At 42.0% G+C, this 217,698-nt stretch overlaps 1 protein-coding gene and 1 non-coding gene across 2 annotated transcripts; both read left to right on the forward strand.

Moving 5' to 3' along the window:
• The first annotated feature begins 23,259 nt into the window (after window positions 1-23,259).
• On the forward strand, window positions 23,260-153,044 carry tmtc2b (transmembrane O-mannosyltransferase targeting cadherins 2b). The gene is made up of 12 exons (XM_078168095.1): window positions 23,260-23,703; window positions 82,049-82,625; window positions 112,246-113,092; window positions 116,147-116,261; window positions 116,756-116,841; window positions 119,265-119,449; window positions 121,328-121,406; window positions 125,059-125,180; window positions 133,726-133,807; window positions 135,538-135,652; window positions 142,725-142,788; window positions 150,705-153,044. Exons 1-12 carry the CDS (start codon window positions 23,621-23,623, stop codon window positions 150,882-150,884), a joined length of 2,535 nt encoding a protein of 844 aa, XP_078024221.1. The 5' UTR covers window positions 23,260-23,620; the 3' UTR covers window positions 150,885-153,044.
• Window positions 153,045-163,437: 10,393 nt separating this feature from the next.
• Window positions 163,438-163,509, forward strand: trnap-cgg (transfer RNA proline (anticodon CGG)). The gene has a single exon. It is a non-coding gene; the product is annotated as a tRNA-Pro (tRNA).
• The last annotated feature ends 54,189 nt before the right edge of the window (window positions 163,510-217,698 follow it).

The raw sequence follows: 217,698 nt of genomic DNA on the forward strand, positions 1-217,698 counted from the left end.
TGTGATACTCACGCAAAGCACGCAGATATACAATGGCAACACTGTGCTTGTGCGTCTGGCAGTAGTAAACAAACTCCATCACTGCCTCCAGACGCAGCAGTAAAGAAGAAGTCAGAAAACTGGAAGAGATGCACTTGACAACTTTTGCTGGAACCAAAGAGAGACTCTTTATGGGAAGTGGAAAGTGGAGAACTTGTTGCACAAATAGAGTGGAAAATGAGTCTTATTGGCTGCCAGAGGTCTTCTTCAACATCTTAAACACATTAGTTACCTGCTCCAAAGGCATAAAAAGTTTCCGTATCATATTAGTACATGGCAGGACTTTCACATTCATTCATGGTTTCAAAGCAACGGGTCATTGTCCAAAACAAATGGGCTAGTTAATTTTAGGCACGCAGAGCAACACACATATTGACACAGCCTAAGGGAAGGCCTTGTGTCCTGATTTCTGAAGCTGCCAAAGATTTCTAAAATAGCACGCGTTTTCGTCTCGCCGTACAAAATTTCATTCCCTCTCTCCGTTCCAGTAAAAAAAAGGAGAAACCAGCTAGAACGGCTTCTTTGTGCTCTGCTCTCGTGGCATTATTGCATGCTGAGAGTGAAAATGACCAGTGTTTAGAGCATGAGGCTCAGCCACACACACTCACAGGCTGTGAGTGGCGAGTTCAGGACAACAACCACAGCTGACAGAGAGCTGGAAGTAGAAGTGATGAGAGGACTGGGGAGGAAAATAAAGGCCAGGGAGAAGCACAGGGTGAAGGCCACCTACATTAAGCCCTCTCCCAATGGAACGTTAGACTATATAGCCATAAGTATGTGGACACTTTAACTTGTATGTGTGTTTCCTGCATCTCCAACATCCAGAACTCTGGCCTCTGTAGTGTTTATTGCATATGGGCAACAATACATCAAGTCCACCCAGTATTTGGCTTTAGCGTTGCACAATGAAACACTATTATGTATATTGTAATACACACATCATATCTGCTGGAGCTGCACCACTGGATTTCTTTAATCTTATTTTTCCTTACATTAATTTCAATTAAAAGGGTCATCGCCTACAGTATTGTCCTTAGACTTAACTAAAGGTAAGAAGCCTAGCCCAAACCATTTAAAAAAACAACACGGGGTGTCCTCATACTTTCGGCCATACACTGCAGGTATCCCTCAAGGAGAGAAATGTACATTATGTCTGTTATGACTTTGAGTAGAGGTGGAACAAAGTGTTCTGTTGTGTTTTCATTAAGTTTATCTATTATTCTTCCTCCCTTTATGAAAACAATTTGTTAAACTGAACTTTGCCTAACCTGCTCTAAATGATTGCGAAAGGACGGAAAATTGCTTCGATGATTTGTTGCGTAATTATCAATGAAAAATTCAAGGCTGATCCACCCACTGATCATCATCATCATCATCATCATCATCATCATCATTAACCTGATAATGCTTCCACGCATGCAAAGTCTGGAATACACAGTCTGCCATTAGTATTCACAGCAACAATCCCACTGATAAATTGGCGACACTCAGACTTTTACAGCAAATGAAACCAGGCCAATTTCGCAATGGAAAATACATTTACCATCTATCTATCCATGGACAGCATATACTTAATGAGAACCAATAAACGTGTTTGATGTGATAATAGTTCAATTTAATAAGGTGTGTCTGCTTTGTTGACATTGGTTTAATGGTTTAAGTCACATTAATCACTGTTGTGACCTTTGTTACTAATCTAAATAATCACAGTCTCTGGCAGCTGTCTAATATTCAGAAACACTAGAGAGAATGTAATTGTTCTCCAGATTTCGAAGTTCTGAAAACAAATTTATGTTAAAGGGATAGTAGAGCAATTTTGCACTTCGATAAAGTTGGGAGAGAGAAAAAACACGACAGTGGTCAAAATAGAGCAGCAGAGGCTGAGCTATCCTGGCTTTTAGTCTCTGGTATAGACCAAGCTTCAAAAACTCTGGAATGCCATAATGCAGCTCAATGGTGTCTTTCATTAGATCCTGGTGACATCATCATAATCACTCCTGGCTCATCAAATACAGCAGCTTGGTCAGTGGCCCTTTGCTTCAAATTATGATGCTCTAGGTACCCCTGTAGTGTCAGTTGTGGATGCTCAGGGACAATGTGTCCATTTCTGCTCATTACAGGCATAGTGCCTTTTCAAAATAAACTTCCATGTTCACAGGAAAAGTATGACTCAAGTAACTTAACAACTGTCATGTGACACGTATGTCATGCAATTTTATCTACATTACGTAGCCAAAACTAAATGTTTCACATGGGACTTGAACACTGAAAGTTCTGTGTTTGTTTGACCCATCTACCCAACACATTCTCACTCCTCATCACAATTGACATTTTGGTCATAGACTTTCCACATTCACATATGACGTGCAAGGTACCCTGAGTGTGTTGGTTGTGGACACCATGTCAAGTTCTCTTCTTTCAAGATACACTTCAGTTTTGACAGGAAATTTAACGTTTACTTAGAGTCTCTTTCAAAATGAACGCTTACGCCGTTACAATACCGCAAATTGACTGTGAATTTAGGCACAGACAATAGCTAGTGCTAGCTAGCTAGCAAGTTCTGTTGCCTTGTTTTAGACAAAGAAGGAAGATGATATGAGTCTCTCTGAATGGGGTGCGCTCTGAAATACTCATTTGGAGTGTCGGAGCGCACTCTGGTACAAACAGGACAGTTCACAAATTTGGAGCATTGTTGGATCCAGAGCACCGCACTCTCCGAGTGGTAGAGCGTAGTCTAGGTGTTTTATCTGGGGAAACAGAGCAGTGTGATTTAACAGGATTGCTGAAGGACAAAATGCTGGAGGACAGCATTTGAACTGTGTCCTCCGATTTGTTTTGCTATCGAACCTAATGTTAGCTAATGCTCTAAAAAGGAGAAATCCAATATTCCTCTTAGTAACTCCCCAATTTGATGAGGTGGACATGATAACCCTTAATATACATGACCTCATTCATCCCTACAACAGTTAATGCTTTTTCCCTAACCTGATATGAAGTGTGCACTGCATTTTTGATGATCGCCCCCGTCCAGTCCTTTCGTCTTATCACATTTAACCATAGTTGTCTTTGTTTTTGTTAATGAGCAGTGGTGGCTGGTATGCCATAAAATTTCAGTTTTGAGTCATGACTCCTTCTGTTTTGGAACCCGATGACACAACAAGAGACATTTTAAGACTCCTATGTAGCCTACAGCCCTGTGGTGTTGAGTTGTGTTTTGCATCCAGCTGATAAAAAGACATCGGCCCTAAAAGGGTCTATATTATGTCATTGTCATGGATGGTTTTACATTGGAGTTCGTTGAAAGCCTGGTACGTCCTATACAGATGCTTAAGGGTGCCTTGTGTGGTGGAATCAGACGCCGATGGCCACTGACCAAGCTGCTGTATTTGACGTCCTGGGAAAGAGAACGGACTGGTAAATTGTTCCTCATCAGTTTCCATCATGAAATATGCTAAATGGACTTCTTGCTGTTTGCATGGCTTCCAGCATTAAGGAGAGGTTGAGGGACAGGTGCATTGGAAAAGGTACTAAATGATACATGACAGATGCTGCAAACTGTCCAAAGCTTGCAACTAAAACATTTGATTGATCAGCAGATTTTAACCTGTCAAGGATCTGTTGACAAGGTTAGGAAGAGTTTCCTCATCTGTGCGTGTGTGTCTGTAAGGTGATGGATATAAGATCAGACACTTTTTAGTGGATTATAATAAGGACAAAATCCCCTGGACAGAAGAGGGTAGGCTGGGTCCCTCTGAATGGCAGGGAAATTCCCTGTGGGAAATTCCCCAGTGTAACCTCAGTGGGCAACTCACTTAGGTGAGTCAAAACATCACGTTATATGACATTGGGCTGCACATATTGTTTGCATGGGATGTAACCTTTATGAAAGAGTTGTGGGTTGATGTTTGTGCGTAAAAGTTGCACACTTTATTAAAAACATTAGAACGTCTAATTAAATAAAAGGAAGTGAAAACAACAACCTGTTGATCTCAGTACATAAAAGGTTAAAATCCTTCATTGAATCACTTCCAGATGTCCGAGACAAAAATAAACTCAAACAAACACATAGACCTGCACAACACAATCTCCTTCAAAATTGAAATGTTGCAGAAAAATGTCCAAACATTATCAAGCCACTGTTTATCACCAGTCAAAATATTTTCCTCGACATCCTCCACATCTGTCCCCACCCATGTCTGCTGCGCCTGGCTGGGCTGTTGAAAGGATGTGCAGATTAAAGGGCCCATTAGAGCCTCAGTGACACTGTATCCTATATCACAGGGGAGTGTGGTGGAATTGCAGAGCAAAGGGTCTGTGTAATCCTAGCTGACGATATAAACAGTTTGAAATATCACGGCGCCCGAAGCGCAGCGAGGACAAAAGACATCATTATGCGTGTGGAGGAATTTCACTCATGGTCATTATTTGTGATATGAGGCTGCAGAGCTGCAGTATCAGAGCACTCTCTGTAATTTCAGATGGGAGCTGGAGCTATTTCTCTCTGCATATTATCTCCAGGGCTTTGACGATGAAGGATTCTGTATATGGACTGTGCACTTCTAAATACGCTCTCTCTTTTACAATGTTCCTGCCTGTCACTGATTCAATTCTGATTAACAATAATGGGCTACTGCACTTATCGCATCAGTATTCTGGAAGTACACCACAGTACAGTCTAATATCTGCTCTAGGGGCACATATAGAGCTGATTTTCATTTTTAAACATTGGGCTCCAGATGGACTGCTTGCCAGCTTTGGGCAGTGGGAATAATGGCAATCAGTGGCAAACAACATCTGCTGCACCCCATTCTTTTTCACTGAAAACCAGAAATTATGATGGTGGAAAATAGCCTGCTGTAACATTCAGTTAGAGCTCTGTGATACGCCAAAATAGCAGTGGAGTTGAAAACACATTCTTAGTTTTCTGAAAGAAGAAAAAACATTTATTTTTTAGCTGACCTATCACATGAAATCGTCTCCCAGTCTGAGTCCGTGTACGTTGGGCCTGGCAGATGCTCATGTGTCTATGCAACATTTAAATCCAATTTCATTACATTTGACGGAAAATATGTCGAGGCTGCTTGTGGTATTGTGGTATTTCGAGCGCTCGAGCTCTTTGTTTAGTATCTGTCATCTCTTCGTCTCGCATTGCGTGAGCTGGCAAACGCCACTGCACACAGAGCCCATATGCTGTTGTCCTCAGCTTGTTTTACAAAATGTGCCATGGAACTCAGACTTGTCAGATAAGATTTTAGACATTGAAGACATCTCAAATGAATGCACAGGCCCTGGTTATGTACATTTTGATACATTGAGACTTTCAGGCTCGATCACATTTCCAGTCTTTCAAGTTGCAGGGGTCATATTTTCTTTATTCTGCTGTTGTTCATATGTATGTGTGCTGCAGAGGAGCAGCCAGTGCAAGGACATTCTGCATCCCAGACAAGCCTCTCCAATAAATAATTAAATAACTAAATAAATAACTAATAATGTGTATATGAATAGAATAAAAATAAAAATAAATAAAAAAAGAACCTTGATCAGTGGGAACAGCTTCAGAGAAAGCAGCTCCCTAATTAATAATATTAATTATTATTATTATCATTATTATTATTAGTAGTAGTAGTAGTAGTATGATTAGGGATGCACCAAAATGAAAATTTGTGGCCAAAGCTGAATAAAATTAAACGCTTGGCCGAATACCGAATACCATTTAGTTTTTCATTAGTTTTTGCAGATGAACCCCCTCCAGATTAGTGTTGTCACGGTACCAAAATTGGATCCCACTGCACGATACCAATGAAAATATCATGGTTCTGAGTAGTATCACGATACCACAGCGAAAATGAGGCCGATGTGCCTTTTGTCATTTATAAAAAGATAAATCACTTTTCTATAATACATCAATGATATTTCAATGGAATAAATTACTTATTGACTTATTCATACTTCAAAAACAGCATCAATGAGTGATTAACATAGGGGGGATTGAAATAAAATATATAAATAAAATAAAAATCAACCAGCCACCCTCCTCCCCTGACAAGTAAAGAACAGTCCCTTCATAAGTAAAGAACAGTCCCTAAAGTGCGGTGAGGTTTGTGGACCGTTACCTGCCACAAAGAGAGAAATGTGAACGGCTCGTTTCTCCTCTGACATGTCACATACCTGTGTGCTGCCACGGCTTGGCTGTCCAGGTACTTTTGGGCAGTCATGACGCCAAGAAGAGGACATTATTGGAGCCGGACTTCTCCGTCGCCGGTAAGCCTATGGCCACCGTATTTGACAGGAATACATTGCTGTCTGTGTCTGTGACCCCCGTTCAACCCACAACTGTCGGGATTCGCCTTTCGTTTCTGCTGCTGGTTGAAATCTCGTCACAACGTCACAACCCCCGTGAAATTACTCATTCCACTATTAAGATTTAATCCATTCAGTCTAATAACTTTTGGAAAGTCTAAAAGAGCTGCAAGATTAAATTATCTTATCCCGATTCAAGTTAGTGGAGCACTAAACCGGAAGTCAGAGGCTCGGGCATGCTCGGCCATGGCCTGTGGCCCAAAGTCTCCGGTGCACCTGCTCTGTGGGCCCAATAATGTGGAAGCAGCGCTGATCATCCACATAATTTTATACTGCAGAAAGACAGCTCAATTCTCTTCATGCACCACTGAGCAACTTTCATAGGAATGAATGGGGCCTGCAGCCAGTGCTGCATCCAGGTCTCTTAATACATCAATGCGAAAGTCTGTCTATGAGTGAGTGAGTAAATGAAGTTACACCACTAGTCAGAGTGAGTCATGACTTAATTCTGGTGTTTCCCCATTGGCCATTGCTCTTTTGAAATGAAAAGGTGCTGTATTCCCTACCAGTGTAGCATGATAGCATGGTGGAATTGGCAAGCTAGCTACCTAGCCAGTCACTACATGCAACCTGATCTCACAGAAATACGTGAAATGACCACGACCTATTAACACCGCATTCCGTGGTGGCAGCACGTAATGGGTTGAAATTACGTGCTGCCACCACGAAAACAATGCCAATGTAAAGTCAATTAGGATCCTCTCCCGTGGTGGACACACGGATTCAATCACATCACGTCAACCTCGTTTTCCTCAATGATATCTTTAACATTCCTGTATACACACAAAAACGCGGAAGTGTCCTTGATAACTCAACAATATGACAGGTTAATGTCAAGGCCATAAAATAAAATAAATGTATTTTGCCAGCTTTTGATAACATAGGGCTTTAAGAGCATTGTGCTGTGGGCGGATGGGGCGCGTTCCATTACTGTTTTGTAGCTGCTGTCTGCCGTCTGTGGGCTTCATTCCATTTCAGATTGCCATCCATCTGCCGTAACTGAATCCAAACGCCAGTAATAAATAAATAAATAAGAAGATAAAAATAAGGCTGAGCACGGAAGAACCAGAGAGGAAACACCATCACATGGAGCCGTCTGCCCCTGGCAACCCAGCCACCCTCCACTCCACCAGGGGAGAGTGGACCCCAAGCCAGCGCCACAGAACGGCTGCCCCGCTGGTTATACGTCCGACCGTGGCAGCTGTCACACAAACCGCTGCTGAAAATTATACATTATATATTTTGATACAGGTAGGCTATATACATATTGCAAAACTCTGTAAAAGTACACCAAAGCATATTTTCGATTCCAAATATTTATTTGAAAACAGAACCATTCATACGGTCAATATAAAGCATTTTGTTAGTAATAAAAAACAAATGTAATCTCAATGTGAGCCAGCCGGCGGGACTGCAGCTGAACCACTTCCAATGTTCATTCATTCATTCATTCATTCATTTAATCGCGTGTTCAATGTGTGTGTGTGTGTGTGTGTGTCAGAGAGGAGTATCAATAAAAAAAAGTAATTATTTCGGTGTTTATTTCTTTTATTCTTCCGTTTTTTTTAATTAAAATCCGTAATATAGCCAACAATATTATAGACCAAATGTTAATCTAATTATTATTGTAGAATGTATTTAGCAAATCACCACTCTCAACTGGAGACAGCAGCAAAAAAAAAAAAAAAAAAAAGGCATTATAAAAAGCCAACAAATCGTGTTAATTAATTGACGTGAGACATTGAAGAGGTTGTCTCCTATAGTCTGTAATTTTTTTTTTTTTTTATCATAACTTCTCGGAAATTACTCAAAAGTAGAACATGCTAAAAGTAAATACAATAATAGGCTAAATAGTATCTAAGCAATAATAAAGTGTCTAAACAATAATAAATATTATCTAAGTTATCTATTAGGCTACCATTCCACTCTGTAAATAGATTTTAACATTTCAATATGATTTTAATATTATTTTTGCTTATTTCATTATTGTTATTATTGGTTTTACTTTTTAGTAGTATTGTATTGTCTGAGGATGACTCATTTTACTAACTATCTACAGTAAAAAAAGAAAAAAACAAGCAAAGAAACAAACAAAACTCATTTTATACACGGGGCCTTCAAAGTGCTCTCTGAAACTACACCTGGCATGGCTTGTGTCCAAAAAATGAAAAAATCTAAACTTTGTCGTAGAGCTAAAGCTCAACCTGGAGAGTGACATATGTCAGTATGAAGATTCTACACGGCTCCTGCTTTCAGCCACCTTTGAACCTTGACCTCAGTGCATGTTTGAGGGCTTATAACTCAGCAACGAAAGGGGGTACAGACATGGGACCAACTGTTATAGTGAGCTCTTGACCTCAGCTATCATGTGAGTGTGGATGCTGTCAGATATGGATAAAATATGGATAAAATTAATTTTCACCCATTTAGAAATTAGATATTTAAAATCTGATTTCACCAATGTGTTTACCATCCCCTTAAAGTCCACAGTGTACTCTCAATTCAATATTTACATCTTCCAAATCTGGGAAAAACGCTTAGATTTTTAAAAAACTACAATTCCCTGGGACCGCGCCATGCAGTTTGATACATATCAGCAACATAGTTGTAGTTCTTCTGATTTGCAAAGTAGGGCTCTAAATAGGATTGTAAAAAGATATATCTACTTAATATATCTAATATCAAGTAAAGCCAAACTAGTTATTACACTCCACCTAGATGAACTATGGTAAGAAAAAGTAAAGATGTCGGCTAATTTTCGATATTTTAGCTAATACACTAGAAACTGCGTTTTTGGGACAGTAGGTTCGTTTGCGGCATGTAAAATAGGGTTGTAAAAAGCTAGATCTACTGAATAAATCTAATATCTAGTAAAGCCGAAGTAGTTATTACACTGCACCTAGATGGACTATGTTAAGAAAAAAAGCAAGGATATTGGCTAATCATAGTTATTTTAGATAGTACTCTAAAAACGGCGTTTTTGGGACGGTAGGTTTTTTGTGCCTTGTTGTAAAACAGGGTCGTAAAAAGATACATCTACTGAGTATATCAAATGTCTAGTAAAGCTGAACTAGTAATGACACTGCACCTAGATGAAATATGTTAAGAAAAAGTAGGTATGATGGTTCATTTCAGATATTTTAGCAAGTTCTCTAGAAACGGCGTTTTTGTGATTGAATATTTGAATAGGCTATAACAAATATCTAGAACAGCTGAACTATCACGTTATTATCATCATTATTATTATTATTATTGGTGGGAAATTATAACAGGGGAATGTATTTGCCGTTTTAATATCAAGGACACTTCCGCGTTTTTGTGTGTATACAGGAATGTTAAAGATATCATTGAGGAAAACGAGGTTGACGTGACGTGATTGAATCAGGGAATCCGTGTGTCCACCACGGGAGAGGACCCTAATTGACTTTATATTGGCATTGTTTTCGTGGTGGCAGCACGTAATTTCAACCCATTACGTGCTGCCGCCACGGAATGCGGTGTTAAGAGGTCGTGGTCATTTCACGTATTTCTGTGAGATCAGGTTGCTACATGAGTTAAATGTAACAAGTTAATGCTTCCTTCACACACTCTTGTCACAGCATAGGAAAGCACATTGCTATCAACAGATGAGTGACAACTTTGTTTGGCTCATTTTCTGTGACGTTAGCATAAAAGCATAGCGGAATTAGCAAGCTAGCTAGCTAACAAGCACGCTGTGGTCAAAATGGCAGTTAAGGACGGAGGAAAGAGAGGATAACCTTATTCAACCTGAGATCAGGTTGCCTCATCGGTTTGTTTAAGGAAAGGCCGTATCTGTATAACACAAGCCTTATATTTATAAAATGTTAGTGACTATTATGTGTTACACCGTCAGAATGGGTGCTGCCACCATTATGACAAGGTGAGAATAAGACACTGATTGAAACAGAGGTGAATATTACATGTTGTGATGCCGGAAAAGGTACCACCACAATGACAAAATTCCCCTTTTGGTAATTGGTGCTTATAGGATATTTTAATAGCTATCAATATCGGCGTTCCAATAATGGCTGCGCAGCCTTTGGAAGGCCAACCAGAGCTGATGCAGGAAGAGTTGTGCTGAATTGAGCAAAAAGGAACTTGATCAGTGGGTACAGCTCCAGTGAAAGCAGCTCCCTTCTGCTGTGTGACTGTGTCTAAGTTCACAATTCTCCATTTTAACATGTATTTATGTGAAATTTTGGGCTTGACTGCAACAGCAGGGTTGGCGCTGTAAGCAAAAGTCATGGTGAAAGTCTGTAACTAAGTATATGCCGACCTTTCCTGTTTCAAATTAAATGTCACAGTGTGCACCTCCGACCTGCCATAAATGCCACTCTCTCAGTTAACCCAGTAAATTTCCACCAACCCCGCCTCTCCTCCACACCTGCCTGCCAGCCTATCACCTATCCACACATCTCCCACTCCTGCCGGTCTACCACACCCACCTCATCAAGCCAACTGCTCACCTATGCACCTGTGCCTGGGGGTACAGGAAGATCTGCCACTGGTAGCAGCCCAGAACTGTCGCTGAGATCTGTCATCGTGCTACACAATAACTAAGAGCAGCACTAGTAGAGCACACTGTCATGTGTCACTTCCACTCAGTTGAATCTGGCACTGCTTTTTCCTTTGATCTTTGAACAACAAATTGAAATGGTATTACAGTATGTTATGTTTGATCAGGGCCCCGAGTGGTGTGCATTACACCAGGAAAGGACAAAATCATTGCAGTATGTCACTAAATCCCAGAATTGAATCTGTGACACATGAAACTCATTAAGTATTTAGCAGGAAAACAGCTGATTTCGGAACATGTTCTGCCTGATGTGCTTCATCCTGCTTGTTTGTCACTGATGACACTTGTCTCTGTTCTTTCATACTTGTAATGACATTATTACCAGTGTAAAAGACATCGGTTTCCTCTGATGTATAATAGCACATAATCCCCCAGACCACATTATATGGACAAATTACAGCCTAAGTGCAGTTCTGTTTGCCCCAAACAGAGTTTTCTGTGTGTCTCCTCCACATATACCCAGCCTGAAATCCTGGTGTGTGGCTCCACTTCAACACTGAGGCACCATGTGAATATCTGGCTCTGAACACTATTGGAGCTGAGAGGAAAAGAAAGCAGAAGGAGAACAAAGGAAAACGTTGGAGCCACTTGCTTGTGTGTTGTCTTCACCGCTGAAACTATTCCACTACGTAGAAAAGCATGAGAGCGGCCCAACAACAATTTGTCAACTTGCGTGTTGTCTCCCAAGAGAGAGCAGAAAAGTAAGTCGGAGCAGGAGAGCGGGCACAAAGGAGAGAAAGAGAAGAGGGCAGAAATAGAAATAGTGTTAGAAGTGTGTTGGCAAAGGCGGGGTGGGGGTTCAAGACATTTGTATGCAAGGCTTAACTTTGGCACATTAGCATTCAGTGACTAGTCACTCTCCACTATGTGCTCACCCCACCATAAATCAAACAGCATGTTTACGGCGTAGGAGTGCACCGTCGACGGAGTTATTGCTGATGCAAGACACACCATGAGACCACTCTGAGAGCTTCACATTTGATTTTGATTTTATATGCAAAGCCTGCAGTCTAAATTGGTTCCCTATGCTAATGACATTCAGGAGAACATCTTGATAAAAATTGATTTGACCGATAATTGTCAAAAGACAGACAATAAAATCTCTTTCGCCAGGAACATCTTTCAGTAATTCATTCAATTCAATCAACTTTCTGTGAGTCCTCTCTGATAGCATCTATGGCTGCTCCTAGCTATCAACTCATTCATGGAAAAAATTAGGGAAGGCTCCCAGTCGGTCCCACTGTTCCTCCAAGCCACTGTATGAAGTCTGACAAAACATTGGAGAGTCATTCCATATAGTTAAATGTTTAGCTTAGAATTAGCTGGCTGGTGTTGTGCTTGAAGTCCAAACCAAGATTTGCATTTTTGTCAGTGTTCATGGGGGAAAAAATCAATACAGCATAGCATCGCAATATTTTGCATGGCGATATTGCATCGATACATGGACGCCAAGTACATCATTAAGTATTGGAAACACACATTTTAATACAACTAATAGTACTAGAATAATACCATCAATTGCTCTTTTGGTCCACTAGATGGTGCTGGTGCAGACCTGCAAAATGCAACACAAGAATGGGGGATTGTTGTTGCAACAGACAATGCTTCTAACATGGGTGTTGCCATTCAGTTAGCTGGATACCTGCATGTGAGGTGTTTGGCTCACGCTCTTAATCTGGTCTCACAGAGGGCGTTAAATCTGCCTTCAGTTCAGTTTGTCAAGTGTATGCAGTATTTCTGACAGGTTTTATGATGGTGTTGATTAGTCTGTCTGCTTTGCATCACTTTTTCCTGCAATAAAAATGATTAAAGTCAGATGAACAGACTGACAACTTTATATTATGAGGTAAAATTGATGGTGACAAAGTTTTCCTTTGGGGTATCGCAATACACAGCATATCGCAATATCATGATAATATTGTATCACAAGTCCTTGGTGATTTCCACCCCTAGTGTTCATTTATTTGATCAGGTTAGTTCTGGTTTCACATTGCAATTGTGCAAGCTCACTAAAGAACTATACATGACACACCTGTGTGTAGACGGGCTCTCTGGTCCCCTAGTATCCCTTTACTCTCATCCTCTTGGAAAATGATTGAAAGGTGTCAGAGATTTTGTGAAATTTTTCCAACTCACTTATTAAAAAGTCGTCTCCTCCTCTTCCATATGCTACCATGGCTCATTTTGTTATACTGTGTTATGCGTGGACAAACTAAAACCTTCACTGTAAATTTACAACCACTTGACAACTTTACTGCTAATTCCTCCTCTGCTCTGAATGCCTACATCTGTCTGCTTTGAGCACTGCCACCGTCACTCTCCCTGTTGTTAAACCACATATATACACACTACGCACTGAGGCTTGACACTACCCTTTACACTTAACTATAGCTTGCCAAAACTTCCTGTAATTGGTCGGAAAGTCTAAACGGTCCCAAAAATGTTCTCACACCAGAAACCTACCAAACCGTGGTTCAGTTTGATCCAGGCTGAGACCACTTCTTTTCGTCAGACCAAGGTTCAGCTTTTTGATCCAGACTGTGGTTCATGAAGAGGTTTAACACCTGAAATATTGGCTTGGATCGAATGGGAAAATCCAAAAGTGCAGACCAAATGAGGTAGGTGTGAAAGAGCCCTACGTATACAGTAATTGAATACTACCATTAATTGCTTTGTTGGTCATGAGGGTGGCAGAAACTAGCTGTTGTCACAACACTGACATATTATCACCTTTTAAGTCAAACTCATTTCTCAGAAATATGTAAGATGACCATGATCTCTTAACACCACATCACATGATGGTGGAACATAATGTGTTTAAATTACACATTCGCAGTTTTGTCAGGTTTGGGCACCAAAACTACTTGCTTATGTCTAGTGGGGGAAAAAAATCTTGGTGAGGTTTAAAAAAGATCGTGGCTTTGGTTAAATAAGTACAATTGTTACGTACAGGACGCAACATCACATGACTTAAGTACATAAAGTACGGAAGTCTTAAAGTTAAAATAAGTCATCCCTGACTTTTGAAGGTCAGTGATTGTTGGTCCCTTTCACTACCGCTCCCGCCCACCCCACTTGGACTATTTGTCCAATAACTTGCGTTGTTGTCTGGCTGTGTTTGCCCCTGATGCCACTGTTACACACAGACGGTGCCAGGCCATGATTCATGGTGTCTGACTCAGAAGTCCATGCCTGTGCACCGGTATTCTAGCCTCAGTATCTAACACTCAGATCACTGACAAACAGCAGTACCTGACGAGTTTGAAATGAGAACGGGCTGGAAGGTCCTAAGTTGTTTGACTCCTCCACCACCCCAACCTCCTACCTACATGGAGTTTGTCGCTGTTTCTACTGCCTATAGGGTCGTAATATTAACCACCGCCCATTGCATGACATTGTTGAAACAGGGAATTTGTTGGGTTCACCTCAAAGGATCCCAGTGACTTTCCATTGGCATTCCATTGGGTCGTAGTCATTTTATGTACTTCAGTGAGACCAGACTGTTTGAAGTTGATGTGCCAAGCTTAGTCGGTAGTTGCCTTTCTAGCCAACAACTTTATCCTTCATTTGGAGTCATGTCTCTCGTGTAAAATTCACTTATATCTTAGATCTATCAAGAAATGTCTGCCTCTTTAGCTGCTAAATGCTCCACTATGTTCATCAGCCACTCACTAACTGTGTCTGTCTGCTGCTTGGTGCTGAGCAGGTATTGCGCAGTGGGGTTTTAGAGGTTTTTCCATTGAAAACAGCTGCCTGCTGTGGTCTAAAACGACACTGAGTGGTGAAAGTGAACCAAAACAGTGAAGTTCAGGACCAGAAAATGAAAACAATGAGCTGAAAGACATTTAAAAACTCTTTAGAGCTGCAAACCAATCACCGGAAAAAAAATGTTTGTGTTTGTGCATACACAGATACGTTACCTTGGTACATTATTTTGTAGTGAATACACTTAAGCTCTATGTTTCTCAACAATGCTGTGGTGAAGGTGTAGTTAGCTTGGGGGACAAACATTGCTTGGTAATGGTTTGGAAAAGATCCTGTTTTGGCTAAAACAGCCATGTTTGGAGGGACAAAAGCTGCTGGAAGAGCAGGGACAGGTTGGTGAAAAACACCCAGGTTTAGTGGCTCAAACTGTTTTGGGAAGCACCACTGGGAAACATTGCCAGTGTCGGTAAAAACACACAGGTTTGGTGCTACCAGTGCCACATGGAGACAAAGGATTGCAGAAAAACAATTGTTGCTGGTTTCGAACAGTAGTCTGCAGGCGTCTGCAACTTGGCAAGCGTCTCACCTAGGTTACACACTGCCCACCATCCCCTCCACCTCCCGATGACAAAGTCAGCTTATATATTATCACCTGTAACATTGATAGGATACGTATTAACATGCATCTGTAACATATTCGTGGTTTGCAAAAATGTGAAATGACAACACTTTTTTTCTGACAGCTCAGGTGAGAGCAGAGGGAACTGCAGAGTCAGGTGATAATGCTCTGTGGTTCATCGCCATTATGACATCAAATTCTCATCACATATTCTTGTAAAAAAATATTAATCATAGCTGCTTTAAATGCCCTACACACTTGTGGTATACCCACACAGGTGTTTTCTCATAATTTGATTGATCACACGTCTTCCCAGAACTGTGTGTGGAGACTTTTTCCTGCTATGATATGTCAAAATGTCTGCTGTGAAAAAAGCCTCTTGTAAAAATTAAAAAGCTGTACGTTTTTTTCTTGGAGGTATATTTAGCAACTGGCATTTTATGAACAAGCTCCATTATTTCCATCCACTGGTTGTCTAAGTCATCTGCAGAGAACGCCGCTCCTTCAAACATCTGCCGAACTGCAGCCGAGCCAAGAGACTCATGACGGGGCCCGGTGACCATGTAATTCTGTCTAACTCTGTCTCAAGACATGACATCAAAAAATACACAATTCCTTAACATCAACAAGACCTTTATTCATAGTAAGTCCTCCTCTGGTGTGCACTTACACAGAGGAGTGGAGGCTGAGAGCAGGAGGAGCAGGCAGAGGAGACCTGAGCTGACGTTTTAAAGGATCCCTCGGCTCGCCTCTCCGCTCCTATCCTCTGCAGAACACATTAACCCCGATCAGCTGCGGTTCTCATCAGAGGCGGGCTGAGGACCAAATGTTACACATCAAAAACGACTGGGATTGATGTATAAACACACGCTCTTATAAACAGACATGCTGGTTTGTATGTGTGTGTGGGTGCAAAACATCCAGACCCACACAACCTGTCTTTCTGGCACACATGCTGTACACTATCCTACTTTTTAAACACACATACACACCCACACAACTACTGCTCTGGGAATCACAGCCTGCTCAGGTTGCTGGGACAGATTCGGGGAGCTGTGTGTTCGTTAAAATGGCTGTAAACATCCTCTTATTGAACATATTTATAGGATTTAGAGGAGATGAGCTACCTAAGCTTAAGACGTCCATTGAGCCTCATTAAAGTGATCATTCATATTCTAGGTTATTGCTACAGATCAAACAGTTTTTATAGATAATCATCAACCTCTTGCGTTCTGTGTGCAACTTAAAATAGTCTTTTATTACAATATGTTTTAGCAATCTCTCCGTTTTATGTCACTTATTTATAGACCACGGCACAGCTTTATTGACTCTTTGTTGCGGGATAGAGCAGGAAGGCTACTTCCAAGATGTCTGGCTGCATCCAATATCTGCAGGGGCAAACACAAAACTTGCTGCAGCAATGGGTCATTGTGCTCCATGGAAATGCGGTCACATAAACATCCTTTGTCCAAGAAGTGTCCTTTTTGTTTATTTAAAGGTTACAGAAGGATCCAGTACAAATCCATGTCGCTCTAATGTGCAGTGGAACCTGCCAGTTGCGAGCATGGGTTATACAGGTGGAGGTTAGGAATAACAGAGGTTTCAGCGATTGTCTCTGGAGTGGAGACGTTGATTCATCCGTGGAAAGACCTTGCTCTGGGTAATTTCATTATGCAGATGAGTATGAGTGCTCCTGTAGTCTGCGACCGTGCTGAAAAGGACACAGGCGGCATGCGGCTGGCAGGACACGTATAGGCTGGCACAGTTAGACATGCACTTGTGGGAAGCATGCCACCACCACCACCACACGGCCACAGCGATCTCCTGATCAGTTGCAGTTATCCCCTTTCTTTGGGTTAACAGTAAAAAATGGCATGCTGAAAAAAAAGCCGCAGCATTCCTCTGACAATGCCTATGTCTGTATAGCATAAACAGATGGGAGTTCTTGGCTATGCTGAGCTCCAGCTTTACTATACTTTACTTTGAGATCCATTGTTTTTATTTATAGCAGGCTGCTGCTGTGTTGGCATTTTCATCCTGTGGAGAATTGGGGCTTAATCAAAAAGAGAATTGGAAGTTACTGAATCCTGTGTTGCTAATGATAACAGAAATTAAAGTGGACATTTAATATAACAGGTTTCATACAAAGTGTTGAAATGCAGCGTGGAAAATGTTCATTTTGTGGATGATCGGTTGGTTTTCTGTTCTTGCAGGCGGTTTTTATTGTTCTCCTTCCTTTCTGTTTTGGTGCCATAAATAATCACCCTCCTGCCTCTTGCTGGCTATTAAAACTGAACCGTTTCTGCCGCTGTGAAATGCGTGCACTGATCCTTTGGAGCTTCTAATCGCACGTGAATGTTTTAACATTGCAAATGCTGAATTCTCTGCTACTTATCAGTTGAGGTGGCGGCTGATGTGTGGGTAAAAGAAGGTAAAAAATCAAAGTCGTTCATCCGTGGCTTACTCTCTCCAGCTTGCTTTCATTTCGGCAAATAACAAGAATCCGCCTCAGAACTTAGGACTTAAAAGAGAAAAGACAGGGTTCCCTTCCTCGCCAAAGATCAAGACTTTCCCATCTCTGCTTAGAGTTGTGAGAGACACAGCAGCGTGGCTGCTGCTGCAGGGGGCATTGGGGTTCAAAGCAAGACGCAGACTGAGCTGATAGACTCCTAAGATGGTGGTGGTTACTTGAAGGGAGAAAAAAAAAACAGTGCAGCCAAAGAACCTTGGGTTATGTACCACTGATTTAAGCAGGTTCATGCCAAAGATAATAGCAAGCTGCAGCTGGGTGCTTTGATAATACAGTTGATTCTCTTCTCGGAATTTAATTGCTTTTTAAATTGGAAATGTTGTTCTCTACGCACCATCGCACACGGAGATGTGGTGGAGGACCTATGTATGAGTGTACGCAAGCAGTTATCTCCATATATTGTATATTCAGAAGGACCAGGTTCAATGTAATCTTCCTAATGTCACACAACCAAACAGTTTGAATCTCCCAAGACCTTTCTCTTAGCAGTACAAAGTCCATCAAACTTCCTGCTCCTCCAGCTCCAGCCCCGTCACAGTTAATGGACCTGCCACATGGATAGACTTGCTAACTCCCTAATGAAAAAGAGACAAATTATATTAATGGAAATGCCACTGCGTCCTGTTTGACAGACACATGCTTCTTCCGCCTCCACTTGATCTGTCCGTCAGCGTTACGTTCTCTCCGACTGCGCCATCAACTCTGAAGTGAAAAGCAATTTGCTGATGATGGTTTACTGCTGACTAAGCTGTGTCGAGATGAGTATTCGCAGCCTCAAACTAATGATCTCGTGTTTTTCCTGATTGCCGGAGAGTTTGGGAGTACAGGTTGAAAAGCAGAAGTGTGAAGGGATCCAGATCACACATCACATCTTGCTTGATATTCTGCTGAATGTCAGTCCCTCCAAAACACCCACAAAGTCGATTAAGCCTCTTGGCTTCGTGCGAAGCCATACTTAAGAGAGCCTGCGTTAAGCATCACTTTCTATTTTACCACACTTGCGTTTCTTCTTCGTTTCTTTTTTTTTCCATGCAGAAGTGATTTGGCCCTCAGACGTGGGTCTGAACCTGTAATTATCTAACAGCCAAAGCAGTGTCCCTGTAATTCTTTCAAACCATCCAGGATCCAAAGACATTCAGGGAGGTCTTCCTCTGTCACACACATCAGGCTGAAGCACCCCGCAGCACCCCCTCTTTTCTCTCCTTCACCCACACACACTTACACGTGTTTTCACTTTAGTGGACACTTTACATGTGTGAAGCTGAGAACTTATCTTCATAATGTACAGCCACAGTGATGCCCTCACACAGGGGTTCCAATATAAATACTTTAAATACATTAAATTTGATATCATATAAATAGCATTTTAATCTTAACAATATTTCACTGCATTGCTGTAGAAATGGTAAATAATGTAAACATGATTCCCTTCCCCACATGATCCAGGGGTCAGTGGTGTAAGAAGTATTCATGTTTTATATTTAAGCAAGACACGCAAGCCCCTTTTACACAGCCTGGAATATCGCACCATTATGGTGCCTTGATGTTCTGTATTTAAGGTATGATTGTGAAACAGTGGACAGATTGGTCTGGTCTTTAAGAACACTGAAACAGTGTCTGTATAAAAAGGAGAGCTTGCTGGATGTGACCATGGGCAAGATGGGTGTAACATTTTGATGACGTGTTATGCGTGCACCCTATGTGGGAGATTTGAAAGTAGCTGTTAGCAGTTAGCGGCTAACTCAAAAAAGAAGAACAGTACATTTCTGCTCATTGGGAAAACAATGGGATTCAGGAGCTCCTTACCCTCTGAGCAGAGGACGAGATCAGTCACCATATTACAGGGAAGGTAAATAATTGTTATTGCCATGTTGATGCCATTGTTGTTGTTTAGAAACTGCTGCCGATGCATATGTTTTATGTCACACTATGAGGCCCGCGCTGCTGTGTTACATGTCATGTTCGCCATGCCTCTTGTGATTCTATAAAGCCACTAAGCAGTTTATAGTCACACACTGGGGCGGAATGATGCCACCCTCATTAAGTTCTCTGTAAAAATCCAAAGGAGGCCTTTCGTGGGATCTCTGTGTAAAAATGGCTTCAGACTATATTATTGTTTATGTCTTTTTGTTGTTTTGCATCTCTTTGTAATGTTTACCCATCTCCCTGTTTTTTGTGTCTTTTTGTGGTCGTCTGGCATCTCTCTGTAGTCGTTATGTGTCTCTTTGTGGTCATTTTTTTTGGCTCTTTGCAGCCATTTGCATCTTTCTGTTGAAGTTATTTGTCTCTTTTGCTTCTTTCACACTATGAGAGACACAGCATCAGACTACATCTCATTTTCAATAAAAGCCAGTGACATAAAGCCACAAACTGACGCTTGACTTGACGCTGCTGACGGACGTGACACGCTACAAACAAAAGTTGAGCTGGCCACAATTTTTTAAGCACTCCAATGACACAGTGAAGCATCAGCCAATCATATGGTTTGTTTTTAGCCATGGTACTGTTATTTAGCTTAGTTAGCTGACGCCATGCTATGCTAGCTTTCTGTATATTGTGCTGCATATGGGGCAGTGAAATGTAATGTTAAAACGGAGTCACAAGCATATACTTTATGTCCAAACACGAACTTTTAATGACGTTTATTAGTTCTCTGTGGCAGGTAGCAGACACACACAAGCCTGTGGTGACATAACCGTGGTAATGAGTACATGAACAACACTTTATTGGCGACTCAGCGAGAATGCAGCTGGGCACTCTGTTGCTGCGTCCTATTTGTGGTTGTTTCGCATCTCTTTGTAGTCATTTTGTTTCTCTGTCTGGTCTTTATGTGTCTCTTTGTAGTCATTTTATGTTTCTTTGGGGTCATTTTGTGACTCTTCCTGGTTGGTATGTGTCTCCTCAAGTGACATTTTGCAGGTGAAGGCCCCCTGAAACTTTTTGTCTCTTGGCCTGTGCACAGTAGGCCTGTTACATCCATGTAATAATATCTGGTAAATGAATGTGTTGGGTAAAAAGTACATTTCCCTCAGAAATGTAGTGGAGTAGAAGCACAAAGTGGCATCAACTGAACATTTCTATCTCTAGTAAAGTACCTCAAAATTGTGCTTGAGTGCAGCACTGGAGTAAATTACTTGCCACTGCTGCCAGTTGTGGAAAATAAAGCACAAGCAATTAAATTATCCTTTTGTAGAGAACAGTGAGGCATTCAAACACATGTTCACATGCTCTGAGCCTGATGTGAAAACACAGTCGGAACATCCATGTTTGGATATTTAATCAGTCCTTGGCGAGTTGTAGACCAGAAGCAAAAACCTTGTGCCGGTTGCTGTGATCACTCTAATTAATTCCTGAAATGTGTTACATGGTAGTGTCCTGCTGCTGTCCTGTGAAAGGCTACATTGAAGTCTGCGTCGACAGATGGGGTCTGTCTATTGAAACAACCCTGAATCAATATGCTGTGGGCAAGGCTTCATGCTTTGTCTGCGGAGCACTTTCACAATTATTCTTTTTTCCTCCTCTCCTTGCTGCTCGTCTCTTACTTGCTGTGTAAAATATCCTCTGTGAAGGTGAGTCCAAGAACATTTTAACAGCCATGAAGGGTGGAAGGCTTTGAATCTAATATGCTGCATATTGTTTTTGGAAATTAAAGCATGTTGTTCAGTCTGAAATTGATGACACAAGATCCAATCTAGGAAAGTATAATAATAACCAGACACTGAAGTTACCTCTCGTTGTATTATTTCACTCTTACTGTTTTAAATGGGTCACTTTGGAACAATAAGCTCATAATTGGATAATTGATGCAATTTTAATTAAGGATAATGCACTTAGTTGTTCAACACAGACTGAAATAATGACTGAGTAGTTCTCCCCACAGACATCATGCACGGTGAGCCCTCTACTGGTCACCGTGGGGCCAGCTATACTGTGTGCAGTCATTTTTTTTCAAAGCCTGATAAAACCTAAAGCAATAGGAAGCAATTACTGGAAATGACACTGACAAGACTTTTAGTAGCCAGTGTGATGAACATGTCACAGATTCTTCACATCAGCTGAAGGAAAACTTTTTTTCCGTTTATGATTTAATGAGACAACCAGTCTTTTTGATCAAAGCGGTCTCCGCTCAGACAGGATCTAGTCAGCTGACTGACAGTAGTTCACTTACAAAACTATGATCTCTAGTAAAAGCACACCATCCCTTTCCCTTTTTTTCACTGAACAGAAGTCAAAGCACACATAATGTTCCTTTTATAGCCACTGTTTTCTGCAGCTGTGATCATTTATGTTTAGATTATCGAAGCCAGATCAGCATCAGAATAAAAATTCTGGGATTCACTAAAATCATTCACAACACACTAAATGATTTTACATCAATGCTGCTTCACTTTATACAGCTTCAGGGTTTAATTATTATGCATCCTAATTAAGCATGAACAGATACTTAATAGTCTCTACCATCAGGTACTCCACGCTGCTGTTGGTAGAGGAGGAGAGTGGCACCTCTGCTGGAATAATAATACATTCATTAAGGTGGGAACCCCTGAGGAATGAAATAACAATCAAATGGAATTTAATATTCATGATTATGTTCGGAGAATTCATAGGACCCACCTGAATAACTCCTAAATGTCCCTGAACGTCACTCTGAGGACCACCTCCATATTATGGACTACTGTTAGTGGTAGTAAATGACCCTTACCAACGGGTCTCAGCATCATGTAGTGTGATTTATCCCCAGCTCCGGAGGAGAGGCAGTGCGCATGCGCGGGAGATCTCCTAACCACATGCGTTTGGATCACGACTGCGTCAATTGCACAGAGACAGCACGAGCAGGAGCGGAAGTGGAGTAAATTTAAATCAGTGTTAAAGCATAGGAACGATTAAAAATTGAAAATTAAGTATTAGAAACGTGACTTTGTGTGGAAACTGTAATAAAGATACATTTCTATGATTAATCTTTATTTTATATATATTTTTTAATCGCTGTTTTGGGTGAGATTAGCATGTAACAACATATTAAATTAGTTTAAAAAAATTAGATAAAGCAGAAATGGATTATTCGGTGTTTTAAAATGGGCGGCAACATTGTGTATTTCTGTACAAAAGGCAGAATTATGTTCAGTGGTAAGTAATGTGAAATATAGTCTACATCATTGCATAAAATATGCTAGTGACGCATTACTTTTTCTTTTTTCTGTCCTAATAAGATTGTAAGATATTTTTAATGAAACTGCAAGAAAGCGTCCTAATATCACAATTCCTCTTATTCAATTTGACACAAGTTTTGCTGATAAAATGCAACTTTAATCAGCGAGCTTCATTTTGAAAAGCCAACCGGAAGTTGTGTATATCAAAATGGCGGCCTTGACAGCGCTCTCCCTCCCGACGTTTACCCAGCAGCGGCCGCTGAGCATCAGAGAGCTGATCCTCCTCCGTGTCGGGAAGGCGTGCTGTCACAGATTCACCAAACGCTGCTCGTGTTTTATTTTCTGCCCCAACTCCCCGCAGGATAAAAAGCTCCGCAGCTCGGACCCAACATGGGTTAGAGAGAAAGCCACCTATGGATTATCCACTTTGTGCACTTCGCCGAGGATGATGGGGGGAGAGACGGACTTGTTTTCGCAGAGACATCCTGACAAAGACGGGGACTGAGAGGGAACAGATCGGGATTCGCTGCTTTTCTCTGTCTCGCTTTACATCTTTGTCTCTTTTATTATTTTTTTCTTATTTTTTTAATAATTTCTCTACGTGTGTGAGGGGCAGAGAAATGTTTGCAGAATTGCTGTGCGGCGCCGTGGCTCTGGTCCTGTATGTCAACACTCTGGGCGCCGATTTCTGCTACGATGACAGGTACTTGAGTGAATGAATGACATCCAGCCCCATTTTACTAACGTCACTGTCCCCACTGTGTGTCCTCACCTGGACCTTATCAGCTCCACGCAACAGCACATGAATGATGATAGGCTTCATTCATGATGTTGCCGTAACTCTGAGTGAGCAGCGTTTTATTGCAGCAGCAACTCGTGGACTTTTCAATTAACACAACCAGCCTGCCTTCAGGAAAGTGTCAATTTATCAATAGAGTTTGTTACTGGAGAGTGATCGAACTGCAGCTGTGTTTATCCTTGTTTATCTGTAGTGTCTTACAGTGTGTCAGCAAGTTGGAAATCACTGCTTCATTCCTGCAGACACTTGTGTGTGTGTTGAGACATCATGATCATACAGTATCTTCACATTTCCAGTGACATTCCTGCAGCATTCTCTCAGTAATATCTTCCTGCAGTTCTTAATAGGATGAGCAGTGAAAGCAGCAGTAAATAGGCACTGTGCCTCAGAGCAAAGTGTTGCAGTCTCCAGACTCTGGACTTGCTCTAAGTCTTGAGTTGAGCCGAGGAAATAATTGATCTCTAGAGGAGGAATATGTCTCCTCACCTCACAGCAGAAGTCCCTTCGCCCAACTGCTGCGAGTGTGCAGCCTGCTGAAACTTTGAGCAAAGTATTTTATTATTAATTTACTTAAAAATAGGCAGTAAGTTGTCATCCTCCTCCTCCTCCACTCGAGACCATCAGTTAGTGCATGGCTTCAGCCGCTGCTGCTGTAACTGCGGGGGTAATGCATTACTCATAGCTGGCCGTTTGATATTTGATGGCTGGATGGTTGTCAGTGCCTCGGGCTCATTTATGCACCATCCATGCCTTGATGTAGGTCAGAGCCATCGTTTCCCTGCCACCGCTGTGTTGCTGCTTGCTTTAAGGATTACTCATAATGAGCTCATATTTATAGATACAAGGAATACACCTGTTTTCACCACACTATTGTGCAGTTCGTAATCCTCTGTGTGCTTTGCCCCGGCAGTTTGTTAAACAGGTGCAGCTTTTAAAACACACCCAGAGGACACAGCTTACTGAACAAACACTACATTAACACCCTCCATAGCAACTGGTGGTGTATTTCCTCTACAACTTAGCCGTGTGTGGAGAACACTTCTTGCTTCAACACATCCCCAAAGGCCTTTTTCGCTGAAGTTCTTTGTGTGTGGTAGAGTCGCTCTGCACTTTGTGTTATGGTCAGGTGATTCCAGCAAACTCACGTGCAAGAAAGATGGTGTTCTGTGTCCATAAACCTGTCAGGGAGTGGCAATGCTGTGCAGAGGTGAGAGGCTACCTACCACTGCTGCTGCTGCTGCAGAGTCAGCTGCTGCTGCGTGGAGCCTCCAGCCTCCAAGTTTTAATGTAAGACAGAAAGCCCAACCCTGATATTCTGTGAGGAGATGTTAACATAATGTTATTTATTACCATGCGAGTTTTGATCCAAGTTATTTCAGGCTTCTTGTGAAACAGATTGACAGAGTTCTCCAATCGTGGCTGGGGATTTTTTTATTGTAAGATTTTCTCTGACGTATTGTGTGTCTGACATGATTTTTATTGCAGGCTATCTGTCATCCAGCGTTATCTGTTTTTAACACCATGCGTTTGGTTCTGGCTCGCAATTAGCAGCCGTCTCCTGTCCCCCTGGGCTGAGCCGGGGGGAAGGAGGGAGATAGAGGAAGGGTGGGTGCGACAGAGATATGTAATTTTGCTCAGGAAAAACAGCCCTGGACACAGAGAGTGATCTAACTAATGCTAATGCTTTGCTGGAGCAGAAAAGAAGCTGATGTGACTCGGTGATGGTAAAGAAGCTGTCATGATGGAAAATGCTGAATGTGTGAATGACGATAAATCAAACTGCGAGCTTGCCATTACCCAACACCCTGCAGCTCTTGGGTAGGATTTATTTTAACTGTAAGTCTGACAGTAATTTATGAATCATTCAAATAATGTTTTTTTCTTAAACTCAAAGGCCATCAGCATTTCAGAATGTGAGGTCTTGTGCTCAAAATAGGGATGTCACTTTCTGTTAATTTTGCTTTCAATAGCCCGACACTCATTAACTGGTAACTAACCATTTAATTTTAAGAAGAAAATGCAAAATTATGTGAAATTCGAGAGGCCTTTCTTTTTGGTCCGGCACTTCATTGACTAAGTAAGCTTTAGCGCTACATTTCAAAGTGCTATCCATGTAGAGGTGGGGAAATGTTAATGTTCTGTGATGAAAATGTCTTGCCTTTTATTTTATTTTCTGTTGGCTTTGCTGACAGCTCATTAGATGTGTTAACCCTCTGCCTTCCATCTAGTCTCTACTAGTTCGCTAACGTCAGCCTTGGCTGCTCTGCACTGTGCACCAGCCAGGCTAGCTAGGTGGGAGCTAGTTAGTGGCGCTGCCGATTTGGCGATTACCGCTAGCAATGTTGTCCCAGTGGTGGGGCGTAGGACAGCATTGCTGTGGAAACATTGTGCCCACCCTCCAACCTCCCACCAGGTGGCCCCGCTGATTAAGCAGCTTCATGTAGTGGTGGAAGAATGAGTCCTAAAACCCGGAAATAAGTTAGCATTTTTGCACTCCCGGTTCCCTCGTCTCTAAGTCAATGGGTCAGTGGACTGTTGTTAACACATTTTTTTTCCTACAAAATAAAATACATCAGTAAGCACTCCCTCTTGAATTTTGAAGCTTTTAGGTGTTTTAAAAAAGGTGGTTGCTAATAAGTGGTTAAATGATTGGTTAAATGACTGGCGACATTATGCGACCGTCCATGGTGTAGTTTGGTTTTAGCCTAACGTTAGCTTTTTTCAGAGTTGACAGAGCATATTTTCTTTAATAACCCAAAACCCAATGGAAAAATCCCTTTAGCACTGTTTACTATGTTAGCACCACTAGCAGTGCTAATGCTGCTAATAGCAGTGACAGAGCTAACAGTAGTGAACAATGTTAAAGGGGATGTGCAGCTCAGAATTGGGCCGCTTAGACTGCAGCAACGTTGGGGGAGACCGGAGGATGGCCACCTTGTTTCCATAGCAATGCTTTTGGGTCAGGACGGTGTTATAAGCAGTAATCATCAAATGAGTAGTGCTGCTAGCTAACATTAGCGCCCACCAGACCCTGGTGGTGTGCAGTGCGTTAAACTGAGGCAAACTTGACCAATAGACAGACACGCATAACATTTTTCAATTGATAAACGGTTAGGCCAAACAATTGACATCCCTAGCTCTAAAGAAAGATCCGTATTTGATGTTTTATTTGTTGTGTATCTAAAAGAAAAAGAAAACTCTGTGGCTTCCATTGAATGTTTATGAGAAATAGTTGCAGAGGAATTAAATATGGATATTTTGTCACAGTGGAACATTGATTTCTCTCTGTGAGAAGACAGATTGTGCTACTTCTTTGCTTCTGGCTGTGAAACTAATGCATTGACTTAACTCAGCAAGTGATTAAAAGTTAGGATCCAAAATTGTGGCGTGTGTATGGGTGCATGTAAAATGTCTAGGAGCTACAAAGCTGGCATGAAAAACACCTGAGGGTTTTTAATCAATTGGCTGGTAGTCTCGTACGGCGGTGGAATACGTAATGATGTGTTGCTTTCTCTCTATATATTCTTATCATGGTGAAGGCAGTGTCCGAGAAAAACAAAAAACTCTCAGTCACAGCCTACTTCTTATCACTGAGCTGACTGGTTACACAATAATTTGAGCAAACTTTATGCATTCCCTACATAGTAACCAAGACCATCAGGAGGTCACAGTAAAAGGGAAGAAACGGTTTACATGTGTGTTTTACGAAATGTTATCCTCCAGGCTGTAAAAACATAATCCCATGCATGCAGTCTTTGACCATGCAGTCAGTCATGGCCCCTCCCTCGATAAAAACGACAGTCTAGAAGAGTGGCCTGCTCCACAGTGCCAAATCACCCTGGGGAGCATTTCCTCTCCCTCCCCTGGACGCACTCATCATTAACACATACACAGCTTTGACACCTGCACTGGAAAATGGGAATCATACGTCATGTAGTTCATATCTCTGCTGCTGCTGTAATCTACAGTTAGGGCTGAGTGAAGGAATGGTAGAGCCCAGATAAATGTCAGAGGAGAATTACTGGTGCAATTTTGTGTGACTTGCTGTAAGCCTGCACGCTAGGAGCCTGCGGTATAAGAGCAAAGTCTGGTGAATGCATTCACATGGTATTAGCTTGATTGCAGGTGGCAAAATGTTTGCCACGGGTTCTGTGCCAAAGGGCTGTACTCAACCAAAGAAAATCTTAGTCAGCTACTGTTTAAAAAATACCTGGTAGCTTTGTTTCTACTAAAACTTTTCTTTTCCTAAAGCCATCATAGTTTTTGAGTTCTGCATATTTACATGGTACAAATGCCAACAGTGTGACAAGGAGTGAAGTGTCTATCCCACACGTTTGTTTTTTTTTTTCTTCTGGTTGCCAAAAGATGAAAAAGGTTTAACTTTTGGTAAATAACTGCTCTTGTCACTTTCATCCAATGTAGAAGAGGGGTGGGATAGACACCACAAAGACCAACTGTGACATGCCCAAGGAAAAATTAGTACTTATAGCACAGATAGGCGGGTCCGTCCTCTCTCCATACGTGCATCAGCCTTTCCTTCATCTAAAGCAAAAATTCTCAACCTATTTCATTTCAAGGACCCCTAAATTAATATACATTAGGTCATGGATCTCCATTTTATAAGATTTCATAAAACATCTGAAAAGACTTTGGTGGTCAGATACGACCAGAATTCTATGGTTGTCAGGAGGAGATAACAGTAAAGGGATGTGAAACCTATTATTAGAATAGCCCCTCTTATGACTCTTATCCACATTGATCTCACTTCTATAGTGAATTAAACACTGAAAATAAACTATTGCCCATTTTTCTGGGGACACCCCGGAACTTCCTTGAGGACCCCTGGAGCTCCCGGACCTCTGGTTGAGGAGGTGCACTGGGCTTTGAAGCCAATCTTCATAGTGGCCATACAGCGTAATCACATCCATTGGATGATTACCATTGACTTAAAATGTGAAAGTGATGTTGGTAAATCAACTGATACATTTTTTTAGCGTCAAAACCCCCATGAAATGACATAGCAAAGCAAAGCGTTAAAGCGGAAGCAGCTGGCTTGGTTGGCGGAAGTCTCTAGTGTGCTTGGTCTACGGGCCACAAAGTATTGAAGTGATGGTTTTTGGCTTCATGCACCACTGAGCAGCTTCCATAGGAATGAACGGGGCCCCGCCTCCAATGCTGTATCCTTTTTTCTTTATACATCCATGGCTGAGAATCACTGATTTAGTGAAGGGTCAGAGCAAGTACTCTACCTTGTGCCAGCATTTTTGAGTTCACAGGTAGCAACCAGATGCATCTCAGCTGAAAAAAATGCTGCATCTCCAAAGCACTCGATTGCTCCCAACTGGGCGTTGTTTTGGAAGAGCGCCTGGCATTTAAGCTAAAAAGCTTTGGTGGACACAGCTTTATGAAAGTAACAACAGTGATTGTCGGACCAATGAGAATTCGGTCGCACAAAAGCATTTTGACCAACCAATCGATCAGCCGACCAGAGGGTGTCAGCCTCACTATGCCACAGGTTAAACAAGGTGAACACACTAGCAGTGAAGTCAAAAAAGCAGCCACTCTCTCCATTTAACAGCTGAAAACATTGAGCTGTTTTCAAGGTATATTCAGCCTCCCCACACACTGGTTTTATGGATTATCGTTCCCTGTCAGGAGCTTGACGGATGTGATGAACTGCACCCAGCTCATTTTTCTGCCCTGGTGTGATGTTTGACTGTGTGAGGATGTGTGAAGGTTGTGGGTCACACTGAAGGACGCTGCCTCCCTGGGCATGGCCGATGATTTATAATGTTCAGACAGTTGGTAAAGGCGAGACGCTGCTCTGCTCCATGCCCTGAAAGCTTTATTAGAGAAGTCGGGATGGGGGGGGGGGGGGGGGCAGAACCGAACGTTTCACGCTGATGCAGTTTGATGTGAGCTCTGGAGTCGATGAAGGCAAAGAAGCCACACAGTGCTTTGGGCAATGACTCATGTTGTTTAATGATCATACCAACCGGGTTACGGAAAAAAACAGTAGTGAATCTTTATTCATTTATTTTTGGTGGGTTTTTGTGCGTAATTTTATTTATTTATTTATTTATCATGTATTGTAGGCAGTTTCCTCAGAGATGCACAGGCAAACACAGCTCAATTTCGAGTCTTATATGCCTGTGTTAACATTCTGAAGGCTCTGTGTGGTCCTTGTGAGGTGGAAGCCAGCCTGTGTTGACCTACCTGGCCTGACGTAGGCTGTGCCGCCGTCTGTGCCCTTGGCTGCCTCCTCCTTGGCTCTGTATGTCAGCGCACTGATCTGGAACCCTACTCTCATGGCCTATACTGCAGGATGGGCTGGTTGCGGTTATGTTGAGGGCTCAAGGGCGGCAACCCAGCAGTTTGAGTATCTCCGCTTTTTTTCCCAGTCAGGCTCTCTCTGTCTGCTCCCTGTAATTACCGTCCTGCCTGCAGAGAGGGACTCACGACATGGTTTGGTAGACGTAGCTGCTCAGTTCTCCCTCTCTCTCTCTCTCTTTTTCTGTCTGCCTTCCCTTAAACAACCCCCCAAAGCCTTTCAGTCCTCCAGCTCCCATCATCCAACGACTGCCTCCAGATGGTCCCGTTTGGTAAGCAGTTTAGGGTTTTTCTCCCTTCTGCAGTTTGAAGGGGAAGGTTTGAAGTGGATTCAAATGGAGGATGTTGTGTTTGCCTGTAGTTGCCAGGATGGAGACATCAAAGTGCCCAATGGCACAGACAGCACGTAACAGAGTCAGTGAAGATGGCCTCATGAAAAAAGCACATGTGGTCATATTATTGTATTTTGTGCCGAAAATCAATATTTTTAGAGTAACTGTGGATCAGATGGTTATAAGTAATATAAAAGGAGTTGCTTATAGTTACGAATCCACTGGGCATTGGCTTTATAGCATCTTTCAGCTAATTGTTTTGGTTTTAAGGTTCCAAATTTATCATTTTGCTTCACTCTGACTGCTCTCATAGTGTTTTGCGGACACAACAAGCATCTGTTTTCAGCATAAAAGCTCTAAAAGCGCCTTTTATTCTACTTTCTCAGCACCAAACAGCAGACAAATAAATTTAGCAACTAGCTAGGGAACATAAGGTCACATTTAGCAGCTAAAGGATCACATTTTCCCTTCGAGAGTTGATGTAGGACAAAACAGAGCTGAAAGGAGAATGAATATCACCGTTACCTCATCCATACTTGTCATATTTTGCTGCTTGGGCAGAAGCCCCAATGTTACTGAACAAAGCCAGGGCAGCCTTTTGCATTGTATCTTGATACAGAAGGGTCGGTGATAAGTAGGGATCTGCGGTTTGGCATAGATCGTGGCTGATGTTAGTCAATTGAGGTGACTCACGTTAGCGGTTGGTGGATAGGTTTATGCAACAAAACTACTTAGTTATGATTAGGAAAAGACTGTGGATATTGCTAAGAAGCACTCGACTTCTTGTGGCACAAACGGGGTCTGTGGTTAGGTTTAGGCTACAGAACTACTTGGTTATGTTTAGGAAAAGATCACAGATGTCGCTAAGAAACACTCGACTCGAAAAGGCAGTTGTGTGTTGCTATAAAAAAAACACATGGCTATAATGGCACAAACACCATAACATGTTTGTTGGTCTTGAACTCCAGTCTCTTGGGTCAGAGTCCGATCTTTGTTGGACCCATCCACTCCCGCCCACCTTGAGTGAACTTTCATGCTTTTAAACTACGTCCACTGAATGTCTAATAATGACATGGATAGGTTTACATTGGAGTCGACAATGTATTGGGGTAAACAGATGGTAAACATTACAATAATGGCGCCAGAGCTACTGCCCAAGTGGTGTATTTTTACGCGCTGGCAGTGAGACCAGGCTGGAATATTAGATTTACACTCTCAAGGCTATAGCAATTTTAAAGGTGACACTGTAAGTAGAGTGTCTCTGGTCAATAAAATCAGTTTTTGCAGATAAATGACAAATAAAAATTCAAACAAAAGATAAAAATCACTGATGACAATTGTGGTACTGGCTATTTTCATTGTGCAATGGATGTGTTGTCTGGAGGAGAGGAAACTATGATGTTCCTGCGTTTCCTCCCTCAAATCACCAGGGAGTACAATCTGTTGGCAGGAGAGGAAGGAGATATGTGGGAGGCATCCTGCCCAATCTTGTTGGCCCCACACTTTCTCTGATAGATTTTCTCAGATGAGGGGAAGACAGTGTTTGTGATTTCTGACCAACGTTTACAGATTATACACAGTTACCGTGCTCCAACTCTAGACTGTTCACATTCCAGACACAGTAGCTGTCAACAAACTTGTAAAAGTAAAAAGTTATTTTCGTTCTTTTCATTCCAATTCTTTTTCTCATTTTTCTCTCACAATGCCAGAGCGTCACTGAAACAGTAACTAATCTCCTGCCATCTAGTCATTGCACACAAATGGATGAATCTCGCATTAGGATGTGCCGATACTGTGGCCCTCTTTACTTGAGCTACACCAGCCCGGAAACATCAGCTCAGTGTCTGACCACAGATAGATTGGATCTCCATTTTCCTAAGCTCTCATTTTCCAACAGATAGCCGATGAGGGTAGAAATTGTATTTTCACCCTCGCCACAATTGCAAGATAAGCTGTCCTGGCAGAAATTCATTTGTTTCTAAAAATACCATTAATGAGGGGTTCTGATATGTTTGTGAGTTGCTTCCCCCGCCCGCAAAACCCTACAGAATCACTTGAAGCCTCGGAGCCTTGGACGGACTGAGTTCATATTTAGGTCAATAGGAAACAGCTGACTAGATATGATGCTCCCTTTTCTCCCTCACTGTCATCAGGCCCAGAATAAGACTTCATTATACTGTATCTTGGTTATTGAATTTCAGCTCCTAAAGTTCGTTTTAAAAACGCTGGACTTTGTAGTGCATTCCCTGTGGTGAGGGCAGAAAGGAAAAATCTGAAATACCTGCATATTTGGAAAATGTGCAACAGCGATTAAATTCGAGAAAGTGTTTTATTGGTGCACTTCCTAACATGTAAAACGTGGGGAAATGCACACATCGCAGCAGAACACTGCAATCCTGTTGCCTAACTGTGGACTTCCTTTTACCTACCTTTCCATTCTGGGTCACCAGGTTTCTCAGTGACTGTCAAAACAGTTAGATAAGCTGCTCGGACTGCTGTGTGGCCCTGAATGGGACGGCAGCTTCCACTGTGTGATCTGTGGTAGGCTTGAGTGAACTTTCTCCTTCCAGCAGCTCCCTCACTGCTCTTACAATGAAAAGTTTGAAAAGCCTTTTTTCCACAAGAAACTAAAGAAATATTTTGCATCACTTTCTGGAATTTGGTGAGACCAATACGTCAGCCTATAAATAATTACAGTACAGAAATGCCAAAGATAAATAGACATAAAAAACCACAGGAAAAGGCACTACCTGGATCTTGTGGTTCCTCAATCAAGCATACTACTTCACTAAAACACAAAAATTAAAGTCTATTATCCCAGCTACAAGATTAAAAACAAGGCCAATGCATGTCAGCCTAAACAGTGATTGTTATTGCGCTAATAAGTTTAGCCATGCTAGCCACATGGCTCTGTGGATGTCAGTTAGTCAGTCCACCACTTGGGTCTAAACTGCATAGAGTCAAAGATAAAGATGGACAACATAACAGCTCCCCCAAAGTGGAGCCAAAACATTTAGATCACCCCCCACAGGCTGCAGTAAAGGTCATAACCCCCGCCCCCTCCAAAGGAAAAGTTCTCAAATATTCATTAAAGGAATTCATATCACGCAGTATGTTCAGGTGGTCATTTTTCTGATAAGTTTGGTTTTAATTAGTTATTTGATGCTATAAAAAAAAGGTACGATGTCATGATTGACAGCTGTTTGTGCTAGTCAGGGTGCCTGTGATCAGTGGCGCTGCTCCTGATTGGTTGGACGGGAACTACTGGGCAGATTCTGGCTCCAAATGACATCGCCAGCGCAAGATGGCAGCGGCCGTATCTGGGATATTCTGGCTTCATTTTTGTAATGTGGAAGAAGATGGAGATGTGTTGTCCATTTTTATATGCAGTCATTGGTCCAGACTAAAATATCCCACCAGCTATCTGATGGGCTGCCATTAAACTTTCTAAGTACATTCATGGTCCCCAGAGGATGAATCCTAATTACTTTGGTTATCCCCTGACTTTTTCTCTGTCTCTAAAAGCTACAGCCAGTTTCTCTAGTGAGAAAAGGTCAGTTCCAGTCAAAAATTCCAGTTTCCTCAAAACTTTGGTTTATGGCCAAACTCCTGCAAAACTATTGACACTTATTATAATATTACACTTGTTTAATTTCAGCATGTTATTGTCATTGTGAGATTTGCATGTAGCTGAAAGCACCCTTTACTTAAAGGAGCAATAAGCGAAATTCATCATTTCTAGATTGAAGGAATTAAAATTCAGATAAACACAAGAAGTTTGTGCTCTAATAAAAAACAAAAAAAAAAGGGATCAGCACTCAGTGAATAATCCTCCTAAGCCCTACGATAAGCTATTATGGCAAGGCTTAACTATACAGACCCGTGAGCAGTGATAACTAACATGTCTTTGGGGTCATCGGGTGGGAACCTCCTTTCACCGGTGTTTCGTCTAGTTAGTCCCACGACACCTCCAGGAGGCTAGACAGTGATCTCTGGCATCCCAGAGACACTCCCCTAATGCCAGGTCTCACTGCTCCCCACACTAACCGAACAACCTCCTTTACCTTACCTATACTACCACAGAGGAGGTAGACCCAGGGAAGGAAGCCTTGTTAGGCTATCACACTCCCCCGCCGGGTTAGGCTGTACAGTCTACCTCCCCAGGACGAGCCCTCACAACAATGACACCTCCAGGAGGCTGGACAGTGATCTCAGCCCAAACAGCACTGCCAACTTCAACCAAGCCCAGGCTCCGTTTATGCGAGCTCCAGGCAGAAGCAATGCTGATACTACCTTTACTAGCACATTCACCATACTCTATTTCACACGCTACATAGCATAACTACAATGTAAGCTAAAGTTAAAGGAGATAAATGAACTCACAGGATCAGCAAACACACTCACTTTGCAGCATGGTCTCAAACAAAATGGATTCAAATAGGCCACTCCCACACTTAAATAACCTTCCTCTTCCTGGATTTCCTTCTTACTTACACATGGCTTTCTCAGCCCAAACAGCACTGCCATCTTCAACCAAACCCAGGCTCCATACATGCGAGCTCCAGGCAGAAGCAATGCTGATACTAGCTTTCCTGTCACATTCACCATACTCTATTTCACACACTACATAGCATAACTACAATATAAGCTAAAGTTAAAGGAGCTAACTGGACTTACAGGATCAGCAAGCACACTCACCTTGCCGCATGGCCTCAAACAAAATGGATTCCAATAGGCCACTCCCACACTTAAATACTTCCTCTTCCTGGATTTCTCCTGACAGGAAGTGGATCTCTCCACCTGATCTCAAGGAATTATGTGCCCTGCTTAGTAGTTCCCCCTGCTGGCCCCCAGCTGACATTATTTCTTCTGTAATAGATAAACTGGCTGCATTTAATTGCTTCATCTGACATTTCCCTCACTGTCTTCCTCAAATTATGTCCCCGCACTCCGAGTTCCCCCAGGAGTGAGACAGTTGATCTTGCTATGAATCCCCTACACCCCACTTCCACTGGACAAATCCTAGTCTTCCATCCTCGCTGCTCAGCTTCTGCTCCTAAGTCTGCATATCTAAGCTTTTTTCTTTCATAGGCTTCTTCCACTGAGTCTTCCCAAGGAACTGTCAGCTCAATGAAATAAACTATCTGTTGACTCACTGACCACAACACTAAGTCAGGCCTCTGCCTGGTACAGACTATTTCCTGAGGAACAACAGGCTTTCCCCCTAAATCTACTTGCATTTCCCAATCACAAGCACCTTCTAGGCGGCCACACCCTTGCCTCCTCACTAACTTATCCCTTCTGTATTTCTCTCCCTCACGGACAAACTGAATTACTAAGCCCCTATCCTTAACACCTTCTGAATTCACCTGTCTTCGTTTCCCTTCGATGCCTGCAGCTAAACATTTCAACACCTGATTATGTCGCCATGTATATCGGCCTTGTGACAAGCCAACTTTACAGCCTGACAAAATATGCTTTAAAGTTGCGGTACGTGAACACAATGGGCATGATGGGTCCTCATTTACCCACAGTTTTAGGTTCTGGGGGGTTGGTAACACATCGTATGTAGCCCCTACCAGGAATCTAATACGATTCTCCTCCATACTCCACAGGTCCCTCCAACTAAGCTTCCTCTTCTCTACACTTTCCCAATTCAACCACTGTCCCTGTTTAGCCTGGGCCACTACCTTTGCACCCCTTACTATCTCTTCCTGTCTGCGTATCTGTTCTACAACCAACTTTCTTTTATCTTTGAGGCCTGCTGTATTCCATACCGGTTTACCTGAGCCAAGCCCCAGGCCTCCCCGGCCAAACTGAACATTACCTACAATCTCTGCATGTCTAAGAGCTGCCTCTGCCTCCTGAACTGCCGATCTTGGGTTCCACTTCCTCCCCTTGGTTGGATTTGGAACCACACTCCTAACTACCACGTCCTTACTCCCAGATAACAAGAGCTCTGTCCTGACCTTGGTACATTTAAATTCCTCTGTTAAACTAGATACTGGCAGCTGAAGTATCCCTTTTCCATACAATGCAACACTACTTAGGCACCTAGGAGCGCCCAACCACTTCCTAATGTAGGAGCTAACCGACCTTTCCATTCTCTCCACAACAGATATTGGAATTTCATAAACTGACAATGGCCACATTAACCTAGGATATAGCCCAAATTGCAAACACCACAACTTCAACTTTCCTGGAAGTTCTGATTTATCTATTCTATCCAATCCTTCAGCCACATCTTTTCTAAATTTCACCACCTGTTCCTTATCATTCAACTCTACATTGTACCACCTACCTAAGCTCTTTACTGACTTTTCCCTAATTGTTGGGATGTCCTCATCATCTATGACAAACTTCCTATCACTTAACTTCCCTCTACATATCGAGATGCTTCTAGATTTACTAGGCTTGATTTTCATGCTGGCCCACTTGAGGTTCTTATTTACCTTCTCTAGTAGCCTCTTTGTACATGGCATTGTTGTGGTCACCAGTGTCATGTCGTCCATGTAAGCCCTAACTGGTGGAAGATGCAACCCATTCTGCCGTCTCTCCCCACCTACCACCCACTTAGAAGCCCTGATGATTACTTCCATTGCCATAGTAAATGCTAATGGAGAAATTGTACACCCTGCCATGATGCCTATTTCTAGCCTCTGCCAACCTGTTGTGAAACCTGCTGTACTTAGACACAACCTAATATCCTGAAAATATGCTTTCACTAAGTTAACAACTACCTGTGGCACTCTGAAGTAGTCAAACGCACTCCAAATGAGGCTGTGCGGTACTGAACCAAACGCATTTGCAAGATCTAAAAATATTACATGTAGGTCCCTTTTGTTAATCTTCGCTGCCTGAATCTGGTGCCAGATCATGCTAGTATGCTCTAAACACCCTGAAAAACCTGGTATTCCTGCCTTCTGCACCATGGTATCTATTAAGCTATTCCTTTCTAAGTAGCTAGCTAGTCTCTGCGCTACTACACTAAAGAAAATCTTCCCCTCCACATTCAAGAGAGAAATCATCCGGAACTGGCTAAGGTCCACAGACTCCTTCTCCTTAGGAATGAGGACACCCCCTGCCCTACGCCATGCTCTTGGTATAATTTGTTTTTCCCAAACTATTCTTAGCTGTTTCCACAAAAATTTAAGGGTATCAGGCGCACTTTTATAAACCCGGTAGGGGACTCCATTAGGCCCTGGGGCCGAAGAAGCCTTTGCACGCCTGACCACCTCCTGAACTTCCTTCCACCTAGGTGGAAAAAAAAAATCACTAAGTGAAGAACTAGAGGTGTAATTTCTTCTGGAGTATAGCATGACCTTACACACTCTCTCTCTGTGTTGATCTCCAGCCCATTGTTTACAAGCCGGTCCGGCTGCACGTTCATGTATGTTCATGTGAATCGCTGCCTCCTTCCTCCTCTCGAAGCCTTTGGCCCTCCCTCCCTATAAAAGGCTACAGCCAGTGAGTGATGGCATACATGTAATGTAATAACTAGAAGAGCTGGTAGAAGCGCTCCATAGCTGTAAGTTACTCCAGTAGCCGGTGGCAGCTGACTAGTGCTAACTCACAAGCCCGTGAGCCCGTGCCTGGCGGGCTCACGTAGAAGAGTAGGAACGTTAGCGTTAGCAGGTAGCACTAGTCGGCTGCCACCTGCTAGGGCTGACCGGTGCTTCCTCCTCAGGCTCCACTACACTCAGCTGCCCGACAGACCCGCTGCTTCTACCCACTTTAACCTGAATAACAAACAGGAGTTAGCTGGGAGTGGCTAGCGGAGCGTTAGCTGCAGCATGACCAGAGGGAAGCACAGCCAGTTAGCCTCCGCTAGCTTCCCAGCTAGCCCCGGCTCTCCGTTTGGATCCAACCGGAGCACCGCACCCTGGTTTGTTATTCAGGTTAAAGTGGGAAGAAGCAGCGGGTATATCGGGCAGCTGAGTGAAGTGAAGCCTGCGGAAGAAAAACCGGGACCGTCTGGATGTAATAGTCCGTGGAGGTGCTGCGGTGCTCAGCTACACACGCAGATAGGTAATGAGGCAAGTGGGGGGTGGGCGGTGTTGGAGAGCAGAGGTAGAGGGAGGTGTGGCTCATGAAACACTTTGTTTTGGTCTACAGGCAGTTCACAACAGCAAACCTAGCCGTGAAACGATTTCGCTTTTTGCCCCTTTAAGTATAGCCTTTTAGAGCCACTATGGCCATGGACTCTACTTTTTCAACTGTTAAGTGCCCACATCTGATTAGTGTGTGAACAGTAGCAGGTTGTGGTGCACCTCTGAGCAGCAGTCCAAGTTTTTCACTCACAGTAATCCTGACTGACACTTTACACAGCCAACGTGCTCCTTTGACGCCACAGAAAACCTGAACCTCCAGGTCCAGATGATGTCTAGACTCTTGAGAAACTTGATACACACCTGAGTCTTAACTACCTGTGATGGCTTGACGAGTTGATTACACAGCGTGGAGCTGAAGGTAACTCCCTTTGATTGCCAGAACAAACTGCTATCTGATGATGATGATGATGAAACTAAATAGGTGTGGCAGGTTGTAGAGAGCTGAATCACTCGCCTGATTGCTTGCTTCAGTTGATTGTCATGAGTGATACTCGGTCACTGTTCTCACTGTGTGATTGAAAGCTGCTCATGAGCAGTCACCATGGCCATCATCTCTTGAAAGCCCTCGCTGTGCTCCAGCCCAGCCAAGGCAAGCTGCTTCAAAGCTGCATTAATCAGGCTTTAATGCTTTATAATCACCAGACTGGTATGCTGTGGAATGAGAAATGTAGCCATATGTAGATGTTAGCTGCCTATTGGTGGACCGAGGCATTAGAGATTGTCTCTGCTGCACTGCACAAGACGTTAACCTTAGTCCTATTTGGGTATTCTCAGTGCTCCTTGCCTGGCTATTTAATTAAAAGCCAACAGATTATCTCTCCTAATACATCATGTGGTTATAGTAGCACACACACATACAGTATACTGCACACAGACAGACCTACACACACACGATAATAATCACCTTAAATGGGAATAATGTTTAATACCGGACTGAATCATCCAATAAGTAAATCCCTCACATGGTCAGTATTGCATGGCAGCCGTTCAGCACAGCTACTCAATAATGCGTGAAAGGCATTAAAGCAGCCAAGGAATACACTAAGTCAAAAATGATGGATCAAATGTGCTGTTTGACCAACAGCATGAGATTAGTGGGATTTATAATCAAATAACAGGGCGCATCTGGTGTGTCAGGTCCGCGCATTCCTGACAACAGTGTTTTGACGGGTGAATGCGGGCTATAGGTTATGCTCCCATCATTAGACGCGGGTTTCAAATGATTTGACTCTGCCGAGCTAAGTTGTTAATGGGTCTAGACAAGGGTTTGGATTTCGAGGGCTAATGCTGGCTGATGGCTCTTAAGCCGTGGCCACTCTCAGGCTCTTGGCCCTCTTCATATTAATGGGATTAACAGCGCTGTGGATGAGAGGGGGCACAACGTGTAAGCAGAGAACCCCAAGCCATTAGAAACAAAAACTCCCCTGTCCCCCATATCCAACAGGGATGCTATAGTTTGCCCTTTTCAGTAAGGAAGAGGAGAAGGCTACTCCTCTTCACCGGGCCTCTCCATCTCGGTGGCCTTATTCTCTGACAAGAAGCACTGGCTCGTTTCGATAAGGTTATGACACAAGTTGGCTGGTCCGGGGGCAGTGCCTTTGTCCATTGTAAGAAGAAGGGGCTGTGTGGTCCCTCTGTTCTCCCTGGACCCAATGAAGGAGGCCATTTGTCCCTAAATAGAGGGGAATTAAGCGCTGGTTGTGTTGCTCTGTTGTTTATGAAGGACAAAGAAGCAAGACCTCAGTGTTCACTGTTTGGACAGAGCAGAAAACCGCTGCAGCTTCGTGGACCAAACCTGTCAGGACCAATTGGGTGAACTCATTACGGTCGTGCGTGCTCCGGGTTTGCGTTTTCAAGTGGCGAGACAGAGGAAAGAGGGCAGAGGATTCTGAACTAACAGAAGCTTCTTTGTGTTATGAATATGCCAGCTCAACTTGTTAGTTTTGGGTGGCATGGATGTTTCTTTGGAAAGATGATGAGCCAGTCAGTGCACTCTGGGAAATGCGGCCTGACAAGTTGTAGAGCTGGAAACCAGCCATCAGCTTTTGGTTGCCAAAGCTGACAGAATGTTCGCCATATTTTTGTCATTTATAATTGGTGTTGTTTTTTAATTATACGCCATATTTTAGTAATGAAAAAGTAAAATCAAGAATGGTTAAACATATTTTACATTGCAAATTGACATGTTGGTGCTCTCACTGTGGAGGGTTTGGTGTTATTGGCAATGGATTTAACAGTTATAACTTTTCAGAATAACCTGACTTGCTGCTTTCATATTCTGAAGTGCGGTGGTGTACTCCCTTACCACTGTGTTACAGTACTTCCCTGTTTATCAGCCATGTGTTGCCTCTCAGAGTTTGTCTCAGTTTCTCTTTCATTTTCATTTAGCTGTTGACAGCAGGCTTGTGGGTTGAATCAGTGCAGCAGCAGCAGCACTCATTTTCCTCTATGGAAGATTCCCCACTGAGGACTTTTGAGACTGTCGTCCCAAGAAGGACGTCAGAAAGAGTTGATTCAGCAAGTGCCTCGAAATGACATATATTTTCACAACCGCGACCATTCCGTAACCATGTGTTTATGACTGTAACCCTGACGACGAAGCTCCCCTAACCTTAACGACGAAGCAATTTTTACACAAACCATGATATTCCCCTAAACCTAACCAAGTCGTTTTTGTGCTGAAACCTAACCAACCTTTCACCATATCATAAAATGTCACATCGTAAAATGTATTTATTTTTCAGGATTGATTTGTAACTGTTTTGGAAGGTGTTGACAATATGTTGTCATGCCAATAGGGGTGGCGGATCAGAAAACACAAAGGGCAGTTACAGACAACATATTTACTCGTTTTGTTTGAAAGACTTGTTGGGTCTATTTTAACACAGTGGCACTGACAGAGATTACTGTGTGCTAAATCTTGTTGTCTGGATCAACCTGGCAAATGCTACTGTTTATCCCTTTGGAAACAAACACCGTCTTATAGCACTGTACAGCTGGCCATCAGTGGAACAAGATAGTGTGCTAAATTTCCTATCAATTTGACATCATCATCTGTTAGTGATTTTGCCCTTCGTCTCCAGTTCAGGTTCATTCCTTAAAGGACACGAGTGTTGGAGTGTCTCTCAGTTGTGTGATTATTGTGGTTAAAGTGGTTTTCAAGTATGATTACAGTATCTGGTGTTTCCTAAGTGTGGTAAGTGAGTCAAATGCAGCACAGAAGGGCCTGTGGTCTGGCCTGTTCAGCCACTGTGGGTAACCTGCTGCTCCCCTCAGGCTTGTAACACCGGGACACACGGAAACAAGTGCCCCTGGTGGCCTTTGTTCTTGAGGCTGCGTGTTTTCTCAAGTCACTGAATTGAGGTACCTGTAAAGAGGTTGTACACCTCAGAGAAGAGTAAGGAAACAGGAGGGGACTGGTGAAGTGTGTGTAGTGGTACTGTTTTCTTTCTTGTGGACTTGTGTACGAGCTGACAGAGCAAACTGAATTCTTGTGGACCCCAACAGCCCCGGCTGTAGGAGTCACCTCCTCCCTCTCTCTTCCCTCACTTCCTACCTCTGACCAGACCACAGCAACGGAGGAAGCACATCTTTTCACAAGCTGCCTCTAATTGATACTGTTGAGCCCTGGGAACCCAGTGCGTGGTTTTAGTACTCTGCAAAATGCGTGCAAAGCACAACAGCCTGCAGTATGCCACCCTCTGGGACACCACAGGTTATTTACAACCAGACGACCAGTCTGGCCCAGGTCCTCGTATAGTTTCATTTAAGTAAGTTTAGAAAAAAAAAATACCCACCGCACTTGGATGTGACCCTTGCCAAGCCTTTCATCAAATAGCTACACTGAGAGAGGGCAGGAGTTGAATCCAATCCAGAGCTGTAATCTCAGCCTTAGGGGGCTTTTCGCTAAATGGCTATGTGGGTTATGAAAGAATGAAGCCAGTTATATATATGTAGGTTAAGTTCCTACTGTTGGTGCTGGCTTTATGCTTCTGTTTCTCCTTGTGTTTCTCCTCATGAGCTACACCTGTAGAGCTGCGAAAATAAATGATTTTTATTTCTAATTAGTCATGTTAAATAAAGGGCCATATCTTTTTTGTGATTGGATATGTACGGCATTAACAAATCCAATCAAATGTGGTGTAAATTGACTAGTTCTAATGTAGCTTGTCATGGCTCGGTGCGGCAGACGAGTCTGACATCTCTCCAGATGGAGAACAGCTTGTGTTGTATTGTATTTCACAGACAGAGCCAACTCTCCCGTGCACTCTCTTTCTCTCTCAGTCACTCTCCCTCTCTCTCCGTCATTGCGAATAAAATCACGCTGGTGACAGATTGATAGAACCATGATGGTTTACAGGGTTGATTTCAGTGGTTTATTTTGGCTGAGCGCTGACCCTCAGTATCTGTGGCCACGGTGCGTCTCTTCATCTTTGACCTTCCGCATGTGTGACTTTCCCCTCCCGGCTGCTTTGCCAAGTGAGGTCTTCCTCTTCGTCGGGGAGATACACACAATTGGCCCGAGTTTATTTTTGAGCTGGGGAGGAAGTTTGGGTTGGGAGAAAGTGTGCTCAACTGTTTTTCCTTTACCAGCCCCTGAGGTTTGAGGATCTGGAGAGAAGCGCTGTCAGCTCCTCTGACAGAATAATGAGACAGGCGCTTTCTAGAAAAATAAATTTATAATCTGAGAGAGATTGAGGGTATGCAAAAGAGAATGGAGAAAAGAGCAGTGCTGGCGAGGAGGAATGACTGATGGGGCATTATGGCATTAGATAGAAGGTCTGATCCTTGATTGTTTAAGTGTGACTGTGAAGGCCTCGAGGCTGATCTGTTTCTGTCTGTGGTGAGCACATGTTGTCCTGACTGTGAACTCCGGCTGCCTTGGGGTCTTACAAAATTTACCTGATGAGATGTTAAGAGGGCCCCAAACCACACCGGATCCCCCGAGCGGCTCTTCTAAACGTGTCCAGCCTGTGTAGTAGACACATTTCTCGCTGCCACATGTTAGAAACATCAGCGGCTGTTTTAATTAGGAAGCAGTTAAAGGGGAATTCATCCACGGGCCCTGCTGGCTCACCAGCTTTGTTTTCATTTGTGTGAGTGACTGCCGGAGTCCCCCCGATGAAGACCCGAACTTTCAGACACACGAGGCTCATGATTGTTCAAATAAACTGTCACTCAAGCCATCTTTTTCTGCCAAAACAGTATTCACCTTAGCAAATGTTTTAGCCTCATGCTCGGGGGTTAATCTTTTATTTTCTAGAAACAAGCGCCATTATCTGGGAAAAAGACAAATTACGCGATGAAGAGAATGACACTTACACCATGAAACTTCCTGTGAGGAGTCGATTTCTGTGTGGGAAGAGGTGAAATTATCTCACCCTGCTGGCAGATTTCCAAGACTTTGGTAAAGAAAAATACATTATCAGCACTAAACACTAGATTAAATGACTTGCTTTCCCTGCCTCCGCTTCTCATTTAGCACTGCTACGACACATTTGCGAATGCAGCGCGCCCATCACTCCACTTGATTGATGGAGCTGATGACTCTCCCTCATGACAGCTGGAGTAAAGCAGGCAGGCTTCGGGGTACCTGCCACGTGGGCTCGTTCGCTCCCTCGAGACCCGGCCCTGTGGTTGGGAGACAACAGACCTTGCTCAGCGCTGTGGGTATGTCACCTCCTGAACCGCATGTCCAGCGGCTCATGCTCTTGTTCTCCTCCGGAGCTAGCATCTACCCCCAGCAGCTCATTCACAGGTTATTGATTTTTGAGGGAAGGAACAATCCACCATAGTTTCCCAGTGAGCACACAGATGGCTTGCTCTTATTAGGTGAATAAGGATTTCATTAATATCTTCCTGCAGCCGTTGCAGAACTCATTCATTCATTCATCCAATGAAGTGTAAATCCATAACGGAAAATGAATGACTTATGTGTCTCTTGCCTGCAGTGTCACAGCAGCACACATTTGTATGTAAAATGTACTCTCTGTGGGTTCAGCTTCAAAGCGCACTTGCATGAGGAATTAAAACCTCACAAAAAGTGTAGTGTTTTGCATGTGATGTATTGCATGTGGCCAACAAGTACAGTTCAGATTTATGTAGGAGATTATGGTGTATCTCACACTCTACTGTTGGAGACGGTTGGTTGTAAATCATGCGGATGAATGATGGATACAGGTTGTCACAATGAACAGATGAGTTGGCAGGAAGCACGCTGGCATGTTTGTGTGCTCAATGAGCTTTTAATTTGCGGTAACAGCTCGACATCAGCAAACGAGAGGGTCTTTGGAAACCTGGAAATTTGAATTCTGTGGATGTATAAAGGATCTGTTTCCTGTTTTCAAGACAAAATTTCGTGTCTCATAGATTGTTATTTTTTGCAAACATTTTCAGAAATATTTATGGGACTCAACTTTTCATGCAAAGAACAGAGAAGTAGAAACATACATACAAATTGATCAAAAGTATGTAGAAGCATCTGAGAGAAAGTTCTTTGAGTTAGTCAGTGAGATTGTCCCTGTTGTACAAGTTAGGGAGCAAAAAAGGAAAAAATCATATTACAGTTAATTTCGACAGATATTGTGATTCCACTGAGTTTCAGTTTTAGTTAGTGGTAATATTTGTGTTTCATTTTCACAGAAAATATTATAAAAAAATGATGATGTGATTTTTGCTGGGAAGCATTTTCCCATATGTCTGGAATACAATCCGAAGGCAGGGGCATCTCTGAAGAAGTGCTTCATTTATAATGGTATGTTGTGACACATTTTACCTTCATATTGCAGCTCCTGCAATTTAGATATTTCATGTGGCCATATTGCAAGTTTGTTAAAGGGATATCTTGTTTTTTTGAAGTGTGGTTGTATAGGTTTCGTATCCATAGATGGTATATTACATACAGTAGATGTCAATCGGTATGTCCCCTGTTTGGAGAAGCAGGCAGGAGTCCAGTGTGGAAGCTGAGTAATGTACTGTTGTATATGGGGGTCAGCAACAAAACATATTTTAGCTACCTATAAAAAGTCCCTCCTAAATAAATTAACATCGGTTTAGGTGTATGCTATATTGAGAGTATTTTAAGTGCTTTACATTTCCATTAGGGGCTGTACACATGCCGCGTCTTTAACTGTCTGGAAAACACCAGGTCAGGCGCTGAGCGCTACTCTGTGCCAACTTTCAAGGACGCGGAGCAGGTTGCGTCTACGGTGAAGCGACTATAACCAGCACCGTATTATAGCCTGCACTGAAATTATTAACTTTTCATCTCAAGGTGCAGCCTTAGCACTCTGAATAATAAGCATTCTAAAATGCGTTCGCGCCACGACAGCGCCACTGTGGCGTTTGAGTGTGCCTGCTGTATGTCTACATCGAAAACAATGAATATGATGGCGCAAAAACACGCCATGCATATAGCCTCTTAGACAGCCCATTCCGACAGGGGAGTCATTAACAGCTTCAGTTCCCCGTTTATGCTCTCATCAAAGCTACCAGACCCCATTCACAAAAACAGTAATTTTAGCTCACTAAACGTGGGAGCTGCTGGTCTACCACTGCATCGATCAGTTAGTCAGTTTATGTTATTGTGTGACTTTGGGGAATCCAAACTAACCCTTTGAAACGCCAAGGTCACATAGCTTCTGTGTCTGGCTTTGAAGAGAACGATGGAACGACTTAATTTTCCAGTTGGAAATCACTGCCTGACAATAAGGTACAGCAGTAAAAATACTCTTGATATAGCATAAACTTAAACTGATGTTGATTATCTTAGGTGGGACTTTTTTAGGTGGCTAAAGTGAGTGTTGTTTGCGGACCTCTCCACAGCAGTGGATTGCTTAGCGTCCGTGTCAGACTCCAGCCTGCTTCTCCAAACTGGGAACGTGCTGACTGACATCCACTAAATGTAATATACTGTCTATGGCTAAGTAGCCCAAACAACCCCACTTCAAAAAAATTGGAAATATCCCTTTAATACTCTGATTAATTGTGCAGCCCTGTTGCTGGTATTATTAGACCACTCAACTTGTTACAGCTGCATCCATGGCTACTTTATTAATCTTTACTGTATTCATTTATTTAACACACACAATTACCCCTCGTTCTCAGTTTGGCTACAGTAACACGTTTGTTTTTCCCAGTGTAATTGACTGTTGTTTTCATGACTAGTTTGTGTTTTACACTAAATTGCAATCTTGGCTTTCTCCCTTTGCAATTACTGTTTCCCATCTTAGAGCTGTGATTCAGCAATGCTTGGTCTGCACAACTCGCTCCACACAAGGCGAGGCCCCCTGCTGTGGTTTTCCAAAAATCAATATTTGAAGTGGAAATATTTTATGTTAAAATTTAAAATGATGTGCTGTGGAGCACTTCCTCGATACATTACTCTGGCTCATGTCCTGACAGTCATACTGCAATATTGTGCCAAGGCCTAATAGTTTTACAATACACCGTCTGAGTGAGTGTATTGTTGGAAAGGACACATTCATAGCTTTGCCATAATCACATAATCATCATTATGAATGACCTCATGGCATTTAAATATTCAAGACCTTGTCTCCCAGACACCAGCTCACATCATGTCCAGTATCGGATTGATGCACATAATAGCTGTATGAAATATTGCTTATTTATTTTTGGAGGCCAACAGTGTTCATTTCTTTCACAGTATTGCATTTCCCGTTTACAATCTAAGCTATTCATCTGCATTCAAATATATTTAATCGTTGTCTCCTTGGCCTGAGAATGAATGGCTGTGAGTGGAACACTGTGGGGAGTAGAAACCCGAGCAGAGCTGAAGAAGAGCCACAGGTCTGCGTTGCCAGGTTTTTATACATGCATCACAGTTCCAATGTTGTCCACAATAATCAAAAACAGATTCTTACGTTCAGTCCTGCAGGTTCCCTCATCTGAACCCCACAGATAATACTGTAATAATAATAATATTGGCAGAGGTAGCTCAAACAGTGTAACAGATGGATGATACTGTATGCTTTTCTCATCTAAACAGCTGCATCCTCAAAAACGATTTGAGATATATTAATTAATAAAACAGGATTCCCCCCAAAAGCTTTAATTATTTGCAGATTTGTCTGACTTAGGAGGCTTTCTGTGTAACTGTCAGTGGACTCCCAAGGGTGAGTCAGCTGCTGCAGCAGTAGACGCCCACGATCTAAACCAGATTAAGAGTTTAAACCTTTTAGTCCCCGCTCGAGAGGCTGTTAAAGTTCTCTGTATTTAGATCCATGCCTTTCTTTCTGCATGCGACGATGTGCAAAAATTAAAATAATGGTTGCTTAGGATACCTGACTAAACTGAGGCCCTGTCTACATATGTAGCCTATATATGTTTGATACTTTTCTCCTTCATTAAAAAAAAGAATCTGTCCACCAGATCTTTATTTTACAAAACATCTCTGTACACACAAGAATGTAAAAACGACTCCAAACACTCGCAGGTGTTAGCTGTCTCCCACATTCTCCCCTCGCCACAAAGGTAGTAAATTGTACAGGCCACATTTTTCAAAACACTTGAGATCTCGTCACCGTTGATTCCCCTCAATATAAGGACGAAAGAGTTTACTCTAAGGTACGAGTGCTGCTCTGGACACGAGAACGTTTACCTTCCACCATCCCAACAATCCCATTCTCAAAATTGTCCCACCATCTGCTGGTTCGACTGGTCCTGATGATCCAAAACTGAGACAATGAGGTGGACCAAATAACATCAGGCGCAGTAGATGCCTCTGTTCGTCCATTACGTGGTGGAGTAATACTTGGGGTCCGTCCCAATACCCCCCCTTAGCCCTACCCCTTGGGAGCATAGGGGGCATAACAAGGGGTAGTGGGTATGAAACTAGCCCTTCGGAGCGAGGGATTTCAGATGCTGACTTGCCAGCGAGGGGTAGACGTCACCGTGCCTACCAGTGAGCAGGGAAAAAAGTTCATACATATACGCATAATTTCGCAAATAAACATGGAACTTATGTAAAAACGTTTTCGAATAATTGTGTATTTGGTATAACAATTTTTTTATTGCTATTCACGATGTCTAGATTGGAGTTGACAGAAAGCTAGCCACCTAGCTAACATTACTGTCATCAGGTTGTTTGTTAGCTAGCTAGCTAGCTCGCACTATCTGGCGTCTGTCATCTGTCCTGTTCTGCAAAATTGTCGGATTTTTCACATTACGATAACACGCCAGCTGCCTCGTAATGTTAGCTGGTTAGCTAATTAGCTAGCTAGCAGAAGTCCTCTAATGAATACTGCAGATGTGATCGGTAGGATGAACTCAACTGGAGACTTCATTGTAGATGCCGGTTGGAAATGTAGATGTCTCACGGCTTCCTGTTTAAAATAGTTACGTATACTTGAATGTAACCGACGCGGTGACGTAGTGAGTGTTGTCCCATTTCCTAGGGAAAGATTTCAACCTCTACCCCTTGTTGCTTCATTTCGAGGGCTAAGGGGTAGTGGACAAGGGGGGGTATTGGAATTAGGCCTAAGTGAGTGTAAAGTGGTCATAAGACCAAGCAGTTCTAACAGAATGCGAACAAACCGTTGTTTTTACTGTTTCTGGCACATGCTCATTACACACAGCAACAATGGGCATGTGCGAATTAAGGAGATGTTGTCATTGTTTCCCATATGCTCTGTTTTACACATGCATCGAAAGTATAAAATAATGGATGTAGCTACCATGACATCACTCATTACTTTGTGGACTCCCATTTTGAAGCCTCAAGTTTGGAATATTGGCCGTTACCATCTTTGATTTTTAGAGCCAGAAGTGACCAAATTTGGAGGAGAGGGTGGAGCTGTGGAGGAGGGAGGGGTGGATCTGGCTTGTATTGTAGCAACACCTTGCAGACAGCCTGTCACACAAGTGGTCCCACCGTTAAATATATATAACTTCAAGACAAAATTCAGGGGGATCCAGGGGATTTACTCTGTTTTGGAGCCAGCCTCAAGTGGCCATTCAAGAAACTGCAGTTTTTGGCACTTCCATGTTGGCTTCATTTTTCAGCCTTGGAGGTTGCCGCTTGTCTCCACCAATTCAAAGTAACAGGACTCTTGAAAAACCTACATCTTAGAAAGGGTGTTAAAAAATAATCTGTTTTAGTGATGTAAAACTTTGTGTGCTTGTAGATGGGAGGCTAATACAAAGAGGAAAATATTTGTATATGTGTAGACAGGGACTGAAGGTTATGAGAAGATGAAAGAACATTGAATGCGGGATGCATTTGATCTTGATCAGAGAATTCATCCAAAAAAAATTGATGATTGAGATCAAAGTGCATCGAAACTGGTCAAACATCTTGATGTTATTTAAAAAATTGATCAAAGAATTGACATTTTGTCATGACCCCAGCTGGAGATAAGACCCAGTTCTCCTCTATAGTGTATGCACAATGTTTTTACCTCAGCACGGTAACGCTTTCTGGCAGCTCTAAACCTTGAAGCGGAGGTCACTTGCATATTCATAAACCTTTGTGCCATTGACCTGATGTATACCTGGATGTTCAGCTCTAAATATTTTCATGTCTGCAGATAATGCAGAGTGGTTGTTGCCTTGTTGAGGACAAACAGCAACACTAACCAAATAAGGGGCAGCTGCTCGCTACATAAATACATCACGGTACTTTGTGTGTCATAATGAATCCAGAGTTGTTAGTCTCAAAGCACTAAGTAAACACTATTCATCAAAATGCTGGATGCAGTATGACGAGACCCCGATGTAAGATGTAGAGCGGGAGAGCTTTAACCTTGTCGATCCAATATAAAGCTGCTCTGATGCAAGTTTAGCTGTGTGTGGTGCAACCTTTGGCTGATCTATGAGTCTATCTTCCTGCCAGCTTTGTGCAGTAGCCAACATTAGTTTTGCTGGAATGCTCGCCTTTGCTTATCACAGAAAGGCTTTATAAACATTTGATATGTTGAGCTGCTTTCCTCATTTTTATTGTTTTTTTATGGAATACAAATACTCCTTTCTATTACCCTCATTAGCAGATACTTAGATGGTCAACTACAGTTTATTAGCAGGAAAATGAAAGCAGAAAAACCTGGTGCCTGAAAATAATGCAGGTTAGTGAGGCAGTCCAACAATACACAAACATGTACTGAAACTTATATAAATCATTCATAACTGGACCCAGTACTATGGACGAACATCCCGGCATATCTCCAGCAGCAGTCAACTGAATGCCAAAAGTAAACACTGTTTCCTCATTCAGTATATGTCTGCTGGGATTGACAGCACGTAGTCGCTCGCATTATTTTCAGTAGCTTCGGTTTGGGTTATTAGCTCAAGTTGCTGATGTGTTTATGGCTGTTGGGGCTGTGTTTATTTGAGCAGGATTTAAGGCTGTTTATTTGGGACCAGCGTCCGCAGTATACAGTATAGGCCCAGTCAGATAATTGTGAGATTTATGAGTTGGATAAAAACACCAGCTCAGTGTTCAGCAGTGTTTGCCTCAAGAGTTTTGGTAAAGCTAAATCATCTGCTACTTTACGGAAAGCCATGAAATGATTACGCCTGGCTCAGAATGAACAAAAAGTACCTGTTCATTTTTCCCTGAATGCTCTCTGATTGTGAGGAACTGGAAGTTTGGCTGACATTGACTAGTGCAGAGGAATTATCCTGTTGCTGTTTTTCACTGAGCTGTTTCTGAAACTGAACCAAATTATGTGCAGTATCATATATTATTCAGACGTAAAAGTGTCTACCATTTTCTTCATTCTAAGCATCCAAGTTAATGTCTTCCATACTTTTTTCATCCATTGAAGTCATAAACATGATCTTTATAATTGTTTACATCCCTGATCCTGTCTTTTGTGGTATAATAGAAGTTTAAAGAATAAGGCTGTCATTACACTCCTTCTCAAAACTCAGCCCTAAGCCCATTTTTGAATATTGAAAATGTAAATAAATATATACAAAACAAATGTATCCTTTAGTTATTTTCTTAAACAGCTGGGCACTGTATTTTTTTGTAAAGGTGACATAAATACAGTAGTCTGACTCACCAGATGTAAACTGTGGCTATAAACCTGCCATTGGGTGCTGATGTTGGCTACCATTCTCCCTTCCTTTTGCTATCTGCATGTTACCATTTCCAGATCCTTTTCCCTAAGGGAAACAACAACCTCCAAGCTAGAAACTTACACACTGAAAACAGCAAGTTTTGACTGAGATTTGGATCATGCAATGAGGCATGCCTGCTGTGTTGTTTCAGTGAATTGTTGTAAAGATTTGTGATGAATAAAACAACTTGTGAACGACTCTGTGAGACTCCATCTCGCAGGACTCTCATGCCAGGTGTTGATCCATTTTCTGACACAGCCAGTCGAAGTTGATTTGCCACATCTTTTACCCTGGCAGCGGCATGAGCCAGTGACAGTGACTTCACAAACCTACTGATCCGTTCCACTTCACATGAGCTTCTGTGATATCGTCCTAATAATGTTCTGCTAGAGCCACAAACAGTCAGCAAATCGTCTGTGGTTTTAATGTGTCCACTGAGCTCCTCCAGAGCTTGAGTATAGTCAGGCTTCACCTCTTGGGCACCTGTCTTTTGTAGGGCATTTCAATGACAATGCTCGGCCTTCCCATGTGCAAATGTTCCACCAAAACATGTTCACCCCCGTCACTATTTTGCAAGAGCATTGTCACTGCATCCTGGGCACAGTGGATGACTGTGATTGTTTTAAAGAAACACAAACAAGCCCAAGCACTTTTTTCCTCTATGGTAGAGTTATAATCCGTGATTCCAGTCCTTTCTCTGGTGCTGACACAGCACTGTGGAGGTGGTCTGGCTACAGGAGGAAATAGTGCACTTGTTGCATAGTCGAGAATTAATACATATTTGTGGTGCTCTCATGAGTGTAAACAACAGCAGGACGGTGCACATGGGACTGAAAATCAACTAAACTGCAGTGCCCATTCTCATGGTAAAGATGGAGTATGTCAAGTGTTTGGACAACAATGGCGTTCTATGGCACAGAGCTATATCCGGTCTTGACTACACAGACAGTAGTTGTTAGCTGGATCAGTTTATTTTTGGTTTTGGTCTGTTTTGGGGATTTGTCGACAAATGAGAACAATAAAGAATGTTGCCAGCCTCATTCTTAAAAACCACTATTTCTCCGTGAGATGATATGAACTGTACAAGTCCTTTGTCAGCCAGCGCTGGCGGGGCTTCCCGGGTTTCCATGAGTCAAACATAGAGCAGCATTGGCTGACATAGTGTTTTGCCCCAAACCCAAGGGCCAATGGTGGCCTCTAATAGAGCTAACCAGCAAGAGACTGGTAATTGATTTGTTAAAGCCCCCCTGCTGGCTCGGTGAAATGAGATGACAAGTACAGTCCTGAGGCGTAGCTGAGTGGAGGGAGGGATGAGGGGAAAAAAGGGGTCCATGACCCACAGGAAGATCAATACTACATGATGAGGCTGTGGAAATGGTGCTGCAGCTCTTTGTTCTCATTCAGGCCTCGGCTATAAACCAACCATTTTGCCACTCTACACTTGTGATGTTATTAGAAAAAAAAACATAACTCAGTGACACAGGCCATTTGTTTTTACTGGCCATATGTTTGACCATGTGGTTTTCCATACTACAGGCAGATAATAACTCTTTTTAACTGCCCATCATTGTAAGTGATATCAAGGACATAAAATGCAATGTGGATCTCAAACAAAGTCTCTTGGTATACCATGACTTGAAGTCCCACTACAAAGGAATGGAGACATCACTCACTGGCACTGTGGTGTGTGTAGTTCAAATCCCACATTAGACGTTGTTGCAAAGATTAATAACCACAATTCTGCTCTATTGGAAAAAGATGAGCTCACATCTTTGGGATGTGAGCTTGATTGCGGCTTACAATGCCCGATGTGTGGGGAAAAACTGTGTCCATTAATTCAGCCAAATACTGGCACTTGCTCGGGGCAAGGCCTGAATAATTTGTTGGGATAACATGAATAATACAATTGAAGGACACTATTGCAGAGATGTTGTGAGCCTGTTTTTTCTTGCTGGATTGTGGCTCCGACTTGAAAACCAGCCGTAGCGCTTCATCCATCTGTTTGCATGTACAGTATAGAATCCACGCAGTGCAGGATTTGGCAGCATCCCGTTCCAGCTCAGCTTTTCCCTAGCCAAAAGAGGGGATAGGTCAATTGCAAGTACACTTTTCAAGTCATAAAAATCCATATACAAGTATTTTTCTTTGGGGTTTAGAGAGAATTCCTCGCCCTAAGGAAAGGCGGCTGAGGGGTTGGAGAGAATAATACCTCACTTTGCACCTCATAAAAACCTGTGAGTACACCTCGAGTGCTGCTGCTGAAGGCTTCTCACTGAAGGTCCTTTGCTTGCAACCCTCAAAGCCGTCCCTAAGGATTATAGAAGTGATGAGGAGGGCAGTACAGAGGATGATGTCTGCCTTCACACCACTGACGTGTGTGTTTAGTCCTCTCCCCCACGTCCTTCACCATAAACCACCAAGTGTCATTCAAGAATGACAAGACATCATGAATTCATTCTTGCCTTCATCTTTTGATTTGAGCAGCCTTTTTCTGCTGGCAACTCTCAACGGCCACAGCTTCCTCGACACTCTTAAGTGCTAAAGTGTGTATTTCTGTGCCACAAAAGGCAAGAGTCTGGCCTGAACCCTTGGCTACTGAGTCGAACTAAATGTGTGCACTGTGTGGCGTTTTAACCCAGTTTGCGTGACTTGAATTTTTAATATCTGCCAAGCTCCAGGAATGCACTCTGTTGCACTGGCATAACAGGCATGGCAGAGAGCAGAGGTCTCCATTGCATCCACTGCAAGTGACTTCATTATTCTGCAGTGGTTCACCAGCACACACCATTACTTTTGGGCAACGATAAGATACTGAGCCAGAACTGAACGTCAATAGATAAACTGACAGATGAGCGTTTTGTTCCAACCTCACTCCCAGGAAATATGTACCTGCTGTATTGGCTGGAGCTGTGTGGTCGGAGTCATTCATTACAGTGGCAGAAATAGTTGACAGAGGACAATAGCTGTATTGATTATCTGAGCTCTGGTAAACAAAACCAAGAAATGAGTCCTCCTCTATTTGGCTCTTTGCACTGACACATAAGAGACAAGAATTAGCTCAGATTTATGAGCCCCTATGGTCGTGGTTTAGTCCCATTGTTGTGAAGTATCTTGCCTTCATTGCTGAAATGACTAGTCAATTAATTGATTGACAGAAAATATTGACAGCAATTTTGCTAATTTATTGAATGTGGAGTCATTTATCAAGCAGCAACACTGAGAGTCTGCAGCCGTGCTGGCAGCTGTGCTTTGAGAGCTAACATCAGCATGCTAACATGCTCACAGTGACAATGCTAGCAAAAATATCTATCTACCTATCCGCAAAGTTCCTCTTTATCTTAGTCTAGCCTGTTAGCATGCTAACATGCTCACAGTGACAATGCTAACAATAGTATAATGCTCTATCTATCTATCTATCTATCTATCTATCTTGTTTGCCTGCTAATATTTGCTAATAAGCATGTAACACAAAGTGCTGCCTAGGTTGTCAGAAGAATCCCTGAAGTCTTATAATTTATCCGCTAGGGCCTTTGAATATATAGCATGTGACATCAATATATCCGGTACTTGTTAAGATATTTTACTTTATATTACAAATGTTGACAGTTTTTGGCACTTAAGATAGAGTCAGGGGATCACCAAAGTATGTAGGATTCATCCTCTGGGGGCCGTGCATGTAAAACTGTCATTGCAGTTAGCAATCCATTTAGTTGTTATATTGCGATCTGGACTTATGTAGCAGATAAGTAACCAACATTGCCATCCATTGAGCTAATCTACGGTACCAGCGTGGAAAAAAAGAGGCCAATAAAAAATTATATTAATAAGACAAATGTATTACTGAACCGTAAGTCAAGTTTAAAAAGGGAGATGCAATGTGTAGCCAGAAATTGACCCAACAGTAATTCTGGATTGTATATGGCTCAGTAAGCAGGAGGCTGAAAAGAGTTCGTCCTCCCACTCTTAATTCACTGACTTCTTCTAGGTCAAATAGGCCGGTAAATCTCTCCTGTGAGAAGGCCCGTCCTCCTCTGAACTCTCTTATCAGGGATCTGACATGCTAGCAGGTTCATATAATTAAACCCCACTGCTTTGTTCACATCTGCATGCAGCTGTGTCTCACCGTCTCTGTCTCTTTTTCTCTTCAACATGTTTCGACCCTTGTTTCATCATTAAGCATGCAGTTTGCTCATAATTACGCACATCAGTGCATTAAGGGCTCGCTGGTGCTGATTTGTTGTGGCGGTACGCTGGAGATGACAGTGTGTCTCTCGCTCATGCACAGATATGTAATCACAAACACACGCCCATGCAGCTTTCTGAGGCTGATTGGACTGATGGCGTAGGATTTGCAGAACACCCGAGCTTTATGTAGTTAAGGGACTGTGCCATAAATAGCCCGTAGAGACGTCACAGCAGGTGTTGTTCTGGAAGAATTCACGTCACATTGATCTAATAAGGCTTTATGACTACTGCATGAAGGAGAAAGCTGTGTTTACCAGCAGCATTATTTCCCTTTTTTATGTCTGAGTTTCATGTCTGATCTTTCAGTGTTTCAGTGTTGTGTTTGTGGTTTGCTGATCACACTTCCTGATGTCGGCTTATATCACCACGTTTTGCAATGTTCTGTATTTATCTCTAAGGCTGGGTAATACCATACAAATCAGTTGCTTTGATGCTTTTTAGCCATGCTAACCTCATGGCTCTGTGGATATTGATTTTGTTTGGTTTACCACTTTGGTCCAGACTGAAATATCTCAACAACTACTCAATGGCTTGCTGTGAAAGTTTGTTCAGACATTCATGATCCCCAGAGAATGAGCCATAATTTTATTTGTCGATCTCTTAACTTTACCTCTGGCACCATGATCTGATCTAAATTTTATGACTAAACACCAGCAAAACCAGTGACACTCCCATCAGCCTCAGCTGTACTTTGTGTTCAGACCTAATTAGCATATGTCACATGCTAACCATTAAGCCAAGATAGTGAACATACATCAGCATGTAACTATTGTCATTTAGAGCATATTAGCATGCCAACATTAGCATTTACACTGACTGTTAGCTTGTTTGAAATAGCTTCAAGGCTGATTTAATCATTTTCTTTATCGTTTAATCTGCTTTTGGATTAAAGAGTTGTTTAATTGATTAACTGCCTACACAGAAAATAGTAAAAAAAAAAAAAAGCCTCTCACAATTGCACAGAGCTCAAGGTGACATTTTAAATGTAGGCAATATAAATATATTAACACTGAAAAAGCTGCAAATCCTCACATCTGAGAATCTGAAAAAAAAGAAAATATTTCACAATTTTGCCTCTTAAATGACAATCAATCATTAATCACAATAGCTGATGATAATTTTCATTTGACTAATAATTTCTATAGCACTAAAGAGCATATCTCATCCGAAATATTGCTATTCTGGACTATAATAACATGCCACATCAGGTGAATGGGAATGGCAGTTTATTCATTCCCACAGTAGTCTTGAATATTTCATCATTACTAATCTGCCTCTGTGAGTCATAGAATCACACACGGAAGCCAATGTAATTTCTTTCCACCTCACCGTTTTGGTCATTACCACAGAACTGGTAGCGAGATGAACGTACACCTTCTGTCAACATGTTATTTTTGAGATTATGGCTTCCTTGCGCCGTCATGAGGAAATTGGGTTGACACAGTGAATTTCTTTCCATTTAAGCAGCCTTAATACTTAATGCTGTTTTGTCTGCCCCTGGGGCCCGCTGAGTGCGCTTTGCACTTTTCTGGGCTGGCACAGATTCTCATTACCCCTGGAAAAACTTCCCGTGTTCATGTAAAACAGTGTAACCTGATCCCGAGACTCAGAGTAGTTTGCGGGAGACTTAACATCCTCCACAATCTGGCTGCAGAGATGCTGGCTCCCCAAGAAGAATCACATAAATAGAGAACGACCCACCAGATGATGTAAAGAATTAGCACGTGCACATTTAACACCTATAAATATCTGAGGCGAGGTTAACGTTATCTGGTTGCTCTGGTGAGAGGAATTAGGGGTAATCACAGGAGACAAAGGGACTTGCAGAGTGGTGCTATCTCAGCTATTTTTTATATGAGTATGACCTCTTTCTTAAGCTGTGGCCTTTTCAAGTGGAGTTAAATAATGTGGGGTAAAGCATGATTTATGGAGGTCAAAAACCTGAGATCTTAACAACCATTATATTAAGAAGTAATGTCTTTAGCTTATAGATTTAAAACAGTGAAAACGTCTTTGAATACAAACATTTTTGTAAAGATTTTTAGGTTTTAGGAAAGCGTTCTTCTGCAGCAGATATTTACTGAGATGTCTGATAGATATGTGCCCATGCAGGGAAGTAGGTTTGGGTATCAGTACTTGATCCCTTTAAGGTATCGACAAAAATAACCCAGTACAGACACATACTAACAAAAATCTCCAGTCAAAGATACCTGCATTGATCCTTTTTGTATCCAGATCTAGAACGAAAATGACAGTTTGATTAGTTATGTTTGCAGCCAATCAAGGTGATCATTCTTGGATTTAATGGGAAATGATATTAGCCCACTACCCCAGCAACAAGAACACACATAGTCTAATGGTGTGGAGAAGTTGGGCGCGGTGTATTTGACACAGTGGGCAGTTCAATGTGCTGAGACACCACCAGAATGGTCGAAAGTATGGCTATACGTCACGCCTGTGGCATCTGGTGGCATTTTACACAACTGAATGCTTAAAGTCAGATGATGGAGCCCGGTCTCACTCTGAAGTTGATGAAATCTGGTGCTTGGGCAGTGACTTGCGGCGTCAGAAACCAACAAAAAAAAAGTCCTTTAACATCGACATGATACACAGCTGGTTGCCGTTATAGTTTTAGGGCACCAGGCTGTGTCAGGGGGAAATGTGGTGGGACAAGGATGAAAATTAGGGCGGCAAACGTCTGAGGGGGATGGGTGGGAGTGGTGGTAGATGGGTCCAACAAACACCAACTTTCACCCAAGAGAGCAGTGTTCGTGTCCCGGAAGATCTTTTTTCCTAAACCTAACCATGTGCTTTGTTGACTAAACCCAACCATGTGTGTTTGTTGTTGAAGGAAAAAAAACGTCAATCCGCGGTGTTGTACTAGCGCACTGCATTTATTTTGAAAGGGACTCTATGTTAACATTAAATTTCCTGTGAAAACGGAAGTGTATCTTGAAAGAAGACAATGCATATAACAGGCAGAATGTCAACAACCAACGCACCCAGGGTAGCTTGCACGTCATGTGGACGTGGAAAGTCCGTGACCAAGCACGTCAATATGTGACGAGGTCACAGTGAGAATGTGTTGCATAATGGGTATCAAATGAAGTAGAAAGAAAAGTTATGGAATGATCTCTATTGGTAATGCGATCACTTTAAGGGTACTGGTATTGTAACCTTTTAAACAATACCCAGACCTACAGGGAAGTCACACATTCTGAAAGTGCTGGAAACCAGTCAGCACTGACAACATATCCTCCATCAGAAGAATGGGAGTGCAAAATGTTTACAAGACATCATCTACTTTGTGCTGAAGGAAGTTATTTCTTACTCCCTGGCGAGATAATCTATTTTCACCAGCAACTTGTCACGCTGGAGCCACCCAAAGAGAAAATCAAATCCAAACCCGCTGGATAATGGGCCTTGAGTCCTTCAGGACTGGTGATAGTGATTGCCTCCGCGTTCATTGGAAAGCAGTTCAGATTCAGTAATGTGTGTTTGTTTGGGGCGTAGTGGGGCTGTGTGTGCTAGCTGGTGTGAGTAAACGCTTGTGTGTGCTTTTTTTATGAGCCCGTCTGAGTGATTTCCCAGTGAGAGTGCATTTTACAGCCGGATTCCTCCAGGATGAGTCTGACTGTTTGATAGAACAGCCCCATGGCGGCCTCCCAGTCTCCAGCCTAATGAGCATCAGGTCTAACAGGTGGTCCATCAGAGCACTGAGAACAAGAGGAATTAGGCTGTTTGTATGTAAGTTGCTTTTATCTTACACCAGTAGTGCTACTTTTGTCTCCATCCAGAGAGGAAATTGAATCATAAACACTGTATTTCTTGGATCAGGGATTGGCAGCCTGAGATGCTGTGTGGTTTTTGGTGTGAATGATCAAACAATTTCAGAAAACCTGGAAGGTGGTCACCGTTTATTGACTGATTCAAGGTTGCTGACGTTTCATACACTGCCTAAATTGTACTGTGTGAACAAGCTGCTTTGTTTCATAATCTCTCTATAAAACAGAGGCGCAATTTACACAGCTGGAATGAAAAGAGCTGTAAAAGTGTTAATTGTTTCCAGTTGCACTTCCAGTTTATGTAATGTACACAACATGGGCTTAATACCATATTTTGTGAAAATCATTTGTATGATATTAAGCAGTATTTGCTTTAATGAGTTATTCAGAAACACGGTGGTCTATCAGTTAAGCATGTACAATATTGGCAGCCAGCCAGTGTAGGTATTTTTTTATGTTTTCATGTACATTTTTCCCCTTAAATGCCAAATTATTTACACACAGAGAGCTGTATTTATAGTATTATCACTTGCAAGTAATACACGCTACAACCAGACTGTAGCTCGCCTTGCTGCTACAGTGTTCATTAAAGATACCATGATAAAACTACAGTATATTCTATATTTGATTTTATATTTTATCAGTGTGGCAATATTGGTCTCAGTGTTGCCACTCATCCCTTAAAATACAGGATTGTCTCATGTTTGACAAGTAAATGGTGCGTCCTGTTTTGAATCAATGTGGGACAGCGTTTGTCCCATATTGTACTTCCGAGTTGTCTTGAATGCAGCATCATCCCACACACATTTTGTGAGGACCTGTCCTACTCTGCTCCTGATGTCGTTTGGTGTACCACTTTGGTCCAGACTGAAATATCTCGACAACTCTTTATTTGCTATGACACGTTTTACAACCATTCATGTTCCCCAGAGGATGAATCCTCTACAGCTACACTACAAGGTTCATATTTGTAGTTGTGAATAAAATGTCACACACAGCTTGTACTGTCAACACGTTAGAACTTCAGTTTGTCTAATGCACAAAATACAAATGAGATTCCCATCAGCCGCAGCTGATCTTTGTGTTTGAGGCTATTTAGCAAATATTAGCATGCTAACACGCCAACCTAAGAAGGTGGACATTGTAACATTAGCATGTCAGTATTGTTTGTGAGCATGTTAGCATGCTGATGTTATAGTGATGTGTATTGCCAAGTATTTAGTGATACAGTATGTATCACGATACAGGTGTTTAGATTCAGTATTTTTTGATATATTGCGATACTTTAAGCAAGGTGATTTATTGCAATTTTTAAAAAGCTAAGTTTAGGAAAACTGTAAATGCTAGCAGTGCGCCCTTTATAACTCTGCTTGTTTTATAATCCTGTGATCTTTGCATTTATGCTAGCAATATGTGGTTATATTGGAGTGGAAGAGTCAAATGGTTGAAGATAGATTACTATGCTGAAGGGTCTAGCGGTCAGGAGTTTGAGCACAACACAAAATGACCAACTGTCACGATTTTTCACATGTAAACTATTAATTTGAAATCAATTGTGGTTTTGAGAATTTTCACGGTATTACACAGTGTAATATTGCAATACTCAAGGGTATTTATACTTTCTTACACCCAGCTTGAGCTCAGTTGAAATCGTCCATGCATGGATGGATGGATGGACAGACCACCAGTGATCCATCACTGATCGAACCGTCATACTCAGAAAGAGGGGGAATAAACAAAAAAGGAACACATTTATTTTCACAGTCCATTACATGTCCATGACTAAAAGGTGTGAAGGCAGAGTGTTATTTTCTACCATGTAACACAGGGGCAACACTTTATTTTTTTGGCTGACTTCACTCAGGTCCAATTCTCAGTTACACATCTTGAAAGGAGACGAGAAACAAGAAAAAAGGTTTTGCTTTACTCTGAGCTGTAGTCACTGCTTTGGTAAATATCTAAGTCATGATGAATAACTTTAGATTTTATGAGTCTTTACAGTTTACTGACTCATCTGCGTTATGTGGGACTGCTTTTTTTCTCTTATCTCAAATTACACGCCATTAACCTAAGGATTAATTGGGTGTAGTTGGGTTAATTACTTAAATCTTACTTTTATCTTATCATAATAAGATCTACATTTATGATGATAACTCAGCCAGAATTAAAAAGATATGTACAGTAGAAAGAAAGTTTTCTTCTTATTCTAATTTGTTCTGCTTTAAACTTTTCTGTTTTCTCTTTTTACTTTGAAAGTATATTTTTAGCTGTGTTATAATCCCTTGACTGGACCACCAGTATACAGTATGTCTGAAACAAAGCAGCAGTGTTCAGCATGACCAGCGAACGTCTTTTGTTTTGAGCTCATTAAAGGATAGTGTGTTAGAATGCACGGGTTCAGGGTCGGGGGTGGGGTACGTGCCCCCCTCGCCCCTGCACTGCTGCTGCAGCTGACTTTTAATGGAATCTGATTTAAAAGCTTGTGAATAATTCCCGTGGGGTTGTGGTTTGTAGGTCATTGTGCCATTATGGTTTGTTCCTGGCCTGTCTGAGGGAAGATGTATGCATGTGTGTGTTTGTGTGTGTTTGCATGTGTGTATGTGTGTGGGTGTGTGTACGTGGGGGAGGGGGCGCAGAGGCACGGATGCTTCGCCTGCCTGCCTGTCTGGTCGAGGCTTCGTAGCTTCTCCCTGCATACTGCTGTAGGTGGACTCAGACTAAACCCATCCACCCCCTCAGACTTGACCCACAAATCCCTTCCTCTGGGCAACAAAGGGATTATGGGAGAAAAAGACTAATCTACTTCTGTGAATTTACAAATGCAAAGTGTTTGCCACACAAGCCCTGGCATCAGCCTCATCTTAGAAAGCAAAAAACTGTGAAAGATTGTTTTTAAACCCTTATCTACTTAATCATCCGGGGCTGCACTTTTTGTGTTTTATGCTCTCTGTGCAGAGCAAAGAAAGAAAACGCTTCACTTCCAATCTGAGCGCCTTTGTTTTCTTTATTTGGGATACTTGAGAAGGAACACTGGGCTTGTAAGGGGCCACCTGCAATAACAAATTACTCCCCAGTGTGTAGGAAACATCCAAAAGCAGCACTCTGGATGATTTTTTGTCCTGATTTATTAATATTCTGCATATGCCTGAGGGCTCTGCCTGAAATATAGCTGGAGGTGTTGCAAGATGAAAAATATACCTTTGTGAAGGGCTTCCCAGCCAGTTATATTCAGTAGCACATACCAGGAATGACAGTTTGTTACTTGGACAAATGCTTGGAGAGCAACTTTCACCTCAGAATGGTATTTCTGGCCAGCTCAACTCAAACATCTTTGATCTCTTCTTTCGGTTTATATCTGGATGTCGTGTCTTTATCTCGCGCTGAGGTGGGAGCGGAGTGACGGTGAGAGGAGAAGACTGAATAAGGATGAACTTATCACCTTGTCTTTCGGGTGGAGGGTTTCCACGTAGCTGGCTCTGTTTCACTTGTTTGAATGTTCCTGTCTTGATGGTGTGATACGCCGTATCCCAGGCTAATTCAAACAGTCCAGGGAGAAATAAGCCAAAGGATTTTCTGCAGTGAAGGTTAGAGTGGCTGGAAACAGATAGAGTAGAGGCCTCTTGGCAGTGATCACATTATTGTTCCTCCTCAGACATCCCTAGATGTTTGGAAATTAGCCTACATGTTTGCACACGCTGCAAAATGATTGTTTCCTCTCCAAATTTGGCCTGATGATGAAAGATTGTGTGATATTTCTGTCGGTGATATTTATCTTAGAGGGAAGAGCTTTGATTTTCGCACCACAGGAAGAACATGTGGGTAGTCTTTGTGTTTCACAGTGCCGGATTGTGTTTGACTCATTTCCAGACTAAATCCCAGATGCTGGACCTGGGTGGTCACACCCATAGCAACGTTGCACAACGCCTGTTTGCTGCCTCTCGTTTGTTCACCCAATGTTGTTTCTGTGTTTTGCTGGTTTTAGAAGAATCCGCCCCACACATCAGGGGAGTTTAACTGCTTGACCACACAGTTTAACAGACAAAGCCACTAAACTGTCATAGTGCTGTTTCCTTTCCAGATGTTCTAATGATGGTCTCATCAGCTCTCACCACCTCTGTTTTCACAGCGTGTTCACAATGTGAGCCAGATGGGTTGTTCTCCTATGAGGGTGGAGCCGGTCCAACAGAATTTTGCTGTATTATCATACTGATTCTAATATAAGACAATTTTTATCGTAAGGCATTATTGCCTTTCCAACATATATCTTTGTAAATAGACTTTTTGACCATAAGACTATCAGACTAATACTTTTGGGAATCTTTCCTACTGAACACTGAAGTGAAACATTAGTTACCATTAAAACAGCACCTAAATTGTTACGTGTAGGTTAGCACCTTTAAGGCTGAGTAGGTCCAAATGACAGACTTAAACAAACTAGCTAGCCTGGCAACAGGAGGGCTACAAACAAAGAAACATCTGCTTTCCCAAGTACATAACGTCTAGTTCTTAATTACGATATGGCCCCGCCTTTTAAACGTAATTAACAGAAAAATACATTGTCTTTTATTTGAGCTAATGTGTTTAGTTTTTACATTATTTTGCTGCTTGACTATTTCAGTGTGTGTATAATCCAATATGATAAACATACAACCAATCAAATAATCATAATACAGATCCCTTGGTTGTTTTTTAAGAATTGTGACCAAGATTCACAACAAAAGAATCATTTAACAGTGTAAAGATCAATTTGTCAGGTCTTTCTAATGGACAAACTATGTAAAGGACACCCTGTTCCTGAATTAGCTAATGAATTATGAATTGGTTTGGCATTTTTGTAGACACAGACACTGATACTTATACATCTGCAAAAAGCTAGTATCAGCTTATAGACTGACTTTGCTGATTTGTGAATTTAGCTGTAGTAAAAACTTTATGGAAAATCCAATTAGGAAGCTTTAATTGAAATAAACCAAAAATCAGAGATCATCGTTTTGTGCAGGATCTTTATGCGATCATTGACTTAAAACGAAGGTGGGCCAGGGGCATAGACTGTAAAAATAATGAACTTAGGTACCATGACTTCACTCTTTGGTTTGTGGAGTCCCATTTTGAAGCCACGAGTTTGGCATTTTGGCTGAGGCCATTTTGGTTTTTTGGAGCCTGAAGTGTGAAATTTGAATGAGACTGGCGCTGTGGAGGAGCGAAGGGTAGATCTGACTGAGAAGCTGAGGACCCTATAGGCAAACAGCCTGTCAATCAAGAGGCCCTCCTTTAATTATATGTAAATTGAAGCCTTAATAACATGTAAACAGGTGAGGTATATAAAAATCCACATCCCGCACTATTGTCATGAATGTTGAAAGTAACTTTACACACCAAAACTGCTTTTTGTACCAGGCTGTAAACATGTGGACTCACTTGTGGAGTCAGCCTCAAGTGGCCATTAGAGGAACTGCAGTTTTTGGCACTTCCATGTTGGCTTAATTCTTCAGAGCTGCAATTTGATCAGGGGTGTAAAGTAGGGAGAGGCAATGGCACTTCCCCACTTCCTGTCCTCTTCTACCAGCCCCCTTGCTCAGGTACACACCTGCAATGTTTTGTGGCTGTATCTTGCACGGTCACAGACAGACAGACATATAAACAAGTAGCATAATATTCAGAAGGACGTCTGTGGTAATTCCCACTACAAAAGGTGTCTCCAGGACCATGTTTTGCCTCAATGACACACAAACACACACACACACACACACACAGACATGCGAGATGAAAACACTAACAGCCATTGCGATTTCGTAGCAGCTGGTAAAGACACTTGTTTGTATGTATTTTTCAGAAAACATCAGTTTGCTATTCTCTTCTGTCTTTTTCCCACTTGTCAGGTAAACTTGTTTGTTATGAATATTACATTGAAACAAAGACAGCGTGCAAATCTCTGGGCTGTTAATAGCTCATGTCCCTGAAAGGTTCACACATGGTGGCCTTTCTCTGCCTGCAGGCTTCTTGGACAATTTTGAGTTACTCTACTCTCTCAGCTCTCAATGGCCCTCTGGTGACTTGTTGATCTTGTTACTCACAGTGTGAACGCACGGTTAGACAGACTTTTTCATTTTATCACTTAAATGCTACCATGAGAGCAAAAAAGAGTTGCTTTTACAGCTGCATAACATTAAGCATCATATTTCACAACAGTGAGACACACCGCTCTGTCCGGGAGCAAAAGGCATTCTGCGTGTTGCAGTTTATTTAACCTTATCTGAGCTGATTTCAAACACGGCCTACTGCGTGGAAACGAGAGCACTGTTAAGCTTCTCCAGCACATCCAGGCCACTCCCAGGCATCCATCACAGAGCGTAACAAGCTGCTGAGTGCTGTTTGAAGCGTGCGTGTTTATATGCCGTACATGCTCAGCGCTGACAGATACGTAGTGACAGTTGTGAGATATGGCCTGCTGGACATCCAGGATAGGGATTGTAATGTAGTGTCTGATGAGCGGCATCACCAGCCCGCTGCTCTCTGAACCCCCTTCTCATGTGCTGTTAGCGGCGGATAATGCAGCTCTAAAGCCTCTTGTGTAAGAGACCTGGTCACCATAGGCAAGACGGGAGGGGGACAGGGAATGACGTAAGTGTCCTCCTCTTCTTCCTTCCATTCTCCCCTGATCTCTGATCCTGAGTACTCGGGAGGTCATCGAAGCAGAGCCACTGACCCTAATTCCTTAAGGAAAGGTTTCCTGAGAAGAAACGCTGCCTGGCCCCTGCCCCCCTTTTGGCTGACCTGGAAACAGTGCAGAGAGCAGCTGACGCAGATGGAGGCTGCGTGTTTGTGGAGGCTTCAGACGAGGCGCTGAAGGGCCTGAACTGCCTCCCTGGCTTTTTTGTTTTTTGATCTGATGAAGGACATGGCTCCATCTGTTTCCTGCTCCCAAGGGCTGCGGCATTCGCAGTCAGATCGGATGAAGACAAATGAATAAACGGAAGGATGAGTCACGGCTTTATTCTCATGTTATGACAAGTCCTTCTGCTTGAGTGCGTGAGGCTGGAAATATTGACATTTTTGTTAAATGACTGTGAGTGTGGTTGTGTGTCGGGCGTCATTATAAACAGATAAGCACAAACAGCAGAGAGTTCCGCTGGCAATATTTCGGTCTAGAACTGTTTACCAATTCAACATTGCCGCGTTTACTCGGCAGGGATCCATTGTTTGCTCCGTCAATAAACAAGCCAACTCAAAATGTAGGACATAAATATGTGTTGTGTTCTCCTCAGGAGCCATTTGCTTCTGAGAAGTGTCTCCTCGTCATCCACCTCCACACTCAAACCCATCCGCCTCCTTTCTCTCGCTCTGTCCCCTTGTCTGTCTTCCTCCAGCACCTGTCAGCTCCATTGTCCATCCGGCAGAAGAGTAAACCCATCTAGGCATGCTCCTGCGACCTTTTTCAATGGCTCTCTCCCAACAGGGCGGGTGCCTTTGTTCCCTGGAGCCTTTTTTACCAGGTTTTGGGGCAATCAGCAAGGGGGCATCCGTCTTCCCATTGAGGGAGGCGTGGTGTTCAGTGCTTGCCGGTTGCGATAATGGACCACACATGGTCGTGCTCCAGCGGCTCTCCAACACCCGGGGCCTCGGTGCGTGGGCACACAGGCCCCCGGCTTTGCCTCCTCTCCCTCCAACCCAGGCCCTCTTCTTCTTAGCCTTTTGTCAGGGCCCTTTCACTTAGCCTGAGCTCTGCCTGGCCCTTTGTCCTCCTATCTTGGGGCCCAGCGTCTCAGCGTTCACTCCCTCAGCTTTGTTCACTCCACCTACAATATGCCACCAACAAGTATTCCAGAAATGCGATGAATGCGAGTCTTTCTGTCAGCGTGAATGTGCCTAAGTAAAGAAGGAGAAAAAGGGGTTTTTGATTTCATGTTGCTCAGGAGGTTTTGCTGACAATTTGGGCCGTTTATTGAGCTGAGCTGATGATGTGGAGAAATTCATTGGGATACAAGAACCCCAGCATTCCTTCCCTTACTGTTGGAGGAAATTAAACGAGATTCTTGCTTGAAGGAGTTAATTAATTAACATTTTTCCTGAGTGAGGGTTTGTTGTTTACGTGGTGCAGTTTCTAAAATTTGCTCTAAATGAAATGCAAGTGTTATTAGTAAATTAAAACCTCATGCATGCTTTAATGGCACACAACTCAGCCGTACAGAGCAGACCTCAGTCCCAGGGGTCCCTGGCGGTTGAGTAACCTCCATCCAGACCACATGAATCCCAGAAAAGGCCTTTTTTTAATCAGACCTGTAGACATATTTATCATACTTGACCAAATTAAAGAGGCAAAAAAACAGGCGTCAGAAGTCTGGATACTACGCTTAAAACGTAATATATGTCCCTCTGTCTCCACGTCCGCTAACATGTCTGACTTTACATCAATAAATCTTTATATCCGAGGCATATTAACTTCCCTTTTTATCTGTAGAGTGGAGCTTTTTGATGTTTGACACACATGTCAGGGAGCTTTCTTTCTTCTTTCTTTCATTAAACCAGAGGCCTCGCTAATTTAGAAAACTTCTGTCAAGGCCCGTAGTGATGGTACCACCCTGACACTTTATTAACATGAGGCATGCACAATGGTAATGATGTAAATTTAATGAAATCCCCATCCTTCTTCTACTAGGATTTCATTGTAACCATTTGAAACTGTAAAAGGGATGTCATTTTATGTACCTCGTGAAATCATTCAGCAGTTTGCTCTGGTTTACCGAACGGATGGCATTGATTTGTCTGTGCTTGCCTGCGCAGACCTGCGAGAGTGAAGCGTAACATACAGTCGTTAATGCCGGTCCACTCAAGTAATAAGTCCTCCACACCACATGGTGCTTTGTTGTTTTGCCGCTAACCAGGGATACAGCGTGGGGAGACATCAAAGGGGAACAGCTACCTCTTAGGTAGCCTCACCAGAGGCCTTGAAGAAAAAAAACCCCTGTTTTTCCCCCCTTGTTTCACTCATTCAGGTCACCATGCTGCCTGTGGTATTTAACACAGTTTTTACAAAGTAAGTTTTTGAGGTATTGGTGGGTTTGAAAAGTTTCCATGTACAGATCTGGATTCGATTTTTTTCATAATATCTATCTGACCCATGTAAAATTTTCAACCCGCTTTACAGAGCATCATTTTATTGCCACAAACTCTCTGTAACATCAGATCTTGGTCACGCCAAACTTTTATAACCTCTCATCAAAAAAATACGAGCTTCAAAACCTCTGAGGCCAGCGTGCTGCCCATACGTCCAACTTTATCGAAGGGTTTTTTATTTATAAGTCAGATTTAATTTGAAATGTGAAATGTGGTTTATGTTCCCCGGGTTCTCTGGCTTACGCCCACAGTCCATGCAGGTCAGGTTAATCAGTGACTTTAAATTGCCGTGTTTAAATTGAGTGTGAGTGTGAGTGTGAGCGTGAATGGTTGTCTGTCTCCATGTGTCAGCCCTGTGATAGTCTGGCAGCCTGTCCAGGGTGTACCCCGCCTTACCCGATGTCAGCTGGGATAGGCTCCAGCACACCCACGACCCCTAACAGGATAAGGATACTGAATAAATGAGTGACTGAATGTCACTGGGTATTTCATGAACACCTGGGACTGTTTCTCACTTTCACCACGAACCTCTCAGGGAAAAATTAAGCAACCCTCCCTGTGGAGTCACACGACCCCGATCCTTTACACCAGCCAGTTAGGAACAAGAAAACAAGCAGCTATCTGACTAACAACCAGGCCTGCCCTCAGGAGTCAGGACGGAGAAACTATAGATTGCTGCTGTGTGATACCTGCTATCAGAAGAGGAAACTCAGCCAAACACATCGATCACTGCTCACTTTGTCCAGTTGATACTGTTCACTTCATCACACAGTAATTCAAAGCTACGATACATCCTCATCAGTGTGTTTGCAGTATATCTGAGTTTGTTATTAATATTTTATTTCCAGTGTTGTATATATCGTACAGTGTGGAATTTTCTCAGCCCAACTTTTGGGTGTGTTGAACAAAATGGTTTTAGAAAATCCAATAGTGCTGACGGTTGCAGTGTAAGTTGTGTCTTAGTTTGGAATTCAATTTAGCCCGACAATGGGAAGTGAAGAAAATTGCCTCTGAATGTTATTGACTCAGAGACGGAGATTAGCTGGGGAAAGTCTTTTGTGGAGCACTGACAGGAGTGACAATACAATAGAGAGGAGACATGGAGACACAGGAGGAAACATTACTGTTAATAGAGGAGGTTTTCCATTTTTGTCCATTTCGGGGCACAAAGACCTATTATGGGATGCGTGTACGCTGAATTTGTAACAGCAGAATGTCTCATATATTTTTACACAAGTGTTGAAACATTTCATTTCATTTGAGTTACTTGATTTTGCACCATATTGGGAAGATACGGTATATCTATATGTGACAGTTTGCGTGCTGTAAAAGAGGAGCTGCGTGTCGTGGCGAACACATAAAAAGCTCTTCAGTAATGATTCTAACATATGGGATAATCTTCTGTGTTTACTCGTGTTTATGTATTTGAGAGATTCTGCACTTTCTAAATGGGAAAACCAAGTAAGAAAATCCTAAGTCTGTAAAAAAAGTGCAGGCGCTGGTTACGGAGGCGGTGCGGTTTGTGTGATTTTGGTGGCCATAAAATTTTAAATAAGTAAATGAGCTCCTACGCAAAAATGCAAATTGACACCATGTGGAAGACAAAGCATTTTAAAAACACGTAAGAGGCTATTTGGGTTCCTCTTGGACATGTTTATAGGTTTACAAGATAGTGTCTCACGCAATGGCAGGCGGCGCTGGAGATATTTAGGTTCTTTTTGCATTAATAGGAGGCTTTAGGCCATGGAAACGGACCTGATGTAGAGTCCTCGTTCTTTCTCTCCTTTTATATGAATCTGTTTTTCTCTGATCATAGTTCAGTTGTGCATGTAAACACTGTTTACCAAGTGGTAGCCTACAGTAGAGCTGATCTTTCATCCATTTTTGCAACATATAAGCGTCAACCCCTTAAAGCCTAGATTTCCGTTTCCAATTTAAGTTGAAATAAATACCAGATTAGCATCACGCCATAGCCTGATTTCCCCTCTGTGCACCAGCTCACATTGGCCCTGACTATCTGAGATCAAGCAAAAGTTAATGAGGCGGCAATATCAGTTATCAGTTTTGCATCAGTCCAGTCTGTCACAGAAAGACCTCGCTGATCCCTGATGGAGCACCAACCCCCTCGTCTCTCCACGTTAGCACTGACAGCCTCCACACATCCACACATTCACGTGGCTGTCGATGGGGGCTCTCCATCTCTGTGTGAGCGGTCTACATGTGCCTTCAATTAGGGCTTGGAACTGGAGCTCGAATGGGGGAGTTAAAAAAAAAAAAAGGCTCGGTTGAGAGCAGTGTGAGAACACTGGCCTGTTGTGATAGTATCTAATGAGATCGCTCAGAGCTGCATCCTTGAACGCTGCCATTCATTAATGTAATGATTCTTTGTGTATGTGCGTGCGCCCCAATTCGCCAAATAACCTTTCATGCTGTGTTTAGGTTGCTGCCTTGTGGTGAGCAGAGAAGTCTGCATTAGGGGTTTATACAAAGCTAATGACAGTGTGATCTGAGCAAAGAGCAAAGTAATCAATTGCTCTCTTTCTCCTGCGCTCCATCTGTCTTTCTCCTGTGCTGTTAGTGCCTTTAGCTGATTGGTTCTCTTATATTTGTTTGCGTTTGATTGATTGCACAGGGCTTCTAGAAAATAGCCACTAATCACAACGCCTGCAGGAGGATGAGCTCCTGGAGTCCTCCCGCACTCTTCAGATTTAAACACAAGAGCTTTATAGCTGTGAGGAGACCTGGGACAAGACGCAGCTGTTTCAAATGCTGCAGATATAAGATGGTTGGGGCACTAAAGATGTCTTCTCCTTTCTGCTCTGCTGGCATTCTCAAAGGCTCTTCCTGCACTTAAGCCCCCATGCAATAAACATCAGTGAGCAGAGGCCTCCGCGGTGATGTGCCATGATTCAGGCTCATCCTTCAGGGCTGCTCTGCCTCGTAAAGCCCCTCCATGCAAAAAAGAGTTTGGGAAGAAGGATGGCAAAATGTTGGACAGGCCATCCGTTCGCTCATTTGTTGAGCTCTGGCTTGCACAGGATTTTTCCATTCCACTCTGCTGGTCCCCTTCATCTGGCGCGGGTCTCACTGAACCCCTCCATGGGTCAACATCCATGGAGAGCCCAAATCAGAATGCTTAAACGGCCCAGTGGCAGGCCAGGCCGGATGGGTCTTGCACGCAACACGGCAACAAGCCGAGGAAGAGCAGCCTCCCCTGCACTGATCTCCTTCTGCATGTGGAAGAGAGGCACTCTAAACAGGAGAGGAGTCACAAATCAAATGCATTTATTACCACGCGGCCGAAAAGGTCAGAGCATGACAAAAGCCCTCCTGTTGTGAGGAGGAGTGCCTCGGAGTGGCCCCCTCCGAACACAGCCTGGGTGACTACCGCAGCATTAGACATGGGTCAGGCTGAGGGGAAACATGGAGGTACAACGAGTCTGAGAACAAAGACCTTGTTCTTGATTCTTGTTGGGCTGTGACGTTTATTTAATAAAAACCTGTTTGGTTAAATTTTCCACTTTGGTTTTAAAGTAGATAAAAAGCCTGACGAGACACTGAGAAATTTGATTATTCAGTTTGGTGACCATTATGTGACCATTGGAGGAATTCAAACAAATTAAAGACAGTCAAGTAAATTAATTAAAATATTGAAGTTTATAAGAAGAAAAAAAATGTTCTTTTGGATTCTCAAGGACAACTTTTCTATTTTAAGTACTTCCACAATTACTCCAGTTTTCTGAAGTAGATGGTGCTAAGTTGAGTATTTTTCTAGTGATTGATTTTTTGGCAGATCCCATTTTTGGCAGATCCCAAATTTTAAAGCATTTTATTCCTTTTTCCTAGGAATGATCAATTGGGGATTTGTTAGCTTGTTGTGCTTTCCGTAACCATATGTCTTCAGTTATCTGAATGTTTTTGTTGGCTACACTAGTGTGGCTCTGGAGATGGCAATGTCAGGTTGTGGGTCGGATGGTCCCCCAAATCTGGTCCATGCTGAAGTATCTCAACAGCCACCTGAACTCATACAGGTGTCTGTACTTTGGTATTTAAAAGTGCCGGGGTGCCAACTGAATTTCATGCAACTCTTATGACAACGATTTGGCGTAAAGTTCCTCTGACTGCCCACCACACGTTCCCAACCAGGCAGCCTGTTGAAGATAGAAGTAGTGACGCACACAAAGCAACAGTTTCTGTTTGGACAGAAGAAAAGAGAAGAGTTAGTGCCTGAGAAAGAGAGGGGGGGTGTGTGTGTGAGAGAGAGGCCTGCAGGGGCGACCCAGCAGCTCTCTGCTGTCTCGCCACAGCCCTGCACCTGCTGACAGATTTATTGGATACAATAATCAGAGTGTATATCACCCTGCTGCGCTCTGCACATTCAGCTCCTGTAATTGGATCTTACACCTGGAATCCGCCATAAACATCAGACAACTTCACACTCTGACAGTGAGCTCAGAGTGCTCCTGGTTTGGACAGTGGTACTTTTCTCAGCTTTAACATAAAGAAGGCAACAACATTCATAGCCATTGTTTTAATTAAGTTTTGGATATTTTAGACTATAAGATATAAGGCAAAAGTTGGTGTAATGTTTTGAGTTGCTCAGAAAGTAATAGCGACAGACTTCCAGACAGCTTTATCACACAGGGTCGTGGCCCTAAGGCCTCTGCTGGGCATCAGAGGCTTGAGCAGGTCTCATGCGTGCCCCTGGCAACTTTACACCATGAGATTCAATGCCTGGCTGCCAGGATTCCTGCTCCGCCAGCCCCGGTTGGCTGGATAGAAGTGTGGCTCGCTGGTTGGTTGGTTTGCTCGCTCGCTGGCTGGTTAGCTCCGAGGATCAGCATTCAGGTCATGCCCTACTGTGCCCATCCCGTACTGCACAAAGGGCTGATCAGGGATGCTAGACAGCAGGCACGGGCATTCACCGAGCTTAAACACGCCGCAGCGCTGGACGAGCCTGCCCCGCTCCAGACTCAGTGTCTCAGTGTCCTTGTGTTTGCTTGTCTGCTGTGCCATGAAATGGAGCGAGTGTGTATGATTGTGCCAGTGGAGCAATGCAAATACCCTCCCTGAAGGGAAGGACTTATTCCACTTAGTTAGGGAATGCTGCTGGATGAATTGGACACAGTGTTGCATGTTGCACTCTGAAAAACACTTTGATCCTTTTTAGTGAGCTTTTACTGAGATCCCTTTTTGTGCGGCATACATGCAGGCAGGTCTGCAGTGTGATAAAGAATGTAACAAAAACACACACTCTCAGCAGGGCTTGAGGCGACAAGTCCTGTATTTGTGCATCCATTTTACACTCACGAAGTGCTTCTATCTTGATCGAATGGATACGTTCCAACTTGGAGAAACCTGCACCACATTACACCACATCATACTGTGTAGAGATACAAGTTTGGAGGAAGCGGGTCGAGGTAAAAAAGGCTGCTGTACACTGAAAAAATCAGCTTATATAATGCACACACTGATGATAAAGACAGTTGAAAGGAAGAATTGTTCCATTAGGACCACTGAGTAGATTCAGCCCAGATCCGCCCATAATTAATGACCTTTGTCCTTTATGTCCATCGCCACCATGTCATCCGTCTTTACTCTCCTGCCCCTCATCAATTACAATGATGGAGAGGAGGCATCAGGTGTCCACAGCCTGGAATAATAGTGCAACACCCCCAGCTTCATTTGCCGTCACTAGCTGTAGAAAAAAGACATGATTTTTTTCTTTTTTTGGTACTATAAAGTAATGTATTATTAGTTTGACGAGAAAAAAAGATTAAGATAAATGTTAGAGGTTACTCTAAAGGTTATTTTCAGCTCAGTAAATTAAAATGAAATTGCGTGAGCTGTGTGCCTGGATGGAAAAAAATTGCCATACAAAAAAAATTCATCTTGTGTGTGCTCTTCAACGCTCCCTGAGGCTGTTTTCTTTTATTAAGAGCTTTTATTATGGGCTTACTAATCACATATGTCAAAAGGAAGAAAGCAGCCATTCATTCTTCACAATAGGGATTTTACGGAGGCCTCAGTGGTGGTGTGTTGGCTACAGTGAGCTGCCCCACAACTGCTTTCTCTGTTTGTCCTCTGTAGCCTTCCTAATCTTTCATTCACTGCGCTTCCCGCTCGTTCAAGCTAAAATATCAAAACAGTCGGCGACACTCCGATACTGGAGTTATTAATTACCTTTTAGCCCAGAGATACAGTAATGGAGGAGTGAGCCAAAACAAATTTGGACTTTTTCCTCCATGTTGAACGCGACCCAGGTGCTTTTTTCCCTCCCTGGCTGAGCTGTTCTTAAAATGTTAATGCTTGATTGCACTTTATCTTGTTTGGCGTCCATTACCAGTGTTTGGCGGGATTCATCCATATCCCAGCGCTTCAGGAAGCTATTTGTTTTATGCCCCAAAATAGTGATTTCCCCCTCTCTCATTTTGAAAATTATTTTCCCCCATCTTTGTGCATTTCATCTCCATCACCCCGTGCATTAATAATTGATGTATTCAAATGAGCTTATTGAGAGTTGGATTGCTTTTCCGATGCCACTGAATTCATTAATCACAGCAGCCTAAAGGCACAAAATAGGACATTATTTATGTTTAATTCATGAAAAGATTTGAGAGCGTAAGTATTTTGTTAAATAGGCTATTAAAATTATGTTAATGGTCCCATATTATGCTCATTTTCAGGTTAATGCTTGTATTTTGGGTTTCAACTAGAACATGTTTTCATGCTTTAATGTTCAAAAAACACTTTATTTTTCTCAAACTGTTTGCCTCTATGTACCTGTACTCACCCTTTGTCTGAAACACTCTGTTTTAGCACCTGCCTTTTAGCCTCCCTCCTGAAAAAGGTCAGACTGCTCTGATTGGTCAGTGTTTCCAGGTCGTACACATCTGCAATCTTGCACTGTCACTGCAGCCGGGGTAGTGACTGCAACGACAGTGTTGCTGCACTTCCTATCTTTATTGATTGAATCACTGTGATGTTACGCTAACAGCAATAATCACTTCCAGGTAGACAACTGACAAATGATTTTAACGTAGAGATACGTGAATTCGTCAAACTTCTTAATTTCTGTTGTCATTTTCAGCTGTAGCTGTAACGTTTAAAGATAAATAGTAAAACACAGTATTCCAATCTGTGTGATGTTCCTGCTTTGCCTAGTTTATGAACCGTGTTGCTTTGCTAAATTTGATAGACCAAATCTGCTGCCACAGTAGCTAAACAATGTACTGCTGTGAATGGGGGGCGCAGCAAAATGTATTTTCGCCACCTAAAAAAAGTCAATATCAGTTTAAATGTATCCATAGTTGGAATATTTTCTCCACATTACCTTGCAATTCAAACCAATTGAGGCAGTGGTAGACCAACAACTTTGTATCCTGCTTAGTGAGATTACTGTTTTTGTCAATGGAGTCTGATGCTTTGAGATATTGGCTTCAGTTCAGAAAGGGCTGTTTCACGGCAAGGTAATGTGGTAATAACATTCTATATGTTGTGTACACGTAAACCTTCCTTTAGGAGGCTAAAAACTAACTAATTTAAGCAGCATTTGCTCAGCGCCATTCCATTTTATGTTCGTGACACTGGGATTTTCTACCCTGAAAGTTTTGTAAACAAACATTGTGATTTCGTCTATAGAGAAGCAGCCCAACACGTCATACTCGAGAAGCCATGCCTACTGGAGGGGAAATCTATCCGCGCCACAATATACGACTGAGGGCTGAAATGCTAACAAAATGCCTTTAGCTAGCTGAAAACATTAGATATCAGCATGTCAAAGGTTTATTTTAACACCCTGTGTCTACAAGAGAGGAAAAACGTACATGAACAAACTCAATATTGTTGGTCTTTCTCAGTTTCCTTTTCTCTTTGTCTTGCTTATGTTAAAGAAATGATCCCACTGAATGACCAATAGTGAAATACTTCGATATTAACAAATGTTTGGATCATCATTTAACATCATCATCTAACATTTATCCCAACAGAGATCAAAACCAAGCCTGACATAGCTCAGTAAGCTTCAACCATGACAGTTTGTCCGACCAAATTAACAAAAAGCTTGCTGCATGTAGGCATACCGAGTGAAAGGATATCACAGTTTTAAGATATCTTCCTGCTGATGCCTTACGTCTTATTGCTTAAAAGCTGAGTTTTTCGGTTCGGCTGCTCGTATTCTTTGCCATGTTGGTAGTGTATCCCACCACAAAGCAGCTTTTAGGTATTTTTGTATTGTTTGCTAGCAGACGTTAATGACAAGGAGACACCTTCATGCAATTCAAAGTCAGGGGAGATCCTTTGGTGGGGGCGGGACTTAAATGCGCCTTGTCTCTATAGAGGGTTAGACTGGAATTGCATTCCTGGGCAACAGCTTGGGTCCCTGTTTACTTCCTGTCAGCAGATGTCATTAATGTACACTGCAAACATTCCAACAGGAAATAAAAAGTTGCCCATTTAGAAAGTTTAATTTTGAAACAGTCTGTAAAGTTGTGACATCACAAATTCATGGAAATCCTGACGGCTTGTTTAAATGCACAGTTTTCTGATAACGAGCTGTGTGCAATTCTCTGTGGACTGTGGGTTTCGATACTTTCACAGTATTTATAAAGCACCTTTACCGGCTTTGTATTAAATAAGACATGGATATTTTACTTTTTACAATATGGGACCTTTAAGACGTTATTTTTTTAATTATTCCCATAGTTATACAGCATTTTAGTATAGAAATGGACTGAATATGTATTCTTGGCTGTAGAAAAATACTTTTTTTTCTATATTAGGTACCATAAGTGCAGTGGAGGTATGCCATTAATGACCTGCTAGCATGCCCATGGGAAGAAACATTAGACAAAAGAACTTGCCGGAAACACTAAGCGGGCTACCCCGATGTCTCTGTGGGCAGTCTAAAAATACCACTGTGCCTCTTTCAGATATTGAAGCCGGGTGATGACATATAGTTGGCAGACCTTCGATCACTTTCCCCAAACTCCCACCAGAGTTGATGTTCTTTTCACATGCTGTCGCAAATGGAAATCTTTATTTGCCTTGTATTTGAAAGGGTCGACTTTCTCTTCAGTGTTTCATTATCCAAACAAGTCAGTCTGCACTTCTGTCACCCGCTGTACTTGTTGCATGTCCTTCAGTTTGCCCCGATATTTTCAGCCACAAGTGTCTCTCACTTCCAAATGAATCATATACTTTCCCCCCTGTGTGATTTGCGGACAGATGCCCCAGCATATGCATTCTTTGGTGAGAATAGTTTGCCTATTTTTATGTGCTTTTCCTTCAGACTTGGGAGGATTTTAAAAAGGTTTTATTGTGGTCATCGAGCTCCATTTCACTCACGGCTTCATCTCAAAATTCATTGAGTAGTTGTAAAGGGAAAATCCCGATGACATGTCCTTGGTTTTCAATCTCCTTTCTAATATCCGAGCCTCATCTCCTGTGTGTGTGCCTGCCGCTTAGACTCCAATCAATCTTCAGATCGCCTCTTTTCAAGGGATCCTGTAGTGATTGCAGTTTTCTCCACCCTGCTGGTGCGTTCACATTATAAGTGAAACTGTTCCAGGGGTAAAGAGGTTAGCTCTTGTATGATTATTTCTCAGCTAAGGAGATAGCAGGAGCATTTTTCATGGAAATGCTTTTGAACTCAGCAAAAAGGGTTCTGGGTACGCCCACGTAGGAAATTGTTTTACTCTGGGTTTATAATTACATGGTCTACAGCTCTGTGTAAGCAATTGTCCTTCATTAGATGTTCATTTATGCAAATGTTAAATTACATAGCAGAGTAACAAAAGCAAGGCTCTCTTTGGGGGCAAGGCAGTTTTTGTCTTTAAAAAAAGGAAACATTTGAGCCCAAACAAAGAATCATTTACACATTTGACAGCTTTTTTGACAGCCTGGAAACAGTCACTGCACTGTAGAAGAAATGGGCTGCTTTCATTGTTCTGCGTGTGCTTTCTGAAGTGTTGGAGTGAAAGTGATTTTTTTTTTTGTGAAGCTGTGAGAAGAGTTAGTCAGGCCTTTGAAATGAACAACAGACATCATGTTGCCTTTGTTTCCTCTCTTCAGCGCGATCACACGTCGTTGTTTTGGTGATGTCATCAAACACTTTTCGAAAAATGTTCGCATGAGGAAGTGCTTTTAGGATTTGTCGGGGCTGTGGGTTCACTGCAGTTATTCCAATTAGTGCAGTGTGCACAGTATGTAGGCACAGAAAGCTTACTTAGCATTATCTCCCCTGCATTTTCCATACTGTATTTAGATAAGTAAACAAGCACTTACTTAAATAATCAAAGACTTTCTAAACATGGATAGAACTTTGTGACACCACCCACTGTTTCCATCCACCTCTTTTATGCACATTTTTAATCTGTGCATAAAATAAAAACCTGAATGTGAATGGCAAAAGTTAAAAAAAAGTCTCCAAGTATCACAAAAACGTTTTTGCGCCTGGGAGAGGTAGAAAGTTGGTGTATCGGTAAAAGGTGAACTGTCATTGCATAGGCCACTGCAAGCTTTCTTTGGCGTCTCTAGATGGCTTTTATTACGCTTATGCCCACAGCATTGAACTCTTCCAAGAGTGAATAGCTGTAATATTATGTGTTCAATATGCCCCCGCCACCGTTGATCTCGACAAACCAACTCTCAATATTTACACAACAGTGGTGCACAAATTTGCATTTTCCTTTGCCGATTTCCTGAAAAATTTGGTTAAAATTTGCACTACATTTGGATGGAAAACCAGCTTTGATGACAGATTGAAATCCACTCAAGTTGTGGGGGATTTGAGGCTGGCAGCAAGCATTAGATGATCCAGACAGAGTAATGGGAGGTAGAAGAGTTTTTCAGGGGCTCCTCTTGTTAGTGGCCACACGATCCTCTTGTTCCTTTGGGAGTCGGCGCGCGGTCGGTAGGAGGAATGTGCTCCCGGCTGGAAAAGGTTTGCAGAGCACAGAGAGGTCCTCCTGGCCTCCAGCTCTACTAAGGAATGGGCAAAAGCAGCCACAGAAACTCAATCTACCTCTCCAGCTGGCCTCTTATAGCTGGTCGAGAAGTAAGATCTGATGACGATGAAGAACAATGGAGTAATGATTGGGCACAGATTGGTAAGATCGCCCACGACTAGTTGGACTATGATGCAAATGTGTTAATTCAGCTGTAGGTGTTTCCCATTCATGTGCTCGGAGTAGTTGTTGCAGAGCGGGTTAGGAGGTTACACCCCTCCTTCTTTCTCTGTGTTCCTTGATTCTCTGCTTGTCAACCACAGCGCGTTCGGTACCCGCCTGCTTCTATAGGCAGGAGACCATCTGAGAGTCAAACCTCAGTGCACGGCAACTCAGGAAGCCAAGGCTGTAAACGCGGTGGGCTTCTGAGTGAGTGGCACTGGCTTTTGTCTGTGTGCTTCGCTGCCAGAAAAATCTGGTGTGGTTTTGAGGCAATATATAATGTATCTGGCCTCGCTGGCTCCACCGCACTGTGCAGTGGAAAAAGAGCGCACTTGTCTCCAAAACGGCTTTGAGATGTAATTGAACCATAATGCCTCTTATGTGAGCATCTTGTGGCGGAATGAAGATCTCGCTTGACAAATGGGCCAGAGAAAATAAACTGGCATATCTGAGTCATGAAGTGGAGAGTTGGGCTACGGACTCTTAAGCCGGCCAGTGGAGAACTGGAGCCTGCGTCGGTCTGACTGGAGAAGCTGGAGAAACCCAATCATCTGTTCACTGACATCTGAGGCATTTCTATTATATCCCAGCTGATTATTTCTATGCCCCTTTCAACATCCTGAGGCCAGGTAGTATTTATTTCCCTTAGATCCATCATAAGATGGGCTATTTCTGCTCGCTTTTCTCAGAGAGGGAGGATTCATTTTGTGATTTGATGAATGCTGCAATCCCCGCTGCGCTACACCAATCTCCCCATGAGCTTTCTGATATTGAGGGACTCAGTTGCCAGGGTGAAGTGTTATGCTTAAGAGCCTCAGAACGGCTTAAGAGGCAGTTCATTACTCTTGAGTCAACTGCTTTTTTGTTCCATTTTTCTCACCTTTGTTTATTTTACTCACAGATCAAATGAATCATTTTCTCGTCATGCTGTCTGTCGCTCCCTCCCACCTCTCCTCCACCCATTTCTTTGAACCGACTGTGTTAATTGTGACTGCCGTGACGACACATTGCCACCCGGTGCTCTTGTCTTGTTATCACGTGTCATGTCCCATCTATCACGCCTTTAATTACAACACCTCTGTTCTGCGATTGCCAACCGTCACGTCTCTGCGGAGGCTCATTCTGTTGCCTTCAAATCATCTGCGCCGACTTCTCCCGGGTTGAATGCAGCAGAGGCCTGTCACTCTGTCAGACACCTCAGAATGTTACAGAAAAGATGGGAAAAACATTGAACATTTAAGGACTCCTGTAGAGAGAAACGTGTCTTCCCTTTTTCCCCCCTCCCTTGACCCCTGCTGGCCGTCCTCCTCAGCCACTGACACGCACAGCTTGTGGCTGATGTAGCAGCATTAGGTTAGGTCACGCAGGTTCATCCCTGACGGAGGGGAGGCTGAACCAGCCCCTTACTCAGCCTGCAAAGACAGGTTGAAAGCACACATTTGTTGTTGAGAAATGTTTTCAGCCGTGGACATATCTCTCTGTTTTGCTGCGTCGTCCCCAGACAAACCCTGAGCTGCCATGTCGATTGTCACCACAGGACGCCTTCTCTCCGAGCTGCATTTTGCCAACATGGCGTTCCCCTACTGCGTGCCCGTATTTGTTTGTGGTTAAAGGGCGTGGTGCTCTTGCTTAATCCCCCGAGTCCACAGCTGTAAGAGCTGTGGCTGCGGTGGCAAAGCTGCCCAGAGCTCAGAGCTCGCCCTCTGATTTTCTGTTTGTGAATGCCACATGACCGCACTCTCTCGGGGTAAAGCTGTAAGCAAATGCAAAGTTTCATTTCATGGCAACCTATATTTTCTGCTTCGTCCGCACTGGTAAAGAATAGCTTTACATCCTCCACAGAGAATCCGCTGTGCATTGCCAGTAGAAATAGTGTATACCATAAACGCTGGTTCAGAGGTAGCACTTTGATTGAATGTGGCAGGGCGGAAAGTGGTCAGGCAGTGAAGCAGTGTGACATTAATTGAATTGACAAAAATGTCCGAGTTCAGTACTGTATCAAATATTGATTTGATCCTTCCATCTAAAGTATGTACATTGTGTTTTTTGTGTCCTTCTCTGACCTTTATTTGTTCTCTTTACAGCCGTGCAATCAAGACTAATCAGGACCTGCTTCCAGAGACCCCATGGACTAATATCTTCTACGATGACTTCTGGGGCACCTTACTCACACACAGCGGCAGCCATAAGTCTTACCGGCCCCTCTGCACCCTCTCCTTCCGCCTAAACCATGCTGTGGGTGGGCTGGAGCCCTGGGGTTACCACCTGGTTAACGTGGCCCTCCACGGAGCCGTGACAGGCCTGTTCACCTCCCTGGCTCGCCTGCTGCTCGGAGGAGGCCTGTGGAGCCTGCTGGCGGGCCTTCTCTTTGCCTCTCATCCCATCCACACCGAGGCGGTGGCGGGTGTCGTGGGCCGGGCTGATGAAGGCGCTGCCCTGTTCTTCTTGCTGTCCCTGCTGTGCTACATGCGTCACTGCAAGCTGCGGGGCCACGCCGGGCCCTGGCGGCTCCTGGCCTGGTTCCTGGGCAGCCTGGGCTGCGCTGCGTGCAGCATGCTGTGGAAGGAGCTCGGAGTGACCGTCCTGGCCGTGTCGGCGCTGTACGATGTGTGTGTTTTCCACAAGCTCAAACTGCGACAAGTCATCATGCTCCTCTACAAGGTAAACAGTTTGTTCTCGCCCCACAGTGCTGCTTTTCCACATGTATTTCCTGCACCCGCTCCCTGAATCTGCCAAACGGAATTGGAAAGCTGATATGTATAGGTGTGCGCTTTGTGTGCACTATGTGTTTTTTGTTTGCAAAATAATTTGAAAAACATTTGCGAATGTATCCACAGCTGTGTCATTCGGGTCAGATTATCATGTTTTCCATTAAATCCAAGGAAACACATGTTGGGAAAGGAAAGCAAACAGAGTCATTTTTCTGTCTGTGTAGAAGGCGCAAACACTACTGCTGTTTTATAGCTATACCCATAAATGATTATTAATGCATCTACTGATAGGTAATCTGAGAGGAATGTAATTGATCATTATGGTAAAGAAAAATCATTATAGTAATCGGTAGGAGGGAGTTTTATTGCTTAATTCTTTCTGCCTCGGGGGAAAACTCACTCTAATAGGCTAAATTCTAAACATCAAAATTAAGATCCAGTTTAACCAATAAGAAGTTAATTAAACCAAACCCGAAGTGACAATGAGTAGCTAACTGCTCATTGGCCCATTAGTGTTTATCACTCTAAAACAGATGATGTCTTTCTAAAACATAATGATGAGAAGTGAGCTGTTTGCCACGATACACATTACAGCACTGGAACAAATCACTTTATGTCTCAGGGTCTTTCTTCTTTCATATATATATGAGAGTGTGTGTGTGTTAGTATCTGTGTGTGTGTGTGTGTGTTTGCTTGTATATTCACATTGCGTACGGCAAGGTAAAGCGAAGAAAATGAAAACATTTTTCAAAAGAAATAGCTGAGATAACAAAAAGTAATGTCCATTTTATATTGTCTTGTTGCTTTTGAAGGATTCAGCTATCAAGTAGCCCGTTTTCGCCAACAGCTCCTGTCAGAAGTATTTACTGTTTGCCGTCTAGTCAATGTGACATCCACAACTCTCAACCCATCATAACAAATTCAACAAGACGTGTGCACAAACGTGACAAAAGGGCTCCGGAACAGCCAATGAAAGGGTGGCTCTCTCACACGCCCCGGCAAAGAACAACACTTAAAGATATGCCGCGGGGGAGAGGAGGGATGGGGTCAGCTAGAGAAGAGGCAGAAACTTTGAGATAGAAAGACTGCGAAAAAATGTTTTAATTGAAGAGCAAGTCTACCCCCTCCCTTTCATTGCTCAGCACAGTGTGGAAATGAAGAGTGAGGGCCTCTGCTGCTGTCCTCTCCACGCTGTCCTCTCATGATTTAAGCCTTATCTGACTCCCTGTGTCCTCTGGAGTATGGCCCATCCATTGCCGCAGGCAGACAGGCCTTCTAATGGCTTGTCAGGCATGGCTAGACTAGAGAGGAAACAGGGCCAAGAGGGCCGAGGGAGATGATGCCTCATAGCTGACAGTTTTTCAAGTTTTTGATCGAAAATCCACAAAGCCTGCTGATCCAATTGTCTTTGGGAAAAAAAATACACGCAGACTGGCAGATAGTTACACTTCTGGCATGGAGCGAGCCCTACAGATTTCTTTCATGGCTTGCCATCGTGGTTAACTAACTTGGCCAGCGTCTCCGGGGGCAGATGTGTTCTGCTACAGCACAGCGCGGCACATCCAGTGTAGCTTCTGAATTCCAGAGTGCTAATGCTGATAAAGGTTTTTTCTCTGATGCTGTGTAGTTTTTGTGTAACAGTATTATTGATTGTCATAATTGAGGCACAAAAAGCAAGATTTAAAAGTCTTAAGATGTTTCTTGAAGGAATTTAAAATTCTAAGTCTCATGGCAAACATTTATGGGAAAGTTGATCCACAGTTTTGGTCAGTAGTGAGTCAAGGGTTCCTCTCCATATTTCTTTGTCTTCATTGTTGGTATGCATTTAATGTTCTAGTGTTACATTACCCTTAGAAGACAGGAGCTGGGAGTGTAGAGCAAGTTAAGTATAGATGTGATAAACCATTCAGACCTGTATGAACTAGTTATAAGATTTAAAGGAGACAGGGAGCCAGTGTTAAGATGCTAAAATCTTTTTAAATTCTTGGGTTGTCCAGTTAAAAGGGCAACGCAATAGTCAAGACAAGAGAAGACCAACGCATGAATCTCTGTGCATCACAAAGTGCAAGATAGCATGATCTGATATATTTTCAAGGTTGGAAAATATTTGCCACTGATGGAACCTGTGTTGCCAGATGTTTAAAGCCTTTTAAAATTCTTCAACAGCAAGTTAAGTTAAATGTAGTCATATAGCCCCAAATCAGAAATTAGCCTCAAAGATTTACACCCTTTATCCTAAGCCCCCTGTGATGTTAGAAATTCTTCAGCCATTTCTAGTCAAAGCAGTGTCACAAGAGATTTCATCACTAAAGTCATTTGTAAGATTCACAGTACTAATGATTTCATTGTTGATACTGAAACGTTAGCAAAATATATATATATATATATATATATATATAAATATATATTTACTAAGGTAAATGATGAATGACCCTTGACACCAACCCCTGCCTTCCTTTAACAAAATGATAACGTAGAAGGCTGCTAGCATACGCCCTTATTTTTTAAAATTGTACACTGCAGCTAGGGGTGGGGGAAAATGGATACAGCATAGTGTCACGATATTTTGCGTGGCGATATTGTATCAATACATGGGTACCAAGTATCGATCTTTTATTATATACATCATCATCATCAATACAACTTTTGATACAAGAATAATAAAATCAATCGCTTTTTCAGTCCACTAGATGGTGCTGATGTTTTTTTTCCTGGTGATGTCGGCAGAGGTCTTATTTAGCAGCATTTGGCAAGAAGTTCATCAAAACGGAAACGTGCCATCGGCATTTCAATCAAACGTCTGGACTTACGTTTTTTTTGTTAACATGGAAGGATAGAAGGACTTGGATATAACACATGCAATTTGCAAGCAGTGTCATATGAGAATATTCTGGGAATACTACAAACACTAAGTCACACTGGATTAAACACTGCAGACCTTTTGCAAAAATGCAGCACAAGAATGGGGGATTGTGGTTTTATGAGAGTTTTGGTCAGTCTCTCTGCTTTGCATCACTTTTTGCTGCAATAAAGATGATTGAAGTCAGATGAGCAGAGTGAAAACTTTTTTTATGAGGTAAAATTGATGTTGACAGAGTTTTCCTTTGGGGAAATAATTTGCAGTTGGGAAAAAAGGTAATAAATTGCAAAATATTGTATCGCAATACTCAGCATATCACAATATCGCAATAATATTGTATAGTGACTTAAGTATCGTGATAATATCGCTATCATGGGTCCACCCCTAACTGCAGCCATCCTAGTCCAGTCTTGTGCACAATTAAATGTGGAGGGAAAAAAGCCAATATCATGTTCAACAAGTTTAAAGTGAACCAGCAACAAACTCTGGTATAATGACCAAATCTACTAACACACTAGTTAGAGTCTGAAAAGAGAAATAGTATTCTTTTGCAGCTAAGAGGAAAACTCACAGTGGGTTACTCTGCATTGAGGAAACAAATAAGGAACTGCGTGGGTTGTCAGGCGCTTTTGGAAACACTCTGCAAAACAACAAACTGTTCATTCTGTTTGGAAAAGACTGTAAAGCAGCACATTTTTCCATATGGCTTCAAATTCCTGACATGCAGCTTTAAGCTGACAATTGTCATTATCCTAGCGTGTCATTTAGTCGCACCGCAGACAACATAAAAGGACGCACGGACAGAGAACTGTCATCATCACGTCAATCATGTTAACTTGGGAGGTTTCTTGTCCGCCTGTAATGTAACGGCGCTCTGTGATCATAGATTCATATGCATGAGTGTTGTGTGCATCGTGTCCACTACGGCAGCGTACACATTCATCTCTCTTTGTCTCTGCGGAGGGAGGCGGTCACTTTGACTGATGATAAGCAAAGGGAGTTATTCCTCAGGGCGAGTTGTGCCTTCAGCCGCCTGCATGATCATTAGTTGTGTATGGAGCTGAAAATCACAGTGACAATAAATACACCTCCCTACCTCCAGTTACGGCTCCAAACTTGGTCACCCACGCTGAAGTGTATGAATGGAGAAGCAGCGCTGTAACATTAATGTTCTCTGATAAGAGGGAATTGCATAAAAGCATGACAAAGTAACTGTCACCATGTCGCAACTTTCTCTTTGTTTGAGTACATGAAACCCATTCTTCAGTTGGACTAAAGAGCCCGGTTTGCCGCATGACTGACAGGCCACGGTGGGCCGACGCTGCTTTTTATCACCGAGCTCTCTGCTCAGCTGCAGTCATCTGACATTTAACGTTGGAAATGGTGAAATGGGCCTTCTTATCTGATTGTGGCGCGCAGTCAATTACATTAGAGTTTTATATCTGCTGCAAATCTCCCATTGTGTCATTACGGCTTCTGTGTGCGGTTTGAAGGTTGTAGGCAGGCGAGACGGGGAGCTTCACTGTAATTCCATGTAGGTTCATAACTCATTTCATCGGGACCTTAACTGTAGACACTCTGCATAGAAATCAGAGGGAAGGAGGTAATGCATGGATATTATCTTGATTTATTGGTTATATGTTGCATAGCGGAGCTTGGAAGAGGAGAAGCATGGGCTGCAATTACCCATATGTAAAAAATAAACCCAGAAAACAATCGCTTTAAGGATAAATAATTGTTTAAAAAGAGGGATCTTACATTAAAGCATGCTGTGTTCAAATTAGGTCAGAATATATTGTCAGTTTGAATACACCATAATTACTTTGTGTACTGTGCATGAGTCTCCTCTCGCAGGCTTTTGTCTGTGTGATGTCAGCTTCAGAGCTTACATGGATCCAGTTCTTCCATTCATCAAATGTAATTGTCCCTGGGCAATACAAAATCCTTAAAGGGATTAGACAAGTGCATGCCAACTTTATAATCTCCACTAGATTCTGTGAATATTATTCAGTGCATTCAGCGTAAAAGCTAATACAAGTTGACTACTTCTGCTCGTGTTCATGTCAGCGGCACAGGAACTTCTCCAGCTGAAAGAATTAAAGAGCAGAGAAAGATGGCAAGAGAGAAACAATAGTGCTGAGACGGTAATTGAATAAGCACATGTTGGGTTAACGGTGGCGCTGGAGTCAAAGCTCTTGGCATTCTCTAGCATCCAAACCTTGGGAAAAGCTTTTAAGAAGAGATCTAGTGCAACCTTTGCAAGAAAAATATGGTGGCTTGGTGCTGCATGATACAGTCAAAACAGTTCTTTCTTACAGAATATGCCTGCGTTAAAGGGATGGCTTTGGTGTTGTTTTTTTTTTTTGTTTTTTTATCTTTGAGGTTTTTTAATCATCCTGTATTCAAACTCAAAACTTAAATTTTTGGTCTAAATGTGGATGTTTTGGCCTAAAAGTACTATTTTCCCAAGCCATTCTACGAACTTTTTATCATGTCACCAGACATAGGTTTCTGCACAATGTTGTTGCAACATATAAACCTACTTCCTGCTGTGGACACCACCTTAGTTCAACTAAATGATCGAGCCAGTGGTAGACCAGCAACTCCCATGTGCTGTGAGGTAAAATTACTATTTCTGTCAATGGAGTCTGGTGGCTTTGAAGAGATCGTAGAAAAAGCTTCTGTTCCTGTCAGAAAGAGCTGTCTGAAGGCAAGTTAAGGTGATAAAATAATCTTAATATAGGAAACACTTAAACTAATGTTATTTTTTTAGGTGCTCCTTTTTTTTAAGGAGGCTTAGATAGTATATGCTGCTGCTCCCTCCACAGCCACCAGACTCCATTGATAAAATCAGTAATTTTACCTGGCAGAACACGAGTTACTAGTAACCACCACCTCTTATCATTTACTTAGTTTGTGTCATTGTGTGACTTTCAGCGCTATCAGCGCTGTAACCTACATGACCGCTTTTTGAAAACGGCTAAGTGGAAGATTCCATTTGAAACACAGAATACACAGATAGGCCTGTCCTTTAGGATGTAGTTTAACCTACTGCGACCCGTAATCTCCGATATACCTTTTAACAAGCATTACCCCCCTTCCTCTCCCTCCCTCCAGTCATTAGCCTGTATGTTTAGTGTTGAACCCACCAGCACTCACATCGTTGATAACCGTGCCAGTGTAAATCCACAGCTAACTGTGTGCTCTAATTACTTCTCTCCAAGACATGTGCTGTCTTCAAAAGTGGAAAAAAAAGCCCTGTCATTAAATTGTTTACTCAATCTGACCTTTACAGTGGTGATATTCTCCAGTTGCCTTTGTGCCTGATTAAAGCATTTATGGCCATGTGTTCTTATGCATCGAGCTACTCCCAGGCAATGAGTTTACAGCATTCAAATGTAACAGTGTTGGCAATCGCGTAAACCGCAAATTTATGTGGAAAATACGTGCTTTTTTACGAGAGCGTTTCCTGCACAACATTAGTTAATAGGCTCATTTTCAATGAGAGATACTGAAACACAATAGGGCTCCTAATTTAGTTTAGGAAGGAATGCTTTTTAATGTGATCTCACAGTGTTTATTCCATAGCATAATGCAGTAAATTGTCTTTCCTGAGGACTGAGGTGTTCTTTCTTTGTTAGTTGACCAATAAAATAAATGTTTAGACAATTGAAGACCGTGTAATTGGCCTGAACGCAGGCTCTGGTGATGGGAAAAACAGGACCTGTTTTGCCCTATAATTCAATGTAAACATCTTCTCTACAATTTGACTCCTTTTCTTTAGAAGTGCGGCTCTGTTTAGTCATGAGGATCCATTCTTCTTTTGTTTGACAGTCCTGCCCACATAATGCTACACTCCCTGTCCACATTTTCAACCAGAGAGAAAGTGTCAGTGAGTTCTTTTCACGCTGGGCAGACAATGCTGATTGTGAACATGCAGGTACAGTATGAGCCACAGTCCCTGAGGGGCTGACACTCAGCAACCCTTTGAAAACACTATCCAGAAATCTGATGCTTGGAAAGTGTAAACTGGATAAAGAGGAATTATCTTGCTGATGTCATGTCAATGCTGTACATCCATCAGGACTTCCTGAGCACACAAAGGCTCAGATATGTCTTCAGAGAAACTGGAGACATTCCTCTGCGATTGCTTTTGTTTGAGTCCAACGTCAGATGACGCGGCTGCTTGAAAATGATTTTCAAATCTGGGACAAGACCCAGCTGGCCCTTAGTGAATGTCAAGCTCACACACTTTATCTCTTCACACCTCCCGTCTTCTGTTCACACTTAGGCCATTAGCGCAAGGTCACTGCTTACGCCGTGTGTGTGTTTGTGTCTGGAGGGTGACAGAGTTGACAGAGTTTACCTGGGAGCTCAGGTGTGGTGGTGCTGGTGAGGTCGGTGAGGCCTGACCTCAGGGAGGCCAGATGAGAGATGGGGGGTCCCTCTGAACATATGTATGAATGCAGTGCATGTTTATGTGCTGAGGTGTGTGTGAGCTATAGACCCTACATAAAAAATATGACATCCATACATACCCTTGCTGTGTATTAGATGAGGTAAAAGGAAACACAGCCCTGCCAATACATTCTTACCTGGGGCTCCACAGATGCTCCTCCATGCTCTAATGGCTCCTGTCACCGTGTGATGGATTGGGCCTGGTGGGCTCAGCTAGTGCCCCCTGCCCTCACCCACCTGCCTCTCACTTGGGGATACACACCACCGCTTCTGGTCTGGATATGGAGATGGGCAGTGGGAGGCATGCATAATGGAAACACATTTCTAGAAAACAAAAGGTTATACAGGTAGATGTTGTTGGTTGTGTAACTCTAAGGAATAGTTTGACAGTATCGTGCTTAGTCACTTTCTTGCTCAGAGTTAGAAGAGAAGACTGGTACCACTCTCATGTCTGCATGGTAAATATGAAGATGCAGCCAGCACTTAGCTCAGCACAGAGTGGAAACATGGTGAAATAGCTCGACATTAGTCTTGTTGTTGCTGTAAGCTCGCCAGGCAAACAGTGGAGAATCCAGGAAATTACTGCGCTCAAGAAATAGTCCCACACATGAACCCAACGTGTCCTCATACCTGAATGACAGAATACAGTACAGGCCAAAAGTTTGGACACACCTTCTCATTCAATGCGTTTTCTTTATTTTCATGACTATTTACATTGTAGATTCTCACTGAAGGCATCAAAACTATGAATGAACACATGTGGAGTTATGTACTTAACAAAAAAAGGTGAAATAACTGAAAACATGTTTTATATTCTAGTTTCTTCAAAATAGCCACCCTTTGCTCTGATTACTGCTTTGCACACTCTTGGCATTCTCTCCATGAGCTTCAAGAGGTAGTCACCTGAAATGGTTTTCCAACAGTCTTGAAGGAGTTCCCAGAGGTGTTTAGCACTTGTTGGCCCCTTTGCCTTCACTCTGCGGTCCAGCTCACCCCAAACCATCTCGATTGGGTTCAGGTCCGGTGACTGGAGGCCAGGTCATCTGCCGCAGCACTCCATCACTCTCCTTCTTGGTCAAATAGCCCTTACACAGCCTGGAGGTGTGTTTGGGGTCATTGTCCTGTTGAAAAATAAATGATCGTCCAACTAAACGCAAACCGGATGGGATGGCATGTCGCTGCAGGATGCTGTGGTAGCCATGCTGGTTCAGTGTGCCTTCAATTTTGAATAAATCCCCAACAGTGTCACCAGCAAAACACCCCCACATCATCACACCTCCTCCTCCATGCTTCACAGTGGGAACCAGGCATGTGGAATCCATCCGTTCACCTTTTCTGCGTCTCACAAAGACACGGCGGTTGGAACCAAAGATCTCAAATTCAGACCAAAGCACAGATTTCCACTGGTCTTCTGCTTGTTGCCTCTCCTTAGCAGTGGTTTCCTAGCAGCTATTTGACCATGAAGGCCTGATTGGCGCAGTCTCCTCTTAACAGTTGTTCCAGAGATGGGTCTGCTGCTAGAACTCTGTGTGGCATTCATCTGGTCTCTGATCTGAGCTGCTGTTAACTTGCGATTTCTGAGGCTGGTGACTCGGATGAACTTATCCTCAGAAGCAGAGGTGACTCTTGGTCTTCCTTTCCTGGGTCGGTCCTCATGTGTGCCAGTTTCGTTGTAGCGCTTGATGGTTTTTGCGACTCCACTTGGGGACACATTTAAAGTTTTTGCAATTTTCCGGACTGACTGACATTCATTTCTTAAAGTAATGATGGCCACCCGTTTTTCTTTAGTTAGCTGATTGGTGCTTGCCATAATATGAATTTTAACAGTTGTCCAATAGGGCTGTCGGCTGTGTATTAACCTGACTTCTGCACAACACAACTGATGGTCCCAACCCCATTGATAAAGCAAGAAATTCCACTAATTAACCCTGATAAGGCACACCTGTGAAGTGGAAACCATTTCAGGTGACTACCTCTTGAAGCTCATGGAGAGAATGCCAAGAGTGTGCAAAGCAGTAATCAGAGCAAAGGGTGGCTATTTTGAAGAAACTAGAATATAAAACATGTTTTCAGTTATTTCACCTTTTTTTGTTAAGTACATAATTCCACATGTGTTCATTCATAGTTTTGATGCCTTCAGTGAGAATCTACAATGTAAATAGTCATGAAAATAAAGAAAATGCATTGAATGAGAAGGTGTGTCCAAACTTTTGGCCTGTACTGTACGTTGTTTGCAAATGACTCCAAAAATGAGAAATATGACAGCTAGAATGTATCAGCGACACATGCTTGTAGCCTAAAGCTGAGAACACAGGTGCTGCCGTGGCACGTCGTTTGATGCATGTCAAGTACCACCCCTAGCATACACTGGAGGCGTTGCACTGCAGCTCACTGACAGATGACCACACAAAGTTATTGCTGCCTTTACTGAAATATCTATACCTCTTGCACCTCTGCATTAGCTTAAAATCATGTTTGGAGACCCTTAAATTAAACTTGATTTCTCACCTGAAGAGTCAATTTCCTGAGATATGACTTGCCAGGCAATATCTTTTTGGCCATTGTCCTTATAACTACGGGATCGTGCGTCATTAAGCTCGGGATATTTCTTAACCTCAACGAGTCTCTCGTCATCCATTTTTTGTCACACATGAGACAGCAACAGAGTTCTCTTTATACATCCATTGTGCCAAGAGGTGTCAAGCTGGTATTTACAGAGCGAGTGAGGGAAAAATGCTTTCAATTCCGGGGAAGACAAGGCTGGAAATAGGACAGTGGTGTAAGGTGCTGCAGGGTGGCACGTCCAGGAGCGCCGACGTGTCTAGCTGCTGCCAGTGTGGGGTTGTGCATTAAAAATAATAGGGGCGTATTTTTTTACGTGCAGTTTTTGCCGCTGGTGTGTTTTTGGTGTAAGAGTTGCAGTTTTAAAGACATGGTTAACTTTGTGAAACTGTCACAGTTCAGTAACAAAAATTCTTGGTTAGGTCTAGTAAAAAAGATCATGTTTCAGGTTAAAATAAGTGCATTTGTTACGTAACTTCAGCTACAAACAAAAGTTAAGGACATTACTTAAGTTTGATTGGTAAATTAAAATAAGTCAACATGGACACGAACATCAGTCTACTGGGTGAAAGTCCTGTGCTTCTCTAACCCATCCATCCACCTCGACATCCTCCCTACATGGACTTTCTTGCTGATTATACTATGTCACTTGGTTTCCTACTTTGTACCTGTCATAATTTTTGCGGCCACTAGAAGTCGCCGCCTAACAATAAACAAAAATGTAGGACATAAGAAGTGTCCTGCACAGACGACCTGTACAGCCGTGTTTTGGGGGGAGGATGGTCTTGTACAACCATTTATCATTCTTTATTCGTCAGGTATTGGATAGATTAAACAAACGAGATATAACTTGTTATCAGTGAGCTTTGCAGGTGCTAGCTGGAGGATTTTGTTACCTTTGGACTGAGCCAGGCTAGCTGTTTCACCCTGTGTCCACTCTTTATGCTAAGCTAAGCTAACCAGCTGCTTATAATTGCTACATATTTGATATGAGTGGTATCTGCTCATTTAATTCTCAGCTAAAAAGGGAATATGTGTGCTTCCCAAAATGTTGAACTATTCCTTAATAAAAAGCTGCTGTTACTTTAGTCTCCCACTCTGCAGAATAAGACATACGGTAGCAGGGTAATAGTGAAGACATTCCAAACACAGATGACTGAACAGGTCTTTCGACCCCTGAATGTCTTCGCTGTGGGGTAAAATGAGGCGAGCGCAACCACAGTGATAGAAAGTGACTTGAGCTGGGTTTGCTTCGGCCTACCGTCCATCAGGCGTAAGTGAACCTGACAGGCAGGGTGCCAGCGACAGCCAGAACAGTGACCCTGACTGTGCCTGCTGTGAGAAGATGGGAGCGGAGAGAAAAAGGGTGAACAAACCCTGAAATAAAGCCTGGCGTCAGTACGAAAAACAAAAGTGGCGTTTTTCGTACTGGCGTCAGTACGAAAAACAAAAGTGAAATACAGCATGCGGCTTGAAATATTGCACACCACCCCTTGCTTAGCTTCTCACTGAAAATGATCACATACCCTGTTCTTTTTATAGCCGGCATGTCGATAGTGGCATGTTATGTAAGACCTCAGTCCTGGAGAGGAATGTCCCGCAGCACCAGTGTCCCGCAGCATTGGGTTGTCTTAATGGATGCCTGTATAGATCTGCTGGTTTGTCTGTTTTCCCAGCATCATTAAGCTCTTACAAGAGAGAATTGATTCACGCAGAGATATTACATCAAATAACAAACTCAGGGTAAAGAAATTCACCTCATTTTAATTAACTGAGACATGCTTCAGTGTATCTTCTCTCTCTGGACAGCCCTGAACCACATCGGACCGACTCTTCCAACATGTTCTTAGCTCAGTTGTTATTTTATATTCAAAGATTTGCAAACTATAGTTTTGTACATCAACACAAGTGAAATATAGTTTGGGCCTTTGTTTCAGTTGCTGAACATACTTACTATTTATGGCTCCTTTTTATGGTCTCAGCAAATAAACTGGCATGTAAAATCAGTCAGCCAGGGCTGCATTACTGAGACTTCCCGCTACCATACCAGTAAAAACAAAAGGGTCAAAGCATTTGTTAGGTCTCATGTGGACATGTAGTGCAGTTTCAGAATAAATCTGCATTTTATTCTTTTTTCTTTCTCTTTGAATTACATAGTTTTGTTACTCTAATTGAACTGAAAGAAGTATTTTGTTCGAAACAATACAGTTTGATTATGTACATAATTTTACACAGTGCAGAGTTGTTCACAAACTCTATTAGTTTTAGAGTTATGTTTTTATTGAGCTTTACGAAACAATGAATATGAGAACCGGAGCAGCTCAAAGCCTTGTAACAGATTTACAGTACTCTTGGGATTTTTCTCATGTTAGTTGTTTGTGTACTTCTCACTGTAAATATGGCTTTTAGAAATCCCAATCAAAACAAGCACCACCAGATACTATAAACTGCTGCCAAAATCTTTCCGGTGGACGAGAGAAATGAAATCATTCAGATGTGGAACAGGCAGACTGCCACTTTAAACAAACAAAGGAGACAAATGTAGGCCTATCTACAAGTTCTCTCATCACGTCCTGTGATAGTCACAAAGGCTCCTAAAGGCAGAGCGGTCCAGTCTATTACCTGAATAGATTCAGTCCCAGCAGTAATTCCCCTTCTGCATGCTGCTACAAAAGACCGCTGCGTTTTGCAGCAGAGGTCCTATCATCACTGCTGGCGCTCCCAGCACAGGGGGCGAGAACTGAAGAGAAGCGGGACATGTGCGAAAGACACGCAGAAAAAAAAAATGTGTTGTAGAGGAGGGGAGAGACGTTAATGGACGGGGCAGCCAGGGGACAGAGAGAGGGAAGGAAAGAGAGTCTGCTGGAGACATTTTCAGGAGGAGGCAGAGTCTGTGTGATGCTCCTCCGTCAGACGGCCTGTCGCTCCCCATGAACCATCAGACGCTGGATGCTCTATTTTAGGATGCACAGGCTGGGGACTCACAAACCAAGCTGGTGCTGTAGCTGTTTATTAATCATGGGATTTCAGTGAGTCATAGAGGTTGTTCTCTGAGCACATATGAAACCTGCATTTTTATTTATTTATTTATTTGTTCAGTAATGGTTTCCAACATTTATTCTGTATTTAAGTGTAGTATATTTCATGTTGATGTGCGTCTCCTTCCTTACAGTGCTGCTAAACCTCTGTTATTGGGTTCTACATATGGTTATGCTCAGAGGCTTATGAAGGCTTAGGAAAAATATATTTAGGTTTTTTTTTTTTAACATGAAAATGGCAATTAAAATCGAATTTGTTTATTGAAATAAATAAACAAATATACTATATATGGGCCTACAATTTTTGCCTCTATTAGTGCTGGTTTTAATGGTAATGTTTCGCACCTTTATATAAGCAGACAGGGGAAAAAAAAAGCTCTCAATTACAACTTAAATTAAAGCAGTGTAAAATCACAAACCTCAATGCCAAGTTGCAGCCACAGCACAAAACCCGTGGCTGTGGGAGGGTGGGGAAATTTTTATGGACCGACCCACAAATCAGCCAGCAAACCAAACAACAGAGCAAGCTATATGGTCACAGCAGTAAAGGCAAGATATGATCATGTTCTTAACAACATTTACTTTACACATACAACATTATTTGCTGTGACAAAAAGTAACAGCAATCTTGTCCCGAACATACAGGAAAATGTTTAGGTATTTTCAAATGTTGTCAACCTTTCTTAGATTCAAGGATTCCCGTATTTTTCCAGCAGGGGTGCCAGGTTTTCCCTAACTCCATCTTCTTGTTTGACATGATTTGCTGCTTTTCTCTGTCGTGTGTGATGTTAAACTGAAGAGCCTGGGGCTTTAGACTGTGGTTAGACAGAGCAGGTGGCTTGGGAGTGTTGCCTTGGGCTGCTTGTGACAAGCACTTTGGCTGCTTTGTGGCATTTAGGTATACACATGTAGTCATTCATTTTCCTCACACATTTTGTTTTTTCTTCTCTTCTCTTCTCCTCATTTAAATACTTATTCATAAAGAAGAAAGATGATGTACTTAATTATTTTTTCATTCTGTTGTCATACACACACATGTACAAACAGGACCATTACATGCATTATATGGAGGCAAACTGGCACCTCTCCAGCTACCAGTCCACGCTCCATATTTGGTCCTGATGGGGATTTGACCCACTGATCCCTATGGGCTGAGCTATACTTATTAGCGTGTTGTAACTGCATTATTGTTGTTTACATTTCTGTTTATTTCTGAAAATGACTGAGATACATGTTGTAGCTGCGACAGATATAACTGTAGGCAGTGTGTATTAAAGATGGGGTTTTTATTCTGAGATATCTGCTGGTCTGAAAAGTAAAAATGAGTCTGTGTAGCGTACATAATGGGCAGCATTATGTCTCCATGGGCTTGTGCTCTAGGAAGACGAGGATGTGGAGTCATAATGATTTGCTCTGTTGTCACATGAAGATTGTGATAGGATCTCAGAACTTGTTAATTCAAAATCATAATGTTATCTAGCTAAACCATGTGAGACTCATGTTATCGTCTGGTGTAGGGAGGGACAGTGTGTCCTTTTTGAAATATCCACTTTATCTCGACATGATTTTGTGATCATGAATGTTTGTTCTGTGAGAGGAACACAAAGAAGACATTGTGAATTTTTGATAATAAATCTGAGATAAGATTGGTGCATCTTTGGTCCAGAATTATTCCCAAAATCTTCCACTGAGTTCTTCTTCTTGTCTTTTTTATATCCCAGTTTATCAGTCTAACCCTTTTGGCATGTTAATGCAGCCATGAAAGACAGAGTGCTGCTCTTTAGCTATTTTCCCCTCATTTCTGCTCTTGCACTACTCTCTAATTGTTTTCAAATTCTTTCTTGTTTAGCTGCTGAGTTGCAGTTTTTGTCCTTAAAGATTCAGTCAACCGCGTGGACTAAATGGACTCTGGCCCACGCCCAATTCTAATTTCTCCTCTGTGACACACTGGAATGATTATCGCAGTGGTAAAGCGAAGCCACACGGGACAATCTTTCAGTTGTAAACATGGATGCAAATTGTGGAAAGAATCCTGCACCACAATGGGATCTGCGAAGAGACGTTCAGTAGCGTTGAGAGTCACATTGATTAAATCCTGTCATTATTTGTGACCAATGCTTGATGTTGCGACATTAACTCAGCTTAAAACTTCCCTTCAAGACTCATAATATTATTAAATTATATTATGTATACACATTTGCATAACAGTTTGTTTTACCTCTGGCATGATATCCAACTCATAACTAATAATGCATTAATATCCTGGCTGTGAAAACCCTTCACCATCCTGTCACAGAGAGATTGCACCAAAAGGAGACATGCAGGTGCTTGATTTCTCCACTAGTACATCTGGGAATTCTTCTCTCAATCCCAGGATTCATTGGTAGTCTCCGGGCGTACAGGTGTAGAATTGAGTTATCGTGCCCTTGTGGGAGTTCAATCCTGCATATGGAGGCTCTGAGACCTACAGAAAGATGTTTGCCAGCGTATTCTCACAGCATTGAAGGTTTTCTGTCGGATCTCTCAGGCTCCTTCTCTCTTTCTCTTTGTCTCTCCTGGGTGCGCTTTATATTCCTCTCTGTCTCTGGCCATTTTTGATTTACGTCTTTGCTGAAAACTACAAATTAAAGTAATTTCATGGTCCTTAAGTGACTTTTATGATTCTGGGATGATTTTATGAGTTTGATCTATGGCTGCATTCTTTTACAAATGAAGCAGTGCCCTTTTGGGATTCTGAGTTAATTCTACCAGGCGGATATTCTCTGAAAGCTCCAGGTTTTTAATTAAGTTTTGGAAAAAGAGCAGCACCACCTGCGTGTGTGTATTCACCTTGTATTTCTTATCAACAAAGGCCTCGGTCTAAACTGCAAATAATGCATTATTATTACTTGTATAACCCTTTATTGTTATGTTCTCTTCAGTTTTATTCTTGTAGCAAATTGACTAAATGTCATATTTATATTTTAACACAGTGAGCAGATAGGGAAGATGGTCCTATTATATTTAAACCACCCTGCTCTTTTAAATTAGCCATGCTGGCTGAGGTGCTCGAGGGATTACAGTGTCTGTTTGTCCTCCACTTTGGTCCAGATTGAAATGTATCTGCCATTATTGGATGGATTGCTATAGAAATTTTGTGCAGACATTTATGCTCCCCTCTGGATGATCTGTAAAAACTTAAACGTTACATTTTTAATTCAATTTTTAAAGGTCAAAACTTTTATTTGTCCAATGCTCACTGGTGTATGACCACATATCTGTAAAATTATGACATTCCCCTTCAGCCTAAGCTGTACTTTGTGTTTAGTCCAAAATAGCATAACACAACAAACTTCAACCCCTTTTCCACTTGACAAAAACCCATTAACACCCACTAATATCTGACTTTTGTCTGTTGTGGAAAAGGTTACAGTCTGCTTTTACTCCATGGTCAAATGACTCGGCTGTAGTTAAGGGTATTTATCGGCTCCAGCATCAGCTTTGATCGGCAGTAATGGAAATATGACACCGGGGTAGATGCGCTGATTTCGACTCATTTGCCGGCATGATGCAATAATAGGCCGCCACAAAATACTGTCCACCTTCGTCTCAGCAGCTCTCAAACAATGTTCAAAATTCAGTCGGCATAGATTTCGAGAGACAGACTAAATAAGTAAGTGATCATGTAAAAAAGGAGTCACATACCATTTTGATAGGCCTTCATGCTGCTTTCTCCTGTTTACTAACCTGATTTCTGGCGCCTCCATGGCATTAAACATTACACACCAGAAGAAATGAAAACAGAAAGGCATACTCATCTGCTGCAATGTGAAAGCAGTCTGTTGTCTCTTTGTATGTGTGCATATATGTGCTAATTTTGGTGAAAAATAACATGAACAGCTGCTAAACAATTTGATTGTTATTGCTAGCTTGTTAACGTGTTAAATTTGGCATTTAGTTCAATGCACTGTTTCACTTAAACATGTAATAACTGATTTATTTGTCCAATTGTGGCCAGCATTAACAAGTTATGAACACAAAATTGACACATCATCACCTTAAAAGTTGAGAAATTGTTAGCAACAGTAGCTTATTTACACATCCAACAGTTATGTAAATATCTGTCTCTTAAGCTGATAAATGCTCCATTGTGTTCACCATAGTTCCAAACTTTGTCTGTCTGCTGTTTGGAGCTGAGTAAAAAATGTACAGTGGGGTTTTGGAGCTTTTTCACTGAAAATAGCTGCCCGCTGTGGCTGAAAAATGATGCTGTGAAAGCGGTGAGAGTGAACCAAAACAGAGAAGTTGTGGCCAGAGAGCTAAACAATGAGCTGAAACTCACTGTAAATGTACATACAGCGGATCAGACGTGCAGATTAGGGTGATAATTTTCTGCAGGTGCAACATTACAAGTGACTCCTTTCATATTGTCACATTGTTTTCATGTTGTTAGTTGATGTGTGTAAGTGTGGACTTGCTCCTTAGAGACACACTCAGAAAATCTTCGGACTGCTTTTCATTTATCTAAAAAAAATCAAGGCTCCACTGGTAAAAAGAGGAACACTATCATTTGATGATGAATCTTGACCTTGGCTTCTTCATGGTTGAAGCTTGTTTCTGCTGTTCGTCATCATCCCACACCGCAAGTCATCTTTTTACGTTTCCTGAGCTCCTCTCGTGCTTGTTACCAGCCAGTATAAACAGCAACAAATGGCATGCTGTCACTGAGACATGGTGGTCAACCGTAACATGACACACCAGAGAGCTATTTTCAAAAAGTGGTTCAGGGAAAAAATGCAATCGGAGCAATTCTCGACATCTGACATCCCTCTGACAGTATATCTGCCTGGCTTTGGACCCTCGCTCTGGCTTTGTGTGCCTCATTTATGCATGTTCTGTAGGAGCTTACCGCCTCCCTAAACCCTGCAATACAGTGGCTCTGATCTCCCAAATGCATAGTAATGACCAGGAATCCACGCATGGACAGGACTAATCTAATTTAGATACAACATGCCTCGGAAACAGCACATTCTTATTTATTTATTTATTTATTTATTTATTTTGTCGAGAGCCCATGAGCAGCACGGAGCATAAAGCACTTCCCTCCAACCCACATTTCATTCCCCTCCGTAGAGCTTGAATCAGCATCTTGTCACAGCAAATTTGCAGTAGTGGTCACACAGTCTAGTTGGCCCTCGCAGTACAAATAAATACGGGAAACGAAGGACCAGAAATAAGGAACACTCCGTTTATTTTTCAAACCATTACTGTGGTTTCACTCAATAAATATCTCCTATGAAATGTTAAGGGTTTGAGTCGACTTCGGGTTTTCCATTGTCATTATGTCCTTATTGTTTGGTCTGCCTGATGCTTTCGCCTTTCCCGAATATGACTTCAGTTTGTATTGAGTAGTAATGAAGATGAATTTAGAGTTGTTTCATTTTCTGGGCTTTTCACTTACTTTAAACGAATCGCCATGCGTGACCTTGATGTGGCCGTGTGACTCGGCAAATGCACTTCGAAAAATAACAGAAAACAAAATTTTTCTTGCCGCTTCGAGCGAACGGGTCAAGTTGGTGCGTGCGGAAAACTTCAAGAGATCAAACTGTTGTAACTTTTGGAAAATACAGGGAGAAGTTTTGTTGCTTTTCCGTACGTTTTATCAACTCAAGTTTCAGCAACCACTGAGAAGTTGGCAAAGTGGAGGATTTTCCATTGATTAGCTGTTTATGTTCTTTGCCCTGGGCACTCCTTCATCTTCCTCCTGCCTACCTATAACACGCTTCTTCATCTAAACTCAAGCAGAAGTTCAGATTTCATCCCCCCCAGAGGCACCGTCTGGTTGACAGAATGAGATATGTTTTTCCTATGCCGTTATAAATCTATAGATGCCTGATTGCCACTGATGACAAAATAAATGTACTGTGATTATGGCACTGGGAGAGGGAGACCCTTTGTGACCCCTAAACAAGGATCATCTGGCTCCAGCATGAAAAGAAGACATTTCGTAGCCTGATTGGGACATCTAAAATAAGTGTGTTTAAAGTGAGTCGAGCTGGAATGTTGAGTGAAGGTTTCAAAAGAAATGGATCCCGTGTTGGTTCAATGATTATGGTTAATAAAAGCTGACCAAGGGAGCATGAGCTGGCGTGTTTTACGACGTCTTGGTCGGAAATTTTCTTGCTTGGATTTATTTGCTTTCGCCACGTGCATTTAAATTCCTGCTCTTTTTTCACGGTAGGTCTTTGGAGATGGGCAGTAATACGTAAAAGAGAAGGTGTTTCTCTTTTTCACATTTAGCACAGAAACTTCACCTGTCAGTGGCTTTCATCCAGATTTAGGCACCGCACTTTCCCACTTTCTCCTCCCTCCTTTGTAGCCTCGCACATATCCCCCTCACTGCTGGAAGCAGCGTGTTTTAAATTCTCTTATCTTTAAGGTTTCACAGTCAATAAAAGTCTGTTTTTGTCTCCAACGGATTGCTGCTCATCACTGGCCTTTTTCCAGGGCTTTGCTTCTTTCTGAGGCAGATCCTCTCCCTCTCCCATCTTTGTGCTCTGTGTATCTGCCAGCCAGACCAGCTGACTCTGTGGGTTTTCTGATGGGTTCACACGGGTTAAAAGCTTTGATCATGAGCGGCGCGAGGCAGGTCCGCTGTGGAGCTTGACTCCGTGACCTTTCACACCACTCAGCCCGCGATCTAGCTGTCCTCTTGCCTCTAAGTAAACTATGTACTGCACCTACACAGTCATTTATAGAGTTATCTATCCTAAAGTGATGACAGCACTTATCTTGTAGCTTATCTTAGCTGCATGACAAATTTAGGAACATAATTCTATTGCATGTGCCATGGAATGACCTAAGGTCTAAATTGCTAGAACCTCTTTCCATACAGTAGTTTGTGGAAAAATTAAGAGAAAAAAGAGACATTTCTTGGGTGTTCACTTGCTGAGGCAAGTGAGTACGCCTGTCACCTTTCAGCTTAACATTTTGCAAAACTCAGTGTTGCTTATTTAAATATAAAGTTTAGCATATTTATTCACTTCTTGCCAAGTTTTAGAGGTTTTAGTTTTTAGTTTTAGAGAAGATTCATACTACTCTCATATCTGAATAGTAAATATGAAGCTAGCCGGTTAGCTTAGTGTAGCACAAAGACTGGAAACAGGGAGAACAGTTAGCAAGCTAATTTCTTATTTCCTTGGATGGCGAAGGCATGACCTGCCCTACTTTCCCTGTGATTGGCTAGTTCTTGTTGCCTTTGTTGGTAAGGTTTAGGCAAGAGGAGTGGGATTGTTTAGGGTAAGCATGTCAGGGTAAGCCAGTCAGAGGCAGAGTAGGGCGGGTCGTGCCTTCGCCATCCCAATGCTGTGTTCACATTAAGAATGACACACTAGTGACATGAAGCTATAAACTGACGCCCGACACTTGTCACTGTAGTTAAGCGTGATGCGCTACACGTATAAGTTGAGCTGGTGTCGATTTTTTTCAGTGTTCCAATGATGCAAGGAAGTGTCAATGAATCATGTGTTTTTGTTTTTAGCTTTGGCACTGTGTTGATTAATGTAGTTAGCTGATGCTATGCTAGCTTTATGTGCATTTCGGTGGAATGGGGTGGCGAAATGTGATGTTAAAATTGGACTTAGGCATTGATTAAAAGCATGGATATTTTTCTTCACAAACATACTTTTTTTCTTTTCTTAACTGAATAACTTGAGGGTGGCATAGAGGTGCAGTGGTTAACATTGTTGCCTCACAGCAAGAGGGTTCCCAGTACGAAACCCCGGCGTGGGAAGCCCCTCTGTGTGGAGTCTCAGTGTGTCATCGTGGGTACTCTGGCTTCCTCCCACAGTCCAAAACATAAAGGCTAGGTTAATTGACGACTCTAAATTGGTCGTAGGTGTGAATGTGAGCATGGTTGTCTGTCTCCAAGTGTCAGCCCTGTAATAGTCTGGCGACCTGTCCAGGGTGTACCCGCCTCTCGCCCAGTGTCAGCTGGGATAGGCTCCAACCCCCGCCATGACCTCCAACAAGATAAGCGGTTACAGAAAATGAATAAATAGCTTCAGATGACATTCAGTTGAGGCCCTTTGTAGCAGATGCATACAAGGCCGTGATGATGAACACTTCAGCAATGACTTTGCAACAGTGTAGCTGGTCATGCTGTTGCGTTGTCGCTTGTAGTGTTAATTCAACAAAAGAAAAAAAACTTGCAGCTAACATGGAGTTTTGTCATCCCCGAGAGGTTGTTATGTTGCCCAGCAAAGAAATATCCACTTTTTTCTGACCAGACAGATGACATGTTATTTAGTGAGTTTTAGAGGTGTTGGTAACCTGATTTTGTTTCTTGCGGCTTTAGCTTCATATTGATTTAACTCCTATCTCTAACTCTAACTGAACACATTTAACAGTCCGTAGATTAAGTCAGAAATTTTTAGGCTGAAAATTTTCCCCAGTTTATTTGTCACTGCAGCATATATGGCTATAAAACTGTCCAAAACAAAATGCAACAGCTTGCATATTCAGTGCATGAGAGCAAATTATCAGACATCAGCTTAATCACATTTTAAAAACATGCACCAACTGTTGGCAATCCATAACACGTTGTTAGGAAGTGCAATAGTCGGGCTCTTATCTTGTCTTTCCCGCGTACAACCAGGTTTTTACAACCAAAGGTTCTTTACCATCTCAGAGGAGGGGATCACACCAGCTGCAGCTGATAAGAGGGAGAAAAGATAGGTGGTGAATTTGTGGTCCATCAGCCACAGGCTTGATTAGTTGAACCAGCGGTCAAAGAACAAGGACACAGTGTATTTCCATCCATCAAACCCGTAGAAAAATGTATGCAGACTTTTTAAGGGGATCTGGCGCTCTTACCGAATTTGAGCTCTCTGTAGGTGTGTGTGTGTGTGTTTGAAGGCTTTGAAGGTGCTTATACTCTCTGATTGGTACCCAGAGCTCATTTTCACTTCCATTACAAGTCTATCAATGTGAAGCCGGATCTTGATGAAAGGCCCTCTGCAGACAATTGATCTCAGTAATGATGAAGAGGAGGGGATAGGTCAGACATGCCACTTCTTCTTTCACAGGATTTTCTCGGAGGTGCTCGCTGGAGTGTGAGCCAGTCACGGCGCTGCAGTTTGATGGGCTAGTTAGATGTGCCGTGTGATGGATGGCTCTTAAAATGCTGTTGAAAAATGGTATGGTGTGTGCATCAGCCAATTATGCAAAACAGGGCTGTGTAGCCAGAGAATGGCGTACTTTCTCCAAACTAATTAATTAAATTTCTCTCTCAGGTCTCCCTATTTTATTTTGCCACAAACCCTCTTTCACAACACCCTGGCGGATGTTAGAAAAAAAAAAAAAAAAAACTTTTTAGATCGAGGTTTCTACTCAGTCAATTCAACCTAATCAAAGTGTGGAGGGGGAAAAAGGCAGGCACAGGCACAAACAGGGATTCCGTAATTGGCCTGTTTTGCATTTCATCTCCAAGGATATTTTATTCACATGCCTGGCTTATAAAAGCTAAATTGTTTCAATTCTAAACTGATTGCGCCTGAAACACAAAAGGGAAGAAAAAGAAAAACACTGCCCCCATGCCTCCTATGGGGTTTTGCTAAATCACTTATTTCATACTAAACTGGATTAAAAACAAAAGACACAAAGCTGGAATGCCTTGGTTTTCCTGCATAATAGAGCTACAGCACCCGGGGAGCCGTTGCCCGGCTGGTAACTGAACTTATGCTTTTGAATGGTAGACATTTTAACCGCAGGCATATTATGGATGATGCACGTCTGTTTATTCAAGAGATAATAGACTTAGGGTTTGTGTTGTCCCCCCAGTAATGTGTCCTCCAGATCATCTCTGGAGCACTTCCTGTTTGCTTGCTGCCTGTACACGTCTTTGCTTTCACGTTTATTTTCCTTAGAAAGTCAGAGCAGTTGGAAAAGTAGGCCAAGAGGAGGAGCAGTGGGGTTACAAATGTGTGCTGAGGTGCAATCAAAGGATTGTTTTATGTTCTCAATACTGCCCAAAGACTTTATTCTGCATAGAAAGAGGGAAATCTCAATGTGCAAGTGCAGCACAAGAATGTAAATGAAACAGCGCCTCGGTCCTCAGCGTCGACATATGGATGTGGTTAAGGTGGTGGTGTCTGAGTTTGTGCTGCGTCTGGGAAGAGTCAGGATGACATATCTGTTTGTCACAGGGCCAGGTATGAGTATGTATGGGAGCGGTGCCAGGTTGTCGTCAGCACTTCAGAGGTGTATACACGAAAACATGAAACACACATGCCAGCTCCTTGCCCTACGGACGGTGGTCTCATCACAGCGGGAACAAAGCTGCTTTGCAGAATCAAAGGTACTGCACAAATCAGCCATAAACAGCACAGAAATTAGCTCAGAGGAGGGTGTTGTCTAGCTGGGAAGCTGGCACTCTGCCCCATGCATATAACACCCAATTTTGGATGACCTGTTCACTCTAAAAATAGAGGAAAGTTCTCTTCCACTCTCTCCTCTAGAGTGCTTTAAGTTAACTTTGAGGTGGTGTCTCATAAGCCCACGCCTGGGCTGGAGAGGGGACTTGAGAGCCTGTAGAAGAGCCTCGTAAATCCAAGCTGGATCTCCCTGAAGCAGTGATTGAGATGTATTAACACTGCTCAGCAAGCCTCGCTGGCAAAGTCTGCACAAAGTACAGCCCCTGGGCCTCACGGACCACTTCAGTCCACTTCATCTCTTTGTAGAGTTTCTGCTCACCTGCTCAGATTGAAAAGTGGCCACAGGACTCCACTCTGGTGATTTTAGGGATTGACTCAAAGTGCACATTGAAACCTGGTGTGTCAGATTTGAAGAGGATGATCTCCTCCCCTCCATCCATCCTTAAATCCATCCTAAAAGTTCATATGAAGTTCACATGACAGATTTTTAGTTTAGTTTGTAGTAGGGAGTGGTACTTTTGGGGGATTGATCAATTTAAATGTCACTGATATCCTTGGGGAGTTGTTACAGTATATTTGATGAGCACGTTTGTGCACTCCTTACTAATCAACTGTAGCTGCTTGTTTGGAACTTTGTATTACTTGGTCAGTGTATGTTCAGTGTTATTTTAGGGTATCTTTTAGGGTGCAAAAGTTCGCTTGCTTTGGTCGGAATCAGGGACTGACTTTCTGTTCAGTTGCATAATTGCCTAGAGTTGGTTCGTGTTCTCACGGCAGCATTTACAAGCGGACCAGATCAAATGCCTGCGTCAGAAAGCTGCTCTTGATTGGTCAGAATGTCCATGCGGGAAAAATCCTGGAAGTAAACAAAACGTTACACTGCAAGATAAATGCAACACTTTTTAATGTCACAATGGAGCGACGACTATGCGGGTTGATTTTAGCGCTGGTCATCGTGTTCTATATTGCTTGCATTGTTCATTTTAGTCAAACCGTACAGTTTGAAAACAAGGCGCGGCTCCATCTAGAAAACAATGTGTTGATGCACTGGATGCACTGAATGTGCATATTAAGGCAGTACAGGAGGAGCTGCACATTAATAATCCTCCAGGACTGTAACATGCTCATGCTTTTTTAACCCAAACAATGTGTAATGTGACTGCAGTTGGTTCGGATCAAGATCGGAACATGATCTCACCACAAACGAACCGCACCAGAGTTCGGTTGTAACCAGACAGAGACCACCTCTTCAAGAAGGTCTCAGTCCGGTTGCTTTCAGAATTTTGAAAAAAACTGCCCTAACAAACCACACTTAGGGGTCAAACGAACTTGGGGTCAGTTGAACTGAATCAAACAGGGCAGGTGTGAAAGCACCCTTAGACCTCATATGTAAATTGTAGGCTACGTCGAACTGGCCCTAGAAATAATATTCATGTACAATTAATTTGAAACAGCAAATGTTTTTTTAGAGAAATGTAATGTCAAGCAAATTATGTTTGCTAGTAACATTATGAAGAAATTTTTCAAACTAAAATATCTTGCAAGTCGCAAAAATGCTGATACTGAACGAATCAATAAAATGTTCACTAAAAATATTTTTCAGTTTTTAGCAAAATGTTCACTGACAACATATTTCAAATGTTTTCCGCCCAAACAGTATCCACTCGTAGTGATTATAGCATTATTCTTAGCTTTTTTATTAACATTTAACCAAAATCACAATCTATCCCAAACCTTAACTGAAGTGCGTCAGTTGCCGAAACCCAAGACAGGACTCTTAGTTATTTTGTCTTTCATTAAAATGTAGCCTAACCAAATTCACAATCTTTTCCTAACGTTAACCAAAGTGCTTTTGTTGCCTAAACCTTAGACAGGAGCCAGGAGGCAAATCTGAAGTACTAGTGTCAAGGTCCTGCACTTTGTACGCCCACCATCCTCCAGAACCACCACTGTCCGAAGCCTGCGTGGTACATGAATGTAGCAGGGCAGCAATTACATTGCAGCAACTACATCATTAAGAAACATATGGAAATAAGTTCTTGGAGACAGGATTGGTATAACAGTAAAGAAGACAATCAAATATTGTCATCTTGTCAAATACTGAAGGAGTGTGACATTTTGTTAAAAGGCGACAGCTAGCAGCCAGTTAGCTTAGATTAGCACAAAGAGTGACCACCGGGAAACGGCTAGCTTGGCTCTGTCCAAATGCATCATACCAACATCTCTTAATCTCACAAATGAACACATTATAGCATGTTTGTTAACTCCGAACAAAAATCTAAGTACACAAAATAATACATGGTGTTTTTTACATTGGGGATATATAGCATACTTTGTTATGCTAATTATTTATGCTAAGTTAAGATAAAGCTGCTAGCTGTAGCTTTATATTTATTGTACAGAAAAATGGTATCAAGCTTGTCAACTATTCTTTGAACTTGAGTTAAAGGACACATCCCATCTAGTCTTTTTGGATGTGTTCATGTGTTTGTTTTAAAGCCACAGTGTGTAGGAATTTCTCCCATCTAATGTTGAAATCATATATTGCATTCAAACAGATGGCGCACTCTAGCGCCTCACTGTTTCAAACACGTATTGCAACAACTGTAGCCGCTGTGTACCAAAAAGCTATGATAACACTGATGAAACCATGTCATCCGATACTACATGGAGTATTCATTCAGGCTCCTACACAGACACACGCGACGCGAGCTGACAAACCCCCTCCTCACCATGCTGGCTGTGTTTACAACGTAGGACTGTTGGGGCGGATGTAAATTGAAACAAACCAGTCACGTCTTGTCCTTTGACAACTGACAAGTGGCTCAACCTCACACACCTCATCCCTCTCCTCGCATTACTGCGCCGCTAACAGCTGTTAGTGGCCAGCGGCACTACTGCCGCATAACAAAGTCCCACTCTTTGAGCATAATGCAGGATCATGTATTATGCAGCATCACGGGAGACGGAATCCTCGTCGCCAAGAAAGTGCAAAAGGGAATCAAAAAGGCAGCGTGACCGGCGAATTAAAAAAACAAGGGTCAGCATTGGGGTTGCCTTTCCCAGGTGGAGAGAGCTGCTGAAGGAGAAAGGTAATACAATCACAGGCCAGCGCTAACAGCAGCTAACAGCGGCTAACAGCGGTGCAGTGATGCGAGGAGAGGGATGAGGCTGTTAGCGACTGGCAGCTAACAGCGGCTAACAGCTAACAGCGGCACAGTGATGCGAGGAGAGGGATGAGGCTGTTAGTGACTGGCCGCTAACAGCGGCTAACAGCCAACAGCGGCGCTGGCCTGTGATTGCATTAGAATTCTCCCTCAGCAGCTCTCTCTACCTGGGAAAGGCTACCCCGATGTGGGCCTTCGTTTTTTTAATTCGCCGGTCACGCTGCCTTTTCTATTCCCTTTTGCACTTTCTTGGCGACAAGGATTCCGTCTCCCATGATGCTGCATATGCATGATCCTGCATTATGCTCAAAGAGTGGGACTTTGTTTCAAATTTGCCAGGGTAGTAGCGAAGCGCCTCTTGCTCCTCTCCTTCGGCTCCTCAGTCACGCAGTGCTGGCCTGGCTCTCAACGAAAACGACAAAGGCGGTGCTGTATGTCCCTTGCTGGCGGGTGTATTCTCAAGATGGCGAAACGTAATGGAACCCCACAGACGACTTACCCGCACAATGTACAAACAAATCCGAAATTCTCCTTTTACGAGAATAAGTCAGATTATTGGTGGAGGTAATAGTACACCACTGATGACATATTTATGAATGCAGACATCGATTTTTGCCAATAAACAACTGAAAATGTTACACAATGTCCCTTTAAGCACGCCTCAGTGGTTAGTCCCACAGTCAGCAGGAACATAGATGCTGCATTCCTGTGTGTCACTGAGGGCTAATTAAAAAGATAGATAGTCATGGTATTATTCTTTGTTCAACAGGAAATAGGAATTATTATTTCTTTTTTAACCAGAACATTTAAACGGAATTTTTTGCTCCCATGCACTTTCTGCTCTAGCCTTTCACTTGAACTGGCACAGTTTCAGTCACCCATTTAATTTTCACATGACAAAACCCCACTTTGCTCACATTTTTGGAACCTTGCATTATGTTATCAGTCGTATCTGTGCACACCAAACAGATGTTTGTAATTTTCCTGTTTTTATTTTTAATAGCATTGAGATAATGATGATAGTTTGACATATTCTCCATTGTTGTATTGTATTGTAGTCGGTTGCCTAGCTGTGGTCTTTTCTTTACATGCTAGAGCATCCACTGTCACAGTGGGGTTACAGCTATAGCACATTTATTATGGCTGACTGGATGAAATAGTTCACCCATTAGGTCCCTGCACGGCACCTTGGATTTATACTTTTAATTTAGTGTTATTAAGCTCCATTTGGTAATATTTCTCATAATTCTATGGATATATTCTCACTATATAAAATGTATTTCTTTACTGTCTCGGGGGGCTGACCTTTGACAGTGGCTCAAATTAATGAGAAATGGTGATCTGGATTGAAACGATGACCTTTTGTTGCCAAGCGACCGAGTAACTTCTTCAGCAGTGGCTTATCATCATAAAATACTGCACCATGGGTAGTTGTCAGGCCTCCCCTGAAGGTTTTGACAGAGCTGACCTTATACAAGTAGGGTTTTTTTTCAAGTTTGTGATATTTTCATAACCACTGTGAATACAGTATGCTAGTATTCAGATCCACATTGTTGCACTTCAGCCACACAAGCGCACTTGGTGCTCTACCGAGCTCTTAAGTGTATGTCTGGAGTGACTGAATTTCCTTGCCTGCAAAAACAAGGAATCATTTTGAGGAGGAGTTCTCCTGCCAAGCTTCAGTAAACATACTGAACATATAAACATGTTTGATTGCATTGTATTTTTAGGTGTTCCTGCTGTGTTTACCCCCTCCATTGCACCACAGCAAATACTGTAATTAGCTGTCATGGTGTTGTCATCTGTGCACCCAGTCTCATTTCCTGTTGCCTGGGTGTTGAGCTGTAGCTCGTTGCATTAGCAGTGATCATTAGCAGACAACAAAGCTTTTCCCCCGCAGTCAGATGTCCCCAGAGGTTATTGAAGCCTCTCTTCGCTGATACAATCTGTATATGACAACAGACAGGCGAGGAAATCAATAGTATACCCCCAAAGCAGTGGTGGTATGAAGTTTATAATCACAGATGGGACATGTTTGCTCCCTTTGGTATGTGGAGATGAAGAAAGATCACATCCACTGATATAAAAGTAATGTGAGGTTAGGCCATTGTAGCCTTGGGTTTAGCTTTAAATAATGAAAAGGAATTCATCTGAGAAAACATCTCTGACTATGATGCCCTGGAGATTTAGATTCAGACTGCTGAGACTAATAGAACAAGACGTTGCTGCGTAGTTCATGTATTGATCATCTATGTTTTGTTGGGCTCTGTAGTGCTGAATTTCCCATTTTTTATGTGTTTTTGAGGCACATATGAAGTTAAAACTGCAGGACCTGTACGTGCTCCAGCTGCTTATTTAAGAAAAAGCTCTAAGTTTTTCTTAGTTGAATTTCCAACATGAGCACAATAAGAAAGGTCACTTGGTCCGAACACTGGAACACGCTTGCGGCGAAATATGTCCAGCCATTTTTCAAAGCTCTGCCAGCAAAGTATTAAACAACCAAACACACTATAAATATTTCATAAGTGTTCCCACACAGCATTTGGGAAAGTGTTTAATATCAAGTCTGTAATATGATGAATGGAGTTCAAATGGTTGTGTTTGTTTTGATATGTCTATAGAGGCCGCCGAGGAAAAATGTATGCATGAGTGGAAAGTCCCGATGTAGGGTCACCTTCATTAATAAACAATCAATGAATTGACTCAGTGTGAATGTTCTGGCTTTAATAAAAGCTAGTGATTTTTTTGTCATTCTTGGTTGGCTTAAAAAGTGGTTTAAAGAGTCAACTGATTTGTTCATTATCCAGCTATACTGTTGAGACCATGTAGTAGCTATGTTATTCTTGAGCTGAAGTGACGTAAGATCAGGCTTTCCTTTGATCAATTTCCAATCCGTAGCCTTGGTCATAGTAAATGTAAGGGTCCTCGAGTCATAAATATTATAACCACCCAGAAAACTAGGTTTGGCTCAATGCTCTCATATGTGCAGTATATTTTCCTCAACAGTTGTTCCTTTTCCTTTCCACCAGATTGAGGGTTTGATCGCTGTTCCTGTGTTTTCTTTGTCCTCCAGAGAAAGAACATCCACCTGCTGCTGAATGTGTTTTTGCTGGCAGCCTGGGGAGCCATCCTATTGGCCTGCCGATTCTACTGGATGGGTAACAAACCGCCTAACTTCTCCAACTCTGACAACCCGGCAGCCGACTCCCCCTCGCTCCTCACCAGAATGCTGACATTTTTCTACCTGCCTGCTGTCAACTTCTGGCTTCTACTTTGCCCGGACATGCTCAGCTTTGATTGGTCAATGGACGCCCTGCCTTTGATCAGGAGCCTTGCTGATTGGAGGAACATTCACACGGTGGGCTTCTACCTTGCATTGCTCCTGCTGGCTTGGTTCAGCCTGTGGATGCACCACATCGGTAAAGGCAAGGAGAGTAATGGCAAAGCGCATCATTACACCAATGGCAGAAATGGGAACAGTAACGGACATAGTTACCAATACAACAATCACGAACATATGAACAATTCCAACACAGACGCTTGCATTAACAGTGCACAGAATGGTACCAAAAAGCACTATGAGAGCAGGACTTCACTGCCCACCACTGAAAATGTTGTGGTGTTCTCTCTGGGCCTGCTGGCTATCCCTTTCCTCCCTGCCACAAACTTGTTTTTCTATGTGGGGTTTGTGATAGCAGAGAGAGTACTCTACATCCCCAGCATGGGCTTCTGTTTGCTGGTGGCGGTGGGGGTGAGGTCTTTGTACGTCCGTCTGCGGCACAGGTCCACCAGGGCCATGTTGGTGTACTGCAGCGCTGCCATGGTTCTTCTTTTCAGTGTCAAAACTGTATTGAGGAACCGGGACTGGCAGAATGAGGAGATGCTCTACAAGTCAGGGATTTATGTCAATCCTGCTAAAGGTAAGGCTCTTTCATTCTGAATCAGCATGCACAGAGGTGCGACAGCTCCAACATGTGCACACACACACACTTTTTTTACAATTTTACTACACATTCCCACACCAAAACCTCTTTCACCCATCATATTTTGCTGTCTGAATAGCGAGCAAGCTCTTAGGCACAGTTTTGAATTTGATAATGTGTGCTGTCGCTCTACTGCCGCCCTGAATAATTCAAAGTCAAGCTGCTTCAAAATGACTTCTCTTCGTCACTCAGCCTCACCGCAGAATATACAAGTGCTCACGAGTACAAGTCAGTTAGTTGTACTACTCAAGGCTAAATTTATCCTTCAAAAATGCACTTTATTTTACTGTTGCAAGGAATACAACAGAGCTGTACCTCTTTATCACACATCATCTTATACCCAGCATGCAATCTGTTTTATGACACCAAATGCCCCATCTCACTTGGAAGGGCACCATCACACGTCTCTGATTGGCACCTTTAACAGCAGATAAAATATTCAATAGCCTTCATATTCAAGGTCATCAGACACAGATCCCCACCCGAAGCAAAGTTGTCAGAGCTGCTGAGGAGGGGAGCAGGGCAGGGTACTCGCAAGGCAATAGCGGGGACACGTTGTGTTAGCTAATTTCCCTTTCAGATTCAGAGCGGAGCTGAGGCGTGACAGCTGTTTGTTTTGGCAGGCCATCAGCCGAAACAGAGCAGCAGCAATGTCCCCGACTCACATTCATTATAGCTAATATGAGATTTGAACAGAACCCAACCTCAAACACAGGCACACTCATTGGATTGTTTGAGCTGTGAAATTTCAGGATGCACAAAGGAACTCTTATCCGACAAAGATGCTTTATAAATTCATCTGTGCGTAACTGGAAGCACAGTCGAATGAGGGATGCTCGGGTTGTTTTTATCTGCTTGTCTCAGTATATACTGAATATTCTTCTGGGATCCATAATGATGATGATTTTCCACAGCTAAATACTGTAATTACGTCACTTAAAAGCACGCTGCATATTTTAGCACTTCCAACACGTGTCAACAAAAGCATCAAGAGCCAGCACTGCGAGGTGCGAGAAGAAACAAAATAATGTAACAATGACTTCATTAGGCCTGTCTATGTTTATTTAATGACTGTTTGACACATTGAATCAGTTTAATCATAATTATTGTCATGCTTGTGCAGCAGAGGTGGGACCAAGTCATGATTTTGCTCAAGTCTTAAGTCCTTGCCCTAAAGTCTCAACTCAAGACAGTCAAGTCCTGAATCAAATTCCAGGTCCTAAACAAGTCATAATGTGCTCTTCACCAAATGTAATGCCAAAACGACAGACTAATGATTTATTAAATTCACAAAAATCATAAATGCTTTGTAAAAATTGGATTTATTTCTTAAAATAAGGGTTTTAAAAAGTTATTTAGCTTTTAAGCTAACATAAACTAAGCATTAGCTTGCTTACTGTGCTAATATTAGCTTCAGCTTACCGTTCTTTGTGCAACTTTGAGTGCCAAACAAAGTTGGAAGTTGTTGCCTCGCCATTTGTAATTTTCAACCTGCACGTTTTGCTCGTCGAAATGTATTTTTGTTGACCAGTGTGTAATTTTTGTACACAAACAAAATTATCCTTGGTATCAGTAGCCCTTTTTAAACAGGAATTGTGCAAATTTGCAGGAAAGCCCAATCAGTCTTCTTTCAGCATTGGCAGTATAAAAACAAAATCGGGGAGTGCAGCAAAATGCCGCCTGCCTACTTTTGTTTATACAGAATGCACCTTTTTTGGGGCAATGGGAGGCGTGAGCAAGTAACAAAACGTGTAGCTCAGCATGTGACGTAAACAGTGACATGGGACGGAAGCCGCAGCTAGTCAGTCCTTCGGCAATTCTCTTGTAAGTTGGCCCGTCCTTCACCATCCCCGTCATCTGACGGTTTTAATGGCCTCTTCGTTTGCGAGGGCAATGAGGGCGCGCAATTCTTTGTCTCCCCAGTTGCTCATCTTTACAGTGTCTGTCAGGTTTGTGTTTCCCTCTTGCTACTAGCTGCGCGCTAATTCCTGCTATCAGCTGTTTCCTGTTTATCCACCGCCAGTGGGTCGCACATGCGGTGTCATCAACAGCTCCTCCCACAAGTCTTCAACAGCCCCTCCCGTTGCGGAAGGTCACCTTGGTCTGTTTAAACTAAAAGGGTTCCGCCAATATGACTACCCTACAAGGCGGATTGCAGCTTTTCGGCAAAACGGCCCAACATTTGCCGAAAAGCTGGCAGTGTAAAAGGGGCTATTTTTTGCGTTAGTAGATTAGGAAAATGAAGGGCAATGAATTAAGAGTAAATGAATTGATTCACGGCACACTTTTGAATTAATCTTTGGCCTATCAAGTATTTTCAAGTCAAAAGGCTCAAGTCCAAGTAAAGTCACGAGTCATTGGTGTTAAACTCCAAGTCAAGTTGCAAGTCTTTTTTGACTTTGTTGAGTCTAAAGTCATCAAATTTGTAACTAGAGTCCGACTCAAATACATGTCATGTGACTCTAGTCCACATCTCTGTTGTGCAGACTGTAAAAAGAAAAACCTTAAGAACAGATCAGTGATGGTATTATTTTACAAAGCAATCAACACTGGCCACCATCACTCTGCCCATACATTTCATTTCACACTCCACACGCAAAATGTATAAAAGCTCTCAGCAACCTTTTTTCACCTGTCAGTCGCTTCACCCTGCCATTCAACACTAATGCCATTAGCTGAGCAAAAGCACTGTGGTGGTCTTCTTTTCAGACACACTGTTATAGAAATGACTGGTGCTTTTGGCTCACACCTCCCCTGGTGCGTCATTTTTCTTTACCCATAATGCTTTTCTCTTTAGAATTTAAAGAAAACCACTGAACCCGTGTCAGTAAGTGGCTGAGAATAACAAAAGAATATGATTACTTGCCATAGAAATGTTCTGTCCTGCTGCTTTAATTCAAGAGCTTTTTAAGATTCTGAAAAAAATAATTAAAGAAGGTGTTCACAGTTAATTCTGTTTGATTAACCTTTTCTTTTGTAACCCGCTATCAGCATGGGGCAACCTTGGAAACGTCCTGAAGAGCCAGGGCAAGATGGAGGAGGCTGAACAGGCGTACAGAAATGCCCTCTATTACCGCAGCAACATGGCTGACATGCTGTATAACCTGTGAGTTTGTGTTGTATTTTTATTTTCTTATTCTCAATGCTCAAGTACCTTTGCCTTTTGATTTTGTTAAGTGCTGTCGATGCGCTTTTGTGCTTGTGTACTTGGTTGTCTTTTAAAGTGCGTCTTCATTCATAGCTGAGTGACTGTGGAATGTATGCGACAAATGTGGGAGTTCTCCTTTTACATGCGTGTGTCCATTGATCAGAGTGTTTCTCTCAGAGGAAGTGCCGTCTTGTCTTGTATTCCCCAGAGTGCTGTCTGTCTGACAAGGTTATTAATGATGCTGTTTTAGCCTGAGGGGGAAACACAAAACATCCACAGCCTCACACTCAAATGTATGCTCAAATGTCTGTGGTTTGCTAAGATCTAAATCTTCCTCCTCACTTTTATCAGCTGCCCGTGTCCTCGTCTAATCCTAACAGAGGCTTTTTGACTTTTAAACGTTCTTTAAAGCTCTAAACTGCCTGTACTGTGTCTCCTTTTGTCTGCTCCAGCGGTTTGCTGCTACAGGAGAGCAACAAGTTCTCAGAGGCGCTCCACTACTATAAGCTGGCCATTGGGAGCCGGCCAACTCTGGCTTGTAAGTACAGCTCTTCTTTTTTATTGACAATCTCCAGCTCTTGCGGTTGTGGCTGTGCTGTGTCCAGGCAACAGTGCATACAGGCTGTGGTCATGTGAAGGGAGAGGAATAGGTGGCAAAGGGCAGTGGGTATACAACTGAACTCAACATTCAACGCAGCTGTCTGACTGGCTTTCAAAGCCGACTCATGTCAACAGATCAGGCAGCTGCATGATGTCATTTATTATGAATTCAGGCCATGACGCTCCTATTTCATTTCATCCCTCCTACGTTCACTGCTTCTTCTTCTTTCTCTCAGTTTTTGGCTCCCTATCACCCCACCATGAGAATTAGCCACAATTTAACTGCTTTTGCTAGAATTAAATTTTCCGTCGTCAGCAGGTTGATTAGAACAAATCGCTCACAATCTTACCTGATCATGCAATAAATTAGCTCCCCATTGTTCCAGGCATCAGTCAATGACAGAAAAACAGAGAATCTTAAACGTCTCTTCCTTTCTTCCCTTGGATTAATTATCGACCTAATCAAGATCGCGGTTAGACTAGAAAATTTCCATTTAGCGTGCAATTATCCAATCTGTTATAGCCAATAACAAGGTTAATTAATTACCTCAAGCAGCAGACATGTTGATGGCAGAATTACAATGTGACAGTTAAAAGCGTTTTTCAAGGTTGAACCATTACTCACTGCCTAACTGGGAGCAAACGAGAGCAAACTGTAGCATTTTTGATTTAATATGCAGAGCTGTACTGTTTTGTGATAAAGTGCTATTGATTTCTGTCACATTTTTGCATACAGGAAATCAATTTAGAAGGCGGACGAAATAGGAAAAAACTTGCTTTTGTCTATCTGTAGTTTTTCTTATCTGTTCTGCTGTCAGTGCAGATCTATGCAATGGAGAAAAAGCCTATATTTTGACCATCTGATGCAACACAATGCAGCACAGATGAAACTGTGAGGTGCAAGGATGTGGAATTAAATAATGTGAGCTTTTAAGATAACAAATTCCAAGGACAGAAGAGGAAGACGATAACGTGTCTGATGGAAAAACAACTGTTTGATTCTCATCCACCCTGCCTTAACTTGATTACACGTCAACACCCTATAGAAGAGCCTTCCAGATTGATCTGCTGGATCAAGTTAATTTATTCCAACAGACAGACTTGATAGGGAGTTGTTTAGAGAGGCAGGTCTACAGAGACTAATTACTCTCCAGCCGCATATCGATTATTAGATGCTGTCTTTGACCACTCAAAGAAAAGTTTAACAAGCATCCAGAGTGTCTCACAGGATGCATGCAAAGGTCGGATATACAGTAAAGCATTAATAAGGCCAACAGTGGTTCATCATTCCGCCTCAGAGGGGTTATACATATAGAAATTATCATTATGCATCTCTTCAGCAGCATTGATCTCTGAGGCTTCAGATGAGTGACACCACTTTTCCACCCAATTAGCAATGGTTTTTAAGTAAGCAAGTAAAACGTATTTATATAGCCATTTTCGCAAACATAGGTCACAAAGTGCTTCACAAGGGCAATATACAACAGAGAAGAAATCATAAAGACAAAGTGACTACGTGAGCCACTTAGTGAAAAGTGCACAACCAGTAAAACTATTTGGACCGGTTCGCTAACCGGTTCTGTTCAGGATTCTTGAAACCTTGGTGCTATCTAGCGAACTAGCCTATGTTTCCACCAGTTTTTAGCAAAACTGTTGTAATCAAGGAGGCGTCAACAATGGAAGGTGTTGCACAGTGCACAACTGAAGGAAACAGTAGTAGCAGGATGTTGAATCACATTGATTAGCTGCAAGCTTTGTTCTGTTAAAACAGATATTTGTCTTTATCCAAAAAACAAGCATGGTCCAACAAGTTATGTCAGAATAGAAAAGAATATTACACGCCTACTGTCATCACTGTTCGCACTTCAGGTCAAGGAAAATCGTTATTTTTAGTTCCAGCTTGGAACTTACTTTTCAGGTTCCAAAATGCTCCGAAGTGCCCAAAATTAGGTGCACAAATCAGAACAGAACCATGTTGGTGGAAAAGGGGTTTAAGAGACACTTGTAGATTTGGCGAAAAAGGCTCTTCTCTTTGAGCAAGCACTCAATGAATCCAATCATCAACATGGATTCTGTTCAGAGATCCAGTTTCCCCTTAAAGAACACCTTAACTCAAAAAATGACCACATATAGAGGACATTTGGGTCAGGGAGGAAACTGTAGTAGTTAACATTGTAAGCATGAACATATCAGCGGAGTGACACTGAGTAGAGTCAGGTAATAGTGGCCACACTGTACACCGGCATAAATATGTTGACATAAGTCAGCTGAAGGAAACAACTGATCCAATCAGGTAAGGCAGGGAACCTCAAGTGTTCAGCCAGAACTGTCACAATTCTCCATGTTTTGTTTCTCCAACAGCGGCCTACTTGAACACGGGCATCATCCTGATGAATCAGGGTCGCCTAGATGAGTCCAAGCGCACTTTCCTGACCTGCGCCGACATCTCAGATGAGAACCTGAAGGATCCCCACGCACACAAGAGCTCAGTCACCAGCTGCTTGTACAACCTGGGCAAGCTGCTCCATGAGCAGGGACACCAGGAGGTATGGATTCAAACTGTAGAAAAGTTAGGCCTGTCACGATAACTGTGTTATCAACTTATTGCACAATATATAGACATGACCTTGGATCATTTTGCTGGCCTCAGTACTGCCTATTGTGTTTAGATGCTTGTTTTTTTACATAAGAATGTCACCAACATTTCAGCCAGCATGATGACAGAGTAAATAACAGGGTTTTCCTGACCATTACTTCGGCGCTATGAATCTCCCTTTTTTTCACTCAAACAAAGTTCTCATAGGTAAAAACAATAGCCTGTAGCTGCACTTTTGAAATGGAAAAGGCACAGTCCTGATAGTCGTTAATTTGCCAAAACCCTGGCAACGAGCCAGCTAGATTATGGAGGTAACTGCAGTGTTCCCGGAGTTTCACTAAGCTTTTTTTATTAGTTGCAAGAGGCATCACATGGTTTTGTTGGCCAAATTTTGTATCGAGTCTCAAACTGAGTAATTTCAGTCAGCTCCTTTAAAGGTACTATAATTTTATTTTATATACTTTCCTACCAGGTTCTCCCTTTTAAAAATGTTTTTTTTTTTTTCATATTCCATTTCCAATGTTTGAATATTCTTAAAAATTAAAAGTTAAATGCTCTTCGAGAGGATCTACTTGCGTTATTATGCCGTTATATTATCATTATATCAGTGGCAAAAACTGGTCTCAAAATGACAGTAATATTGGTTATCGCAATTATTTCTGGGATAATATATCATCCAGCAAAAATAGGCATCATGACAGGCCTCAGACAATACAGCTCACATATTGCTTTGAAAAAAAAACCTTAAAGATACATATTTCTAAATATTTCAGCACGTGAGTTACACTGAATTCCTTAACTTACATATATATTTTGGTAAACAGAGATATGCTGAGACAGTCATAATGTTATTTATCAGTTAAGTTCATTGCAATATGAAATAAATGTGCTATGTGGAGATGACATTCCTTCAAAATCCTGTTTTTTATCTTTATAATGTACATGTTGGCCCCTCAGTATATGAAATATAAAATGTCTTGACTTCATTTGGTGTAGTTTACGTGCAAAAATATTTTTTGGCTCACATTCATGTATTTTGAAACATGCCTGCAAACACACTTTGTCTCACACTCAGAGGCTGCTGCTTTACGTGCAGTACATGCTAGAAAATGTAAAACCATAGTGAATTGAGATAAGATGCAGGCAGTTGCCCGAGGAGCTTCTGGGACACTGAGAAAATGTTCAGTTTTATATGGACATGTTCCAGAATTGCTTGTGTCATAGGGGACGCAATGTTTTGTGCAGATAATCCTCAGGCTGTTTCTAACAAATTCGCTTTCTTTCACGCCCCTAAAGACCTACAGTGCTGGCTAAAGGAACTGGTTTTCCAATGCTGCACATTTATAATGTACATAAGTACTGATGCTGCTGATTCAATCAGGACTGAAACAGCGGCGCTGCAGATTCAATAAGGGCTTTTATAAATTGTTGGCATGCTGGAGGAAGGGAACAGTCCCACTTCCTCCAACCTCTAACCGCAACATTTGCTTCAGCAATAAAGAGGTTCCAGCTCCTTCGACCATTTAAATTCTGAGGGACTCTGAGGTGAATCACTGGACCTGCACTCTATACATACCAGAGTCAATATGTGACACCGCTCTAGTCGTCTTAACAAGCGTGACACTGAGGATAGACCCTTTCTGCTCGACTCTGTATGAACCAGCCTCCCGGCGACCCCCAATTCCACGCTGTGTATTCACAGTGTCAGGGCCTCGGCTGCAGGGGAGGAATGACTAGTTACCACAGCGCCAGCTTCTCTGGTGGGGTCTCTCCGCTCTCTAATGCAAACATCCCCCACCTTCTTTTTTTTTGTTTGTTTCATTCACAGGAGGCCCTCACAGTGTTTAAAGAAGCAATACAGAAAATGCCAAGACAATTTGCACCACAGAGCCTCTACAACATGATGGGTAAGTGCTGCTTTTGTTTCAAGAGCACAAGCATAAAATCTGTTGTTTTTAAGGAAGAATATCAGACAGCGGAACTGACGGGACGGGTTATTTTGGAGCAATTGGCTGCTTTACATCATGTGTTTTTGTTTTACTTTGTTGTGCTGGGTCTGTTAAAACAAACCTTTTTTGTTTCTTCTGGACAGGCAGCATCTTAACTGAACCAAACTTTCAGTAAGCATTAGTGGATTATTAATTGTGAGTAAGGCCACTGCTTACAGCCCGGTTAGATGTTTTACACTTGTAGCTTTGAATGTTGGATAGTCTTGGGCTCGCCAGCACAAAGCAGAAACATCCGAGGTTGAAAAATAAAGCCTACGCAGAAATGCCAAGAACTGCTTTTCCTCAAATGGTCAGTTGAAGCTGACTCAAGAGGCAAGAAAATGCCCAACTTTACAGCAAAAATAACGTGTTTACAGCCTGAGTAAAAAAAAGAGTTTTTTGTCTCTACAGCTAATTTCAACTCTACAGGGGTTGAACTATATAACTCACCCATTTATACTTAAATAAGGCTCAAAGGTATGCATATTTAAGGGCCAACTGAGCTGACAGGCAGTCTGTAAGGTATCACTACTGTCTAGGAGTGAAATCCACCCCTCACTTATCCCACAGCTCCACCCTCTCGTCCAATTATGGTCACTTCTGGCTCCAACAAACCAAGATGGTGACGTCTGAACTTGAGGCCTAAAACCAGTGGGTAATGTCATGGTAGCTACATCCTTTATTTCATACTGTCTGTGACTAATACTCATTGTGGAGCAGGAGTATCCCAGACCTTTTGGGAATTTACCCCAAAAACACCGGTTAAAATCACTTGTGAAAGTTAAAGTTGGAAGATAACCAACACAATGATTGCTGTCTGTGATTGCAGATTTCTCTGTTCATTAATGATTCAATATTTTCATGAGCAAAAAAGAGGAAATCAAACATTTGTTTTACCACTAGGGCTATGAGAATTCAGAAGATGTTAACTCCGGGTTCATATTTCCAGTTGTGAATCTTAAACCTGGGGCTTACTGTAAGCTCTAGCTTATTAGATAAGAAGATGGAGGAAGACGGAAACGAGGTTATGGTCAATCTAGCCTTCTGCAGCCTTTTATTAGGTTAAGCCAGGGCTAAGATGTGCTCCAAAAAGTTTGGGGGAGCCTTTCTGTGTGGAGTTTGCATGTTCTCCCCCAAAAGTGTGGGTTTTTTCTTGGTACTTCTGGTGTCCAATGACATGCAGGTTAATTGGTGACTCTAAATTGTCCGTAGGTGTGAATGTGAGTGTGAATGGTTGTCTCTATGTCTCTGTGATAGTCTGGTGATCTGTCCAGGGTGTACCCCGCCTCTCGCCCAATGTCAGCTGGGATAGGCTCCAGCAACCCCCCCATGATGCTCACAAGGATAAGCAATTAGGGAAAATGAATGTATGAATAGAAGTAATTGTCAAAAAAATGAGTGTTGGATAGTGATACAGCAAACAACCACTTATATCAGTTCATATCAGTGAAATCCTTGTTTGAGAGCCTTGAATTAAAGCTATTAAACAGTGTTTTGAGACAGTAGTAAGCTTTACAATATCATGTTAAACAGAGTTAATTTGCTTTTCACTTCAAGAACAAGCCAGCTTGTTAGATTACAGCTGTAGAACAGCTGCTTTCAGGCTCATTATAGCTGCTTTCTCTTTGCCTTTTTTTTTTTTTTTTTTTACCTTTTTTCTCTCTCTCCGTCTCCCTCCTGCTTTCTCTTTCTCACACACATGCTGCTACTTACACACATAGACATTTCGAAACCTGGGACGTCTGTAATCCAGACTTGGTAGTGCCACGGGTTCGCTTGTGTGCTGGCAAAATGCAATTTGACAGAGCTACCGAGATTATGTCAAAATGTTGATGAAAGCTCCAGTCACCGTTAAGGAGCAGCGCTGTGTCTGTAGCGGAGGCACCGTGCCAGAGATCTGCGATTTCTGCGGCTTAGCGATTGTTTCCTCGCTGAACTGATTTGCACATTTGGCACACCTGCTCATATCTATCTCCAGTTTTCACTCAGTGCGCTGCTCTCATGCTGTTTGTCAGACGCCAAGGAGCAGAAGCTTTCATCAGAGGCAGACCTGGGTGGTAATCTGCACCCTGCTGGTCCCGCTCCAGCACTCTCTGGTGGGCCGAGGAATGTTCCACTCCGAGGGGCTGCTTTTCAGCTCCTTGGATTCGATGTCACTTCTAATTGTGCGTTGATATTTGTGCTAATCTCATACAGAGGTCTGCAGCCAGGGCAGCGAGACAACTATTTTGGCTGCTTTAAAATCTGTTAACTAATGAAACAGTCACGTCAAAACAGACCTGTACATTTTCTTAAGTCTTTCAATGCACCAATAGGGACGGTGGTAAATCTCTGAGATCCAGATAATCCTGTATATTGAATACACAGATGATTTGTTAAACTAAAGTTATCAGTATTGCACTTGTCAAATAGTATAAATCTCAGTTTGGACTGAAAAACACAACAAGCTGGCCGTGGGAATATGGCAATCTTTAAATACCATCTCCAAATTTGTGACATCCTCTAATCCACTCTTTGCTGTTTTTGATGTAAGCTGTTGACAAGAGCATTTGTGATTATGTGTCTACAATATTATGGATTTCCAACACTTAAATCTGAAACATAAGGCTGCACTGATGGATATCATCTTGAAAATATATTCTCATGTATCACTCTACATCTCGAGGGGGAAAGTCCTTAAGCTCGGAGCTCTAATTTTTTTCCCAATGAAAGGAAGTCACGTCTTAAATTTGATGCTTTTAACATGCCTGTGTGTTAGAGGTATTATTATACAGCGTTATCACTCATTCGCAGTAAAAGGAGAAAGAGTGTTTTCAGATCATTAAAAGAAAGTCCCAGAGTTGTGATTAGTCGTGTGACACCTGTTGCTTATCAGTTTCCGATCAGGGAAGTGATTAGTCCTAATCCTCTCAATTAAAGTGTCAGTCCACTCCAGTCTAAACAACATGGACACTCCAGTTCAAGTGAAAGTTTAACAACTGGGATATGTTCTGTTTCTTTCCCTAAATATGTTGTAATGTTGATTTAAACTGTGTTGTGTCCCATTACTAGACGATGTTGTCAAATTCTTGCAATAATACACGTGTTGTTGGACGGCTATGAAAGGGAGGTTATTGTTGTTTCAGGTGTTAGCAGGCAGAGGGTCAGATCAGGCGGTGGGGGAGGTATCGGATGATGTCTGACAGATCAGCGAGAGCGAGGGAGTGTGTTATAAACTCAGTAATATTCCATAGTTTTTTTAAGCCACACTGAACTCTGCCAATTTCAGTTTTTAAGAAATAAGTATTCTGATTGGGTATCAAAGATTTGCTGTTATAAAAATGAAAGTAGACTATAAATTGTCTCTGCAGTATGAATGTGGCGCTCTAAAACAAAGCTTAACATTTGCATTCTCTTAGCTCAGTGCCAGTTGTTATACAAGTATGTAAAAACATATAATGGTTTCTGGATTGAGGTCCAATCTCACTGCAGCTCTGTTATTGAAACCGTCAGCTGAACAAAGGGAAGATGTGTGATGACATAACCTCTGACAGCGTGACCCCTGACTCGACTCTCACTTTTGCTTTCACAGGAGAGGCCTACATAAGACTAAACAAGCTGTCTGATGCTGAACACTGGTACAGAGAGTCCCTGCGAGCCAAGCCAGACCACATTCCAGCACACCTCACCTATGGCAAACTCCTGGCTATGACGGTAAGACTTTGATCATTTTAGACCCGTTTCCACTAAGCAGTACGGTACGGTTCAGTTCAGTTTGGTACACTTTTTTTCAGTTTCCACTGTGAAAAGTTGTGGATGGTACCAATGGAACTGTTCTGCACCGTCCCCATTTTTGGTACCCCTTCTGTTGGGGTACCTAGCTCACAGATCTCGTACTCAAAGGTGGAGCTGTGAACACTGAAAGCCGTTGACAGTCACTCTGCTCAGGGCCGAACTGTGGCTGGTTTTGAGGCTCATGTAACCACTGTTCATACCGCGGAGAGTTTTATTAGTAGACTGTAACTATAAAATAAAATGTTATGCTGCCTCTCGCAGCAGCTGGAGTCGGAGACTGCCGGCAACTTTTAAGGTGGAATGTTGACTTGTAATGTTACTCAATGCATGAGTTCATGACGTGAATCCATCAGCACACCTCAAATTTCACTGTGACAACTTTGACCATTACTTTCACATTACTAGTTTTTATATGACATACACTTTTAGTAATGGGTGGATCTTCAAGCCTTTATATATATTAATTTCAACCAGATTACGTGAAGGCATATACTCAAATCGTCACTCAGAGAAACAAAGTTGTGGAGTGTGGTTCCTGTGGGCTACATCAACACTAAAGCCCTGAGCTTGCCTGAGAAGGACTACATGCACAAACCCACTATTTTTAAATATCCCATGGAGAGAGACTCTCACTGCAGACCGTTTTATTCTGTTCTGAAAATGTCGGTGTGCAGCCTCGTTCTGTAGATGATAAACGAGGCGCAGACTTCCATCTGTGTCACTGATAATGAGGAAATACAGTGAGTGCTGGACAGAGCAGTGAGTGACAACAACCACGCCCACATTTAAGGGTACTATTTGCGGTCTAAGCGCTAGGGTCTAGGTAACATGTCTGAAGGGTTACTTTTGGTTCCAAAGGTACCATACCAGAAGTGTTTGATGGAAACGGGCCTTTTGTCATGAATGTGTGTGTGAATAGGTGAATATGACATGTAGTGTGAAAGTGCTTTTTGTGGTCAAAGACTAGAAAGGCCCTATACCAGTGCAAGTCCATTTTACCAAATCGGTGACATCAGTCTAACTTAATGCCTCCCTGAACCCGTTCTCATACTCTGCCTGTACTCTCTCAATTCTTTTCACTTTCTTTTTTATTGCACTCTCTTTCATCTCCCCTCGTATTTCATCACTTTTCCCCAGCTCTTTACTGACGACAGTAATGTCCTCCTGAGGTCTCTACAGTTAATCAATAGTGTGCGGGTGAGAGAGGAAAGATTGGAAGAGAGTGGCGCTTGAGAACGAGGGAAGGTTGTCACGTTGTGTTTCTCAAGATGTTCCCCTCTGTCATGGGAAAAGGACTTCCTGATTAAAAACCTTGTCCTGGCTGTCCCGTTTTTGGTCCATGTAACTTGTTACTAGCTCTTAAAAAGTAGCTCAAAAAACTGCATTTGTAACTTTGAACCAACAGCAAAACAGATATTAGGCAGTTGGCGAGTTTGCAACGTTGCTCTGGGGAGTAGGGAATTGAAATCTCTGAGCGCTGTAAAGAAAGAAATCGACCTCTGACCAGCATTTTCCAGGACAGAGACAATATCCTTGCAGGGTCACACAGCTGACCTGTGTTTCACTGACCAAAGAAGCTGCTGTGTATGTGGAGAGGTTTCAGGAGAGAAGCAGTTTCCATAGTCGCAGAGTTTACGAGGAGATGCTCATGTTGTCGGGTCATACAGTCATCCGTTGCAGATCGCTGCGAGATAGGCATGTTTGGAGTAGAGCTGACCGAGAGGAGCAGTTAGAGCTGAAAGAGACTGTCAGAGGAGAAATAAACAAATTAGAGGAAGAGTTTCACATACGGTCAAAAGAAGGGTGGAGGCCTTCTCTTCAGCTGACACCACCGTCTCTCTCACAGTCTGGGCCCTAATGAAAGGATGTAGTAAGTGTGCTCAGTAGCCTGAAGCGGTGGGATCTGGATCTCCACTGAAAGGCTGCAGTCTTCCTGGCCCTGTCCCTTTTCATTTCCCCGATGGAAACAGAGTCTTTTTCAAGTTCTTTTTTATTTGTAGTCTTTCCAAAATTGTGAGTTTTTGTGTTTCACAGCTGATATGTGTGGAAGAATTTTACCCACACATAATTTACCTCAGCATACTGGTAAAAACTTTTTTTTTCTGGCATGTCTTGGCTATTTTTGTGAGTTTTTCCATCAAATCTTTACATTAAGCCCTTAGATAGAAATAGTATGATTAGGAATAAGCATGTTTGCATTCTTGCAGAGAGCTTGATCAGATGATTGATACCATTCTCATATCTGTGCAACAAATACAAAGCTTCAACCAGCAGCTGGTCAGTGCTTAACACATGGACTGGCTTGGTTCTGTCCATGACAAAATCCATCTATCAGCACCTCTAAAGCTCAACTATTAACATGCTGTATCTGATTTCTTTAATGTGTACAAAAAGCTGTGTAAAAATGACACTTTGTGTTTTTTAACAAAGGTTATTTGCTTCACTGTTTCTTGAACAGGCTTGGTAACTTCTGGCATATGAAAAGTAAAGGAATATGCTTGAAAAATACATTTTGGGAAATAGGCTTGTATGTGGTCTTGCCAAGAGTTAGATGAGAAGATTGACACCATTGTCTGTAGAGTCTGTAGGGTAAATATGAAGCTTCTCCACAATGCAATCATTCAGTACAATCAACGGAAACCATAAGCACCAAAGTATAGCTTAATGGACTCAAATTTACCGGACAACTCTGGCATAGTGAACAAAAGAAACTGCTGGGTCCTAAAATCTGAATATGCACTCGTCCCTCAACTATTTCTATTCTTTAGACTGTTAAAGGGTCCATTGATCAAAAGAATGCATAGAGGTTTACATAAAAAAACTAGAGCACTCGGAGAGCGCAGACCTCCGCCAAGCAGCTCGGATTTCCCGCCATTTTATTATTTTATCCACTTCGCTTCAACCGATCACCACCCAAATTTTATCATCTGTTCCTTGTCCCATTATCAACCTTTCCTGAAAATTTCATCAAAATCCATTCAGAACTTTTCGAGTTACTTTGCAGACAAACAGACAAATGTCGGTGAAAACATAACCTCCTTGGCGGAGGTAATTAATCCAAGTTGTGAATATTAGCGTATGAAGTCCATGGTGAACTGTGTATGTCAATTTCTATCATCAAACCATGGATGTATCAAGAGACTTACATTAGATGGACCACAGTTCAGCATTCCCTCGACTTCTTTCACAGTGCTCCTGGGTATGCTTGTTTTCGTTACCTTGCCGGCTACATGATGAAAGTGTCTAAGAGCTTTTCCGTGTACTTTTCACCCTGAGACAGCCCTCAGAGTACAGCATGCGCTAGTTTAGAAGTCAGATGAGCTCTGTATCTTTGCAGCCACCAAACTACATTTTTAAATGCCATTTTCTTTGCATCATGGCTCAGTGACAGTCATTATCTTATGTGAATTATTTTGCGTAATAGGCTTTCTGCTATCACACAGTGTATTAAGCTGATTTCTTTAAGTTATATTGTTGCCTATAAATACCAACCCCACAATGGCGATGGTTGTCACAAGTGCATAAGCCATATTTGACACTTCATACCTTTGAACAGAATAAGCTTAAGGAGAGTAAGGCCACTTCATTCTTATCAGACATTTTTTGCTTTCATTAGACTTTGAAAGGGATCTCATTAAGGACACGGTTTTTGAGAGGTTCAGATGAAAGTAAAAAGTGACACAACCAACCCTGTGCTCCCTCAAGGTACAGACATGAGAGTGGTGCCAATCTTTTCATCTAACTCTCGGCAACAAAGCAAAATGTCAGACTACTCAATTAATCTGATAATTACGTTAATGCTTCCTCGTGGGCTCAGTAATGCCATTAGGTAGCATGTCTTCAGTGAAGTATTCTTAGGGTTGTAGATCATTATATGTCTATATTAAATTGAGCCACAGCACTATACTAGATTGATTTTGCCATCGGTAGTCAGACTGATGGTCAGCTTAAAGAGTAGCTCAACTGACACCTCAAATAAAAGTCTCTTGTTAAGCTGACATGAATTCCTCTCTGTACAAAAGCCACTGGACATCAGAAACTGTCTGAGACCGAACACTGTCAGCGAGGACAGTCAATGGGAACAACACAATTCTTTAGTGGAGACTGTTAAGACTTGTTGAAGTGGACTCAGGGAAGAATTCAGTGGGCCGTGAAGAGAAACTCATTTTATTTAAGAAAGTGTTATTGATTTTGGGGAAAAGTAGAGCTCAAACCTGCAGGGATGAATCTCTGTAGATCTCTGACCATGATGGATGATAGAAGGGTTTGAGCCCCCGTGATCCTGTGAGTGCAAACAATGCCATCAGAGGAGGGAACTTAGTTGTTTAGACAAGCTTAGAGCCTCTTTATCCATTAGGGAACTGTGAGAGAAAGAAGTTTTTATATTGAAAAGTGCTGGAAAGTTGTACCGATGAATTCGAAGTTAGGCTTATGTATTTTCTTCCTGTTGTAGCTGTGGCCTCTTTGCGTGATGACAACAGCATTTAAGCATGATCAAAACCAGCGCAGAAAGTTGACCTGCCCACCCGCCCCCGCTCCTTTCATCCCCCACCTCCACTCTCCCCATGGCACCACTGTGAGTGATGAAGATGCTTCAGATACTGTCAGGGGTTTTGAGGTTCAGATCCCTGCGGGAGAGGTGGAGAGACAGCGAGATAAGGCTTGGCAGCAGGGTCAGAGAAGGGTGAGAGGAGGACGGTGGAGCTGAGCTGGTAGCTGAGCTGAGGGGCAGAGAGTTACGAGTCGCTGTGATGTGTGCATGAGGGGGAGACAAAATACAGGAGGAAGGGAGAGTTAATAAGTAAGATCAGTATTGTCCCCCCAGCTGCGCTGACCCCTCCACACCTCCGCTGACACCCCAGGGATCAGGATGTGATTCGGGCTCTCTGTACACACCGCAGGTCAGAGATGGACACGGCCGCCCTGATGCCTGCAGTATTGGATTCAGTCATCTACTCGTCATTTCCGCAGCTAATACGATGCAGGCTTCATTCATAATCACCCCGGTGACCGCAGAGCCGGAGCTACATCTGCAGTTTATCTGATGTTATCAGGAGATTTGAAGTGTGAGGCACGCACCAATAAGCTCAGCATGTATGTGACAAAAGGGAGGATATTGTATCCGCACGATGAGCTGACTAGAATGAGAAGTGGATATATTTAATGGAAAGTGTGGTTTGAAAGGTTGTTGGCATTTTGTTATTAACTTCCTATATTGTATTTGTGTTTTCCACCCCCGCCCCCATGCTAGCGGCCTCAAGGTGCTTTCAATTCAACAAAGAGGAAGCGTTGTCATGTCAGGAAATGTAGAAATGGGGTGACAGCAAGCAGCCTGGCTTAGGGTTCCGCTGAGTCTTGTCTTTGTCAGTTCAGCTGTGTGCTCTCCATTAGCACTCATGTCACATACAGTTATTATTATTTCTTTCCAGTATATAGGTTCCACTTTAGGAAGAAAAATCCTGTCCTGCAAACAAATTACTACACATGCATTTCCATTCTTATAGTCTGGCACTTGACTGGAGAAAATCTAGTTTGCCTTTATGATCCCTTACCCTTGAAAGTCGATCTCATTCGTCCACATTATAAAGAGTTGAAAGTAGGGTTGAGCCGAACACTCAGATGAAATGAGTATCCAGTACTGATAATGTATTTTTTACACGTGTGAGTAACATCCGAGTATAATGTGTCATTAGTCTGTTCTGTAAATAGTTTCCTAATAAATAATATAGCAGCTTCTGATCAACCCGTATCAGTTTCAGACTTAAAATCAAAACTTACCGTCAGATCTAACCCACTTCCGGCCAAGCCTCACCCCATTTCTATTTAAACCCGCCCACTAGGAGTACGGATAAGGAACCAAATAATTTATCTGATTAAACAGATACAGATAACAGTGTACTCATTAATCCCTTGTTGACAGGATGAATCATAAAATGGCAAATGGCTGCCTTTATACTGTGAATACCGTGAGTTATAGTGAAGCCAATTTTGTCCTTGTCTTTGAAATTGTTGCTATTAAGCCATGTTTAATGTGTATTCTGGGTGTGTTTTGAATCGACTAAACTTTACAGCGCTTCACAGAAACACCACTGCCAACTAGTGTTTTGGAGGTGTAACTGCAGAGTGACACAGACACACCACCGCACAAGTATAAATGCTTACAACAGCGTAAGCCACTTGCTTAGGCTTTGCACAGAGCTGACTCAGTATAAATCCTGCTTTAGCCTTGTTTGCACACACTAGAGTTTTGCAGAGGCCTAAAACTGAAACCTGAACCCACCCTTTACCCGAGCCTTAACCACCTGACCCAACTGAGCCTGATGGGTATTTCGACATTGAAGATCCGACCCAAGATCCAGAACCTATATTTTTTGCTTCACTTTGTCTGTTCATGGCAGACTGTTAGTTAGTCAGGCATGTGCAACACACTGACGATGCCCTTTTTCCTTTTCCCCACTGGGCAACACGCATCTTATTCCAACACACAACACATACTATATGGACAGAGAAGATTGGCACTGTCAGAGAGCTTATTAAATTACATTTGACATTATCCTCTCCTGATCCAAGCCGAAAACTTTACACAGCAAAGGTTGGGTCGCAGAACTTTGGCTCAAAAAATGTTGAATAAGGAGAAACCTGATCATTTTTCTCCTTGTCCTGAGCAGTGCTGGTCATACCTTCGATGGTGGCGGAGTTAACTCACATTGGGTTGGAAGCACCACCATGATTGACTTACCAGAGAAAAACAATAATGGTTGGGTTTCATGATTAGTCATAGAGACATACAGGTGAGCCAAATGCGTTATAATCCAGAAATTTGAAAATGAAAGAGGATGCAGTTGCCAGTTTCAGGGGGTAAAGTCATATAACAAGTAGTGTTGCCTCTCTGGGGATTAATAAGAGGTGTAATAACATTTCTTTTAAGACGTTTAATGAGAAATGAGCAACTTGTTACGGTTTTGAGGTCTTTACTCCTAACTGCCGTATATCAAACTCCGGGCATGGCATCCATTAATATACTTAGACTTGTCATAATATAAATCCTCCATCTACTCACAACTGCAACTCATTTCAATGTGTGAAAGCTTAATTCTGAGGTTTAAAAAACAGACGTAGACCTGTGTTATTATAAAACCAGCTGGCCCTCAAAAATACACATTCCTACATCTGTGAATACGAGTATGAAAATACACAGAGATGATGCTTTTCAGGCTGGAGCTGTGATCGGTACTTGGACACCAACAGCTCTATTCAACATATACTTAGCAAGGGCTCGATTTTCCGCAGCATCAAGGGAAACCCCACTCAGATATTTACATTAGAAAATTATGTATTTATTGAATCTACAGCTCACTGAAAACGTATACGCTCCACTAAGTATACAGTCATTAATGCTACACTGTACTGATTGGATTGGAGCCCGTTCCTGTATTTGACTAAACTGAAGCAATTTGCCGTATTTCACACTCAGTTCATATACATTATTTTTCCTGGCTTATGCAATCTTAATTTAATCCTTCTTCATCTTTATTTCTGATGCTTTGGCATTTTACCTCAAGCCCTTGTAGACTTGGCACAACTCCAGTTTAACATTATATGTTTTATTCATGCAAAGGCATTATCGTTTCTTGAAATGCACACTAATGGTTGCACTGTTAATGCTAAAATCAGCTTTTATAGATGAGTGCGCATTGTTAATTGTTGATCAGATGGCATCTGGTGCCCAACTGAGAGCAGGGATGTGTCAAAGTCCCAGCTGGCACGACTATTGGCCAGCTGCTCTGTTCTGTTTGTGCTGTGATTGGTTACGTGTCACAGTCTAAAGGACCTGAGGGGAGCCCTGGAGGTCCACGGGGTTTTAGCGATGCCTCTCCTCATCATGCTTTGCTCACGCTCCCAGTATGGATTCTTTCATCTGTCTAAAGGCTAGAGCAGCACTGTACACACTTATAAAACCATTAGTGTGTGTGTGCCATGCACCTTTGTGTGCTTACGTGAACCTAAAGATCCCTATAGATATATGATCATGCTCACATTCTGTCCCTTTCCGCTTCTCTCCTTTCCACCTTCTCACTCTATTCTATACACTACTCTCTGTCTTGTTTCATAGCGGTCAGGCCACACACACCGGCAACCTGCGGTTATGCTCTGGAAGTGTTATTTGCACAGATAAAAGTGTGTAATGAATGAGCCTTTGCCCCGTCTGGTCCGCTGTGCCAAGCACGACGGTGTGTACTTTGACAGGAGGACACATGAGCTTGAAAGAATAACACTCGCGGTTCATGTGTTTCATGTCTATTTATTAAGATTTATTGTTAAAGTGGGTCTGCGGTTTGGAGAGGGACATTAGGTATACACAAAGGTATTTTGGCCGTTGAGCCGGGCGCGGTATTTTTATAATGAGTAGGTTTGAGGAGCAGTTGAAACAATAATGACACTGTGTTTAATCCGTCTCTCTCAGGGGCAGAAAACAGAAGCGGAGAGGTACTTCCTGAAGGCCATCCAACTGGATCCCACAAAGGGCAACTGCTACATGCATTATGGTAAGCATCGCTTTATTTCTTATTTTACTTTTAATTTGACATATCCCGACTTTATTCTCACATCCTCAAATCTTTTATTTGTCGATTTAACACATAACACGCCGCACTTGTGTGCACAAAGGCAGGAACTTCTGCACTTTGAGGGGTTGTACAGACAACAGTGTTGTCTGACCCCTTCGCCATCCCTTCCTCTATCCAGCTGCGGTGTCAGTCCGTACGTGATTAGTGGAAGATCGTAACAAGAGGGGATGATTTCCTCAGATTGTTCTCTTTTATTTGATGGAAATGTGGAACGTGACAATTTAAGCGTCTCTCTTGTTTTATATGATCTCCATTTGACTCACACATGATTTAAAGTTGCAGTGTCACCTCTTGTATTTACTGTCATATAAGATTAAGTTTGAATAAGCTGAGAAGTTAATTAAATATTTCATTTAAAAGCCTTTAAAACTTTGTCCGACACAGAAGTTTATGACAAAGTGATGAGTCAGCTTGTTACTATTGCACCAGCTTGTTTGTGACATTTGAAGAGATCAATACGCCAGATAAATGGTGGATTTTTGCATTTTGTGGAAGTACTGTATGTCCATGTTGTTGCCTTTAAAGGTTAAGAACTCTGTCTAAATTGAGTTGGACCATATTGATCCACACAAGGAAAGAGTGTCATTACAGAGGCGAAGAACAGGATAAAGATGGACGTGCAACTGACAAGTAATTAAAGGTTGTGCGTCCACATTATGCAAACTCAGGCACAAATCATACATTTTACAGCACCTTAGTCTGATTAGGGTGGCTGCTAATAGTTTACAGTTTCATATGTTCACAATTTAGCACAGAAACAAACCCAAAATGGTGTTATGTATTGTTGGATATGTGGTTTCGATACTAACTGAATGTAAATCATCAGAAAAACCCCAAAGCCCAGGTCTCCCACTGTCCTGGAACCGGTTCAGTGTTCAGAACTAGATCTTCCACTATTCCCTGAAAAGTCATGCTGTAACATGATAACAAGAATTACAGTATCAAAGTCTGTATACACAGCTTTGTAAAATATAGGGGGGCTCCCACATTTATTGATGCAGGGGCTGTCTGTCCTTTATTACCCATACATGTGCTTTGATATATCATAAACCCTCCATATAACTGCGGAGGTGTTTGCAACCTGGAGCTGTTTTACACTCAGTCATGGTCTGAAGTCTCAGTTTACATCACCTCAGGCTTGTACTCACGGGTTCAGTTTCATCCACAGTTATTAAGGAAATATGCTTAGGTTCACATAGTGGTTTAGCATCCCGGTACAGTAGCGGGGCTAACCAATGTCAACAGGGTATTAATTCCTCTCTAACCCTGCCCCTGACCGAGGAGTCCACCCTCAGTTCACGGCCCTGACAGGCTCCCGTGTTCCCATCTCATTCTGCGGGTCCACGGAGGTCGACTCTAAATGCAGCCGCACCCGTAATGAGACACAAACCTCCTGGGAGAAACATTTCCATCTTAAAGAAACAGATATATCAAGGTCGGTTTGTCTGAACAAATGGCTCTGAGATATGGCCAAAGAGTGATGGTACGTTGTACTCATATCTAGAGTTTCAGCATATTATTACAGGGGCAGACCAGGCTGTTGCTCGACCAGGGCCAAAGGCAACACTTGCAGACTGTGTATCCCTCTGTGCCTCCATGGGGATCCCTTAGCGTTTTAACAGCGGTGTTGTTCTCTCCTGCCCTGCCAGGTCAGTTTTTGTTGGAGGAGTCGCGGCTGCTGGAGGCGGCGGAGATGGCAGAGAAAGCCGCGCGCCTCGACAGCGGGGAGTTTGATGTGGTCTTCAGTGCGGCCCACATGCTCAGGTGAGTGTTTGATTTGAACAATTCTGTTTTTGATGATTTCCATAGCCCCAGCACATGCACAAAGACACTGTATGTATTTGTAGATGAGTTGGGTGGCCCACAGTTTTCCATGGCTGAGGAGAAAGGAGGCTGTGTATGAAAGAGGGAGGTCTACTGTCTGCACGGTTTATCCAGGGGCTTACACTACTCCTCAGCCAGTGTGATTTACTTGGCTGTACTTTGTAATCCTCTTTTCTCACTGCACTGCCAGCCCAAGAGCTGCTGGTTTGTCTTAGCGTGCTGTGCAGCTATGTATCTTCATATGCTCTCTCTCACTCCCTCTATACCTCCCTCTCACTCTGTCTCACTCTTTCTCTGCTGGGCCTGGCTCATACTTGAAAGTCTGCTTCCAAATTAGTGAAAGGTTCAGCTGATGAGCCTGAGCGGCAAAGCCTCAGCAGCCCACAAGCTGTTGTGTTTCTGAACACAAGCCATGAGTGGAAATTTGTAAATAAAGTCATGTGCCAACTTGCAGTATGCTGCCCCACTGACTAAATAAACCTATAAAATTATACAGTATGGCCAAGTGTAGAGAGTTCCCTGTTTTAACACATCATGTGTAACTCGGGGCTTTTTAAATGACTGCTACCTGCTGACAGGAAGTAGTTGTCTTTAAAGGAATAGTTTGACATTTTTGAAAATATGCATATTCTTATTCTTTCAGAGAGGTAGGTGAAAAACAATCATGAAGCCAAGACCAGCAGCTGGTTAGCTTAGCTAGCCTAAAGACTGGAAGCAGAAGGAAACAACTAGCTTGGCTCTATCCAAACGTAGCAGAGTTTGCCCACCAGCACTGCCTTGCAGGTTAAAAAAACCTATATGGAAAAACGACATGCTGGGATGTGTACAGGTTACTGCGCCCAGCCAGGAAACAGCCCAATATATATGCCACATTCAGATTGTTCACAAAGTAGCCTAATTATGAGCAATCAAGTCAGAAAAATGTATGCAGTTGTAATTCCAAGTCAGAGAAATCAGGAGTTTTGACAATATTGTCCACGTGGTGAAAAGAACTACAGAGGTGCAAAGAGCGAAATTGCTGCAGAGACACCATAGCAGTAACATCTAAATAAAATCCAGTATCACACTGATACAGTGAACTCAGCTAATATCACAGGAGCTATACACTGCTTTCAACAGGTCTCAGTTGTTACTGAAGTCAAATTGGTAACAGCAAAGTACAATATTACATCAGCACTCCAAAGCTGGAATACCCTAACAGAGGATTTTCTTGTTCTTCTCATTCTGCTGATATCGCATGACGGCAGCCCATGCTTGTAAAACCGAATGTGTCATTTCTACACTTTGCAGTCCTGGTATGGATTAAACAAATGAAATGTAGCATGTTAATTATTGAGCTTTAAAAGAGCTGGTGGGTGGATTGTGGTAACTTTTGGACAGAGCCATGTAGCTGTTTACCCCTGTCTCCAGTCCTAATGCTAAGCTAAACTAATCACCTTCTAGCTGTAGCTTCATATTTAGCCCACAGTCACAATTTGGGATGTCACAAGAAGTGATACTTAGGCACCAAGTCGATGCCAAAATTCTGAAGACATGACAGTACTAATTTTTCTCCAGTACTGTTGATACTGGGCAGTTCTTCTGGACCTGACAGGGCAACATATATGCCTGCTATTCTGTGCTAAGCACTGCACATTGTGGTTGAGAGAGTTGAAAAATGTTCAACTTTGGCTAAAGGCCCTGACACACCAAGCCGTCAGTCAGCCGTCCGTCAAAGTTGGGCTGTTAGTGAGTGTCTGTGGCCCTTGTTGGTGCAATGTGTCCTGCACTGTTGGTGCTAATTGGCCTTTTTTCTGCTAATTCAGCATGTTGAATACATGTCAGAGAATGAAGTCACTCTGAATGGCAGTTTAGCTCAGAAAGGACAAACAGAAGTGAGGTATGTAAACAAAGAGCTAAAGTCAAGAGGGAGTGAGGTCGAAACAAACTTGTTATATGAAGTAAGATTATTTTTCTTTAGCCTTTGAACCCTTTAGAAGAAACATTTCCTGATGGTTTGTGTTTTTGTTCACTGGCGCACAGTAAATATGCTCTGTTCTTCCAACATTGGTTTGTGTAATATGCTAACTGGCTAACTAGCGTCAAGACAGTCTTCCGGTTTCCTTTTTTGAATGAGGACTACAGCTGCCTGCTTGTGTGGACGGGTATGTCCTCTCACACAGGCGCAGAACATACGTACTTGTTGGCCATCAGTTTGGTGTGTTCATGTGCAACTTTTTGGCGGAGACACAGCGACTTAAGGCGATGCAGCAGGGGGCTCTCGTCCCTGTTGGTTTTCTGATGTTGGTTTGGTGTGTCTGGGCCTTTACTTTCTACCCAGCTGTCCACGGTGGGGGAAGGGCGGTGCCACCACAAACACCAACTGTCACATCTTACATGTATAAGTGCTAAATAACAACAACAGTGGAGGAGAAATCTGTTAATATACTGTAGGCTATATATTGATATAAGTTTCCCCATCCACAGATCTTCTGAACCCGCATAGACTAGTGCTTTGCATTGGAGACACATCATCAGGGATTAATAATAAAATTTAAATTAAATGTAATTTAATGGAATTGAATTGGGTTTTGAGATTCGCTGGTACTGTTATCAACTATCCTGAGGTGGTACTGTCGATCTTCACATGTAACTCTTGGCAAGAGTTTCCTAAAATGTCCAAGTATTCCTTTAAGATCATTTACCCACATCTTGAATCACCAGAGTCTGGTGCTGCTTTACCCAAGACCACAGCCTTCCTACACAGCTCTATATAAGACTGTTCCCCAGCTGCTATATGCATAGCTCTTCCTCCACCAGTCTGATCACGCAGGATCTTCACCTCCAACAGTTTTCAGTATTGAGAGCCTCTTCCAGGGTCCAGACCCCTGACGGCTAAAGAGCGCTTCAAGCAGTGCTCGGGCTGAACTATTCTCTGCCTGCTTGGCATGGGGTCTTACTTCTCCAAAGCTCATGTTCTTTATGTGTTTGTCTTGGACACAGACGTGGAAAAGCCCTCAGCTGGTGGGGACACAAGTGAATCTAAACGGGGGAAGGGAAGAAATTAAAAGGAGGGGCAAATGCTGTCAGACGTGCAAATGTCTTTTACTGCCCTCCTGAGCCCTTGAGTTTTGACCTTTTAGTTTCCAAACTAATAATTTCCTTCTGCCTCCTTTGAACATTTTTCTTAAACAAAGTCTTGTTTATTGTGTGAATGTAGGACAGGAAAGGTTGGTTAATGGTGAGGCCAGTGGGGATGCACTTCCTGTTAATGTGTCAAATCTCAGTCAGGGCCAAAAGTTACATAATACAGTAACATTAAATCTGTATATTCACAGATAGTCATGGGAAAACGAATCTCTAAAAAATGTACACTAGAACAGTTTATGCACTCATAGTTCACCTTATAGATTCTGACTCAAACCATGTGTCTCATATAAAAATATAATAAACCATATCTGAACGATAACTTTGTATAATACAAGCATATCATGATGTTAGGTATGCCAGTGTATATTTGACTGTCCAAATTTCCAGAAAGTGTATAAATTAGTTTAAATTTATAACCCTATAACGGTAATATAAAGAATATATTGCTTGGCAAGTTACATTAGGTATTTTACATACAGTTGTGCCCTTAGGGAAGATGTCTGTCTTGCAACAAAGAGAATCTTACTCTTAGAAAAAAAGATAATTCTGTGCTCGAGACAGATGGGACGGCTGCAGTTTAAGCACAAATATCTGGCTGCTGCTGAAAATGCAATTTGTTCATTCAGTCATTAGTATGCAACAATGTCACGCTCACTGTCAGTGCTGTGATTTGTGCATGTCTGGGGTTAATAGACCATCTCCAGACAACAAGATGTCAGGGTAAAAGGATCAGTGGTTGGGTTGATGATTTGAAATATGGTCAAGAATTCCTTTCCTCCGGGGATTTTTTTTTTTTTTCATTCCTACTCCATTTTCCCATCCTTCTCTGTATTCCTGCGCTCTTGTAGTCTCACAGTAACTCTTCCTCGGGTTTAAACCCAGGCGGTGGTTTACATACTTGGCCTCCATTGTCTTCAGCCCTCTCAGAACCCACAGTCAGAGGAGCCTTAGGAGGTCTCGCTGCCTTCTTGGTCATGGTGTGGCAGCGCTCCAGTTCTCCTCTGATAATGTGTTTATAAATGTGATAATGATATTATATAATTAGATTTGTGCACTTTTTTTTTCCTCTGAAGGTTGTGCTTTCTAAATATTTTGCTGGCAAACAAACATATGGTTGTGGTTGGACGTGAAACCCACATTTATAATCTCAGGACAAATTCAGCAACTCGAGTCGATGTCTGGATCGCCTTTGGAATGTAAAATGCTTTTTTGGAACAGAGCTGGAAAAATTCAGTCGTACTAAAAAAATAAACAGCAGTGACATGTTCTTATGTTATTCTGAAGTATGCAAGTGGATAAAATGTAGGATAACTTCTTTAAGGTCAAAACTGTGTTTGTAGGTCATGTTCGCAGGACTCTAGTGATGGCAGTGTCAGTTGGTTTATCACTTTGGTCACAGACTGAACGATCTCAACAGCTATCTGAGGGATTAACATGAAATTTTGTACAAACATTCATGGTTCCCAGAGGATGAATCCTACTGACTTTGGTAATCCCCTGACTTTAGAAGCATTGTGAAGGTGACATATGTGGTTTTAAGTAAAATGTCTAGCAATTTCCATGAGTCTCAGCTCTATTTGTGTTTAGTGCATATTAATCTCACAAACCACTGGTTGTTTGCCAAGGGCCAATATTTCAGGCTGATCCACTGTACCCAGACTTCCTTTTCCATGCACCGACCATTCTGGCTCATCTCTATAAGCAGATATCTGCGGGAAAAAAATGTAATACAAAGCCATACAAAACTTACTGTCGGACGATAGTCAGTGGGTTCCAAAAATCTATTTTCAGCCAATGCATTCCGCCACTCCACACAGACTGTTTGCCTGCCATTCAAACGTGATTGATAAATACTACTTTGGCTACAAGCAGACTACTAACAGAAACCAAAACGCTTATGATACCAGTCTTGGACCTTCACCTAGAGATTCTGCATACATATGCAGATTTTTATTTGTTTATTATTTTTATAGAGATAAAGTGCATATTAGCCAATGTTAGCATGCTAAGCTAAGATTGTGAACATTTAATTATACCTGCTTAACATCAGCATGGTAGCTTTGTCATTGTGAGAATGCTAGCATTCGGCCTTTGCACACCGAGTCAGTCTTCTTCGGATGCATTTTTTTTTAATTCCTTCATCATCATCATCATCATCATCATCATCATCAAAAACAAACACAAAAACTTTGCACACTAATTTCGATGTGTTTCATTGTTCTATTCGTTGTTTAACTACCTGACCTGCTGAAAGTGAGCTATCTAAGTTATGAAATGATTCTGTGAGCCTCGTTCCTCTATCTTGTCACAGCTGTGTCCCGCCGCCACATTTTCGTCACTGATGTTTGGTCAAACAGTTTTCTAAAGGCTTCTGAGGGATGAGAAAAACGCAGAAAATCTAATGTGTTCCGAAAATTTTAATGACTGACAAAAGTGTCGGACTCAGTTTGCAAATACGATTGACACAATTTGAGGTTGTATTTATTTTTAGACGTGCAACGATTCGGAAGAAAAAAAGGCCTTCAGTCTTCAAGAGTTGTTAACATGGCTGTGGCCGCTTGGTGTTTTGTTCCACTTAGCCCAGTGGTTAAAGATACAAGATATCAGATTGCATTCCTTTGTAGTAATCAGTATTAAATGACAGCTTCTAGGGTCACCACTTGACTCAAAACTTATGGTGGACTTAAGAGTCACAATTTCTGCACCTGATATTTTACTTTTTAAATAAGACCCAAGAAAAATCCACATTTAAGCTGTTAAAGCTTTACCATGTTATATGCAACTGAAAAACATGCATTGTCTACTCATTAATGAAGAAAGAATAAAAAAAAAGAACATTAGAACAGATTGCCTTATGTCTTTCAGAATGAACATAAATCCTATGTATTTACCTGGGCCACTGATCTAGTAATCCTAAAATAAAAGCTTTGCCTTTTATCTGGGACCACATGGATGATGATCCCTTAATAGACCGCGACAGCCTAAATGAAACTGTGGTTCCACCGGCCTCCCTTCCTTTGATCATTACGACTTAAGGGGCTCCACAGCCCGCCGTCGTTGACTCTGTCCTTGACTTCGTCAAAGTTAAACTGTTTGCAATGAGACAATTGTTACCATCAGTGAAAAGCATGCAGCTGTGTACTATAAAGGTGATTTCTGAGATATGGGGGTATTAATAACAGGAAGGCCTTGTGACAGAGGAGCCACAGGTTTGTGTATAACAGTAGGCAGAGCAGGGGCTTATGAAAGAAAATAAAAAAGCATAATATAGGACATCCTGTCTTGACTGCAGGTTTTATGTCCTCAGGAATGGATGATTTCTGGTTCCAGGGACTCATGCCGATAAGCCATCTGCTCCAAAAATCCTTTCTGTCGCAGTGTGGCATATGCAGCAGGTTTCGGTGCATCTGCACCATCTACTCTGCTGTCCCGGTTGTTATGATAGTATGATTGAATTACTTTGGGTTTCCACGCTGTTTGCATTCTTTCATTGTCTCAGTATACATCCAGCATTTCAAACCACACTCCTCCCCCACCAGCTGTAAACAGAAATGTACAGCGAATATTCCTGATCAGCCTCAGTTTGTTGATGAGTTTTCTTCAAGTGCCCCATAAGCCAAATGTCCTGACCTCAAGGTTCAATTTAAACAGAAAGCGGTTGCTCTGCACTGCTCAGCACAGATGTTATCAAGCAAAAGATGCTATCGAACGAGAGACCTACAGGCGATTGGATCGGCTTTTCTCATCCCTCATACTCTTCCCTTCTGTTATTTTCTCAGTGACCCCTGAGTGCCAGTAAACATGCAGGGTTCAAGGCCTCATACGAAGCCAGCAGCAATAAAGATGAGTAATGATTGCCTCTCTCTCTTTTTTCCCTTCACAGACAAGCCAGCCTGAATAAGGCAGCCGAGAAGTATTATGGACAAGCAGCGAGCCTCAGACCCAATGTGAGTACAACCACAACTAGCTAATCACCCCTATTACTATTTACCCTGATGGACACTGTGCAATCATAGTGTGGGTGGCTTTCCAATATTATTACTGCCTGGTCTGCCTTGTCACAACGGCCTTCATTGTCAGTGTGTCTCAGAAAAATGAGAGCTAGGTTTTCACTGAGCTCAGAGGTTTGTTTGCATAGCATCCATCACAGCTTCAAAGGACAGGCCAGGGTACGTAGGTTGAAAAGAATAATGATAACAACACTCAGTGAGGGGAGTCTGACATCTTGAAAATGAATGGGGTCCAGTCTTTGAGAGCTTTGGCAGGAGGGGTCGAGTTGTTTAAGTGAGGGCCGCAGAGGAAGCAAAATATGTTTGCCATGTGGTCACCCTGTTTGTTCCTGCGGCTTGATTAGAAGAAATCAGTTCAGGATTAATGATCAAACTATATCTGGACAGTGTTATACAGACAATAAAGTTTGGCTTTGCATGCACACAACCCCCAGTGTAACATATACAAACAAGGACAAACAAAAAGACAAAACAAAAAAAGTTGAGTATAACAAAGGGATAAAATTTAAGATTTCCACAGAAACCATGAAATTGAGCCGCTGTCCCATTTGTTGTACTCAGTGTCGGTGTAGCATTCAACTTTTGCCAAAGAATTGTATATTTTTAACATCTAATTAAACCCAGATGTAAGAAAAATAATTCTCCACATTGCTTCAGTGCAAACTCGTACATAAATAATGTAAGAGAGTTTAAGGTGAGCTGTGGGAGTGTTTCCATGAATTCTCTTTTATAAGAGGTACACACTCCTCTTTGTGCTGTAAGGACGTTCTCACATTTAATTATTGCTCACTTTTTTTTATCTCAAAGCTTGCAGAACCTCATACATAAAGGTTGGATTTTTGTTGAAAAATTGGAACTCACCTTGAGAAAGAGCTTAAGCTTCTTTTTCTAGGAGGATTTATATGTTTTGTCCAACAATGAAAGGTATTGGATGGTTTTCTAATGGTTCAGTCATTTTCTTTACCCGCTTGTCCCTTTAAGGTTAAATGATGACAAAATTGTCAGCTTGTTAAAATTCGTTTCCATCCTCAGTCTGACACTGTGTCCTCTCTAACCTATATCCATGAAGGAGGAGTATTAAATTTTCCCTAACCAGTCACTAGAGGCCAACGTGTCTGCCTGGAACTAATGTCATTCAAAGTCCACACTGATGCGTAGCAATGCTAACATACCTGTTTAGCAGGGGTTTTAAGAGCAGAACGGAACAAAGTAAAACAAATTACGATGTTGGGCAATATTGAGAAAATATGTCAATTTAAAATTGCCACGGCAGCGCCTATCTTGGCTATAGCCTTCGCCATTGTTGTTATAATTCCTCAGACAATGCTTGAAAACAGCTCAAAAACTGTGGCAGCTCCACCCATAGCACTGATTGGCTTTTTGAGTCCTTCCGTTGTGTTCATTGGTTGTTCTTTATTTTCACTTAAAATATCATGTTACAATGCCCGACAAATCGGTCAACACGAACTTTGTAGGATGGGCAGATTCAAAGGTCTGGACCCAGGAAACCTTTAAGGGTCATGGGGGCTGAATCCTATCCAACATGCAATGAATGAGAGTCAGTGTAAATTTAGGTCACCAGTCTGGGTTAACACTATTGCTAGCTTAACACAGATGACTGTTGGAGTTACTGTGAGGATACAGGCTTGGCCATTGAGAAGACCACTGCCGTGCCGCCCCCAGATGGATATGTACTTCTGTAAAAACATGCAGAGGATGTTTGTGTTCCTTACAGTTCTACACGGCCATATCCGTTCAATTTCCACATGACTGTTTCTTGGCATGTGTAATTGTACAAACACGCATTTGATGTCCACATCCAAACACAGAGGCAATTTTTTTTGCCCCTACTTGGTCACTTTTGCTTGGATGCCTCTTGCCATTTGTATTGCTTACAGCTGAGGCACAATTATAATTTAGCATCTTCATCCATCTTCTTTACCATTATCCTTTGTTCTTTCCGATGCGACTTGACTTAAGCCATGTACCCTGTCCATCTTCATTTGTCGTGTCATGCTTTACTGCGGCATGACTCTTCACTCTCCAAAGACACTGGTGTTTTATATTAAGCACATATGTTTGCTCGCTCTGAGTGAGAGAAGACAATTCCCTCCATTCAAAGGATTTAGTCCCTTAGTCCTACAATTCCCTCTATCTAAGCGAGCTAAATCTCAAGGGATGCTTCAGTTGCTTTGGTAGATCTGTGCACCCTTTCCTCATTCCACGTAGATATTCTGTGCCTCAATCCCAATCTGAAGTCATTATGGTCTGTTCATTCCCCAACCTAACTTCACTTTTTACTCTTTCAGCCTTTACAGCATATGTTGCTTTACGGTCTAGGTTAATATACTCCACATCTGGCCGTGCCTTTGCTGCTACATGCCAGGTTTGGGAAGGGTATGCAGGCAGAGAGGTTGCAGAGCAGCAGGAAATGAGGAAAAAATGAAAGCTTTTGACAAGGGAACGTTTTGCAGAGTGTTGCAAGTGTGAGGAAGAATGCAGAAGTAGGGATATAAATCACAAAAGTCTTAGAGCTATATGAAGTAGAGGGGAAAAGGCTTTGGTGAGGAAAGGTGGGGAGTCTACAGGGGAGAGTGAAGGAAGGAGACTAAACTCAGGAATTGATAAGTCTTGCAAGAGCAGAGAAGAAAAGACCCCTTTGAGCTGCACTGAGAGGAAAACCAGGAGTCTGTTGACTTTCTACCTAGCAGTCCGAAGCACATTTTAGAATTGTTCTTACGCATCTTGGCAATCTCTCATCCATCTAAAACCTACTCTTTTCTGGACAGACATTGATTCTTGGCAAAAATCTTGTTAAAAGTTTGCTCCCCAATGGCCTTTCCTACAGTCTGTATCATCTGCGGACAGTGTCCTGAGAATCAGGTCCAGGGGACTGTCTGTGTCAGAAGCATTCTCACCTATTGGAAATACTCCATTTCATGTAGGCGAGGGGTGGCACCTGGGTAAAGCATACAAGAGGCAGGACATGATACGGATTATATCGCTGTCACGTAGCCGGTTTTTAATTTGGTCATTTACAACAGAGTCTCTTGCCGTTTCTTTTGTCTGTCTGCAATATAGGCTTTAGCCCTTACCCACAGAAGTTCCAGAATCTCATAATCTCACCAGTTAGACATTTTTGTTGTCATCTTTGTGCAGATGACCCTTCTTCCTCACCCTTGAGAGTTTGATTCTTCCAGTTTTGTGCGAGCCTCATCATTAACAGGCTCACTCGCTTGCTGTGAATTCTCCAGACAATTACCTGCTGTATTCAAACATGGGCCAAATCGCACATTACATGAACTTTGTACTAGAAAGCTGGCAGGGTAAAGTCAGTTTAATGCCCGGTCCAACTGATTCGCTCATTTGCGCTCTCACGTACAGCTCCTCCGGGTAATGTCTAGATAATTTCAGGTTTGAAGTGCATCTATGAAGGGGGCTGAAGGGAAAACTTTCCATTGTGTGTTTTGTGAGAACACAAATTCAGTCTGTTGCCTCAGGCTAAAGAGAAGATACAAGAAGCTTGAATCCTCACTGAAACATTCCAGGCCATCAGATCAGCACATGCAGTTAGATGTACAGTTGTTGTTTCTCCGCATGGCAAGCTGGGTATTAGCTGACCTTTGTTATTCTATCAATTAGTGACATTTATGTGGTGTCATGTTACCATATGAACTGGCTGACCTCGTAGAAACAGACTGAGGCCAAGGGTGTAATTTGCTCTGGGGCTGGGGGGGGGTACATCTTCCCCCCCACTTTTCAAAGTCCTTTTTTTAGTCTCCATCACTTTTACAACTTAAGTTTGATTCATCAACCAAAAAAACACCAAGCCACAAAAATCCAGATGGGAGAGGCTCTGAGTTGATCAAAATATAAACATTGTCATCTTCATCTATCATCGCCTTGAGTTATTACTGTGCGTTCACCGCAGTTAAGCTTTACAAGCAGTAACGAGTGATTTGCAGGCTCTGTTTTTTGTCCGAGATATTTGGCTTCTCAGGCAACGTACAAGCTGTCCTACCTTCATAGTGGTGATTGTTTGATTGACGCTATTCTTAGAGCTGAAAAAGCTCCCCCAACTCCTTTGCATTTTTGTGTTAAGTACAGTCATTTTAGCTGTTTTTATTTACAGATAATTTCCTAAAAATTACTCTAATATTCGCAATCAAAGATAAGGCAGAAAAAGGTAGTGTTCTTTGTGTTAAATATATGAATAAAGGATTATTTATTGAGTTCAAAGGTCCATTGCTGACTTTGGAAATGGTAGTCTGCATTTTTATAAAATGTAATAACAATATTTATCTAAAAAAATCAACCAAGGAAATTATAAGGTAGATGTTTAGAGCAATGTGTAAATGTTTTGGTATTATGAAAATTATTATGGCCAGTAACAAATACAAATTTAATCCTAATTTATTATGATTAATAATAAATGATTCATAATCTTCTGAAACCAAACCTACGCCCTTGACTGAGATCATCGCAGTTCACTTAACACTGGATCCTCACCAACTCCACAGAATAGCATTAGCGCTCTTTTGCCAATATACACCCACTTGTCACCTACATGTTGTGGATACAGTATTTGTGTGTGGCCCCTTCACTGTCACTTTCAACTATGTCCATATGTATAAACAGTTATATATTTTGGCTAGGATTATTCTGAGTAGTAAAAATCCCCCAACTTGCAAATTGATCCCCCAGCGTTATTTTGTGGTTTGACCTTCAAATGGTGGGTCAAACAGAAGGTAATTTATTGCACAAACAGCCACAGAATTACCCCGACCATTAAAATCAAGAACTCTGGCTGCTCCTGTGAACAATAATTGAAATGCAGGGAAGACGTTTTGTTTTGCTATGGGATTAACGTAATTGCGCAATATGTGTATGTAAAGGTAATACAACATTTGGAGTCAGTGAGTAACAGTTAAAGTGTTGGTCATGCCAGCCTTTACTTTACCCAAGGCATGTGTTGCATGGTTTATATGTGTGGAGGGGAAAAGTGGCGTCTCTCTAAGGGACAACAGGATTATCCCAGAGTCCCTTTGATTTATTCATCAGTTTAATTCTCCCTATGAGAAAAGCAGCACTATTGGACATATTGTTCCCATTGAAATTCACATGCATGGAGCATCACTCATTCAGGCTTGACATTGGAAAAACAGAGAGATGTTTTGAGAGTTTTGTGAGACAAGAGTGGAACAGTATAGCAAAGGAGGGCAGTTCACACAACCCACGGTGTGGACAAAGCAAGATAAATGGCCATAGGATCTGAAACTGTCTGCGTTTGGTAACCTCTCTGAAAAGGTATTCTCGCTGCATGGATAAACTAATGACTCTTCAAACTCACTACAATACATATACTGTATGGGAAGTGTTTAGGTTCAAATAGTCATTTGTGGTTGTTTGTCTTTTTGGTTCGAAAACATGATTTTTGTTGTATAGAAAAAGATAATAAATGAATCTTATGTGCTTTAAAAAGTTGTAGGACTTAAGAAATTATTACACTCTCCAGCTGTAAAAATGTGAAGCCTCTGTACCAAATATTTTTATTTATTTATTTTTTTAACATTTAAGCAACTAAAATGTGCGTAATACATCTACTGCCTCGATACCGAACCTCAATAGCAGTGGCTAATCTTGAGTTTTCCTAGCTGGTTAGCCAAATTCAAAAAAGTATAAGTCTTGGAATGAAATAGAGAATTTAGTACTGTGTGGACAGATTTGTTTGCTTTTGCTGCCAGCTCTGCAAAGTACCGAAAATCATAAATAGTTCCCTGCAGAGTAGCTACCTTGTGGTAAAACATATTAATGAATACTCATTTAGACTATTAGTATAGGCAAATTTAGACTTAATAGGCCGTTTTACCTTCATTAAAAATATGTTTTGCAGCTCCACACAGATTAAAAAAAAAAAAAAAGGCTCTTTTGATAGTAAAGGTTGATGACTCCTGGTCTAATGAATGCATTGGCAGAAAATTTGGTACAGACTTTCATGGTTCCCAGAGGATGAACCGTAATGACTCTGGTGATCCCTTGACTTGTTCTATGGTGCCACCGTAAGGTTGACATTTGTGATTCAGACTGAAATGTCTTGATAACTATTTAGTGGATTGCCACAATATTCTATTGGACGCAATCATGTTCCCCACAGGATTAATCTTAATTACTTGGGCAATCCCTTCACTTGTTTTTCAGTGCTGTTTTTAGGTAAATTTTTTTAAATTTGTCCAACTTTTATGAAAACTGGCACATCTAATGACAATACCATCAGCCTCAGCTGTACTCTGTCTTGTCCTAAATAGCAAATGTTACCATGCTAACATGCTAATCTCAAATCATAACCTGCTAAAACATCAGCAACGTTAACACTGACATTGTTACATTAACATTCAGCTCAAAGCACCACTTCACAGAGCCACGTAGCACAGCTGTGACTCTAGTCTTTGTTAATAAGCTCTGTCTTTGTTTTTCAGCAGCACTGCTGTTGTTGTGAATGATTCACATTTCCACACACTTCTCATAACATTCCACAGATTTCTCATAACATTTATAGAAAACACCATTCTCTCATGCAACTGCTCCACAGTTAGTCTTGATTAGTTAATAGCCATGAGAAATAAATTAAGGCTCTTGTGGTACAGCACATCAGTAAATGTCAGGATGACATAATCATGTGCCACTCCATGTGGCAATGATGTATGGAGTGATAATTATAAGAAAAAGTCACAAACACTGCAGTAAAACCACATGATTGGCCATTTTTTACCAAGATTGTGTTATTTAAACATTCCTCGTTTCCTAGGACTTGCAATTACAGAAATTACAATAGTCTCAAGCAGTAAAACAGTAGCTTCGCTACAGGATTAGACATCTTTTCCACACTTCGGACTAAAATGGAGATCAGATGTGGCCCCTCCCTTGGCCTGGATACTTAACAGTCTTACCGTGATTGCACCCTGGACACTTTTCCTGTACTTATGTCGTCATGACTCATCCGCCTGTCGCAGTGCCCCTTGGCACCAGAAGGAATTTACAGTATATTCATCTAGACCCACTTCAAAGTGGTGGTTGCTCCCTCTGACATCTGTGGCCACAGAGAAGACACAGGGACACGCAAAGCAGCATGGTTACCAAACTCCAAACACTGCACCGCAGTCTGTGTGATCTGACAAACAGGAACCAATAACGTGTACTGGTCTGCTGTATAGCTTCACAGGATGACCAAATGTTCGTCCTATGTGACTTTTATTTAAAAGGACAAAATAACTGTTTATTCCATAAACTAATGTAGACATCCACTGTGACATTTTCCCTGGTTTTGTAATAAAATTCCCATTTTAAAGTGTTTAAAGCTCTAACATTCAGAAATAACATCTGTTCAAAGTGTGTGTGTGTGTGTGTTGGTGTCCAGTGCCCAGACAATTAACTGGCTGTGGCTCAGTGATATAAAACATCTCTGGTCAAATTCAGTTCCCTGTTAAATTATGTATACCCCCATAGTGTGAATACTTAAGACTTCATTTGCATTATTAATCGTATCGTATCATATCCCGTCTCTGATGTTGTAAAATTTAAAACTTTCATTAAATGAATCCTCTCATTAGTAGTGAGTAAATAACTGTTATTGTAAGTAAGTCAGCCCACTCTTACTATGTCTGAGCAGCTGACTCACTGTGTTTATAGTAACTGTACCTATGTCTCAGTGACAGGGTATGACTCCTGTGTTGCTATTCTGGAACAGAAAAGGCGGTGTATCTTTGGAACAAAGCTTAAAGCTACCCTGAGGTGTACTAAGTCATTTTAGGACAAGATCGGTTTCATACTAAGATTTTCTCTTCTTTTGGTTTCAGTATCCTGCCGCCTTGATGAATCTGGGGGCAATCCTCCACCTCAACGGGAAGCTGCAAGAAGCTGAAGCCAATTACCTCCGAGCACTTCAACTGAAACCGGATGACACCATCACCCAGTCCAACTTGCGTAAGCTGTGGAACATCATGGAGAAACAGGGCCTGAGGACCATGAGCCCCTGAGCTCACCCTGCTCGCCTACCTGCCATCTGCACGCCAGACCTGGGGGGAAAAAGGACGGCCTACACGCTCCTCATTCGCTCTTCTCATCCAGGAAAGACGGAAGAGACTCAGGGAGGATGTTTGCTCAGAGAGGCCATGACTGTGCAGCACAGCCCTCCTAATAACTCCTGAGCTCTGCATACACCTCAGGCCAGCAGCAGAAGCATTGCTCACAGTTTGGCAGGCACTGCGTGGTATTTGGACTCTTTAGAACTTTGTTCAAAATAAGTGCTCTCACAGGAACCACGTTTTTGTTTTTTTGTTTTTTTTGTTTTATAACTAGAGCACTTGAACTTGAAGCGAGACCATAGGTACATTCTTCAACATTTGTGATGAATTAGGGTTTTCTAAATAAGCAATTGTAGTTCAAAGGGGTGAAATTTGTCCCTGAGCAGTGTGAGATAAAATATAAAAGAAAGAAAAGAATCTCAGAGCACTGCACTGAGGGTATTTTCAATCACCATTTAATGAAGTTCTTGGTTTTATCAGACGTTCAATCTTGTTAATGAAGGAAAAAAAGGCAATATGAAGACCTGGATACCATTCAGAATCACCAAATTAAGTTTTTAGGTTACTAAAATCTCAATCTAAAACTTTGTTTTTTCCTCATGAGATTACACACACTTCATCATAAAGACATGAAAATTCACACCATCATTGCAAACCATTTGTAGCAGATGTCCTGATATTTGGTGAAAGCTTGAAAAGGGAATTTAATATGGTAGCCATTACAGCACAACAATAGCCTCTAAAAGCTCCACGAAGGCTGGACTTTGCCAAAAACAGTATGTTTTGGCAAGAAAACTCAAAAGCAAAGGAAATGGGACTCTTTTCACATTGTACTGCCTTATTATAAAAGGTGTGGATCTTCTCTAGCAGTGTACAGTAGCATACAGGTGGCATTTTTACCACCACTGCCTCTTGTTCTGCACTGGCAAAGAAGCCAAGTCACCATGGTAACTCATTTGTCGGCAACAGTAAGAAGCTATGAATGGAAATATAAAAAAAAAACCTTCCTGTGGAAGTCACAGACAACAAAGAGGCAGGTACTAAAGTCTTGAGTACACGTCTCCCCACACGTCTGGAGTTTTCACACCGATGAGAGTTCTTCTAACCAAATACAAACGCTATGCCGATGCACACCTTTTCATCACAGATATAGCACGGCTGAGGGAAATGTTTTAATGCCTGTGTTTTTTGTTGGAATAAAACTAATTTCATTGTGTTTGTATAAATGAATCCTAATATATACCTACATTGTATATATAGTATACAGAAAATCTTGCAGCAAAAAAGTAGCCAGACTTAAAGCGGACGCTCAGATACTGAGCAAGTTTGGTTCATCACATGAAGTATTTCCCATAATGTCAAAGCTCAGTCTTAAGGTCTCATTTTGTATATATTCTGTGTAATTAACATCTATCTGTTTGTTTGTTGTTGCCAGCATACGGTAAGTGAAACAGCACCTTGCGGGAAGTAAGAATATGTACAGTATTTGTGATCATTTGTTTGTCATTGGCCACAAACCTCCTGAACTATCTGTGTCCTTAGTTTATACATTGTAAGTTATTGCTTTGTGTTACCTTAGCAACAGAACCAGCTGGCACTGTGTTTTTTACATGTAAAATGAAGGAAGTTGGCAGATGTGATGTACACGAGTACAGTGGAGGATAAAACATTGAATATATGTCACAATGGTGTCAACACTGTTCTGTTTTTGACTGTGATGGTCACTAGTGATATGTCTGGTAAGATAATGACAGTTCATTCCTGCCCCCGCACCTCACACACCCCATAGTCAAAGAGCTCGCTAAGTTCTCCTGTGTATATAAAGTGTTTATGAACAAACACTGATCATTGTTATTGCTTGAGTGAAGATGTAAAAAACTCTGTGTCTCTGCTCAGGGATCTCAAGCGGTGGGTTATTGCAGAAACTTGTTCACAGAGCGTTTACTAAATTAAAGATTTATTTTTGAAAGTTGTTGTATTTGTATAAATTATCGAGATTTGTAGCCTTTTTCTCCTTTTTGTAATATAAAGATGAACAATGTGCCAGAATAGACTTCTTTTCTTCCCAATGTTGCTTTTTTTTCCACAATAAATTTATGGTGTTCTGCTTTTGTTTTGGTTCCCACGCAGCCGTTTTTTTTATTTTTATTTTTTTTACATTGACAGTAGATGTTGGTTTAAGATTAATTTATGGATATCATATGGATTTGTAGCATTCACCACCATTCAGAAACACACATTCCTTTTCACAGTCTGTAGCAACATCTACAGACCTTAGTCAGATTTCCTTTGTATTCATGTGGGATAGCAGACTTAATGGGGTGGTCTCGCATGCTGTGGAACAGGTTTTACAGGGCATTTAAAGTTCCCCCCTGCAAATTTGCAAAAATGTGTCATAAAATCAACTCAAATGGATCTCCTCCACTTTGATCAGTGAACAACAAAGACGACATGTAAATAATCCCATATGGAAGGGGTAGCACGGTGTCTACATATGGCTGGTGTGTTTCGATTACAGCCGCCCCCACAATTCAGACCCCGCTGACAAGCAAAAGGCCCTTCCCTGAGAACGAAGCAGCCTGCCTTGTGATGTTTCTCACATGTCTACATGGAAGGTCTGCTCCCATGATCGGAGCTCACCATGGTGCCCAGCTTTCCTTATTGGACTGGAATGCACAGAGGCCGCCTGCGCTGTCTAGTCCAGTTTGAATCTTCTTCTCATAACACAGGTGCGCCTCACTTATCTTGACAAATAATGAAACAGTGAAGCTTGCTGATTTGTTGGGCTGTGGAGTCACGCTACTGAAGCAATGTGCTTTCAGTTTTTGCTCTAGGCCTCAGGAGGCTTTTGGGTTTCCTCCCATATGATATTTAAAAGCCTGCTGACTTTGAAATTGTATGACACTGGACATGATGGTTGCAGCAGTAGCAGAGAGTACTGTTTTAGTTGTTGCAAGTGATTTCACAGATACAGCCTTTACCCCATCCTAAAGGATTTCAAGGCATGCAAGCAGCAGGGGCTCCAGGGATAGTAATGTCAGTCTGTCCACCACTTTGGGACGGACTGAAATATCTCAAACTATCTGAAAATTTCCATGAAACCTTACACAGACATTTGTGGTCCCCAGAGGATTAACCATAATCACTTTAATAATTCTCATCAGCTAGGCAAAGACGTCACTTAACCTGTGAGATATTTACTAGATGGATTGGCCCAAACTTTGGTAGACGTTCATGGTGATCCCCTAACTTTTCCTCTTGCACCACGAGGCTAACATTTGTGGTTTTGGGTGAAATATTTCTCAACTACTAGAGGGATTGTCATCGAAGTTGTAATTTCATTTGTCCAATACTTTTATGACTAAATATTATACTAGCATAATTTATGGCATTCCCATCAGCTGTACTATAGAGTGGTCCAGAAATGAGTCATTAAACATGGAAGTGAGTTTGTATTTCAGCACTCCTGGTTCCCTTGTCTTAAAGTCAATGTTTTTTTTTCAGTAAATGGGTTTTAGTTAGATGCCTAAATAAGGTCTGTGGTTAAAGCAAGCTGAAGACACTTTCATGTTTGGTTTATGACATAAAATACATCAAAAAATACCCCCCTCACGAATCTTGAGGCTTTGGTGTCTTTAAAAAGGCAGTTGCTAACAAGTCATGCAACTGTAATGCAGTTTGTATAGGCTATAGCCCAATGTTTAGCTGAAAACTAACTGGTGCCGCCGCGCCACCGCGTGTCATGTGACATGCTTCAAGTGAAGCCTGTAACACACACTGGAGGCGTTACACTGCAGCTCGTCAACAGACGACCACGCAAAGTTATCACTACTTTTACTGAAAGAGCTGTACTTCCTCCACCTCTGCATTAGCTTAAAGTCATAGAGAGCCCCCAATTATACTTGATTTCTCACCTGAAAAGCCAATCTTCAGAGCTATGACTCACCAGGCAATATCGTTTTTGCCCATTGTCTTTATAATGACAGCATTGTGGGTCATTTAGCTCGGGATATTTCTCGAACCTCAAGCAAGAAGTCTCTCCTCATTTATTCCTCAGCTACAGAATTCTCTTTTTACATAATGGTGAGGAGCAGAAAAAAAGGAGCCAGTATGTACAAGCAGAGAGCGAATGGGGGAAAAATGCATTTGATTCCTGGGGCGGTCAGGCTGGAAATAGGACAGTGGCCCAAAGTGCCATGGGGCAGTGCATCCAGAGGCACCCTGGGGAACTGCCCATTGGTCCGACAGCCCATTGGTTTGACAGCCCATTGTTCCGACCATATTAAACCCATTGTTCCGAAGTCTGTTCCGACATCATCATGATGCCCTGTGGTTAAGGTCTGGTTAGGTTTAGGCACAAAAACCACTTGGTTAGGGTCAGGAAAAGATCATGGTGTGGGTTAAAATGAAAAAGAAAGTGACAAACACATAAGCCGTGAGCCTGCTCCGCCTCAAGCCTTTCCCAGCTGACCCAGAGCCGGTTGCGGCGCACCATACGCCCGCCGCGAGCCTTCAGCACCGCGGACAGTCGGACTAATGGGATGTTGAACCAATGGGCTGTCGGACCAATGACATGGACCCGGGGCACCTACGCATGTCTAGCTGCTGTCGCTGTAGGGTTGTACATTGGCGAATTTTCTGACGTGCAGCATTCACTGTTGGTGTGTTTTGGCCTTCAGCTTTTTACCTCTGGCGATGGCAATATATGCCTCAATTTGTGAAGATTATCTTGCTGAACAAAATGTTGCAGTATCATAAACTCTTGTTTGCCATAGAGCTTATTTTCTGCAGGAATCCAAAATTCAATGTGAAAATCTTACTGGCTTTATGGGGGAACCAGGGCGATGCTAACTTCGGCATCAGCCTACAAAACAAACATCATCGCTGCAGCACTCTAAAGCTGTTTAGTGCTGAATAGCAAATGTTAGCATGCTAACAAACTAAACTAAGATGGTGAACAAGGTAAACATACCTACGTCATTGTGAGGATTTTAGCATGCTGATGTTAGCATCTACCTCAAAGCACAAGCATGCATTCAGTAGACCTGCATCATAAGGGTCTGTTGTCTGAGAGGGCCATTAGTATGTTGAAAGTTCAAGCAGTTTCACAGACATGGTCTTTGCCTTGTCCTAAAGGATTTTCAAAATACAGTAAATGGACCAAATTTTTGGCCATGAAGCTTCACCACATACGGTTCAACTTCTCTCTGATCAAGTCTAGCTATAAGATGTAACTGCCACTTTAACACTCGTATAAGCTTTCCTAAAACGAACCTAACAGATACATGTTGAGTTTATTAGTTTATTTGGATCTAGTGTCAGAGTGGCCTTTAAACAAACAGAGATGTTTCCGTCCTCTCGTGTCCTCATTTGCCTGTAAACCTCTCAGCACTTGAGCGTTCACGCAAGCATCTAATTTTGTCAGTTGTTATTAGTAGAGCGCAGCTTGAATTAGAGGGGTAATGATAAATCACGTCAAGGATCCTTTCCCATTGACACCATTATTATGTGCAGCAGCAGCCTGTTAATTAAATCATCTGAAGAATTATAAATAAATGTGAAGGGATATCATCACACCCAAAGCGATATAGTGTGGATTTATTCAAGTTTATAATTTACAGCCAAAAAAGCATTGAGTTTGTAAAGTAAAATGAGATACAAAAATACTGTCTTCCCTTGGAGAAAATCCCATCTCATGCAGCTTGATTCCCTGTTCTTATAGAAAAATATTCACATTTCTTTTATGGCATTTGATAAACCCTGGATTCCCTGTGCCTAGCACCTCTTGCATCCAAGAGAGTTCAGGCTTGGAGAAAGGAATTTGTTTTATTACACTCTGATCTGATAAATCTGCCCGCTGTTATCAAGCAAATATTTTGTGGTATTTGCTGATGAACTATCACCACTTTGATCTAAGGAGCCTGAGCCGTGCGCTCACAGCACTGCAGAGTGGATAGCTGTGCGTGATGCTGAGAAGTCCTCCCTTCTGGACCCAATATCCACTGTTATTACTTGATAGAAGAAGCATTAAGATGAGACTCTGCTTCATATTATTGAAGTGTTTTGATGTCCAGAAAGGAAATTGTCTTTCTTTGGTGTTATGTTGCTGTGCAATATCTACTACTATTTTAGCCAGTAACAGAAGCTACTGTATGTCTTTTAAATACAATCTTGGTGTTCATTAGTTACTAAGGAGGGAGATTCCTGAGCCTTTTATTGTGTCAAATTTTATTGTGGGTAAATATGCTGTGATACATTTGTGGGCCACAAACTATTTTGTAATTATCGTTTGAAAAGAAACACATGTTGCCAATATTGGGTCAGCCTAGTGCACCACTATCAAAATAAGATGTAATGACGGAATTTTTATGAGTATAATAATTTTCTTGACAGATTTATTCAACAAATGTCAACGCTCTGACCTCAAAACAAAGTAGGTAATTCAGCTTATTAGGTTATGTGGCTAACAAGCTTAGTAATGTTGGTCTGTTGTTTGGTCCACAATTTTTGGTTCAGACTGAAATATGTCAACCAATACTGGATGGATTGGCATAACATTTGGTACAGATATCCATTGTGCCCTGACGATGAATCATACCCAGGTAGCCAAAATGACCTGGCTCTGAATCAGCCTGAACCCGGCAAGCCGGATAAAATTAACTGGGCCGCGTTCATTTGTTATATTTGGCTGAGATTTGGCATAAATGACATCCCAGAATCGGGCCAAATCAGCTGGCCCAATTCCAGGTGCAGACACTGCCTTCACTGGGCTGTTGTCAAAAATGAACTGGCCTAGCATCGGCCCAAACTCGGCATGCTGGAAGAAATAAGTAGGCCCACATCGGGTCGAACCAGATTTGGCAACCACCAATGGTCAAGAGTTCTGTTTTGGTGCTGGCTGCTGTTTCATCCATCAGCTGTGTCTCAGCTGGGATAGGCACATGTTTACAATGCATAATCAGGCTCAGATTTAGCAACCATAAACAGGCCAGGACCTGTTTTGGTGCTGGTTGCCATTTTATCCGCTTGCCGTTTGTCAACCGGAATAGACCTGTATCTGTAATATCTACACCTGGGCCAAATTTGTTAGAAATTAAAAAGGCCAAAGCTGCCTCACATTTGGCACCATGGAGCCAGAACACAGCCGAGTAATGACTTTGGGGATCACTTGACTTTTCCTCTAGTGCTGCAATCGGATCACAATTTTAATTTATCCAATTTGTTTTTAGTGTTAATTAACAAATGATAGCATGCTAACATGTTCTATAAAAATATTGAACAAGGTAAACATTTTACTTGCCAAACATTCGCAAAGTTTTGTCATTGTGAGCATGTTAGCATGCTTAAGTTAGCATTTAGCTCAAAGTACTGTTGTGCCTTTTTTTCACGGACCGTTTATTGAGTTATTACAGACACCGCTAACAGCTAATGGCTAACAGCTAACGGTTAGCCCAGCTAATCTACGATAACCATGTTATTAATTACACACACAGAAATAGTAATGTTTGTTCAATCATTGTGTTTACAGACTTTACATCAGATTAGTCTAAATGGTGATATAGTGACGTGAAAAATGTGATATATACAGTACAGGCCAAAAGTTTGGACACACCTTCTCATTCAATGCGTTTTCTTTATTTTCATGACTATTTACATTGTAGATTCTCACTGAAGGCATCAAAACTATGAATGAACACATGTGGAGTTATGTACTTAACAAAAAAAGGTGAAATAACTGAAAACATGTTTTATATTCTAGTTTCTTCAAAATAGCCACCCTTTGCTCTGATTACTGCTTTGCACACTCTTGGCATTCTCTCCATGAGCTTCAAGAGGTAGTCACCTGAAATGGTTTTCCAACAGTCTTGAAGGAGTTCCCAGAGATGTTTAGCACTTGTTGGCCCCTTTGCCTTCACTCTGCGGTTCAGCTCACCCCAAACCATCTCGATTGGGTTCAGGTCCGGTGACTGTGGAGGCCAGGTCATCTGCCGCAGCACTCCATCACTCTCCTTCTTGGTCAGATAGCCCTTACACAGCCTGGAGGTGTGTTTGGGGTCATTGTCCTGTTGAAAAATAAATGATCGTCCAACTAAACGCAAACCAGATGGGATGGCATGTCGCTGCAGGATGCTGTGGTAGCCATGCTGGTTCAGTGTGCCTTCAATTTTGAATAAATCCCCAACAGTGTCACCAGCAAAACACCCCCACACCATCACACCTCCTCCTCCATGCTTCACAGTGGGAACCAGGCATGTGGAATCCATCCGTTCACCTTTTCTGCGTCTCACAAAGACACGGCGGTTGGAACCAAAGATCTCAAATTTGGACTCATCAGACCAAAGCACAGATTTCCACTGGTCTAATGTCCATTCCTTGTGTTTCTTGGCCCAAACAAATCTCTTCTGCTTGTTGCCTCTCCTTAGCAGTGGTTTCCTAGCAGCTATTTGACCATGAAGGCCTGATTGGCGCAGTCTCCTCTTAACAGTTGTTCTAGAGATGGGTCTGCTGCTAGAACTCTGTGTGGCATTCATCTGGTCTCTGATCTGAGCTGCTGTTAACTTGCGATTTCTGAGGCTGGTGACTCGGATGAACTTATCCTCAGAAGCAGAGGTGACTCTTGGTCTTCCTTTCCTGGGTCGGTCCTCATGTGTGCCAGTTTCGTTGTAGCGCTTGATGGTTTCTGCGACTCCACTTGGGGACACATTTAAAGTTTTTGCAATTTTCCGGACTGACTGACCTTCATTTCTTAAAGTAATGATGGCCACTCGTTTTTCTTTAGTTAGCTGATTGGTTCTTGCCATAATATGAATTTTAACAGTTGTCCAATAGGGCTGTCGGCTGTGTATTAACCTGACTTCTGCACAACACAACTGATGGTCCCAACCCCATTGATAAAGCAAGAAATTCCACTAATTAACCCTGATAAGGCACACCTGTGAAGTGGAAACCATTTCAGGTGACTACCTCTTGAAGCTCATGGAGAGAATGCCAAGAGTGTGCAAAGCAGTAATCAGAGCAAAGGGTGGCTATTTTGAAGAAACTAGAATATAAAACATGTTTTCAGTTATTTCACCTTTTTTTGTTAAGTACATAACTCCACATGTGTTCATTCATAGTTTTGATGCCTTCAGTGAGAATCTACAATGTAAATAGTCATGAAAATAAAGAAAACGCATTGAATGAGAAGGTGTGTCCAAACTTTTGGCCTGTACTGTATATATATATATATATATATATATATATATATATAGCTAAACTCAACAAGGTAAACAACAAGGCGATTCCCATTTACACAGTGGTCAAGAGTGCTGGACCGGAAAAAAAAAACGGAAGCTGGCTGCGTTCTGTTTTGCCTCCGTGTTTCCGTAAAAAATACAGTGGATATAGCCATGCTGTAGACTCTTCAAGTGACCAACCCAAACATAATAACAGAACATTGACCAATGCCGGGATAGTGTGTTACTTTAAATGTAGTGCAATGTTTAAGTTAAATGAACAGATACATGAAAGTTAGATTGATTTTCCCTCTCCCTTTGCCACATTAATCCCACTGCAGTTATATGTGGTAACACATGAAATTAATATTCTCCTCACATGCTTCTGGAAACTCAATTTTATACGCATTTATGCATATATAATGCATATGTACTAATAGCATTTAAGAGTTCTAATAAAAGCTTAACACAGTCGAAAGCCCCTCTCATGAATCCTGGCCACATTAACTTTAGTCCTGTAAAATGACATTCATCAAAATCACACTGTCAAATACTTCGCTTTAAGGACTACTTGTACATGTAGATATGCAGTGTAATAAAACCCTACTGGAATGAGTTTTTGATATTATCATTGAAATTAGTGTGTGTGTGTGTGTGTGTGTGTGTGTGTGTGTAGACAGAGCTCTGGCACACCGCAGGAAATGAACACATTGGGTGGTTCCCTGTCATCCATGCCATAAATCTTCTCTTCAACACGAGAACACTCTATATTTGATTTGTAGCCTTCACACCAGCCTACTGACAAGAGTACATAGTGTAATATGTGTTTGGTTTCGAAAAGTTTGAAGCTGAAGTTGCTGATGCGTGTGATTCCCAGAACTCGAATTTAGAGTTTCAGTGCCAGTGCTCACCCAAATGTCAGTGCAGACATGTAGGAATCCTCCAAAACCCATTATGGACTCTGACTAATAGTTGGCAAAGAACCACTCTGTTCTATTTCCCTGTTTGGACTTTATTCCAACATATACCAGCTTCCACAGTCATGTGTGTGTGATCTTGCATGAGCGGTCATGTGTGCTTGTGCAGGTGTACAGTGTTAGCATGAAAAAAGGAGTCAGAGACACAACCCAGATCCCCATCTCCTCAAAATGGCCACCCCTGAGGATTTACAGAGCACTATTAACAGCCAAACCCTCAAGACCTTTTGAACACACCGTTTTGTGTGTTTTTTTGGCAGCTGGGATATACACATCTCAGGAAATGGCTCCATTTTTTAAATTTTTTTTATTATTATTTTTTTTACATCTGACAGAATGTACTTTGTCTTCCGTCTGCCCTCACTGATGTGGAGAGGCAGTACTGCAGTGGTCTCTGAGCCGAAAAACTGTCGTGTGTGTAGAATTACGTGCATGCACGAGTGTGTATATACCTTATGTGTGTGTGTGTGTGTGTGTGTGTGGTAGCCTGAGAGGACGCAGGTGCGGCCTGTGCGTATCGCAGCGTCAGGATTGATTAGTTCCAGAGACAGAGACAAGATGTGAAGATTCAGCAGCGTACTGTCAAAACAACAGGCTCCTCTCCAGACAGCTGGATTTCCATTCAGACCATCACATGGTCTGCATGCATGCTTCGGGGTGAAGGACTCTGTGGGACACTATTTATAGGTGAGTTGTGTGTGATCCAGTGTGGGCTCAGAGCTCTTTTGGGCAATACTTGCTGCTGCCAGAAGATCAATGTCATGCAATAGAATGATAGAGAAGAATTATTCATTTGACCTACAGAGAGGTGAGATTCCAGGTGATTTAACACACACTGACAGCCATAACAGAGGTCCTCAACTGTAGGAGCCACAATGAGGGTGAACAGATTGAATATCTAAATGTACAACTTGGTTTCATCAAAAGACTTTAACATATGTGGTTAATCTTTCACTGTTTTGACAGGGAAGTTATGAGATTTCATCATTTATCAAATATATTTCAATGTGGGGTGGGACCCGCTGAAGATAAGTGAAAAGTAGCATTCAGACATTAAGCAAAGCAAAGTTTCATCAAACAATGTTTCAAATCTGAAGTCAATAGTTTAATATTTAATCCTTAATTTAAAGTCCACTATAAAAACAGCTTCACATAGACAGAGAAATTACTCTTTTATTGACTTTGGTGCAATGGGAAGCATGTCTTCATGAGACCATTAATAGCATGCATGCTTGTCTTGGATTCCATGGTGTAATGGTCAGCACTCTGGACTCTGAATCTAGTAATATAAGTTCAAGTTTTGGTGGAACGTAGACACTGTTCTTCACACACCATTTAGAGTTGTGGTTACTAGGCAGTAAAGACGCTAAACTTCTCTCTTATTATCAGACAACCAAAGACACAGCCTTGGATCTAGCAGTTGATGGGTGTTCGATCGTAAGGCATGGCCGAACTTTTGGGTAGCAACCACAACAATGAGATCGCGGATGCACGTAAGCCATCCAAACTGCTTTCCTACACAGGATGTTTCTATGGATAGTTGGGCAGCTCATATATTCCAAGGTGGAAGTCTGAAAAGAACCGCTGCACCTACACGTTGTCGACACCGCGACATATCCCATTTTGCCTGGGAATGCCTCTGGATCCCTGATGAACACCTGGAGGATGCACAAGAGGAGAAAAGCGTGTGGGCGACTTTTAATAAGCTTGCTTCCACTGAGACCTAACCTGGATAGGATAGGGTAGGAAAATGCACGGGTGAATGGTTGAGTACACAGCATAAACTGAAGAAAACACTTGAGTGAGCACCCACCCAGGCAGTACCTTTTGTGGCTTGTTGGTCAAAGAGTATGAGTCTTGCTTTGGGTGTGAGAGGTGGTGGGTTCAAATCCCGGACGAGCCCACGGTGTTAAGGGGTAGCTGTGGTAATGTGCCATTTTTATCAAGTGTGATGTGAAACAGATATGCCCCCCGTTGTTGCAGAGGTAACTCCTTTGGGAAAGCAGATCTTTCAACCTAAAGCTCATATGACTTAATGAAATCAAAGTCGCATGATTCGATTTTACACACAAACAACTTCATTAGGATGGAACAGTTGTGTTTGACTGATTTTACAGACAAATCCAAGCTCAAGTCTTGGTGGAACCTTTTGTGTGAAATGTGTCCAGTCGTCCAAAACCATCCCAAGGCTGAATCCGGCAGTGGAGTCGTAGAAAAAGCCAATCATACAACTTGCAGATTGCGTTCAAGCCAAGGACAAAGTGGAGAGGTCTTTCGGTGAGGGAAAATTGCCAAAAAAAAAGCATTTAACGTGGCTCGTTGGTCTAGGGGTATGATTCTCGCTTCGGGTGCGAGAGGTCCCGGGTTCAACTCCCGGACGAGCCCACAGGGCCTCAGAAGTGGCTGCACAGTTTGTGTCATGTGGTGTGTTTATTACAGTGTGATGTAAAACAACTATGCTCCCTGATGTCATAGGTGTAACGCCAAATGGAAACCAGTTACTTAAACTTAGAGCTGATGTGACTTGATGAAATCAAAGTCTCAAAATGTTACTTGTTTTCTGGGTAAGGGGTTTAATTTAACAAGTCTGAAACAATGTTTCAAATGTGAAGTCAATGTTTTAATACCTAATCCTTTAAAGTCCACTAAAGAACGAACTTCACATAGAGAAATGACTCTTTTATTGACTTCAGTGCAATGGGTAGCATGTCTTCGTGAGACTGTAAATAGCATGCCTGCTTTGCTTTGGTTCCATGGTGTAATGGTCAGCACTCTGGACTCTAAATCCAGTAATCCAAGTTCAAGTATTGGTGGAACCTAGACGCTGTTGTTCACACACAAATTAGCCTAAAGGTTAATAGGCAGTAAAGCTGCTAAACTTTTCCTATATTATTGGAAAATGAAAGACAGGGCCTTAGATTTAGCAGTCGATGCGTGTTCGATTGTAAAACATGGCCAAAGTTTTGGGTAGCAACCATAATAATGAGATGATGCATGCACATAAGCCATCCAAACTGCTTTCCTATACAGGATGTTTCTATGGATAGTTGAGCAGCTCAGATATTCCAAGGAGGAAGTCTGAAAATAACCGCTGCACCTACATGTCGACAGCACCATGACATATCCCATTTTGCTTAGGAATGCGTCTGGATCCTAAAGAAGACCTGGAGAATGCCGAGGTGGTGAAGAGTGTGGGGGCGACTTTGATAAGCTTGCTTCCACTGAGACCTAACCTGGGTAGGATAGGGTAGGAAAATGGGTGGGTGAATGGATGAATACATGGCATAAACTGGGAAAATGCTCAACTGACCAACCTCCTGGACAACCCTTTTTGTGGCTCGTTGGTCTAGGAGTACGATTCTCGCTTTGGGTGCAAGAGGTCCAGGGTTCAAATCCCAGACGAGACCCAGTGGCAAAAATGTTACTTGTTTTCTGGGTGAGGGTTTTAATTTTAGAAGTTTGGAACAATGTTTCAAATCTGAAGTTAATGATTTAATATTTAATCCTTAATTTAAAGTCCACTAAAGAACCAACTTCAGGTAGCTAAAGAAAATACTCTGGTTCCATGGTGTAATGGTCAGCACTCTGGGCTCTGACTCCAGTAATCCAAGCTCAAGTCTTGGTGGAACCTAGACACTGTTGTTCACACACAAATTAGAGTTATAACTGATAGGCAGTGAAGCTGCTAAACTTATCTTATCTTAATGGGAAGTGTGAAAGGAGAGAGAGAGGGGATGACATGCAGCAAAGGGCTGCAGGTTAAAATCAAACCTGCAGCCACTGGCGGCCAGGATGTAACCAGCAGGGAGGTTTTCTCCTGCTGCCATCGGAGACAGTCACTCTGCAGCTTATCTTGATATTTTCTCTTGAGAGCAACCACAAAGTTCTTGTTGTTGCTCTCAGTCATCTCCAGTGGTGTAGTGAGGTAAGCCTATTCCTTCTGCAATTGGAGATGTAGGACAATAAGTTTCCTCTCAGCGGCCTTTAGAGAAGCTGTGAGCTTATTATTGTCCTCTTTTTGTTTGCTCTGGATTTTTCCCTCTCCTGCATGAAGCTGAGGCATTCAATTTCCAGCAGCTCCTCTGCCCTTTTTAAGGCTGCTGCTAGTGCTCTGCTCTCTGCTCTCTGATGCTCCATCTGTAAGCGATGAGAGGTCTGGGATCTCTCCAGAGTCTTTTTAGCCTCCTCTGTCTGCTTGCTGAGAGAGCGTTCATGTCTATTTGAAGTTCTGCCTAAGCTCCCTTCACCGTCTCCAATTCAGCTTGCAGGACCTTAATGATGGAGGTCTGCTGCTCATGATTTTTCTGAGCTAGCGCCCTCTCGAATTCCAGTTGGCTTTCTAACTGAAGCTTAGTGTTGGTTTTAGCCACTGCAAGGAATTCCATGTGACGACAGGCCTCCAACCTTTTTGCCTCTACCTCTTTATCAAGGGCCTCTTTCTCGCCCTTCATCTGCTCCAATTTGGCATACAGATAGCTTAAAGTGGTGGTGAGCTTCTGCAGTTCTTTAGAAGCTTGGGACGTCTTTCTCTCCAACTGCCTTTCAGCAGTGAGCTTCAACTTCATTTACTCCAGGTCTTTATGAAGGGCGTCTTTCTCTCCCTTCACCTGCTCCAGCTCAGCATGCAGGTCCTCACTGATGCTTGCCTGCTGCTCAAGATCGTTCTGGGTTTCTCTGAGCATTATGCTGATCCTTTCCAACTGCAGTGTTGTTTCACTGGTTGGAGTGGTCAGGTCGCAGATATTCTCCCACTGCTCTTGTTGAGGAGGTCGGCCAGCAAGTCCTCCCTGATGTCCAAGAGGACTCTCCCCTTGGTTGGATTTTGGGTGAGCCTGGCCTCATCATCACTTACTTCACAGCGAATTTGTTCTTGTAGTGAACTTAGATAGAAATTCTTTTGAGGTTCCATGTCTGTAGAACTGAATTCTATGACTTGCACCTCTGTGTTATTTCTTATGTCTACTTCTATTTAGATTTTTTTTTTTAATTTAATCATTTAATCTTTAATTCAAATTTAATTGTCATGAAAAAAAAACATGTTGCCTACGAAGTTTAAAGAAGATTCATATGTTACATATTACATAAATATGCAGGTGTCACATATTGAGGGTTCTATGTTATACTGATATAGTCCATTCTTTGATTGCTATACAAAACAACACATTACAGTTTTGTACAGTTTAAAATAAGTGCATTTGTACTGACATCAGTGCATGTTGACCATATGTAAATTGCATATTGTACTGTAACTGTATATTATAGTAGCACTGACTTTTAGTTTCACACAGGACACAAACTGTGGACTCCTGGATGAAAGTCTGGTTTGGTTTGACCCACCTCCCCTCCTTAAACCTACACAGGCTTTCTTGCACTTCACATCACGTCAGTTGCTTTCAGTGTCAAATACTGCCATGGATGGGTTCCCACTGGAGTTAGTTGAACGCCCAGTGCATATCATAAAGACACAAAAGGGTGCCTTGGCATCAATATCACAGAGAGTAGGAGCGTGACAAAGCGGTGGTATTCGACGTCCCAGGGATTGAGAATCTGCTGGATAGAGACAACCCAGCACTATCAACTCCACTGATCTCAACGAGTCAGATCAGTAGAGTTGGTAACTAACAAGTTTTTAACCAGCAGATTCACAGATGTCCGTCTATGTAGTTGACTAGCATAGAACAATCAAAGTGGTACATTTACTGTGGTTGGACCTTCATACTCTGCTATTAACATGTTAATTGCCTTGTCATGGCTTCTTTATTTCCTCCTTTCCTAGTTGATATTGGCATTCTTCAGTATGGATGGCGAGTGAGCTCAACACATAACAACTTAAAATGAGAAAAGCATTAATAATGAATATATGAATACCCTTCTAATTGCATTTTTCTGATATGCATATACAGTACAGGCCAAAAGTTTGGACACACCTTCTCATTCAATGCGTTTTCTTTATTTTCATGACTATTTACATTGTAGATTCTCACTGAAGGCATCAAAACTATGAATGAACACATGTGGAGTTATGTACTTAACAAAAAAAGGTGAAATAACTGAAAACATGTTTTATATTCTAGTTTCTTCAAAATAGCCACCCTTTGCTCTGATTACTGCTTTGCACACTCTTGGCATTCTCTCCATGAGCTTCAAGAGGTAGTCACCTGAAATGGTTTTCCAACAGTCTTGAAGGAGTTCCCAGAGGTGTTTAGCACTTGTTGGCCCCTTTGCCTTCACTCTGCGGTCCAGCTCACCCCAAACCATCTCGATTGGGTTCAGGTCCGGTGACTGTGGAGGCCAGGTCATCTGCCGCAGCACTCCATCACTCTCCTTCTTGGTCAAATAGCCCTTACACAGCCTGGAGGTGTGTTTGGGGTCATTGTCCTGTTGAAAAATAAATGATCGTCCAACTAAACGCAAACCGGATGGGATGGCATGTCGCTGCAGGATGCTGTGGTAGCCATGCTGGTTCAGTGTGCCTTCAATTTTGAATAAATCCCCAACAGTGTCACCAGCAAAACACCCCCACACCATCACACCTCCTCCTCCATGCTTCACAGTGGGAACCAGGCATGTGGAATCCATCCGTTCACCTTTTCTGCGTCTCACAAAGACACGGCGGTTGGAACCAAAGATCTCAAATTTGGACTCATCAGACCAAAGCACAGATTTCCACTGGTCTAATGTCCATTCCTTGTGTTTCTTGGCCCAAACAAATCTCTTCTGCTTGTTGCCTCTCCTTAGCAGTGGTTTCCTAGCAGCTATTTGACCATGAAGGCTTGATTGGCGCAGTCTCCTCTTAACAGTTGTCCTAGAGATGGGTCTGCTGCTAGAACTCTGTGTGGCATTCATCTGGTCTCTGATCTGAGCTGCTGTTAACTTGCGATTTCTGAGGCTGGTGACTCGGATGAACTTATCCTCAGAAGCAGAGGTGACTCTTGGTCTTCCTTTCCTGGGTCGGTCCTCATGTGTGCCAGTTTCGTTGTAGCGCTTGATGGTTTTTGCGACTCCACTTGGGGACACATTTAAAGTTTTTGCAATTTTCCGGACTGATTGACCTACATTTCTTAAAGTAATGATGGCCACTCGTTTTTCTTTAGTTAGCTGATTGGTTCTTGCCATAATATGAATTTTAACAGTTGTCCAATAGGGCTGTCGGCTGTGTATTAACCTGACTTCTGCACAACACAACTGATGGTCCCAACCCCATTGATAAAGCAAGAAATTCCACTAATTAACCCTGATAAGGCACACCTGTGAAGTGGAAACCATTTCAGGTGACTACCTCTTGAAGCTCATGGAGAGAATGCCAAGAGTGTGCAAAGCAGTAATCAGAGCAAAGGGTGGCTATTTTGAAGAAACCAGAATATAAAACATGTTTTCAGTTATTTCACCTTTTTTTGTTAAGTACATAACTCCACATGTGTTCATTCATAGTTTTGATGCCTTCAGTGAGAATCTACAATGTAAATAGTCATGAAAATAAAGAAAACGCATTGAATGAGAAGGTGTGTCCAAACTTTTGGCCTGTACTGTACATGGTCAAATTGGTGAGTGTTGCAGTGCATTGAGCTCTTTCAGCCGCTGTACTATTCAACAACTACACTACCTGCCATGTTTTGTGAGCAACTTAGTTCAGCTGATCTACCAAACTTTATATTGAAGCAGAAGGGCAAGGAGGGTGTAATGCAACTTGTACTTGTCTGACTGGAGGCAGCGCTGACAGGCAGCACATAGAGACAGATTCAGATATGAAGAGGGCGTGATGAGACTTGGTGACTGGGCTTAGCAGTCACTTTTACTTATAACCTGAATGAATTTGCTCTGGAAGGACAGTCGAAGTCACACATCAGTGTGCTGTCAGCTACTTCACCACTGTCTCAACCATCACATTTTATTGCCGTGACTTGGAGGCTATTTAAGGTTTTCACACTCACATCCAATCTGACTGCAGATGTGTTTCCTACTTGTAGCTGCAGCTGCTGCCGGAGGCTCCTCACTTTAGCCTCCACCTGCTTTAGCTCTGCACCTTGGATGGTGTTAACTTCTAAGTAATAACAACTGGGTGATTATTTGCATGTTATTCATCATGTGTCGTGTTTTCACTTTGTTCTGCCGTGTTGCTGCAGCAGGGAGTCTTCCCACGAGGAGAAGTCTACCGCCAAGTCAGATTGTATTGTCGTCTCCATTTGCCATGTGATGTAAGTGTTTGTGATAGAACTGAATTAACTCACACCCACGTCAGAGCAATCTTTTCAGTCATCGGTCTTGTTGTCAGGCTGCTCTCTCAACACGCAATAACTTAAATACAAAGCCTTAAATGGTGATGTGGTCCAAAGAGAGATGGTGAGGGAAATGTGTCTGCATGATGGGATGACATGGAGACTTGGCTGGAAACAGACAATTCTTTGACACTGAAATACAGCAGTGGAAAGAATGATATGAGCATATTGTATCATTCAGACTGTGACAGAGGAACGTCAGCATCACATCAGTGTACACAACTCTTATCTGCTTTTCAGTTTGTGCTAATTTCATTACATTGTGTGGCTTTATTTAGATATTTGGACACCACCAATTTTTCATCAGAACCTCCATTATGACACCAGTTGCCAAGAGATTTATGATGCAACTGCAGAGCCTCTACATCTGGGCAGGTTTCCCATCTGTCCGGTGCTGTGGCCAAGTTGATGGAGCACAGCCACCCCCGCCTAAAACACAGACAGCACTGCCCTGCCCATCTTTCATCTCTCCGTTACACAATCTGTATTAAACCTCTAGCCTACATGGATCAGAGAGCCAAACATTACAAAATAAGTTTGATATTTGAATGCCAACGATCATCAGCTTCAGTCAGGAGAGGCTAACATGAAGGACAAATTTGCTCTCCTTATCACATCTCGTTTGGAAATGATCTCCTTATAAGCTTATGTTACATTCAACCTGGTATCTTGGATGACGGTGGACTGGAGAGCACATTGACATACAAGGTGGTATACTGGAGGTCCAACAAGACCCTACTGCAGAAACAGAAAATGACAGCATCAGAAAAAAATATGTTCAGGGGAAGTCTCTGAAACTACAGAGAGGAAAAATTAGTACCACTGGAGTTTGACTTCATTAGAGCGTGTTACATTGCGGAGGCAAAGTGTGTCAGAAGAAATAATAATTAGGATTTGTACACAGCTGATTTGTCTTCAAATCCCTTTCAACGCAGTAGCTGTTGGAGCTTGTCTACCTTATTATTACAGGATACCGAACAACAAATTAAACAGAACACTGTCATCCCACAAAGTGTTTGTATTTACAATAATTACTGTTTACGATTAGATTGCAATTCACAGTTTCTCTCTTGGAGCTTCTGTAATTTCTTAAACACAGCTTGAGTTTGACATTTTCATAACAGTGTTTCTCTAGTTTCACTTCAGGTAAAAGGAGAAGGTCTGTAATATCTATACACTATCCTCTAGAGGCTAGCATGATCTGAGTACGTGGTTTTATCTGCTACAGTTTTGACTCTATTTAAGCTTTAAAGTCAGTGGTGGCCCCAGGGGTAGGGGGACGGGGGGACCACACTTTTACAATTGGAAGCTGATATTATTGTCTTCAAGAGGCCTTGGCACACTCATTTTTAAAGTGAAGGTATTGATGTCTTGTGAAACTAGACAACCTAAAGCATCCATTAGTGCCATGAAGGCATAGCTTGTCAAAAAAGGGGCTAAATAATGCTAATGAACAACTGGCATGGACTTTTCCACAGGGGTCCCTTTGAAGCAGGATTTATACTTGTGAGACAGCTCTTTGCAGACTCTACGCCGTAATCTACGCATATGGCCTACGCTGTTGTGAGCATTTATACTTGTGCGGTGGTGTGTCTTTGTGTCACTCTGCACTTACACCTCCAAAACACTTATCCGCGTGCTGTGGAGTTAAGTTGATTCAAACACACATATTAAACATGGCTGAATAGAGACAGTTACAAACACAAGTACACAAATTGGCTTTACTATGACTCACAGAATTCATAGACAAAGCACTTTTCTTTTGCTGGACACATTTTCCCCACAAATACAACATGCTAATATTTTTAGCACAAGATCATGGCATTTTACATTGTATAAATTAGCCTAGCAGCCAGAGGACTTTTCCTCTACTCATATTAAGCCTGGGACAACAGCAACATTTAACGAAGGTAATGTTACAAAATTCAGTTCCATTACAACTCACAAAGTTCACAAAACAACTGTCTTATACTAAAAACATTTTCCAAATAAATGTAACATGCTAATGTTATTAGTCCAAGCCTATGGCTACGTGCATGAACGTAAAGTCTTCACCATAGGTATGTTGTTGATTCAACGCAGAAATATAAATCCTGCTGCTAAACTATCACCTCAAGATATCTGAATGAAAACAGGTCCTATGGGTACCAACGAGTCTCCCCTAAATGTGAGAAGGCTTTTTCCTAGATGTTTTGTTCCTTACAATCAATGTACTTCTTCAAATTAAAGCTGTATATTTGTCTTTTTAAAGAAAGAGACAACCGGCCTATTTGAAGGACGATTGATCCCAACAAAACTGCACTGGTATTAGTCTATGCACATCAGATAATAAGTAATATTATTTGTAAAATAAGACACCAAAGTATATCCTTAACTCTCCATGTTGACATAGTTTTAAACTAGCCTACTTCAACAGCAAATGCAAATTCCTGAAATTAAGTTATGAGTTTTGTTTTTTGTGTGCTACCTCAAGATTTGCAGTGACCCCATCTTGTTACCACTATGAAAAATTTCTGGGGGCACCACTATTTAAAGTAGACCATATATAATGTTTTCCTCAGTTCATCAGCTCATGCTGCAGATATTACTCTCTACTGTGAGTTCATTAGCCATGGGGACTCAGGCTACTCTGCTCTCCTCTTTTGCTGTTTCCAACCATCTGTTGTAGAATCATTTCTAAACACTCCATCAATATATTCTTGACAGCTGTTGCCATTTATTTCAAGTAGCCACAGCCATACTTGTTCCCAATCATGTTAATGCACTAACCCATAAGAGCATGTGCATGAGAAACCTGGATAACAGTGTGTCTGAGTGTTTAAAAATGCTGCACTTCACTGTGTTAAGTAGATATTTATGCTGAGAGCTCTTGTCAGTTTAATTCTTTGCACCCTGGCCAGTTTCCACTGAGGATACTGCAGTGGAGCTCTTCAGATATTACGTAGCTGTGCAAGCTGTTTAGAGCCTAAAAATGTAGTTTGACCAGGAACGACACACCTTATGCTGTCCTTCACTACAGATTTGGATGCCTTGTGAGGGCACACAGATTGATTCACACAGATAGAGTGTGTGTCTCAGTTTCTCAGCTGTCATTCTTGATTAGGCTCATTATCTTGCTAAAGGGATCTCTGGCTATTTTTTGCAGGAGTGCCATCAGTCAGCTCTTTCTTGGCCAGACCGCCCCGCAGCAGAAATGTCCAGCTTGTTATTTATCCTTAGCGCTGTGGGAATGGCTGATTAAGTTCCTCAGAGACCCATTAGAGCAGGCAACCTGTCCCACTCAGCCACTGCCACCATCCATCATGCAAATCTAGAACACGAACACCATGCTCAAGTCTACCTCAGTCTGCTTTATTATACCCCCGTGTCAAAAACCACTAAAACGTCTGCTGCTAACAACTCTGGACACTTCCTTTAAAAAACTCCCATAATAACAGAAATGGGACACCAGTAGGTGAGCGCGGAAGGAGCAACAGGTCTCGTATCAGTAGGGTTTGGTTAGCCAAGTTTGACACCCCCCGTCCTCCCCCTTGGTCCTGCTCCATATCTCTTCTCCCTGCGGTAGCTGACCCAGGTAGCTGGGTCTTGGACAGACAGGAGGCTGCTGTGTGTTATTCTACCCTCCACTCTGGTGAAGGAGGTAATTTGCAAATAGGCTTCAGGACGCTCAGCACCAAGGTTCCAGCCTAGAGGCCCCCTGACAGGTCCGATACGAATTCCAATGGAAAGTCTCTCAAAGCTGTGGTTTGGACATCTACCAGTGGGTCTGACTGAGCTCCAGAAGAATCCTGGGGGCTGTTTATTCTGATAAAGACAGCACGTTTCCCCTTTTAATACTTTTCCAAATGTGATTTAAGAATACACTAATCCGTCCATTGATATCAAAAAGTTAATAAAGTATTACTTTACCCCCCCCCAAATGACCATTTTGTATAATAGCTCACACAGTGTTACACTGACTTTGTGAAGAAAACTCTATTGTCCTTGCACATCTCCACGGTGAACGAAGAATCCCAAAAGAGAGGAAATTCTTAATGAGCTGAAGTCTTGGGCAAATACTCACACAACTCGGGCAGTCAAATCTTCAGTACTTCCCAAACAGATGGGGGAAAGAAACTTATCTTTACTTTCATCAAAGCCAGTCTTCACTGACAAAAACAGTAACTTGCTGAACATGGGAGCTGCATGCTTCCACTGCCTCGATCAGTTAGTTCGTTTGTGTCATTTTGTGACTTTGTTGAAGCCGAACTAACACTTTCAAACAAAGTAACACAATAGTACAAACTGACTGAGGCAGCAGTAGAGCATCCATTTTTGACAATGCAGTCTGGCTTTGACAGGAGCATAGATTAGAAAGTTTCTGTCTCTGTTCAGTTCTCCGCCTGTTTGGGAAGTACTGAGCATACGACTGGATAAATGAGATTTGGCTTATACTGTATGTGTTGTGTGAGAGTTTGTGAACGGATGTTTTGATAATGTTCTGCTGTTGTTAAACACATTCGCCTATGACCTCAATTCATCAAGAATTTTCTCCTATTTCTGGATTTTTCTTCACCCAAGGCATGCAAGTTTTCTTCAGGAATTTAAGGTAGCACAGGGTGAGTAATTGACAAATGGTCATTGGGGGAAAGTTTTCTTTTAAGGCATCTAAGGAAATTCTACACAGCTATGCTATTTATGGCTTTTAAAGCTGAAATAAATCTCTCGTGCATTCGTTTTTACCATCAACATTTTTTCTTTTGGATTCAGCTCAAATGACAGACTCTTGATAATGCCTTTGGATGTGGCCCCTCAGAGGTATGAGCATGCACAGACCATTTAACGCTCAAATATTTTAGCTGATGAAGTAAAATAACTGCCTCACTTTTAGTTTGTTGCAATGATGAAGTGTTTGTTTGGCTGGAATACATTCAGTGCTGTTAAAAAAATTAACAGACACGGCCACATTGCGATTCATTGTTTGCCAAGATGTACGTGTCTGTGTTTTTTATCTGCTTAGGCGACTTAAATCCAGCCTCACACACGTGTGGAGTCTCTCTACTTACACGAAAAATGTGTCTTCTGTCAAACGCCCCCCCCCCCCCCCCCCCCCTTTTGCAAATCAGCTCTTTTTCAAACAATGGCGATAGCCCCATTACACGCCTGATTGTAATTGATGCCTTTGATTGTGTCAAGGTCTGCCATCCACAGCCATGCAACTAGCTCGAGGCCACAAACCTTCGTCATGCGAGGAGAAATCCCAAAAACAGCACGCACAACTTCCTCTGTTGTGTATCAAACCAGACAGAGGAGAAAGAGAACAAAGTTTCCATTGAGACCAACAGTGAAAAGTGTTGATGCTGTTCATGTATGGCAGAGTGTAAGACTGACGGGGGGGAAACCTTGTGAACACCCTCCCAGGTGTGTGACAAATGTACGCAGTGCAGTAGAATAGTAGAACAGTTGTATCAAAAGCATCTGAATTGTAATCCCACAGTAAAATGTATGGTACAGTGTCACTTATCTCCAAAGGTGGATCTTCCTATGGGCTGCATAGTGCGACACCCAGAAGGAGGGAAGGAGGGGGCACCAAATCCCCCTGAACATAAGGGAAATGATGGAGTGGGGTGGCTGTGGAGAGCGATGGAGCAAGAGAAAATGAAAAGGCAAAAGCCATATAGGACGCAGTAGAAAAACCAACACATTCTCATTCTGATCTCGTCACATATCGACGTTTGATCATGGACTTTCCATGTCCAGTTATGACGACTCAGAGCGCATTGGTTGTTGACGTTTTGGGATGCCATGTCAAGTTCTTCCTGTTACATGGAGTGTCTTCTTTCAAAACACACTTCCGTTTTCTCAGGAAATGTAGAGTTTATACACAGTCTCTTTCAAAACACCGCAGGAAAGCTTGCCTAAGGGGCTGAATGTGCTTGATCCACAACTGCTTATTTCCAAAGCTATCACATATAATGAATGGGTTATTCCTCTAAAATTAAATTCATATCAGATTTAACAGGTTTTGTGGAGAGTTTATGACTCTGCTGTTGTTGGAGTAATTTCATATTTCTCTGTCACCAGCCCAGAGGTACCAAACAGTAAACGTTTTTCATCCGTCATATCATTCGTCAAATGAGTGGATTTGGCGTGTTATTCCACGCTGGTGGGAAGAGCAAAAAGGAGCTCTGGAAGCAATCAGAAGATGTTTATAAATTTGGCAAAACGATATACACTTAATGCTGAATATAAAATGGAACTGAGGCAGCTGGTGGTTAACTGCTTACTATTGCGGCCATTAGGCTGTCAGTTTTAAACCAGTCATATTTCTTCATTATCTTGAACCACAGCGCTTTACTAGGCTTTGAGGGCTTTTAATGATGATGCTGAATGTGTGCAGCACCATGACCAGCCTCTCACGGTCTTTATTTTACAGTTGTCTTGGAGATTTAAGCATTTAGTTTTGTGTTCATTTGAGTTTGTTTTTCAGTTTTTGAGAATCCTTCGTTGGCGTGTTGTGAGAAGAGCTGTTAGTCTGATTACAGTAATCTGGAGTGCCGTTTCTGTGTCCAACACAAGTGCTGAGGCTCAGTGATGTACAGTTATTAACCATAAAATAACATGCTCTTTGAGGGGAGTCTCTTCCTCTCTATTCTTTCCTGTTCTAGCATGAACAGATGGAGTTCATTGAGTTAAAAGGAAATAGCCTACACTGTAGCATGGCAAGCGTGCCGTATTTGTATTAAGCACAACAGAACACAGTGTATGTGGGTATAAGACATCCAAGAGTGGCTGTTTTATTTGTCACTGTAGTTTTATGAACCAATTTCTGCTTTTTCAGCAAACTGGATGCAAAATGTTATGGATTATTAAACAGTCACTGAGACTCTGTGTAGATGATTTTTTTGCTGATGTTCCCCATGAGAACTCTGAAGCATAATCTGTAGTGTTTTCATACCCAAATGATTTATAATCTTTGCGGGCCTAAGCCTGGGGATCATGCCTTTGGTTGTGTGTGTGCATGCATATGTGTGTGAATCTGTGTATCTGTCAGCTAATCTCACAAACTACTGGACCATCCATTCTTTCCATCCATCCATTTTATGTCCGAAGCTGGGTTGCGGGGACAGCAGGCTGAGCAAAGTACTCCAGACTTCCCTCTCCTAAGCAACGCTTTCCAGCTCCTTCTAGGGGATCCCAAGGAGTTTCCAGGCCAGACAAGTTATATAATCCCTCCAGCGTACTCTGGGTCTGTCCTGGGGCCACCTACCAGTGGGACGTGTCCAAAAAACCTATAATGGGAGGAGTCCAGGAGGCATCCTGATCTAATCAGATGCCCAAACCACCTTCACTGACCCCTTTCGATGCGAAGGAGCAGCGGCTCTACTCCGAGCTCCCTCTGGATGTCCGAGTTCCTCACCAAGGCTGAGCCCAGCTATCCTTCAGAGGAAACTCATTTGGCTGCTTGTATCCGCAACCTTACTCTTTCAGTCATTACCCATAGCTCATGACCATAGGTAAGACTTGGGACGTAGATGGACCAGTAAATCGAAAGCTACTGGACCAATCAGCCTAATATTTTGTGTGCACATTTATGACTGTGTGCTCAAGGATTTCTCATGGTTGCAGTGACTCACAATACTTTGAAAAACTGAAAGACTGTTTTATACCATCATTAACCGGCAGAACATGCAAACTCCGCACAGAAGAGCCCTTCTATTTTCACCTTTTGGCTGCAAAATGCATTACAGGAGATAATGTACTCTGGCACTTTTGGCAAAGCAAAAAGCTTTCTGTTATTTCTTATCAGCCAACATTAGGAGGTTGGATATGGGGGTGTTTCAGTCACAGCTGACGTGACTCACCTTGTTAAGGACAGCATGTTTTGACAGTGAAGAACAATAATTCTGAAGAAAAATTTCACATTATTCTCACCACTGAAAGTTATTTATTTAATGTCATGTGTGACCCAAAAAGCCTTTGGGCAACAGGACCACCACATGTTTAATTAAGACTGTAACAAAGTAAAAAAAAACCCAAATGAAATCAGATTTACACCGATCACTCATTAAACTAATGTTAAATTCCATGCCGAATACAGATCCCATTAAGTCTCTGCTGATTAGCTGTTTGTCCCAGCAGATGTGATGTGAGTTAGAAATGTTCAGGAAATTAATTAGAGGGATTTAGATGAATTCAACCTCCCCAAGGGCATGCACAGCCAAATCATTACTGGTCACACACACATGGAAATGGATTTCCTCTCGATTAGCAAAATAAACAGATAAATTGCTTGGTTCTTGTTAGGTCGCACAAGAGGTCAGATATGACTTGTGTCAAACCCCCATTGTTGCCTTCTGTTTTGGAAACCAGTGCTGATTAAAATGTTGTCTAAATAATGAAAAAAAGGCAAGATGTGAAGATGAAAGTGATTCTTGAAATGCATTAGTCTCTCTATTTTTTCTCCATGCAGTTTGTGCAGTAATAGGTTCTGTTTTCTCTTTTGTACCACTCAACAGGATCTTAAAAAAAACAAGCGTGAATACTGCTTTACTAAGAGTCTAACAAAAGTAGATTAGTTTCAGACATTCTGACATTCTGAGGACTTTTGATTTGTTTTAGAACTAAAAAAATAATTGATTCAGCTTGTAAATAAATTATATCCAGGCCAGAATGCTCTGTTAGTCTGAAACATGTTTGCACCTCAGCAGGATCTTTTCCAGCTTGTCCACAACAACAACAGACCAGCCTTAGAAAGTAACCATGACGTTTTAACAACAGCAGTATGTATCAAGGATGGTTCTTTTCAGGCTCTCTGTTGTCATACACCACAACATCTTTAATATCTAAATTCAGTGCATTTTTGTAACACAGCTACACCGAGGTATTGAACTAGGGGAATTAACTAAGTAAACAGGGTGCCTGTGTGACAACGACCCACAAAGACATCAGAAGGAATAGCTATGGATGCAGGGAGGGGCCCCAGGGAGAATTTTGTGCTACAAGTTGTAGTGTAACCTTTTGCAGATATTGTCATACTTCATCCATCCATCCATTTTCATCCACTTATCCGGGTTGCGGGGGCAGCAGGCTGACCAAAGCACCCCAGACATCCCTCTCCCCAGCAACACTTTCCAGCTCCTCCTGGGGGACCCCAAGGCATTCCCAGGCCAGATGAGATATGTAATCCTCCAGCGTGTTCTAGGTCTGCCCCGAGGTCTCCTACCAGTGGGACGTGCCTGGAACACCTCCAACAGGAGGCATCCAGGAAGCATCCTGATCAGATGCCCGAACTACCTCAACTGACCCGTTTCACTCTGAGCTCCCCACGGATGTCCGAGCTCCTCACCCTATCTCTAAGGCTGAGCCCAGCCACCCCACGGAGGAAACTCATTTACGCAACTTCATTCTTTCAGTCAATACCCAGAGCTCATGACCATAGACGAGGGTTGGGACGTAGATGGACCAGTAAATCGAAAGCTTTGCCTTCTGGCTCAGCTCCCTCGTCACCACGATGGACCGGCCCAGTGCCTACATCACTGCAGAAGCTGCACCGACCCGCCAATCCATCTCATGCTCCATTCTACCCTCACTCGTGAACAAGACCCCGAGATACTTGAACTCCCTCTCTTGAGGCAGTAACTCTCCCCCAACATGGAGAGGGCAATCCACCGGCTGCAAACCACCCCAGAACTACATCATCTGTGTGGTGTATATTGTCATACTTTTATGTTGAAATTCTACAGTGAGCTTTCAGTTGGTCAAAAGGTGGAAGCACAAGTGTTTGCAGCACCTACGGTACCATCAACGTCAACAAAAAGTGTAAAGGTTAAAGTCTCGCTAAATCAATCAGGGCAAAAACACTGCCATTGTGATTCATTGTAGATGTGTCCTTAGTGGGTTTTTTTTCTCCACAGGAAACAGAGACGGCCCGCTGAATTTACAAGCAGTGAATTTTAGAGTGATCCTTTCTTAATTTATTCAAACTTTTTCTGTTTGAATGCACCGAAACATGCGGCACCTGGACAAAGAGTTTCATTGTGGGAGTGCTGTTTTGTAATAACCCCAGGTATGGTTTGACTCACAGAGCAGCTCTTTGTGTGATGGACACCTGGAGGAAATAGTGCAGGAGGACGGAGGTGGTGCAGAGGCAGGACTACTCTGTGGTTCAAAAGCTCCACTTCTCCTTCTTTTCTGTGTGATTTACTGTGTGATTCATGGCTCCGCTTGGACTGAATGAGCTACTGAACAGTATGTAAACATTAATTATGTGAAACTACATTGGTCACTCTAATTAATTAGGATTATATCAATAAGAAATCAAAGCCATGGCATCACAGGCATCCAACAATTGTTTTTTGACAGAAGTTCCACGCTGGTTGCCAGACCTCTGACCGGGCAACAATGTCCAGTGAACTGCGAGGAGCTAAAAATGTTCCCCTGCAATTACATGTTCACCACAATTTCCTGGAATTCCCAGGAGATCATAAATCACTGTTGGGTCGGTCAACTAAAACACTTGTGTTAATACAACATCAACAGCAAATGACCCTTCAAATGAACATCTGGGGGCCACATTGGGCCAACTTCCCCATTAGCTCTCAGAGCAGGAGACCACATGTGAAAGGTGCTGGTGATTCACAACTGACTAAACAAAAAGGTACAGGTGAGATTTGAAAAAAAAAAAAAAGCAACTTAAAGTTTTATATTCTGCCACAGTGGGAGCAGGCGACCCTGCTTTGCTCAAGGGTGTCATAATAGTTGCTGAAAGAAGGTAGAGACCTACTTTTTTGTTTTCCTGCCCTTTCCCTTGTTGGTTGAGGGAATTAATGCAGTGACCTTTTGTTCACACCCCAGTTTTGTAACCTTAGAGCTGCCACCACTACACCAGTTCACTTATTCAACTCACGTGGAATGTGTGTGTGTGAAGAATATGTGCAGAGCTCATATTTGGCATCGAGGCTGTGACCTCGTCGCTCCCCACAAGGATACACCAAGCTTCACACAGCTGGGACTGGGGAGTGATGATAATGAGTTCTCCCTCTGGGACCGCTGACTTGGATCCAACAGGTGGATCTTAGGGTGGAGGTGGGGCCAATGAAGTGCAGTGGTGGCAGCAGCAGTAGCAGCAAACGGCAGCTTAGCATTCAGGTGAGTAGTGGGGCAGCCTAATGTCGCTGTTGGGTGACATCCGAAACTGCTACTTTGTAGAATAACCCCCACAATTTTTTAAGATAATTTAACACAGCGCCATCAAGTGGTACTGTGTCTTAATGTATGGTCAGATACTTGTATTGTGTCATTATATTATTATTTTACCAAAATCGAGCTCAAATGAAGTTACAAGGTTTTCATGAGGAAAGAAAATGCTGTACTTATTCAAACAACCAGTTCTGTACTTAAAAGTCAGACAAAATTACATCTCCACTTCAGCTGCACTGTGTGGCACCGAAGATGCACTTTTATGCACTTCATTAAGTGGAGGCTCAATGAAGCTATGAGGTTTTGCCAACAGTTTGAAAACCCAAATGGAGTTAGTTGCAAACTCTTTTTAATGCTTTTTACTGGTTAAATATTTGTAGAACCCAAATAAAGACACCAAAGGTGGCCAATGGCATTGGTTTCTGAAAAACAATTACAACTTAAGAAGAAAGTGGGTTCTTCCTGAAAGCGACATTGACCTAATGTGCCAGATGGTTTGTTACACAGAACCATCTAAGAGGCTGTCATTGGAAAATGTTTGGTAAAGGACAGGCACTTTCAAAAAGTACTTGGCAGGTGATTGGAACCATCTGTCACTGTCTCTCGTGGAAGCTGAAACCAGTAGATGGAAAACAAGGAAACATCTTTTCCATCAAGAAAAGCCTTCAGTGTCGTTCTTTGCTCTTCTTTCAGTGAAGAACTAATCTCCAGTTCTGATGTAGTGGAGCATCTACGCTAACCTCTTTAGGAGGCACCACTGTTGTTTTGAACCAACAGTCGCCTCTTTGTGTCATCATGCCACCTGTATCTAGCTGCCAGTAGCTCCTGGAGGGACACTGCACATTACTTGAAGCCTGACAAGATGGATTTTCATGTGATCTTATGATTGGGTGATTTTGTGATAACGTGAGAGTCCAGCTGCCGTGTAAGATAAGCAAGCATGGCAAGAAAATAGTGAGCAGGGCAGTAACAGTCCAAGGACCTGTGTCCGCTAGTTGTTTTTTTTTCTGAGCATCAGTGTCTTTTTTCAATTGTTCCCAGTAAGAAGAGTGTATGCGGTTGCACGCAGCTGCCTAGAGAAAAGGGGCTGTATCTAGTGTCTGTTTTCAAAGTGCTTTGGCTTTTTTGTGCAGCAGCTCCTAGAGCTTCTAGGTGAAAATCTCAAGACTTTTCAGAAAGGAGCAGGTGGCGTCCCGTTCACTCCTAAAGCATCTCTCCTGAGCTGTATGATGTAATTCAGAAACCAACACAACAAAGACAGAAAAGCCTCTTTGTGGGAGCATTTCAGCTGGACACTGAATGTTGTATTTTTATCACTGTATGCATTGTTGTAAACTTGTTATTAGCTATGCAGTCAGCCCTCTGCTAACGTGGCATTACGTTAGCCATGCAACATTAACACAAAGATTTTGTCCAAGAAACAAAACCCACATGCACTGTGTCATTAAAAAAAAGCACTGGGAACACTTTTTTCATGATGTGCTCTCCAGTGCCCTGCCACCATTTTCTGCCAAAGAAAAACACTATAGACACATGCCCTAAATACACCGCCAAAATGTAGAAGATGCGTCGTATACGGTATTGTTGCAACGAGATGACTTGAAATGGATCTGTAAACTACTGTCCCTGAAGTCAAGGCAACTAACTTTTTTTTGGTGTATAAAGCCTTTTATGGCTCTAGAAGAAGCTCTCTATGAATTGACCTATGGCTAAGCCACGCCCCCCTCCACTCACTCAGACAAACTATCAACATTCAGTGACCGGCGCTATGGCAGGTGTCACAGTACACGGCATTTCGCAGGAGGCAGTTGATGATTTTTGGAGACATAACGATCAGATGTCATTGAGAAGTAACCAAAAGGGCCTAAACTACTGTATGCACTGGAGGGATATATTAATCATTTTATTGTTGAGAAGGTCGATGAAAAGCTTAAATTACAAGTCAAAATTTACAGGTCATCGTGTACGCTTGTGAACCGCATCTCGTTGCCGTCGCCATCAAAGACAGCAAGTTAAAGTGCCACTGAAGTTAAGGTTTTTGGCTCAGAATATGAGAAAAGGATAATGGCCTTTTTACCATCTTTACCAAGAGTGTCTCTCTGTTAGTTTGGTGCTACAGTATTTACACTGAATCATTCAGCATAACGTTTGCCAACCTTTGTTATCTCTGCCATTACAGATAAATTAATGAAGCTAAGCTCCAGAAGTTAATGTTAGTTTAACTAGAGCCCTTTGGACAACAGCTAACAATGATGTACGGTCACCAAAGTACAAAAACTAGAACAAAATAGGCTAATAAACTCCGAGCAAACAAGCTGACATGATGAACAACGCAGCTAGGAGCTAACATTAGGCTAACTTTAGCTAACGTTAGCTAGAGATGTTAAAGATAACTTTCTATTTCTTTCCAGCAAAGTGACAATATGTTGCCTCAAACACAATGTTGACTTACCTTAAAACAGATGTAGACATCCTTGTTAATCTTATTCATGTTGAGTTGATGTCGTTACCACACAACTTTATCCAAAGGAGACACTTTTCTCGGTTGAGATGTGGTTTAAAGTGTAAAAAATACACCCCGTCGCCCAGCCTCTCAGGATACCTTGTGTTGGAGTTGCATGTACCCCATGCACACCGTTTGACCATTTTTTAAACTTCAAATCTCCGAAAAAGCTCATAAAACCGAACAAAACTGACTTTCTGTAATGCATTTCAATGGACGTCCAGGCAGAGAATGTCCGAGTGTATGGGAATGGCTATACGCACTATGATTGGTTCATCGCGTTTGAGGGCGGGACTTAGCCATATGTCAGTTGCCTAAAGTGAACTTCACTTGAGTCAGGGTCAGTTGGGGCTGAAGACTAGGAGTGTGGATTTAAGCAGGATTTATACTTCTGCGTTGAATCGATACCGTACCTATGGCATAGACTCTGCATGGACAGAGAGCTTATGCCGTACCTTACGCCATGACCCCAGAAGGGTAACTAACTACATGTTGCAGTGACACAGACCTCCTGTTTATTTCTGTAATCTGAAACCATTTCCCTCAGTGAAAAACTTTTTACTTTTATTTCACAGGTAAGAAACAATAAATTGTGAAGACACAAAAGCCCCAACAAAATAGCATTTTAAGTCTTGTGTGTCTTGCATGTTATATTTGTTGGGAAAACCGGTTTAGTATAAAACAGTTGTTTTGTCAGCAAACATTGTGAGTTGTAATGGAGACGAATTTTGTAACGTTACCTTTGTTGGGCTAATTTATACAATGTAAAATGCCACAGACTAGTGCTAAAAACATTAGCATGTTGTATTTTTGGGGAAAATGTGTCCAGCAAAAGACAAGTGCTTTGTCTGTGAATGCTGTGAGTTATAGTGAAGTCGATTTGTGTACTTGTGTTTGACATTGTTGCTATTAAGCCATGTTTAATGTGCGTTTAATGTGTGTTTTGGGTGTGTTTCAAATCAACCAACCTTTACAGCACTTCACAGAAACCCCAACGCCGAATAGTGTTTTGGAGGCGTATCTGCAGAGTGACACAGACACACTACCACACAAGTATAAACACACAATGGCGTAGGCCACGTGTGTAGGCTCTGCATAGAGCTGATGCACAAGTATGAATCTCACTTTAGAGAGAAGCGAGCTCACCAGACCTCTGTAGCCTGTTCCTCATCTCTGCTTGAGGCTAGCTGCTCAAGGCTACATTAACCCCTACTGGCAAACCTTACCAGAATCTCAGACCAAACTGTTGGCAGTCAAGTTGTGTTGTGGGTAATGTACAGTAGGTGCTCTTTTAACAGTAGTTAATTTGGTGTACAATTTTTCCTAAGCCTTACCCAGACAATTATTCAAAAATGTTGGTACTGAATATCAAAAACATGGTCAGTAAATGTATTCCAGAGTTTTGCAGAATCATCCAAGTTTGATATTTTTGTTTGGCGATATGTTTGAAACAGTATGTTGTATGAGAGTAACAATGGACTCAGGTTGACTGCCTGCACCAGCTTGCAGGCCCTGTTTCATAAACACCAGCGCTGCATGTGAATGGTATGTGTCCATACTGTTTGCTTTTATGGAAACAAAACATTGCAATCAGTAAAACATGATCCAAACTGTCTTCTGTTCATGATCCAACTCAAATGGTTCAAATTTAGTAGAAAAGATTATAGTGTAAATCTGTAAGGTAAACACAAACATTCTGCAGTGCCTGCCGCCTCTGTGTTTGGCACATGTGAGCTCATGGTTTCTCCAGGGGGGAGAAGTTGGGTAGCAGATGAAGGAAAGAAGGACTAAGAGAAGGAGGTGTAAGAGAGGAGGAGGAGGTGAATCGTGTCAGAGTGTGTTGTTTTTTATCGCCCATCGACATGTTTCCAACAGACTTTTTCTGATTTTGTGTTTTAAGGTTTGCTCAATGACATCCATCTTCCCCGGTTCCTGCCACTGTCTCGAGCTCCCCTGCTGGGTCTTAAGATGTGCCAGAGGTTATCACAGGACACATTAACCAGTCACAGCAAAATTATCCGACAAGTGAGCAAAGCGAGCCTTGGAAAACATCCAGGATAGATCTAAGGAGCTTTTGTTTTGGTCGACTACAGAAGCATGAGTTTGTTTTCATCCTCAGCACTGAGCCAAAGTGGATCCCTGCTGGTGTGCAGCCCTTATCCAAGATGATTATAGATTTTCACCATGTAATCATCTCTTCTAATCACAAGATAGGCCTCTCTACTTTAGGCATCATACTTAAACGCAAATTACATTAACTTTCTGGTCAAATGTTGAACTCTTGAGAGCTTGTTTATACACAAGAAATGTGAGCCGGGCTTTGTTTATGTATTGCAGAGAGGCATCTTAACATTTTGCCAGAGAGAAGAGTGGTCTGAGCTCAGGGCAGGGAGGTAAATATTGCTAAGGGGTAGTTGTGGTTTTAGGACTGTTTCTGAGAAGGCAGAAGGTAAAAACAGAAACTACCGTATTTTCAGTTGTTACGGTTAAAAGGTATTTAACTGAAATGATCCTCTGCAGAGTATTTGGAAGTAAACAAGGAGGGAGACAATAATGGTGCATTTTTGCAGAAATGAACACAAGAGAAAAGAGAATTTTTGTTTCCAACTTAAAGCACTTAAAGCATTCCAGAGACAGTGGAATGAAATGAAGATGAACTTTAATGTGAAATATAAGGGTACAGATTAACAGATGATTTGTGCTGATAAGATTTAACAAAAGTCTTTGGCGCTTAGACATCAGAGGGAGATTATTTATGATTGTGGGACATCTAAGCGCCGGCAAGATAGATCCTCCATGGAGTCTAGACACTGGTGGTGGTGGTGGTGGTGACTTTGGTTGATGACTGCTGAGGCGAATAGAGGCTGCATCTGAAAAGGCCTGGTAGTGATGGGGAGGTGGAGGGTATGCAGGCAGGAAAAAGAACCATATTTAAAATGAGGAGCAGTGAGATGATAGGCGGAGAAGGTGTGTCGTTGTGCTATTGGTTGATTGTGGATTAGCTGTGTAGTTCTACCCCTTCCCAAGCCCTGACTCATCTACAGACTGCCTTTGATGCCCTACAATTATCCCACCATCACCACAGACTAGTTTTAAATGCAGAAAAAACTAAATACTTGGTATTCTCCACTGCCACCACTAGTGACTCTGACTATCCTGCCATCAAGACCTTAAATGGCACCCACATTACTCTCACTGACTCTTACAAATACTTTGAATTTGGCTTGACAGTAATTTATCATTCAAGATTCACATTCAACAGTTAACTCAAAAACTAAAAATCAAATTAGGCTTCTTGTACAGGATCAAAGGCTGCCTGTCTGTCTCCCTATAACCGAAAAATCATTGTACTGTTGTACTGTCAACCTTCATGTCTGTCCTTGATTATGGGGACATCTTGTATTGTCACGCTGCCCCTTCAACGCTTCAGCAGTTAAACCCTGTGTATCTATGGCAAGCCGTTTTAACATTTAATCACTAGACTGGATACTCATTACTGATATCTGCAACATAATTTTGCCTAGTCAAAACTCTTATTCAAGATATCTGTAATTAGATTTTGACTAGTCAAAACTCTAATTACAGATATCTGTAATTCAGTTTTGACTAGTAAGATTCAAACTATTTTTGCCATTCATGTGTATGGGGTTTGTCATAATAGATATCGCCAATGTAGTTGCGGATATCTGCAATTGTTATTGCGGATATCTGCAACTGAATTGTGGGTATCTGTAATTCCAGTTTGAGATATCTACAATTTAATTTTGACTAGTCATAATTCAAGTTCAAGATATCTTTAATTATCATCAATTGAAGATATCTACATGGTCCTTTCTAGATATCTTGAATTGAGTTTCAGATAGTCAGAATTACGTTGTAGATATCTGCATCTGAATTATGACTAGTCAAAATTACGTTGTAGATATCTGCATCTGAATTATGACTAGTCAAAATTACGTTGTAGATATCTGCAACTGAATTATGACTAGTCAAAATGACGTTGTAGATATCCGCAACTGAATTATTACTAGTCAAAACGACGTTGTAGATATCCGCAATTGAATTATGACTAGTCAAAATGACGTTGTAGATATCTCAAACTGGAATTATAGATAGTCATAATGTAATTGTAGATATCTATAATGACAAACCCCATACACATGAATGGCAAAAATAGTTTGAATCTTACTAGTCAAAACTGAATTACAGATATCTATAATTAGAGTTTTGACTCGTCAGAATGACGTTATAGATATCCATAATTCAGTTTTGACTAGTCAAAATGACGTTGTTGATATCTATAATGGTAACTCCAGATAGTCAAACTTAGCGATTAAATGTTAAAACGGCTTGCCATAGTGTATCACGATGCATTACGCTTCATTACTAATGCAACAATTTTCGCACTCATCATTGTACTCTGTATCAAAAGGTTGGTTGGACTTTGTCACAGTCTAGAAGACATATCCATCTCATGTTATTCATCTACAAAGTACTACTGCTGAAAGTTCCTAATTACCTCACATCTCTTCTCTCATTTAAATCTAGTAACTACAAAACACGATCCAGTAACTGTCTAACCTTAGATGTTCCATATACACGCACTAATGTTGGCAGAACTGGTTTCAGATATTATGCTCCCTTTAAATGGAAAGAACTGCAATCTGCCCTTAAACTTGAGACATTCATTCATCTTGGAGATTTTGAATCTCTGTTGTCTGATGTTTACTATGATTGTTATAACAGTTTTGTTTTTTTGTCTGCTGATTGTGAATGTTCCTTGTTCTCAGGTCTCTCTTGTAAAAGAGATCTTGATCTCAGTGCGACTGCCTGATAAAATAAAGATTATATAAAAATTAAAAAATTAAGGATCAAGGAGCCATTATGCGGACAGTTTTTATCTTTCATGTAATTAAATGATCACACTTCCTGACAAAAAGTGTGACTAAACAGTCAGATGAGTGAGAATACTGGTTTAATATGGAGCAAAAACAGTTGCAGTAAGCGTTGTCATCAAAAATTAAAAAAAAAAAAAAAAGTATTAAAAAGGAAACATTGGCACTGAAAAACAGCACTGAAGAATAAAATACAGGCACTATGAATATTATTTTGACTTTTTTGCATTCTGATGTGTTTATCAGTAACAGTCATGTCACCCTTTCTTCAGTGTCATTTTTTTATGATGACCATTTTGTGTTTGTTTCAACTTCCTGTCATTACTTTTGCATGGAGAGGAGGAGTTTGGGATGTTGGGCTGAATATAACTTGTAACTGCCGTGATGCTGTTCTGGAAGAGAAAATAATAATAAAATTGTCACTGAAAACACATCAGAATGCAAAAACATAGTTTTTATGCCTGTGTTTCATTTTAGTGCATTTTTTTTCAGTGCCAGTGTTTCCTTTTTTAATTCCCGAAACTTGCTGCCTCTGTCCTAGCTCCATAGTTTAACTCCCAGATCTGACTGTAATCAAGCATGACTTACACTCTCACACAGACTGCAGTCTGCAGCATGCATGCTTTTACATTAATCAAATATATTAGTTCTCAGTCAGTGTACTCCTCGCTTACCCGAGCGCACTTCTCTGCACTACACTAACTGACATCAAGAATCTGATGCTCCACCATCTGTGTTTTATTATAAGCATCCCCTCCCTGGATAGCTCCCTTTCACTGCTCATAATTTTTTCGATAAACAATCCCAAAGGTTGACATGGGGAGGAAAAAACAGGAACGCATGAAACAGGTCTGGTAGTGTAATCAGCTTTAACAGATGTCCACGGCTTTGTACCAAGAAAGAAAAGCATTTGGGAAATAAATGCAGCTTATCACTTAAAAGGCTCCCCGGTGGTCAGGATGCTCCATTTGTTATGAACATGAAAAAGTAGAACCGATTTTCATTGCTGAGAAGCGCTCATCCATCATGCCATGGTATGACAGCGGAGACAGTGGCCATATATGCAGATGTGATAGATCTTCCTGTTTCATCACTCGCCTCTGATGGGCGGTGAGTGTATTAGTGATAGGATCAGGCTCATTTAAATACAGTTTGTATTTATGCGTCTCTGCGGCAAACTTTGCTTGGTAGCAGAATAAAACTTCCAAACAACTGTGCTATTGGTTGGGATTTACTGAGTTTGTGTCCAGTCTCGGTGCAACTATTATTGGGTAATATAAAAAACGAAAAAGCTGACAGGAGGTGAAAAACGTTTTATCCACATAACTGAGCACTGGAACACCTCATAGTAGTATGATTATAATGTCTCTAAATATAAAACAGCTCTATACTGCATTGACCTTAAAAGTATGTTTAAAAAATTTGGTAATGACCTCATGTCCCCCATCAGGATGAATTTTATTTACTTTGATGATCCCCTGACTCCAGGGTCCAGGTGATATCCAGTGCCAGTGTCAGTTTAATATTTTATTTAATTTGTTAATTCAGTATCATAAATCACAATACACCTCAGAGGGCTTTACAGCATATGTCATTCCACTGTCCTTGCATCTAATGGCAGATAAGGACTCTAGTGTGGCTATGCCAAGGGGCTACTTGCAGATTTGAAAAGTGAAAACAAACAATGAAAACAGTGCCTCTTCAGTACAGCATAATGTTCATTTTGTAAATGATCCAAAAAATAGACGATGGCTACTTATTGACTGACAAGACACTACCATTGTGGTGTCCTGAGGTTCTCAGTCAGATCCATTGTTTGCTTCTACACAGCTCCACCCTTTCGTCCAAATATAGTCACTCCTGGCTCCAAGAAATCAAGATGTCAAAAGACAAAATGCCAAACTTGAGGCTATAAAACATTTTTTTCCCCAATAGTGTTCTGCTTAGTCCCGCCCTACCGTGCTACTATGCTGTGTAGGGCTGCTCCTTGATAGTCTACCAAACGTTGGTCGACCAGAAAGGTCATTAGCAAGATTTCAATTGTCGTTTAGTTGCAGAAAAAAAACAAAAAACAAAACAAAAAGAAAAATCGTGAAACTATATTAGGAGCTGCGCCTTGTCAAAATAATTGAAAAACTATATGACTGGACCATGTGGGAATTTAATTTGAAAGGACAGATACAGGAAGAGGCCACTCTCAGCAGTCAGACAGGAGTCATGTTACAAACCAATCACAGCTAACAGATATCTTTCCCTTCATCTGAAAATATTCAGTCTGATAAATATGGAAAAGTTGATCATTTTAGTGCAGGGCTACCCAGAGCTTTACATCTGTCCCACGGACGACAAGCCTACACCACTTATAAACAGCAGAAGAAGATCAACTCTGCACTGAGGATCTCGGGTAAACAGGCATATGATGCTTGTTAAGGTTGCTTAGCAACCTCAGACGCAACCTGCCACTGCGGGCTTGAAAGCTGGCACACAAAAGAGTGGTGCCCAGCCCCCTACCTTATGTTTTCCAGGTGGTTAAACACATGGCATGTATACAGCCATATTTCCAGGGCTGGTACCTGAGGTTATCACACAGGCTGGTTAATAACATGTCCGGCAGGAAATCCAAAGTGCGGGATCATTTTGAGAAGGTGAAGAACAAACCCAAGGTGATATGTAAACTCGTTGACTACAAACATGACGTATCATCTGAAACATGTAAGTAGCTACATGCCCATTAGCCACTTAGCACAATCATTACTGCTTTGCCGACAGTGTCATTAACAGGCGGTTCGCTCAGTGTGTGACGTGCACTTGTAGATAAAATATAGGCCTATATTAATGAAGGTTCATTAGTACAGTTTGTATTTCTCTGTAATGTAGCACAGTGTTAACAATGTTACTGATGCTATCCTTTCTCACACCGTGAACTCAAACCATTGTGTTGCCCCACCCAAAATATATAATTCAATAATTAAATTAACATTGTAAATGTTCTGGGAGACTCGTCAAGCAATGGCCCTAAATGATGACTATTGGTCAACTGGGAATAGTTCCAGTTGAGGGCAGCCCTAATGCTGTGATTGGCTGGTATGTCATGTCAATGCATCATGGTCTGCGGAAGTTAGGGTTAGGGCAAAGAAGTCATGGTTGGTACTAGCCAGTCACAGCAAGCAGTACTTGGTGGAACATGCATGGGGAAAAAAAAAACAACCTTCAAAACAGTAGTCTACAAACCAATAGGTGACATCATGATAGGTTGGTCCACTTCTTATATGCAGTCTATGGGCTATACCCTAGACCAGTGGTTTCCAACTGGTCCAGCCACAGGGTCCAGATTTATCTTAGTCATTAGATCAATGTCCACACAGTTTAATATATTTAGCATCATATTTGCATTTGGCCATGTCATAGAGCTAGTTTTCTATCTCTGTCAAGTAGTTGTCCATTAGTCACTCACTCTACAGCAGGAAACAGCACTTCAAAATAAAAGCATTATGCCAGAAATTTAAAAAAAAAAAAAAAGATTATCTATAAACTTGACACGCTCACAAGTCACTTCCGGTCCATTCAGATTGGACCTGTGACTCACTTTTGGACTGTGACCCATCAGTTGGGAACCACTGCTCCAAGCTGATCCACACCAGTCATGTTCTACAAATTCTGAGCAGTACATAGAGGCAGTATATTCTGCCTTGTTAAACAATTATCAGTGAGGATAATCCAGACAGCAATTCTGTCATTTGGTTGACAGGGTTGTGCATTCTGTGCTTTGAATTTATCTGGTGAATAGAGCAATATTCCATTGTATCCATTGCAAGTCCATCTGTTTTCATATAGATATTTCAAAATGAATCCATTATTGCCGTAATGTGAAGTATGGAAGGATATAAGCTTAACATCAAGTAGAATTGCTGGGAATCTGAACATGATATATTAAATATTATCATAGTAAGTATTACCAACTATTTCCCCAAATTAAAAAATTATATCTGTGGCCTTTCAACAAGGGAGGCTCAAGCACCATAAATTCAAGTTTCCTAAGTGAATCATCACCTTCACTTTTAGACTGCTTTGGAAGGTTTATTTAGTGCACAACTACAGAACCAACCAGGCGATTGGAAGAATTTAGCAAGAGGCACAATGATCAGATTCATTAAGCATTAGACATTTAAAGAGCTCATGGATGTAATAAAACATTACAGTATGTTGGCTCCTCACCTGACAATAAAAAAGCATATACGGGTACATATCTTAAAATAAACAGAGCATGACTTATTGAACATTTCTAGACATCCTTTTTAGGGATCTTTTTTCTCTCACCCACACCTGGGTGGTTACACACTGGCAAAAAAATCATAATTCTCTTGTCATTCATCACAGACTTCACCATCCAACACAAGCACAGCCAAACCTTTTAGTGTGTTTGGTTTTCCGTGAATTGGAGACCATATTCCCATGTGGGCATTGTTCATTATGAATAGATTTGTGCATTTGAAGTCTCTCCTCTCTCTCACGTTTGATACATTGCAGACGGCTATTTAACTTCCACATCAAGGAGAAAGGTCAGTGAATCATTTCCATTGCTTATTGAAAACAAAAAGCTACATTATATTAAAAATGCATACTGTGTGAAATCCTCCATGTTCTCCTAAAAACACACTGCGGTGCATCTGACCCATTGTGACACTTGTTGCATTATTTATCATTCATGAATAATGAAGTGAACATCAACAACAACCCCGAACATCCCTGTAAGATATCAGATGAAAATGTGAACAGTTCATTTTTTGGGCAGCGGGAGGATTAGTAATTTGTCTTTGTGTAGCTGCTTTCAAAACTGCAAACTGCAGGAAAACAAAGACTTGAATGATTTAAATATTTACGTATTGTAAACTATTCTTGTTCAAGTGAATCAGATTGCATCTAACTTTGGCATTTTTCTGACACCGCTCCTGAGTAACTATTCAACCATGCCGTCTGAGGAAATGTATCCAGTAATTGCTTTTGAAAGAGACCATTTATGCCTCCATGAAAGACCAGTTTTCAACCCCGTTTAAATTAATACTGTTGGCTTGTTTTCATCTGGGAGTCGCCAGACATTTTAGGATGTGAACTGCTGAGCAGCTTGGCCATGATAATTAGTTACTGCGTTTGCCTCATTTCATTGCACTGTTCATTTGGCCAAGAGAGGAACTGAGACAGTGAGAACAGTCCAAAAAAGTCCAGAGAACATCTTCTCAATAGAAGAGTTTTACATTTGCTTTCATGCAGAGAGTTAGATGAGAAGATTGATACCACTATCACACCTGTATGCTAATATTAAGCTACAACCATCAGCTGGTTAGCTTAGTTTGGTGTAGTCCCATACATAACCTCCTGTAGAACAAACAGTGGTGGAAGAAGTATGCAGACCTTTTACTTACAAGTGTTACAAGTTAAAGACCTGCATTCAAAATGTACTCAAGTAAAAGTAGCTTACCTAAGTACCAGAAGTAAGAGGATTGAGTATATAGTGTCCTGTTTGAGCAATATCACACAAGACAGAGTACATCTGTACTGAACAGTCACTTTGGCACTTGGCCTGTGACCTCAGGCCTACAACTGAATCACAGCCGTGCTGATATTCAGTACAGCAACACAACCTTGAGTGTGATATTTCTTTCATACAACAGTTATTAGTTAACAGTAATAAGTGACAACTGATCTTTTTTTTGGCTCCGTCGACACAAATGGTTGGGCAGTTGGACTGGGACTGGACTGTTGCCAAGCAACACAAACATTCCTGCACACTAGCTTGGTATTTTGTTTACATGAGGTTGATGCGTTATTGCAGGCCAGCTACTTTGTATCATGTGCATTTATCTGTATGTTTCCATTTATTGTGCAACCAAGGAAATAAGAGTGCGTTGATGGTCGCTTTAGCAGCATGGCGGGATTCTGATGAGTTAACAGTTTGATCAGACAGAACTGTTGCAACATTGGCTAATGCCATATGGACATATCTGGCAGTTTGCACTGAAGTTTCCAGGCTTCTTTCCTTCCCTTTATGATCTTCCGACAACCATTAATAATTTTACTCAAATGTTATTTGCAGAAATATGTTCACCTTTGTGGTGCAAAGTTTGTGAGGATGACAGTTAATGTAGGCTGATTAAGAGTTATTGTAGTGAATGGTTTAGAACACTTATAAAGTGGAGTGAAACAAGCAAAATTTAAAGTCCCAGTGATGTATAGCCCAGTTTAGACCAAAGATTGTCAATGACGCAAGTTGAAACAGGCCACCACTTGCAATGAGCTGCAACATTCTAAAAACCAGCAGGTTCAGACCAGTGCAACCAGACGAGATGGTGTATCATCTTTATGCAACTTCCATTCTGATTTTCACCTTTTCAGGCTTATTTTGTGGCTGAATATAATTTGTAGCTTCTTAAAATATGAGTGAGGATAGTGATCGTGAGATACTGGCTATAACTGCATTTGCAGTAGTGCCGAAACAGCACAAAACAGAAACAAAATGAGCATCAGATGGACTGTATTCTTACTAAATATGCCACAATAATATAAATAACCAGCACCAATTAATGAGTCAATGAGAATTTGCGTGTGTGAGGGACCATAAGCACATACAGCGAGCAACTCACCGTCAGACACCGGCACACTGTGAGGGTGGAGATGGAGCACCTGCTGCAGCCTGCAAATACACTGTCTGGGGTCATTTGGACTTGACCAGTGGACTTCACTACAAGTTGATTGGCTGTTGAAACAGGTGACATGCTTTACGTTCTAAAACCAGCCTAAACCTGGTCTAAACTGGGCTTTATACTCTATATCAGTACTCATGGAATCGGTCTTATCCTATTAAATTACTTGGTCAGAACTAACTTTTATCTAATTCAAAATAATGTTTATTACATTACTGGATTATTGATGCACTCATGAGTTCATCACTTTAATGTTGCAGCTGGTGGGAATGTGGAGCTAATTCTAACTACTTAATACACTGCTGGGTAGCTTCACCTGTACTACAGTAAGTGAAGTACAACATAAAATAAATACTCAATTAAAATACAAGTATCTAGAAATTGTACTTAGGTACAATACTTGAGTAAATGTACTTCCCACCATTTAAAACCACATGTCACAAAGGAGATACAGTGTGATAATTCCTGAACTTTAAAGGTGGTGAAAGGTAGGCAGATTTTGTCACCTACTCAGGCTAGCTGTTTCCCATTGCTTACAGTCTTTATGCTAAGCTAAGCTAACGATCTGTTGGCTGTAGCTTCATATTTACCAGATGGGTATCAGCAAGACTGGAACAAGCATTAAAACAAGCTATGAGCACATCTAAAGGTTACTCATTAATACTCTCTAACTCATTTGTTTAATTCATACAAAACAAGTGTGAAAGCAACAACTCACCACTGTATGGGCCGTTATGTGCCAGGCTAGTTTTTGTCCCTTTTTTTTCCAGGCCAAGCTACGCTAACCAGCTGCTGCCATTAGCTTCACAATCACTGTAAAGAGTGGCATCAATTCTCTGATCTAACTCGTGAAATAGGCCTACTCATAGTTTGCTAAATTTCAAACTACTCCTTTAATTGCACTCAGTGTCTATCAGACCAATCTCACATGCATCATACAGTAGTAAGGAGAAAACCTTTAATAGTGTGCATTTTACATATCCTCCTTTGTGTCTTGAATGCAGTTGACACTGCCTGTTGTGAATCATGCTTGGCCCACTCACTAGGTTTCTGTCTGTGTTAAAATAAAAGAGCCGGCTTTCACACTTGTCATTCCTTTGCTAATTCAAGATCAGCCTTAACACTCCTAATTACTCACTCATTCATCCTCTTCACACAGGCTTTCTTCCATTCTGTTTCGCAGCACCAGCAGGCAGGAATGCTGGGAGAGCGTCCTCATTATGGAGGAGACACCAGTTTGGGAATAGTTCTTCAAACACAAGTTTGGTGGCTGCTTTACTTGGAGAGATACAATCGACCTTGGAGTGTCCCTGTGGGGGAAACACTAAAGCTGAGTTATGCGGCTGAGTGTGGGAAGAAAAGTGTAATAACTTTCACCTGAATGCCTCCACTCTACCAAACACCATGGGTTTGTCATTCACAGGCGTCAGACCCCCCCTGTGTACAGAGAAGGGGGCCTGTAGGGATCTAGCACTAATGAGGCAGCAGGCATTTCTCTGGCTCGTAACAACCCACTGTGTGTGGAGCCTTTCTCTTGACTAGAAGCTGCACCCAGTACCAGCTACTATTTCTCAGAGTGAAAGGGATTCACAATTAATGATGCAATTATGCTAATAGAGTTGCCAAGCTGCTCGTTTGCCTCCCCTCCTACTAAGTATCAATCCTGTTGAAGAATGGGACAGTGAAAGCATCACTGCTCAGATTCAGAGCGTTTATTTGCACAGGAATCTGAGGTTTCCTGAGAAATGGCAGGCGGTGCAAAGTTGATGACAACAATTGGCTAAGAAATAACAGATCTGTTGTTTATTGTCACTCAGCTTTTCATGCTAATGTGGAGAGTAGGATTGGCAGGCGAGTCGGGTGTATTTTCTTGAGATCCAATCAAGTTTTTGGCCACAAAGTGATCTGTTTAATATTGACAGTATGACATCACTTACGTTGCTGCGGCCATGGAGCATAGTATGAGCTATTCTGGCATGAAGGTGCATTTTCCTTCTGTCAAACGAGGTCCAACATTTTCCATCCACCTTTATGTTGTATTTGCCTGGTCTGATGGTCTGATTGAGTCCGTTTTCCTGTCATGCTCACACTGCAGGCCCCACTCATCCTCAGCAGACAATAAAGGCCGCACCTTGTCATCTGACAGCCAAAAAGACAGTCGAAAAAGCTCCTGAAAAGACGTGCCAGTATCTAGACAGGATTTTTTCCTCATAGTGACAAATGGCCATTTAATGAAAAGAGAGCGGTAATTGTGCTTGATGTTGCCATAACAGTGGCCACATTGGAAAACCAAAGGAGTAACCCATATTTTTACTGGCACCTCTACTATCATATAATACAGATTGGTGTATTTTTCATGTTTCCATCCAAAACCAATGCTTAGTCTTATTCAATGTTTAGTTAACCTTAAACACAGCACCAGAACAGCAGACTGTACTAACTGAACATGTCAGCTTGCACTCTTGTATTGAAAAGCATTGAAACAATCATCAAAACTTTTTATCGTCATCTACTGAGTATGACAGCTGTAGACACTGTCAGTGTCTCAGGTGAGTCGACCAGCCGCCTCTGTCACAGTAACCTTTTATGACATCTGCTCTGACATATGTCTGGTCCTGCTCCTGTTCAAACAGATTTCCAGCCGTCCTTGCCCTGGTTGGGCCAATCACAACCATTTATCGAAGAGATGACTGACAACTTGCAGAGACTTCACGCTTTTTGCAAAATTCGTGATGACAGAATTTTTTACTTGAGCCAGGTACACTACAGTGAGCATAAACCTAGCTTAGTAAAGCAACATATTCTTACTCTGACTTCGTCACATATTGATGTTTGGTCATGGACTTTCCACGTCCACATCAATGAGCAAGGTACCCTGGGTGCGTTGGTTGTTGATGTTCTGGGACACCATGTCAAGTTCTGCCTGTTAAATGCATTGTCTTCTTTCTAGATACACTTCTGTTTAAATTTAAGGAAATTTAAGGTTTACATACAGTTTCTTTCAAAATAAATGCACTACGTCAGTACAACACCGCAAATTGACGTTTTTTGTTTTTTTTTCTTCAACAAAAAACACACATGGTTGGGTTTAGGCAACAAAAACACATGGTTAGGGTTAGGAAAAAAGAACATGGTTTGGCTTTATAATCTTATGGGAAGTGAACACTGTTCTCTGGGGTGAAAGTCGGTGTTTGTTTGACCTATCCACCAACCGTCCCCCCACCACAGTCGGACTTTTTGCCTAAACTTTCCCTTCATGTGTCCCCCCTGATGCTGCCAGGCCCCATTAAACTGCAACTATCCACATACGGCAACTATCCACATATCATGCCAACTTTAAAAGAAGCCTTCTTTCATTGATTTCTGACGCCGCAAGTGACTGTCCAAGTGCCAGATTTCGATGACTTCGGAGTGAGACTGAGCTCAGTAGAAAGGAGCACTCTAAAGGCATTTTCGAAAACAACCAAGATGGCTGCAGCTGATGTGGAACTTTATGTTGAGGTATTATTTCCAAATTGTGATGGCAAAAACAGCAACATTCTTTCAAAAACACATAAATGCTACACCAGGACAGCTCATCTCTGCACGCTGTATTCTGTTTACATTTGTTTTGTTACTCAGAGGCATTTTGGTCCACGGCCTTTGATAGTGCCCCTTGGATATAAAAAATGAACTGCGAGTTTCCAGATGTCAGGCTAGTTTTGTCCATGCATTCAGCAAAACTACATCATTTTAAAGCCATTTTTAGCCTTTTTGTTGTCCTCACCTTTTTTTCTTTAGTTGTGAATCTTTCCTCAGTGCACGCAAATTCTTTGTTTACTGTCATTCTTTCTGGTCTTAAAGGGGAAGGCCTTTAATTTTCCACATCGAAGTCTGTTAACAGGTCTTGGGTTGTATTACTGCATGTGAAACAGTTGTAAAACTCAGTTTGTGGCTGCAGTGTGAAGTCTGATAACTTGAGGCAGCGTCATTTGCGGCTGAAGACTACAAGTTCAAAAATGAGAAAAATCTGGTGCTGTGGAATTACAAAGACGTGAGACAAGTGAGTTTATGTTTAAGGTAGCTGCAACTAACATAACACACTCAAATCCACTGAGCTGTCTGCAACTGAGATGCATTGCAGTATTGTAGTAACCAGAGGCTGGTTACTCAAAACACACTAAGTTGAGATTTTCCTTAAAGTCCTAGTTAAGGTTTCCTCATGATGAAATCAGTTGCACAAAACACCCTTAAGTCCTCTCCTTAAGGTTGCCTTTAAATGTTCACTATAGCATTTATGGTTTTCTCCTTGTCTTAGTCTCATACTTAAGGAACCCCTAGATACAGTAGTAGCACAAAAGACCTTCGCAGCCAAAGCAAGGTAAAAACAAAACAAAAAAAAAACTTAAGGTACCTGTGACTCTATCTTAACTGCAACATGACTGAGTTTATGGTGATAAATGAAAAAAATGAACACATCCCAAGAAGAGTATTCTGTGACCAAGAGAAGCCACTGGATACGCATTTGTTTTTGTTTGACAATTGTTTTCTGGTTTTGGGGATCAAATTAACTTTGTAGAATGTGCTTTCTATGATTGTATTCCTCCAGAAGTGTATTCTTTTTCTCCTCTGACCAATATGGTTTTCTGGTCCTCTTTTCTCCTGCCATTTTTTCCACTATCTAACTATAAGCCAACTTTGTGAGACGATAACAGGGATCACAAGCATGAGTTCAAGCAAACGATCTCCATAGAAACTTGTACCACTGTAAAATCTCTTTCAGCACAGTAAATGAGTAAACTTTTTCCTTAACAAAGGAAATATTTTAAGGGATTCTGTGCAACATGTCTGCGAAGATTCTCAGTCATCCAGATTGTGGTAATCTTAAATGCTATATTGTAGGCAACTGGACTTGCTGGAGTATATTGAGTTTCTTGAAGTCCAGTTGCCTACAGTATGGCACTTAAGATTCTGTGCAACTGTGTAAGTCCCTCAGCTAAGGAGAAAGGGTTTTGACAAGGCAGATGATTGTATAGAATAAAAAGAAGGATATGTCTGGTTCTGCTGTATCAGCTGTGACCCCGGCCATGTAGGAGTGCATTGCTAAATTTGTGGAGTGCTCTTTTGATCATTTTAAAGATGTAATGATACCATCATCTTTTCAAATCAGATTAAGAGCGATTTTGCTTTAATTATCATTTTGCATTAAACAATAAGACCAATCCAGTGTTTTAAATCTATTCTGTCAGACGCATAAAACCATTCATCTTACAGTTTGTGCTAAATGTGTGTAACTTGTAAGTGGCTAATGGGAAATATTTTTTACTGGTGTTTATTTAAAATATCACAATATGAATACCACAGTGTTCAGAAAGTGAGAGGATGGCAGCAATTGTTTTGTATGCTTTTGTTTGCAAGTGCTCAGCTTCATTACCATAAGCTGCAGTCAGTTGTGATTGTTTGCTGTCTTGGCTTTGGAATCATCTCAAATGTTTGATTGCCAAATCGCTCACAGCTTGGATGAATGCAGGCGGTGCCAAGCTGGTAATCACACCTAATCAAATCAGGCAAATCAAATCAACAAATTCATGAAACACCTCAACTGATGCTTGTTTTTTATTCCTATGAAGATATCATTTCCCAGACTGAATACAACATGGAATGACAGATTTTGATGTTGATGCAGCACCACCCGGAAATGAATGTTTAAGTGTCTTTGACTGTGTACCACCCAGAGTACAAAACAACACACAGTGCAGCCAACCCTCTAAACTACATTTCATAAACATGTAGATGGTGATGCTCAGGGGTGGTTGTGTTTTGATTAAACCAAGAGCAGCAGTAATTGGAAACGTTACACCTGTGAGTCCCCGCATAATCATATTACTTCCCATGCCGGGATCTTTCCACTCCTCCTCATTTCATCAGAGACAAACTGTATCTGTGAGCATGAAGCCATATGCATGATTGTTTTGCTCCACTGTGCTTCAGCTTGCACGGATGAATAAAGGTTAATTATATAAGCAGTGCACAAAGGAGTCCTGTGTGTCAGCTGCAGATAAAATGCCAAATTAAAAGCCTACGCTTTTTAACCAGCAGAAATGGTGTAATGCCTTGTAGAATTTGCATTTATCATATTTTATTGCGGTTTGTTACAAAATGTTATTTCATTTTCTAACAATTTAACGAGCTTATTGCCAGGCTCCAGTCAGCTTTACGCACAATAACTGTCACATTACACAACATCTAAAAACCACACTACACAACCTGAACAATGGCTACCCAGAGCCTGACAATCACTCAGTGGAAGAAATGAATACTAACTAATGGTAGACAATCCTGTCTGTGTTTGCGAGGGCTTGTAAATGTGGAGGGGGGAGAGTCTGCTGAGGGGTTCCCAGGAGATTTCCCTCCCATGAACAATACCATGGCTGCCTGAGTGTTTGCTCTTGTCAGTCACCTGCCACATGACGACAGAGATGAACCAGCCAACGGCAGCTTGAGTCAACTCCAAGCTATGATGAGAGAACAGAAACACAGCAACTGAGCCACCACCAAACTCTGTGTGGAGTCAAAGTAAGTTACGTGAAGGTGATACAAAAGCAAAGAGATTTTGTTTTTTTTGTCTTTTTTGTGGATGAGATGCTTTTGCAATACCACACAGATGCAGAGGGTTGTCATCTTAGAAACATTTAAGCATTTGATAATCATTAGATGCATATTTCAAATGTCTTAGTTTGTTGTTTCATTATAAATCATGTTACACTTTATTTTTTCATGTTGAAAGCAAAGTTAATGAAATGAAAATAACCACTGCTGAAATCATAACAACCATAATATTTTGATAAGCGGACTACAACAGCAACGAGCACATTTCAGAAAGTGTTCTTGACATTTGGACCCCACAGACTTCCCCTGTTTCCTCATGGAGTGACATTTCATATGTGTGATATATGGGAGATGGAGAGCGTAACAAAACACTTGCACAGACAATTAATGTTGTAGGCGAAATGTAGAATATGCGGGTAAGCTTCCACAGATGGAAAGAGTTTACAGGGATAAAAGCTGTCGCAATTTATGACTTGATCATTATTCTTCTATTAAGAAGTTTTTTATCAGAGTGTCTCATTTCCACCATATGGTTCAACTCCACTTGCCTCATTTTTGGTACCAGGTGATTTCCTGGGTTTCATTTTCCTCTGCAGGTGGTACCCTGTCAATGAAGGTAGGAATCGTAAATAATGTTCAGAGAGATGTTGAATGAAACTGCCGTGACATCATCTTTGATGCAATACATGTGCATTGCACCATTTAGCTCTCACTGCATCCAAACAGATGAATGTCTGCACTTTGTCAATTGACCCTTCGCTAAGCCCCGCCCCTTTGTGATGGTCCATCAAGCTGTAGGAGCTAGCATGGTGCCCTCACTGTAACTAACTGCACTCCCTGATGAAATATCATCACATTTTTGGAAGGAAAAAAAAGCGATTCCAGAGAGAAGCAGACACAGGGGTCTACAACATATGTTTGAAGGATATATCCAGGATGTCAGACTGACTCAGCAGCAAAAACAGGTTTAAAAGATAAAGATAATTAGAAGCTAAAGCCGAACTACAGGCTACAGATCACAGTGTAAAAGTGAACAACCACATCACTGCTGACTGAGACAGAAGACAATGAATATAAAGGGAAACCTTGCCGATATTGAACCAGCTGTGTGGCATCGCAGTGTGTGCAGATAAACGGTGTTGGGCTTCGCCCCCGTGCTGCTGCCAGCACCCGGACCTCTGCACACACTGTGATGCCACACAGCTGGTTGAATATCAGCAAAGTTTCCCTGCTTCCCCTCACTGGTTCCTGTACAGCAGGGTCAGTCTTTTTTTATATCATCATAATCATTAAAAAACAAAAGCAGCATGTGTTTACATTCAGTAGGCTATATTTTCAGTAGCTAGCTAGCTAACCGTACACTTTTCAGGGTTTGATTTTGGTTTTGGAACAGGGAAGAAACATATATCTTTTTCCAACCTCTCCAGGTAACGAGTATCATTAATACACAACGTGCTCCAGGCACAACATTTAGCTCCAAATCCCCAAAACCAGCCTGAAAATGAAGAAAATCTGAAACGATTGCATTGGAGTCAATGGAGCACAGCTGTGTTGTTGTCGGACCCTGGTCTGAGCTGGCCCAATGCTACGTTATGACTTGACAATCTGCGTCTGGGGGCGGGACTTAGTGAAGGGTCAGTTGACGATGCTCTGTTTTGTTGCCTGCCTTTTTTTCTTTTTAAAATCTAGATCAAGTGAATAGAAAAATTGCAGTCATGTAGGATGTCCTGTGTTGTGCAAGTGATAATTCTCTCCGACCAATCAGTGGCCTGCAGTGTTTTAGTTCTGCCTTCTAGTATCATCTCACCAGGAATCTCAACAGAGGTGGTGCCAAAAAAGTGTCAGATGCTATCCTCAACTTGAGCCAATGGAAAACCAAAAAAGAAATGAGGCTTTTAAAAACAGAATACACATTAGATGGCATGGCCTTTCTTTCACAAGGGAAGATGATAAGAATGACTGAGGTTTAATCTCATTTAATACCAATAAAACCAAAAGATACCAATAAAAATTCAAAATCAAGTTTCAGATTAGACATAAAATGCAATCTGTTTTGATATTTTAGTATACAATATATTTTATTGTTAACATATCAAAATAAATTAGCCTACTTAAACTAAAGGTGAAAATACATTTCATTCCAACAACAAAACCAAGAGTCTACATACTAGTGGCTCTGTGAGGCTGTTATGTTACTTTGGCACAGCGTGTTTTTAAGCTAAATGCTAATTTCAGTATGCTAACATACTAACATTGGCAGCTGTGGCTCAGAGGTAGAGCGGGTCATCCACCAACTGGAAGTTTGGTGGTTCGATCCAGTCCACATGTCAAATTGAAATTACGGCCTGATGGTGCTACATGAAAAGTGAAGGGACAACCAAAGTTTCTACAATTCATCCTTAGCTCATGGATGTCTCCACCAAATTACATGGCTAACCATCCATTACAGCAGTATTGTAGTTGTTGATGCATTTAACTCAAAACCACTAAAGCCAACCTCAGGCTGGAAGAAAAGTTGGGGGATCTCCAGTGTCAAAAGGATTCATACTCTGGGGACCATGAATGTCTGTAAAAAGATTTGTGGAAATCCACTGAATAGCTGCTGGGATATTTTGGCCTGGATCAAAGCGGTGGACTGACCAACTAACCAACACAAGGCCGACATTACCATCTCTGGAATCATGCCATAATGGCTGAAAAATGCAGTAAACTGTAGCTGTTCTCATGCAACAGAGCGCTTATTCATTCATCCACAAAAATCCTATTTTCTCCTCCTTAATGTGCCCTTCACTGTATCATGTATCTGCCAGACACTGCACCACTGACATGGCTGGATATAAATTTCAGTTGACGGGAGATGAAAGACTTTATTCCACCATTACAGCCATTCAACTCAGTAGCTTATCATCCAAATCCCAGCATCACAGCAAGGCCTACCAATGTATAAAATATGCATCTTAAATCTATATTTAGATAATATCGTGATGGAGTATCCCAGAGGAGCTCCACTCTCCATAGCAACAGAACAATACATTAGAAAACGAGTGCTCTTTTCACTTAGTGTCTCTCCTTTTCACATTTTCATATTTCCACCATGACAGGGTTTTGTTTGACCACCTAATTTACATTACAGTGGCAGTACTAGTGGCAAGACTAACAAGGAGCCTTCAAAGCTGTTGCCTAGGGCCTCTATTCAGATGTGGTCTACTGTTTGACAGATGAAACACTGGTCAATCCCCAGTTCATTTCCCTTTTCTATTGTAAGGAAATACTGTGGGTTCTGGCAGCTGCTGAGTTGCTGAGCGAGCTCCATGTCTCCAGGTCTGTCATAGCTTCACAGAGCACCACTCATATTTAGAGTCACGGTGAGAGGATGATTGGTGTCTGTGATGTTGTGATGAGGTTTCGTTCAGGTGCTAGTGGGGACAGAACTTTCTGTCCCCTTATCATCAGACAGAAGAAAATTCATTCATTTTTGTTTTTTATTTTGATGCACAGAAATTTAAAGAAATCTCTAATTTAAATCTTGAAGCCAAATCAAACCAGTAGCAACAGGTGTATCCATAAACAGGGATAAAGAGTCCCCTCAGGGCAACTTATCACCATATGTCCAGAGTAAATGAGCATCCCCTGCCCATCCTTTCACATCACTTCCTGTCCTCCTCACACTGTGACATTTCAGTCATGTCCCCCAATAACAGAATGTCAACCTGGGTGCTGTATCCTGGGCCATTAATCTCCCTAATTGAATAAAGATGAAGAGAAACCACTGTGATGAGAAAGGGCAGAAGAGTGTCTGGGGTGTGATTTAATGACCCAAGTGATTTATGGCAGAGGATAACACCCTGTTTAGGACGATGTGGGTGGCGTGTCAAAGGACAGCTTGCAAAAATGCCCTTTCCGTGGTTCTCCCTTTAGTACTCAGGCAAACACCCCTGCTACACCTCAGCATCGTAAATATCAAGCCAAAGGAGAAGCCAATGTGGAATACAGGGCAGGGCAGGGACAGGATGGGAAGGGGAGGCATGGGAAGGGAAGGGAACGGGACAAGATAGGACAGGACAGGAAATGGACAGGAAAACAATGGAAAAGGACAGAAAAGGGACAGAAAAATAAAAACAGAAATGGATAGGAAAATTAGGAAGAGGGTCAGGAAAAGAATGGGAAAGAACAGGAAATTGGCAGGAGAAGAATGGGAAAGAAAAGGAAAGGGACAGGAAAAGAAAACAATGTGAAATGGACAGAAAAATAAGATGGAAAAAGTCAGGAAAAGTGGGGAAAAGGACAGGAAATGGACAGGGAAGGAAAGGATAGGGAAGTGAACAGGACAGGACAGGTAAAGGACAAGACATGGACAAGAAAACAATGGGAAAGGACAGAAAAGATACAGGAAAACAAAGGGAAGGGAAGGAAAAGGAAGGGAAGGGAAGGGAAGGGAAGGGAAGGGAACAAGACAGGACAGGTAAAGGACAAGAAATGGACACGAAAACAATGGGAAAGAAAAAGGACAGAAAAATAAAACAGAAATGGACAGGAAAAGTAGGGAAAAGGTCAGGAAATGGACAAGAAATGGATGAGGAAAGAAGGGAAAAGGACAGGATTTTGACAGATAAAGAATGAAAGAAGAGTAGGGAAGTAATGGAAAGTAATAGAACAAAAAGGAAAAGAAAGAAAATAATTTAAAAGGGGACCGAAAAGATACAACCATGACCAGGAATGAAAGAAAAATGACATGAAAAGGATGAGAAAGGAAAGAAGGACAGGAATGGAGAGAAAAAGAAAAAAGGGAAAGGAAAGGAATGACAGGACAGGAAAGGAAAGGGTTGTAGGTTGCCAGGTCAGTCCTTGCGGGGCCTGTTCTGCTGAATGCAGCATTAACTTGACAAATTAAAGGCAAACCTAGGTGGAATATGGTCTCTTTCAAGGCTCATTAGTGTACAATCACAATTTGTTTCATATACTGTAAGGTATATGGCTGCTGGAGTGGCTACTGTAAATATACTCTATGATTAAGACTTCAGCACCGCTTCCATGAAGGAGAAACTGAGCACCACTCCTGGATCTGTCTTATTCATTTGATGGATTTCATGTGAATTATGAAAATGACTGGCACACTGCAGGCCCTGGTTTAAAAACCATGAGGAGTGTTTTTTTTTACAGAAGGAAGCAAACATGCACACACCTGTTTTTAAAAAGCAAAGCCTCCTTCCTCTTATTCCCTTACATATTTCAAAGGGAGGCTAATGACATTCACAGACACAGTGTGATTACATGGCATGTTAACGCTCCTGAAGACAAAGTCGTGTCTCAGGCCGAGAGGGGAAATTTATTTTACAGCGGGGGCAGCCTGACACAGATGTTAACAGAATCACAGCCATCTGCCTCGAGGTGGCCGCCGCCGCACGGCCCTGCTGGTGAGCCATGCCATGTTTGTGCAAAGTCACACTGTGCCATCAGCTGTCAAGTCATTCATAATGAAGCAAAGGGTTAAATGTGAACATAGACACGCACACACACAGCTGGATAGACACACAGTGCTATCATAGTGCACACAGACACCGAGACCGAGACTCCTCCCTGTCTTCACGCCGCAATCTATCACACAAAACGCAATGACTGCAGGTTGGTGATTAATGAGCTTCTCAACATGTCTGAGCCTCCGGGTGCTATCACAGAACGTGCGCGGGTGTAATATTAGATTCTCAAATACAGCAAAAACGTTGCCATGAGGAGTCTTGCTGGAGTGTTTTTATACAAGCCCCTGGCTGACTGTGTGGGCTTGTTTCAATATCTGTGAATTTGCCTTTAATTCATTTATTGTTCCCATTATTCCAACCTCAAGACATCTGGGCTCAGCCAGAGAAGCTGAATATACAAGAATATGTTGAAATAGAGGCATATCTTTCATCCTTCCAGCTCCCCAATGTGCACAAAAACATTTTCTAAGTAAATTTAGGCAGCTTCCCCAAAGTGACTGTATGCCAGCAGAGGACCCAGGATGCAGCAGGGGTTTATTGCTGTGGCGAAGCTGGCAAAGTCCTAAAAAAAAAAAAAAGAGGAAATCAGCTACAGCTGTGACATTAAGCGAAGAGCAGGGCACTATTCTTGGATGACTGGCACTAAAAGCAAAGTCAGCTTATGCTGGAAGTTAGAGGGAAGAGAGGAGAGGAGAGCTGGGATTTCAGATTTCACCGAAAACTGATGTAATGAACACAGAACAAGACGGCTGGCTGGATGGAAAGAAATGAAGCAAACCACCTGTGTCGTCATGTCTGCCTCATTATATCCCTCATCTGTTTCATGACAAAAGAAGAGGAGCCAGAAGCCGGAGAATCTTCACATTCACAAGTTTTTACTGGAACTTGTTTGATGTCTCATCAAACATCTCAAGGCCTGACTGAAGTCAAAGCTCTGAAGCTCTCCAGCAGAGTAATTGCACCTCAGTGGCAGCTCCACCCTGCAGCTGCGGACTCCCACTCTGCACGTTCACATGTATTTGGGCCCCTTATTGCCACATTTACATAAAACGAACAGAGGAAGACCAGAGTGCGGTTGAGGAGAGGGAAGCGATGGAGATTCGAGGGCACCCCAGAGGATTTAATGCATTTTCTGAAGCATGTTAATGCAGGAAGCACACATACTGTAGCCTGCATAATCTTTACATAATGTCCTAAAGGGTGATTCGTGTATTCACACACTGCATAAATATTGAATTATGCTATCTCTCAGGCATAATTGAGATGGCATATTTATGCTAGTGACAGGACAGGGCTGCATGCTCTCCAAGTCATTTAATAAGTAAGTCTGTGAAGTGCTGAAGTGGGAAGAGTTGAGCTCAAGAGTTCCAGCAGAGCTTGTTCTCACATCTTGTCTCAGGTTAGAATATAAAATGTAATAAATTCAGGGCAGGTGTGTGATATTGATTGATGTCAGAGGTTCTTTGGCAGTAGGCCATGAATTAGAAAAGTTAAGTTAAAGCTGGAAAAAATAAACATCAGAGTTGGAAAGACTTGCATCAGTGAGGAAGTTAAGATTACTTCTTCTTCTTCTTCTTCTTCTTCTTCTTCTTCTTCTTCATGGTGAAGTTGATGTGAAGTTGATTTTAAATGTACCATGGTGCTGCATAACTGTGACTTTGTCCATGTATTTTACCTTACTTTACTTCTTCTGATCAAAACATTTGTTTGAATAAAGCACGATAAAAAGTTTGATGTAGAAGAACAGATCACATAGAATACCTCTTTTTGAACGTGATCATGCAGTAGCCTTCGTACTAAATGATTTAAACCAGCCCTGTCAATTCACAAAGGAAATAAACTGGCTCCCAGAAACTTTTTAACCTTTATTTCCCCTGGAAAACCCAACCACCACAACCCTCATCTCATCTGGTCGCACCGATCATAAAGTGCTCGAAGTTGAACCTTCCAGGCTCTATGAAGTCACCCACATTACCTCTTATGCTGCACATCTAGAGCAGAAACATACATAAAAACTTTACCTTCTTTCCATATAATAACATTTCATCATGCCCTACGTTAGACAAAGCAGAATTTTTAGTCTTTAGTTTAATATTTTTGAAAATGTAGCCCTCTGCTGGCATGCAGATGAAATGCATCTTCTTTTTCTGCTAAATGAGAAATTTGTATATGATTTATAGGAAAGTGGATTTCCTACAACCAGAGGTAAAAGGATAAGTCACTGAGGCTGTGAGGTTTAAATTAATTAAATACCTGTCTTTACCAGTAATGGTCTTTGAGTAATATTGGATTTTTATATCCCTCATCAAATCCTCATTTTCTTTTGGTCTACTCATTTTCCCAGGTTTGGAAAGTGGTCAAACTGCAGTCCATAAAGAAAACTGCACTTTTTTGGCTCTGCCTCTGCCTATAACTGCAATCCATGCAATATTTGTGGGAGGATAGGAGGGGGGCTCATATATTGAAGTTACATTCAATGTTTTCAGAGGTCAAGTAGTTTACCAGGATGTGCCTTGTGTTACTCTTTATCAGCAGGGCAGTATGATGGTAATGACAGCAGGATTTATCAGTATAATCACTGCAAACATCTAAAGAATATTTTATAGCTGTGTCACTATAAAAAAGAATACTGCAGTAAACCAAAAAATATGAGTCTAATGCATTAAAATGAGAACTTAAAACAAACATTTGCTTGTTTGGATCAGTGCAAATATAATTCAAAGCTAATAACTAGCCAATTACTGGATTACTGTTAATTTATTATGCTGATCTGTTCTGTACGACATCTATTGCACGTCTGTCCGTCCTGGAAGAGGGATCCCTCCTCAGTTGCTCTTCCTGAGGTTTCTACCGTTTTTTTTAAGACTAAGAAACGAGATCATATTTCTCCTGTTTTAGCTTCTCTGCACTGGCTCCCTGTAAAATCCAGAATTGAATTTAAAATCCTACTGTTAACTTATAAAGCTCTAAATGATCAAGCTCCATCATATCTTAGAGAGCTCATAGTGCCATATTATCCCACCAGAACACTGCGCTCTGAGAACGCAGGGTTACTCGTGGTCCCTAAAGTCTCCAAAAGTAGATCAGGAGCCAGAGCCTTCAGCTATCAGGCTCCTCTCCTGTGGAATCATCTTCCTGTTATGGTCCAGGAGGCAGACACTGTCTCCACATTTAAGACTAGACTTAAGACTTTCCTCTTTGATAAAGCTTATAGTTAGGGCTGGCTCAGGCTTGCCCTGTACCAGCCCCTAGTTAGGCTGACTTAGGCCTAGTCTGCCGGAGGACCCCCCTATGATACACCGGGCACCTTCTCTCCTTCTCTCTCTCTCTCTCTCTCTCTCTCTCTCTCGTATTCTATTACTGCATCTTGCTAACTCAGCCATTCTGGATGTCACTAACGCGGCTTCTTCTCCGGAGCCTTTGTGCTCCACTGTCTCTCAGATTAACTCATATCGCAGCGGTGCCTGGACAGCGTGACGTGTGTGGTTGTGCTGCTGCCGTGGTCCTGCCAGATGCCTCCTGCTGCTGCTGCCATCATTAGTCATTAGTCATACTTCTACTGTTATTATACACATATGACTATTGTCACGCATGTATACTGCCAGATATTAATACATACTTTCAACATATTGTACCACAGTAGCCAGAACTATAACTATAATATTATTACTTTCAATAATGTTGTTGTAAGCTACTGTTATTACCTGCATCTCTCTCTCTCTCTCTCTCTCTCTCTCTCTCTCTCTCTCTCTCTCTCTGTCTCTGTCTCATTGTGTCATATGGATTACTGTTAATTTATTATGTTGATCTGTTCTGTACAACATCTATTGCATGTCTGTCCGTCCTGGAAGAGGGATCCCTCCTCAGTTGCTCTTCCTGAGGTTTCTACCGTTTTTTCCCCGTTAAAGGGTTTTTTTTGGGGAGTTTTTCCTTATCCGCTGTGAGGGTCCAAAGGACAGAGGGATGTCGTATGCTGTAAAGCCCTGTGAGGCAAATTGTGATTTGTGATATTGGGCTTTATAAATAAAATTGATTGATTGATTGATTGAACCCTCTGCAGCTGGTGACATGAAAAACAGGTATGCATTTAAAAAAGAAAGCCAGTGAGTAAATAAGCTGAGGAAATTCCCTTGGAAAATGTAATAATACAGTACAGAGTCTCTTTTAAATGACTTTTCTTGCCCCACATTATATAATTATGAATTCTGCCCCACTTTAATGACCCTGTAAATGTCAAATAAACATAAAAAAGCACCCTATTTCAGCTGAGGCCTCCCTCTGTGATAACAACGGCGCTCTAAGAAAACTTTATCGCTTCTTTCTCAAACACTGCTCCGAGTCTGTGGAGCACTGTCATGGTGTATTTATACACATAGAGGTTATATGACCATAAAGTGTGGAGAGAGCAAACAAACCATCTGTTTGGCAGTAAAACTGAAGGACAGCGATGATATTCAGGGCAATGACGTGCATCCCGTCGTTTTTCCAGACCTCAACTTTTGCTCTTAATGATTAAAAGCGCCGGCTAATTTAGAGTTTTCATAATCAAACTAAACTCTGACTCTTGCATGTGCTGGAGTAGCAATCTGACTTCTGGTTTTGGTCCCACTGCAGATCAAGCCAAATCCCTAATACTGGATGTTTAATGTGGTAAGCCTGTCTGAAGTCTTCATGATGCCTGCGCCCATCCCTGGACGTCATGCTCATTGGGTAAGAGGCTTTGAAATATTAGGAACAGTCAGATAGTCCCACAGTCACAGTAGCTGAAGACTCCAGCATGACAGGCCATGCCGAAAGGCCTAATCCCAGTTTCCACTTGCACCGATCCATCAATCTGTAATGATTCATAATGCTATAATCTGGCTCCCCTTACCATCCTCTCTGTCTCTGTCTCTGTCTCTGTCTCTCTCTGCCTATAAAAAGGTTGGATAATACTTTTTATAGCTCTTTTTTAAAGATACATGAGTCATTAGCTGTTGAATAATGTATTAGTACATATATGACAGAAATAAAATTGTTGTGTTGCTGCTGTCTCTGGCAGAGGAGTGCAGAACGCTCTAAATTATGGATCTAGTCACCCTTTCTTGAATTATGGAACTGCTGAAGTTCTTGCACAGAGAAACTGTTGTTAAGATATTCCAAAAACGGAGACAGAAACCTCTCTGTTACACTTTCCGATCCATGCCGCTGTTTTTATCTCCAACTTTCTCAGTGACTTATTTATTCCAAACTTTCAGACTGCACGAAATGGGCAAAGTTTATCTCGTTTGATCAACAAAAAACACCAACTATCGAGAGGGAAAAGTTTCAGCAATTTTATGTCAGCACATATTACACGACCCTGAAAATACTGTAATATTCCAAACAAATAACAGGATTTTCTCCCCGCTCGGCTTTATGAGTTTGTGTCAAGGCTGCCATCCTTCAATAATCTATAATAAGAAGCACGCACAAGAGCAGCCATCCGTCTTTGAGTGGATTAAAAAGAAAACTCCCTAAAGATAAAAATGAAGACGGATTCCTTTAATATCTTTGTCATAACACAACCAGGACACCTTGCCCTCAGCCTGCACTCCTTATAGATATTGTCCAGTCAAAAATGATTACAGCGTTCTGGTTAGCGAGGCCATCAAGAGGGTAAGGGACCAGCTGTCAGTTCTCACAGGGCATCCAGACTATCAATCATGGGTTGTGAGGGTGTAACAGAGAGCTAGAGGGGAAAGAGTCAGCGCAGGGTTGAGACAGGGATCTTTTGTTTTTTACACTGAACAACTGAAAATGGTAGTAACCCATAAAAAATTGACCAAAAAAATTCAACCACACAAACCCTTTGGTTTGGTTAAATGCTCATGCCATGCAGACAAGCATTGTTCAAAAATATTCACTCTCAAGACAAGAGACAAGATAGTTTGGGATTTTACTCAGAGTGGTATAAAGCTCCAGTGAAATAGCAGATACTGATAATAAATATGATGTTGTCGTGGGCACACTCAGGGACGGATCATGAGACAGTTGGTCCCAGCCACAGATACGTCAAGGACCACCTCTCGTATCAGAGCAAGACAAGCAGACTTTGTGGTGGCTGTGCATGTCTCTGTAGTTGTTATGCATCTTTTTGTGGTTTTGTGCCCCTTTGTGGTCATTGTTTGTCTCCTTGTGGTTGTCTGGTGTCTTTTTGTAATCTTTTGGGTGTCTCTGATATAATCATGTGTCTCTTGAGGCACTTTTTTTGGTCATTTTTTGTTGCTTCGTAGTCATTTTGTGTCTCCTTGGGGTTGTTTTTCCTGTTTTTGTACAAATTTTGTGTCTCCTGTGCATTTTCTTTGTGTCTCTTCCTGACTTCTCTTCCTGGCTGGTGAGTGACATTTTACAGGTAAAGGTCAAGGGGTCCCCTGACACTTTAGGCCCCTGGGCCTGTGCTAAGATTTGCTAATTGGCGGATTTAAATGTTGACCCAATGACGCAACACATTCTCACTCCAACTATGTTACATATCGACGTTTGGTCATGGACTCTCCACGTCCACATACGACGTGAAAGGTACCCTGGGTGCGTTGGCTGTTGATGTTCTGGGACACCGTGTCAAGTTCTGCCTGTTACATACATTGTCTTTTCCTTCAAAATACACTTCTGTTTTAACAGGAAATTTACAGTTTACATACAGTCTCTTTCAAAATAAATGCACTAGTCAGTTCAACAACGTGAATTAGTGTTTTTTTGCTCCAATAACTAGCGCACATAGTTGGGTTTGGGCAACAAAAACACATGGTTAGGTTTAGGAAAAACAAATAGGGTTTGGCTTTATGATCTCACAGGATGCGAACAGCAGTGTCCCAGGTGAAAGTCAGTGTTTGTTGGACCCATCCACCACCTCTCCTGCACACCCTATTAAGACTTTTGCCGTCATAACTTACGTTCTTGTCCAGCTGCGTTTCCGGTTGAACGCCGTTAAACTATAACGTATTGATTATTGTAACTCACTCCTCCTTGGTGCCCCTCACAAATCCCTCCATAAGCTTCAACTGGTCCAAAACTCTGCAGCCCGCATTATTACCAGAACCCTCTCCTTTCACCACATCACCCCTGTCCTCCAGCAGCTTCACTGGCTTCCAGTCAAATTCAGAATCCATTACAAAATCCTTCTGTATACTTTTAAGGCCATTCACAACCTCGCCCCCCCCCCCCCCCCCCCCCCCCCCCACCTGTCTGATCTCCTACACATCGCCACCCCCTCTCGCTCCCTCAGGTCGTCCTCCTCTCTCCACCTCTCTGTGCCCCCCGCCAGGCTCAGCACCATGGGGAGCAGAGCTTTCAGTCACTCTGCTCCCAAACTCTGGAACTCTCTCCCCCCGGACCTCAGAAACATGGACTCTCTACCCCATTTCAAATCACAACTCAAAACCCATCTGTTCCAAATTACATATTCCCTTTAATTGCCCACATCCATTTTTACTTTGTGTCACTCTTGTCTGTTGTTTTTATTTATTTTAATTGTGATTTTAATTGTGTTTTTAATGCTCTGTAAGTGTCCTTGAGTGTTGAGAAAGGCGCTTTTTAAATAAAATGTATTATTATTATTATTATTATAACCACTATGGCCACGTATCATGCCAGTGTTAAAGGGCAGCTTTTTTCGTCAGTGTCTGACGCTGCAAGTCACTGTCCAAGCACCGGATTTCGACTACTTCGGAGTGAGACCAGGTTGGATGACAATGCTAGATGAATAGTCAAAGAATCACTAGAGACAAGTCTAATTCACCCAAATGTATGTCTCTTTCTAATTTATTGCAATTCATCCCTTGATAGTCAAGACATTTCACCAGAAACCACAAATGTGAATCTGCCAAAAAAAAAAAAAAAAAGTCAGTAGCATTCATCCTTTTTAGAAAAATCTAAATTTCACTCAGTAAAATCAATCCAATAGTTGTTGAGTTATTTTGGTTTGGACCAAGGTGGCGGACCAACTGACTGACTGTCAAAAACCAGCAATGTCATCCCTAGAGCTGCGCTGCTAGCATGGCTGAAAAGTTGACTTTAAACTTGTCTCTCCAGAATCACTGTCCCCTTTTATTCTCAATAATCAATAAAACAGGGACACTGATGAATTATCAAAACAGTTTTAAATGATTTGATCTCCAGAAATAAAAATCCAGAAATGGATATTACAAAAATATCACATATAAAACCAAAACTGAGCATGTCAGTAAATTTGGGTGAACTAGTCCTTTAAGGGGGAGCTAGGGGGAGGATTGTTTGGCATTGTGGTGCAAATATTAAGATGTAGTAAATGCCTTAATCTCTTTTCTTACTCAAATTATTTTTCATATTTGTTTTTGTCATCTGCACATGTCATAAATATACATCTGATGACTATTTCTGAATCGGCCCAGTAGTCTCACAGGGCTTACATTTACAGCTAACTCAAATCCAAAACATGTTTTATGGAAGCCCCTTGGACCCAACACAAAAACCAGCACTCCACAGCACTTAAAAAACAATTTCTTAGCATCCAGCTAATGTCTGAGATATTCCACAATAGTGATGTGGTTGAAAATATCCTAAAGGAGCTCTCAGGGTGAGAACAGAGTGGAAGATGTTAAATCTTACTTCTCCACTGTAATTCACCAATGACACACACAGGACAAAAAGAGAGAGGTTAACCTCTAGAAAACAAGCCTCTTCCCGGCCACAAGAATGTGAGTGAGCAGTGTGTTTTCAATTATAAGAAACCAGTTTGACCATAGGTTGCTTCATTTAGCTGCCTGTCTCGGAGTCTCCATAATACTCCTTCTCAATGAATCACAGTTTAGAAAATAAAACATGTCTCTCTTTGACCACTGCTAATCAGACAGTCGGAGAGGTTTGTCACAAGTTTCTAATTTTCAGATCAAGCTGACTGCGGATAACTGGATTTTCATACAGAAATAGGCTCCCTCCCCTCAAGCAAAATGTATATTTTTGTGGGATCTGACAAAAGAAAACGCCACAGTAACAATTATGAAATCTACACCACGGTATTATTGCATACTGTGGCGGTAGTGCAGTGAATTATGTCAGTGAGACAGCCCCCTCGGATGTTTTAGACATCTCGTATTGACAACAAAAAATAAATTACATTCACAAAATTTGTTTGAACGACATATTTCATCAACGTCCTCCATAGAACATGTGGGAGGCAACAACAAATGATTGTGTACATCTGTAATCATGGGGATGAAGTTTGGTGGTTTCTGCTTGGTGACAAAACTTGGATTCTTAAAGTTCTCAGGATTGTGGTTTACCGAGCCTCCCAAAAGACACATAAGCCCAACAAATCTTTCCCAGGGTCTCCCTGTGCCAGATAGAGATTTGCTTAATTATTCCTCATATGAAGGGACCAGTGAGCACAATGTGTGTTATTATGCTCATCCACTGGGCGCTGGTTTTCACGTTGTGCCCCCTTGCACTCAGCTTTTTCAGACTCTGTAATTTCCCCGGGGTCTCTTGAACATGGCTGTCAGTTTGACTCTGGCTCATAGTTGGGAAAGTGGCCACCTTCTCCTAGGCAGACATCTCATACCCGCTTGCCTTTGGCTCAGAGACAGCGGGCTCCCAGTTCCCAGTCCAGCTTCCTGCTCTCCATGGAGGGCCCGGCTCGGTGTGCAGCCTGGGAATAGAGGTTGAGAGGTTGGAGTGGGGACAGAGAGGAGGGAGCGGAGGCTGAGGGGAGAAGAAGGGGGCACATTTGAAGGGATATTTCCTTTCACGGCTTCCGTTCCTCTCGTTTTCTCCTTATTATCAGGATGTCTGGTGCCAGACCTCCAGCTCAATCCAGCTGAGGTGAGAGATGAGATACAAAGTGCAGACAAAAAACTGAAAGTGGCAGTTGATCATTTTAAGATGAGGGGAAAACGCCAGCTCTTGTGGTGAGGTCTGCTTTTGATTAAGCTTTCCATGGTTCTTCCACCAGGAAGGGTTAAAGACAGAACACTAGTCCCCTTTATTTGAAAAATACAAACAAGTTATTTATTCATCTGCCCACCCTCCCTTTCCTAAACGTCCTCTAGAATTAAACCCCAATTCTTCATCGGCAGCTTATTCCTCTTCACATCCCAGCATGTGTTGCACCTCCTTGACTTTAGCTGCCTTACTATTCACACAGACCCACAAAGGCCTTTGCACGTCCACTCCCACACTCCCACAGCCTTGAAGGCAGATAGAGGTTTATCTGATGTTTAATTTACAGTGCACACTGCAGCCATACATCCACCAGCAGGCTACTGCCCTCCTCCACCAAGCCACAACCTTTGTTGGCAGCCTGTGATGAGTTGTGCAGCCGGAGCCAGCAGTTTTATACACTGCCAAAAAAAGAGAATAAAATTGTGCTATAGGCAAAAGTCTGCAGGGCCGCTGAGAGACTGAGTGGTTTCTCTACCACGGGGGATCCACAGCGGCACAGTGGGACTGAGAGAGCTTCAAGTACACACAGACACATTCCAGACGTGCACACGCATCGCTACGGAAACCGTCAAGCTCTCCTCCCCTCAGGATTTATCTTTCTCAACATGAGCAGTGACTGATTTGATTGGCCCGTAATGTATGAAAGCTCAACTGAGGACATTTGCTATATTACATTATCATTTGGAAAGTGATTTAAAGTTGTAATCTTTAAGATTTCAGCTTTAGTTGTTGGGATGTTAACAGCAAGTGAAAGTTAATACAACTTCAAACACTCATTGAGGAGCTATTTTGTCGGAAATTCAACAGAGGAGCGACTGTTGTTACAGTGCAGCCAAATAAACTGCCTGTCCACTGTCAAGAAAATAGTGGAAAAATTACAGCTGTTTTTTTTTTTTTGTAGATGTATTTGTGATGACAGATATATTGCATTTCCTTCAGCCTTTTCACAATAAAAGTCACCTTGTGTTTTGCTATGGTTTTTATTGTAAAGCAGCAGTAGGATTTTCCATTTGCCTT

This window comes from Epinephelus lanceolatus, chromosome 5 (assembly GCF_041903045.1).
Source record: "Epinephelus lanceolatus isolate andai-2023 chromosome 5, ASM4190304v1, whole genome shotgun sequence".
Classification (NCBI taxonomy): domain Eukaryota; kingdom Metazoa; phylum Chordata; class Actinopteri; order Perciformes; family Serranidae; genus Epinephelus; species Epinephelus lanceolatus.

Bases quoted from the DNA above. Each gene is read 5' to 3' on its own strand.
- tmtc2b (XM_078168095.1), top strand. From the start codon at position 23,621: ATGTTTGCAGAATTGCTGTGCGGCGCCGTGGCTCTGGTCCTGTATGTC. The intron at 82,626-112,245 runs GTAAACAGTTTG...TTTGTCCTCCAG, and splicing joins TCATCATGCTCCTCTACAAG to AGAAAGAACATCCACCTGCT. The intron at 135,653-142,724 runs GTGAGTGTTTGA...TTCCCTTCACAG, and splicing joins AGTGCGGCCCACATGCTCAG to ACAAGCCAGCCTGAATAAGG.